The sequence below is a fragment of the Tiliqua scincoides genome, chromosome 2 (assembly GCF_035046505.1).
Source record: "Tiliqua scincoides isolate rTilSci1 chromosome 2, rTilSci1.hap2, whole genome shotgun sequence".
NCBI classification, from domain to species: Eukaryota; Metazoa; Chordata; class Lepidosauria; order Squamata; family Scincidae; genus Tiliqua; species Tiliqua scincoides.
In genome coordinates this window covers 192,025,396-192,265,690 of record NC_089822.1, presented here as the reverse complement: position 1 = coordinate 192,265,690, position 240,295 = coordinate 192,025,396, and the positions used below count along the sequence as shown (strand labels likewise).

Below are 240,295 nucleotides of genomic sequence, written 5' to 3'. Positions count from 1 at the left end.
AACCACTGCAAAGGCAGAGATTGTCACTGTCCCCTTTTCTTGCTGATTGGAACATATTAACAAAATCAGCACTTATGGTTTAATAAGGAAGGTTTGTTCATGGGCCTGCCACTATACAGTGGTTGTCCCCTGCATACTGTTACAGCAGCAGTGAACATAAGAACCTTGCTGGATCAGGCCAAAGGCCCATCTTGTCCAGCTTCCTGTATCTTACAGTGGTCCACCAGATGCCTCAGGGAGCACACAAGATAACAGGAGACTTGCATCCTGGTGCTACTTCCTTGCATCTGGCAGGTTCAGGTATTTTTCTCAGAGCAGAGCAAAATGCAGGTTATGATCCTTCCCCCCCCCCCCCGCCCCAAAGCAGCAATTTTCAAACATTTTCATCTCACAGTACACTGATAAGGACTAAAATTTTCAAGACACACCATCAGATTTTGACAATTGACAAGGCACACCTTACTGTTGACAGGAGACTCACATCCCCCAATGGCCCTACTAATAAATGACCCTCCCCCAAACTCACATGGCACACTGGTTGAAAATAGCTGCTCCAAAGCCTGCTACCCTAATCATTAATTTGATTTTTCTTCCACTAGCAATATGTAGTTAAGCTGTGTGTATACAACCCTCTTAAGAACTTAAGAGGTTTGATGGATCAAATAAACAGTTCATCTAACCATTTCTAACAGATGGCCCATAACTTATAAGCCATCTGTAAGACTATTCTGGAAAGTGTACAAGCATGAAGGCACCAGGCTTCTCTTCCAGAATGTGGGATGCAAAAACATACTAGTGGTCTACACCTGAAACTTCCACTTCTCCATAAAGAAGATCTTAGCACTCCTTGATCATTTTGCTTTCCTCTTCTGTAGTGTCTGCAGCTCTTGTGATAACTTTTTTAAGATGGGGCAACCAAAACCATAGGAGCAGGAGGTCTGGTCTAGAGGGTAGAGCCTCCGTTAGCCCAAAGATAACATCAGAAGGTTGCCAGTTCGAGGACACTGGCAGCTCCCTGAACGGCTGAGAATGGCGAGACCTTGAAGCAGCTGACAAGCCCAGCTGAGTGATTCCACCTGCTCTTGGTGTGAGAAAGAAGCATCTTGGCTGCCCTCCATGTGAGAGATGGAGCTGCTTGTCAGCCTGCGTGGGAGAACTGGAGGCCAGAAGTGAGACCAAACCAGGAAGATACATTCTGAAATGTTGTTGGTTCTTGAAAGAGAGAACCTCTATGATTGTAAAAATCCCCTTGAGGGATTTAGAAATGCCTACCTATGTAAACCGCCTTGGATAAAGTCAGAGGAGTAATCCAATGACCAGAAAGGCGGTAACAGAAGACCCTTCTGTTTAAACAAGCCTTCTGACTTCAGCCTTTTTAACATCTTTTAATATTTTTTACAGGCCTGATTCTTTTATAATTTGCTGCTGCTCTATGCTCTTTTTACCTGACTATTTTTTATCTGACTGCTGTTTTTATGATATGTGTTAATATGTTTTTTATTTGTTTTAAATTATGTTTTAAATCTGTTTTAACCTGTTGTAAGCCGCCTTGAGTCCTTTCGGGGAGAAAGGCGGGGTAAAAATCAAGTTTATTATTATTATTATATAAATACCAAGTTATTATTATTATTATTATTATTATAAAACCATATCCAAGTATTCCAACTGTTGCAGCACAACACTAGATTACAAAAAGGCACTATGATGTTTATTTTTCAGTTCCATTCACCATATGGAATTTGCCTTTTTCATCACACTGAGCTGATATTCTTGGAGAACTATCCATAGTTCTCTTCCCTGGATAGTCATAGCCAGTTCAGAATTCATAAGAAGCCTTTGGAGTAGGTGTTTTTGGCACATGGGGAGTGACTGTCCAGATCTGAAATGGTATGCAATTTTCTGTCACAGTGCTTCAGCCCAAGCTGGACCAAGCCATAAATGCTGGAAGTGGAAAGAGGTGGCCCATGAACCATCTGTTAACCATTGCCAATCTGTGGCCAATCATTCTGGGATAATTCATTCATGTCCATAGGACCTTCCAGAATTAATTTTGGATAGAAAGGCTATGAAGCTGCCTTTTAGATTGTGGATGGGGATATCATCCTTTGCTTAAAATCTGACAAGTTACTGGAGTTATGTGGAGCAGAATCCAATGCATTGTGCTTAAAGCAGAATTCAAGCAAGCAAAACCTAGTTTACTCTTTCAAAGTGAACTGTACTTGTGTTAACTATCCTTACTACGCACACTGCATCAGTGTTTAAAAGATTTTTAGCACAATCCTATGCATGTCTACTCAGAAGTAAGTCCCACTGTATTCAGTGGGGCTTACTCCCACATAAGTGTGTATCAGATTGCAGCCTTGGTCTTTTAACTTTCTCTTTCAGTCCTCAAAAACCTGCTCCTTGGTTTTTGACAGCCTTTATGCTCAGAATATATTAATTTGTAACACAAAAGTTTTAATGGCTAGATGTTGAAAATAAAGAAACAACAAAAAACCCACAACTTTATTAGCAAGTTGGAGAAACAAGAAAGAGATGTAAATGAGTGGATTAATTAATTAATTCCATCTGTCAGTGTTAGAAAAATGACTGGGTTCACTTGGGAGTGATTTGCTTCTTCTTCTGCATCATCCTGCAGCTGCCAGTTGGTTTTGATATGGGAGCTTGTCAAAACCATTAAGCCTATTTTGTCAATAGCAAAACATGCACTTGAGTATGAATTTACAACATTTATGCATTCTGGTACCTCTGTTGTTCACAGCACAGCATCTCAAAGCCTGCTAGTTCCAGATGCAGTGGCAAATAGAAGATTTGCCATTTGCCAGGAGGTTTATGACATGTTTTCTAAAGATGGTGACAGTGACAGAATCAAGTTCCATGGTGTGATAGTTAGCCTCTTCAGCATGAATGCACATGACTGCTTTTCTTCCAGAATGATAAAAGAGTTATCAGCAGTACATTGGAAGAACATTACAGTCCAGTCTTCTCTAAATGTTCAAAGTAGGCATGTAGTAACATCCTGGCTAGTGAAGTATTTATGCCAGTGTATTCGTCTGCAATCCCACAACGTTAGTCCTGCAATGGTAGCAATGCTGGCATTGGATTGCTAGGAATCCTGGGAAAAAGCCCTGTGCTGAGGGCCCCATGGCACCCTCTACTTATCCCCTGATGTCATATGGGACACTTCCACTAGTCTGCACTGGAACCCCCATGGTGCCCCTTGCCTGGCCCTGTTGACAAAAGTGGGTGTTATCACTGTCACCAGTATTGAGAAGTCAAAGGTTGGCTTGGCCAGTTGAGCCCTCTGAAAGGCATAGGCCCTTGGCCAGAGCCCATCCTGACTTCTGATGCTACCCCTAGATGGCACTTTACAATCATTCTGGCCTGTACCAGCTCAGGACATGATCAATGGTCCTGATAGCAAGGAAACATTATTGATACCACAATTACATTTTACAGACTGTTGGCTACGCAATTTGTTGCTCAGATATGATTGATGTGATTCTCCAGCTAGTTAGATTGTGCAAAAAATGCTGCCTGAATCCCTGAAGTGTAATGAAATGGCGGTAGATAATTGAAAAATCAGACTCCAGTGTTAATAACCTTCCCCCTTAAGAACCCACTGCTCTAATTTGTTATCATTACAGATAGTGAAGCTGAGACGTTGTGTATTATGCGACCCAGTCATAGGCATGCATAAACCCAGTGAAATCATAGGCTTATAGCTCTATCCTATATATTTACTCAGAAGTAAGTCCCACTGTTTCAGTGGGATTTACTGTCAGGTAAGTGTGCATAAGAGTGCAGCTTTAGGCCTACCTAGCTGGTTTGAACTCAGAGAGGTGCAGCGCAATCCTAACTTTTGCTGGAACAGGCAGGCCAGTAGACCTGCACTGTATCCAGCGCAAGTTTCAGGCACTTAGTGGCTCAGCCCTGGGCAAGAGGAATTGCTTCCCCTTACCCCAGGGAGAGCCACTTCAGCCCCAATGGGGGTGCTCAGATCTGCGTCACTGAAATCGGTGGCACAAATCTGAACAGCCTGGGGCTGGCCCAGGCTGCCTGGGAACGAGGTTAGGATCCAGTATAACCACCAGATCCTGGCCCCACCTCCCGATTCCCACCTGCCCACTATCAGAAACACCCTCCCCCACCCTGAAACGCCTCCTCCTCACCGTCCCCAGACCCCTGCATTGGCCAACTTTGACCGATGCAAACTTGCCTTCCCCAGGGCCCACGGCAGTGCAGGGAGGCTGGTGCAAAGTACCTCCAGAGTGGCATGAAAGTGCTTTACAGCACTTTTGTGACATTCCAGGTTACATCTGTGCCCTTAGTAATATATTATCTGATATATGGTTTGGGTTAACTGAACTTGGTCATAAAGTTTATTTTTCTCAGGGCAAAAGTGATGCCAGAACCAGAGGAATGCCAAATCCTAAGTATCTCTGTCACTGGCTTTTTCTTTGAAATTCACAGTTAGTATAGGATTACTTCCTGGTTGCCTTTCAGTAACCATGGTCCTTTCAGAAATTGAATTTTTCAAACTTTCCCTTTGTTTATAAGGTTTCTTTTTCAACCTTATTACCAATCCTTATGTCAGAGGATACCCAGATAAGCTGTTCCTTTTAAAAAATCAATTATGAAAATGAAAAACTGCATTAAAATAATCTTTACATTTTTTCAGATATTTCTATATCAGTAAGAAAACAACAGTTTCTACAGTCCTCACACCTTATGTCAAGTGCTTTCCAGCACTTGACATAACTGTCCTAACTCTCCCAACATTCAGTTTTAGTGGATGTCCCCTGGTTCTGGTCTGTGAGACTGTAAAGAACATCTCTCTATCCACTTTATCCTCTGTTGGGATAGTTAGTGTTGGGAGAGTTAGGACAGACAAAAGAAAATATTTCTTTACTCAGCGTGTGGTTGGTCTGTGGAACTCCTTGCCACAGGATGTGGTGACGGCGTCTAGCCTGGATGCCTTTAAAAGGGGATTGGACACGTTTCTGGAGAAAAAATCCATTACGGGGTACAAGCCATGATGTGTATGCGCAACCTCCTGATTTTAGAAATGGGCCATATCAGATGCAAGGGAGGCCACCAGGATGCAGGTCTCTTGTCAGGGCTTTTTTCCTAATGGAACGCGGGGGACGGAGTTCCGGCACCTTTTTGCAGGGGCCCCTCCCCTTTGGAGGCATTCCAGGAAGGGGGGGAGCAAAATAGAGGCATTCACTGGGGGGGTGCAGGGTGGTGGGCGCCTGGCCCCTGCCTGACCGCACAACGACCCCCTCCTGCCCCCATCTCCAAGCTCTCGCCTGAGTCCAGCCTGCCTCCCCTCCCCCCGCGCTCTGCTTCCCCGCGCAGCTTCTAAGCCGGTGGAGGGCGTGGGGGACACGTGCCAATGCCGAGGAGGAGGACGGACAGCCAGTCAGCCAGGGAGACGGGCTGCAGCACCCACAGAACACCCAGGTACTGGCTTGGCGGAGGAGGAGGGGAAGGAAGCTTGCTGGTGCAGCCCCTGTGCCAATCTGCAGCACAAGCCTAGGCATGTCTACGTAGAAGTAAGTCTCATTCTGCTCAATGGGGCTTGCTCCTGGGAAAGGGTGCATAGCCTTGCAGCCTGAGAGCCCAAGCATGTCTACTCAGAAGTAAGTTTCAGTGTGTTCAATGGGGCTTACTCCCAGGAAAGTGTCATAGTCTTGCAGCCTGAGTAGACAGGCAGAGGAAGGGCTCTGTGGCTGCAGTCCTCTCCACACTTTCCTGGGAGGAAGCCCCACTGCCTCTACTGGGACTGACTTCTGAGTAGACAAGCACAGGATTGGGCCCTGAGACTGCCATCCTATCCACAGTAAGCCCCATTCACTAAAGTGGACTTCTGAGTAGAAATGCATAGGGGCTGTTAGGCTGCAATCCTAGGCACTTTCCTGGGAGTAAGTTCCATTGACTAGAATGAGACTTACTTCAAAGTAGACATACCTAGGATTGGGCTCTTAATCCTGGCAGAGATAGATATCTGCACCCGTTTTCACATGCTAAGGGCAGGTGAAAAGGGATTCTACGTATATACAACGTGCTGTCCAGCCTTGCCAGAGATCCTCCTCATCCTTCCCCCACAAGCATGCTGTCCGCCAGCCAGCGTTTGCAGCTCTTCTCCAGCAATGCACAGCAGCTGCTCAGGGCAGCAGAGAACATACAATTGCATGCCAAGCGCCTTCCCAAAGACACAGAGTATTCTGATACCTGAATTAAATCATATTTAATGGTATGTTTGCAAATGTAGCTGTTTCTATGCGCACCTAAGGACCCCTCTCGTGTAAGAATTCCTTTTTTGTTCTTACTCCCACAGTTGCTTAGAGTAATTTTATTACATGGAACTCATGTAAGCCATTTTCCAGAATCCATTCACTGCTTCCTCTCCTCGAAGTAGTGCCACACTACATACTACATGCTACAAGTGCACCTGTACAGTATTTTTCCCCATGTGTAGAAAAAATAGCTAGGGGGAAGGGGATGTGGAGATTGACAGCCCAATCCTATGCATGTCTACTCAGAAGTAAGTTCATCTTTAGGGGGAAGCACATAAAATATATTTTATTTCTCCACTAAAAAATGGTTTAGAAATAAATAAATAAATAAGTAAATAAATAAATAAATAAAAGATTAACAAGTTGTGAGTTCCTGCACCTTTTTATTTACAAAAAAAGCACTGTCTCTTGTTATCAGGTTTGCTCCCTGGGGCATTTGGGGCCACTGTGAGATATAGGAAGCTGGACTAGATGGGCCTATGGCCTGATCCAGTGGAGCTGTTCTTATGTAAACCTCAAAGCCCTGGTGAACTCTGTTAGCAAGAATTGAATGCTAATATGCATTATCATTTTGTTTATTATTCAGAAAGGTAATATCAGAGTCAATGCTGGCTCCTCTGCCTCAGAAATTTAATTGCAAAGTGTGGTTGGTAACATACACCTTGGATGTATTGAATTTACCATCCACAGCTAAAACTGTAGAAAGGAATGCATGAAACCAGATTAGGTAAATGCTTCCAAGAAATACCAACAGAGAGAAGGAAAAGCTAGGGAAAGTTCCCTCTTATTATGGAGTTCGTGTTTGGTCTCTTCCTTATGACACCATTCGCCTTCTAGAGGTCTCTAAACTGGATTAAAGGTTGTCATTATACTCCAGAAGCCCTGATGGGGCCCCAGTTATGAAGGCGGAAACTAGCTCAGCTGTTTGGGTGAGTCACCTGCATCCCGTGACCACTTTCGTCTTACCTCACCTACTTCTCTCTTATTGACTCTGTAAAATGGTATCAGGGCAACTTGCATAGTCGTTATGCCACACAAGAAGCGATTTCTGAAGAAGGAAAATGGAGTTTACATTTATACAAAGTCTAATCACTATAAAATTATTAAAGGCTGCGTCTGCCTAGCCCAGTGATTTTTAACCTTTTTCATCTCACAGCACACTGACAAGGCACTAAAATGGTCAAGGCACACCACCAGGTTTTTGACAATTGACAAGGCACACCATGCTGTCAGAGGGGGCTCACATCTCCCATTGGCCCTATTAATAAATGACCTTCCCCCAAATTCCTGTGGCACACCTGTGGACCACTCGCGGCACACCAGTGTGCCATGGCACAGTGGTTGAAAATGGCTATCCTAGCCTGTAATGTTTTGTTTCATATGTTTGGACATTATAGGTAATCTTTTTGTATTCCTAATGGGTAGAAATTGTACAACCCAAGTCAAAAACTGGACTTTTCTTGAAAACAACAGGAAATTGTACAGGAAAAAGAATTAACAGTTTCAGGTGCCATTAGTTATTTATTGGTAACATTACATTCCCTACACAATTCAGGCTGGTGACCTTCTTCATGAGCAGAAGAAAATAGGGGGCAGGGGAGGATTAACCATCCTGATTCCAGCAGGAAGAGTGTAAGTTTCTCTGGGCACTTTTCTCTCTATCAGGAACAGTGTCACCTCTTCTGTGGCTATGAATCAGGCTACTGTTAAGTGTGCAGAAGAGCCAGTAAAAAAGAAAAAGGTGGCAATTTCACCTTCGGAGTAATTGGAATGAGAATTAAAGCTTTATAGAAATATGCTTAATTTAGCCAAGACATTTGCTGAAGAGGGAAGCAAGTTGGCAGTGTGGTGTAGTTAGATTGTCGAACTGAGACTGGGGTTCAAAATCCCTTTCAGTGCTGAAAGTCAATAGATAACTTTGATCAGTCACACATACTGTACTATATTCAGTTTAGCCTCCTTCTTAGGATTGTCAGGATAGAATGAGACCCTTGTATGCCACCCTGAGCTCCTTGGAGGATAGGTGGGAAAGACAGTTAACCACAAAGAGAGACATTAGTGAGATTTTAGAATTCATTTTTGGGATAGGTTATAGTGAAGGCCCATTCACTGAGAGGGAACTTGGCACACCTGTTCTGGGGTCTGCAAATGTCTATTGAGGATACTTCAAGAAGCAAGGTTGAGTTACAGTTGGACAAGAGTGCTGCCAACATTTTGCTGACCTTTTGCCTGTAATTTGGAGATACATAATTTATTCCCAAACCAGGAAGAGCATTGCTTGCTGAATTGATGAGGGCTGAACTGGACACAGCAGGGGGCAGCTTGATTTGCAGGTGAAGCAGGCAAAAGCTTTTCATAGCATGGATGGAAGATTGTCACCCACTAATGTGAATATATCAAGGTGTTCCAGGCATAGGAGTAGGGACCAGTACCAAAGTTGGCAACTCTAAATGACAGGTATACATTGCTTATCTGTCTGTGTGTGGGGAAGGTCTCGGGGCCGCTGTATATGCTCTGCAACTAGGGTGGACACGTATCATGTCCTGTGAAGAAGTTTGTAAAGTGTGAAAGGGATAGAGGTAATCTTTTTGGGCAGGGCACTAGGGCAATTGCATCATCCCACAGTGTGGGTACATGCAGTCAAGAGAGTGTGCATTACATCATAGCCACTAATTGTGTAATGTGTGCCATTGCCCCTGTAGTTCAGTAGAATAGGGGCACTTTAAAGATGGGAATAGTAGCATAATTTGTACAACTCTGTGAGCGTCTTCAGAAGTGACACGGAAGAGACAAGATAATTGTAATCATTCGGTCTAATCACACTAAAGAGTAGCACACATTGTCATTTGGTTTCCTGACTGATCATCTGGATCGCAAAACAGACACACACAGCCAGCTGTCGGCCCTCTGGGAACCCCTCTGTCGACCCCCTTTTGGCTGCTTGAAGGAATTTAAATCAGATGGCAATGACTCAGCGGAGTCCCATGATTATTTTCTTTTTCCTAAACATCCTAAAGAGGGAGCACTAGGCTGGGATTATTATATAATGCTTGAGGCTCTGTACCTTCTGATTGTGTCTCCTTGCTCTGTCATAGTGATTCAAGCACTGGGCAGGCATGTTCCAGAAGCTACTGGAATGCTTCCATTTTATGCTAAGGTTGTGAAAAATCATGGTGCTTTTCTCATCCTTATGAAGGCCTTTCTCCTGCATACAGGAGAAATGCATACATGGAATCATCTGTGATTTAGAGAGCAACATTCTGTATAATGTGTTAGGCAAGCTAGTTTTAATTTTTTGTGGGAACATAGTCAGGGAACTTGTGGAATTTGAAAAGAGAGTGGATATCAGGTTCTGAGTTATACAGTATATAGTTAATTTTGAGTGAGCCTGGCATAGGAAACATAGTAAATATTTATAGGAGAGTTGTGTTACAATCTGATACACACTTTCCTAAATACAATGGGACATACCTCTGAGTAACTATCTATGGGTAGGATTGCACTGTTGGGGACCCAGTATGGTATCCTTACAAATGTGAAGCATACTCCTATATAAGTTTACTCAGAAGTTGTCCCACTGTGTCCAATGGGACTTATTCCCAGTAGAATTGCAACCTGATGCTTAAGAGTTATGTTCATTGAACTCCATGCAATATGCATTCATAGTATTGGGTTGTTGGTGTTAGTGGTTACTTCAGTTTGGGTCATAACTAAAAGTATACATTTCAGGAAGAAGATGCAAGTAGAAATTTAGATATAGTGCTAGCAGCTGTAAACAGACTGGGTTAAAAGTGTGATTTCAGGGGAAATGGTAAGCTAGGACACAAAAATTCTTCCTCAGAAGTTAGGAATAAAGAATTTTTGTTTCTTAACAGAAGGACTGTATTAAAATATTGAAGACACCACAGTGCTCAGTACATAACAAATTTGTGATCCTAGGGGCCTTGACCCAGAAGTAAATCCCATTGAGCAAAATAGGACTTACATCCTAGTACAGTGCTTTCCAAACTTTTTATCTCCAGGACCCACTTTTTAACATGATACTCTGTCAGAATCTGTGAGAATGCCAGATGCAGGAGAGGGCACCGGGAGGCAGGTTGTGTCTGTTGTCTGGTGTGCTCCCTGGGGCATTTGGTGGGCTGCTGTGAGATACAGGAAGCTGGACTAGATGGGCCTATGGCCTGATCCAGTGGGGCTGTTCTTATGTTAGGCCCCACCTAGCTTTAAAAAACTAAAAAAAGTTTCACTTTACTAGCTGCTCAAGCATGTTTTTATCCTTTTTGCTATGGTGGGGGAGAATGTTTTTGGAGTGTTTGTTGAGCTCCACATTCATTGGATTGGGGCTGTTCTGGTGGCCTAGCATCCCCCTTTGCCTGGCCTTTGATAAGAGCTGAGGCACAGTTGCTTACTTGCAAGTAAACATATACGTGTGGCTAAGTTTCACTTTCTACAGGGCTCAATATATTTTCCTTTTAAGCTATCAGTTTGTCAGTTTTGACCCACAGTTTGGAAACCACTGTCCTAGTAAGTATATTCAAAATCAGTGGTGCCCAAACCCCGGCCTGGGGGCCACTTGAGGCCCTCGGGGACTCCCAATCTGGCCCATGGGGAGCCCCCAGTCTCCAATGAAACTCTGGCCCTCCAGAGACTGCTGGAGCCCATGCTTGCCCAACGCAAGTGCTCTCAGCATGAGGATAACTGTTTGACCTCTCACTTGAGCTGTGGGATGAGGGTTCCCTCCACTGCTTGCTGCTTCACATTTGTGATGTAGCAGCGAAGGAAAGGCCAACCTTGCTTTGTGCAAAGCCTTTAATAGGCCTTCATTCATTCATATAAGTTCAATCTCTATTCATTTATGTAAATTTATTCAAATTATGTAAATTAACCCCCCCCCCGGCCCCTGACACAGTGTCAGAGAGATGATGTGGACCTCCTGCCAAAAAGTTTGGCTGCTCCTGTTCAAGACTGTAGCTCAAAAGTCACATTCTACAAACCATTGATTTTGGAAATTTATTAGAGTCTGGAAATATTTGAAATTGAGAGTCAGGGGATCGGATGTACAATTAGAAGAAGTAGCAGTAGTTCTGTGACTGTCTCTCAGTTTGCCATCAATTGTTAGAAGATCCTGTAGATGCTGCTTTGCTCCACTCACTGTGAGGGCACAAAAGGTGACACTGTTCGTGATACTGCTAGACAGACTCCCTCTACTGTTTGCATCAGTCATTTTCTACAAGATTATTCTGAGGCAGGATGCACAATGAAAACTGGAGACAAACTCTGTGTGTGTGTGTGTGTGTGTGTGTGTGTGTGTCACTATCTCAAGGGAATAAAGAGGATATAAAATTATTAACATTAAAGGAAACAGACTATTGGTTCTCCCCCACCTACCCAATTCTATGCTGGACAACACGTCTGTGTGATACTATGGCCAGTGCTTCATTATGGCAACAGCCTCAACCTTAGCACAGTGAGGCTGGCTTGTGATTCTAAGTTCCTCTTCTGTGATGAAATTCCTGTTCTGTTGCCCATCTTGATGCTTCAAACAGTAGGGAAGTTGATGCTTGGAGGAGATGCCCTAAATAGAATTACATGACAACAAATATTCCCTGCTAGGTTATAGTGATCAGGGTAGCTTTAGATATGAGATCTGTGTAACATCCTGGGTCACCTTACAAACCACACAGTGTAACAATAACACTGCATCCTAAACACTAATTTGCTAGCACAGAAATTCAGCAAGGATGTAATGCTTCAGTGTAATTTTTTGCAATGTCATTGATTTCCATAGGACTACAGCAGAATTGGTTATTTAAAGACGACAAACTCTTTATTTTGTTTTCATCTTGGCAATAGTATAGGGTTGCATACTTCTAATATTATTGCTTTTGAAATGCTTCCACTGAGCTCTCTGTTGATTTTATATGGTCTTGTGCCAAAGTTTTGGTCTTAGATGTTTTTCTCTGAAGGTGTTTCCAGATGTCAAGGGTCTTATTCAAGGACTGGGAGAGGTGGCATCCATTGCTGATTCACAGTGTGGGACAATGTCAATCCAGGTATCAACTGCTGTAGTCTTATGCTAACCACTGTGCTTTATAGACATTAAGCTAATCTAATTAGAGACATTAAGGGTTTAACAGTCACTCCAGCCCCCCAGGGAATCCTTGGAACTGTAGTGTAGCAAGGGGAGATATAGATCCCTCATAGAAAATTCTGAGTACCCTCCCTACGTTTTCTGGGGCAAGCCATTCTTGGGGAAGCTAATATCTCATTGTCCCTTAAACAGAATGACATGACAACAGATGTTTCCTGCTAAGCTGTAATGATCAGGACAGGTTTAAATAGGAAATCCTTTCTGTAATAATACCAGCTATACACTCTCTAGAAACTCAGCTGTGAATACCAACCCAATGACAGTCTCATTCCCTTTTAATACATTATATTGAAGCATCTCCCTCTTAGATACAAATGCATATGTTTCAAATTTGCTACAGTTTGTATCATTTTCCTGCTCTTTTCTTTGTTGCCCAGCCTGCAATCATCATTTCTGAGATAATTTTTTGACACAAAAAGTACTTCTCTCTCAATGCACAGTCATTTTTATATTTGTTGCGTTGATTCATTTTTATATGATAAAATATATTTTCACTTTAACAGTAATCTTTTGTCTTGCTTTTGGAAAAAGAAAAGCTGTTTAATAAAGCACTTTGTTTTTTTTAACTGCTAGAGATGTCTCTGGAAGCTCAAAAGCATGATACTGATAGCTTGTAGCTTGATAGCTTGATAGGTTTGTCTCCTGCACCTGTTACACAGCACATCAGGCCGTTCAGCTCCACCTGTATCTATGGCCATGATGACTGTCCTCCAAGTTTTCTAATCCCTTTTCAGAGTCAGCATCTTGTGCTAACTTATGCATTGTGTGAAGAAGTGCTTCTGTATCTTGAACATACTGCCAATCAATGTTCTTCAATGAACTTAATGATCATGTTTCTATCTAATGGCGTAGCAAGTGTGGGGCAGGGGGACAGGCCGCCCCAGGTACCAGGAAATGAAGGAGTGCCACATGTCCTCCTCTCCATGTCCCCCTCTCCAGTGTGCCTCCACGTTGTTGTCCTCCACCAGTGTGCATTCCACAGTTTTAAAATGGCTGACAAGTGCTTCCTGTAGGTGCACGTGTGCTCCAGAGTTTAAACAGGCTCCATGAAGAGACTCCATGACTTCTTGGGCACCAAGCAGGTTGATCATGATCCTCTTGTCTCTATTTCCATTGTATATGGCAATCAGTGCCAGGGGAATAGGAGGGGCAGCAGCATACTGACAAGCCATGCTGGCAGGTGCCAGTGATGAAGCAAAAAGCATGTGGTGTGTGTGGCTACCTGGGCAGGGCATTACAATAAGTTTCCTGTGTCACCTGCCAGCCCAGTGATTGGCCCATGCAATGCTCTCACTGATAGGTCTATGTGCAACAACACTTAAGTGTACCTATTTGCAATGATTTAAATTGTTAAATGGCAGATGAGTTGCTTGCTGCCTGTCTCCTGCTGTGGCTGGGTGGTTAGAGAGCAACTTTGTGGAATAGTTAATGTAAGTTCTAGACTTGCTTCCCCCTCATCTTTATGTCCCTGCCTTGTTTTGGGTCAGTCATGCAAAACATGACATCTTTATGTCCCTGCCTTGTTTTGGGTCAGTCATGCAAAACAGTGTTTTGGGTCAGTCATGCAAAACATGAGTGCCTTGCTGGTTAGGGCAAGTGCCTCAGTTGGAATTAAACCCACCTTGCCTGGCTCACTGTGTCTTTGTGCAATGAGTTACCAGTACCCTGCCTTACCTGAGTGCTGTTGAGGCTCCTGCCAGGACTTGTTCCAGTCTCTCTTCTGGCATAAGGGCTCCTTCAAGTTGGTGGATGTCCCCACATAGACTCAAACTCTTGCCATGGAGAGACGTGTGTGTTCATTTCACATGGCTGACCTCTTCCAAGGGAGCTCTTTTTCTACCCTTGCTCTGCTCTATTCAGAAAGGTATTTCTGTGTGCATTTGTATGATTGGAATGAGGGGACTTGAAGCCTGGGTGCAGAGGCTCCTAGCAGTTTTTTGCTTTGCTACCGTTTCCTCTAACTTTTGTAGTAGGGGGAGTTGCTGTGGATCCTTGGTATGTGTATCTTTGGGGCATCTCTCCATGATTGGGATGGTGCCTTTTCAAACCTAGTGGCTGGCAAGTTGTATTCCCCCAGCATTAGCCACTGTTTGGCTCCATATCTGCCTCCACCCCCTGCTTAGTTCACCCTAGTGGTGCTTCTCTGGCTGCCAATGCTTGGGTGGATTGGATGCAGTGATTGGCTCCTTGGACATCACACCAATGACACACAGGGGTCATCACAATATTAAAGGCCAAAATAGATGCAGCTCAGCAGTTCCATGAATAACATTCCCTGCTGTTTTTAAAGGGTTAATAGCACCTGGAGGGGGAAGGATTTGGGTTGAAAACACAGCACTACAGGGCTTTCTTAAACACTTTCTCATGAGACCATTTTCCTGATTACAAGCACTTCCGAAGCAGGTGCTTGCTCCATGGAACAAAACAATTTTTCATGTCATGTCTTGTCCAGTTCTAAGGCTGCACACTTAGGGCATTTAGTAGGGAGACAGGTCATGGGGTTAATTTCTGAAGGAACAAATACAAGGGGACAAATATAAGATTAAGCTGCCCATAGCAGGCACCTTGGGGGAAATTGCTGGGTCTAAGTCAGAGTGCCTCTTTGATAGGATGCCAGTTTTTGCAGCAGAACATTGAGCACACAGTGTGTGCCTATGTGGATGTATGCAGATTAGACTCCCATGCTTCACTGCAAACCTGAGCAGAAATGCCAATGTACATCCCCCACTTTCTGTCAAACATTGATGTCGTTTGTTCTTAAGCATGTTTTCTTAGAAATATTTAGCAATTCTTCCTGTCATAAACTATATTTGTGGGCACACAAGGCCTTTGCCAATGACAGCCTGTTCTACTGTGCACTGCTGCGGTGCATTTTCAGTTTGATGTTGAGAGCAATGAGCTATGAAAAGTGTTAGAGAAAGCACTAAAAATGTGCTTTGAGTGATAAGGGTGATGTATTGTATTTGCAGGTGTGATGTATTGTCGACATAGCCTGCACCTGCACAAAGGGCTTAGCTCTGAATATTACAGAAAACAGAGAGAACAACACTTCAAACCTATAGTCACACTTTGTCGCCTAGAATATAATGCTCCATGGCTTGTATATGTGGACATTATGGAGCACCTTTGGCCCCATCTTATCCCCGCATAAAGCATTTTGCAACAGTGTGCCTACAGCAGCTTTGGCGGAAAGGCCAGAGCCTTCCTGCCAGTGTTAGCGGATGAAGCTGTGCCTGCGGGAGCTGGATGGTGGCGCAGGGAGTGGATTGGGGTAGGAGGCCCAGGAGGGGGGGCAGGATTGGTGGCCTTAATGTTGTATCCTATCCCTCTTCTCAGGTCTAATCTGCTGACCCAGCCCAGGTCAACACGGACTTGCGCCAGCAATATCATTGGTTGAGGTCCTAGTTGAACTCTAGTGGTAGCTGGGACTTACCCCAGAGCAAGGGGACATTACCCAAGGAGAGCTCTTGCCTGCTAAATTCCCTTGTGAGATGTAGTGTAACCCACGCTGGTGCTGCTGCATCAGCTTAGGAGAGGTAGGATTGGTCTGCTTGCTAAGCATTGGAATGGCTCTGAGGCCCTGTCACTTTAAAAGGTTTTGGAGGATGCTGATCCAGTACCACCTCCTTTTTTTCTTTGCCCACTGTCTTCCCTGCCTGCCAGAGAAGGTAGGACTTTAGTTTTGCCCCATAGCCATCGGACTACTTCCCCACCCCTGTTTCATGATGTGGAGACAGTGGTACCTTCAAGGCTAACACGTTTCTTGTAACAGAAGCTTTTGTGGACTGCAGTCCACTTTATCAGGTGCATGAGGTGAAATTCTTGGGCCTCAGGTGAGTATAACACTGGCAAAAGGAAGACCGGTCTCCTCTTTTCCTGCCCATTGCAAAATCCGTGGTAAGAACAGCAGATGGTGCTGCTGGCTTGGCTGACGCTCACATCGGACATCTGGACACACCAGTATTTCTTCTTGCATTCTGAAACTGACTGCAAACAAGAAAGGACAAAATCATCTTTCTCCTGCCCCTCCCTTTTATGTTTAGCATTATGATATGACTGGAGTTTTCCTTGTTTCTTTTTGACAACTCTTATCTACCTGAAGGCTTTTGAAGCTGTAAAAAGATACAGTATGATACAAATGATACAAGATACAAATGATATTCAGCTATCATTTGATCTCTTGTCAGGGTTGTTTTCAAACTGTGGTACTAATACCTACCTTGAGGGATTCTGACCAACTCCAAACTTATTGCAGCGGCTTCCCCCTGCCTCAAATGTTCTACAGGCATACCTACCTGCCCTGACCCTGTCAATGGCCCATAATGAGAGAGGAGAGGATGGTAGCAGTGGTTGTGCAGCAGCTGTTCACTGCCCCCTCTGCTGGAATGCACAGCACTGGGGATTGTAGCACTGACTGGCTGACAGCAGTACAGGTGGAAAGAGAGGAACAGTTGGGAGAGGCAGGGAGAGACTGAGGGCCCAATCCTATCCAACTTTCCAGCACTGGTGCTGCCGTAATGCAGCCCTAAGGTGAGGGAACAAATGTTCCCCTACCTTGAGGAGGCCTCTGACTGTCCCTCCACCACAGGGTGCAGTGTATGCCCCATTGGCATGATTGCACCAGCATTGGAAAATTGGATAGGACTGGGCCCTGAGGCTGGTTGGCATTTGACTGTGGTTAGGGGGCTCCATGGGGGGGGGCAATTAGGAACCCTAGAGAACTCAGATTATCAATATACACATGCATAGATTTAGTTATTTTATGTTTTCACATTTTTATACTACCCTTCCTGCAGGAGTTCAAGGAGATATGCATAGTTCCTCCCTTTCTTTTTGTCCTCACAACAACCCTTTGAAGTAGGTGAGGCAGAGAAAGCGACTGGCCCAAGGTCACCCAGGAAGCTTCATGGCTAAGTGGGGATGTAGACCTGGGGATTTGATAGTTGCATGGGCTTTAGATTAAACTTTCAGTTAGAACTTTATTTGTTTTATTTTGCACTGTCTGAAAAGTTGTAGAAGCACTGCTATAACCGGTGCCTATAATTGCCTACAAGCAGGGCCAAATCACAGTTTCCAGCTTTGATTGCACATTGGTACTGGAAAAGGGTTCAAGTGCCAAGCCTTTAAGAATCCAAAAAGAAACAATCCCCCTCTTTCAACTCTTGACACCTCTCTGAACTTGACTGAGATCATATCTATTCCTGCTTTGACATGTTTTTGTTCTGTGTTCTCTTGCCTTGCTTGATCTTTTTGCCCCATTATAACTGGTTCCATGTGCTAGGAGGCTCTTTGACCTCCTCTGCAAAACACACTTAAAAAAAGTCTACACAAGGCATGTTGTTCTGTTTACCAGCAGCTCTATGCAGACCCCCAATATGCTTCTCGATGACCTTCCAAATGCCTTCAGTTTTCCAAATAGCCATGCTACTCACTGGGGCTGTGAGGAGCTGTGCACACAATATAGACTGACAGTACCAAAATCTACAATGAGGTAGTGCAGCTGGGTCAGAATGTATTACTTCAGCAAGAGGAAGTGGGGCAAAGACTATCCACAGCGAGCAGTGCTGTTCATGGTACAGGAACATAAGAACATAAGAACAGCCCCACTGGATCAGGCCAAAGGCCCATCTAGTCCAGCTTCCTGTATCTCACAGCGGCCCACCAAATGCCCCAGGGAGCACACCAGATAACAAGAGACCTCATCCTGGTGCCCTCCCTTGCATTTGGCATTCTGACAAAGCCCATTTCTAAAATCAGGGATCCAGACCACAATATAGCATAGAACGAATTCATTCTTTGGAGATGTACCTCCTGGCAGAATGGTGAGAACTGAGAAACCATGATAAATCCACCATAATACCACAATGGTTGAACTGCAGGGAATGTAAGAACTGAGAACCACAACATTTCCACCGCCCTCATATAAACCCAGTCGATCTTTAAAAGTACCTTTTCCTTTGCAAGTCACAAATAGGATTGAATCACTAACTTCTCAGATAGGATTTATGTTTCTGACCAAGGTGGCCAAGAGTATTGGGTACTCCATTGCATACCACATATGCAAACTCAGTTCTACCTGGTCTCAGCAACCCCTGTTTGTCAGCAACCCATGACAAAAGATGAGCAGTGTTTTTTTGCTGACTCCCAAGTGAAGCTGCAACCCTTGGCATACTTAGGTTCTATGGAGTGCACACAGTCCTCAACTGCAGATGAGGAAAAGCAGTCTGGTAATCATTTGTTGAATGAAGGTTTGAATAATTAAACTACAGGTTAAAACAGTGAATACAACCTATTTAAATAGCAGCACAGGCATCACAGCTTAGCGCAGCACCTATTTAAATAGCGGCTTAGGGCAGCACAGTCTCTTCCCAGCAGAGGAGTGGCCTGTGAGACATCCAATACTAGGCTTGCTTTGCTTTTATCTTTTTCATAAGCAGTCCTGCTGGTTGTTTCTGTTTGTATATAGGCCAGTCTCAGAAGGTGGGCCTCCCCACATGTGTTTCTTCTTAGGAGGGAGCTCAGGAGAAGGGAGGGATGCCACTATCAAGAGAGTGACGGGCCAGGGGAGATATGGCAGTGGGGGCTGGACAGGCCATTACAAGAGAAGGAGAATTCATCATAGGCAGATCATCTCTCCTTCTGGTCCTTCCCCCAATTCTCGGATGCCTGGTGGTCTTGGCAGTGAGTCCCTGAATCTGAAGCTGCTGCTTTTGAATGCCAGACAGGTGAATAACAAAACCTGCATCATCCATCATTAGGTGGAAAGGAGAGAAAGAGTTGGGTGTCATCAGCATACTAAGGGATCCCCGCTCCAAATCCCCAGATCATCTCCCAGTGGTTTCATGTAGATGTTAAATAGCATGGGGGACAGGAATAAACCCTGTGGCACTGTCCCCCAGAAAACAATTTTTAAAAGGAGTTATTGGTAACCAAATGCTTGCTGAACTGTATGTGTGAATTCACCCTTATGAACCCAGTTCACGTGCTCTTTTGTGAGTGATCAAATGATGAGGCATCTATTATCATGATATTTCTAACACACCCACACCTTAGAAGAAATCCTGTTAGATTAAGTTACATTGTGGCCCCCAAATAAACTCTGCCAAAAAGAAAAGTTTCCACGCTGTGGTGTTTCATGCAGTGAAGCTCACATTGGTAATACAACTTTGTACAAGGTTGGTGCTGATCATGTGACGTGTCTCCATGACAGTGCCAACAATTTCCAATTAGTTCTGGCAGAGCTTGCATGGATGGGGGAACCAGCCCGAAGTCTTCCTTTGAACTGAATCCACAAAGGAGTTTGAAAGCTGGAGCTCTAGGCTGTACCTTCGACTGTTTTGCATGGTGCCTGCAGAAAAAGCCCTGGGAAAAACTGATGATGGTTGCAGTCCACAACCTGTGGCTCATTTACTGAGGGCTGATTCTCACACACTGCAAACGGAATGGGATAATCTTCTGGAAAGCATCACATCTGAGGTGATGCAAAAGTTCTCTACGCGGTGCAAGATCTCTTGTGTTCCGTTCATAAGCATGTCCTCATTTGATTCTGGGGGCGTCAGGTAATGAACCTGTCTGTGTGAACAGGTGTGGGCAGAACAGGGTGACCAAATGTCACAGAAGGCTCTGTGCTGCCTGCTGAGAAGTGGAAATTCTTTCCCAGGACAGGAGGCTGAGAAAGAGGACGCCTGGCCGCCCTGCCCGCGCCCGCTTGGACCCGGCACTCCGGCAGCGCAGCCACACACCCCCTCGGCGGCTGCCCCTCTCCCTCCGGCTGCCCACGCCTCTTGCACGTGTCCGTGGCCATGCACGCGGGTGGGCGCGCGCGCCTCTCCGCCCCTTGGCTGCTCGGCGCGGCAGCCCCGCTCCAGGCCCGGGAAGGCGAGCGCGCCTTGCAGCTGCCCGCTGGAGCCGGCGGCCCGGTGGGGCGCGGCCAGTGCATGAGGGCGGCGGGCGGAGTCGCCGCGGAAGAGGGAGGAGGAGGAGGCGGGGGCGGCGGCGAGTCCCTCCCGCCCGCCTGCCTGGGCACTGGCAGCCCCCGCTGCTCCTCGACGGGGCCCGGCAGGCTGAGGCCGCGGAGCGCCCGGGACATGCGGCCTCCCCAGCCGCGGGCAGCGCCGAGGAGAAGGAGGACATGAGGCTCCGCAATGGCACCTTCCTCACGCTGCTGCTCGGCTGCCTCTGCGCGCTCTTCTCGCTCTCCTGGTACGGGGCCTTCGGCGGCCACAAAGGTAGGCGGCGGCGGGCCTGGGGGGAGGGAGGGAGGGAGCAGCGCGCCCCCGCCGCCTTGCGCACTGCGCCTGGCCCGGTGCGGGGAGCTGGGCAGCAGGGCCCCCGCCCCGCGCCTGGAGCATCTCCCCGCAGCGCCACCGCCACCTGCTGGGGGGCTGCTGGAGCCCTTCGCCGCAACTTCCTCGGGCCCCCATTCAGGCTGCAGTCCTAGCCACATTTCCCTTGGGAGTAAGCCCCATTGACTGTCAGGGGTCTTACTTCTGAGTAGACATCCGTAGGATTGGGCTCCGAGGCTGCAGTCCTATCTGCACTTCCCTGGGAGTCAGCTTCATTGAATATCATGGGTCTTATTTCTGAGTAGACATGCATAGGATTGGGCTCTCAGGCTGCAATCCTATCCACACTTGCCTGGGAGTAAGCCCCATGGACTGTAATGGAATTTACTTCTGAGTAGACATTGGGCTCTCAGAGACTGCTGGCCACCGACCGACACCAGCATGTTTCCCAGCTCCCTTGGCACTTAGCTCTGCCTTCCTGGTGTTCCAGCCCAGATCGCGATCTTCCACTCCGGATCTGTTTTTCCATTACTGTCGAGGAGAGATCCGCTCCTGGCACCAAACGAGCCACTTATTTCTGAGATCCGCGGTGTTCTTTCTCGACGGAAAGTGGTGATCAAGGACGCCCCGCAGGCGCACCGTTTCTCTCTTTCCCCACTGCTCATTTGTGGAGATACTGCAGGCAGAAAGTGTAGCAAAATCTGGCCTCAGGTTGCATTACTGGAACAGGTAGTTAGAGTGTGTGCGTGTGTGTATTCCTTCTGTCTCTGTGCTTGGCAGTGCCCCTTTCTTTTTATCGATGCTATTGATCTGTCCCCAGTAGAGCATCTACAAATATTACCCATTTATCCAGTTCTTATCCTTTTAACTTTGGCCTTTAGCCAAAGTGGTCAGGTAGCGCATATAACCTTCATGCTCCAGGTGTCCCTGAACTTTAGACTGCTCAAAGTGAACAAAAGAGAAATGGACTTTTCTACCCTTGCGGTGTGCTCCCCTTCTCCATTTTCTGTATGGCATCTGTTAGCTGCCTGGAGTCAGAGGGCACTGGGTTAGGTGAACATTGTGTATTGTATTCAGTTTCATTTATCTGGGAACCAAATGCTTATCAAACCAACTAGTTGATATTCTTGACTTTTTGAGTGTTTACTGGCACTTGGTGTGTGTCTCCTTTATCCCTTTCATTTTATTTGTGATCGTCTATTTTGAACCACAATGTTTTTCTCTATTTCTTCTCTGCTGTTTGTGTATATTCTAATAGTTTTGGATCAGGTGTTTGAAATAATTGTCTTGTGAGTCACCTTGAAGTGTTAAAAAAAACAAACCTTGTTTGTACCTATCCATGTATTCTGGCAAAACAGTGACTGTGGCATATGCAGGTAAATGACAGGTAATGTCTTAAGTGGTATCAACAGGTTGCTTTTTGAGAATTGAAGATTGCTTAACTCCTTTAGGGAGGAACACATTGAAAGTAATATCTGATTTGCGTTTCAGCTGTCTTTTTACTCAGGATGCCCTCTAGAGTAAAAAAAAACTGATGGTATCTGGCAAATAAGAACCAAGCTGCACATTGCATTAAATGCCTAAACTGGGTCCCTGAGTTACTGATGTCTGGCTTATGGATGGCCATGTCAGCACTTTCATGCAGGTGCAGCCCATTCATTGTGGTGCTGTGAAAGTGCTGGGCTGGCAGAACGAGATATTTTGATTTATATACTTCCAACTTCCGGACAAACCTCCAGAACAGAACTAGTATTTATCTTGGGGGCTATGTGTATTTTGACTTTGCAGGCATGTGCTTTATTAATATAAATAGTATCCTTGAAGAACCATGGCACAGAACGAAAGGTATTTAACCTTTCCCCTTCATGCCATGGTTCCAACAAAAATGCATTTAATGTAATATATACTTAAAGGTATTTGAAAACAGTGGGTTTTTTTTAACTCAGAAGTAAGCCCATTGTCTTCATTAAGACTTAGGCTGTAATCCTATCTTACTCACCCGGAACAAACATCTCTACATATAGTTTGGCCCTAACTTCCTAACATAGGAATATGGAAACGTTTTTCATCATCATTTACATGTTACACTTTGTAACTCTCAGGGCCACTTTGTACATTACATTTTCATACAAAGAAATTTGTTGGCATATAGGAAAAAAATATTTTATAAATGGGCAGTGGCTGCCCAATTTGCAGGTCCACTGTGGAAAATCTACTTGTCACTCTCTATTAATGCATTGCAAAGTATACATCTTTTTCTGTGATCTTTGTGTTGGAGAAAAAATGTAAGTCATTTTGTTAGGAATTGTTTGGATATTAAATAGCTTGGAAATGTTTAGAAATTGAATAGAATATTTAATGGCAATATTAAATTGCTAGAAGTTAAGAGCAAATAACTCAGCTACCAGTCATGGCCAAAAGAAACCCAGCATCCATCCAAGACTATTGATGACAATAGAAATTGGCATAGCTATACAGATAGGCCTCTGGGCAGCCCAATCCTGAGCTACCTGGAGCGCCCAGGCTTGGTGGCCCTGAGAAGGGCTGCCACCAAATCCTGTGCTACTGCGGGAGGCGCCTCAGGAGAAGGGGACGTTCATCCCCTTCCCCCAAGTAAGGTAAGCAGCCTCGCAGTGGGTCTACTCACTTTACCACTGGCCAAAAGGTTGGTGGTAAGGGAAAGGCGCTCGTGTAGGGCACGTAGCCCTCCACAAGTGCCCTGGATCCTGCCGAGCAGAGCTCCATGGATCCTCCTCCTCCGACACGCCTCCCACCCACCCTCTGGCACGCCTCCCTCTGCCCTCTCTCCACCCCCCGCCGGCCTCCCCCCTCCCCGGAATGCCTCCTCCACGCCCCCGTCCATGCCTTCGCCTCCCATTCCACTGCTCAGCAGTTCAGGAGACCACCGAGCCGCAGAAGCTGGGCGACCACCCCACGCTAGCCCGTGCTAGGCTAGCACTGGCAGGAGCCCCGCAAATGTGCCTTATGGCACGTTTGCGACTGTGGTCAAGGGCACAGCTCTGTGCCGCCAACCACAGGATTGGGCTCTTAGTCATCAAGATAGAACCAACTGTTGCCTCCTATGTAGTTAATCAAGAGAAGCCTCGTTTGCTAAAAATATTGATTCATTTATACCATCACAGTTATTGATAACCAAGGGTATTCTTGAAGTACATCTCTCAGCGCCAGTGAGTTACGGACAGTTAGTACTAACTGGCAGTCCTGGACTCGATTGGCAATCCATGTTTTTTCCACTAGTTTTTTTAGTTTAGTTTTTTAACTTCCCATAGCTCCCCTGCCATAATACTTGTAACACCAGTATTACTCTCTGGACCAATTCATGTTATTTTTCTACTTTCCTTTTAAAATCCTCTACACACAGTTATTTTGCAGAGGAAGTGGGAAAAGATCCTTTCCTCAATTATCTATAGTTGATAAACTTGAGTTAGTCTTGAGAGAGCTTAGGGCATCTACCACTTTGGCAACAATTTATTTTTCAAGGCAAACTAGTCCTGTAACCCTGCTCTTGGTTTTACTGCTCTTCTGAGATAACAGATGGGAGAGAGGTGTATTTATTAGAGTGGATTTTTTTCCTTCTGAACTCAGTAAGAAAATGAATTACACAATCAGCATGGCATTCCCTCTGTAATTTAATTTGATAGCAAAGTTGATTCAATTTATGCTGCTCTTAATTTTACTATGTTGAAATAAACTCATCTTGTAAGAGTCTGACTGTATGATCCCAGAAGAAAACTGACACGTGTCTATAAGTAGAATATTTCCCCCTCTTCTTGAGACTGGACAGCTAGATGTTTCCACTGAAATAGCAGTGAGACATTAATGATGTTACAGCCCAGTCCTCAAATGTACTGCCTCATTGTACAAGTGCTCAGAATGGCTCTCATAAAGAGCTTGTTATGCAGGACCACAAAACACATCATTATAATAGCATAGCTGGCCAGGACAATGGGATCTGGATGCCTTTGCACTTGAATTGTGAGACTTAAATCATGGTTCCCAATTCTCTGGAAATTGATTCTTGTTGTTTTCAGATATACTGCCTGTTCCTGTGAGCTGCTGTGCCAGAAAACTAGTATGTAGGATTGGAAGGAAGGACTGCTGTTTTTCCAAAAATGTGACCCAGAGAATTTAAGCTGGTACAGCAGCATAGATTGTAACTGTTGCTGCTAAACAGGCAACCACCATGCAGTGTAGAGGGAGTCTATTGCTTGGGTAGAAAAGGACAGGATAGGATATGGCAGGAGTGTGCAGGAGCTGAACTGGACACATTTTGCACACAATTCTAAATACCATTTAGCCAACTCAAAGCCCAAAGACGCAAGTGCAACAATTATTATTTCTGTCTGCTATTATGATTCATAGGAAATTATAATGCTGCTGTACCAGAGAATCGGGTCCATCTAGCTTAGTATTGGTTACACTGATTGGCAACAGGGTTTTAGGTAGGGGGATTTCCCAACTCTATCTAGAGATGCCAGGGATTGAACCTGGAACCTCCTGCATGCAAAGCACGTGCTCTGCCACTGAACTGTGGCCCCATCTTCTTGCTTTGAAGCAGGCGGAAGGTTCTACCCCTTCTAAAGACGCCCCACTTTGACTCCACCGTGTTGGATAGCTACCTGCCAGTTCCAAATTTCCTGTTTCTAGCAGGTGGCGGCGGCTCAATTCCAGAGGGTTCTGGAATCTTCAACCTGGTTTTAGGCCAGAGCAGGCCAGGCTTTGGGACAGAAACTACCTAGGTCACCTTGATGGGTGACCTATGCCAAGGACTTTCCTGCTGGATCTCTCAGTGTCTTTCAGCACCATTGACCATGATATCCTTCTAGGCCAGTTGGCAGAATTTGGATTTGGGAGCACCATTTTGTGGCGGTTCCGCTCCTACTTGGCGGATGAGTCCCAGATGGTGGTGCTGTGGGATGCCTGTTCGACACCCTTGCCCTTGAGATGTTGGGTGCCTCATGGTTCAGTCCTGTTCCCCATGCTGTTTAACATCTACATGAAACTGCTGGGAGAAGTCATCTGGGAATTTGGAGTGGGATTCCATCAGTATGCTGATGACACCCAGCTCTTTCTCTCCTTTCCACCTAATTCCAGGATAGCTGTTGAGATTCTGGAGCATTGCCTGGAGGTGGTAGGATGCCACAGTGCAGGTGCTAGAGAGTATTGTCATGCGCTGAATGGAGTTGCACTCCCTCTAAAGGAGCAGGTCTGCTGCTTGGGGGTTTGCCTGGATTCCCAGGTGGTGGCTCTGGCCGGGAGGGGGGCCTTTGCTCAGTTTTGGCTGGTGTGCCAGCTGTGGCCATACTTGGCTCGTGCAGACCTGGCCACAGTGATCCATGGCATGGTGACATTGAGGTTAGATTATTATAATGCGTTCTGTGTGGGGCTACCTTTGAAGACAGTTCAGAAACAGCAATTACTGCAGAATGAGTGGCCCATGTAGTCACTGTAGTAGGTGGTTCGACTCTGTCAGGCTGCTTCTCCAATGACTGTACTGGCTGCAAATTTGGTTCTGGGCCCAATTCAAGGTGCTGGTTTTGATGTTTAAAACCCTATATGGCTTGGGGCCAGGGTATCTGAGAGACCATCTACTCCATAATATCTGGCTTGTCCTCTCAGATCATCAGAGAAGGCCCTTTTATGAGTGCTGCCAGCCAGGGAGGTGCAAGGGGCACCGGTGAGAAATGGGGCCTACACAATAGTGGCACCAACTGTATTGAATTCCCTCCCATTTGATTTATGAACTGCTCCCTCATTGGAGATTTTTCAGCAAGGCCCGAAGACATTTCTTTTCAGACAAGCCTTCTGAATTCTCAGCCTGTTTAATGACATCTGGCTTTTACAGGCTTGGGTTTTTATAAGTCGGTTTCTGCTGCTCTTATGTTTTATTGTACTAATGTTTTATTGCTGCTTTAAGATGTTCTTAATTATTTTACTGTATGATTGTTTTAGTGAAAGATTTGTGTTTTGATTGTGATATTATGCTCTTTGTATTTTTGCACTGGTGTTTTATAATCCACATTGGGTTCCTTCAGGGAGAAATGCTGGGTAAAAATACTGTAAATTAAAAAAAAAAAATCCCCAGCTATAGTAGGTATGAACTTTTGCCTAAGCCCCTAAGTCAGGGGTGGCCAGTCTTTCAATTTTAGGGCTTCTGGACCTTTAACAATTACGTAGCAGAGGGAATTTCAGCAGGTGCAGCTTGTCATTTCCCAAGGAGCCAGAAGTCCTAAAGTTGAAAGATTGGCTATCCCTGCCCTATGTGATATTGTATCAAGACAAATCCTGGTGACTGCTTTACAAGTCTATAGAATGTGCTGCCCAGCAGAACCTTCTGTGGGTCAAGAGAAAGTTATGTTAAACACGTGTACATTGTGATGGCTTGTTTATACAGCAATGGGACAGTAGACTGCACAGGGTTCAATTTTTCTGTCCTACTGCACTTTGCAGCTTCTAACTGTGCAATTGTATCAATTTTCCATCTTGTCACTCATTGCTGTAAAATGTTTTGTTTTCAATGGAATGTGGCCTCAGCCTCTATATTAAGGCTCAGGCTTGAGTCCTGTGAGTTTAAATGATTATCTAGGTGTGCTGCATGCATGATAGGCTGCTGCTCCACTTCTCAACTGGTGGTTCATACATATAACCAGTTGTGATGATAGTATCTTTGGTCATATGTATAAATTCCAAGTAATAAATATAGGGAAATATTTTAAGCAGCAGTAATTGGAGCCACTGGTTTTAGGCAGAATGAATTCGCTTTGCACTGTTTGGTAGTTTTTTTTTTCATTTTGTGATAGTCAGACTGGAAAAGTTGAGGAAAGGACGTTAAGGACAATGATTTTTTCCCCCTCTAACATTGCCCCCTTTATACACTGTTACAGTGCCCCATGGCAAGAGGACTACTATGCTTTTCATTGTCCTACACAGGGATTGGCTGGTTTTACTGCTTTGTGGGTTAAAGTTAGGGCAGCTTTGCTAGCCTTTGTCAAACTGTTCTTGCAAGCAACTGCTCAAAGGAATAGTCCTGGCTGTTAGTTCCTGGCTGCTGGTATTGGTCTGGCAAAGCTAATGGGTCTTGTGCTTTGCACACTGTTCAGCCTCTTTATTAACTTAGTGTCTCTACTTTTGCTGCTAGTTTCCGCACTTTAAAAGTCATTAGGGCCACATCATCCATCTGCCTGGAGGCTACTTTACTCCCCCTTACCCATTTAAACAAATGTGTCTTTGTTACTGCTGTATAATGGGTTTTGGCTTTGTGATGCCATTGCTTGCTTCCCTTGCATTACTCATCAGCTAAAATGTTCTTTCAACTGTGGTTTAAATCCCATTAAAACCATCTCCCTACAGAGCTTCAGATAAAGAGATTTGAGGAGTGATACCAGTGAAGAAATTTCATATAGTATGTGTGATGAATTCACTGCCCCCTCCATTTCTCTTATTTTCTCTTATTTTGGACATTTCCACCCCTCTCCAAGTTTCTGTTCTAATTCAGCAGCCTAAAAGTTACTGGGATATGCTCCTGCAGCAGTCTTTGACTTTTTTTTTTTAAATACCATTCCCAGGCAGTGTGTGCTGGGTGTGTATTGGATCCTTCTTCCTGTCTGAAGTAGCCAAGATTCTTACTGAGATTGGCATGTGCCTACTGATTGGCAGCCAAATCTGTCTAGATAAAGAGGTGGGATGGAGAGGTCAGATGAGTTTCATTCATTCAATCAAGTAACTTTATGACATCAAATCTAAGTTACTTAAGTTCAGGCACATGGGTGCTCGTGGGTTTCTGTCAGGTCTGTCATGAAATTCAGTGCTGGTTTGTAGAAAGCATGCTAATTTAGGCTACAATCCTATCCACACTTTCCTGGGAGTAGGCCCCATTGAATATAATGGGACTTACTTCTTAGTAGACATGCATAGGATTGGGCTCTCAGTTTCCAGGAAGTTCAGGGACTGGGATTCTTGGGACAGTGTATGTAGCTATAAATAGGGATGATTTCATAACAGGAGCATGTAGGGAATTTTGTTTGCTCTTTTCATTCCAAGCCAGCCTATTGGGTTCACAGGTTTAGCAACCATAAGAAGTTTGTGTGCTTTGTTCTTGATTAGGTGCTTTGCTCTTGATTAGCTTCCCAGCTCCCTCTGCTAGTCATTATTAGTTATTGTATCCAATTTGATCAAGCTTTTTCTTTGTTTCCATCCAGCCGAGTGCAGGCCTGTTCCACCAGCCTGCTGGTTGTTTTTCTACTGTCTTTTTCCAATTTTGTTTTATTAAAAATCTAAAAGAAAAAGAATTAACTAGTTATATTGTTATTCTGTATTTACCTAGTCCATGTTCAGAGCTTATTTAGCGGGTTGTCACATCTGATTGCTCATGGGTGCTACTGCAGTTTGATTTTAATAAGAACCTGTACTCTCCTGGGAGGGCACAGAATTTCCCCAGATGGTCCCCCTCTACCTGGTCTCTTTCATCTGGGTTGGTGGCAGCATATAGAACTGCCAGTTCCCCCCAGTCACCTGTTGACCCAGTAAGAAGGGAAAGTGGAGAGCAGGAAGGGGTATATGAGTGTTAACCAAGTACTACCTCCATCTGTCAGCCTGCTGCCTTCAGCTACTTCACCTAACAATAGGTATCAGTATTTAGAACCCATCCTTTAACTTTGTGTATATTACACAGTTTGTCAAGAGGTACCTTGGTTTAGGAAAAGAAGACATGCATGCATACATGTAATGATTGTGCTAGGAAATGTACATTTCCTTTTTTAAAGAAAAAATGAACATAATAGCAGATAAGTAAGCATATGTACTATAGTGCAATGAGATGTCCCAGATTAAAGGAAAACCCTTTTATGTAGTTTCTTTTTGTTGCTTAAAACACTAGTCATCTGCTCTTATTTCATGATGTTTTGTGCACCAAAATAGAATTATTCTTTTTCCCCTCCATTATTTAAATTTGAAAATAATTGAAGTTGGCCTTTTAAATAAATATTAATAAATAAGTAGTCTACACTCTTTTGACTGTTTGCAAACATCAGGGATCCATATTGTATATTAGTAAGAGAAAAATTGGATAGTTTGCATATGTAGTCTTATATTGAGGGTCACAAATGACATAGATTACAGTTGGTATATTTTATGACCCAATCTTATTAGGGTCTTATGCCGCTGCAATAAGCATGTAAGGCCTTTTATAGTTTTTGCAAAATTTCACATGCCATTCAGTGCAGCATGACTGCTGCCACAAGCAGCAAGCGACTGGGTTTGCACACCAGTGGCTGGAGTACTGCCATTAAGTCAGTGCAGGGGGCGGATTGGGGCATGGAGGGAGAGAAACAAGGCAGGGAAGAGGGCAGATTAAGGGTGACATTATCCGCGACGACAGTGCTGCCTATGCCCCTTTCTGGCCTTGATTCCCGTGACTTGGGTACAAACAGACTTGCGCCAGTGAAATTGCCAGTGAAAGGTCCTAGTGAACCCAGTGAGACTCTGAAGATTTACCCTGAGAAGGCCTCTGGGGCCTGAAACTCCCCCATAGGGGAAAAAAAGGGCCTTTATAAAACTCTGGGCAAGGTCTCATACATAATGTAACCTGAAATAATTAATTTTGTCTTCTTACATGCTCTGTTTTCAAACCTTTGTGGTTTTTTTTACATATTTTTGCAACCTTTAAAGCTAGAAACTTTTCCTTCTGTGTCACCTCTTTCTCCAGCAAATGAAAGCAGAAATTTTTCTAAGATCTTATAAGAATATTCACAGGATGTGTTGCTTCTGAAGCTGTATAAACTTTGGGAGAGAATATTTATATTGTCAAAGTTTTCTAGACTGTTGCATGAATAGAGGCATCATGTTGGAGAGGGGGATAAGGCTGTGGAATACTTGTCATCCAGGCTGCGGATAGCTTGCAGGAGAGGAAGAGAGGATGCTCTTTACTAGAGGAGCATGCAGTGGTAGCCCATCATCAGGACCTGGGACAGCACCTGGGATTGTTAGAATTGAAGATGATCCCCAGGGTTCTGGACAGAGAACAGAGAACCTGAAATATTGTTGCAGTGCTGTTCTGATACCCACAAAGGCCTGAAAAAATTTTCAGCAAAATCCTGTTACAGACCTGAAGGAAATCAGCTTTCTGCAAAGAAATAATGCTCAATTTCTGAAGATGTACACTCTTGCAAGGCTGGTATGTTGCCTGCTGCGTCTAGAACTGGCATTGTGCCAATAGTGAGCTTTTGGAGCCTGAAGGAATTTCCAGAGAGGACTCATCAGTCTCTATTGACAAAAAGCTGAAGAACATAAGAAGAGCCCTGCTGTAACAGGCCAAGGGCCAGCTCCCTATATTTCACTGTGGTCCACCAGATGCCTCTGGGGACATACAAGACACCAAGATACCTGTATCCTGTTGCCACTCCTTTGCATCTTTCAGGGACATCAAAGGTCCTGATATTGGTGGAGACCCTCTTTCTCAGCCATCCCAGGAAACAGCCACAATCCCTCTAGGTGAGTTTCTCAGAGGAAGAGGCCCAAAGTAACATGCTTCTTCTGTCCTGCCAATTTGCCACCTCCTCAGTCCTTACTCGAAACTGCCATTTAAGTTGGTCTCATGAGCAGCCTGCCCCTGGCCCTGTTTTCCTCTCATTCATCTGAATACCTCTCTTTCCCATGCCCTAGCTCAGCAACCTGAAACCTTTACCATAAGAGCATCTCAGCCAACGGCAGATAGTAACCTTTCTGCCTTCCTAGCCCCAGTGATAACAGGGCAACTCAAGCAGTTGCTGTTGGAGGTCTTCACCATTACAAATTTTCATTCTACATTGTGGTTCGTATAATAAATAATAATTGCTATTCTGGAGGTGTCCACTTCAAAGCATAGAGGCATAAAATGTGCTGAACCATTTAAAAAGGAAGCCGACTACCTTCTTGTTTGGGTTTTGTGGTTTTGAGGCAGAATTATCTTTAAAGCCTGTGTTGTTAGTCACAGACTAAAATTGACTGGGCAGTGTTGACTTACAAGGAAAGGAAAATGAGTCATTGCCATTTTTTGTATGCTGAATGTAAGAAGGAAGCAGAGTGATGGTTAGTTCCTGCAGTCAAAATTTGTTCTTTAGGAAATGGACTGAAACCATTTAACAGGCCATAAGGCAGCTCTGATGTCTGCCTGCTGACTGTGGTGATGGGTCTGAATGATGATCTAGACTGGCAAAACTCTAGGGTGGCCAGGCAGCAATTAAACCCTTGAACCACCATGTTCCATTGTGGCAACAGCTTTTCATAAAAGAGTAACTCCCTATCCACAGCTTCTTAAAAATATTCAGGAAACCATTTAGCTGCATTAGCGCCCAGTTTTCAAACAAAATTGGTTCACTTACATTGTAAAGGCTTGCTATTGTCAAAAGCTGGTAGTCATTTGCTAAGGATGTTGGTAGCTACATCTGATTCTTGCAGAGGCTACCTTTTGTGTTGGATAAAATGGGTATACCCCATTACATGCAGTGAAAGATGGAATGGCACAATTGCATATCATCTGACCAATAGCATGGGAGAAGTTGTTGATATTTTCACTGTGTGTTTCTTCAAAATGCCTCAGGCTGCATTTCTAAATACATCTATTTGGAAGAAAGGTTTGTTTTTTTTAAATCAATGGGATTTGCTGAAATCAGTTGGGTTGTTATAATCGCAACATCTGCTTTACATGTCATCTTCATTTCTTGCCTTGTATGAAGCAAAATGGAAAAGGAGAATACCGAGGCTTGCTTTGTTTTAATGTTTCAACTTACTACAACGACACAGGGGCTTTTTGGCTGCTTCTGGCTCCTTGTATTTGCAGAGTGACAGATTGAGTTTTGGAGGTACTGTCTACTCTTCTGCTATAAAATTAGATTTACTGTGTGCACAGGGCTTGTTTAACATCAGTTAACTTTTTCAATCAATGTCGTCTTTGTAATGAAGTTTTCTGCGGCCCGTCATCACTGCAGGGAATACCTGCTGGATGAATTAAACAAAAATTTAAAACCCTCCTACTACTTCTTTACTGCATCAATAGCCTATTTTTTATAAGAATAAAAGTCTTTGTTTTTTTCTTCCCTCTTTCTGGTTGACCAGGCCCGAGTAATAGGATTTTAAGATTTGATGAGAGCATAGATAATGCTAAAGCCTCTTGCTTTTGTTTTTTAAGTCTTGCTGTTGTTTAAAGTCTGTTAACTTTCAAATAATAGGAATGTCTCCAGTACTGACTCCCTTTTTTCATATGAAATTCTCACTAAGATTTTCCTTTGCCATTAGAAATCTACTATGGGAATGGGGAGTGGAAAGAATGGGACCAAGGTCGTATTAAAGAAATTACTGAAACTATTTCAAAATGGCATGTTTAAAAATTTCTCTCCCATTTTTTGGGTACTCAAGGCAACTAAACTAATATTAAAATATATCAATATATAAAAAATTAAATACATAAAAGAGCATTTCCCAAACTGGTGGGTCACTACTCACCACGGGAACTGGAACCATTTCCCATTAAGGGAGTAACCCAGGAATGGCTACCCCATGGTATAGCAGTGATCATGGCAGTAGGGGACCAAGGTCTTTTAAACTTATCTGAAGGGTCTCACTGGCCTTTGGCAGGGTCTGGGAGGCTTGCAGCCCCCTCTGCAAGCCTCTGCGCAGCTGCACAGAGCTCCAACATGTTGATCAGAGCTTACTTCCAGTTTCTGATCAGAGCTCTGTTTGGAAACTGGAATTGGGCTCTGATCACTCCAACCCTTCTGGAGGCTAGCATAACCCCTCCCCTGATAAGTGTAAAAGACCTTGGGTCTCCATGGTTCCACGGTTGGTGTGGTGCCATCAGGGCCTCCCCCTGTTTCTGCCCCGCCCCCACAAACACCACAGTCCCAAAGTCTGAGTAGGACTTTGGGAACCACTGACATAAAGTGTACATCCGCAAAAAGCATTGCAATAGAAACATGACCCACTTAGGACAATTGAGTTAAAAACATTCGCCAACAGTGTTAGAACAGCAGCAGCTTAAACATGTTAAAAACAAAGTTGGCAATAAAACTGTAACTAAAAGCAGCATCACAGGCAGAATCAGTGCACAACCTTCAACTGCCCACCCCCAACTAAAAAGCTATTGTAAATAAAAAAGTCTTTAGCTCTTGCTGGAATGACACTAAAAAGGGGGCATGTCTTAAACCATAGGAGAGGGAGTTCCACAATTATGATGCCACTCCTGAGAAGGCCCTGTTTCTTGCTGCCATCCTCTTGACCTTTAATAGGGGTCTCACTTTCAGGAGGGCCTCTCAGGTGGGCTTGGGGTGGCTTGGACTGTACAGTTCCTTAGATACTATGGCCCCACGCTGTGAATGGCTTTAAAGATTAAAACCAAAACCTTGAAGTGTTCCTGGAAATGAAGCCACAACCAGTGCAGGTGCCATTGCAGGGGCCCGATAATCAAACCTCTGAGCCCAGTGACTGCTCACTTCTAGTTCAGACAGAGTGTTGGGCAGCAAGGTGGGTAGTACACCAATAGAATCTCAACACTGTCTCACTCACTAGACATGACACAAAGGCATGCAAACCTAGCAAACTGTTGGACGGGAAACCTGGCCATCACAACACTGCTCTCCCACCCTTGTAGCCATGGCTTCCGCTGCATCCAGAAACTTGTTGAATGGAGAAACCAGTTCCCCTGCCTCATCCAGCCAGGTCTCTAATATTTGCCAGGTCAGTGCCTTCCTCCATGATTAAATCCTGGATTTGGCTGGTTGTATTATTTACTGACCTGGAATTTAGCAGCAGCCCTTTCACGCTAAAAGGGTAATTGCCAGGGCCCCCAGTGGCCAGAGGATTGGTGGAAGGGCTGGAAAAGAGAGATAATCCATGTGTGGCTAACCTTCTTTCCCCTGCAATGTCCAACCCAAGTTCTACCATCAAATCTCCTTTGGCCCATCATCCTCATAGAATACATAGAAATGTACAGCTGTTCTTTTGCATTATAGGTGTTCTGTTCTTAATCTTGACTTTCCTGAAGTAATTGTGAAGGTTCTTGCTTCCTGAGTTACTATAAAACCTGGTTGGGAGAGTTTAACGTGAAATAACTCTCTTGAGGCTGATAGTTAACTGGATGCATATTGACATTTGTTGCTTGTCTAAGCATGTACCAAGTATCCCAAACATTGCAGCATGCTTGTGGGGGGAAAACTTGAGGCAGTGTTTCTCAATCACCCTAGCAGCTTGTGAACCTCACTGTGTAGCTTAAGGTACCAGTCTGGCAATAAACTCCTGTGTCTCTTGCAATCAAAATAATAGAAACAAAATTTTTTACTGTGTGTGCTGTGGAGCTGTAAGGAAAACAAGCCAGATTTTTTTAGCTTTGTTTGGTAAGAATATTCAGATTTCACCTTGCTTAAAAACAACAACATAGCATTAACTTGCAATGCTGCTACAACAGATAATTGTGATTGTTGTTTAACACTGCTATAGAGGCTATCTGTAGCTAGTTGAAGCACTAGGGCTGGCCTTAGGAGCTGCGGCGTCCAATGGCAGAAGTTTTAGAGGGGCCCCCTGCTCACTGGCAGGAGAGGCAGCAATGGTGAGCCTGGGCCTGATGGCACGCTACTTTGCGTGGCACCCAAAAGTACATGGCAACAACATGATGATGCCACCACCATCATCAACTGGTTACGGGGGCTGGTTTCGTTGCTTTCAGACCCACAGGCAGGTAGGCCACATAAGAGCTCTGCTTGCCGCACTGGCCTCTGCAGTGAGGCTTGCTTTCATACGAAGTGTTGGCTGTGAGCAGCCTGCTCTCTGCTGAAGCACAGTGCCCCTTCCAAGCTCAAGGCCTGTTTCCCCGAATTGATGGAACTGGGCTAAAGGCAGCCCTTTGAATCGCATAAGGCATAACTGAGTTACTTGTCTCTATTCCACTATCTGCCGAACCTTTCAGTGCTGCACTATTTTTCAGCATATTTTTATTTTGTGCATTTCTGTGATCCTCTGCAAGTGTTAATTATCTCCATATTACAGCCAGGCACCTACAGCACAGATAAACTATTTTTATTATTTAGTACCACCACTCTGTGCACTTTAAAAGAGTAGCATGCATTTTCTTTAATTAAAAAAGGCAGGTTCCTGTCCTGCAGAGTTTATAATCTAAGTGTCAAACAGTGGGGGAGATAACACAGTCTCCTCAGTAGAGCATGAATGTCAGGCCAATCTCAGAGCTTCTTGATTACCCTTAATTTGGTGAGCATTGATTTGGATAAGCCCAAAGTGTTCATTTATATTGACTCTTCAGATAAACTGTACCAGAGCCAGACGCACTCACACTCTTATGGTGCTGTTATCTTCCAAGGAGCTAACATTTTTCTAGAGAGCATGATACCTGGGAAGCTAGGCTATAAAAATATGACAAACTAAGGGCTAACTCACAGTCATGTGGGAAGGTTCTTTAGGATGCTGCCATTTCAAACCACAAGTGAAGGATCTTTTGAACCTGGAAGATCCAGGTTCAAATCCATGCTCATCTAGGAAGTGTCCTGGGTGACCTTGGACCAGTCACTATTTCTCAGTCTCCCCTACCTTACAGAGTTGTTGTGAAGACAAAGGAGGGAAAGAACCATGTATACCACCCTGAGTTCCTTAGAGCAGTGTTTCTCAAACTGTGGGTTGGAACCCACTAGGTGGGTTGCGAGCCAATTTCAGGTGGGTCACCATTCATTTCTATATTTTATTTTTAATATATTGATGCTACCATGGTATGTGACTGCATCTGGGGAAATGTTACAGCTTTGTACTTTTAACAGGTTACTATGTATATGCTTTAATGGTACTTATCCCTGGGTAAGTGTGGGTAGGATTGCAGCCTAGGATTGTTAGAATTTTTCCTGCTTGATGATGTCACTTCTGGTCATGACATCACTTCTGGTGGGTCCTGACAGATTCTCTTTCTAAAAAGTGGGTCCTGGTGCTAAAAGTTTGAAAACCACTGCCTTGAAGGAACGGTGATATAAGAATAATTAATTTTTGAATGCATGTAAGATGAAGTCGTTGCACACTGAAAACTGTCACCACTCATTTTTCTCACCTGGCGTTCTTCTTGATGGATTAATTTTCTTCTTGCTGGGCAGTTGTTTTGACTGTTCTTTTTAATATGGATTCATGTTAAATGTGCTTCCAATTGTAGTGACTCAAAGCTGGAATGATTTCTTTTGTTGAATGTGAATTTGGCTCTTGGACACACATCCTTGTGGCACACGTTCTTATCTTGTTGCTTTTTAAAACCTGTGTGTGAATGTTGAACTTGTGGCATCTGGCAGGCTACCCTTGGATTCAAGTTTCTCTTGAAACCTGGCATAAAACCAGTCCTTTCATAACCTTTTTTCTTACATCTCAGAAAAACCAGTTCCTTTTAGAAATAGGGCAAAGGCTGAGAGCGGAAGAAGCTTAACATTCTTTATTTGGATCTAGTTGTCAGTTGCACCAAATTGACAATACCTTTTGTTCCCTTTGATGCATTGTTTTGCATGAGCATGTATGTATGTAAAATTATTATCTCCTTATATTGTAGTGTATGAGGAATAACTGCATGGCTGTCTTCATTAAATGTTTAATATCTAGGTAGAAGAAAACTGTATGCCATAAGGAAGACTAATTTATCCATGAAGGGTATTTCTGTTACAGCAGACCGTGTCTGTTTCTTCATGAAAACAGATAGCATATGAGTTATAAGCTCATGGTGCATGAACACTAACATGCCTATACCTATATCAGTGCATGAACACTAACATGCCTATGTGAAAATCCATAGAGGCTAGTTTTTATGGGGATCAACTTTGAGGTGCAGTCTACAAGTTGTCTACAGCCATAAGTTGCTGTCTACAAGTTTTGACATTTGAGTAGTTGATGCCTAAGGGTATATTATGATGAGCACTTCCTTTCCACTCCCAAAGAAGATTGTCTTTTTGTAGTTGGCATACATTGGGCCTTAAGCAGAACTAGTTTGTCTGAAAGAGTTCACTGGAGAAATGAATTTGTAAATGAAACTTCTCAAACAAGCTGCAAAAATGCCTAATGAATATTGGCTGTGGAGCACATGATTTATTGAACCCCTATAAATGAACTAACTCCATTTCATTCCCAATGCATAGCAACTGCAAAAGTCGGTGTATATTGGGGTGGATTCACACAAATGACCTTTTCTCCAGATTTCCATGGAAACAAATTTGGCATGGTTTTATACTATTCTGTGGTCACGATGCCCAATTTCTTTACTTTTGGCCTGTGAATATGCTCTACTGATGTATAATGTTTCTATGTATTGTGCCAATTTCAGAATTCCGTAGCTGATGTTGAAGACTATATTAATTCATATTCATGGAGAATGTGGTCCTATAACATAAGCACAATACTAGATTGGGGGTCTTGATTGACCTACAATCCAAGTGTGAAAGGAACTCAGCAGAAAAGAATTCATGCTCCAAAGTGCTTAAATTATATATGACATTTGAATCTAGTAAAATCAATTGAGTGAGGAGAAACAGTGATAAGTAATAACTTCTTCCAGTATTCTTATTGATTGATTATGCTCAGTAGACAACAACTGAGGCAGAATAACAACGCATTATCTGTTATATCCTGCTGTTCCAGGGATTATTCTAGAATTACACATTTTTGATATTTTCTAATCTCCTGTTACTCATTTCTCTGAAATACCTCTCTCTTCCTAGTGTAGTTACAGAACTTATCATGGGAATGTTGAGCTCCAGAAAGGTACTCCTGTTGAAAAGCAGTATATAATAATAATAATAAATTAATACATGAGAGAACTAGAGATTAGATTTCCCAAACCAATTCTTCTTGTTGGAAAAAAAAAAAACTATGTGAACTCATAACCAGAAACCTCCACAGCAAAAAGGGGATTCTGCCCTCCTCAGGCCGGGACCTTACTTGGTAAAATGCCATGTTGTGCTGGTGATGCTGCAGGCTACAAATTATATATTTTCAAAACAATAAAGTAGTTACATTGTATGTAGGACTGACACCCTGTCTCTCCAAATGAAGGAGTTGACAGAGCCTCCTTAGTGCTGGTTGGAACAAGAGTCTGGTGCAGTCTTCTGACATTCTGATGATGGTCAAGAAGCAATGGGTGAACATGCTTCCTCTCAAACTCTTGTGCCTTTTCTCCCCATTCTCAAACTTTTATATATAGTGCAGCTATTTCATCATTTTTCAGTTACATGCTTGCTTGTGGGTGTGGTGGGGGAAGGGAGTGCCCTTTGTTCTGTTGTGAAAGAAAATTAATACTTGTAGATCCTGACTACAAAATCTTCCTGAACGTTGCATTCCAATGGGACAGTTTTTCTGGACATTCCACTGTGGAGGAAAAACAGTAACATGGGAATTGTTCTTTAGCCAGGATCTTGCATCTTGAAATAGATCACAGAAGAGTCCAAAGGGCCATGATAGGAAGGTTAACTTGCACAAGTGTTGAAATTGAAATTGTTCTTGCGTTAAATGAAACAAAAATTTGTCAGAGCAGTTCTATGAAAGGCAGAAATAATCTTACCCTGTATTTCTCCTTTGTACTGCATGATTCATAAAGTGAATTTTGTGCAACCATTCAAATAGTTCTTTTTACCTGTTGCTAAGCTTTAAACCCAGTGTTGTAACTCTATAAATATTTATTCATGTTAATACTAGCCAGGCAAAAAGGGAAGACAGAGCTTGCTAACAGGCCTTGAAATTCTAGAGCAAATAACTTCTTTTAGGATTCCTGGTGGTAGTCTGAAGGCATTGGATCAGCCAGGTAGAAATGATCAACAAAAATAATTGAGAGTAGGGAGAAGGATGAAAGAGCCACCTGTGGGAATCTATGAAAACTGCTTTTTGTATGATATGTAGATGCAGTGCACTAAAATTAGCTGGTTAGCATTCTGTGTTCCATTTGCTGTTGGTGGTAGCTTTTTCTGATGGTTTTCTCAACTTACACATGCCAAAGTAATTTAAAAATTGTGTTTTACTTTGTTTTCATGAGTTATATGAACAGCTGGAATTTAAGTACCATATTTTTCGCTCTATAAGACGCACCTGATCATAAGACACACCTAGTTTTTAGAGGAGGAAAACAGGAAAAAAAATATTCTGAACCAAATAGTGTAATAAAATATGTCTCTCCGCTGCTCTGTTTCCATGCTCCTTAGCATATTTTACTACCTCTAGTTTAAAAGGAATTTTATATGCTAGCCTTTTCTGCTTTATCATCCTTGCACTGGTAGAATGAGGTACTGTAGTATTTTTCTGCAAGTGCATTGTCACTAAGCAGTGAACATTTGCATTACCGTTGAGCGCCTGCATTTGCATTACGATTTGCATTTGCATTACCATTGCATTTGCATTTGTATTACCATTGAGCAGGCAGGCAGGACCCTGGTCAGGGGCAGAAGCACCTGCCAAGGAGGCTCTGCTGCCCTGAGAACGCCTGCAGCTTTGCAGTATTCGCTCCATAAGACGCACACACTTCCCCCCCCCCCACTTTTTGGGGGGAAAAAGTGCGTCTTATGGAGCGAAAAATATGGTAAATTTGGAATTGGGTTTGGAAGAACGTTTTTTCTGAGTTGGGAGGAAATGGGTTGTTTTTCCCAAGCTTAATTACGAGTCTCATTGTGGGGAGTTCGTCTATGACTATTTTTGGGGAGAAAGCAGTAATCACTTAATTCCTATAAAATGCTTGGAAATGAGCCTTAAACATTTCCAGAAGTTATCTTTTTACACAAAGTACCTCTTTCTAGGAAATGGATGCAAGTGATGTCAAATTCATGGTGTACAACTCTGTCACTGATGATGGACAACTCTGTCAATGTCACATTGTCTTGTACACTTCTGAAAACCAATTGCAGGGAGTAACGGCAGGAGAGAAGTATGTCTTTCTCTCCTTTTTTTGGGCTTCCCGCAAGAACTTGGTTGGCCACTTGGTTGGGAAACTGGTTGCTGGACTAGTTGGGCTTTTGGACTGATCCACGACAGTTTTTCTTATGTTCATATGTCATTTATGTCAGTTTCCTTTGCTGTGCTTGCTTTTCCAAACAGGACAAAAGCTATAACAATGTACAGTACATTTGTTTCCAGGACAAAAGCAATAACAATGTACAGTACATTTGTTTCATATTTCATGTGGCCCCTCTTTAAGTGTCCAAACTAAAGTGAGAATGTGACAAATATGTGTTTCCAAGGATGTATACTTATCATGGAGCTATGAGTGACTGCAGATCATTGCTGAATGCACACTCAGTGGCAAACCTGGCTTTGCCTCTGTAACAGTAGAAATTGCCTTAGGACACATCATAACTTGTGCATAGCTTGTAGGGGGAAAGGAAAGTAATTCTTTGTATTAGTTGGAGGAGAGGTTCAGGATAGTGTCTCATCCAGAGCGCTGATCAGGGTACAATACTGCTGATCAGCCTGCAATACTTGCTACACAATTTAGATGTTAAAGGGTGAAATGTTACCAGGAAAACTCTTGCTTTAGATTTATGCAATAGTCAGCTGCGTAATCTGTGTGACTATGAAGTGGCAGAATTGAGTAACTGGTATCAGTGGATTTCCATAGCTCATACAGCAAAAGTTCACTGTTTACCGGGATCGTCAACTGGAGCAGTGATTCTTAGATACTATATTACAGGCCACTGTTCTAGTTGCTTGTCAGTGCAGGCCATTATATTTCACTGGATTTTATGTTTTTCTCTCATCTTTTTAGGACTGAATTTGTATTGTTAAGAAACAAAAATGCAGTTTGCAGTGCCAGCTTGTCTGGTGTGGACTGAGGGTAAAACCTACTATACCTGATTGTTCCTTTAGTGATGGAGCAAGAGTTCTGATTATTTCCATTCATTTTTAATGGCTCCCAAATTGGTAGCGGTAGTATGTACCAATTTACACCAGGTCTGCTCCCTGTGTAATATAAGCATGAAGTTTGGTGTAAGGGCACCTGACAACAATCTTGGATATGGAGCTACCTGGATTGGAGCATGCTGTGCTTCAATCCACTGCTTGATGCTGTAGTCGGAGTGCAGCAACCAGTCTGCCTGAATGAACACCTGGAACCGAGGCACCTGGGCCAGCGCTGACCCTGAGCATATTCAATATTTCCATAGCTCTGTTGTTGCCAGAGTGCCTGGGTGAGAGGCAGGCAGGAAGTCACTATGCAGTGTGCTCACCAGGATGCCTCAGAAGTTGGGGAAGATAAATAGGAGCTGAGAACTTGTCATTTTGATGCCAGGCTATCAGGATTGCCATACAAATGCATGCCTGACTTTTGGAGTTTTTCTGTGTTAAGATTAGCCTACATTCTTTCCATATTTAATTTGCTGAATGTTGCAGTATTTCATTTTCTGAAAGTAACTGTATCCCATATAGAGAACTATTTGCTACGCATTTTTCAACTAAAGTTAGAGCAATCAAAATAACATTCTTGCTGAATTCTCTTATTTGTCAATTGAGTTTGTTCTTTACTTGCCTATGCTTCTTATTTCCTATTGTTGAGAAAACAATATCTCTGGAGCTGTCTTCCTGCACATTTCCTTCCTTACATACATTTTTATTGTTTTGTCTTGACCTCTCTGCTTTCTGTTCTTCCATAATCCATCACTTCCTCATAAAAATCCGCCTGTGTTCTTGATTTATAGTATGGTTTTTTTCCCCTGTTCTGTACTTACTCTGTTCTGTACTTTTTTGGAAGCTTTGCCAAGCACTTGTTAGACCAGGTGTTTTAAAACCTATTATTTTTAGTAGCAACATCAAGCAAAATGTTAAGCAGCCATTTCATACAAGTTCTCAGCTGGCTCCCCCTCTCCCCAGTTGCTAGAATATGGGAGAGTTAAATCTCCATTGAGTCTACATACATTTCCCAACTGGTAGCTCTCCAAAATCAGATTGTCACTGTATCTCACATCTTTTCTCATTTGTCACTTCTGGAGATATGGATATGGGAGAGTGAATGTCTTCTGCTAATATTGGGAAGTGGAAGATTAGCTGTAGATAGTTGGAAGGAAGGCAAGAGAATGAGGATTAGTAGGTATATTCCCATAGTTGCAACATGGAGTGCTAGCAGGCTATTCTGAATCCCCTGGGAGGCTGGAATTGAACCTAAGATGTCAGTGAGAGAATGTGCCTATCGTACAGTTGTGTAAATGCATAAAAATTAGGTAATGGCTTTATGTTCATTTTATGTTCAAAATGGCTTCAAGCTCTGATGTGCTAGACTGATGTGCTAGACTGATTTAATCAACTGACAGTGTATTTAATTTTTTCAGCTAGAGCAAATTTTAATGACTGGAATGATAAATTAAGAGTTTTCAATCTGCAGCAGTGAATGCTGATAATTTTACAAACTGACCCTTTCACCACAAGCAGACTTTGCTGAAAGTGTGCTGTTGTGTGTTTTTTAAAAATTATATTTATTTTATGTTTCTGTGCTTTCAGCCACATAAGCTTTGTGTTTTTTCTTGTATGTGTAATGCTTCTTCCTCTTATATTTATTTTTTTGAGAGAGAGCAAGTGAGGGGAGGAGAGAGCGAGCAAGCGAGAGTGCTCATGAGCAGAGAATAAATCAAATATCTGAAACAACATTGTGAGTTGGCATTTCTGGTATGGAACACATTTCCTCTTCTGTCTTTCACCTGTTAGTTGAAATATCTGGTTTTAGCTAGTTACCATTCAAATTATTAATTTATCATACTTACTCTATGAAATTGCTTTGTATTTTGTATCAGATCTATCTATTAGGGAAGCTTTGCAAGTTGACAGTAGAGGATTAGTTTTGGTGTAGGCAGTGTTACAGATAATTTTTACAAGATCTTTCCAGATTTTGATGGGGAAAATGAAAATGCAAAACCTAGATTTCTGTAGAACTAGCAGTGCAATTATAGGTCATCAAAGTCCAGCAACTATATAGAATGAATCTTTTTTTCAAATGTTGACTTTTTCCATTCAAAAGGAAGAAATGGATTCAAGGGCTCCACATATCTGAAGTGGCATTGTATTACAGAGCATTGTATGACCATTTGGACCTCTTTAGTAGTCTGTATCAGCCGTCTCATGCATGTTTACATGAGAATAACTTACACTGGATTGTTTCATAAGTGCCTGTTGTGCAGACAGAAGATGCTGTGTGCATATGAGGAGGCAGTGATTTTTTTGCTGATCTCCCAATACAGTTGTAGCCCTCTGTGTCCCATATAATCCTGTTCCAGAGTTTTCACTGCCTTTAGTAGTGGATTTTCAGAAGAGGCAGGTGGCTGGTTTACTAATGAAGGATTGGGCCATTTTGTTTGCATGAGCTTCCTTCCACTTGTGTCCCTTAGCAGTTCTCAAAGTGTGGGTCTAGGGCCCACCAGTGGCTCGTGACCCAATTTTTGATGGTTTGTGAAACTTACAGGGCAGATTAGGCTATTTGTATCAAGGGTTAAACAAGCTGCTGTTTGTGGTGGAACACTGCTGCCCAATCACCATTATAGCCACACCTCTTGGCATTTATAAATCAGGCAGCAGCCTTTAGGGCCTCTAAAACAATTATGAACTGCTGCTTTAGGATATAATCCAATGTTATTTATTTTCAAGTAAACATGCATAGATTCAGGCTGTAAATTTCTATGCCTATTTGGTGCTTCAGGATGAATTCTATATGGAGTTACTAGTGGAATTGAACATTTGACTTTGACTTCTATAATCTTTAAACTCATGGGTAAAGTCAAATGGCAAACCAAAAATGTGTACAGGCATTAATACATAATGTGTTGATACATAATGTATTACTGTTTATGTACATCAGCCTTGCAGAGATGTCTTCAAAACCCATCCCATGCTTATGCAAACTCTTCTCTAATTAAAGGGTTGGCTGACTAGCTACCTTTAGCAGCTGCTGCTTCCCTACAGTCAGCAAGGCTTGTAATTCTCTACACCAAATACACATTGGGCTTAGAATCTGCAAAGTACACAACTTTGTTCATTATATTTTGTCTTCACAACCCTGTAAAATAGACCATTTGTAATTTACCACCAAGAAACTGAAGCTGAATATGTCACTTGGCCAAGACCACCCACTGCGTCTATGGGAGAAGTGGGACTTTGTTGTGTTCTGTGGTGTAGTAGTTCCTATAAGCAACAGACGTGAAGCACTGTTTCCTGGGAGATAAGGTATAACAGCACAGGAACCAGAGGCAAGGGAAAGGAGATCTGGCTTGCTTACAAAAATAAGTGCTGTTTGGACTTTACTTGTGGCTCTGTTGTTTGATGCACCATACTTCCATCCAGGTTTCCCAGTTCAACTCTTTATCACTATAATAATAATAATAATAATAATAATAATAATAATAATAATAATAATAATAAAAACTTTATTTATATCCCGCCCTTCTCGCTAAAGGGACCCAGGGCGGCTAACAACATGTAAAAAAACACATTTAAAAACATAAATTAAGACAAATTGCAGATAAAAACATTAAAAACACATTAACAGAGACCTTAAAAAACAGTAGTCAGATTAAAAGACAGAATAAAAAGAGTACAAAAGAGCAAGTCACAGAGGCCTGTAAAAACTACAAAATGTGTAAAAAATGTTAAAAAGGCCAAAGAATCAGAAGGCTTGAGTAAACAGCAGTGTCTTCAGGCCTCGCCGGAAACTCTCAAGAGAGGGAGCCATTCTCAAGTCAAGGGGAAGGGAGTTCCATAATGTTGGTGCCACTACCGAGAAGGCCCTATTTCTTGCAGCCGCCCCCCGGACCTCCTTGGGTGGCGGCACTTGTAAAAAGGCCTTCTCTGATGACCTGAGAGGCCGAGCCGGATTGTACGGGAGTAGGCGGTCTCTAAGATATCCTGACCCAGAGCAGTATAGGGCTTTAAAGGTCAAAACCAGCACCTTGAATTGGGCCCGGAAACGAATGGGCAGCCAATATAGCCCCCGGAGAAGTGGACTGACAGAGTCAAACCGCCTAGCTCTAGTGACCACACGGGCTGCCGCATTCTGCACTAGTTGCAGTTTCTGAACCGTCTTCAGGGGCAGCCCCACATAGAGCGCGTTACAATAATCTAACCTTGATGTCACCGTGGCATGGATCACCGTGGCCAGGTCTGCACGATCCAAGTACGGCCGCAGCTGGCGCACCAGCCAAAGCTGAGCGAAGGCCCCCCTAACCACAGCCGCCACCTGGGAATCCAGGAGCAGCTGCGAGTCCAGGAGGACCCCCAACTGCGAACCTGCTCCTTCAGAGGGAGTGCAACCCCATTCAGAGCAAGCCGATAATCCAGCACCTGCATCGAGGATTTCCAAACCAGGAGAGCCTCTGTCTTATCCGGATTTAATTTCAGTTTGTTAGCCCCCATCCAGATCCTTATTGCTTCCAGAAAGTGCTCCAGGCCGTCAACCGCCACCCTAGAATCTGGAGGAAAGGAGAGATAGAGCTGGGTGTCATCAGCATATTGATGGCACCTCACTCCAAACCCCCGGATGACCTCTCCCAGCGGTTTCATGTAGATATTAAATAGCATAGGGGACAGAATTGAACCCTGCGGCACCCCGCACCTCAAAGGCCAGGGTGTCGAGCAGGCATCCCCCAGCACCACCATCTGGGACCGACCCTCCAAGTAGGAGCGGAACCACCGCAAAACAGTGCCTCCAGCTTCCAACTCGGCCAGTCGGCCCAGAAGGATACTATGGTCGATGGTATTGAAAGCCGCCGAGAGGTCCAGCAGGACCAACAGGGACGCACTCCCCCTGTCCAGTCCCCGGTGTAGGTCATCCACCAAGGCTACCAAGGCAGTTTCCGTTCCGAAGCCTGGCCTGAAACCAGACTGAAAAGGATCCAGATAATCCGCTTCATCCAAGACCCTCTGGAGTTGGGTCGCCACCACCCGCTCAATTACCTTGCCCAGAAACGGGATGTTGGAGACTGGCCGGTAGTTATTCAACACAGTGGAATCCAGGGAGGGCTTTTTCAGGAGGGGGCGAACCACTACCCGCTTCAAGGCGAGCGGCAACGTCCCCTCCACCAAGGAAGAATTGACCACCCTCCCCGTCCACTCAGCCAGTCCCCCCCGGGCAGCTCTAATCAGCCAAGCTGGGCAAGGGTCAAACAGGCAGGCAGACGGCCTCACACTCCAAAGGAGTCTGTCCACTAGGCCACTCATGATCTTCTGTAAGTGCTAGTGAAATGCTTATCATGATGCTTTGTGTAAAAATAAGCCTGTCTGTTACAGAGGCTCGGGGGGGGGGGGGAGGCAGTGAGATGCATACACCAATTTGCCTGTGGGAGATGACACTGGGACCTGGCCACCTGCCATCAAGGCAGGAATGGTCCAGTTGTGGCCCTTGACTTCCTTTGTTGAAGTGAACATTCATTCACTTTTATAAGGGATAGTGTAAGGGAGTGCATTTTATACATCAAAGAAAATTGCTCCCTGCCTCTCCTTGTGCCGCTGTCTGAGTTATGTGGTCAGCTTAGCTGGCTCTCAAATGGGACATGGTTGTTTTGTTCCACAGAACTTAATGGGGACAATTGAAACTCAGGCATAATTTTGTCTGCAAAGACATATGTGGACTTCTGTGTCTTACAGCGCAATTCTATATATATGTCCAGTCAGAAGCAAGTCCCGTTGTATTAAATGAGATTTACTCCCAGGAAAGTGTGCATAGGATCATTTATCACGCAAGCAGGAAACCCACCAGAGAAGCAGTTGGCCCTCTGGATGGTGAGGGAGGGAAAGGGGAGATAAAAGGAGACTTGGGGATGGCAGCGAAATTAAATGAGTTCTTTGAATCTGTCTTCATGGCAGAAGACCTCGGGCAGATACCGCTGCCCGAACGGCCCCTTCTGAGTGAAGAATTAGGTCAGATAGAGCTTAAAAGAGAAGACGTTTCAGACTTAATTGACAAATTAAAGATCAATAAGTCACCGGGCCCTGATGGCATCCACCCAAGAGTTATTAAGGAATTGAAAAATGAAGTTGCTGATCTCTTGACTAAAGTATGCAACTTGTCCCTTAAAACGGCCACAGTGCCAGAAGATTGGAGGATAGCAAATCTCGTACCAATCTTTAAAAAGGGAAGGAGAGGGGACTCGAGGAAATGATAGGCCTGTCAGCCTAACGTCTGTTCCGGGTAAGATGATGGAATGCATCATCAAAGATAAAATCTTAAAACACATAGACGAACAAGACAAGTTAGGACAGACAGGAGAAAATATTTCATTACCCAGAGTGTAATTAGTTTGTGGAACTCTTTGCCACAAGAAGTAGTGATGGCATCTTGCCTTTAAGAGACCACCTTTAAGAGTGCTTTGGGCAAATTTCTGGAGAAGTTCATTACAGGTTACAAGTCATAGTAGGTATGTGCAAGCTCTTGGTTTTAGAGGCAGGCTGCCTCTGATTGCCAGATGCAGGGGAGGGCACCAGAATCCAGGTTGTGTCTGTTGTCCTGTGTGCTCCCTGGGGCATTTGGTGGGCCACTTTGAGATAAAGGAAGCTGGACTAGATGGGCTTTTCACCTGATCCAGCGGGGTTCTTCTTATGTTCTTAACTTTGGGAACTGGCTTTTATAGGTATTGGCCAGCTGTGAATATAATTTTACGATTATAAACATTGTTTCTGAAGCATCTACCATAATCACAGTTTGAAATAAAACTTAACTATGTGCAGTCCACTGTAGTCTTCTGTTTATCTATTACAGTGGTTCCCAACCTTTAGAAGCCCACAGACCACTGAGGCAAAAATTGGAATTGTCATGGGCCACTTGTGGCTGTGGAGAGTCTGGTTTCCACCTTCTCTGGTGGTTCATCTTCCATGGACTATCAGAGAGGACGGAGAATGGCCTGCCCACAACCACAGCTGGCACTTCAATGGTTGTGGCTGTGTGACCGCCCTCTTTGGTAGTCCATGGGAGATTGCTTGCGCAGCAAGACATTGGAAGTGATCAAAGCTGATTTTTTTTTCTGGAGACCTCAGGAACCACTTCTCTGATTCTCATGGACCACCTGTGGTCCCTGGACCACAGGTTGGGAACCAGTGATCTATTAGAATATTTTATCTTCCATATTAGCAGTTACTATAATAGAAAATAATTGAAGATGTTAATACATTTTAACTAGGACTGCTTTTTCCAGGTGAATAAAGACTACTTTGTTAAAACACCAGTTCTGTGACCGGGAATGATGAGACAACCTGATCTTTATGCTTTGGTTTACTTGTTCTGAATGCAGATTGCTTGACAAGAATAAACAGCAACTGCAAAACCACTTTTGAGTTCAATAGCAATAACAATAACAACTTTATTTTTACCCCGCCTTTCTCCCCGAAGGGACTCAAGGTGGCTTACAACAGGTTAAAACAGATTAAAAACATAATTTAAAACAAATAAAAACATATTAACACATCATAAAAACAGCAGTCAGCTAAAAAATAGTCCGGTAAAAAGAGCATAGAGCAGCAGCAAATCATAAAAGATTCAGGCCTGTAAAAAATATAAAAGATGTTAAAAAGGCCGAGAACTCAGAAGGCTTTTTAAACAGAAGGGTTTTCAGGCCTTGCCGAAAAGTCTCAAGAGAGGGAACCATTCTTAAGTCAAGGGGAAGGGAGTTCCATAGCTTTGGAACCAGTTCCAACCAGTTCAAAACAAAAGATTGAGTTGTGCTGCACTAGGAACATGAAGCCATTTTTATACTTTGAGTCCTGTATCAGAAATAATTTTTTGAATATTTGGTAGTTAGAATAAGACCATTCAATATTATGTTTCTGTAACTGAAAACCAAGCAGTGCCACCATCAGCTTCCCCTTCACCCTGAACCCTGCAGTCACCATTAGACTCAGTGCAGTTGCTGACAGTTTTGTTAATCAGAATGTCTGGGTTTTGTAGCTTTCAGTATAACAAGAGTTGGAAGTTCCTGCTGCATCACTAATGCGCTTTTCTCTTCCTTTCTGAGGGTTGCCACTATTTTGTTTTCAGGTTTGCTCGAGAAAGATCAAGGCGAAAGCTGTGGGAAGACTGCTTGCTGTGTGGCTGTGAACCTCAATAGTTATTTCAGGAATGTCTAAAGAAACATTGCTTGTATGGGAGCAAAAAAAATTAAAAAAGGTGTGAACAGTTTTACAAGGAATATTGCAGCTTGCTTTGGTAAAGGTGAAAGGTGCTCCTACCAGAGGATTTAAGGATAATTGGCACCTGTTATTGCTTTCTCTCCCCTTTCTTTATAAGCTAGCACAAATCCAGCTCTGTAAGACAACTCTCCCACGGCTACAGTTACAGAGCTGTAACGTATACTTGCTTAAATGACTTGCATGTATTAATATGAAACATCTTACATACAAACTACACATTGTAGACAGATGCATATGAAGAATTGCAGTGTTGCTGCTGTTCTTATGGGAAGGAATCTTGGAAGGGTGTATGATTTTGAGTGGAGGGGCTGTCCCCCCCTTCGTGGAGTTCCAGAAGCATGTTTATAAGGGAACACTTTATTCTGGAATCCTACTGGGGGAGGGACATTAGGCAGAAAAATGGTTTGTGAAGGAAAAGTTAAACACCCCTGCCCTCCTCAGTTCAAAATGGTAGCCTCTTAAGCCTGCTTTTCATTTTTAAAAAGTCATATTGGGGCTAGAGTACGTGTATTCGTGTGTATAGTTTAGAGCAGGGGTTTCCAAACTTCTTGGCAGGAGTACCACATCATCTCTCTGAGACTGTGTCAGGGGCCGAATTAATTTACATTTCAATTTACATAAATGAGATGGAACTTGTATGAATGAATGAAGGTCTTGCAATAGCTCAAGTTCATGCACAAAGCAAGGCTGGCCTTTCCTTCACTGCCACTGCTGCATCACAGACGTGAAACAGCAAGCAGTGGATGGAACTCTTGTCCCCACAGCTCATGCAAGAGGTCAAACAGTCATCTTCACACTGAGAGCAGTTGCATCGGGCCAGCATGGGCTCCAGCAAGTCTCTGGAGGGCCAGATGCTCCTTGGAGACTGGGGGCTCCCCACGGGCCAGATTGTGAGTCCCTGAGGGCCGCAAGTTTGGGCACCCCAGTTTAGAGAGACAGGAAAGGTATTTTCCCTTTGTTCATAAATATCTTTAATGCCTTTTGCTGGATTCCTGCCCAAGCTCCAATGACATGACGTGAGGTTGTATGACAGCATTTTTGGTGGGCTGTTTCTTTTGTCAGTTGTTGCTTTATTGGGTAGGTATGTAGGGTTAAGCTAATTAAATGAGGTTTTGCAATTAAACAATACTTCATGTTTCACACCATCTGTAACAGGATAGTTCAGTGGAATAAGCTTTTGATAGACTTCTTAGATCAGGGTGTCCAAAGTTTTTGGCAGGAGGGCCACATAGTCTCTCTGACACTGTGTCGAAGGCCGGGGGGAAAAAATAATTAATTTGCATTTAAAATTTGAATAAATTTACTTAAGTTTACATAAATGAATATATTAAAGATGAATTTATATGAATGAATGAAGATCTTGCAATAGCTCAAGGCCTATAAAAGGCCTTGCACAAAGCAAGGCTGGCCTTTCCTTTGCTGCCACTGCTGCATCACAGATGTGAAACAACAAGCAGTGGAGAGAGACCTCATCCCACAGCTCACGCAAGACGTCAAACAGTTGCCCTCACGCTGAGAGCGGTTGTGTCGGGCCAGTGTGGGCTCCAACAAATCTTTGGAGGGCCAGAGGTTCATTGGAGACTGGAGGCTCCCTGAGGGCTGCATTGAGAGGCCTTGAGGGCCACAAGTGCCCCAGGGCCGGGGTTTGGGCACCCCTGTCCTAGATGGTTGTGTATTAGGAAGGAGAGAGATGAGTTCCTTCTTTCTCTCTCTGTGACAATAATGTGATTTAATTGAGTTTTGAATACATGTGGACATCTTTTTGAGGAGCTTGTATTATTGTACATAGTTTTGGAAGCCTCACACCTCAGCTCTATGCATGTCAGTGCAGAAGTATGTCCCATTGTGGCCAGTGGGCCTTACTCCCAGGAAAATGTGCATAGGGTTGTGGCCTCAGTGAGCTACATATTTTATACCATTACAGTACAACCATTCCCTTTTGACCTATGTAGTAGGGGTGACCAGCAGAGACTGTGGGCTGGATCTAACCCATGAAGCAATTTAAATCTGGCTTTCTGAGGCACTACCCACATTTTAATCAAGACTTAATGTACATTTTGCCATCTCACTCAGGTAAATTGTTTTCTAAAGTTATGAGGAAGAGATGTTCTACCCTTCAATTTGATACATCTTTCTGGGTTTTATGGATAATGCTCCATCCATGGTCAATAACCTGGACTTCACAATTCTGAAGACCTTGAAGCTAGATGATGTCAACTTTACTATAGAACCTGAACACCGCTGTGTTCATGGGGCAGGGTATGTGTCAAATGCAGAGCATATTTCTGGACTCAAAATGGGTCTGAAGAGGTTAATGACCATTGAGATTTCAGAAATTGACCTTGCCTTGAAACTCCACCATTTTTATAATATGACATTATATATGTATATGTGCAAGTACCAGGGACCATTTAATGAACTTACCATAATCTTAAACATACTTTGTGAACCATAACTGTCCACCATCTTATTCCCCCCCCCCCCCCAAAAAAGCTACAGTGACAGAAGGACATGTCCTCATCTCTGTGTGTATTAAAAATGAACACAGCAGTTCTTTCGGTTGTGTGGTAAGGAAGATTCTGCAAAAAAAAAAAGGCATTAAAGCTAGTCCTGGATAAGATGTAATCTTTTTTGATACAACAGTATAGAGATAATTCCAATCGGGATTGAAACTACAAGGGCAAATAATGCTTGAGCAATCCGCTTATAGTATTCCCGGACACAGATGAAACTCACTAATGGAATAAAGAGAGATCCAGATAATTATCTCAGCTGTGTTATCTTGAGTCATTTGAGTAGGTTTCTCTTGCTTTGACAAAATTTTTATGCCTGTGGAAAGCTAAATCTGTTTGGATATTTTCGAGGTCTGACTGGGTATCTCTTTTCTGAAAGGTGGAAATCTTTCCTGGAACTGTATTTCTTTCATGAATAATGCTTGCCTCTTTTCAGTCTTTTGTCTTTAGTGGGTGCTGTGGTGGTGGTGGTTTTCATTCTCTTTTTCTGGTGATTTCAAAGCATGGTGTTGACTAGAGGGGTCAGCTTCTTTATGAACTAAGAATGGAAAAATATTTACACAGAAGCAGTTTTGTCCAAAACGAAGAGTATGGCACACAAATCTGACAACTGTTGAAGTCTCTGCACTGTTAGAGAACTTTACATAGGCCTAATACCTATGTGAATCATAGTATGATTGTTTTCCTGGTAGTCTGAATGATTCTTGTATGAATTCAGAAAAAGCATTATATACGCAAAAACAGGATGAGTAAAAAGGGCTGGCAGTGTTATATTTACAAATGAGATTCTAGCAAATGAAGGCACACTGAGAAGGCACTAAAATTGTCAAGGCACACCATCTGGTTTTTGACAATTGGCAAGGCACATATGCTGCTGGTGAGGGTTTACATCCCCCAATGGCCCTACTAATAAATGACCTTCCCCCAAATTCCTGTTGCACACCAGTGGACCACTCATGGCACAACAATGTGCCACAGCACAGTGGTTGAAAATGGCTGGTCTATTTTGAGAGCTGCTTTCTGTTGTTGTTGTAGGCAATTTAATTGAAATGTTTCAGCTAACATTTTAGCATTATGATTGCCTTTAGTATTTCAGCAGTTTGTGGTTTTGGTTTTTTCTTAATAATAAAAATTAGGGAGGAAGGAGAGTACCCCTGAGATGTGAAGGCCCGGAAAAATTTGAGAAAAAAGTTTTTTTCTTCAGAGATCCCACTAGAGAACTGAACTCTCCAATGCAAGAACAAGATGCATTTCTTCCTTTAGGAGGTGCTGCTGTTGTCACAAGAAAAGAAAAAGGTTTCAGTTTTGTTTTTGCATGTGGGTGGGTATGTTTGGTTCTGTTCTGTCCTCTTCACTAGGCCTCAAAACATTGGAAGAAAATACAGAGCAAGAAAAAGGACCTGAAAGTATATACTTAATTTAAAAAGGTAAGAGTTTACATTTATCTGATTCCAGAAAACTGAATCATTTAGCTACATTAGTTTGTCTTTATAACCTTTGTGTAAATAATAATTTAATTACCACTAATCTGGTTCTTTACTTCCCCCATCCACAACCCTAGACTAGTGTCTTCTTGCAAACTAGCCATTAAATTATTTTTTTTTCCTGCTCCCCTCAGGAAAATGGTGACATCTAGCATATGGAGGCATTTTCACATTACAGGTTCTTCTGAGAAGAAAAATGTGATTTGCCAATATTGTCAGATGAAATATGCATTTCCAAATGTTTACCAGGATGACAAAACACATTCTTGTATGTAACAAGTGTCTTGTAGATATTAAAAAATCCTTCATGGTTCTAAGTGAAGAGGACCATAATGATGAAATTGCACATAGTTTTTCTCAACGTTCTTGTTCAAGAATTCCTCTTTCTACTCCATCTGTAACATCAGCAGCAACACAAAGTGTGGTCCCATCAGCAGCGTCTTCAAGTAAACAGATACTGAAGACAGCTGTATCCAAAAATTATTCAAGAACTTCATTTTTAGACAAGGTGATACCTGAAGATCAGGAAAAAATTGATCAAGCTCTTGCAAGGGCGATATATTCTTCTGGAGCACCATTTTCAATAACTGAAAATACATACTGGCAGGAAGCTTTGAAATTACTAAGACCATCATACCATTTGCCCAGCAGACACTCTTTGAGTAAGCCTCTTTTGGAGTCGGAATCTGTGCAAGGAAAAATTAATGAAGCACTGTGTCTTGCAGTACTTACAGATGGAGGGACAAATGTGAGAGGAGAAGGAATTGTAAAATTTGTTATAACAGCGCCTCAACCAGTTTTTTACAAAAGTATTGAAACAGGAGAGAACAGACATACTGCAGAGTATATCAGCTGTAAAACATGTGAAGTCCTGCAGAAAATTGGGAGTGATAGCTTTGCTGACTGACAATGCCAGCAAAATGAAAGCAGCATGGGAGATCATAATGGATAAGTATCCACGTATTACTGCAGTAGGATGTGCACCTCATGGGCTAAACTTGCTTCTTAATGATATTATGAAACTGGACACCCTTCAAATGATGTATAGACGAGCAAAAGAAGTTATAAAACATGTAAAGGGAACTCATATTGTAGCTACAGTTTTCAAGAAGAAGCAAGTAGAAAAAAATGCAAAGAATAAAATAGTGACACTGAAGCTCTGTAATAAAACTAGGTGGGCTGGAGTGGTGATCTCCTTTGAAAGTTTACTAAAAAACAAAGAAGCTCTTCAAGAAACAGTAATAGTTGAAGATCTTAAAGTACCCAGGAGTGTAAGAAACCCTCTTCCTGATCAGAATGTCTTCTGGGTTCAGCTGCAAAATTCCCTGAAGATTCTAAAGCCAATCACTGCATCTGAATCAGAATAGTGCACTTTTGTCAGAAGTTCCTTATCTAATGACCAAGATAAAAACTGTTTTTGAAAATCTCAGTATATCTCCACTTACAACTGTAGAAGAAAGTAAAGTGAAAGATTTTATTTTAAAAAGGGAAGAATTTTGTTGCCATCCAATTCATGCTGCTGCAAATCTACTGGATCCAAGATTCAAAGGTGGAAATATAAGTGATAGCACTGTTACTGCATTGGACTGAATTACAAAACAAGCATCACATATATGACTTGATGTTGGGAAGGTACTTTCAAATGTTGCAGAATATAGAACATCTTCAGGGATTTTTCTGCCAAACATATTCCTCCTGCAACATGGTGGCAAGGTCTTTGCACAACACAGCCTCTGACTCCTCTTCCTTCTCGCCTTCTTCAGATTCCTCTATCTTCTGCAGCATGTGAAAGAATCTGGTCTATGTTTGGCAACACTCACACTAAATCAAGAAATAAACTGACATGTGAAAGGGTAGAGAAGCTTGTTTCAATCCCGGCAAAACTTCTGTTTTTAGAAGTCCATAATAACTGTGATAATGACAGACATAACAGAGTAGCTACAGAAGCAGAGTCTGAAACTGATACTGATAATTACCGCTCAGAAAATGAATCTGATTGAATTTCATGCCCATTCATTGAAACTTAGTCCCACTTCCTTCTATACACTTCTCCCCTCTTCAGTTCTTTTTATGAGAATGGGTTTGTTTTTTTAATTTAACACTGTGGAGAGGAAATATGAATAATTGTTACTTCTGGTTTTTAAAAATTGTTTTGTGGAGATTTTTTTTGTTTGTTCCACACACAGTAGTAAACAGTTCAGGAGATTGTTGCTCCATTTGTTATAATTACAAATAAATATTATTTAAAAAAGTAAATTCCGTTTGCAATATTTGTTTGGATACGCTATATTTTTAATATGCTTGTTGTGATAATTTTATACAAAGTCAAAATATGACTATGGACAATTTATGTTCTTAAAGTAACAGAATGACTTTCAGTCTGGAAAAGGAAAAAAAAAAGTGCTAATGTAGCATTTTTTTCAATTTTTCTGAAAATTTCCATTTTTCTTTTCCAAAAAAACCTGGGAAAAACTGGGTTTTTTTCCGAGCTTCAAAATTTCCAGAAATTTTACATCTCTACCCCTGATTGTGGCATCCTTCATACTTGCAGGAATCAAGTACCCTTTCTTAGGTGAACACCATGGTGCATTGTTTGTTTAGGATTCATTTCGTAACTGAATGAGGGATAACATTAACTGGACCTAAAGAAGCTGTGCAGAGAACATCCTGGTCAGCAGAACACGAGGCCTCAGTGGAGCTGAGAATAGCAAGAGAAGAGGGTACATAGCCTAGAATAGCTTGAGGGGAGGCTGCATTAGTTTTTCATGGTGGTAAAATGTTGCTGGGAGGCTTTGACAGCAAGAATTCATTTTATATTCAACTAAATTTTTCTGCAACCAAGCTATTGATTTTAGACACAATACCAGCTGTCCTGTTGCACAGGTGTTACTTTGAAAGCATGTATAACTATTAGTCCACTTCAAGGTTATGGTAAGCAAACTCATTGCTGTAGTTTTGTAAAACATAGGGTAGTTATGGGAACACAAAGCAATAGTTAAAAGTTGTTGAAAAACTTTTGTGTTGGCAGACATTCAGGGTGAATGTTATGTGTTTGTAGCCTTCTTTTTTATGTTCAAAAGCATGCTCTAGGATTCCTTATAGTACAACTTTGAAGGTTTTTCTTTTGAATGGCTCTGCATGCAGGGACTTAGTGGTGAACTCGCATCTTGGATCTCCAAGGGCACAGTCCTAACCAACCGGGGTAAGGGCAGTGCAGCTCTGGGGTAAGGAAACAAGCACTTCTTTATCTTGAGGAGGCCTCCAGGACTGCCCCCCAACCATAGGATGCAGCACATTCCCCATCATCACAGCTGTGTCAGTGCGGGAAAGTTGGTTAGGATTTGGGCCTAAGTATTACTTTTAGTACTTTGAAAAGGACACTATCAGTTTGCTATCCAATGAGAGCTCTTCCCATTTCTGTAAATCTTAAGAGCTATTTTCTACTGTTTTCTTTTGAGATTATTCTTGCCTTTTCTAGTGCAGAAAGTCTACACACAAACCACTAATTCAAAAGAATAAACACACTTATTTATTCAGGTGTACTGTCAGTTTTGCAGGGTAAACAAAACAGCAAACACAAAGAACCAGTCCTGTCTAATTTTGGTTGTTACTGCACTGTAATGTGGCCAGGGAGGGGAGCGGCTAAAAGTGAATCAGAGTAGAAACAGGAGTGTTTGTGATGTTCTTTGGTTACTTTTAAAAAATGATTTTTAAATATTTAAAAATGCTCATACAGTAGCTTCTGAAGTGCCTTCCCCAAAATCAACTTGAGCATTATCTAGGACAGTTGTTCTCACTCCTTTAGCACTAGGACCCACTTTTTAGAATGAGAATCTGTCAGGACCCACTGGAAGTGATGTCATGACCGGAAGCGACATCATCAAGCAGGAAAATTTCTAACAATCCTGGGCTGCAATCCTGCCCACGCTTACCCAGGAGTGACTATCATTGTTAGAAGCATCTTCATAGTAACCTGTTAAAAGTACAACTCTGTGACATTTCCCCAAGTGCAGTTACATACCATGGTAGCATCAAGTCTAATATATTAACAATAAAATATTGAAATGAATGGGGACCCATCTAGTGGGTCCCAGGGCACAGTTTGAGAAACACTGATCTAGGAGATCAGTGAATACTGTATTCCAGTTGCATGTTATCCTTTTTAAAATAGTCCCTTAACTTCCCAAATTCATGCAATAGAATAATGTTGAGTCCACATGTAATAGGTGGAGGGGGAGAGGGCTTTGCTAGGGTGTGTGTGTCCCACTATTTGCCATTAGGTGGAGGGGGAGAGGGCTTTGCTGGGGTGTGTGTGTGTCCCACTATTTGCCATTAGGTTTAAAACAAAGCAAGATGTATGTAATTAAGGGGAGGCTGTGCAGCACTCAAGAAACTGAATATGTTAAGATAGTGGATTAGTGAAAAGGTTGTTGGAGTTGGGTTTTTTGCCATGTTTTAAGAGAAGCCAACCTGACCTATCTTGTACTGTGTACCTTTTGCAAAGTTTCCTGAAAGCCAAGAAATCCTGCTGCAAGGAGCCAAGTCAGATCTTGAATATCTAACACGAACTCAGTTCAAGCATCACTCTGAACCATAATTAAGCCATTTCTGCCCAGCATTGCATATATACAACAGGGATCAAATGTGTACACCTGTGGGCTGGGCAGAAATGGGTCAAGGAAGCTTAACTATTATTAGATGCAGTCAGTAGTGTACCCATGGTGGGGTGCAAGAATGGCTCAATCTGGGTACATGCTGTAAGAGGGTGACAGCATACTTGTCCCTTTGAATGCCAGATAGACCTGGCCTCCTCTGTTTGGAATCTTGAGATGGAGGCCATGTCTACTTGCTGCTTTGAATTCTGGGTAGACCTCTCCTCCCTTGGGGGGGGATCTCAAGGTGAAGGCTAGGGCTATCCATGGCTTTGAACGGTGGGGGCTGTTCTCCCCAAGTACCACTGGTGCTAGGTATGCCACTGGATGCAGTGTTTCAGTTGATAAGCCGTGGTTTTCTGGGCCAGCAAACAATAAGAAGTCATGATTGTACGTAGGATTGTAAACCATGTTTTGGGCTAACTATGATTTAATGTGAAGACTTAATTGGAAAGCTATAATTACAACTTTTGTTTTGCCTCTGGAAGTCCCTGTTCTATAGAAAAAGGAATGTTGAACAGCTTGATAAATGAAAGCAAACTGTTCTAAACAGTTTGCCTATGTTTAGAAACTCAGACCGTGGTTTGGGTTCAAAACCATGGGTAGCATAAACCAAAATTTGGAATGAAGCTTGAATTGAACCACAGTGATGGGTGGCTTATGTTGCAACTTGTACATTGTGTGAATACTTTTTGTTTCCTAATAACACAGAGAAGGAAGTTCTTTGGCAAGTAGCTTTCCTCACATAGAAATGGGAAGAGTACATGGTACAGACTCTGTACTATTAAAGGGCCTCATAATAAGCATGTGTCAGTTCTTTAGTACTGTACCTATTCACCATTAAGTACTTCAAATTTAATAAATAGAAAAAAAAACTGAAGGTACAGAGTCTGACAGCACCATTGTCCGCTGTCACACGAAGAGAGCTGCCTCAGGTAAGGACAAATATTTTTAAATTATACTGTATTCTGGATCAAGTTCTGTGAGTAAAAGCTTTCCAGTTTCACAATGGCTATATCTGATTATACTTAGTGACCTATTTGGTATTTAAGGTTAGTTAACTTTCTGTTGGAAATTTTTTTAAAAGTCAAACTAGATGTGAGGTGGGAGGTCTGAGATTGGAACCTCCTGCAGTTTTGTTCGTCTGGCTGTTTTTTTTCTAATTACACCTGGTCAGTTTGTTTCGAAGATTTTTTGCTTTCCTTTCCCATCCCCCTTTCCACAAAATAAAATCATTCCCTTCTCTGAAGCTAGTAGCTCCACTGGGAGGGCAGGGAGGAAGACAAGAACAGCATCTGTACCTTGTGACCTTTCCTCTGTGAAGCTAATAGCAGCTTGGGTTTGAGGAGAAGTGGTTTAGATTAGTGGGAGGAAAGGTTGAAATGTTCTCTCCCTTGGCACCACTTCCTCTTCAAATATCAAAGCAGAACAAAAAAAATGGGTTCTCAATTAGCCCGTGCACTCCTAGCACCTAAGGTGACGTGTCAAATGCTGCTTCCCCTTACCTGGTAACGTGCCAGCCTCTCCAATTCCCACTTTTTGGATTGCAAAAAGAAGAGGGGGGCAGAGAAGTATGAAGGAAAGGAGAATAGTGAGCTAGTACATTGGGATGCTAACCCACCATTCTCCTTTCCTCTATTCTTTCTTTCTGCTCCATCCCTTTCTTACTTTCCAATCTGAGGAGAAGGAAGAGGAGCAGTAGAAGCAATTTGGCAGGTGGTGCCTCTGCCAGTCTGCTGCCTGGAAGTGACCACTTAAGCTAGCCTCATGGACAGATTGGCCCCAAGTGGGAAATCCTGATCTTGGTTCTCCCACCTCATGCTTAGTTGTGCCTTAGTTTGGAGCTATGATGTAATCTTAACAAAAGATATTTTTGTAAAAAATGTGCCTTGAGGGGCGTGTTGGAGATGGGGTGGCAGTTTATGTTAAGGAAGGGACAGAATCCAGCAAAGTAGAGATTGAAGGCGGGTCCCTTAATGTGTCTGACTCCACCATAGAATCTCTGTGGGTTAAATTACCAGGCCTGAGGAGCAATGTAATACTGGGGGCGACCAATCATCCTCCAGACCAGAAAGCGGACCTTGAAATGAGGAAACAGATCAGGGAGGCAGCAAGGAGGGACAGGGTTGTAATCATGGGGGACTTCAATTATTCTCACATTGACTGGGTCAATTTGTGTTCTGGTCATGGAAAGGAGACCGGATTCCTTGCCTTGCTAAATAACTGTGCCTTAGAGCAGCTAGTCATGGAGCCCACCAGAGGACAGGTGACTCTGGATTTAATATTGTGCAGTACTCAGGACCTGGTTAGAGATGTAAATGTTACTGAACCATTGGGGAACAGTGATCATGCTGCGATCCGTTTCGACATAAATGTCGGGGGAAGAATACTGGGCAAATCTCTCACAAAAACCCTTGACTTCCGACGAGAGAATCAGCGTGGCTTCTGTAAGGGTAAGTCTTGCCTCACGAACCTTTTAGAATTCTTTGAAAAGGTCAACAGGCATGTGGATGCAGGAGAACCCATAGATAATTATATATCTGGACTTTCAGAAGGCATTCGACATGGTCCCTCATCAAAGGCTACTGAAAAAAACTCCACAATCAGGAAATTAGAGGGCAGGTCCTCTCCTGGATTGAGACTTGGTTGAAGACCAGGAAACAGAGAGTGGGTGTCAATGTGAGTGGGTGTCTCATCTTCACAATAGAGAGAGGTGAGCAGCGGTGTGCCCCAAGGATCTGTCCTGGGACCAGTGCTTTTCAACCTCTTCATAAATGACCTGGAGACAGGGTTGAGCAGTGAGGTGGCTAAGTTTGCAGACAACACCAAACTCTTTCAAGTGGTGAAGATCAGAAGTGATTGTGGGGAGCTCCAGAAGAATCTCTCCAAACTGGCAAAATGGGCAGCAAAATGGCAGATGCGCTTCAATGTAAGTAAGTGTAAAGTCATGAACACTGGGGCAAAAAATCAAAACTTCCACAAATCAAAAATTAAAGTCCACATATAGGCTGATGGGTTCTGAATAACATATAGGCTATTGTTAAAGGACTGTTCAGTTTTTTAAACTGATTTAAAAGGGATGCATTTTTCCCCTTCTCCAGGGATCAGCAGATTCCTTCTCATTTGTGGTGGTGGGAGGAGGCCCCTTCCCTGGGGTTGCAAGCGAGCACGAGGGGCTTACCCGGTCAATGAACGATGGTCGGCAGTGCATTAAAGAACGGGAGGCGGGTATAGTTGCTCGACACAGGCGGTTTAATTTTGTCAGCCGTTTCACATTCATATGGACTGTTACGTCACAGACCAACAGACATCATGCTGACTTGTGTCGTCGTCGTCTGGTGGGCTCTGGACCCAGCCCTTCCCGTTCCTTGGCATTATCAGCACCAGCTTCCCACCCTGTCTCCCTTGGCCAGGGGTCCAGGCTCTTGAAGGATGCAACCCTGCTGGTTGGGGTCAGGCTGACTGGCCTTAGGAGGCCTCCTGATGTCTCCGTGCTAGCTCCCCAGCCAGCTGGCTCCCACAGGTTGTGGTTGGCTCCAAGCCCCCATCTCAATGACCCCGTCTCCCTAGGGGTCACCTTCTGTGTCCAGGCAGGTCCTGGGTCAGGGAAGGCTCTTCCCCCAGCCTCCTCTCTCCAGGGCAAATGTCCGCCTCCTCCCTCTGGAGGCCTCTGTCTTTCCCCTTAGGCAGAGATGAGACTCTCCCTCGGGTCTTACTCCCCTCTGGAGAGGAGCTACCTCCCTCATCCCTCTCCAGGCTCCTTATGAGGCCTCGCCCTCATTGGGCCGGCCCCACCCCTCCTAACCAGGTGCCTGCTTGTTGTTCCCAGCTGGTCCTTGTTCCTCCTCCCAGGTCGGTGCTCTGTAAGGGACCCCAGTCCTGAGAGTACTTGGGTCTTACTCCCAAGGAGGCCTCTACCAGAGAGGAGATCCATGCCCCTGGGGAGCTCCTGGCCACCCAGGCTGGGCCCAGGTGACAGGTGGCCATTCGTGTTTACTCAAATTCATGTATAAAAAATCAGTGTATAAAGAGGCTGGACCTGTATTATCTAATATACTTCAAGTGTGTAGCAGATTTTGTCCTTTTGCAGCCCATCTACCTTTAAAGTCTGCACAAGTGGCAGATTTTAGGAAAGGACCTATTTAGAATCCTCTTCCTTAGATTTTGTGTCCTGATGGTGGTGTCAGTTGGTCATTAAGGATAGTTTTTTCCCCCCCTCTTAAGGGACATATTTGTAATGGCATATTTTCTCTCCAGGAATGGAGGCTGAAAGACCAGTTTGGGGGGGGGGGGGTCTGCATGTCAGGAAGAGGCAGATTTGAATTTGGGAAGGAAAAGTTAAGACCTGGTTGGCAAGAAATGGAAGCAGGACTGCAAGGGTGTGCTGCTTTCTTTTTAGGGTCTGATACTGTTCTAGGGCTAGGATGTTCTGTCCATATACCAACTTGCTCCCAAGCAATACTTGTGCATTTGTAAATAATCTTATATTATGAAACTATCACAAATCTGCAGTAATCTCTCTTCAGATCCTATAGAACGTCTCTCAGAAGTGAGGAACACAAAACTATATTGCAATCCTGCTTGAAAGGAAGTTGCTTTTGGAGCTTCCTGCCGATCCTGCTTTCTAGCCTGGCAGGTGCGCCCTTCCAGTTCTCCTCATATTGCATTTCTGAAGTCTCTCATTTCTGCCTGCCAGCATATCCACAAGAACCTTTGCAGCATACCCTTGCAGGAAATCTTAGAGGGAGTTGGTTAGGGTGGCTAATCCCCCACCCACCCTATCACAGTGCCAAGCATCTTGTTTTGTTGCAAAGAAGGCATTTTGTAATTACATTATGTTACATTTTTCTGTTTTTCAGCTGAAAGGTTTCCTCTCCTGTCCTCTCAGTAAATGTTTAGAAGTAGTTCTGTCAGTTCAACACCATGTTTGTGTTGGCCTGTCACTTAAAACAAAGCAGAGAAAATGCAGAATTTTATTGTCTTCTAGAATAAGTTGGTTACATGAGCTCTCTTCAGGCTTGCATCTATGCCATTATTTTTTCTTGCTCTGTTAATTTCCACTGAGTCCATTTTTATTAGAGGCGCCCTGTCTTCATGCTTGTTTATAATCCCTTCCAACTGCTCATCTCTCTTGTCTTCCCCCACCCCTTTTGAAATCCATTTTCATAATGCTACTGGGTATTACATGGATTTGCAGAAGCTCTTAATGTCGATGATGTGGGTGTGAATCTGTGTGCCCATTTGGTATATGTTTAGATTCAGAATTTATGCAAGTAGTTATATTTTGCTAGTAAAGCATCCAGAACAAAGCAAAAATCAGAAATAATAATAGAACTTGTACAGTATATTGATCTGCAGAGCATAGCACTGTGCCAGTGGGTCTTCTGTTCCAATCTCTGGATCTGCTGGTGGAGAAATGTTAAGGTAATACTCCCCAAATTGCTAGTATTTTAGCTAACCTGATCATAATTCACCCAGGAGGGAATGCCATATGGGGGGGGGCACTATAGAGAAGGCCTTTCCTCTCACTGCTGTCCCCCTTGCTTCAATAGCAAAGGGCACACACAGTGAAGGGCCCTATCTGAGAATCTTAGGGACCAGCCTGCTTAAAGGGAGAAGGCTGGTTTTCAGAAATGCTGGCCCCAAACCATTAAGGGCCTTAAAGGTTAAAACCAGCACCTTGAATTGGGCCAGGAAACGAACAGGCAGCCAATCCAACTGCCAGAGCAATGGTCCGACAGTAAAATTGTCAAACTCCCTCAACCACACAGGACTCTGTACTAACAGTAATTTCTGGGTCATGTTCAAGGGCGGCCTATGCAGAGCGTGTTGCAGTGATTAAATGATGATGTCACCAAGGCATGGACCACTGTGGACAGGTCAGAATGGCACAGTTTATGGTCACAGCTGGCTCACCAGCTGAAGCTGGGCAAAGACCACCCTGGTGACCACCACCATTTACTTATCCAGGAACAGCTGTTAATCCAAGAAGACCACCAAACAATGTATTTTAGGCATATTCTTTTGTGCATTTGCTAGGAGGTTCAATTTTTATTTTTTTTTAAACTAGTCCACCCCAGGAATAATCTAGTTCAGGCATGGGCATAGGTGGATGATGTAATTGAGGGAAGGCTAGGGTCAGGTAGCATTTCAAGCGAATGAAGAGCAGAGGCACACAAGAGGCTCAGTGAAGGATGACCAGAGTCTGGTATGAGATTGATCAGGCAACAGACACAAGACATGGTCAGAGCTGAACTGATGGCGGTACCAGGGGTGGCAAGACAAGCAATGGGGCTTATGTGACTGCTTGAGTGATGAGTGGTTTGGCCTGCAGGAATGGCAGGGAGACAAGGTTTTTGTTGGACCCAATGCATCCTTTTAGGGTTTTGGAGTCAGTTGACCGTATTCAGCCCAACATGGCATTCTAAAGAGCACCGTTGCCCCACACAGTTGTGCCTACTTGGCTTAATAATGAGCCACATGGCCCAATCCTATTCAGCTTTCCAGCACTGATGCAGCTGTGCCAACAGGGCATGTGCTGCATCCTTCAGTGGGGTGGCCGTCACAGAGGCCTCCTCAAGGTAAAGTAACATTTTTTCCCTTACCTTGGGACTGTACTGCGGCTGCATTGGTGCTGGAAAGTCAGATAGGATTGAGCCCACATAGTGCAAGAGGTAAAGCCTTGAAGACTGGTTGTTGGAAGACCCTCTCCTCCCCCTCCCTTACAGCAACAGATTTAGGGCAATATTACAAATGAGTTTTGAGACTTTCTTGAGTTTCAAAGTGGGTTTGGTATTAGTCAGGATCATCTCCCCCCCCCCCCCCGGCTACTTTTTACAAAAAAATAACTCCCCAAGATTTTAACATAATGTATAGTTTGCCCCTTAAACCTGCTGCACTGTAATGACTGAGGGTGGTTGTGATCCTTTCATTTTCTCTTGAAGAATGAGAAATTGGAAATGAAATTAGAATGATTGGAAAGTTAATGGTTCCTGTTTTTGAAGAAGCTTAGTAATGTAATTATCTGTTTTACAGGCTCTGATATTAAATAAATCATAGAAAATGTCATAAGGAGATGTAACAAGACCTTTCTTGACACAAAGTTTCCTTTCATGTAAGTGCTCTAAGGTTGATTTCCATGGAGACACACACGGAAAATGATACAAGTGGATTTTGTAAGGGAAAATCTATGGGCAGGATACAACTGGATTTCTGATGGCTTCTGTTTATCTGCCTCTGCTAAAAAAATCCACCTTGAAAACAATTTCCGAGATTATGGCTTTCTCTACCAAAAATATTCTGAAAGTCACTGATGTAGAAGTAAATGTTATCTGAGATTAATATTTTGATTTCTGTACCAAAAATGTAGGACAAAACAGAGTTCTATTGGAGACGGTGGTGATTTCTACCCTCTCAAATCAATTCTAGTTTCAGCAAAACAGTCTTATGTTCTTCACTGACATTGACAGTGAAAAGGTACAAATGATAAAGGTGGAATATATTCCATTTTATACAAGTTGGAGAGCAGTATTTAATTTTTACTCTTCACTACCTCCCCATTTTAAATCCTATAAACTGTCAAATAATTAGTATTTGGGATTATTTGCCATCATTGCCATACTGCAGTTGTATACAACAATTTTAATCAAAACTCATAAGCAAAAGATCCAGCTACATTCAATAGCCAGCATTTGTTAAGTATGTGGGATCAAATCCTCACCCAGAGCTGTTTCACCATTTATGAATTAGTGGTGACTTGCTGTTTATGTCCATAAAGTGTGAAACGGAGGCTCCTCTTGAAATGTGTGAGAACTCATAGTGAACATTGTTTAGGAATCTGCTGTAAGCCATGATTTCCTGGTACTTATTTGGAGATGTGCTTTTCTCTATCACCATTTACATTGTAAACAGAAAGTTCTATTTCCTTGAACTTTAAGACATCATCACTGGATTGGCCTAAATTTGCAGTGGTTCTCAAACTTTGTAGAGGCCTTAGAGCAGCACTTTTCAACCATTGTGCTGTGGCACATTGGTGTGCCATGAATGGTTCCCAGGTGTGCCATAGGAATTTGGGTCATTTATTAGTAGGATCATTGGGGGATGTGAGCTCCCATTGGCAGTGCAGTGTGCCTTGTCAGTTGTCAAAAAACCAATGGTGTGCCTTGACCATTTTAGTGCCTTGCCAGTGTGCCATGAATGTGCTTTTGAAGGTTGAAAATCACTGCCTTAGAGGCTGCTGTCTGAATTATAAATGTTATAGTGGTGACTGGGCAGCAGTGCTCCCCCATCCAAGGAGCAGTTTGTTTAACCCTTAATGCACATAGCCCGATCTGCCCTATCAGTTTCATGAACCACCAAAAATTGGGTCACAACCCACTGGTGGGTTCTGGACCCTCAGTTTGAGAACTGCTGGCCTAAAGAATTTGCTTTCAGTCTACCTTCAGAACAAACTCTGTGATTAAAGTGATTCCACCCTGTATTTGCTACTCTTTGTTTCTTGGAGTAAGAACAGGATATTAATGTGACAGATAAATTAAGTTCAGCAGAGTTTCCTATTCTAAATTATCTTCTCCTAGACAACAATAATGTGACCACTGAATTAGCTTTGCTTAAAGATGATTTTTCAGCCTCCTTCCTAGAAAACAGAGAGTTGTGTTTAGAATTTTAAATCTCTTCAGTTGAATCAGCTATAGCAGGTGGTTCAAACTTTCAGACTTCTGAATAATAATAATAATAATAATACAGGTATTTATATACCGCCTTTCTTGGTCGTCAGATTTCTCCTCAGACTTTAATTCAAGGCGGTTTACATAGGCAGGCTGTTCTAAATCCCCGTAGGGATTTCTACAATTGAAGAAGAAGAATATTACAGTTCCCAGCCTTCATGATATTCAGCAGGACTTTTCCTGTTCTGGTGTGGGAACATTCACTTAACAGGAAGGGAATGCATGGTGGCAGACTTTTGTCTCCTGCAGCCAGCAGTGAAACCCTGTATGCCTAAGATGTGTAATGCATTCAGGTAATATGGCTGATGTAATAGCTGCACGTATTTCCTTAAAAATACATTGGGGAGCTGAAAGAGCCTAATCTTGTACTCACCACATCCGTCCGGACATCCTCAGTTCTTCTCTTGTGATGGCACTGACTATTGTACAGCAGTCGGCACTTGCTGCAAAAGGCACCATCAGTGCACCACTTGGCACTCTACCAGCAGCACTGGCGTCGTTGTCCATTCTCCCAATTGCCAGAGCAGGTAAGACGCCGGGGGAGACATGAGAGTGGAACAGGGCTGGGAAGTGGTGAAATGGCACAGGGGAGGGCAGGGAGGAGCAAGAGATGGGCAGATCAGGTCCTAGGAGGGGGTGGGATTGGCAGTACCAGCACCACCAATACCCTAACCCCCTTCCTGGATCTGATCCTGCAGCGCTGGTGAACCCAAACTTGTGACAGCAAAATAACTGTCACAGTAGGGTTTTTCCCTTACCTAGAGGAGACTTCTGCAACCCAGCCCCCCGCCATAGGATTGAAGCAGTTGCCATTTTGGCACTATGGCATTGAAAGGGGCAGGGGGATTAAGATTGGACAGATACAGTGGTGCCTCGCATTACAAAATTAATCCGTTCCGCGAGTCCTTTCGTTATGCGAGTTTTTCGTTTTGCGAAGCGCGTTTTCCATAGGAATGCATTGAAATTTAATTAATGCGTTCCTATGGGCAAGAAAAGTCAGAACAAAGTCAAATTTGGTTTACAAAGTGTTTATTAAGTGCTCTTTAAAGGCATACATACTGTACAGAGGATTTCAAAAACGGGGGGGGGGATGCTGAGTGGGGAGCTTGAAGGCTGTAATCCTCTGCACACTTTCCTGGGAGCAAGCACAATGGGACTTACTTCTGAGGAGACACGCACAGGATTGTGCTCTAAGCTGGGGAGGACAGAGCAGCTGCACTCAATTGCTTGCTTTTGCCGTGATGGGGGGGGGGGAGAGAAACGTGAAGGAAATGGGGCAGTGAGAGGGTGAATGAGCGATGGGGGGATGCTGAGTGGGGAGTTTGAAGGCTGTAATCCTGTGCACACTTTCCTGGGAGCAAGCACAATGGGACTTACTTACATAAACTGACATGAAGATCCGCCCCTTACTAGGGCGAACGGGATCATGAACTGACATGAAGATCCGCCCCTTACTAGGGCGGACGGGATCATGAACTGACATGAAGATCCGCCCCTTACTAGGGTGGACGGGATCATGAACTGACATGAAGATCTTCCCCTTAAAACAAACCAAAGCAAAACAAAAAAAAATTCATCTTGCGAAGCACGGGTCATAAAAATTCGTTGTGTGAGTTACCAAACTTCGCAAAATTCTTTCATTATGCGAGTTTTTCGCTGCGCGGGGCATTCGTTATGCGAGGTACCACTGTATTTTTGCAGCAGCCCCCCTCACTACAACCAATATGTTTAGCTCTTATAGTTTCCTTATACTGTATTGCAATGGTTCTCGCACATTTAGCACTGGGACCCACTTTTTAGAATGAGAATCTGTCAGGACCCCTGGAAGTGATGTCATGACCGGAAATGACATCATCAAGCAGGAACATTTTTAACAATTCTAGGCTGCAGTCCTACCTGCACTTACCCAGGAATAAGTTCCATTTACTATCATTGTTAAAAGAATATACATAGCAACCTGTTAAAAGTGCAGGTCTGTAACATTTCCCAAAATGCAGTCACCTACCAGGGAAGCATAAACTCTAATATATAAAAAATAAAATGTTGAAATTAATGGGGACCCACCTGAAATTGGCTCGTGACCCACCTAATGGGTCCCAACCCACAGTTTGAGAAACACTTCTGTATTGTCTTTTCTGTCTTCATGATATATACAGGTGGATAGACCTACTGCTAACTAGATTGTGATAACTCGTAGATTGTGATAACTAGATAACTAAAAACTAGATTTTTAGATTGTGAGCCCTTTTGGGACAGGGAGCCATTTAGTTATTTGATTTTTCTCTGTAAACCGCTTTGTGAACTTTTAGTTGAAAAGCAGTATATAAATACTGTTAATAATAATAATAAATAATAATAATAACTAAAACTAGTAATACAAGCCTTGGTATGATGGAGCAAACTACTCTTGGCTTCTTGCATGATTCACCATGGGCTTAAGCTCAAATGAACAATGTAGGAGTGAATGCTTGTAGTACTTGCTTATATAGTACAGGCTTCCGCTGCTTATTGGACAGGTTAGGGACCAGAGTACTGTCAAAAACCGAAAATGGTTATCTCTACATATCCAACTGACTAGATATGTCACTGTTCATATGTGGTTGGTGCTTTTTCTTCTATAAGATGCATTTGTCATTGATCATGATGTTGGGGAGGGGGAACCCTGCCAGAGCTCAACTCTGATGATTAGAATATATTTTAAAAGAAATCCATCCAAGGAACAGCTTTTCAGACAACTACTTTGAACAAAGCCCTTGCTTTCACCTTGCATGACTAATCATGCAAGTTTTGATCATTATGCTAGCGGCTGTTGCCAAGTCTGGAAGACTGCAGCACCACATCCAGCAATTAGTTTTGCTTTGTCTATGCTTCTGGTAACAGGTTACTATGCACAAAATGGTGCAAGCTAACTCTCGCTGAAATAGGCTTTGTCTAAGCAGGGAAAGCTTCTCATCATGAGGGCTCATCTTCCACTACCTAGTGTGATGGAAAGCATTTTGAGACCAGCTCCTTCCCTTCCGACAGTTCATCCTGTTTGTGTTGGACTTGATCCTTTTTCTTATGATTGCCATGGAGGCAGAGAAAGGGAAGAAAGCAAAATTCATAGGCTTAATAAAGCAGAATATAAACTGCTGCCTTGAATTCAGGGAACTGTTTATAGATAAACAAAGGAAAAATGAACTTGCATGTGGGTGGGGGGGGTGTCAAGTTGGCTGATCCTTATCAGCTGCTGATTAAAAACTTCCAACTGGTTATACATGCAAAAGAGAAGGTGGACCAGAGTCAACAACAGTCAATTTAACATTGTTACTTCTTTTTTGGGGGTGGGGATGTCTTTCATCCATTATTAGCTGCATAACAGACAGATATTCTGAGAGTGTATCTTTCCTATCACTTCAGTATCCATGCTAAGAAAAAAGCACATAACCTCTGTCAGGACAGAATAGTAACTTTATTTTTTGCATTGTTTCCAGTATATTCTCAAGACTTTCAATACATTTTTGAGAGGATGGAGTTCTGAAACTAGAAAGGAAGCAGCTGCTGTCATTGGATTGCACTAAGGTTCCTTGAGCTGAGTTGCAAATTGGGACATCCCCAGTTTGCATCTCTTGTCCACTATATGTTCCCTGGTTGGCCTTCGGCAAGTTGTCCTCAGCTTCAGCTGCATTACAGGAAGAATACTATTTACTTACCTCACAGGGTTTTTTATAAGGATTCCATCAAGGTAATACACATGAAGAGCTTTGAACACTTGAAAGTACAACACTGTATAAATGTTAAGTGTAATTATTGTCTCAAGCTCTTCAGGGAATTCAGCACCTTTCCAAGCACAATTCGGCAGAAACCCGCCGCAGAAAAAGGACATTAATGTAATATAGTCCTAACTCCCCAGGCCAAACATCTCCCTCTTGGTTATATACCAGCTGTAGCCTTCTGGTTCAGGAGCAGCTTCCTGTTGATTATTGAAGACAGTATCCACTCTTGTGGCTTCCTGACTGTGGCTGCTCTTATCCATTACATGGAGGAGTCGTCGTTTTGCTGTGGAGGTCTTTGTGTTTTGAGTCCCACTTCCTTCTAATAGTGCCATGTAAGCTTCCCCAAAATAAAACTTGTGAGCTGCCCACTGGCATAGCTAGGGAGGTGTGGGGGGTGCGGGCTGCACCAGTTGATGCACCGAGGGTGATGCGCCCTGGGGGAGGACACGCTAACATCGTGGGGTTAGGAGCTACCATGTCATGCCATACACCATTGGATGTAGAATGGTCAGTGGAGTGCAGTGCAAAAAACAGAATTGAAATAGCTCTTTTCGTTCAAAAGTTATGGTCACAAAACCAGAAGGAAAAAATACATGGAGCCCTATGGAAAGTGAAAGTGAGATGTATCTCGTGTTTACTTGTGAGTAGGTGCACTTGCTGTAGTCCATTGGAAAGGGCAGGCTGAGAGGAATCCAACACACCAGGATGGTCCCAATCAATGAATGCAGCCCCCCCAAAAACACCCAAGAAGTTCCTCCCTCCCAGCTGCAAGTCTGAGCCTGAAACAAAGCCATGTGGCCGTGTTTCCTCATGAGTAGGCGAACTTACCTTAGTCGAGGCAGGCTGAGAGGCTCCAAGGACGTCAGAATGGTCCTCATCCAATGAGTGCAGCCCCCAAAAACATCGGAGAAGGAGGTTCCTCCCTCCCAGCTGCCTCCCTCCCAGTCTATGGAGTCTTATGGAAAGCAAAGCAGCCTCAGTCATGTATACTCATGAGTAGGCAGACATGCCTTGGCTGGTGGTCAGGCCAGGCAAAGGGGAATGTGAGGACACCAGAAGAGTCCTGATATGATGGAGCTGGTCCAGAAGGCAGCAGCACTTTTGCACTTGCGAAGCCAGATGGGCCTTTATATGGATATACCTGAAATAGAAGAACTTTAAATTGGGCACAGGGGAGGGCTGGAAATCTCACTGATTCTTTTGGGGGGGTTGTTATTGCAGGCAGACTACAGAGTAAGCCCCATTGACCACTATGGGACTTACTTCAGAGTAGACATGCATAGGATTGGGCTCACAGGCTGCAATCCTACCCACACTTTCCTGAGAGTAAGCCCCATTGACCACAATAGGACTTACTTCAGAGTAGATTCACTTGGTGGAACAGGACTGGCTCCCCCTTATTTAATTATTTCTTTTCTTTTAATTTAATTATTTATAATTATTTATTTTAATTTGCTTGATGATGTCACTTCTGGCCATGACATCACTTTCAATGGGTCCTGGACAGATTGTCATTCTAAAAAGTGGGTCCTGGTGCTAAAAGTTTGAGAACTGCTGCAATGAGTTGTTAGTAAGTTGACACGGGGTGTGTGTGTGTGTGTGTGTGAGAGAGAGAGAGAGAGAGAGAGAGACTACAAGTTTTCAAAATCACTAAAATCAGAATTTGGAGGAATAATACCATCATGTTATATATCAATGCATAATTTCATGCAGAATGCAATGAAACAATCCACTTTGAAATATCTGTGTTCTAACAAAAGGTACAGCGAAAAACTGGTGGGGGCGGGGAGATGTTACATCACCAAGCCCACCTGGGGTGTTGCCCTGCCCACTGCATGGGGTGACGCGCAGGCCTCCTGCACCGGGTGATGCGAATCCTAGTGACGCCACTGAAGCTGCCCATAAAGGTTGCAATAGCAGCCATTATAAAAGAAAATACACGCTCAGAAGCTTAGTTCTTCATTTTAATCTATTATGATTGCAATTAATGTGCACAACAAGGAATATTTATTCCAAATCTTCATGCTTTGTTGTTTTGTCCAATTTGGAAGTGCTAATATAGAAAACTTTGAGCATCTCAAGCAGTATAATTAGCTGCTAGGATTAGTGCAACTGAGCTTTCAATTTACCTCCACTTTCCAAAACATGCAAGTAGTGGTGGTGTTGAATTTCAGTGTAAAGCCAAGCACTAAAATTATCTTTTGCCTAAGGAGGAACTATATTTGCAAATGCTTGACTCTTTTTGTTTTTCTTTTGCACAAATTGTTGTGGCTACCAGATAAAAAATATGTTTATTTAAATACCTGCCTGAATCTGTTAACTGTCAGAATTCTTGAAATGACTGAACTGTGTGCTTTTGTGGGGAGTGCTTTTGTTGGTTGGTAGGAAGCTTCAGTTAATTAAAGCTTGCAGGAGGGGGATGTATTTCCTTTATTTGAAAAACTTCTGACTGTTTTTCAGGATGGTCTGGTGAATTCATTAGTCTGAAGCATGCCAAGTGGTATGAAGTAGTCTGCAAAAATTCAAATAGTACTGGCTTATCCAGTAAATGGAAGATTAACAAGAATGTTAATATGACATTTGATAGGAGCAGTTGAAAAGGAAGCAAGACTATTAACACAGTGACATTTCCAAATACTGTTTTCTTGTTTTAATTTTTTCCTCTTAATTTGACGTGCATATAGGAGGTGGAATCATTGTTTTGTAGTTTCTCATAACTCTAAGAATACATGATATTCCAGCCTTTCTGAAAATATTATTCTGCCTACCTAAGTAGCTCTTACACACACGTTTCTCCCAGCTAAGAACCTCATGAAGTACATCCACCTCTCGCACCCTTTTGGATTACTTCATTCCTCTGGCTGGTTCTTCCAAACCACATTCATCTCCAGTTTGAGGTAATGCTAAGTCTGCACCAATCACGTTTGCTGTCTCCCTCATCATCCTCCCTTTTAGCAAACTCAGTGGGTCATGCTGTGAGCACTGATTAAAAAAAATTGTACAATACATCTGTTACAACATGTGAAATTTGCCCCTCTTCTGGCACCCTGCAGGCACCCATAGGGAGGAGCCCCTTGCTGAATTTGAGGAACATTGCTCTCCCTGTAGCATCTTGCAGTTTTGTTGTTGACCAGCCTTTTGTTCTTGCTTTGTCCAGAGTATAACAAGCTACATTTATGTGCCAGCTTGATTAAACAGCAAGCAAACTGTTAGTTTAGGACCAGAACCAGAGCCAGACCTAAACACTGACATACTATTAGGCATGTGTTAAACACATGCTTGCTGATTTGCCTAAGAATGTAGGGTACTTTATATATCCAGAGGAATTTGTGAGAGAGAGAAGTGACACCCTCCCCCACACCTTTCTGCTTTGTGCCTGACTGTTTTAAAGTTGTTTTCTCCCTACCTGGCTCACTTCTATATTGGAATTGGACTTGAAAGCAGCAGATAAGGTGGGTGGGCTTTGCTTTGCTTTGCTCCCCCATGCTCTTCTTTTGGTATTAAAAGCAAACCATTCACTTGCACGTGCACTCAGTTGCCCCAAATACCTAGTTTGGCCCAGAATTCTCAGAAAGCAATCCTTTGTAGGAAGACAAAAGGCATAATCCTCATTGAAATGGAGCAAACTCTCCCAACTTTTAACTTAGGATTCCATTCCTTCTATTAGTTCTGTACTTATTTTTAGATTTGATGATCAAGGTTTTTTCTATAATATGTTCTGTTGTTTGTTCCCAGCATGTTTTATTCCCCAACCAAATGAGAACATGAAAACAAAAACAAAGCTCTTGTTTTTGTGTGGAACAGAGAAAATGCTTAGAAAGCTTTATTTGTGCTGTACCACTTGAATAATTAGACTGCTAATGAAGTGGCTCTGCTGGTGTTGAGCGTATGGGCTTATTAAAATAAGTACCCACAATGAAAGGAGATGGGAAAGCAGGAGAGATTCAAGAACTTCGTGGACCTGTTTTCCTAGCATCGACTCAGTGAAAATGTAATGCTGACCAATCACTTAAGTACTGTTGGGCAATTCTGCACATCCCTGGTCTCATTCTCTTCTTCCTTTTACTCCTATCTTCTTACATTGGCATTCTTCCCTCCCTTTCAGTCTTGGAAGTAACTATAGTTGGCACTTTCTCTGTAGTAGTGTGTTCAGTAATCATAGGTAGCACCAAATTGCATTTTGCAGCAGTGATGAGAAACAAATTAGCAAACTGTGGTTTGGTACTGACAATGAATGGAGGGGGGGGGAACGCCAAAAGACAAAAAGGAAAGGGAAAGAGCCTGTGTGACTTTCTTGATCACTGAGCACTTTTGTTAGGCAGTCAAGGAGCATTAAATTGGCAGCAAGCAATCTTGTATGTGAGATTTCACTGGCCTAAAAGTTAGGGTAGAATTAAAAACAAAAACAATGAAAATTCACTCCAGTGGACCCGCATAGGTATCTCTTTTTGATTTCAAAAATATCCTGGATTTAGCTGTACGTGAATGCAGAACAGATGAATGCACAAGAGCCAGCTTTATAGAGACAGTGAGAGTTTCTGCTGGAGAACCAGTTGCTAAAGCGCAGTCTTGGACAAAGCGTCGCTACATTAATGTTACTGTTTCGAGGCTTTTCCTTCTCTTTCTCTCACTCTTCTAAAATGAGAAGCATCATGCACTTATGATAAGAGCACCCCCTCATCTCTTCAAACAGCAGGTCAAAGACTGCATAGATTATTATCTATCACAATGTTGCATCTGTCAGCTGTGTACTCCAGCAAGCTTCTTCCTCCTGGCAACTGCCTTGGGCCCTGGATGCAGGATATTTCAGTACATGAGGATTCCTGTTCCTCCCTTCCCATATGGTATGGAATTTGAGTGTTCTCCTCATGTGTGTGTCAGCTGATTGTTGGCAGACCATCTGATTCATATAATACAATCACTGCTAAAAGAAAGAGAGCGACTAAGATGATTACGGGGCTGGGGCACCTTCCTTATGAGGAAAGGCTACGGCGTTTGGGCCTCTTCAGCCTAGAAAAGAGACGCTTGAGGGGGGACATGATTGAGACATACAAAATTATGCAGGGGATGGACAGAGTGGATAGGGAGATGCTCTTTACACTCTCACATAATACCAGAACCAGGGGACATCCACTAAAATTGAGTGTTGGGCGGGTTAGGACAGACAAAAGAAAATATTTCTTTACTCAGCGCGTGGTCGGTCTGTGGAACTCCTTGCCACAGGATGTGGTGCTGGCATCTAGCCTAGACGCCTTTAAAAGGGGATTGGACGAGTTTCTGGAGGAAAAATCCATTATGGGGTACAAGCCATGATGTGTATGCGCAACCTCCTGATTTTAGGAATGGGTTAAGTCAGAATGCCAGATGTAGGGGAGAGCACCAGGATGAGGTCTCTTGTTATCTGGTGTGCTCCCTGGGGCATTTGGTGGGCCGCTGTGAGATACAGGAAGCTGGACTAGATGGGCCTATGGCCTGATCCAGTGGGGCTGTTCTTATGTTCTTATGTTAAAATATTATACATAATACATAATGCTCCCTAAATGTATCTATCACAACTCACTGGACAAAAAAGAGATCTCGAAATAAATATTTTACTTATTAATAATAATTAATAATTTATTAATTAATAATAGTCAGGATCCTGAGGCTGCTAGAAACCTTACTTCTTGTATGTGTGAATAGATTTTTTTTTTTTGCTAGACTCTTCCTAGAAATGAAGTTCAAGGACTGTTCCCCCAAACCTTTACAGTCATTCCAGGATATACAGAAGGCTGAACTGGAGAGGAAGATCTGCAGTTAGGGACTTACAGGCCAGACAAGAGGCTGAAACTGGATTCACATGTGATCTATGGCACACCAATTACTAGAGAAAATTGGTAAATAACGTTTTAATTTGGGGGTATGAAGATTACCTTATACCAACTATTTTCTTCTACAAACCATGCAAGGGTGCTTGCAAGATTTTTTTAATGCTTCAAAAACTGTTTGCAATATACCAAAAATTGGCTCATGGCTCAAGTGGTGGGTCCTGACCCAGAGTTTGGGAAACACTAATTGTCCCCATATTGTCCAGGCAGGAGGTCTGGTCTAGAGGGTAGAGCCTCCGTTTGCCTGAAGATAACATCCACAGATCGCCAGTTCGAGGCCACCGGCACCGTGCAACCTTGAAGCAGCTGATAAGCTGAGCCAAGTTATTCCATCTGCTCTGAGCGTGGGAGGATGGAGGCCAGAATGTGCGACCAGATCAGAAAAAAACATCTGAAATGTTGTGGTTCTTGAAAGAAAGAACCTTCTTTCAATTGTAAAAATCCCTATGGGGATTTAAATAACCTGCCTATATAAACCGCCTTGAATAAAGTCTGAGGAGAAATCTGAGGACCAAGAAAGGCGGTATATAAATACCTGTATTATTATTATAACTTTTGTCTAAGATGCTGGCATCTCTGCATTTCCGTGAACTTTGGAAGAGCATGGTTCATGTGTGTTTGTCTGAAGTAAGCTTAAAACATTACAAATAAAATTGGTGCGCTATTGTTTATGTGGGATAAGAGTACAGCCACTTATATACAATTGAGTATATCCTGTACAGCTAAATGCATTAATGGATATAGTATGTGCAGGATCAATCACACACTGCTGCATTATAATAAGAGGAGCTTTTAAGTAGTGATCAACTCCACACAAATGGGCAGTCCTATTTGTCATTAGCCAGTGTGGTTAACTGAATAAAACATTTAATTCAAACATGAGGATCCCTGGTCAAACCTCAGCTTAAATTCAGTGTATACATGCTGTTTGCTTGCTTATTTAGGGGTATGTTCCCATTAGTAGTCTAAAGTTGGATAATAATAATAATAATAATAATAATAATAATAATAATAATAATAATAATAATAATAATAATAATAATAATATACAGTATTTATATACCGCCTTTCTTGGTCTTTATTCAAGACTTTATTCAAGGCGGTTTACACAGGCAGGCTTATTAAATCCACGCAGGGATTTTTACAAATTGAAAGAAGGTTCTCTCTTTCAAGAACTACCACATTCAAGATGTTACGCTCCGATCTGGTTTAACATTCTGGCCTCCATCCTCCCACGCTCCGAGCAGATGGAACAGCTCAGCTGCAGCTTGCCAGCTGCTTCAAGGTTGCACGGTGCTGGTGGCCTCGAACTGGCGACCTTGTGGATGTTAATCTTCAGGCAAATGGAGGCTCTACCCTCTAGACCAGACCTCCTGCCCATAAGCATACTTGTGGGAGTTAGAACTCATTCTATAGGCAGGTCTATTTGATAACTAGCCATGTGCATGGCGCATGTTCATATTCTTGAAATACCCACTTTTAAAGTGGTTATAGTACCATTGCGGCTTACATCCTATGGGAGATTATACTCACCCACTCTGTGAATGAGGTGTATGTTTCTACCCTTTTCCCATGAATTTATGACATCTAAGAAACCTTTGACTGTGCTTCTAGAAATATGTCCTAAACATCTTCCCTTCCAGTAACGTTCCTCCAATATTATCTCCCCCCCCCCCCCGGTAAGAGTATCATCTACATTTAATTGATTTCCAAGACAGGCTGGTTGTGATTGATATGTTGGCTCATCAGAAGGCATCTGAGTAGCATCCTGAATATAATCTTGCATTCAGCAGCTGTTATTAATTCCTGTGGGTGTAAGAACTATGAGAATGGGAGATCACTGTAGTATCAGTACTGATAATAGGAATGAATTTAACCTGGAGCAGGTGGAAAAAGAATCCATCGTGCTCAACAGAAGAGTTTAAAGGGTACCATTGACAAAATGACATCTGATTCACTAACTGTTAAGCATCCATTTGTTAGGCTCACTAATAAGTGTGATATAGCAGAATGTCTTATGCTGCATTGTGTCAGTTGAAGAAGTGGATTTCAAAAGACAAGTTATGTCTGTACATCTGATTTCTCACTGACTTTCAATAAAGTCAGGTTCTGTTGACTTTCAGGGAAATGTAAAGCACTCAGTTTTACCTGAAGCTAAATAAGGATTGCAGTTTCTACCTTATCAAGGAGTAGAGCTGATGCATCTTATTAAGGAAAAACCCTTCTAAATTGTAAATAAAGTCTTGTTAGTTAGTAACTTTTAAGTACACCAGTCTTTCAGGCTATTCAGGAGGAATAGCTTTCCATTGCAAGGTGACTGCAATAATTTCATTATGGTTTTTTTGAAACTGGCTCATTGGAGAAGGTCTGCTTTGGAGCACAACGGAATACATGTTACTTTTCATTTTTTTTTTCTGACCTAGACTTGTCTCTGAAATATAATATGGTCACAGAGGGGATGAATTTTAAGAGATTCACATGGAAGATCTGTTTAGGTTAGTACATGGCTTTTCAAACTGGGGCATCTTGACACCCCAGCCTGTGGGCCCTGGCCTGTTTCCCCTTTAGGGGCGGGGGCAGCCTGGAGGCAGGGAGGAGGCAGCAGCGCGATTCCCAGGATCGCGCTGCTCAGGCGGGCTGCAGGGGCTTGGGTCCACTTACCCGAGCCTCCTGGGGGGTGTGGAGCACCTTGCGCGACCTTCTGCAGGGCTCCCCACAGCTTTGAAAGTGAATCTCTACTTTCGCTTTCACTTCTGAAACTTCGGAGAGCCGTACAGAAAGTGGCGCAGGGCTCCCTGCAACCCCGGGAGGCTGCAGGAGGCTCAGGTAAGTGGAGTCAAGTCCCTGCAGCCCCCTGAGCAGCGTGATCCTGGGAATCGAGCAGCTCAGTCTCTCCCTGAGAGTTTGAAAACCGCTGAGTTAGTACATAAGCGCCTGGATTTTCACTGGGAAGTGCTGGACATAAATTTGACCAGGAAAACCTGTGCCATGTTAAGTACCACTTAGATTCTTCTGGCAGTCCTGAAAATGCAACCCTAGTTTGGTTGGTTTTGCTACTTGTACAGATTGCATTTTTGAGCTTCAGAAAGATTCAATCACTGCAGGTATTTTATGTCTACAAACTTTTTGGAGAAAGTGGGTCTTCTCACCATTCCAATAAGCACCTATAGGCTGCCATTAAGGAGTCTATATCTGAACTAAACACACTTTGAAATATTTTCCAATGATTGTGTGAGGGGATGGGAAAAGAATAAACTTTCAAATTCAAAGTCATAAAACATTGATTTCAAGGGCATTTCTCTATCATCTTGGGTAAGTATACCTTGCCCCATCACTGACATGCTAGCTGTCTGTGCTCTGCCAGATACTTTGTAACCCACACAGAAATGGAGTTAAGAACATAGGAATCCTGCTGAATCAGTCCAAAAGCCCATCTAGTCCAGCATCCTGTTTCCTGCAGCGGCCAACCAGGAAACCCATAGGAAACCCATAAGCAGGAGAGCAAGGCACACTTCTTTCCCACCACTGCTCCCCTGCAGCTGGTATTCAGAGGCGTACTGCCACTGAAAGCTGGTGGTTAGTAGCCATTGATGGGCCTGTCTTCCATGTATTTGTCCAATCCCATTTTACAGCCATCCAGGCCAGTGGCCATCACTATATCCTGTGGCAACATTCTACAGAATATCATGCACTGAGTATATTTTCTTGTTGGTCCTAAATCTCCTTCCAGTCAGGTTCTTTGGATGACCCCTAGTTCTAGTATTATATGAGAGGGAGAAAAATCTCTCTCTCTCTCTCCACCTTGCGTAATTCTATAAGGCTCAGTCATACCCCCATTACCATTTTTTCTGAGCTAACAAGCCCCAAAATGTTAAAACCTTTCCTCATACGGAAAAGTATTGCTGACTTCTGATCATTTTGGTTGTCCTCTTTTGCATTTTCCAGCTCTGCAATGTCCTCCTTAGGGTGTAGCAACCAGAACTGTACACAGTCTTCCAGATGTGACCATACCATTGACACATAGAGGCAATGTAATATTTGCAATCTTATGGATCCTAATGAACCCTGGCATTAAATTTACCTTCATCGCTGCTGCACATGGCTTAACATGTGTTCATTGAGCTATCCACCACGACCTCAATATATCTGTCTTTGTGTGTTGCTGACAGTTCAGACACCATGTCAGTGTTTATGTGAAGATTGGATATTTGCCCCAGCGTGCATCGCAAAGTGACATTGATTGACATTTATTGACATTGAACCACATTTGCCATTTGGTTGCCTATTTTACCCAGTTTGGACTGGTCCTTTTGGAGCCCTTATAAATCAGTTTTCACTTTTACTACCCTGAATAGTCAACTGTAAACTTGGCCACCTCATTGTTTATGCCTAACTCCACAGCATTTATGAATAAGTTAGCCAAGTGGAACTGTGGCTGTGGATATTTTGGTCAGTGTTTGCTTTGAAATTCAAGTCATTAAAAGCTGAGTAGCAAATTTGCCAGGTTGTGAAACTTGGCATACACTCTACAGTGTAGGTTTTCAATTCAGTACAGTTTGTTCACTAGCTCTTGAATACTTTGCCTGATGTGCTCCAGTGTACTTCTAGATGCCAGTATGATGAACTGTTTCTTAAACCAATCCGTTGCATGCTTATAGTAATTTATGCTGGCACATCACTTAGAGTGCTAGGCTGGGAGCCAAAAAGCTTATTCCTGACATCCTGACAAGAACTGATTTCCTCAAACTTTCATACCACCAAAATCTGGACCCAGAATAACTCCATTCTGTGGCTGATTTTCTGTTACTTACATTATATTTACTTGGAATCATGCTTTTCATTTTTCTACTGTATTGCTGCTTGTTGTTATATCCATTATGATCCTAATACTTATGGAATTCAACCACTTCATTACTGGGGAGGACTTGCAATAGGGTAGTATGGGGTGAAAGATGATGGAAATTGGTCTCATTCATACATTTGGGATATTTATAATCACTTTATAGATAATTTGATGTCCTATTTTCCCATATGTTTTGTTATTCTCAATAAAAGCATATTATAAAAGCTATTAAAATAATAATAATAATAATAATAATAATAATAATAATAATTATTATTATTATTATTATTATTATTATTATTATTATTATTATTATTATTATTATTGTTAACAGTATTTATATACCGCTTTTCAACTAAAGTTCACAAAGCGGCTTACAGAGAAAAATCAAATAACTAATGGTTATTAGTTATTCATAATCAAATAACTAATAATCAAACTAACTAATAATCAAATAACTAATAATCAAATAACTAATAACATATAATAACTAATCAAATTACTAATTATATGTATTTAGTAAAAACACAGCATCCAAGTAGGGATCCATATGACAAATGCCTGATTAGTTGTAGGAGAGTGTTTCACTTGTACAATCTTTATCAAGTTGTGTAGCATATGGAGTCAATTTGGGACTATGAGGTGTATGTCTGCTTCCTCATCTGTAAAGGAGGGATGATGCCACTGCTTTATTGAGCGTTGTAAATGTAGTTATATTGTTGTAACTGCACCAGTGAGATACAGTAGTGTAAACTATAGAGCAACCTACCTGTTCGTAAGGATTTATCCAGTGGTGAGAGAGAAGCTATGTACAATGAACCGTTGTTTTAACAGATCTCAGTTCAGTGGTTTTCAGTAATAACAGACTATTTTCTATGACTACATAGATCCTTGAAACACTAATAATAATAATAATAATAATACAGGTATTTATATACCACCTTTCTTGGTCGTCAGATTTCTCCTCAGACTTTATTCAAGGCGGTTTAGGCAGGCTATTTAAATCCCCGTAGGGATTTTTACAATTGAAAGAAGGTTCTATCTTTCAAGAACCACAACATTTCAGATGTTTCTTTCTGATCTGGTTTCACATTCTGGCCTCCATCCTCCCACGCTCAGAGCAGATGGAATAACTCGGCTCAGCTTGTCAGCTGCTTCAAGGTTGCACGGTGCCGGTGGCCTCGAACTGGCAACCTGCGGATGTTATCTTCAGGCAAACGGAGGTTCTACCCTCTAGGCCAGACCTCCTGCCCACTAACTTACAGAGTTTCGTTGGAAGCATAACAAGGGAGTCTAATGAATGTCAAATCGCTTACTAGAATAAATTGACTCTGCCAAGTCAGATAAATCGACCTCTGCCAAGGTCTCTGTGGTCCATCCCTTGGAGGAGTAAGTCAACCGCACCATGCCTGCTACATCTCTTAGTGCTAGACCATCTGGGGGGGAAGGCTGGATACCACCATGGACATCACACTCTGCAAAGTAGTTCAGTGTTGGAAGGTGCTAGGAACAGACTCACCTACCTTCCAGGACTCTTGACACTGATGCTGCTTTCCCCCCTCAAGCAGGGCACTCTTGGAATGGATATGCTTCTCCATTCTGGAAGCTACTCCAGTAATGGAGAGTTCTTCAGGAAGTGTGTACTCTCCAGTCCTAGAACAGCCTCGAGAATGGAGAGATGTCTCCATTCCTAGAGTGGCAGGGAGAGCTGTAGCACCAGCGTGAGGGAGTCATTGAATGTAGCTGAGCCTGCCCTCAGTCCCCTCCAGACAGAGAACTCAGTTAGCACTGCTGTTCCTGTCTCCATGAGGGCACTCTAGTAATGGAGATATTCCTCTTTTCCTCTAGCGCAGGGCTGTCCAAAGTTTTTGGCAGGAGGGCCACATCGTCTCTCAGACACTGTGTCAGGGGCCGGGGAAAAAAATATTTAATTCACATTTAAAATTTGAATAAATTTATATAAGTTTACATAAATGAATATATTAAAGATGAACTTATATGAATGAATGAAGGTCTTGCAATAGCTCAAGGCCTATAAAAGGCCTTGCACAAAGCAAGGCTGGCCTTTCCTTTGCTGCCACTACTGCATCATAGACATGAAACAGCAAGCAGTGGAGGGAACCCTCATCCCACAGCTCACACAAGAGGTCAAACAGTCGCCCTCATGCTGAGAGCAGTTGCGTCGGGCCAGTGTGGGCTCCAACAAATCTTTGGAGGGCCAGAGGCTCATTGGAGACTGGGGGTTCCCTGAGGGCCACATTGAGAGTGCTCGAGGGCTTCAAGTGGCCCCAGGGCCAGGGTTTGGGCATCCCTGCTCTAGCGGAACAGAGTGGCAGTGCTGAGGGAGTGTCTGAAGATAGCGGTTTAATGGACTAATGGGTAGAAGACAATTCCAGAATTAATGGACATCCTTTTCTCTCCTTTATAGCCTTATCCTATGCAGGATTGGGCTGCCAGCAAGAGCACTTTGCAACAGTGGAACAGAGTTCCGCTGTCACAGAATGGCTCCTGACAGCGTACAGAGTGTTTCGTCAGCAGCCATTTTGGGAGTGCTCCTGCAAGACATGTTGCTGGACCCTGCTGCAACCTCTAGAGCAGGTAAGGCAGTAGAGGGGGCACAGAGGAGTGAAACTAGGCAGGGAGGGGGGAGAAATGGGGCAGGGAGGCTGTGGGAGAGGTTGGATCTGGCAGCAATGGCACATGCTGGCTCCTATCTCCTCTGTCAGCAGCCTCCCCACCCCTTTCTGTCCTTGGATTTGTGCCAGCTAAAGAGCTGGTGCAGGTCTGAGGAGACTCATTGCAGAGTGGAAGGCTTATGGGAGGGGTAAGGGGATTTAAATCTTCTTTCCCCTCTGAAGTGTCCTGATCCTCACCCGCTGGGCATAGTAGACTCCTTTCTGGTGTGGCTGTACCAGTAGGATGGGGTGGAAGGATAGGATTTGGCTCTTAGGGCCCAATCCTATTTGACCCTAGTTCCGATGCTGGGCTCCAGTGCCTCCTGGGAGGGGGGGTCATTGGCACCAGGTCTCAGTGCCATGTGGACAGCATGCTCCTTCAGTATTGGCTGGTGGTAAGACTTCTTGGGGCCAGGGGAGGCGGGGAGTAGGCAGAATGGGGTGGAGGGGGTTGTGCACCGGAGGGGGTGGAGATGGTGGCAGCCTCTGTCACTCAATCTTAACCTCCCTCCCAACTTGGGCAGCCCTGATGCAGGCCTCCTTGGGTCTGTGCCCGCTCAAAGCAAATGCTTCCTTACCCCAAGGAGACTTCCGACAGTAGCCTGGGGTCTATAGTGGTAGCTATTTTGGCACTGCTGGAGCCCTGATTGCTATCAGGCGTAGGTTTGGGCTGTTAGTCTGTTATATCAAGATTCACTGGAGATAGGAGCAGTGTAAGACTGGAGATTTGTGTCAATTTTGAACAAACTCTAGCAGAGAAATTCATTTAAATGAAAGCAAAGCATAAACACAGTAAAGGTCAACTTGCTGATAATGCCAAGATTTCATAGCAGACCTCTCCAAGCCAAGAAACAAACTGCTTGAACATTCTTAAATGTAAATGAGGGTCACTGTATACATTTATGACTGCTACCGGCAATCTACTTCAACCCATGTGGCAGATGGTTACTATTTGGGGAACTATGTGTGTATACTTAATTCAGATGATTTCTTCACCACAGTAGTGTGAACCTTTAGGGTGTTGTTTTTTAATGTGTGCAGTGGCACAGTGGAAGTGACCTGATTGACCTGGTGAGCTACTGCATCTGAATGGTTTATTCCAAGAGAACACATGGAGTGTTTTTTAAATTTGGTGGCTTTAAATTTAAAAACAGACCCTCAAACTTGGAAGGCACATACTGCTTGTTCTTGCCTGGAGAGTGGGGGTAGTAGCCAGGTAAATATATGGAGAAAGGAAAAAGCTGACTGAGTGATTTTAAGACCCTCCACATGAATGGCTGTGAAGAGAGTGAAAGTGGTAGGTTAATCTATACACCAGATTTAGAAGGGAGAGAAGCTGCAGTTAAGGAAAATGTACCTCCTTAAGGGCCCAATTCTATCCAACTTTCCAGCACTGATACAACTTCATTGCAGTTCCAAGGTAAGGGAATAAATGTTCCTTTACCTTGAGGAGGTCTCCATGACTGCCCCCCCCCCACTGCAGGATGCAGTGCACTCCCTTTTGGACCAACTGCATCAGCACTGGAAAGTAGGATAGGATTGGGCCCTGAAAGTATTTGTACCACAGTTTGTACCAGGCCTGCACCTTACTTTAAGAATGATGGCTTTCAGTAAACAAACGTTCACTGTTTCTTTTTGCAGAAACTATAGGTCTAGCAACATAATGAGTGAGAAGAATTTCTTCCATGTCTCTCCCGGCTGTCTTGCAAGGGGGAACATTGTGTGAATGTTTTTTTCCTTTACAGCCTTTGTGCTAAGCTACACAATTGCAGGAATACCTGTAATGGACTGTCTGCTCTGTATGCACAACCTAAAAGGCTTTTGGTTTGCATTAAGAGAGGTAGGAGATTGGGATGCATATTGCAGGCAGAGAACTATGACCAGCTGGGCAAGTCTGGTGGGCAGGATGGCTGCCTGAGAAGAGAGAATGCTGCTGAAAACCCAGTTGCAAGTCAGCATCAGGCCCAGATGCACGGAAGAGGCAGCGAAATGCAGGTCTTTGGTATGCTCCCAAAGACACCTGGTAGGCTGCTGTGAGATGCAGTAAACTGGACTAGATGGGCCCTGGGCTTGATCCAGCAAGGCTCTTCTTATGAGCTCTGTCTGGACCTTACCAATTAGAAGCATTAAAACCAGGCACAGCTTCACATTTGCTGCAGTTCCTACTAATGAAAGGAAATCTCTCTGAAGGTGCCCCAGCTTTCCAGGTCAGTGCAAAGTGCATCCTTCTGCCAAAATCGGCATGCCACTAATGACTGATAATCAGTGACATTTCCCTTCTGATGGTACCATGAGGGTGTGGAGGAGGGGATAGTTGCCCCTTCTTTTGGGTCACTGAATTATTAGTTGATTTTTTTTACTCATCTCCTGCATTTTGTTGAAAGAATGGCAAGCAAAAATTACGTTCTGACTTGGTTGGCTGATTGCGCTGACTTGCTGCAGAAGCATAAGGGTTTGTACATTTGTGATGTTGCTAGTTCCAGTCAGTCTGCTCTGTGCGCAATCACCTTCTGCTGCAACCATTCAGAATCAACATTCCCTGAGCTTAATCTGGGAGAGAAGATGTTGCACCTGAATAAAATTTGATGTGTACACTTCCACTGTTGTCTCACCACTAAATTATGTATATCTGCGCTCACCTACTGAAATTGGCAATGGCCTTTCAGAACCAGATTCACTGGTAATTAACTAAAACTATGTGAGTAACTATGAAGTAATAATAACTGTGAATCTGAAAACTGTTTATGGGAACATGCTCCCCGGGACAGATACAAGCGACTATTGTATCTGAAAATAGTGGTGTGGAAAGACTTTGTACCAATGTCCTTGTGTTGCATTTGCTGCAATTTTTCATCCTTAAAAAAAATCTTTAACACTTTCTATGTTAACTGTATATATATCTTTCTAAAGTGGTATATGTATATTTGGGTGGCATCTCAACTAACACTTATGCCCTTCATGTGATTAGTGGCCTATGTTTGAATCTTGAGTGTCTGCTTTGGTTTTCTTTGTCTGTGTACACATATGCCAAGTATGTGCACAGAAAACTCTGAACTGTACAAAACCTGGTAAGACTAATGAACTGAGCAAACTTAAAAAGGAGGGAAGGAGGAGAAATAGAACTTCTCTGCAAAGTTACCTTAAATAAATAAAAAAAGAGTAAGGTGGGGTGGGAAGTATACAAATAAGGCATCTAATGGGGTGGTGAATAAGTGCAAGCATAAAAGATGTGAATAAGTGGAGAGGGTAGGAATAGCTAAGCATAGCAGACACAAACCTTTTGTCCTACATTGTGAACTTCAGACAAGGAAATGTTTGCAGCAGCAGCACAGTGATATAAAAAAATCACTCTTATTGTGAATGTAAATGCTCCTGGGGAAGGATAGATAGATCTGTGCTGAACAGAAATGTTCTTAAGTCCCTTGGAAAATATAGGAATTTATCCCTAGTCATATCATGATAATTTTTGTCACTTGAGATATGGGTAGTGAGCTGTAAGGTGGAGTGTAAATTTAGTAAGCTAATGTAAATTGGATAAATTAGCTGATAATTATGGCTTAGTAATTTGGTGACTGTTTTCCGCCTGTAATGTATAGTTTCTATATCTGCACATGCCTTGTATGAAATATTCAGATGTACTAAGAACGAAATGTCAAATGGTTAATCAAACAACATTTTAGCCCATAGTTGTTCTTGGATATTTTAATGCTCTGAAAGCAGTGGCAGGTCTGTGCCTGTGCCTGTCTTCTGCCACTTTGAAAACAGAAAATGTATTTTGATTTTGGCTTGAAAAAAGCTTCCTTGCAGCCTTAGCAAGGCTTTTTAAATAATCTGAACACATCCTTTGTTACAGAGCTTGAGAGCCACCACTTTTAGAAACATACCTTTATGTGCCATGTTGAAAGTCAGGGTATGTGTGTTTTGGTTACTTTGCCTTCTGTCTTTCTGTATCATAGTGATTTTGTAGGTGTTTTGAAAGTATATGCCAAGAGAATTGTCTGATGGTTCTTAATATGGTGATTCCGTGTTCATTTTGACACATACAAGAGAGAGCTTCATATTGGAATCACTGTCTCCTGTGATTCCACTTCACTATGAAGGCCTATTCCCTTGGTGTTTTTAAATAGTTCTTTTCTTTGTGCTATCAGGAGTTAAGAAATAAAGTACTTGACTTTACTGATGCATCTGTAGAATATGGGTTCATGTGACATTTCCTCTTCAAAACTAGAGACAGCACAAGAATGAGAGTGTTTGAGAAAGCATTGTGATGTGATGGGTGTGTGCCCACTCTAGTTCTTGTTTCAAACAATGCCTTGAAAATAAGATTGTGTATGAGTCATGGCTAAGCATATACAGTACTTCATTGTGGTGAAAATCTCTGATTTCCTCTCCCCTGCTTTTTCACCAATTTTTTTCACCTACTTTGGACTTTTCTAGCAGCACCCTAGAGACTGCAGTGATATTTCAGCATCTTGAAATATTGCTGAGTCATCTCGATGCAGTAGCCTTTATCTTTTTATAATGTTGATCTCCTTCTTCAACAACTGAATGGTAAACTAAGGATTACTGCAGTCTTTGAGCCAATTCATTGGCCCATGTAGCCCATCTGATTCCCAAAAGCAGGAAATCCAGGAACCCAGGTGACACCAGTCCTCAGGATCTAATCCCAAAGGACTGCAGTTTTCAAACTCTCAGGGAGTTTGAGGACCACAGTAAGTCCTTGCTGGCATGCAGAGGGAGGCAACAGGGCAGGAGGAAGGCAGAGATCCCCAGGATCACATTGCTAAGGGGGGCTGCAGGGACTGGGATGCACTCACCAGTCCCTGCAGCAGCCTGTTGGGGATGCGGGGAGCCCTGCACGAGCACCTACAGGGCTCCACAGCCTTCTAAAAGTGAAAGCGGAGCAATCGTGCTCCACTTCTGGTTTTGCAGAAGTGGAGCATGATTGTTCCACTTCCACTTTTTGAGTGTTGGGGAGCCTGGCAGACACTCACGCAGGGCTCCCTGCACCCCCAGGACACTGCTGTAGGGACTGGTGAGTTCATCCTTAGCAATGTAATCCTGGGGATCATGTCACGACCTTCCCCCTGCCCCCGCCCCTTAAGGGGGCATAGGCTAGGGCCTTTAGGCTGGGGTGTCGCGACGCCACAGTATGAATAGCTCTGCCAAAGGAGAAACCTCAAAACACCTACAGCAGGGGTGCTCAATAGGTGGATCGCGATCTACCGGTAGATCGCAAAGCAAAATGAGTAGATCGCGGAGTGCCGACCCCCCCCCTTCAGGTGCCTCTGGGAGGAAACGCCGGGAGTAAGGCCCATTGTACTCAATGGGGCTTACTCCCAGGTAAGTGTGGCTAGGATTGCAGCCTCACAGCCTAATCCTAGGCATGTCTACTCAGGAGTAAGTCCTGTTATACTCAGTGGGGCTCAAGGTACACCAACATACACTGTACACATAAATGTTATATGTTATGATGGCGTGAACATTGTAAAAAAAACTGGTAGATCTCCGGGCCTTGCTGGGTTTCAAAGTAGCTCTCGAGCCAAAAAAGTGTGAGCACCCCTGACCTACAGTGTGTAAAAAGTAGGGTCTCGTGCTCCCCTGTGTACATTTTACCAGGTCTGATGTTGGAAGCACCTAATACTTCACAGAGGGCATATCCATGCACGTTGCTGGTGTGTGTCAGGATCAGGACCATGGGGAGCATGAATAAATAGGTTAGGACAAGTACTTGGAGAAGAGGTGTCAGGTTTTTGTTTTACTTCCTGCTTGTCTTTTCCATCCTTACCATCCTTTGCTGCCCCCTCACCTTTCTTTCTCCTTTTGCTAGTTGATCAGTGCCTTGTTTTAATACCTTACACCAGTGGTTCCCAAACTGTGGGTTAGGACTGAGGGTGGAAACTGAGAGAGCTGTGAATTTGTCAGCTGAACTTTGTGGTTAGGAGAACTAGGAGGTGAGAGCTTATGTGTTCTGTCTATGACACACAACAGTTCAGGTGATGAGGAGAACTACAGTTCTCTCTTTGCATTTTGCTTAAGACCTGCCACCCAGAAAGCTGATTACTGGGAGGCTGTTACTGAATTACTTTAAGTCCTTCAACCCAAGAAGCCTCTGGACCAAACTTGACCTTCCCCGAATGCTGAAAAGGTAAAGGAGGTTGTGGGCTGTAGAGTTTGTGGTTAAGACTTAACAGAATTTGTGGATAAGTGCAGATATGGGATAAGTGGGTTGGTCTGCTTTGAACAGGACCTCATGATATAGTTGGGTCAGAGACCATTTTAGACCATGCTTTGTGGCTGTGGTCTCTTGATTCAGCATGCTGAATTTGGCCAATAAATGCCCGGTTACTTGTCCAGATCTGTGTGTTTATTTTTCCACACCAGGGAAGACCTAGACTGCCCAACAGGGTGAGTGGTCAGTAATCACTATTGGTCAGTGGTCGCTATTTGATCAACAAAGAGATGCAACTTTTCTTCACCTAGGGGTGGTGTATGCTGTGTTCACTGCTGGATTCTATAAAATAGGAGTAGTTTGGCAATCTGAGACAGGTTCTTGGAAATTAGTCCATTATTAAAAACACATTTTAGTTCTTCATCAGCCTCACCTTTTATCTTTGTTGCAGCTTTATTTTTGTCAAGTGCCTTATTGACCTCTGTAACCATGATCTCCACCTTGAAAGGGTTGTAATGCAACAGTGCAGCTGGGGCTGGAAAGCAGAGTGTGAACTTTTAGTTGAAAAGCGGTATATAAATACTGTTAATAATGAGAGGAAGGCATGGCTGATTACAGGGCTTTATTGGCGGTCAGGAAAAAAAGAAGCAGGGCCAATCACCCTGACTGAAAACAGAGCAGTCTTCTCATCCCTCACAGGTTCCTTCACTTCCCTCAGCCCTCTCACTTAGCCTGTATCTGTCCTTCATCCCTCATGTGTGATGAGGGATGAAAATTCAGTGCAGGTCATGCAGTGCCTAACTTACTTCCCTCTGCAGTCCTCTGCAGGGCTTTCCTATTGTTGAGTCTAACCAGCAGGGGGATGTGTGTCATAGTCGCCTGATGTCCTGGGTGGGGCAGCTTGGCTTATCCCTCATTCCTTGGGAGTCTTGGTCCCTGAATAGGTCCCCTGGATGCCTCCCTTGCTTTGTGTGGGGTGGGGTCTGGCCTTTTGTTCCCTTCTGCCAACTGGACACTCACTGCCCCACTCCTGGGCCTTCCACTCTTCAGCCCCATCATCAGAACAGGGGCAGTAAATCTCTCATCATACCAGTTTTCATGCCCTGCACCATGCCCCTTTCTTGCTCCCACATTCTGTCACTCTCTCCTCCATTCCACTAGACTGCCCCTTGTCCATGTCTCCACAGCTTCTCTTACTGTGTGCACCTTCCTTTCTGGGTGGTTCTGTTTCCTTCCTGCTCCACTGCTTTCTCTGTCTCCTCCTTTGTCTCATTCTCTGTCCTCACTTCCTGTGTCTCTGCTACCTTTGGTCTTTCTGACCCCTGTGTCTCTCCCCCACCCCACCCTACCCCATCCCTGTCCTCCTTTGATCAGCAGAAACCAACCTGGCCCCTCATTAGCACAGCACTGGCAGCGGGCTGCTCTGCTACTGTCTGCCTTGCCTCCAAGGCTGGTGTTCACGGTGATGTCACCACTGAGAGCCACAGCAGCCAACTCTCCCCCCACCACCGTTTTGTTGGGCTCCGCCTCATGTGCCTGGCATACCAACCAGAGCTTACAAGCTCAATTGCAAGATATGTAAATGCTGTGAAGGAATGACAGCTCTGATTGTGTGAGCAGGGTCATCTTGCTGTCTTCACTCTTGGCTGAATTTAAGATGAGAGGTGGAGGGAGGAACTGAGCTAGAACAGAGGCCTGCAGGAGATCAAGCCAAGGCTGGAGGAGCAGCTGCTTGTCCATCTCCGCCTTCCGGTTAAGTCCAGCTGAAAATAATGTGAATTTGACTTTGCCTGCAGTGTACTTTTAGCTAATCAGAACCATGGCTTGCTTACAGGACTCATGGAAATGCCTAACAGCCTGCTAATTAAATACTTGCTCCAGCCATTGATTTTGTTTTCCCAAGAGCTGCCTTGTGCCATCTGTCCAAGGGGACAATCTGAGGTCCTGTCCCTTAATTATTCATGCAGGTTTGTTTGGAAGCAGCTGGCATTCTGGCTGCAGCTGGAGAGGTGTCTTCCAGGGCTGGCTTTGGGGCCTCCCCTGACTTGCCATGAGGGGTGTTTGGGAGGAATCCTACCTCCCTATTCTCCAGTGTTTTTGTTACCAAGCCTTTGGCTTGGCGTTTTAATGTAGCTCCTTCATTATTTTTCCTTCTACTTAGATTGCACACTGCTGGAATTTTGGACTCCAGTTTACACTGTTTCAAGAGTGTGGGAAATAAACTGGAGAGGTGTGTGTGTGTTTGTGTGTGTGTGTGGCTATTTTTGTATCTTTCCAATGGCTGTTCCTCAGGAGTACTGGTTGCTATAGTAATAATAACTACTGTCTTGCATTGCTTAGCAAAGTGAAATCCCCATTTGAATGTTTGGGATCTTAACATTAGGGCAGTTGAGAGAAGTCAATATTCACTTTAAATATAGCTCTGATCTCCCGCGCCCGCCCCCATCAACAAGTCTTTAGTTTTCCAGAATGAAGTCTAATTGCCAAGCCTGAAAGTGCAAGTAAGCCAAAATGAGGCAGAGTCAAAAGTATTTGTTTGGGAGGCTTTTCAACCAAAAGTAGTTCATAAAGTGGTTTATGTAACAAAATAAATGATTCTCTGTCCCTAAAGAACTCACAGTCAAAAAAGAGATGTAGAAGAGATACCATCAACAGTCCCTAGAAAGGGCACTGTGCTGGGGTGAAAAGGATCTCCCACTGCTAATATAGGAGGACCACTTTAAAAAGTACCTCTTTGCCCAGTTAGCTGGTCAGAGATCAGGTATATGTTCTTCTTTGAACAAATTGCCTTCTCAGCCTATTCTACATATTTGTCAGCCTGGAGCAGAGTAATCTGCATGGTTTCCCTTTCTTGGGTATAGTTTTGACAAAATGGGAAATTCTGTACCTTGTATAGCAAACTTCCAACTCAAGGTGACTTTCAAAGGGCCCGGGTTTATATACAAGCCAGTCAACTGTGACTTTGTTCCTGGCTACTTCTAAAATTATCTGTTATTACCAGAGCTCATGCCCAAAGGCATTCACCATGAATGGAGGTGTGAACATTTTAAAAATATTTGAAGATGTGCAGAATACACATGATGAAATACCATAGTGCTCTGAGTAACATATATCTAGCTAAGTCAGAGGTGTGTTTTTTGCCCAAATTAGTCATAGGTGAAGGATGCTGTCTTTCTCCTGCCTGCCTTTCATGCTGAGAGGGTGATAGAAGGCTACCACTATTTACTCAACACTACAGAAGCCCTTTTTGCAGCAGAAATAAAGACTTGGCATTTTCTTTTCCCTGCAGGTGATGTTGTGGATATCTATCAGCGAGAGTTCTTAGCGCTAAGAGACCGCTTGCATGCTGCAGAACAGGAGAGCCTCAAGCGGTCCAAGGAGCTGAACCTAGTCCTAGATGAAATAAAGCGAGCCATCTCTGAGAAGCAGGCCCTGCGGGATATAAACCGGACGTGGAGCAGCTTATCTGGTAAATCAGGCTTTCTTGAGGGTGAGCTTCTGATCTATTGAAGTTGAGGAGAATCGTGCAAGTCCATCTAGTGTCTTGGATTGGACAGGTAGTGTGTCCCCCAGGCAGACTTACCATAAGGAATAGGTCACTGGGTGTAGTGCTGAGCATATAAAGGTTTCTGAAAATATTCTTTGTAGAGATGGAATGTGGCTTCATTAAGCATTTCCATCTAGACGTTGTACACTAGCTATGTATGTGATGTGAATACGGTGAGAAAATGTTTCGAATCCATTGAAAATATATAGTAATCTGAATTTGCCAGCTGCTGGTATGTAGGCTGTGAAACCCCTGTAAAGGGAAAAGGAAAAAGAAAAAAAACTCATTCCCTAAGTGCTTTCTTAGTTTCCTGCAACTAAATTACCCGCCTGCTTCTGCCCATAGCTCTTGACCTTTGTGAATCCCAGGCACAACTGCTTGCCTTTTGTATAGTGCAAACCTCTCCATGTATGCTCAAAAGTTAACTTTATTGAGTTCAGTGGGGTCTGCTCCCAGGTAAGTGTGTATAGAATTGCAGCTTTAGTCCCTCAGGTATCAGTCCTCTCCTCACCAGATGCAGTGATGCTTTCTGAAGACATTTTTGCCTGCTGCTTCCCTCTGCAATGCCAGTAGCTACCTGCTTCCCACAAGCACTCTTGAAAATGTGACTTCCTCCAACACTTAAAAAGCCCTTTCCTGCCCTTGCAGGCTGTGCTGGGAGGAAAGGCTACATGCAGAGTAATGGCCTCAGCCGCTTCAGTGCCCCCTGGTGGTAATTGAATAAGAGCCTCTTAGAGGCTGCATCTGAAAAATATTGAGGTTTTTGTGATTTGCAAAGGCTTATAACTGCAAATAGGTGGGGTGTAGAATCCTGTTTTGAAATGAAATTTGAGATACTCCTGTTTTTAAGTAAATGATAAAACTCTGTTATAATGAACAACTGGATTTTCCACACCAAATGCATGCTGACTTACTTTGCATTTGAAATTTTGATCACGGCTGGGCATATTCAGCATCTCAAAATGGAATAAGCCCAGTACATAATTGTTAGGGAGACTTCGATCCCCAACATAAGTGCTAAAATACTGTGTGCAAATTCTGATCTCCTTACCAAGAATTTGGTTTAACTTTTATTTTTCTGGCCTCAAACACTTGGGGTGAGGGAGGCGAGGGGTGAGGGGTGAGACAGACATGCTTATCTGTCTTGAGCTTTAAGTAATTCCTGCTCAACTTAATGGGATTAGTGGGTGAAAGTGAAGAAGATTGGACTGATTAACCTAAGTTAAAGTGATCATCTAAGCTGGCCAGATGGTGCTATGAAGTGGGTATGTCTCCAAAGCTTTGCAGTCTCTCTCCATTACAAACTTGTAAGTGACGTCACTCTCCTTTTTTCAGATGAAACGAAATTAAAATTGTGGAATATCACAAATAAGAATGTGCTGCATCTTCCCACCATTTTTCATCATTTGCCTCATTTGCTATCAAAAGAAAACAGTCTTCAGCCAGCTGTGCACATAGGACAGGGGCGCACTGGAGGTGAGTGGGTGCTGCTCTTGAGTGGGTGCTGTCCTTGTTTGGCCAACATTTACTTATCTCCTAATCCTAACTGAGATGCCAGGACAGGCAAGGATACTGTTTAGATTCAAAATTGTAAGTAGCCATGATGGTCCATTGGAAACAAAAAACTGAAAAGCCACAGCAGGGATATAGGACCCACTAAAATGTCACAGAGTTCTCAAAAGCTTGCTCATTGTTATGAGATATTTTAGTTGGGTCTAAGAACATTGCTGTACTGTAATATCACTCGAGTTGCTTGGTTGCATTGGCAGTGTGGGATCAATAAAACAAATATTATTTACAGCTCAGAGGCTACTTCCTGCTTTGGCCATTATTGTGTGGTAGGCTAATTATGTAACAGTTTCTCATATGTTCGGGGCAGTTCTTTTTTCATACCAGTACAAACTTTTCTTTTCAGACACTTGCACTGGTATGAAAACCATGACCCTTACTAAGTCACTTAATAACAATTGCCATCATGGAGCAATTTTAAAAACATCTTTCAGTTAAAATGCATAAACTGGTCTTAAGGCAAAAATGTTCTGTAATAGTCAGATGTACATCCAACTGCTGTTTATGCTTTTATCAGCTTTAGAAAACAGCTTGCTATTACAACCTGACAGCATGTCTGCACAGCCACTGTCCACTGCTTATCTTTTAGTTTGTTTGCACTAAACAGGAAATTCTGAAAGAAGTTCTGGGAAACAGTCTGGCACAAGGTTTGCTCTGACAGAGTTGCTGTATGTGCCTATGTGTACTACATAGTCTGAGATCATTTTGATATTCCCTTGGATATGGTTCAGATGATTTAGGAAGATCTGTACAGTCTGAGCATGGATATAATGAGTAGCAAAAATGTCCCCATACATGCTAACTCAGGGGTGCAGTGTATGTGCTAGATTACCGTAGATACTCATCTATAGGGTGAGAAATTTTTGCCAGTAAATCAAGCTTAGATCATCACCTCACCTTCTCCCCCTCAGGGATCAGGGCTTTTCTTCAAGGCTTTTCAAGCAGCTTCTGCCAGCAAATCTGCAAAAGCAAGCCAGAGATAATTAGGGGGCTGTCAATCTCCAAGGCAACTCCTCCTGGGCAAAGCTTCAGCCAAAGTTAACCTTTTATTCTCCTGCTAAATGCTTTCTTTTAAATCAAGCAAGCCTGGTTCCATTTTGCAAATGCTGCTGCAGCCTCTGCAAATACTTTGCAGGGCTGTTGTTTTTTTTTAAACACCAGGATATAATCTTCATTTCCATTTGAAACAAAGTCCCCAGACTGCAGTTCAGTGCACCATTATGTAAGGATAACACCCATGGATAACAATGGGTCTACTTCTAAGTAAATAGGGTTGCAACTATGTGCTGCTGCACTTGCTCACAGAAATTCCTTGTTGGTTGTCTCTCTGCTGTGAATTGAATTGCACATTCCCAGTTATGTGTTATAAATTGTATATTATATGTAGAGCCTCTGGCTTAACACACCAGGCACCTTAAAGAAGGATTTGATTAATGGTTCTCCTGCAGTGGTTCCCAACCTTTTTTCACTTGTATACCGCTTGGCAGCCCATTCCATAAATTGTACCCTCATATTAGCAAAATGTAATTAATATGATTAATATAAGCCCTCATCTCTTCTATATGAAAACCCATACTTCATGTATTTATCACAGAATTTTCTCTTTTTATCTGTCTGAAGAACTGAAGACTATACCTTTGCACTGTTTTGTACCAGAAGTGTCCTGAGAAATTCTTGGTGGTTGATCACTTTCCATATTATGTTTCAGCTTATTTACTGTGCTGGTTTTCAATCACTGATTCATACATTAATTGATCACCAAAAAGTAGCTATTGGTGGGGCTTTCACAGCCAACTACCTACCTGCCTTCCTACCTTGCTGGCAAGAAGGGAGGTACCTCTCCCTTCTGGAACACTACCTGCCTTTTCTGCCATTATTCATTTCTTTTTCAAGTATCCCTAAAGGTCCTGTCGAGTGCCCCTGGGGGTACATGTACCCCAGGTTGGGAACCACTGTTCTACTGGTATGTTGTTTACAGTGCACTTACTCTGATAGTGTTTACAAAAAGTTTGTGAAGAACATAATTTAAAAAGTTAAATAAAAATGTATCTTATGATCTTTTACTATATTTTTAATAAATTAGAGACTGTACAATTACTGGTACAGTAATTGTACCTAATCTTAGGTAACAATTACTTGTAGGCTATTTTTCAGGATCTGGCCTTGGGATCAGACAAAAGTATAGTCAGACATGCCCCCCCTAAATTTTAAACCCCTCCCCCCGATTTACCCTAGGATCACATAACATTCCATGATTTTTGCTCAGAACCTGCCCTCAACTTATCTGTGAGGAGATCGCCTTGCGTGCGCGTGCCTGTGGTATTTAAAAGAAGACTATCTGGCTATACAGCATTCCTTTTGAGTATCGGCTTAATTCTTTTAGCTTGAATAAACTTAATCCTTCTGAAGATTGAAATATTTCCGTTTATGTCTGAATTTTTGATTCCTTTAAGTTTTAACCCAATAAAATAGATTCTTCTTCAGTGAAAAACATGAAGATTCTAGTCTGTGGAACGCCTTGCCACAGGATTGGTGATGGCATCTGACCTAGGTGCCTTTAAAAGGGGATTGGACAGATTTCTGGAAGAAGTCCATCACAGGTTACAAGCAGTGATGGGTATGTGCAACTTTCTGCTTTTAGATATAAGCTACCACAGAAGACCAACTGGAAGGGAGTCACAACAGGATTCAAGTATCTTGTTGTCTTGTGTGCTCCCAGAGGCATCTGATGGGCCACTGTGAGATACAGGAAACTGGATTAGATGGGCCTTTGGGCCTGATCCAGGAGGGGTCGTCTTATGTTCTTACTCCAGCAACACTGTGATAGTCAGCTATGGACATCAGCACCCTACACAAACCTGTGGTTAATCTGGAACTGTTCTCCTAAGCATAGGCAGAACTTTGCTGAAAGGAAATAACAATGAAACTGGGTTCCTAAAGTTAAAAACATACTTTAAAAATGCTCTGTTTTATTTCTGTGCAGTATCAGTAGTGATGGGGATCCCCAGTGTCAAGCGGGAGGTGCATTCCTACCTTACAGACACCCTAAACTCTCTGATCTCAGAGCTCAACCAGCAGGAGAAGGAAGACACTGTCATTGTTGTCCTGATTGCTGAGGTAAAAATCATTCTTTCACCTCTGAATCCGGCTCTGATAGCTCTGCATCCCTTCATTGTCTGCCTGACAGGAACTTGGTGCAGGTCCAGCAGGCTGCCTGTAGTCATAAAACAGCAGGATGTGTCTCCACCTGGCTATGGGCCAATCCCTCCTTTGGCACAGGGAGATAAGTCTAACCTCAAGCTGCTGTCCGACAAGGATCATCGGGTACATGCTGCCAATGGGGCCCAGCGGGCTGTTTCCAACGTGAAACAACGCTTGAATGCATTCAGCTGTGGAGAGTCAATACGTTAGCAGAAGGCTGCCTGGCTGTTGCCAAGAGGGCACTTACGTATGTCTCTTTAATTTGAATTGCACTCAGCTTGTTGACCTTTGCTCATACAGAATGTTAGGCAGCTGTTGCCTGGATTCTGCTAAAAAGAACCATACTTGAAATGGCTTCTGCGATGTTCTCTCAGGATTCTGTGCACTTCTTCCCACTTCCTACTAGGCATCCCAGGAAAAGGCTCAACTAAAACTGCCTAGGCATATTTGCTACATGAACCCACTATAGCTGCTTTTTTCTTTTTCTTTTTTAACCTTGGAGTTTAATTTTTAATGTTTTTTTCCAATGGGAATCAAATTGTTTAGAAAAAGTGACATGTCATGTGGTTTGTTTGACATTTTAATGTTCTTGTATAGCTTTTTATTTTTCTCTGTGGTATTCCCATTGGGTTTATTTATCTCAGGCCTGAAATAAATTTGTCTTTCTGGAAATCTTTTAAGCAAAGGAGTCTTCAGTAAGATATTATTGCTGAAAGAATTCCAGCCCTTAATTCCAGCCCTTAATTCCAGCCTTATTTGATTCCTGTTTGAAGCACTGTTTTTTCTAGCCACCTTGGGTGCCCTTCGGGGAGAAAAGCGGAATATAAATTGAATAAATAAATAAATTTCCCAATTGGGATTTTTCTGGTTTGCATTTCTTCCTCCTTGCAATTAATAGTGTAGGCACCTTTGGGAGCTAATGGCACCTACTCATAAAGCAGCCAGAGACTGTTGCTTAGGAAGACAGAATACTCGGCTTCTGCTTCATGCGTTAATTTCTGTTTACAGAAATTTATCTCTGTGCTGTGAAGTGTATCTCTCTTTGTGTTTAATAATATGGACTGGCTGCTTGCTGCAGTAAAGACATTTTCACTTACTACTAGTGAAATGTCTTTTTCCAATGGGAATCAAATTGTTTAGAAAAAGTGACATGTCACGTGGTTTGTTTGACATTTTAATGTTCTTATAGTTTTCAACCAATGTTTGTGGGCCTTGTGAGAATTTTAAAGGAACAGTCAGCTTGAGGTCCCTGTTATAAGTCCCCCACCCCATTATATGTTTCCCTGCATTTAAGTCCCCCACTTTTTGAGGACTTGGACATCAACATTCCTTGCACTTACATTACCTGCACTTACATTGCATTTCTTTACTTCAGAGCTTTTAAAGGAACAACCCTGGATTTTGCTGAGCCCGCAGGCTCGTTTCCAAGTTTCCAAATTTTTAAAAGGACAGCACTGAATATTGCTATCTGGTCTTTTCTCTTTCCAACCTCTGAGCTTTAAAGGACATTTTTAGTTACAGGATTACTGTACTGTATTGTTCTTTTTAGCATTTCCTGTGTTTAGGCATTGCGTGTTGTCATTAATTGGCATACCAACCAGTGTATCTTTCACTGCAATCCTAGATATGTCTACTCGTAAGTAGGTCCCACTGAAATCAATATAAGTTACTTGAATGTGTATAGGATTGTAGCATTTGTATCTTACCATCCCTGAATTTGCTACACAGATAATATTTTAGCAGCTAATTCCCAATAATCCCTGTTTACAGCCCCTTATTTCTTATAGGGAAAATTCCGCTTTATTAGTTATTTCACTGTAAGTCCAAGTTTTCCAGTCCCTAACCCTGACTTATAAAGGGGACCCCCTCTGTCTTAAAATAAATAATACGGGAAAAGGTTTCCAGGAAGCCAAGATGTTTTTTTCCTTGAATTTACATGTGTGTCTTTTTAAAAAGCTACCACCCTGCTCCTCCCTTATGAGAGGAAGAGCAGCAAAAGTTTAGTTTCTAAAAAGTCAATGGAAATGGAGAAGAATAGGCTAAGCTACAGTGATCTTTGGTCTTGAAGGGTAAAATAACTTGGGTACTTCTCTAGCATATAGAAGATGTCGTCATCCAGAGAAGGTTAGGAAATGCCAAATTATGAGAAAGTTACTGCAGCAGAAGGATTATATCTGCCCTACAGAACTTTGTGGTTGCATTCAGATGTAACAGCCAACATTGGTTTGTTATTATGAACCCAAGCTAATATGAGCCTCAGTTGCTGTCCTGACATTTCTCCTTTCGCATGCAAGAGAACGAGCTTGAAAGCTTCCTTTTACAGACAGTATGGGAAATTGGTTTATCACAAACTATGGAAGGAAATGTTTAATCTCCTCCCCTTGAGAAGAAACCCAAAGTTCATGCTGCCTTGTGTTCCTACAAAGCAAACAAACAAAAAAACAATTTGTTATATCAAACCTTAATTTATAGATTTACTTCTAGAACATAAGGCATTTCCTCATTCTACTTTCTGGGGTTAGAAATTATCCTTGTTTGATTTTTTTAATGAAACTTAATTCATTAACTAACTTATTATTTTAGATAAGATCCTTACCTTTCCTTCTTCATGTTGTTTGACTGCCAGACCTGGTCTTTTCGATTTCTTCTCATGTATCCCAAGACTGTGGAGAATGTTAACCTACATGGTTTCGGATTCTGCTTTTGCTGGTCCTGTTCATTGTGAAGCAGTGGATTCATTAGTGTTCTGTTCTCTTCATCTGCAGTGTGTACTGCCCCTTTTGACCTTCCATGAGCCTTGCCTTTTGTGCTTTATTCTACCTGCTTCGTATTGTATGTTTCTTTACTTTTGCTGAACGCCAGACCATATAATTGCCTATTTTGTAGTTCAGCAGTCTTTCAGATATATTCACCAAAGTCACTTGCCCATGTGTATTGTCCTGCCTACCCAGTCATATTTACAGTAGTCATTTCTTGCCTAAAAGAAAAAAAGCCAACTATTGTAAAGCTTTCTTACCTGTTTACCTGTAAGCCTTTTTAAACTTGCTCCTAACAACCAACAAGTGGGTTATTAGGAGCAGAAATGTTCACTCACACTGGAGCAAAGCATTTTTTAGAATGTGGAACAACAATGAGTTATGTGGGATTCTTCTGCATGGTTTGGTAGAACTAGAGTGGCCTGAAAGAGGGCCGCTAGAAGCTCTTTGCAAGAGAGGTGGGAATTGTCTCAGTTAGTTTTTCTCAAAGTGTGCTTCTAGTAGCCCTGGGGCTTCCTGAGACACCACGCAGGGGCTCCATAAGGACACTGTAAGTGGCCACCATTTGCTCAGTTCTGTGCCACTTTGTGCCACCACTCTGGTGCTCACTGAGAGTCCACGTATGCACCAGCAGGGCTCCCTGAGGCTTGGTTTAGGAGTGTAAAGGGCTCTGGAGGATGAAAAATTTGAAGACCACTGGTCTAGGCTGTTGGCAGAGCATTGTTGGTGAGGTTGAGTTTTGAGATATAGAATTTATGCTTTGATGCTTTCTTAAGCCTTTGTGTGTTTATTTCCTTACAAAATCTTATTTTCCTTTTGCAGACAGATCCACAGTATACCACAGGAGTGGCAGAAAATATCAAAAACCTGTAAGTAATGGTCTTTAAGCAAAGATTAATACCACAGTTCAATTGTTGGGAGATATTCTTTTTATTTTTTTTTACCTTAATATTAAAAAGAACAAAAATGTTGTTAACATTACACATTGTCTTTGCAACTTTTTCACTAAAGCATGTGCATCTAATTTGCACACCAGTTAATCTGAATTTCTTCATTGCCTGTTGAAACCAGTTCTTAGTTTGCATCAGCTGTGGAGCCAACCAATCATGGCATCCATTTATTTTTCTCCTCTTTCTTGTGGTTGTCAGGAGACTGGTTATTTAGAACAGCAGTATCTGTTATGTGCCCTGTGGTTTGTATTTATGCTTCTCACGGGCTACGCGGCCCATGGACTATGCGCTACTGCTGACTTAGATTTACAGTAGTCCCCAAAACACTATTCTTGTTATCTGCGTCCTACAGCCTGCTTACAACACAAGGGGAATGGAAATCAGACATCGTTAACCTCAGTCCAGAATAAGGCTCAGTATAGTCTTTGGGGTTCACGTCAATTCTGATGACATCAGTATCCTCTCCCTGTTGCTTTTTGCTACATTTGGCCATATTTTCTCTCTTCACCCCACCTTAGGTTAGCATCCTTGATTTTTTCCAGAGTTTCATGTTGACTTAACAGTTTCTGTCTGCTAAGACAAGACATTTCTGTCTTGGTGCGCTCTGTACTTTTTGCAATGTCAGGGTTTTCTCATCAATCAGTTGCTCTAGGCTTTTTGAAAGAATTAGAATAGGAAACTCTTGTGGATTGTGTTTAATTATATTAGCAAGCTTGTAAGAGGTCATGGTCTCTTAGGAACACTGAAGACTCGAGATTTAGAAGATAATGGTAATGGAAGAGGCCCTGGCTTCATTACTGTTCCTACATTCTGCATGTTGTCTATTAACAGCAGAAGCTAAGATCAAGACTTGGGGGGAGGGGTTAATGTGACCTACTAGCTCAAGTTCTGTTTACTCCCCCTTCGCCTGCTGCAGGTGATGAGAGATGGCTCCTGTAAGTAATAGCCTGTATAGTAATAGCCTGTATAGTACGTAGTAATAAATAAAGGAGGAACCACTGTGTCTTCTTCAGGAATGGGGGGGAAGCCCAAAGTTGTTGGGTGTGTGTTCTTTTTTGTTTTGTTTTTGTACCATGAGAAGTTTGGCACATCCCCATGACTCTCTTTGGCTCTTGGCATGAGTACACAGCTATCGAAAGATGCAGGGACTTATTTTATAGTTGGACCCTGAAGAGATTGACAAACCATTGTCTAAGAAAGTAGCCTTCCATTGAGGGCCTCAAACTTTTCCTTTAATCGGCTTAGTATTTTCATTCCTCCATCCCACTGTAAAATCACTTGCTCTCTCTCCCTTATGTTGAGGCAGAAATGTGTAGGAAGGGGAAGCAACAAGGAGAGGAATTACAGTATTTAGCTGAGATGGCTTAGAGAAAAAAGCAATTGCTCCTCCTGTTATCAAGAGAACAGCACTGACAATAAGAAGGCACAGTTCAGATACTGCAAAAGAAGATTAAGCTAAAGGAATACAAGATTGTCCAGAGGAGATAGTTTTTTGTTTGTTTGTTTAAAAGAGACTGAAAAGTAAACAGGCAGTATACATTTTTGTTCCAGAATCCTGTTCCTATTATTTTATAACCACTGAGACCAAGGATAAGACTTACTCTGGAACAAACAGTGAAACTGTCCGTACAGCACTATTGTCAAAATATGTATTGTTAAAGCACTAGGGAAGGGTTAAAAAAGCAGATCATCTGTGGAACTTGAAAATTCATTGGTATATTTACATAACTGTGAAAGACATTTAAACTTGAGGTTTCTGCATCAGTGATAGCTCTTTCACTTCTCTTTTAATTATGTCTTGGATAAAAATATTTAGATAAGTATAACATGACACAAAACCCAAGTAAGGCCAAGTGCAGTGATATCATCTTGATAAGTGAATTTGGCTTAATAAAACTTTGCATATTCAGATAACACAGAAAAACTAATCAACTTAATTTTTTGTCCAATAGCTTCAAACCTGCTTTGGTTATTTAGTTCTGTGAAACTGAAGGAGTTTATTAGCGGAATTAAATTGTTCATTCCACTCATTAGCTACTTGACAAGTTCAATGTATGCAAGCCCAAACAGCCTTGCTGAAAGGGGCAACTGCACACAATTGAACTGTTGTTTTTCCTGCCCACCCAATTGACTATCTGAGATGACTCATGGAATTTTTCCTACCCTTTTAACTCTACCAGTATACCAATGGAATCACGCTCAGAGGGAATCCTCCATAACTCTTTCTCCTAGTTGATGTTTTGCCTTTTGAAGGCAAAACATATGTATTGAACATATGTATATACATACAAAGCTGCTCTCTTCTGAGTTAGATGATTGGTCCATTTTGCTAAGTTCTATCTACGCACAGGCAATGATTCTCAAGGGTTTCATACGGGGTTTTCAAACCCCTACCTGGAGATGTTAAGAATTGAATCTGAGACCTTCTGCATGCAAGGTATATGCTCTGTCACTGAGCTTATGGGGCTCTCCTGGTTCTCCAAGATTAAGATGCCACCTAAGGGAGGTTTGAGCTGTTCATTGACTCCTTTCTTCAAAAGGTATTTTGTGTGTAGTTTGATTGGATGTGGAACTGTACTGTCAACTCACCCGGCCAGGATGGTACAGATGCTTCAGTCATCTTTTTATGGGTGACCATGCTGACCTAGAAGTGGTGTGGCTTTTTGTCTTGGTTGTTTTGGGAAGGCTAGAACAGTTCTTTTTGTTCTTACCCATGACATATGAATTCTATTAAGGCCCAAATCCTAACTAACTTTCCAGCACTGATGTAGCTGTGCCAATGGGACATGTACAGTTGGGTGACAGTTCTCCTCAAGAGGAGGGAATGTTTGTTCCATTATCTAGGAGCTGCATTGCCTTTACCTTTGGTGCTGGAGAGTTGGTCAGGATTGTGCCCTAAAATACCATCCAATCCAACATCATGCCCTTACTTGTCTTTTGCTCAGGTAGGCTTGCGCCCTAAGTGGCATCCTAACTTGACATTAGGCTAGTGCAATTCCCTAGAGGGTCGCAAATGTGCCATAAAGCATGTTTTTGCCTCCTCAGGAGGAAGCTGTGCCAGCGCACAGAGGTGCACTGGAGTACGGAGGCTGCATCCAGCCTCCACGGCAGCTTCCCCCAGGTAAGTTATGTCGGCCAAGTTCAGCCAACGCAGGGGTCTGGGTAGTGCGGGCAGGAGGTGGGAGGGAGGTGTTCTAGGGTAGCAGGAGGGTGGGCAGAGGGCGACCCTGAGGGAGGGTGGGCAGGGAGCGAGAAGTGGGCTGGGATCCAGCTGTTATGCCGAATCCCAATCCCTGTTCCCAAGCAGTGCAGAGTAGCATCAAGCCGCTTTGCTCTCCTAGAACCTGTGCCACCTCCTGAGGTGGCATAGCGGGGAGACCCATAGGGGCTGTGGTTTTCCCTTACCTCTGACTGAGCCACTTTGGCGCCCTATCTCACACTGGATCCAGCGCAAGCCTCCTGGCCTGCCTGTTCCAGAGCAAGACAGAATCGCGCAGTTAGTGACTGAACTATGGGTTATGCTGGAATAGTATCAACTAGAAGAAGGAGCTAAGCTTAGATTCAGCTCTTTGCAATTCTCAGGGCATTCACTGAGAGCATTTTAAAGACCATTCTTAAGCAACTTTCCAAAGTTTTGTGTAAGAAGGAGGTGTGAGTGCTACTGAAAAAATCCAGCTTCCAGTTGCTGTGACACATTTTAAGAAATGCAGGGGGAGGATTTTCAAAATGGCAACAAACCCCTGCTGATGTTCTTTGTTTAAAATAGGACCTGAAAGTGAAGTCACTCCTGTGGAGACTTTGTCCAGAGCTTTTAATGTTGCCTGGCCCTGGGGTATGCAGTGATTTTAAGACTATTAATGACCCATGTTAGACTGCATTCTCCAAATGAGTACCTCTGTCTTTTCTTTCAGATTCCCCAGTGAAATAAATTCTGGTCTTCTAGAAGTCATTTCTCCTTCTCCCCACTTTTACCCAGATTTCTCTCGTCTACGAGAATCTTTTGGTGACCCCAAGGAAAGAGTCAGGTAATACCTGATGTCTTTGAATTTGGTGTTCTACATCTACACTATTAAGGAATGTTTTCCATGTCTGGCTTTATAGCAGACCTTTAAGCTTGTTTATAAGGAAACGAAATGCAAGTGAAGGAAGGAAATACTCTTGTCTGATTCATTGTGTAGGGAATCAAACTCTATTCTTATTCCTGCTATTACTCCAGTGGAATGTGACTTTTAAACCACCTGGAATTCAAGCTGGCATGACAGCCATGCACAGCATAGCATGCGCAGTAGATTCAGTATGTGCTTGGTTCTGAGGGTTGGGTGTTACTCCCAATGAAGCTTGCCCATTGACTGTCAGCAATGCAGCATCTTCTTGCACATCATTTCAGTCTTTCTCTGTTTTATAGGTGGAGGACTAAACAGAATCTAGATTATTGCTTTTTAATGATGTATGCACAATCCAAAGGCATTTATTACATTCAGGTAAGTTTAACATTGTCGAAAGGCTACACTTAATACTACTACCATTGCTCAAAGCAAAGAATGTTGTGTGTCTGGGTCTTTAGATAAAATTCAAGAAGTGGGGCATGTTATGTTGAATAGACAGCATTGCTAAAACTGTGGGTCAGGACCCATTAGGTGGGTCACAAGCCAGTTTCACAGGGGTTGTTAGCACCTAATTCAGCCACAGGGTACAGAGATGCTGAGCAGAGCAGGCTCCTGATGGGAGAGAGGTGTGGTGCCTTGCTCTGAATAGGTGGGATGGGAAGGGCTGTGTGGTTGGAGAAGAATCCAACTCTGTGTTCTGCTTTTACTTTCAAGCTGGAATGTTTGAATTCTGAGCTATGCAAAGTTACTGCACAAGCGTGCTGTGTTTGACTGTTTGCAACTTAGGTTTGAAGCCTGTAAATTGATTATGTCATTTCCAGCAATGACATCACTTCCAGGTTAATAACATCAATTCCGGTGGGTCTCGACAGATCATCATTCTAAAAAGTGGGTTCTGGTGCTAAAATGGAATAGGAAAAATAAGTGTTTGAACACTGCTATTGTTAGTTCTAATATTGTGTATTATTATATACACAGCAGGGATCAAATGTGTACACCTGGGCCTAGGCAGAAATGGGTTAAGTTAGTTTGGCTCTTATGGGCATCATTTTAGGAAAGCTATCTCTTACAGACTAGTTGTGGTATTTCTCTTGACAGTCCTACTTCAGTTGACCTTGTGAAATCCCTTAGGATTTAAATAAGGAGAGGATTGTTTTTAACATTCTGGAAATGGTTGTGTGTTAGCTGGAACTGGTAGCATAAGATATTTTGCTTAAAACCAAGCATGTCAGTTTTGATAACAGGCAAGAGCAAGCTAACTCTGGAATTGTCATACTGTGTACCGTGATTTAAGAGATCAGGCTGAATTTCTTATGGTTGCCTACTAAGAATTGCTAGAAAAAGAAGTTCCCTATTAAATTATGTGACTTGGTCTTCTCTTACACCATATTGCAGCAGTTCTCAGCCTCAGAGGGAGTTTGAGGACTGCAGTATTGTGGGGGAGCGGGGAAGGCAGTGGGGGTGGGGGGAAGGCAGCGACGCAATCCCCAGGATCATGTCTTATGTTCTTACGTCGCTAACAGGTGCAGGGACTTGCATGCAATTACTGGTCCTTGCTGCAGCCTCCCGGGAGTGTGGGAAGCCCCGCGCAACCCTCCACAGGGCTCCACAACCTTCAGAAAGTGAAAGCAGAGCGATTACACTCCACCTCCGGTTAGCAATCACAAACTGAAAGTGGAGTGCAGTTGCTCTGCTTTCACTTTCAAAGACATGGGGAGCCCTGTGGAGGGTCACGCAGGGCTCCCCACACCCCCGGGAGGCTACAGCGGGGACTGGTAAGTGCATGCCAGTCCCTGCACCCCCATTAGTGACGTAATCCTGGGGATTGCGTCGCTCCCTGCCCCTTAAGAGCACAGAGTCCAGGGCCCACAGGCTGGGACATCTCAGCGTTCCAGTCTGTGAAGCCCTGCCATATTGGTATGTTTTGCAGTGAACCTCTCATAACTGACTGAGCTTTTAGTCAACACCTTATTTTGCTTAACAATATTAAAAAGTTCTGAATGTGTTGGCTTTTGTCTTCCATAATGAAATGGAATTGCCCTTTGCCAGATGTTTCTTCCCTGTCTTCACCCTTTGGATGTGTTCTAGGATATAGTTTTTCTTCAACAGTGGGCATGGTTCTGTCATAAGCACTGATATCTCTCTCTCTCTCTCTCTCTCTCTCTCTCTCTCTCTCTCTCTCTCTCTCTCTCTCTCTCTGGTTTGGTTTTGTAGCTGGAAGACGATATTGTCGCCAAACCTAACTATCTCAGCACAATGAAGAACTTTGCTTTACAACAACCCTCAGAAGAATGGATGATCCTGGAGTTCTCACAGCTTGGGTTCATTGGTAACAGACTCCCTTCCCACTTGATACTCAGGGGAACAGTCCTGCCAATGGCATGTGCTTCAGAACTATCTTTCAGTCAACTTGTTTGGGGCAAGAAAACACCGTCACAATTGTTCAGTTATGCATATTTTACTTCTGTGTCAGGTGTTCACTTGCTTTTTACTCAGCACAGTTTGGAACATATGAATTGTACAGCTGTGCCAGCCATTTCTGATTTCCCTTTGCTTTTTAGGTGATACCAATGTTTTATTGATGTAGCCTGTTATACAGGCCAAGTATCCTATTACAGGTTGGATGGAGGAGCAGGTGGTTCATGTACATACTTATCTGTGGAAATGGGAAGAAATAAGTGTAAAACTACAATGATCCTTCCAGGATTATAGATATATCAAAGAAGCATACCCTTATGCTACTCGTGGTTGACCAGCAACAAGTTAGATGGGATCTGAGAGTATTGAGTTCGGCTTAGCCAAGAAATGTGTATCGATGTGTGCCAGTTTCATAAGCAGCACTGCCTATTTCTATAAAAAAGGGGGGAGGGGGTTAGCCTGTCAGATATGGCTGCTGGCTACCCTTCATTCCATCCCAGGACTAGAATGTCTCAGGGGCCAGTTTATAAAGTAGATTTGTCTGGCCTCCAGAATCCTACCAGATCTTAAGGTTTGGTTGAGAAGTTTCTCCACCATTTATTTATTTTGCTTGCTTGTTTCACCCTGCATAAATGACTCACTGACTTAATTCAACTTGCGACTTGTATATTTTTAGCGGCCTTGGTTCAGTAACACAAAGCATTGTCCAGGGCTCACCTAATGGTCATGGCCACATCCAATGCAAATTTTTTTTTTTAATCCAACTTTGTGCACGTCTTCTTGATTTTCTATTTTTTGAAACCACGCACACCACCACCACCTCCTCCTCCACCTTTTTTTCAGTTAAAGTTGGCTTCCAGGCTTGAGACTTGGAGTAAAATATTTGCATTCATGTCTGCTGAAAGGTGTTGACTCAGTTATAGAACCTGATCTCTGGTGAAGGGATTGAGCTGTGCTGCAAAGTATATTTCTATCTGAAGACTGCAATAGACCCTGAGAAAACAGAAGTTGACTTTCCCTTATGAGGTCCATATGTAAGAGTCACAGCTGTGTGTTTTGTGGTGCTAGGAATATGCCTGTGTTGAATGAGGGCTTAACGCGTTCCCCACCAGCAGGTTGGGTGTCTTAAGAGAGAAGTTCTTGGCCCTTGAAAACATCTTAGGTCAGGTAGGGCTGACTGACCTCTTAATCTGGAGTACAATTCTCATTCCCCGAGTGCTGGACCATGTTAATTTCATGATTGTACTTACCTTTTCTCTTTATCCATCCATATATGCTTCCAGGGAAGATGTTCAAATCACTGGATCTCAGTCTGATTGTGGAATTCTTACTCATGTTCTACAAGGACAAACCCATTGATTGGCTCCTTGATCATATCCTCTGGGTAAAAGTCTGCAACCCAGAAAAAGATGCAGTAAGTCAAATCCCTATTAGAGGAATAATTCCACTCTTATGGAGGAGCGTCTTTTCAAATAAGCTACTGAAATATATGCAAGATTCTAAACTAGCAGTGGCCATTTTAAGACATACATCCTGAGTTTTTATAATTCACAATACGGGTCCGACCTTGTTATACACGGAGTTTTTTATACACGAATTTGACTCAACACAATTGGCCACTGCAAATGAGAAAGAATGTGCTGATTCATGGAGAAGGGGAAAAATGCAACTCTTTAAAATCACAGTTTAAAAAACAGTACTTTTCTTACTGTTGTAGAGACAGGCATGCAAATGATCATTCCATTCTTCAGCTGAGGCAGGCAAAGGCAGCTGGTCCTTTGCATTTCTAATTGTTGACTGCCTCTCTACAACAGTAAGAAAAGCTGTTTTTAAACCACAATGGTAAAGGGATGCACTTTTTAATTTTTTTTAAACTGCTTTTATTTAACCCATTTTATGGTATCAGCAGGGAGTCCCAGAATCAAATTCCTGTGGATGTCGAGGCATGACCTTATCGGGAGCAGTGGAGTGGCAAGAAACCTTGAAGTGGTTCTTTAAATCTATTTTTCCACTGCTTTTTTATCCATGGATTTTTTTTTATCCACTAGGGTTTCTAGAATGGAACCCCAGCGGGTAATAAGAGATGACCTGTATTTAATCTAAGGCTTTATTGAGAAAGGGGAGACCCTGTTGTGGGCTCTGATTTCAAGGAATGTCTGAGCCCGTTCCAGGGTTCTTCCAAAATATAGTTTGCATGGAGGGAGTATAATTTGAAGGCTACTGGAAACCATGAGTGGCCATCAGGCTCCTTTTCAGGCAAGCTGACCCAAATCAAGATTGCTCCTTGCACTGGAGAGACAAATGCCAGTTTATGTTGCTTTGAGACAAAGTGTTCTCAAACAGCAAGGAATTGCATCACAGTCATTCCAGCAGCTGGAGAGATGGTGGTAGATTAGTAGGATCTTTATGTCTGTAACAATGTACCCAAAGTTGTTCGTTTACAGTAAAAATTATTTATTGCTTGCTTGCCCAGTACCAAGCCACCTTCAGCTGTGTCACCTTTTATGCATAGTGTTCTATGTGTACTCTTTTCTGGCAAACATACCATGATTACTCTGCAAGTGTGCTCAAGGAAGGACAGTATTCCCCAAAAAGCAAGGCCTTTTTTGCTAGAAGTGGCTGTGTGGTGCTGCTGAACATGGCTTGGTGAAGAGTTAATGAACAAGTAGTGGCGGGAGTACTAGGCATGGGAAAAGAGTGAGTGGGTGTTGCAACCACAGCCACCTGTGTTGACCACCAAGGGAAAGAGCGTCTCAGGCCCAGGCCAGACATGCAGAAACCCTCATACAAATCAGCATTTCTCCTGGATGCAGTACATTTTTGGATTCAAAGCCCACATGGGTTTCCTTATCCATGAAGCCCATTCCCTCACCCCCTCCCCAGATTAGCCAAGTACCCTTTTCACTTCTTAATTGGTTTGTTTGGAATCTTCCACCTGGGTTTTTAAATTGTGGTTTGAAAACTGAAGTTGTCCAATATCAATGAGTTTTGAGTCCACAAAGTCAGAGAGATGGCACCCTAGACTGTCTCCTAGGAGAGACCACCTTCACCAGAGCTTATTTTCTCAGACTTTTCAAGGCAGCTTCCTCCTCCCCTTGCTTGTGGTGAGTAGGAGAGACAGGAGGGAAAATGGCTTTGTTTGATATTTTGCTCTGTGAATCTGGTTGGAATTGCCAGGGGAGAGGAGAGGGAGGAAAAACCTCATCCCTTCCATTTGGGATTGTGGGAGCCCCCTTCTCACTTCAGCAGTGTTGTTTAGCCCGGAAAGGCAGGTGGAGGCAATAGTGGCACCTATGGCACCTTCCCAACCCCATTTTCCAGCATTGCTGGAGGTAGGGCTGCTGCTGTCCCAATCTTTTAGCAAGCAGGAAGAGGATGGAAGCACTGTGAAGGGAGGGGCTCAGTTGGCAGTGGGTTGGAAGAGGGAGGCTCTCATCAGTACTCATCCTACTCATGCCTACTCAGAAGTAAGTTCCATTGTGTTCGGTGAGGCTTACTCCAAGGAAAGCATGTGTAACAAGTTGCATGACCAGTGGGCTGGCTGTGGGTGTAGCAATGGGGCACAAACAAGAGTGAGGTGAAGAAGGAGAATGCTGGCAGCTAATCAGTATGTCCCTCTAGCTTCTTGTGGGGTTGATATAATCTTGTTTTACATTTTTCTTACATAAAAACATTTTTTGAATTGAAATATCTTTTGCCTACTTTTCTGAGTGTGGGTGAGGTGCAGCTGCATGGTGAGTTTCCCCATGTTCTTGCTTTGGGTTATGATCTTATCTCCTCTTTCTCAGAAGCAAGCTTGAAAAAGTGGACAGAGGCTTGATCCTGTGTGAGTGGGTCAGCCCTTGGTGCATGTTCCATACAGCTGTGGAAGGGAACCAGAAATTATTATGCTGCAATTCTGAGCAGACTTATGGGTATGCATGTCTAAGTAATCACAAGGGACTTTCATAGTTGTGAACATGCTGAGGATGGCAGTCTGATGAACTGCACCAGTTGCACGTTTTGGTGCACATCAAAAAGTGCATTTCTCCTGCTGTGCCATCTTCCCTGCTGTGTTTCTTGCAGTACCAAGTGGTTTAGTGCCCTCAGAAGGGCAAACTCTCAGGGTAGCTCCCATTCCCAACCAGGTGATCCACCAAAGGATGATCGACGGTACTGGAGGAGGGATTTGTATGGCTTTTTCAGTGAATAAACCTCCAAATTGGAGGGAATGTGTGGTTGCAAATCTCACATAGGTCGAAACTCATAGATGTGCTCATGGATTTAATTTCCACAGAATAACTGCACATCTGTTGCAGGGCGCACTTCCAGTTATCAATACAGGTAGATGGGGTGGAATAGTAAAGCACGAATTCACCCTCACTGTGAAGGTAGACAGTGTGATGGCCCTTCAGTCACCTCAGTGTCCAATACAGAAGACTGAAGGACTGGCATAGGCTGAGCAATAATGCCTGCCTGCATGTGGACATGCCGTTTCTTCTCCATTCCAGATGCTGACTTTCAGTTCTTAAGGTGTGGTGGGCCATCAGTGCCTCGAGTCCTGCAGAATAAAAAGACGTGTGATGCACTCACCCCCTTGTCTAGTTGGGATTTGGCTTGTTTTGCTCTGTGACAAGGGGGTGGCGCTGGTGTTTTGTCATCTTTATAGAACTGGGGAGGTAGAACAGGGTTGCAGTATCACTGTACATCCAAACTTGTTTGTCTCTTCCTACCCAGTTGTTTCCACTTCTGACACTTTCCAGGGCATCCTGAAAACCTTAAAAAGCAATGCCTGTTTAAAAATGTAACCTAGTTACAGCATTGGCTTCCAACTCCCTCTCCCACTGTTTGCATGATTAACTCTGCACTACAGTCTTTTAAACAGGACTTTCTCTTGCAAATCCCGCTGTGTAGAATCAAATTGGTAACTTGTAAGATTTGTCTCCTTGATTGAATGTTTGCTTGGCCTGAAATTTTATGGTAAATGCTTGCCTGCTCTGGATATTTGCTTTCCCTATGTCTGAAAGCTAACTTTAGATTTCACCTGCCACTGCTCCTTTTATTGCGGCATCATTAACAACAGCAATAAAAGATGTAATGGGGGAAGCAGAACCATGCTTGATTGCAGTATTCGTCTTAGTTTCATGTTGGGAAGAGCTCTGTGCTGTTGCAGCTTTCAGAATTCTCCTATGATTGGAGCCAGGTTTTTAATTTTCTAAAGTAATGAGAGCTGGATTTAGGGGATTAACTTGCTGTAGGGAACTTGTCTGTAGGGAATAGGTCTGTGCAACCCCTGTGTTGCAGTGAATGAAAATGTTTTTGTCTTCTAGCCTGGGCATGAGACAGGGCTATTGCAAGGGGTCCCTTTTCAGCAGGTAACTCTGTTGGGACTAGTCAGCAGAAGATTGTCATTCACCCAGCATTTTATTTCTCCTGCTTAAAATGTCTAGCCAAATGGAGAGGAGAGTTATTTTGTAGAGACTGTTGTTTGTTGTTTTCAGTTTTGGTTTATTGAAGAACTTTTTTTTTCTAGCTAAAGAGAATTCTGGCTGAATTGGTGATGAACATACATCTGCGGGACCAACCATAATATATGTCCCACCTTGGAGTATGAGAAGGGAAGCAAGGATGTGACTGGAGAGATTTACTCTTTGATCAAAATGGGGCACAGTGTGACCAAGGGAAGCATTTTTTAAAAGTTCATTAAGAGTGACATGTTTTCTGGACTGGTCCTCTAGACATTTTGTTTTGCCTTTGCTGTCCTGGTACTGATCTGTGCACATTTTCTCCTTTGTAAAATGGCAGGCTCAGATTTTAAATACATTTTTTTCATAGTAGGTGCTAAACCAGTGCAATTATGCTCTTGCACACCCTAACATGTTTTGCAGTCTGCTTCATAAATTACAAGCCAGGGAGGAGTTAGGTCTGGGAATGACCTTGAAAAAAGATTATGAAATCCTGGCAATCATTAAGCAGGCAAATTTAACTTCCACTAAAAGGAGTTAGCAAATGAAATGAACAAGGTAAATCTCTACAAGCACTCAGTGGTGTAAATTCCCCATTTTGGAAAATGTCTGTTTTTAAAGGGGAAAAAATTATTCCAGTAATAAGAGAAGTTGAGTGGGTAGTCACCAGCAAAAGAAACAGTATAAAAAATGAATGTCTAGATTAGCCGTGAGAAAGCTTAAACCTCTGTCATGAGGTTTAAGCTTATGCAATGTTTGAAAGAAAGAAAGAAAAAGTGAAGCACAGATGACATTATGGAATGAAGTATGGATTACGCCTCCACTTTCACAAGGGTATCTGTAGCAGATGATGTGAAAAGCTGCTGGTCTGGATGTGCTCCAATTTCAGGGTGTCCTTACTCAGCACTGTGATTATGGCTTTGTGGTGGCCTCTTCAGCACACCGTGTACCCCCATTTTTTTCACCTATAGGTGTGTCTTTTCCAGCCATTCCAGGTGATGAGGTGGGGTGGGGGCTCTCAAAAAGTGCTGTGAATTGGGGCCAAATAGCACATTACATTGAGCATGTAGTTAAGAATAACATGCTTAACTTTCCTCTATTAAATACCAATTGGGTATTAGAACCATGGTGGTTCCAGTACCACCAAAGATGCTCTCTTCCCACACTGCAATCCCAATCCATGTTGTAGCTTCCTTTCTCCACACAACTCCTTTTTAATGAGGTCAGGTCAAGCAGGTCAGCTGTAATGATGTGCTTAGCACAGCTTGGCCTTAGCTTTGTCTCTAGAGTTAACCAAACTTCCTTTCTGTCTTGCAGTACAAACTGGATATGAACACAGCCCCATTTCCTTTTAAGCCATTTCTGCCCAATGTTGCCATTACACGACACGGACCAAATGTGTACACCTGTGGGGCCGGGCAAAAGTAGATTAATTGTGTGGAGTCTTGGTGATGGCACAAAATAAAGGAAGTAAATACAACAGTATTTTGAATATGAGCAAACAAGAAAATGGGAGGAAAGCCATAATTTGTTCTTACAGCTGCTTAATTAACCCCACATACATATTCAGAATTCCCTATTCTAACCCAAAGGTCACAGCATTCAGATGCCTGAGCCTCCCCCTTTCTCCTCCCATGTACCTAACCTGCAGGTTACTGGAGGTCAACAATAAATTCCAGTTCAGGCTTTGTGTATACAATCAAGGGCATAATGACTGCCAAAGTTAATAGTGGATAGCTCTGTCTTCAGCCCATGAATTTTTTGTGTGTTAAATACCAAGCCCTTCTCTTTCCAGCAGGGTTCCAAATTGGCCATTCCCTTTTCTGAGGACTGATTGACTTGGAAGTCTAATCTAAATAAGGCAATTTCAAGGGTAGTCAATTTGATAAGGGAAACTAGACCTTTATGGTGACACCAGAGTTGATTTGAACAACCAAACTCAATCCATGTCCAGCATCTGAGTTCCCAAAAAATACGGATTGAAATGTGAGTCGGGAGAAGATACGAGGTGGAGTTGTAGCTCAGTAGTAGCGTTGGATGAAGAGGTCCAGGTTCAGTCTCTAGCATCTTCAAAAAGCGTGGGGAGGGGAAAAAAAAACCCACCCGGAAGTCCCTAGAGCTGCTGTGAGGCAGTGTTGAGTACTGAGCTCAATGGACCTATGGTCTGAATTGGTGTAAGATAGCTTCATATTCATGTTCAGTGGTCTGCTTGGAAGTGGGTAGTGTCCTCTCTACCAATTTGTATATATGATTGAAGAAAGGAAGATATACCTGTTTTTGTGTGGTGAAAATAGCTTCAACACACACTCTGAGGCAAGCATTTTCAAAACAATGTCTGTTCTAGCCACTTTCATCATACTTATTAAATCATTCCAGCCATCTTCATGCTATGTGTCATTTCTCTCTTGGCCCAAATCTTTATTATATTCTTACACATGATCAACTAGCAGTAAGAAAAGAACTTCAGAGCACTATTTTTTTACTTGGTTGTCACTTTTGTAAATATTCATGGAATAGTTGACTGTTGCTTTCCTCATGTGTTGTATATTATTTTGTGGTTACAGGAGTCAATGATTAATGATAACCAAAATTAATAATCTACAGTGTGTGGGGGGGAGGGAACAAGAGCCTTTTGAGTCATGGAAATTCCATCAGTGTAATAATTGCTAATAATTGCTCGGGTGCTTTGCTTTGTGATGAAACCAAGCAGCAGTTGATTGTAACACCGTTAATAACTACAGTTGGAAAACTATTGTGTCAAGCCCCTTGAAGACTGTTAAGTCACCCTCTTTTCCTGCTTCCTCCTCCTAGACTGGAAGCAGAAATCCTAAGTTCTTGTTGTGCATGTTGTTTCAGAAACATTGTGACAGACAGAAGGCAAACCTGAGGATTCGCTTCAAGCCCTCACTCTTCCAGCATGTGGGAACCCACTCCTCCCTTGCTGGCAAAATACAAAAGCTAAAAGTGAGTATATGAGGTGATAGCCCTGGAAACCCAAAAAGCACGTGTGACAGAATTTTGCTGTGTCTTACATGTTTGCTCATTAAAGCCCTTATCAAAGCCTGAAAAGTTCTTGCCCCTTCTATTTCTCTCAGGCAGTACTTTATGATGCTGAGACTCAATGAAAGCCATTAAGAAATGGTCAAGGGCCTGTCCATGCAGTCCTGCCCTGAATTAGGCTTCTTGGTCATACAACAGTGTTGGCAGAGTAGAATGGAATTGGGAATCGGCATTCACAGATGTACAGGCCTGTCAATTGCCCATCACTGCAGTGGATGGTGTGCATGTGCAGATCGAGGGCTTGTATCATTGCAAAATCTCTGGACTGTGTGTGCAGTGCCTCTGTGCACAAAGACATTTTAACCAGGATCGTTGCCACCAAGGCTGAGCCACACTGTAGCAGGGATGGAAGTCAGGTTTGACTTCATTGTAAAATGCCATTAGATGTTGTAGGAGTGAAATGCTGCTACTCATTTGTATGTGAGAAAGTATATGCTTTGTGTTGGACCCAGGAATGGTTGCTTCCACACTAGAGCCCCTTAGTGCTGCTGAGGCTTGTTTTCTGCAATCACCAGGAAGTAGAATTAAAACAGAGGCACCACACAGCACTTAACACAATGCTATAGTGTCCAGCAGTGCCCTTCCCCATGGCCAAGATCCTTCTTTAATGTTTGCTCACAAGTAAGCTGTATTCAGCAAAAGTCCTTTCCAGTATTAATTAAAAACTTTCTGCTAACAAGTTCTGCCTTATTGCTTCTTGCTGGGCATCGTAGTGGGATTATTGATAAATAGCCTGTCAATTGTCTCTTAGTGACTTGTTCTGTAGAGGGAGAGGGTTTCTTTTGGAAAATCTTCTGAATTTTCTCTTGGGTTTATTGTGTGTTTTTTCGTTTTTATGTAGCAAAATAGTGTTATGGAAAGGGACTGAAGCCTCGACCTGTGACCACTGATATCCTGGCCTATCTTTATGTGCCAATAAGAGCTGCAGGCCAACTTTTTCATAGAAGTTTGGGATTCACTGCATGCCTCATTCTGTACCAAATAGATTCTGTGCTTATTTTGTGAACCTGTGGTAGACAGGTTCTCTGTGGACTTCTCTCTGTGCCCACGTGCGCTCTCGCTCTCGCTCTCGCTCTCTCTCTCTCTCTCTCTCTCTCTCTCTCTCTCTCTCTCTCTCTCTGCATCTTGGTGCATCAGAAAAACATATGTAAATGCCATGAAACCCGCAGGAATGCAGGTAACCTGCCAGAGAAGTGGTTGGCCCTCTGGATGGTGAGGAAGGGAAAGGGGAGATAAAAGGAGACTTAGAGATGGCAGAGAAATTAAATGAGTTCTTTGCATCTGTCTTCACGGCAGAAGACCTCAGGCAAATATCGCTGACTGAACGGCCCCTCCTGACCAGGGAATTAAGTCAGATTTTGAAAGGTTGAAAGAGGTTGAAAGAGAAAATTTTTCAGACCTCATTGATAAATTAAAGATCAATAAGTCACCGGGCCCTGATGGCATCCACCCAAGAGTTATTAAGGAATTAAAGAATAAAGTTGCTGATCTCTTGACTAAAATATGCACCTTGTCCCTCAAAATGGCCACAGTGCCAGAGGATTGGAGGATAGCAAATGTCATACCAATCTTTAAAAAGGGAAAGAGGGGGGACCCGGGAAACTATAGGCCTAACATCTATACCAGGTAAGATGGTGGAATGCCTCATCAAAGATGGAATCTCAAAACACATAGATGAACAGGCCTTGCTGAGGGAGAAGGGTAAGTCTTGCCTCATGAATCTTTTAGAATTCTTTGAAAAGGTCAACAGGCATGTGGATGTGGGAGAACCTGTGGACATTATATATCTGGACTTTCAGAAGGCATTCGACATGGTCCCTCACCAAAGGCTACTAAAAAAGCTCCACAGTTGGAAATAGTGGGCAGGTCCTCTCCTGGATTGAGACCTGGTTGAAGACCAGGAAACAGAGAGTGGGTGTCAGTGGGCAGTTTTCACAATGGAGAGAGGTGAGCAGCGGTGTGCCCCAAGGATCTGTCCTGGGACCGGTGCTTTTCAACCTCTTCATAAATGACCTGGAGACAGGGGTGAGCAGTGAAGTGGCTAAGTTTGCAGACAACACCAAACTTTTCTGAGTGTTGAAGACCAGAAGTGATTGTGAGGAGCTCCAGAAGGATCTCTCCAAACTGGCAGAATCAGCAGCAAAATGGCAGTTGCGTTTCAATGTAAGTAAGTGTAAAGTCATGAACACTGGGGCAAAAAAATCAAAACTTTAGATATAGGCTGATGGGTTCTGAGCTGCCTGTGACAGATCAGGAGAGAGATCTTGGGGTGGTGGTGGACAGGTCGATGAAAGTGTCGACCCAATGTGCGGCGACAGTAAAGAAGGCCAGTTCTATGCTTGGGATCATTAGAAAAGGTATTGAGAACAAAATGGCTACTATTATAATGCCGTTGTACAAATCGATGGTAAGGCCACACCTGGAGTATTGTGTCCAGTTCTGGTCGCCACATCTCAAAAAGGACATAGTGGAAATGGAAAAGGTGCAAAAGAGAGCGACTAAGATGATTACTGGGCTGGGGCACCTTCCTTATGAGGAATGGCGTTTTGGCCTCTTCAGCCTAGAAAAGAGACGCCTGATTGAGACATACAAAATTATGCATGGGAAGGATCAAGTGGATAGAGAGATGCTCTTCACACTCTTGCATAACACCAGAACCAGGGGACCTTCACTAAAATTGAGTGTTGGGAGAGTTAGGACAGACAAAAAAAAATATTTCTTTACTCAGCGTGTGGTCAGTCTGTGGAACTCGTTGCCGCAGGATGTGGTGATTGCATCTGGCCTGGATACCTTTAAAAGGGGATTGGACAAGTTTCTGGAGGAAAAATCCATTATGGGTTACAAGCCATGTTGTGTATGTTCAACCTCCTGATTTTAGAAATGGGCTATGTCAGAATGCCAGATGCAAGGGAGGACACCAGGATGCAGGTCTCTTGTTATCTGGTGTGCTCCCTGGGGCATTTGGTGGGCCGCTGTGAGATACAGGAAGCTGAACCAGATGGGCCTATGGCCTGATCCAGTGGGGCTGTTCTTAAGTTCATGAGTTTTTGAATCTGTATAGCAGTTTAGGCAGAGAAAGCAGGTGCTTCAGTTACAGGTGTGTTCCCTGCAGAAAGGAGGTCAGCTGTGCCGCTCTGCAAAGAGGTAGTAGCTATTTCACTGGCAGAGTCTGGAAGAAATTTTAAATGGTTTGAAAGGAAAGGGGAGGCATCAGGTCAGGAAATGAGGGAACTGGAGCATGACAGGTATCAACTCTGGTTATTAGTAGCTAGGAAGTATTCACTAGCTATGCACTGCATCAGCTTTGAAAGCTTCACAGTTCAGCAGTGTACCTCAGAAATGGAAGCTGTGTGGAAGAAAAGGAAATTTTGTACAATACATGACTGAAAGTCTTGGGTTTGTGGTCTGTTTGAAATGTGTACTGTTGAAGGTGACTCTACCAATAGTGTTCAGAAGTGCCTGTGATTGGAATGATACTTGAGATTTAGTTTTTCTTCAGACATGTGCTGGCTCATGCCTATAAAAACAGTTAAACTGGAATTTCGTAGGCCTGCTTCATCCAGGCACTTCAGTGCCAGCCTAAGAAGTTGTTTTTTATTTTTACAGTTCTCTTTGAAAATACAGTAGTTGTATCCAAAGTTGACCACCTCTCTATATTGGCCACCTCCTTAAGTTGACCTAATTTTCACAGTATGGACAGACACTGCATATACACTATGTGAGACCAACCTCTCTGTATTGACCACCTCCGTAAGTTGTATCTTGACCACTTCGACCATTGCACAGAGTATTAAATTACCCACTGAACACGATACTGTGGGCCTGTGTTTTGTCTGGTTTGTCCCATCTTGGAAAAGTAAGAAACCACACAACAATCCCTCCCCTATTCCTACTAGCGTGTGTGCGAAAGGGTTTTTATAGGTGGGCACACTGCACATAGCCGACAGACCTGCAGTGTCTACCTATTGTACCTGGACATGTACCAAGTTGTGAGGGTATGAGGTTGCTTGTGCATCACTATGCTACTGTCCTTTCACTTTGGTTCCCATCACCAGTGCACTACTTTACACTTATATTGAAACACAGCTGCTATTTGCTATTCTACCGGTTTGGAGAGATCCTTCTGGAGCACTTCACAATCCCTTCTGGTCTTCACCACTCAGAAAAGTTTAGTGTAATTCACAAACTTGTCCCCCTGCTTATCCCTGTTTCCAGGTCATTTATGAAGATGTTGAAAAGCACCAGTCCCAGGACAGATCCTTGAGGCACTCCACTTTCTACCTCTCTCCACTTTTTTTGTCAATTGCCATTAACACCCCCTCTCTGTTTCCTGGTCCTCAACCAGTTCCCAATCCATGAGAGGACCTGTCCTCTTACTCCCTGACTGTGGAGTTTTCTCAACAGCTTTTAGTGAGGGACTGTATCAAACACCTTCTGGCATTTAGTGAATCTCAGGAGACCCAGTGGAGGCCAGGCAGCCTAAGTAAAAAAGTGTGTTTTTTGTTTTTTTTAGCTGTTGGGGCTATGTAACATGCTACATGCTGGCAAGGGATAGCATTGGTCTGCCAGTCTGCTATGAAACCAAGTATTTTTTTTAACTTACAATTTTTTTTAAGCTTATGAATTTTCAGGGGTTTTTTAAAACACTGATTGTGGGCTGTTGTAGATCCTATGATATAAATAGTAAGCATCACAAGAGGATCAATTCTCATTGATATTTGCAATAAAACTTTTAAAAAATCCAATTTAAATAATAACTTGGCCTTGCATTTGTTGTCCTGGGAGCTAAACATGATAATATTTAAATGCCTTTTTTCGGTATGTTGACCACCTCCCTATGTTGACCAATTCCTCCAGTCCCTTGGGTGGTCAACTTAAAGAGGTTCTACTGTACTCAGGATGTGCCTTTGCAGACCTCTAGGGGAAGATTATGGAGCAGCCAGCAAGACTTGAAGGAAGGGAGGGAAAGATAGAACTGTATATAGATATTACATGTCTGAAAAATGACTATGTGGAGAGTGTGCCAGAAAGCTTCAATCTCACCCTGGTGTACTCATGAAGCCCAAAAGTTTGTCTGCACTGACAAATGCTGAGCACAGGCAGATTTTCTTCTTATTTTTGCCACCCTGAAATGCTTCATACACATTAAGACCTCAGGCATGCTGGTCTAAGTGTGTAAAGGGCTTCATGTGTATTTACCTTGAAATTGTCTTTGCAACAACCCTATAAGGTGAGTAAGTGGTATTATCCTCATATCACAGCTGGGGACAAGAGGGAGTCACTTGCCTGAAGCAACCCAGTGAGAATTCTTGGCATAGGCATGATTCAAACTGGGGAAGTCCCGATCTGCATCTCAGTCTCTTAGCTGTTACACGGACAGCTGGTGTAGAGTATCAGTGTCCCAGACATCATGTAGGTAACAAGGAAGGTTAATAATTCCTGGATAGAGGTGAGAGGGCCAAGGTATAGCAATGAAAGGCCAGAGAGGAGTTGCCCATAGGAGTCATGGTGGGAGATTTCTAGAGGATGAACCAAGTTTTTATTTGGGTAGGGCCATGTATTACGAGTTGGAGAGGGGAAAACAATATGACTCCTTGATGAACTGAATATAGGAAGCAAAGGAGATGGACGAATCAAACACAAAAGTCAAGGCTTATTGCCTGATCAACAATTGTTGGCATCCTTCAGTCTCGGAAGACTATGGAATCACGCTCTGAATGGTTCTGGAACAGTGTCTAGTGTGACTGAAAAGACCAATTTGGGAGTGGCAATCCCTTCCACACTGATCAACAAGGTGAATGATAATGATGGCAATGACATAGTGCAGTGGTTCTCAAACTGTGGCATTGCAACGCCCCAGCCAGAGAGCCCTGGCCTCTGCCCTTTAAGGGGTGGGTGGAGGCAGCGACGCAGTGCACTAGATCGCGCACCATTTTGGAGGGATGCAGGGGCTTGCTTTCACTTACCATAGCCTGCAGCAGCCTCCCAGGGGTGCGGAGAGCCCCTGTGCCAGCCTCCGCAGGGCTCCCCAGCACACGTAGACAATCAAAATAGCGATCTCCACTACTTCCGGTTTCACAAGCACAAAACCAGAAGTGGTTGCAATTACAATTTTGAGGGTGTCCACAGTGTGGGGAGCCTTGCGGAGGCTAGCATGGGGATTCCCTGTACCCCTGGGAGGCTGCTGCAGGCTATGGTAAGTGGCAGCAAGCCCCTGTGCCCCTCCAAAGTGGCACAATCTATTCTAGTGCATCATGTGGCTACCTTTCCCCTGCCCCTGCACACACTTACTACGGCTCAGACTCTCCCTGGGAGTTTGAGAACCTCTGACTTAGTGTATGAGGAGAGGAAGGCTAGAGAGGAAAGATCAGACCTGTAACATTTGTGTAAATGTGCAGTGGAGAAAGTTTCACATTTAAAGAAATTTTTTTAAAAACTTTTATCTTGTATGTTGAGGACAAAGATTTTGGAAAGCAAGCTCTTCGTAAAGAACACGTCAACCCTCCTGCAGAGGTGAGCACCAGTCTGAAAACCTATCAGCACTTTTCCTTGGAGAAAGCATATCTGAGAGAAGATTTCTTTTGGGCATTTACCCCCACAGCGGGTGACTTCATCCGTTTCCGCTTCTTTAAGCCACTCCGCATTGAACGGTAAGTATATTGGGTTTTGTAGAAATGAAGGACAGGAAGGGTTAGCTTGACATTTAAAAGTCACTCATTCCCTCTCCCCTGTGCTAGAAGAGAGTTCGTCTGAAAGGCAGGTTGCATTTGCTTTCTTGCTGCCCTGCTTGTCACACTGATTGCAGAACATGCCTTTTAGTTCTCTTATCAGAGCATTACAGATAGAGTGATGGACTTTCTCAGTGTCACCAGGGAATTCCATCAGGGTCTCATTGGTACACAAGCCACTGACACCTTGTCTTGCTTTCTGTCTTCAGGGTTATTGTGCTTGTGGAACCATTGGGGTAATCTCAGTATAATACCAAGTCAAGTCTTGAACACTTCCATAAATGTCCAGCCTGAGTATGTATCCTTTCCATACTGATTCTGAAAGTGGCTTGAGTGAGTTTTCCCCATTTTGTTACTTCTAAAAAAAATGTACTGAAAAGGAGCTACTTGAGCCTGGAAGGAGCTATGATAGGAGGGAATTGAGTAATGTCTTCCCATCTCCTGGAGCAGCCTGGAATATGCGAGGGTAACTATGCAGGAGTAGACATGTGCCCACCTCTTCCAGACTGAAGACAGTCTCAAGCTAAACTGCTCCAGGTATTGGAAGGGTTCCTCTAAGCACACAGCAGTGCATTCCAGCTCACTGCCAGCACTGTCGCAAACATGCTGTAAGGCATGTTTTGGGCATTAGCGCTAGCCCAGAGCGAGCCATGCTGGGACAGTGCTGGTCGGAGGCTGATGGTGGAGCTCCAGGTGGTGGAGAGGTAAGTTGGGGCGGGGGGGGGAGGTGAAGAGGAAGTGTTCCAAGAAGGGCAGAAGGCAGGGCAGGGGAGGGAGCCGGGTGGGAGGGGATAGGACCAGTAGTGCTTAGCTCCACTAGATCTGGAGCCTCACACAAGACTTCCTTATTCTGCGCCAACTGAACAGCCGATGCAGAGTCGAGCACCGGCTGAATAGCTGAGTCGAGTTGAGCAACCTATTTTGGGGCTGCTTCCCTTACCCGGGGTAAGGGAATGAATGTCCCCTTCCCCTGAGGAGCTGCTGCTGACTGCTTGATATGCTCAGGTTGCCATGGCAGCCTCACTCACTGGGCAGTTCAGGTTTGGGCTGTAAGGCTACAATCCTATGTACACTTACATGAGAATAAGTCCCACTGAATTCAGTATGACTTATTTCTGAGTAGACATGAATAGGATTGTGCTGTAAACTGAGGACTGCCTCTTCCCACCTGTACTTGCCTGCATGCTTAGATCTATTGCAGAGGTCCTGCATACCTCCCCCTTCTGCTGCTGAGTGAAGTTTAGTAGTGGGTAAAAGGAGCAGGGCCTTTTCAAGTGTGGTGTTTCTTTTATGGAATGCCCTCCCCAGGGAGTTTCATTCGGGTATCTTCATTGTTCTGCTTTCACCAAATGGTGAAAACCTGTTGTTTTTTTTTAACTTAGAGGAAGTCCTTTGGAGTTCTAGTGAATTTATTAGCAGGCCTTGATACTGCCTTGTTTGGCTGTTTTAATTTTTTAGTTCATAGTACTGTACTGAGGGCCCAATCCTAAACATAAAGCACATTTGCAAGTTCTTAGCACAGGTGGAACACCAGTGCTCTGCGGCTCCACAGTTGCCTGAACTGCTGGGCAGCGGAGAGGTGGTTGATTGCGGGGAGAGGGAGGGGAAGAGGCGTGCTGGGGGAAGGGAGCGGGGTAGGAGGGAGGCGGGACCAGTGGACTTCAGCTCCACTGGATCCTGAGCTCCAAGTCGGGCTGCCTGGCCTGACACGGAGGCTGTTGATTCAGATAGCCCCATTGCTACTTCCATTTCCTAGGCAAAGGGGACAAAAGTCCCCTTCCCCCAAGGAGGTGCCAGCAGCTGCCCTGTTGTGCACAGGATGCCGCAGCAGCTGTTTCAGCTCCACAACATTCCTGCCGAATTGGGCTGTTTGTTCTGTCTTACTGTGTTTTAGTATTGTGACGATTTTAATTTGGTTTTCTTTGGGGGGGGGGAAGCAGAATATCAATCTTTTAATTACTAATTAAAAGGTGTCACTCTGCCAGTAGCACTGGCCTGTGTCCATGTTGTCTTGTGTATGAGACCTTGCACCCTTCCCTTCTGAATCGGGCTCTGCTGAGCTGATCTTTGCTTGTGAGCCATAATATGGCTGTGGAAATTAGGTCTGCCAATATCCTGTGTTGCTTGCTGATAACATGGCATTGTGAGCACAGTTTTAAAAAGGCAAATGTTGCATTTTCTTTGGACTCTGTCCAAAGAACTGAAAAAAGGAACTGACTTCAGAAGCCACATGTTCCTATGTCTTGTTATTTACCTTTTGTGCAATCAGCAGCAGCTGGAGATACTTTTCTTTTTTTGAGCAAGATCCCTCTGGGCTCTTAAGCTCGAACTACCCACCCAGCCTTCTGAAATATACTTCCAATTTTCCAAGTGGCTATGAGATCCTACCATTGTTAAATCGTCTGGGTCTTCCCCTGTTCTCTCACTAGGTTATCCTGATGGTTCCACCTTGAATTTGCATATAGTAATGTTGCACTATGAAAGAGTTCAGAGAGTGACATCTTTACTTTTATAGGGAATTAAACTCCATTGCTATCCATTCACTTCAAGGTCAGAATGGATTGCTGCAAAAGACAGAGCTGTGCATTTTTTACCAGAAGTTTTATTTCACATACATGGCCAGTTAGTCTTGAACGAAAGGGAATAGCTACTCTCCGAGTTGACTCTTGTATGCAACTTTCAAGATGGCTGTTGGAACTCATGAGAAAACAGAATGTGATCCCTAGAAAGCCATCTGCCATCTATTAAATTTATTTCAGTATTTAAGGTAGTGAGGCCTTCTTCTAAAGATGTTTTCAGATAGGAGTCTCTCATATATGTGGCCTCACCCTTCCTAGAATCTATTTTTACACTTAAAATGCACACACAACAGCCACTTCTTATTGCTCCAGTTTGATATAACTGAACTGCAAATGGCTCTCACCAGGGAGTGGATAATTGTGCTTCTTACTTATATACATTCAAATGCAGTGGAGTGCTTAATTTGCAAGAGCAATCAAACAATCAATCCATAATTGGTTGTTTTTGCACTTAGAGCTGTCTCTTGCTAAAAGCAGGCTTTCTGTGGGAGGAGAGCCACCTGTTGGGCTCAGACATTTTGCTAAGTTCATTCATGGCAGGGGATTTTCCTGTGCTATTAAATTCCCTCTGAATCTGTGTAGTCATTGCTGCTTCCTGTCGTGCAGGTTTTTCTTTCGCAGTGGCAACATTGAACACCCTGAAGACAAGCTCTTCAACACAACGGTGGAAGTCTTGCCCTTTGATGTAAGTTGTTGAGATTGTGGTAGTAGCTTGGGAGAGGTGGGATTCTGAGAGAAATTTCTCTCCAAGAAATAAAGGAATCCCTTTTCAAAAGCAGGCAATGCTTTTGTTGATCACAGTTATAGTGGCTCTAAGTTCTGCTTCATTGCAAAACCTTTTTGGATAGTCTTGGCAAGTTTTTGCAAAATGATGCTATAGCCATAATGGCAACAGAAAGTAACTTGGTAGTAAAGAACACAAGAAGGGCCCTTCTAGATTAGACCATTTGGTTTCCCACAGTGACTAACCTGTTGCCCATGTAGGGTAAGCCCAGGACATTTAAGCAATTAGCCTTCTCTCACCACTGCTCCCCTATAACTGGTATTCAGAGGCACACTACTCCTGATCCTGGAGGTAGCATATACCTGTCATGACTAGTAGCCAATGAGAGACTTGCCCTCCATAAATTTGTATAATCCTCTTTTAAAGCCATCTATTCTAGTGACCATCACCACATCTTGTGGCTGCAAATTCCACAGTTTAATCATGGATGGCAGGAAGTACTTTTTGTTTGTCCGAAATCTTCTGCCAGTCATTTTTCTTGGATGAACCCTGGTTCTAGCATTGTGTGTGTGTGTGTGAGAGAGAGAGAGAGAGAGAGAGAGAGAGAGAGGAACCAACCTCTCTCTTTGAACCATTCATAATTTTATAAGCCTCAGTCATGTCCCTGCTTAGTCACCTGGCCCTGCTTTCCTAGCTGATTGCTTACATCAGGGGTGCCCAAACCCCAGCCCTGGGGCTACTAGCGGCCCTCAAGGCCTCTCAATGCGGCCCTCAGAGAGCCCCTAGTGTCCAGTGAGCCTCTGTCCCTCTGGAGATTTGTTGGAGCCCACACTGGCCCGATGTAACTGCTCTCAGCGTGAGGGCAACTGTTTGGCCTCTCAAGTGAGCTGTGGGATGAGGGCTCCTTCCACTGCTTGTTGTTTCATGTCTGTGATGCAGCAGAGGCAGCAAAGGAAAGGCGAGCCTTGCTTTGTGCAAGGCCTTTTATAGGCCTTGAGCTATTGCAAGACCTTCATTCATTCATATAAGTTCATCTTTAATATATTCATTTATGTAAATTTATTCAAATTTGAAATGTAAATTAATTCAGTCCCCGACACAGTGTCAGAGAGATAATGTGGCCCTCCTGCCTAAAACTTTGGACACCCCTGGCTTACATTAAAGGTTTGAAGGCTTCACCTAGTCTTGGGAGATTATAATCCAGAGTCTCATTACTTTGCAAATGAATGTCATTACAAGAATATCTGTCTAGGGTCAGAGGTGCAGCAGTGAGAGAATTGTGAGAAATCTGCACCATGTAATTGAATCCAAATTCCAATGCTTGAGACATTATTCCTAAACCTGAAAGAGAACCTAGCCTGCTTAATTATTCTCTATTTACAGTACACCATCTGTGGCAGGAAATGGTATTCTGAGCCTGATCTTTATTTGGTAGACTTTAATAGTCATTGCGTGTGTCCTTGAAAAACGTAGAGAGAACCCTGCATGTTAGAGTAATTTCCTATCACTGAAAACATAAATGTTGCCTGGTGCTTTCTGGTCCTAGTGGTTCACAAGCTGTCCCCTCAGCATGCTCCCTAAATCCTTGTGGCTGGCTTTTTGTGAAGATTGTCTGTTTCCCTGCACAGAGTCTCCAGTCAGATAAGGAAGCCCTGCAGGAGGGTAGAGCAACAGCATTCAAGTACCAGAGGACATCTGATGGCTACATACAGATAGGTAAATTGCTGGTTCAAGGCAAACAGCAGCCTGCCGTTTGTGGATAATGCATGTGTATGTGTTACTACTAAGCTCACAAAATTACACAGAGAGTGGTGGCAGAGGAGGCTTGAGGGGCAGGGGAAGCTTAACCTGAATTAATTAGTGTCTCCCACTTGATCTGGAAATTAAAATGAAAGTCATTCTACTAGAAAAGACACATCATTTATCTTTTCCTCCGATTAAAGCTTGCTTATATCTTAATCGTTTTAAGGACTTTGCAGGGGGTTGTCTCAGAGATGCTGAACCAAATACAAATGTTTGTAAGACTTTAAAGGTCAAATCGTCTGGACAAACCTGAAAGTGAAAGCAATCGCCTCTTTGCAGTTAAACTCAAACAATTTTTTAGAGTGGGGGAAAAAAGTGTGTTCTCTTAGGTTGGGGGTCTTAGGCATGTTTATATGGCAGTAAGCACTGCTGAAATCAGTGGGGTCTGTTTCCATCTGATTTCCTTAGAATTGGAGCTGTGCTAGTTCAGCAGAAATGATTTGCTAATTGTGTTGCTCTTTCTGGGCAACTACCAATGTCATGTTTTTCCTACTTGTATGGCAAAAACAGTTGCACTGAACTGGCCGGATTACAGGTGTGTGCTTTTGTATTAGGAAGAATACCATTTGATACATCAAGCAAAATGCATAAGATCTTCTCAGCTGTTCATGAGCTTTTTTTTCTAAATTAAATAGCAACCCCAGGGATGGGGGGAGATGTGGACTGGGATCATGGGGTTAGAAAAAGTCCCTTCCCACCACACCACAGTCTTAATCTGGATCAACTTCTGTATATAGTTATGTACCTACTGCTATTTTAGTTGAAAATCAAGCATACAGGCCCCAATCACACAATGGGTATATTGTCTCATTTGGCACTTGTATAGCATTGGTTCTGTTCTAGATACTGTGCAAGAACACTAAATTCACATGGCCCCAGCCCAAACAGTCTTAGAGACTTCAAATGGGACTTTTGGAGGACTTTGAACTGATTATCCACAAGTTCAACTACATTTGCTGAGGACCTCAAGTTTAACTGCAAATGTGTTTTTTAAAGCATAATTTGAGGTGGCCCTTAGAGTTGAGAAAGAAGACAGAGCTTGTTACTTCAGGATGGAAAAGGGTTTAAGTGGCAGCAGGAAAAATGGGGATACCAGCAATTCAGGAAACACTTTGCAGAATCTCGTGGGGTTTGGAGAGGAAGGTGGCTCTGTGCCTGCATGGGAGAGGCAACAGCTTTTCAGACCAAGGAAGCTTTGTGCCTAGGGGTAGAGGTAAGTGGAGGGGATAGACGTAATTGCCCTTCTGCAGAAACAGAAAAGCAGGAGGTGTATGTGGATAGTGACATCATGTGCAAGGGCTAGAAGCGTGACTTGGATGTGGAAAACAATTGGGTGCCAACTTTGACTTGAGGAGAGAGATTAATACAATCATAGTGATTGGGGTGGGAGGGGGAATTTTTGCAAAAGTATTTCTGGATGACAAGGAAAATCACTAGATCAGCCATTTTCAACCACTGTGCCATGGCACATTGATGTGCCGCAGATGGTCCCCAAGTATGCCACAGGAATTTGAGAGGGGGTTATTTCTTAGTTGTGCTATTGGGGATATGATCCCCCAGCTGGCAGCATGGTATGTCTTGTCAGTTGTCAAAAAACTGATGGTTGTGCCTTTATCATTTTAGTGTCTTGCTAGTGTGCCGTGAGATGAAAAAGGTTGAAAATCACTACACTAAATTTTCACCACTCTTTCATACTTTGTCATGTTTTTGGCCATATAGGCTTTTTACTCCTAAAGGGTGATGACTTTTAAAACTGATTATAAATAATAAAATGGATGCAGGCTTTTGTAATTTTTTTTCACCCCTTTTTCTAGGCACCTGGCAGTTATCCATTTAAACATTGTTCAACACTTTAAAAAGTCAATCTGGGTTTGTTTGTGAAATATAAAGCTGGGGGGGGGGTTGGAGTGAGGTGGCTTTTCGATTTTTACAAGTGCCAGCTAATGAGAATTCTGTTTAGCCAACTTTTCCTGAAAATGGGAAGAAATAGTTGCTCCTGAGCTGGATTCTCTGAAGAAGGCTGCGTTTCTGACCCAAAAAGGGGAAGGGATGATGATCCACAGCAGACCCACCACTCGAAGTGTCTCAGTTTCTCTCAGACCTCAATCTTTCCCTCAGGTAGAAGGATCATGGAGGAATCACCAAGTGGGGAGAGAGTACTGACCTCTTTTAAATACCTTAGTACTATATTGGAATGGCGTGTCTGTTTCTTGGCAGTTACTTGGAATGCTTAGAGGTAGAATATAACTCAAGAATGCTCTACAACAAATGTTAAAACAATTTAAAAAAATATTGTGTAATTCATGGAACACTTAACTTCCACTGCTGTTTGAAGATGCTCAGTGGGCAATTTCTTCCATCCAGTATTGTCACTGATGTTACATATATTAAATAGTATTCTGTGAAGCAGTGCCACCTGCTGGACAAGTGGAGCTTTGCCCAAACAGAGAAGAGTGCTCTCTGACTCAGCTTTAAGGGAGGTAACGCTTTAAGCTGTAAGTGAAGCATTATACCTTGTTATGCCATGCCACCACAGCCATGTGGTGTTAGAACATAAGAACAGCCCCACTGGATCAGGCCATAGGCCCATCTAGTCCAGCTTCCTATATCTCACAGCGGCCCACCAAATGCCCCAGGGAGCACACCAGATAACAAGAGACCTCATCCTGGTGCCCTCTCTTGCATCTGGCATTCTGACATAACCCATTTCTAAAATCAGGAGGTTGCGCATACACATCATGGCTTGTACCCCGTAATGGATTTTTCCTCCAGAAACTTGTCCAATCCCCTTTTAAAGGCGTCTAGGCTAGACACCAGCACCACATCCTGTGGCAAGGAGTTCCACAGTCCGACCACACGCTGAGTAAAGAAATATTTTCTTTTGTCTGTTCTAACCCGCCCAACACTCAATTTTAGTGGATGTCCCCTGGTTCTGGTATTATGTGAGAGTGTAAAGAGCATCTCCCTATCCACTCAGTCCATCCCCTGCATAATTTTGTAGGTCTCAATCATGTCCCCCCTCAGGTGTCTCTTTTCTAGGCTGAAGAGGCCCAAACGCCATAGCCTTTCCTCATAAGGAAGGTGCCCCAGCCCCGTAATCATCTTAGTTGCTCTCTTTTGCACCTTTTCCATTTCCACTATGTCTTTTTTGAGATGCGGCGAGATGCGGCGAACTGGACACAATACTCCAGGTGTGGCCTTACCATCGATTTGTACAACGGCATTATAATACTAGCTGTTTTGTTCTCAATACCCTTCCTAATGATCCCAAGCATAGAATTGGCCTTCTTCACTGCCGCCGCACATTGGGTCGACACTTTCATCAACCTGTCCACCACCACCCCAAGATCTCTCTCCTGATCTGTCACAGACAGCTCAGAACACATCAGCCTATATCTAAAGTTTTGATTTTTTTGCCCCAATGTGCGTGACTTTACACTTACTGACACTGAAGCGCATCTGCCATTTTGCTGCCCATTCTGCCAGTCTGGAGAGATCCTTCTGGAGCTCCTCACAATCACTTCTGGTCTTCACTACTCGGAAAAGTTTGGTGTCGTCTGCAAACCTAGCCACTTCACTGCTCAACCCTGTCTCCAGGTCATTTATAAAGAGGTTGAAAAGCACCGGTCCCAGGACAGATCCTTGGGGCACACCGCTTTTCACCTCTCTCCATTGTGAAAATTGCCCATTGACACCCACTCTCTGCTTCCTGGCCTCCAACCAGTTCTCAATCCATGAGAGGACCTGTCCTCTAATTCCCTGTCTGTGGAGTTTTTTCAGTAGCCTTTGGTGAGGGACCGTGTTGAACGCCTTCTGAAAGTCCAGATATATAATGTCCACGGGTTCTCCCACATCCACATGCCTGCTGACCTTTTCAAAGAATTCTATAAGGTTCGTAAGGCAAGACTTACCCTTACAGAAGCCATGCTGATTCTCCCTCAGCAAGGCCTGTTCATCTATGTGTTTTGAGATCCTATCTTTGATGAGGCATTCCACCATCTTACCCAGTATGGATGTTAGGCTGACCGGCCTATAGTTTCCCGGGTCCCCCCTCTTTCCCTTTTTAAAGATAGGCGTGACATTTGCTATCCTCCAATCTTCTGGCACCGTGGCCGTTTTGAGGGACAAGTTGTGTTGTGTCATTTTGTGTCCATTGAGGCCCACAGTGCTGAGAGCAAACATAGGGCCTTTTCTTCTGTGATGTACAGTGCTGGAAATTATGGTTCATTTTTCTAGAAGCAGCCAGGCATTTCCTGTCCCCTGATCTTAATGTTTCAGAAATCTTACTGGGTACAAGAAATAACATTTATGCAGCTGCTCTACTATGTGGCTGTTGGAAAGGAAGAGGTCTGATTTCATGTAGATTTTTGTGCATGAATGAGATAGATGAAAGTTACATAGGGAAGCCTAAACATGATAGGCTGCCTGCCCTCAGAGCAGTTACACCAACCCACTGTTAAGTCATGTTCCTTACTTGCTGAATTATTCCCAGGACGTGTTTCATTGATTCAGCCTGTGTAGGGTTGCCACCTAGGTTAGGCTTTCCATATATATTTTGGGTGATGAGCTATACATGATTGTAGCAGAGTAACCTTTCACAAGAATGGCAATAATGTTGCATGACCAGCATACTCACTGCTTAAAAATCTTCTGTGACTTCAGCCACCATGCCTTAAAAAAAAATTATATTAACTGGACCACCTTGTTGGGTGAGGCATGTAAATTTGAGTACACAGAACTTGTGCCAAGAAGATCAAATGTAAAATGAAAGATGGATTCAACTATAGCCATGTTAGGGCGCAGTCCTAACCAACTTTCCAACACCGAGGTAAGGGCAGTGGAGCTCCTAGGTAAGGAAACTAACACTACCTTACCTTGAAGAGGCCTCCATGACTGCCCTCCAAATACAGGATGCAACATTACCCCACTGGCACAGCTATGCCAGTGCTGAAAAGTTGGTTAAGATTTGTGCCCTTAGTGTTTCCTAGAGTTGGGTGCCACTCACGGCTTAGGAATTAATGTTGATGATGGTGGTGTCTATATTGTTTGAAGTAGACAGCATTATTATCTACCGTGGCATTTCCAGATATCACTGCTTGTTCTTGAGTGGGCTAGCAAGCTATTTTTCTAAATTGTAATGGTTTTGCTTTTGGTGAGAAGAAGTTTTTGGTGAGAAGAAGTTCAGGGCAGAGTTTTGCCCTGAAGTCATTTTTTTTTTGTCTTCTTCCCTAGGTTGCTTTTCAAAGGGCATTGCTGAAGGAGAAGTGGACCCTTCATTTGGACCCCTGGAAGCAATACGATTGACCATCCAGACCGATTCTCCTGTATGGATCATCTTGAGTGAGGTAATGGGCTTTTCTGGAGGAACTACTCCTTAGGACTGTTGATAGGAGCAGCTTACATATCTACAATTTTCTCCTAGAGCAGGGGTGCCCAAACCCCGGCCCTGGGGCCACTTGCGGCCCTCGAGGACTCCCAATCCGTCCCTTAGGGAGCCCCCAGTCTCCAATGAGCCTCTGGCCTTCTGGAGACTTGCTGGAGCCCACACTAGCCTTATGCAACTGCTCTCAGCCAACTGTTCGACCTCTCTTGTGAGCTGTGGGACGAAGGCTCCCTCCACTGCTAGGTGATTCACATCTAGAGAGAGACACAGAGATAGCAGAAGCGCAAACTGGCAGCTACAGCGTGTGGTGCTCAGAGCACAGGGAAGAACGCCAAAAAAAAGGAGGCAAGACCCAGGGAAGTACCAGCACCAGAGTCTATTTACAGGCAGTATTTACAAGTAGAAGGCAGTTTCAGAAATCAGCAAGCAGAGGCAGTCCAGCACACAGTCTAAATAGTCAGCAAATCCGGTATCAGTTCAGCAGAGATTCTCATGCAGCAACTCACTCCTACAACTCACAGAGTGGAGTGTGCTTGTTGGACATTTATACTCCTGTCAGCCAATGGGAAAGGCCATGACCTCATCACTGAGGAATGTCATAGCATCATCCTGGGTGGGGATTGCATCAGCTTTTCCCATCTTTCCTTGTTCTGTGCAATGACTCAGCACTTTGCCCTGATTGGTCCTTGCCCCATTGTCTGACAGGTATACTTACATTTGCTTACACACAGCAGCAGTCTGGTAGGCCTGCCTTAACCAGCCACCAAATTGCCTTACTGTATGGGGCACATACTGTAACAGCGGCAGCAAAGGTTGGCCTTGCATTGTGCAAGGCCTTTCATAGGCCTTGAGCTATTGCAAAACCTCCCTTCATTCATATAAGTTCCATGTCTAATATATTCATTTATGTAAATTTATTCAAATTTAAAATGTAAATTAATTCTTTTTTCCCCACCCCCTGACTGGAAAAAAGATGGAATCCTGGAGACATATCACTCACCTAGCTGCAAGTGCTCTTTTATAGCCATTTCAGATATTCAAAAACCTTTTCCTTGCCCTGATTGTTCCCTAGGATGCACTCAAGTGGAGAATATAATAATTGACCCATGCCATTGGGAGACAGAGCTTACAAGCAGCTATTTCTACATTCATTTTTTCCCCAGCTGCTCTGATCACAAAAACGGACAGATGTGTACATGGAAGCACAGGCAGGACCACAGGTAGGGCCTTACAGGGAACAAGACTGACAATCATGCAAGGGTCCAACCAGAGATGGATCTGTGCAACACATGGCAGCTGAGAACTTGTAATTAAGAAAATAAAAAGTTGTGCAGTGATACTCTTCCTATCTATTTATGATATTCAAAATCACATAGAGAGAAAAATAGTAATTGTGAGACTCTTAATACAACATTCTGGGCTGCTGGGAAGCAGCCAGTGGGGGAGAGGGGGAAGTTCACTCTCTTCCATCACCCAATCCCTGGGAGGGGCAAGGAGAGCCTAATAGCTAACACCCCAATCCTATCCACACTTTCCTGGGAATAAGCCCCATTGACTCTAATGGGACTTACTTCTGAGTAGACATGCATAGGATTGGGCTGTAAGTGTGCACACCAGCTCACCAGCCAGCCTGGGATGGTGTGGGAGGGGAAAAGGAGAGGCGAGGAAGAAAGTCACAGTATAGAGTGGCTCATGCGTGCCCATGGGAAGCCAGTGAGGACCGTGTGCCAGGGCATAGTGCAGCTCCTGCACAGTCTCAGTCTCCATGCAGCTTGACAGGCACATTTATCACTGGGATAACTTTTTCAAAAGTGGCCATGATTTTTCAAAAATCATGCCTTAGTGGGCATGATTACCTTGGGCATCCTTCTCTACAGCAATTCATACCAGAAGGTCAGGAGTTCTGTGTGTATAGTGTTATCCCTTACCACTGAGATTATGCATGCACCCTGTTATGCCCACATTCTGTTGCTAACACTGCTCCTTCACATGTACACGTGTGTCCTACACGTGTCCTGTGCACATAACTAAAATTGGGGACATTAGCAAGCAAGAGGTCAAATCTGGTGTGCAATAAGTTTGGGATTGTTGACATGGATGAGCAGTGCAACCAATCTCAAAGTGCCTCAAAATTAGGCTAACAGTAACGACAAGACAGTGTCGAACAGTGTCTGAACAGTGACTGAGTCAATCCTTTCATCCTACAAAATCTTTTTGTAGGATTCTCTTTCAGCACAGGTGGATTCAAAGAAACAGAATGATCAGTGTTTAACCTCTATTGTAAGCCTATTTGGGCAGCCTGTTTTTGTATTATCATTTTGGGTTTTTAAAAAAAATGAACTTTATTATTCTATAGTTATTATTCACAGTATTCCGTTATTACCTGCTATTTTTAACTGGCAAGAGGAGAGGTGACCATAATATCCAATGTCAAGTTGACTCACCTTCCTCATGGCTGTGGACTCAAGGAATACACTTGAACTGCATTATGTTATCACAGCCAGCTATGTTCTATGAGTCTTTCACATTCTAAGGTGATGCGCCCCTACATCGCCAACTAGCCAATTGGATTTTACTGAAGACATGTAGCTTGGAACATGTGATTTTAGTTGAGTTAAACAGCAAGATGCTCTTGTACCTACACTTTCTGAACCAGGTATGTCCAAGTAATTGGGTTAACAGTAAGTTGTAATCTGAGGGATAGAACATGGCCTCTTTCGGCTACTGTTGACAAATACAGAAAATAATAACCGATTTTCTTCAAATCTTTATAACGGTGGTAGAACTTTCCACATCAAGGTAAAGTCAGAGAGAACAGTTACAAAGAAGTAAACCGTTTCTGAGTTCATTTTGTTTATTCTTAAGTCTTCCTAGTATATGTGGTCCCCCGGTGTCTACTATATGCAATTTTGTCATGTCTCTCTGCTAAATAGTCCATGTAGTAATGAAACTTTTAGTGTGCAACCATAGGTTGTACCCCTGTATAATGAGATAATAAGAAAAAAAAACTGGTTAAAATGGCAAAGACCATTTAAAGCAAAGTTCAATAAACAAAAACAATTCAATAGAATTATTTTGCTCATTCATACTACTTAGACAGAGAACTATTTAGAGTTGGTAGTTGAACTCTTTATAGGTTATTGGTAGATGTAGTAATCCTTTTACTAATCCTTTTACTAATCCTTTTACTAATCCTTTTACTAATTACTAATAATTTAGTAATCCAGGGACAGTAAAGCCCCTGTCCCTGGGGGCTGGGGCTAAGAATAGGCCCTCAGTTTGGCTGTACTTGTCGTAAGAGGCGACTAAACAGCCACCGGGTAGATGGGACTCGTCAGCCTAGGAAGGCAGCTCATCTAAGAGAAGGAAACTCTGACCTCAAACCTCCACTGCCTTGTGGCTATATCCAGTTCTGGAAAAGGCTTCAGGAGTCAACCTCGAGGCAAAATCAGGAGCCGGAGTCCCTTAGGCAGTTCATGGCTGAACACAGTCACGTTCTGGCAACTCCTGCGACGCTGCTGGAACCAACCGTATTGGCTTCTGCCTTTCCATTGGACCATTCCAGCGACGTGGAGAGGGGGGATTTGCTGCATGGGTAACAGCCTATCCTCCATACCTTCTTTACCCAGGCTTCGCGCACTGGAGAGGACACTCCAACTTCGCCATATGGCGTCGGCACAACACGGGAAGCAGCAGTTTACCGGTTATAAGTCTTTGCTCGATTGGCGTAGAGCATGACGCCAGGGGCTGCTTCCGACGGTGGGAGAGATCATTGCATCTCATTGGGCAGCTACCGCCCGCCTTAAGCTGGGCAGTCCCCAGCCAGTAAGGTGTTGCCTCGCCACGGTCCGTTAACCTCATGGGGTGCGTGGGGTTTAGGGTGAAAACCGACAAGCGGATCGACAACTCTGCACCATGCAACAGAAAACAGAAAACTCCTGCCCTAAAGCTGGGCACCTGGAACGTTAGGACAATGACACCTGGCTTCTCTGATGACCTGCAAGAAATAGACGACGCACGCAAAACAGCTGTCATCGACATGGAGCTGAGCAGACTGCAGATGGACATCGTCGCCCTTCAAGAGACTAGGCTGCCAGATTCCGGATCTGTCAAGGAGAGAAATTTCTCATTTTTCTGGCAGGGAAAACCACCAAACGAAACCAGGGAACATGGCGTTGGCTTTGCGGTCAGAAATACCCTGCTGAAATCCATCATCCCACCTACTGTGGGAAGTGAAAGAATTTTGTCCCTGCAGCTCCAGTCATCAGCAGGACCTATCACTCTCATCAGTGCTTATGCACCGACTCTGTCGTCTCCAGCAGAAGCCAAAGACAAATTCTATGATGACCTGGCCACCACTGTCAAGAAAATCCCTGTAAAAGAGCCATTGTTCATCCTCGGCGATTTCAATGCTAGAGTTGGTGCTGATAACAGTTCATGGCCCACTTGCTTAGGTCAGTTTGGCACTGGGAGGATGAACGAAAATGGCCAACGCCTGCTAGAGTTTTGCTGTCATCACGGTCTCTGTGTCAGCAACACGTTCTTCAACACAAAGCCCCAACATAGAGTCTCTTGGAGACATCCAAGATCAAAGCACTGGCACCAGCTCGACCTGATCCTCACCAGACGCTCCAGCCTTCCCAGCATCAAGATCACACGCAGTTATCATGGTGCTGCCTGCGACACTGACCACTCCCTGGTGTGCAGCAGAGTGAAACTGCAAACAAAGCGACTGTATCACACGAAAAAGGAAGGAAGACCTCGCATTGATACCAGCAAGACCCGGGATCAGAGAAAAGTGGAGGAATTTGCACAAGCGCTTGAGGAATCTCTTCCAGGCCCGGCCGACGCAAACGCATCCAACAGATGGGAACATTTCAAGAATACCGTTTACAACACCGCCTTGTCCATATTCGGCAAGAAGACCAACAAGGCGGCAGACTGGTTTGAAGCCCACTCTGAGGAGTTGACACCAGTCATTGAGGAAAAAAGGAGAGCTCAAGCAGCATACAAGGCCTGTCCCAGTGAGCGCAACCTGCAGGTCCTCCGAACTGCTCGCAGCAAAGTCCAACAGACTGCCAGGAGATGTGCTAACGACTACTGGCTCCAGCTCTGTTCCGAGATACAGATAGCAGCTGACACGGGCAACATCAAGGGGATGTATGATGGTATCAAGCAGGCCCTAGGTCCAACACAGAAGAAAATTGCCCCTCTGAAGTCTGCCACAGGCGAGGTCATCCAGGATCGGGCGCAGCAGATGGAACGCTGGGTGCAGCACTACTCTGAGCTATATTCCAGAGAAAATGTAGTCACCGAAGAAGCACTGAACAACATTGAGTGCCTGCCTGTGCTGGAAGAGCTTGACAGTGAACCAACCCTAGAAGAACTTCACGTGGCCCTGGACTCCCTTGCCTTTGGCAAGGCACCTGGAAAAGACAGCATCCCTGCTGAAGTCCTAAAATGCTGCAAAGAGATCATCGTCACTGAGCTGCATGAAATCCTCTGTCTCTGCTGGAGAGAAGGTGGAGTACCTCAAGACATGAGGGATGCAAACATCATCACGCTGTACAAGAACAAAGGTGACAGGGGTGACTGCAACAACTACCGCGGCATCTCTCTCCTTAGCGTTGTAGGAAAGCTGTTTGCCCGAGTTGTACTAAAGAGGCTCCAGGTACTTGCAGAGAGCGTCTATCCAGAATCGCAGTGTGGATTCCGAGCCAACAGGTCCACCACTGATATGGTATTCTCCCTTAGACAACTGCAGGAGAAATGCAGGGAACAACGACAGCCACTCTTTATAGCCTTCATAGATCTCACAAAGGCTTTCGACCTGGTCAGCAGAGACGGCCTCTTCAAGATTCTCCCCAAGATTGGATGTCCACCCAGGCTCCTCAGCATCATCAGATCTTTCCACAAGGACATGAAGGGCACTGTTGTCTTCGATGGCTCCACATCAGACCCTTTTGACATCCGAAGCGGAGTGAAGCAGGGCTGTGTTCTTGCACCAACCTTGTTTGGGATTTTCTTCGCTGTCCTGCTGAAGCAGGCCTTTGGAACTGCAACAGAAGGCATCTATCTCCGGACCAGATCAGACGGAAAGCTCTTCAACCTCTCCAGACTGAGAGCAAAATCCAAAGTCCAGCTGAAATGTCTGCGTGACTTCCTCTTTGCCGACGATGCAGCTGTCACTACCCACTCTGCCAAAGATCTCCAGCAGCTCATGGATCGTTTTAGCAAGGCCTGCCAAGATTTTGGACTGACAATCAGCCTGAAGAAAACACAGGTCATGGTTCAGGATGTGGACTCACCTCCCTGCATTACAATCTCTGAGCATGAACTGGAGGTTGTCCATGACTTTGTGTACCTTGGCTCAACGATCTCCGACAATCATTCTCTCGATACCGAGCTAAACAAGCGCATCGGTAAAGCAGCTACCACGTTTTCCAGACTCACAAAGAGAGTCTGGTCCAACAAGAAGCTGACGGAACATACCAAGATCCAGGTCTACAGAGCTTGCGTCCTGAGTACACTTCTGTACTGCAGCGAGTCATGGACTCTTCACTCACAACAGGAGAGGAAACTGAGCGCTTTCCACATGCGCTGCCTCCGACGCATCCTCGGCATCACCTGGCAGGACAAAGTTCCAAACAACACAGTCCTGGAACGTGCTGGAATCCCTAGCATGTATTCACTGCTGAAACAGAGACGCCTGCGTTGGCTTGGTCATGTCGTGAGAATGGATGATGGCCGGATCCCAAAGGATCTCCTCTATGGAGAACTCGTGCAAGGAAAGCGCCCTACAGGCAGACCACAGCTGCGATACAAGGACATCTGCAAGAGGGATCTGAAGGCCTTAGGGATGGACCTCAACAAGTGGGAAACCCTGGCCTCTGAGCGGCCCGCTTGGAGGCAGGCTGTGCAGCATGGCCTTTCCCAGTTTGAAGAGACACTTTGCCAACAGTCTGAGGCTAAGAGGCAAAGAAGGAAGGCCCATAGTCAGGGAGACAGACCAGGGACAGACTGCACTTGCTCCCGGTGTGGAAGGGATTGTCACTCCCGGATTGGCCTTTTCAGCCACACTAGACGCTGTGCCAGAACCACCATTCAGAGCGCGATACCATAGTCTTTCGAGACTGAAGGTTGCCAATACAAACGACAAGACAGAGCTTTTCAAAGAAGATAAAGAGTTTATTAAAGAAATAATCATTTGAGGGAAAAGAGAGAGATCAAAAAGGGGGGGGGGAATCACCTATCCTAGTCTGCTGGTTTGCTTGAGTGTGAAGTCCTTCTTGAACAGCAAGGCAGGGCTGCAAAGTTCCCAGGCTCTTCCAAAGTGAAATGCCAGGCTGTACTCCCCCACTGCCTCTGGAGTGAACAAACTCTCTCTACTGCTCTAATCTGCTTCTAGAGCAGGGAAGTTATAGAACTTTTCACAAAGGAATATCTGCAGGACAGAGGAATGTGTAGCTTCTTCCTGAGCTTCTCGGCCTAGATTGAGTTTTCCAGGACACAAAAGAGCTTGATGCCCCATCCAGGAAGTTCCTGCTGAACAATAATGCGGCAGGGTGTGTTATCTCAGGTGGAAGGACTTCTTGGCTTAGAGCAGGGGTCTCCAAACATTTTGGCCAGAGGGCCGCATGAAATATCTGGTGCAGTGCTGAGGGCCGGAAAAAAATTTAAATATAGAAATTAGGGATGGAATGTAGATGAATGAATGAGTGGGCTCATTCACTCAGCCTCTCCGGCCCTCAGAACACCCTCCAGATGCAATCAGAGCATAGCTCTGGTCATGTTCAGTTGAGTGTTCAGTCCTCTTGCAAGGGACAAGAGACTGGCTGCCGGCCGGATAGAGGCTCGCTGCGGGCCGCATCTGGCCCCCGGGCCGGGGTTTGGAGACCCCTGGCCTAGAATCTGAAAAGGAACTACTCAGTTGGGCAATTGTAATTCAATTTAACATCCAGGCAGGACTTGTTCTTGCTAGCTATCTTTTGTCAGACCTCAAGCACCCAGATTTAATCATAGAGGGGCCTTTCCTTGGGAGCCAGCAAAATATCATCCCTTTTCACTTCAGGGAGGCCTGCCCAACTCTGAAACCAAGATGGAGTCAGTTTAAACTCGACACGTGTTTGGGGAAAGAGAGTGTTTGTAACAACCGGGGCCACATGTACGCTCCTTCACAGACTACAGCAAAATGCCACCTGCTGTAGCCCTGCTTACCATACTAGCTCTGAAAGCAAAAGAGGTTTTAGATAATAAAAAATACTTCTCATTGATTTGTTGGTTTATACGGGGCAGTGCACCCAGTCTTGTATAGAACCTCAGGAGCAGGGTCCTAAATAGCCTCAAAAGTGAAGTGCTTAGTCAGACAGCATGTTTTTTTTTAACTGGTTATTAATGTAGCACCATTCATGGACCTTGTGCTTTATTGAGAGTGAATGATCTCTGCCTTGAGGGGCTTTCAGTCTAGGTATCAAAGAAAGGGAAATGGAGGAACATGCAATTACATAAGCCCGCATATGTGCAACTGCATTGTTGTAGGGACTGGGGAGAAAGGCATTGTGCCAAAACCACCATAGAAAAAATGGTGGGACCTGGAGCAAGTAAGAGAAGTGGTGGGAGAAATCCTTCCCTGCCACATGTCCTGAGCACATTCCTGGCTTGAAGTATGATTTCACCAAAGAAAAACAATGTGCTATCTCTTGAAGGGTGGTTTCTTATTGCACATTGCTTCTCTGCGTCTCTAAATATTTCCTCTAAATACTTCTCTAAATACTGGTATTATTATTATTATTATTATTATTATTATTATTATTAATCAGAAGATGCATAGCACAAACATTTTTTTAAAAGCAGATTTTTCCAGACTCAGACTTCTAAAATTCATGTCTTTTCAGATATTCCTGAAGAAAGCCGACTGAAACCTTAAGATATTGGGGTAATGCACAATGTGGTGAATAGCTCTTCCCCCCACCTGTGAAACTGCAGATGCTGCAGAATACGAGCAGCTTATGCTACAAGCAAAGATGTGTGCTTAAGGGCACCTGCTGCTCCAAGGATGGGAAGAAAAACCTGGTGGTGAAGCTTGGCAGGGCCTTGCAGTTCCTGCCCAAACATACTAGGAGAAGCACTTGCCCCACAGGTGCTGGACTCAACGAAACAAGGGAGCACCAGTGCTGACCTATCATTTTTCTGGCTGCCTCTGCAGCTGCAAGGAGAACTGTGGGGAGGCACTTTCTGTGTAAACAATTTTTTTTTGTTTGTTTCCTTGAGCAAGGACCACACTGTCCCCATGCCTCTTCTTTCCCCTGGGTGTTGATTCCTGAATGTATCACTAAAGGGGTGCATTTAGAAATACGGGTTTAAGGAGTGCACAGGCTCAACAAGAGGGCAATGTGACTGTAAAGCCCTTGCAAACTGCAGAGCAGCACTGAGGAAGATGGGAGAAAAGCAGGCTCTACCTCCGACCCTCTAAGTTGCTCCAGACCACAACCAAGGATTGAATGTGAGGGGTGGCTGGTTGCGGAGAAAGGAGGCTGCCCGACAGAGGTGACAGCATGGCAGGGAAATAATAAAACCACACTGTGCCTGCCAGGGTTGTATATGGCCCCTTCATAGAACACAGTTCATGCTGAAGTCTCCAGTGTCTTCATGCCTTGAGACTGAGTACAAAAATTCATCCTTTAAAATCCATATCTCTGTTACTTACTGGTTGGTGTGAATTTTGAAGAGAAACCATGTAGGCCAGTTCTCAAATGGTAGGGATTAGAGTGTAATTTAAAAAGAAACAAACCCAATGTCTCTAGCTATACACTGGAATGCATTCTACTACTTTAATGTGCTGTATTTTTTATTATGGGATACATTTGATTTTTTTTCCAAGTATATCTATATAAAATATATATGTTAAAATGTGCACTGTAAAGTTTTAATTCCAGTTAAAGTAGCAATGGACTTTTTTTACTTGCTCTTTCATTAAGCAGGAAATCTCAAATTAAGAACACCATTTTTCAAAATAGTTCAATGCATGTGACTAAGACAAGTCTTTCTTGCACATAAATGCACAGGCAAGCCAAAGAGAGCTTTTGCAGGAGAATCTTTCCCAAAACTTTCCTCTGAGCCTATTCAGCATAGTGGACATTAGGCCCCCCCCCCCCCCGCCATAGATGCTTTGTGTTGAATTAAAACAAGTGTTCCATATCCCCATACTGATTGGATTTTTTAAAATAAGAGCTTATTTTTATAAATTCTCAGCCAGATAAGTTTAAGCTCCTGGATAGAGGAAGTTCTGCAGTTGTGCAAATGTGGCTAGGGTTACTCATAGGTCAGCTACCAGTATGTCATGTTTCCCTACAGAGTAAATGCAGAGGAACTGCACAGTTATTTAAGCTTGACAACACGGAGCAAAACATGAGACCACGAAGTTTTTGGAAAAACTCCTTTTGCTGCTCACTCAGAAAACTATACTAATTACTGGGAGGAAGAAGTCCATATACCTTTTGGCAGCTTCTCTGCTGTATAGGGACATGGCTTTTGCCTACAGCCTTCCTCAAGGTGATGGAAGCAGGTATGTGCTCTTACAACCAAGCTTGCCTACTGTAAGTGGTGTGCAAAATCCTGTTAGACAGTTTGTGTTTGGCAGTGTCCTATCAAAAACACCACTAATTTATAAAACCAGTTATCAGACTAATTTTAAAAAATCTAATCTCCATTGGGAGAAGAACCTAAGGGCACAATCCTGAGGTGCTCATGGGCCAGTGCAAATCTCTTGTGAGTTTGGAGTGGCATTTAGCCACTCTGCTCTCCTCAGACATGTGCCACCTCAGGAGGTGGCACAAGTCCAAGAAGACCCTTTGGGGCAAAGGCGCCTTACCCAAAAGTTTCTCCTTGCCTCTGGCTGAGCCGCATTGGTCCTCTGTCCTGCGCTGGATACAGCGCAAGCAGCTTGCCTGTTCCAGCACAGGGTAGGATTGCACCCTAAACCATCTAAAGAAGTGAAAGTTCAAAGTAGGTCAAGCCATTTATCCTGACATTTACAAATGGAAGAAAATACTTAAATTCATGTCCTAGATCTGGTGTTTAAAACAGGTCACTGTAATACAGAAAGAATTGTTTCAGTTTCCAAGGGGCAGATACCAACTTGCTCAAATGATAGCAATAATCTCTTCACTGCACATCCCAGTAATGTGGTTAACTATCACTGCAACCCAAACAGCTGCAGTTTCTTGCCTGAGCAACAGTGCCTGTGCAGCCATAAAAGAATGCAGCGGCATCATGTCTTCAAGGATGCAGAGCCATCGTGCAGAGTCTGCCAAAGGTAACCCAGTACAACTTGCCCCTGAGTATACACAGGAAGCAGAACCATCAGTGGCTGACCGAAGACAAAGTGAAATAACGAGGATACACACAGAGACCAGGAACTTGCTTTGCACACAGATGAGCCCAGGTCCACTCTTTGGCATTTCAAGCTAGCTTCTTTCTATCTGATGACAAGCTACTGGCAGTCAATGTATGCCATACATGGGTTGGATGGGCCAGTAGGCTGTTGCAGTAGAGGAGCATGATCATTAGAAAGTTGGGGCCAAGGAAAAGGACATTTTTATAACACAACACATCCCTTTTCAAGAGATGTTTCTTGGCAGGGGGAGAGTAACTGTCCCTCCGGTGTTTCTTCTGCATCTTTTTAGATTGTGAGCCCTTTCAGGACAAGGGAACTTTACTCACTAGAGTTCCAGTGTAAACCACTATGTGAATTCTTTTGTTGAAAAGCAGTATATAAACATTCTTAATAATAACAATAAACACACTCTTTGAGGCAGGCAGCAAGAGCCCCTCCATTCTGGGGAGATTACCTCAGACAACAGATTGGTGGGACAGGGGGCCCAGCCCCATCCAGCCACTGTTCCTCTTCTTCCCGCTCCCTGGCTTGGAAACAGAAATGGAACAGAGCAGAAGAGGAAGTTGGAGAGAAGCAACGAGCTAGCATGTTAGAGAGCACGTTCCACTCCTCCTCAGTCCCCTGCTTCCTTTTCAAGCTGAACAAACATGCATAGCTGAGAATTCTGCCTTGTAGAAAGACTTACTTTCTTGTTCTCTACCATTGGTAGAAACAGATGTCATGCAACCTTTGATGTAAAAGATGTAGCTATATTAAAATAGGTTTTAAAAGATGCTTCCAAAGCCGTGTATGGTTCAGGGTAATTTGTGTACAGAAGAGCACTGCTAGACAACTTAAGGGCTCACTTTTGGCATCAGAATGCAAGGGGCACAAAGTGGAAAATGAGCCCAACCACAGACAACCCAATAAGAACACAAAGAACGCCAGTGTTGAAGTACATGGGACCCAGTCTGTAAAAAAGAAGCAGAAGAGGTGAGTCACTGTTTATAGTTCAATATGAGTTACTATCTGCTCATATGATCAATTGTGACGATGATTCATTCTGCAAAGGTGCTCTTCAATGATAGTCACCCAAATTTAGTGAGACTGTCTGCAACACCCGATTTGCGATGAAGGTCATTGTAAGATCAGTTAATTTGAAGTAGATTCTAATTTATAGGCTATGTTCAAAGAATGATCAAATTGAAGACAAATTTTTATCCAAATTAACTATGCTTTGCTGTTGCATTCTAAGCAATCTTAAGTAATCATAGAATCAGAATTGAAAGGAACCTAAAAGGTCATCTTGTCCAAGCCTCTGTCTGTAGCAGGAAATCCTCCTAGCGCATTCTCCAGCAGGTGCTTGAAGATTTCCAGTGAGGGAGAATCAATCACCTCAAGTAATGCAAAACTGTCCATTCAAAATAAGAGATGTTTTCCTTGTTCATCTCTTTCTGCTTTTCTATTATCTAACTCCGTTTCCCAGAGGCTTTTATTTTAAATTAATTGAACCAATATTACTTTAATGATTTTAAATCTTTTGTAAACTATTTTGAGTATGCTCCTCATTGCACAGTTGCACAGGATCCTGTGAAACTTGAGTTCTGAACAGAGACGGGTCAATTAAAACTTTTGGAATGTCTGAACAAGTCAATTTGTTTTGTCTTGACACTGTGAAAGATAATCTGAAATATTTTCAGATTGATAGTAGTTTGTTTCCTTTCCAGCATTCAGGTCTGCCATGTGAGCATCATTTACCGTTCTGCCACACAAACCCCACCCAATTGCTGTAACATGACACTCTAGGCAGTCACATCTGCCCAGAAATGCAGGCACAAAGCCTGCTGGGGCAGTGGGCTATAGATGCGACTGCCTAGAGCAGTGCTTCTCAACCAGTGGTACTTGACTTAAGTCTGGTGGTACTCACATGCCCCCTGGACACCTGCCACCTAGCGGCGAGACCAGGAACACAACACAACAAACAGTGGTAGTAGGCTCCAAAACTTTTCTGCACTCAAAAAAGCTGTCCCATCCACCCTGAGCCTCTTATTGGTGTTTGCTGCATTGCATCTGCCTTCCAACCCAGAAGTAACTGGTAACTGTCATTGCCAATTATTTCCAGTGGTACTTAGAAATGGTGGACCATGTGAAATGGTACGGCAGAGAACAAATGTTGAGAAACACCTAGAGTGTCTTGTTATAGCAATCAGGTGGGCTTCATGTGAGCAGTGCAGTAGAATGGTAAGAGCAGGTCCAAATGGAGACTACTTTTTCCTCGCACAACAGTTACAAATTTGTCAACCACTGACTTAAAGGAAGGGCCAAGAAAGGTGGTCACATTGAGTCTTATCAGTCTCCCCTCTAGTCAACTGGTACAGCTAAGACTGAATTATCTTTCACACAAAAACATCCCACTTCATAGAATACTAAAGACCAGGGAGAAGTTTGGGCTAAACCCGTAACATCTAGTTTTCTAGGTTTAGGAATTTAAGTGGAGGAATAGTAAGTCCTGTCAGTCAGCCCAAAGTGGTACAGCCCAAATGCTGGCTTGTTGTTACTAAGAAGAATTCCAATGCCAACTTGGATTTCAGCAGAATCAGCTTGAAGGATGTACTTACCTTTCTTGAGCAGAACGAGCATATCCAGTGAAGTACCGATAGCGAGCATATAGGTACACAAACCCACAGAATGCAGCCAAACCTACACAGGAAGACAGCAACCAAACTAGTTACCATGGGAAGCCAGGAGAAGAAACTGGAGTGAAATAAAAATAAAGGAGCACATCATGTGGGAATTTTGCTGGTTATAGCTTGTAGCCTGAAAGGCTTTGCTGCACCAGCTTAGCATAGTTACCACCACCAAACATCCCAAGACCTTGTAATAGGCACAGATGGATGCTGGTCTCACCCACTGATGACAGCAGCATGCACAAGTATCCAGCCACTAGCTCTCTGAAAGCAGAAACCCTTTAACCTGAGATAGCAACAGTTGCACAGTAGTGGTGAAGACAGACAACTAAACAGTCACACTTGAAAACTTCCTGCATGACAGCTGATAAAATGGGCTCCAGACCACAAAAACACATGCTGCAGTAAATCTTTTGCAGTAAATCTAAAGATATCTTTAAGACTCTTCACTGTTTTTGCTGCAACAGACTAACAGCTATTCCTCTGGAGCTCTAGCCATGTTGTAAGGGAACCACAGCTGCAGGAAATTTGGGCAGGGCAACACCAAGAGTTGCTCTTGGCTCACTACATGAATAGTCTTTAAGTGATGAGCTCCTTCATGCAGTTTGAGGTGCCACATTATACATTCTCAAGGAGTGACTCCTGTATGCTGACCCAAACTGTCACAAATCTACAAACAAAACAAAAGATCCAACATGTGGCTTCTCTTGATACATATCAGACATAAATCCTGCAGGTGCTCCAATGTTACCCATAAATGTGTGAAGCATGGATAACATACCCCCCTCCTTCAAACACACATGTGCCTGGATCCTAACTGGGCCAGGGTTCCCCAATGCATGGACATCATTGACAGAGCAAGGAATGTCATCCGTGCTTTACATGCTTGCTGTGGGGATCACCACTGCAACTTTGACCCGCAGCAATCATGTTTACCACTTCCACACTTAGTGATAACACACCCTATTTAAATAAATAAGCATCAGAGAAGTTTTTGACACATCATAAAAAGTGCAATAAGATCATATTAACTGTTTACAACTGCATGAGTAGTGCTGTAATATGTCAAGAAGTCTTAAGTTTTCACATTAAGAACTGAAATAGAGTTTGTTTTTGTACCTTGATGGAAAAAGACTCCAGCCACCCACAAGACAGAAAGAAATATTGGGAAGTATTCCGAACAATTGGCTCTAAAACAAAAACCAAAGAACATCAGTCTGCAGTTCCAGGGGGAGGGGGGAACCAAGACATATCCCATGAAAGTCTAGTTAAACCTAAGGAAATGTTCCTCTTGAAAACTTGTTTCAGCATCAACTTTTTACCATGAAACCATGTGAAGCAGCCCACACAGGGCAATTTTTCTTATTTCACACCTCTGAGGGGAACACATGTCTAACTAGTACCTTTTTAAACTACAAGGAAGCTTTAAATCATGTAAACTTAACCCTGGCTGGGTTCTAATTCACAAAGTTTACTTAAGCCGTTTCCGCCCAAAGTTGCAGAATGTGTACACCTGTGGACTGGGCAAAAATGGGTTAAGAAGCAAAGGCTTCCACTGACTATGCTACCTTTCATTTATTCACACAGTAATTTGTGTGAGGGGACAAAAATGACATGTCACAGGCAAAACTGAAAGTTTATTGGCAAAAAAAAATTCTGTTAAGTACTACAGGGCAGTGTCTAAACCAGTGTTTTTCAACCTTTTTCATCTCACAGCACACTGACAAGGCGCTAAAATGGTCAAGGCACACCACCAAGTATTTGACAATTGAAAAGGCACACCATGCTGCCAGTGGTGGCTAACATCTCCCTTTGGCCCTATTAATAAATGACCTTCCCTCAAATTCCTGTGGCACACCTGTGGACTACTCACGGTACACCAGTGTGCCACGGCACAGTGGTTGAAAATGGCTGGTCTAAACATTACACTATGGCGAAGACATGGCAGCCCCATCTCTTGTCCAAAGTGCTTTAAGAGAGTGCAATTTTGAGGGGAGAAGGAAGAGACTTCCTTCTGTTTTACGTTCTACATGAAACTCTTCCCCCTCCCCCCCAGTTTGCAGACCTATGTTTGTGAGGTACACACAAGCAAATTTAGCAAGGGTAAAAATTATATGAGGGAATTTCAGGGGGAAAGCAAAGCAGCTGGCAAGGGAAAACTGAAGCACTTCCTTCTTGTCTCTCCCACCTGTCCCAAGTGTAAACCACCCCCTCTTCAGAAAGCATGATGTGATTTTCCCTTTCATGTCAGGCAACAGTCCATAGACTTCTTTCTATAGTAACAGAGAGTCACTTAAGACAGCCATATTGCTGTTCTGTTTTACATCTGAGTTTTTGCTTATTTTGCTGAGGAATTATAGGTAAACCACACACTTACTAGAGAGTAAGCCACATTGAACACAATGGACTGCAATTTGGAGTAAATGGGTCTAGGATTGAACTGATTATTGAATCCATTTTCTTATCAGGCAATCAGCTTTGTAAGTGTTTGGTTATTGTTGAAAAGAGGTATATAAATCTACTTAATAAATAATTCCAGCAACATGATTGTATTACCGTACCTTCATCTACCAGCCAGAAGTTAATAGTTTTGTAGCAAGCCCTTATCTGTACGGGAACTACTGCAGTCTTGTTTTAAGCAGAAGTGGAATGTGAGGGAGAGATTTCTTCTCAGAAACTGTGAGGTGACTATTTCTGGCAAATCAGCAAAATGTCCCAGTCAACCTCCACAAAGCAAGTGTTATTAACAACTCATACAATCCATGTGAATTGCTGACTTGTTCATTCTGCCTCCACACGCTCATTCTCCTGAATGTTCACTGCACTGAACACAGTGCGATGACAACGGAATTGCAATGCAGTTTAGGATACACCAAGTTAGTTTTTAAAAATCCAAAAGAAAAGTTTTGCTTACTGAGCTCTGAAGGTTCTTTCAAATTCTGGTGAACCTGAAGTAGCAGGAGGAGACACTTTACACTTCCGTCGAACATAAATCACCTGCATGGCAAAATAGGCTGGATGGAAAGAGCAAAGTAACAAACAGCAGTAAAAAAAAGCAATAAACAAAAATCCCATTTATCTCAGAATGAACCATTTGCAAATGTAACTCTCATCAGCTTGGTCTCTCCTTGACAGTCATTGAGGGTCCTCAAAAATTCCAAAAGTGCATAACCAGAATGCACAATATTCTGCAAAAGAACTAAACCATACAACTTTGGCACATTGACACACAACAAAATAAAGTATGCAAACAAATGAAATTAGTTTGCATACTTTATTTTGTTGTATAGTTTGCTTTTAAGTATCTGATGTTCTTATCGAATTCACTGTCAAGATAGCAGTCGGAGGGCTGACACTTCTAAGCGTAAAGGAAACACCAGGGACCAAAGCCATAGGAAGAACCATAATTCTTTTGGACACCAGAATGTATACTCAAACCTCATTTTTAAACATTTCACAAAATGTCCAATTCATTTTTCTTCCCAATCATGAGGACTACAAATATGCTGGTTTTTAAAAATTAAAGGTCAGATTCCACAGCAGTTACCTGATTTACTTTACAGCCATTGAGTATGGTCATGATTGTGCCTATTTCCTTAAAATTATCCTGTGAGGAATCCAAGTTAAACCCAGAGGGGTTTGGGGGTCTTTGTCAATGCTCTCCTATGGCCTCTCTACTAGATACATGGGTTTGCAGAGCCTGCAACTGCCTCTGCTCAGGCTTCCTTGGCATTTGTTTTGCTGCACTCATGATGCCCTCCACAGCTTTCCTCTATCCACTGTGTCTAAGTAGCGGCAAGTCTCTGATGCAAAACCTCTTCTCCAAGATTGTCTGATGCAGTTTATATTGTCTCCTTATTCTAGCTCTTCCTGCCAAAAAATTTTTATTTTGCATCTTATTCATTCTCCATCCATCTCTCCCAGATGCCACTGCAACAGCACACTTCACTTCTGTCCATTTTCATCTGTTCCCTCATCTTGGTTTGTTCATTGACCAAATTATGTACTCATGCTTCTTTCTCCTCTTGCCCTTCTGCAAATCTTCTTTGCCTAGAACTTCACCATCTTCCTGTCTGCTCAGTACTTTTTCTTTGCTTCCTTCACCCAATGTTGCCTCTTCTTCTTTCTACTCATTCCACTATTCATTCTTTAACTCCCCTTTTTCTTGAAGTCTGTTTCTCACTCTTCCATATCTTGTTCATGGATCTTCAACCTCACTTCTCCCTAATTTCAAAACTGGCCTTTACTTAAGTCACCTTTTTGGGGACTTGCATATTATAGTCTACTGTCTCGTCTCCCATTTGAACTGTGGTTCAAAGCTCTGTATTTACCAACCCGGAGGCTCTTTGAATACTTAAATTTGCATGTTGATGTTTTCCATAAGGGCCACTGAGTGCAGTTGAGAGCAGAGAGAAAGAAATTGTGTCATTAAGAATTTCACTGATAGAAAGTATTGTTCATGTTGCCATGGTAGTATAATGTGGTAAACTGTTATCCTGTACATTTTCTGTGACAATATGCAGAAGCATTACACCTAACCTTCAGCACTCAGCAGGTGAGAGTTCCCCCACGGCCAAAAAAAGATCATGAAGTATTTATTTTTAAATTGCTAAACCATCTTCCCCTTCTTAGATTCAAGTGTTGGACAAAGAAAAAGAAAATGCTACTTACAGAAAATGAAGCTTTAATAGCAGCAATAAAATCAACATAACACAAAGAAGTAAGCCAAATCAAGAAAAAAAACCCATAGTTTTCCACATATAAAAATAGTTCACCAAAGGTCTGCAGCAACAGGAAGGCCTCCAATAGGTGCCAAAACACCAGCAGGAAACGGACCAGACATACCTCACAACATAGGGAATTCCATAAAATGAAGGCCACCGCTAAGACTACACTCTCACTGGTACTGGCCAACTCAACCTCAGAAAGTGGTGGAATGTGCATGAGTGCCTCCCAGGAAGATCTTATTGGATGTGCAGATTTGCGTAGAGGAATGCCTTGGTCGATTTAGGATTTCATAGATAATAATCAGCACTTTCAATTGCATCTGGAAACAAACTGGCAACCAGTGTAGCTGGAGGAACAGGGAATGACTCCGTCATATAACCCAGTGGTTCTCAAACTCTCTGGGAAAGTTTGAGAGCCACTAGGTCTTTGCGGAGAATGGGGAAGGAGGTGGGGGTGGGGGGGAAGGCAGCGATGTGATCCCAAGGATCGCATCACTAAGAGGGCTGCAGGGACTGGCATGTGCTTACCAGTCCCTGCAATAGCGCCTGGGGGTGCGGGGAGCCCTGAGCGAACACCTGCAGGGCTCCCATGTCTTCGCTTTTGAAAAGTGAAGTGCAGTGATGGCGCTCCTTTTCTGGTTTTGCACTCCACTTTCAGTTCCCCTGCCCCGCCCCTAAAGGGGGCGGAGTCCAGGGCCCTCAGGCTGGAACGTATATCTGCCAAGGTTATTCAAGTGTCAGAATTACTATGCAAAAGTCACTGTTTTCTAGCATCTGAACACTCAAATTTGGTCCCAGCAATACGCTAAGGCCAAGTTGAGGGAAAATCTACCCTGCTGACACAAGAAGTGACATATAGAAGCCATGCACTCGCACCTGTCTTTTCAGGGAAGAATAACATCCTGCAATTTTCCTTTTCATGGAAAAGAATCCACAAACACATATGAGATTGCAGCTCTTAGCTTTCACTGTCCACCTGAGCTCGTATAAGATTTTTTAAAGGGAGCAAACCAGTCCTTGGCATATGATCAGAACCAGCTCTCACATAACATGCTAGTACTATATGCTTATTCCATTGATTTTTGTTTCAATAACTCAAAGTAGTAGTGAACAATTATTTTATCCCTCAGAAGCATCATGTTTCACAACAATAGCTTTTTTGTGAATAGCTTCTCTGAATATTTCTGCTAAATTATTTGAAACAGAGAAATACCTACCAAGCTTATTGTAATGTCTTTATAATGTCCCTGCAACTGTACTGTGTTGAAAATAGTTTTCTGCTCATCACACTTTTTTTTTTAAGTTGTCTCATTTTCTTTTCTTGTTTCTGCTGCATACAAAACCATCAAAATACCACAGAACACTTGATGTTAGCACTTCTACCTGTCCTCACTTTGAACTCGTTCTTGATGCTTTCATTCCTGAAGGAAGAGGGTTCTTTATGTATAAACTAGCCAGTTGAACACCTGTAATTGTTAAAGATTTTTCATGGAACATGCTTAAAATTTGTGGGAAATAATATCATATTAGGTTTCAGTATAGTTACTTTGATCCATCTCCAGCTTTGTTTCTTTCTCCAGTTGTTGCCAGTTAAACACACAATCCAAACAGAATTGGATCACACAATCCACACAAACAGAAAAAGTATTTTATCCCATCAGTCACTTCACTGGTACAGTTTTCAGTTTCCATTCTCTACCTCACTAAGATAAAAAGGCAAGAGATACATCAATTATATTTGACTTGCAGCACACATAAGGCCTGAAAAAATCAATCTGCATCTTTCATTGCACGTTTTCATTGCATCCTAATAGTCATCTTTCATTGCACGTTTTCCATTTCACCTAAGAAATCATACATGGTTCACAATGCTTCGCACAGGTTATATAAACACTCTATAGATGAAGTGGCATGTTTCTTACCTTGTTCCATGACTCCCAGAATGGTCACAACAGCCAGCAAGGCTATCTGAGGCAGCATGGTGTGCCTTGAGAGCTGTGAGATAAAAGCAAAGCAACTTCAAAGCAAGAGAAACACTCTGAGGCCGTGACTTTTCTGCTCCTAACAGGCATGCCCCATTGCTGTCAATATTTTAGGCAGCAGAAGCTTCATTTCCTCTTCCAAAGTCCTGCTTGGTTAACGCCCTGCTTGCTTGACAGTGATGACTGAAGTCCATCCAGGAAAGTGCCATTGAACAGAACCACATTTGTGGTCAGACTGTTCTGTTTCACAGGTGCAGCCACTCACCGATACCCAAATGCCCACCCCAGCCACGAATACTTGTTGGCTCTTGTTCTACATCACGAGCTTCCACCCAGTTGCTTTACATTTAACAACAAGGGCCACTCTAGACATAGCATACATATTGTTTTGTGCTTTTAAAAAAGCATGTGCAACACCAGTGAACATACTACCTCCTGTTTGCTCTTCAGCTACTACAGTAAAACCTCATGAAATATTGGCAGGTTAACCTAAACCAAACCCCGAGACTTTACATTCTGGGGAAAGTGGCTTGTGGGATGTAAAAAGCAATTTAAACCAGCAAAGTTTGCAAGTAAGCTTTGCACGGAACTTTTTTCCAGGAACTATGAATTTCTTGCAAAGAAGTCATCAAGCTAACATAGCATGCTCAAGCCCAAGAATACTGTACATAGATTAGTAACCCAAGTACAGTGCCATAAAATACAAAAGCTATGTGTGGCATGACAACCAGGTACAACTCATGGGATGCAACAACAATTCTTATTTGGAAGAGTCTCTCCATAGGAATTCTTCAAGGCTGAGCAGTGGTGGAAGACAGTAGTAAATGTAATCTTGGATTTTCTAAAATACGTAAATAATCCCAATTACAATACAGGATTGGATGTTCAAATAGTAAAGCTGCAGCTTCAAAAAACACTGAAGACAGACCACTAAGGCTAGAAGACTTCTTTTCCCTGCCTGAGTGGCCTCATGCCCTTGTTCAAGTGCTTGTCCAAGTAAACACTCTTTTTATCAAGGCTTACCAAATTTGGTTTGGATCTAGGAGCCAGCTTCAAAATTTAGTAGCCAGAAACACCTTTCCAGCTTTCAGAGTTTTATGTCTTAGCAACAGCAAAAAAACAAAAAAGTCTATGTGCTTAAATTTAAAGTTACATATAAACAAGCACCAATAAAAACACATTTCAAACCTTGTCGTGATAGGAACACTTGGAAAGTCAAAGTGACAGAAAAAAATTTCTTAAGACTTTGATCCAAAAAGTTATGTCAAAAATTTTTTTTAAAGTTGAAATCTATAGACACCCAAGGATAAGCTCCACTGAGTCCAAAAGGCTTACTTCCGGGTAGATATGACTGTATCTCTCCTTCCTCCACCCCATTCTCTTCCTTTCTCAGCTGCCGCCAAAGTGCAGAGTGACACAGACACTCACCCACCACCTCTACGGCAGCCATTCTCAAATTTTTTTTTTTGCTGCCCTTAGTTTCCAAGCCCCCTTGTCAAACAAGAATACAATACAAACAGATAAACATAAAATCATTTATTCTTTCCATTTTTCAGTCTGTATACCCCCTCTTTAAATGTGCCAGGGCACCCAGAGGGACACATGGCTCCCATTGAGAATGGCTGCTCCAAAGGACCAAGAGATGACGAGGATGTGTGCATGCACTCTTTGTGACATCCACCTGCCTCCTCCCCAGTATTGAGTGCTGCTGCCTCTGAAACCCAAAACCTCCTGCACCTGTTCTCACTGCTGCTGCCACCTCCCCCCTCCAGGTCAGCCCAACACCCACTAGGCCCAGCCATATCCACAGCTGAGGCACAGTGACTGCAACCATTTCACAACCATTCCCTAGGTGGCAACGAGGAGGTTTTGGGTGCCAGGGCAACTTGGCACCTGGAATTTGTTGAGCCCTACCTTGCAGCAATGCCAATACGTTTTTCAAAAAGTACTACATGTCCTTTGTGTTGTTGTAAACGAAGTACACAAAGCTTATTTGAAGAATATTTTCATATCTCAACTAGTAAACAAGACACCATAATTGGTTTTCCATTTCATTGTATCCCAGAAAATTAGTTTAATATCTTCCAGCAAGAACTAGTTAGTTCAGCAATCTGCACTTGAGACACATTGGAACCAGAGTAAAAAAAGCAGTGTTTCCTAAACTGTGGACCAGGACCCCATAGGTGGGTTGCGATCCAATTTCAAGTGGGTCCCCATTCATTTAAATATTTTATTTTTAATCTGTCAGACTTGCTGCTACCCTGGTCTGTTACTGCATTTGGGGAAATGTTACAGATCTGTACTTTTAACAGGCTACTCTGTATATGCTTTTAGCAATGATAGTCAATGGGACTGGGCAAGTGTGGGTAGGATTGCAGCCTAGGATTGTTAAAAAATTTCCTGCTTTATGATGTCACTTCCAGTGGGTCCTGACAGATTCTCATTCTAAAAAGTGGGTCCCGGTGCTAAATGTGAGAACCACTGTATTCCAGCACCTTCACCGGTGTGTGCTGCTGTTTCTAACTTGATAGGCCTCCTGAAGGACATGATTTCTCAGCCAGTTTCTAACTTGGCTGACCTTCACATACCCATTGGCTGAGCCAGGATTATACACTTCCAAAATTCATTACACTGTCAATGATCTGCTAATGACAGATCTTTCCAGGTGTCGCAGATGCCATCTTTCAAGAAGTTACAAAATAATTGAAGCTGCATAAGCAGCTACATTTTAAACCTAATACAGAATGTCATCTACAAAAACATTGCAATATAGAGTCATGACTTAATCATGACTTGATTAAGTGCAAGAAACATTTTTTCTTCAAGGTCTACTACAGTATATGTATGTGGTAACAGCATCTTGCACAAACACAAAGTCATATGCAGTTGAGGATGGTTATGCAGATTGTAGCTTCTGGCTCTTAAGTGCATAAATTCCTGATGTGTATAAAATTGAATTGGTAGCATTTGCAGTTTGGTGCACAGTTCCCATCCAGAGTGACAAGGATTCAGATTCTGGATAGATGGAACCTGCTCCCAACTCTAGTGTTAGAGCAATGAAATACAAGAGTTGCCTTGTGCTTGGGCCATGATCCAATTCAGCCAATTCCTCTGTGTAGCATTCCAGGACCAGCCAGCCAACTTCACAATTCTGAACCCTAGAAAAACCTTCACCTGCATTTTGCTAAGTGGGCCAGGGTGGAGCTCAGCTGAAAGTCTCTCATGCTTGCTGCTCCAGCTGCCAGGATGAAAGCTGGTGATTTCAGCATGGCAGGCCAAGCTTGGATCAGCCCTACCCATTTCTAGCAGACACATCTCTACAGTCGATTTTAACATCTTGCATAAACATGACCCCAAAAATGCATTCTTACCTCCATCTCCAGCAGCTTCTGTTTCAATAGACAATGGATGACTCATCAGTTCAAGTTGCACCAAACTGTTTAGCCAACACTGAAACTGATGCAATGTAAGATAAGTATTATCTTTTCTAAGCAGCAGCAGGAATCCTTAGATGACTGCAAAATACACAATACGAATCTGAAACAGAACGCTCCATTTGATATTGAGGTCAATAAGGATTCAGAAAGAAATGGCAAGATTTTAAAAGCCATAAATACTAATGGATTAAAATATGCTCCCAAAGCAATGATATGACTTATTTCTGCAGAATTCCTCTTATCAGTGCTGAAACTGTGGTCATGGTGCCCATGTGACAATGCCTGATATCTCTTCCTTTCAAGAGATAAAACCCAGAATTAGCAAAATTCTCTGTTGCTTAGATGCAAAACATGATTCTACTGTTTGCAACAGGAAGCACAGATAAACAAGGCACTTAATATGCTACAGAGCTCCTTTATCACTCCCTGGTTTCTTGTGTTCATCCCTAGCTGGGAGGCAGCAAAAGAGGATAGCCTATGAAAATGACCACGCACAGTTGCTCCATGTCTTTGTTAGATGGACCCAGGCACAACAGCAAAGCCTTAGGCCTCTTCGCAAGTTACACTTTTCAGGCCTTGTGTGCATCGTTCCTGGGATCTTATTAAAAAAAGTAGAATACAAGATATTTTAATTGTACCTCTAAAAAGTATGAATGTTAAATATATTTATCTCTCACAGGTATTATAATCTGAGGCATTTCTGACATGCCTCTGCGCAGTGTGTGAAACACCCCTAAAAGAGCTCTTAGAGCAAACAGCTCCACCAGCCAGCATCTCTCTCATGCAAAAACAAGCATTGCTCAGATTAAGAAAGCAACATTTTTCACTTTCTTACAACCATGTTTAGGTTCTGCTGCTTTCCAGAACATAATTTTCATGGTTGAATTATAATCATCTTCTGGCCTGTTCTTCTGCTGAAGGGACGTTGTACTTAAGAGAGTTTACAGTTTATAATGCTGCTGCCGCTGCCCCCCACCCACCAGAAGAAAATAAACTATGATATTAACCATCATTCATGCTATAGTGTCCCTGCAATGCTATCAAGTCAAGGCTTTTTATACCTTGAACAGGAATACTGAGGAAAATGACATAAATAGCAACAGCGGCCTCAAACCAAAAGCTCCGTTCTTGACCTTCAAGATCTTTCACTCATTACTGGAGTCAGTCTGAGAACAGAAGAAGTTAATCTCATTTTTCTGCCAGGGAAAAGGAAAGGGCATTTAAAGGATCCCTGGTAACAGCAAAGGCAATGCAGAACTCCTAAGTCCAACTTCAGTAGTACAGGTCCAACCTTGTTATACACTGGATTTTTTTATACACTGATTTGACTCAACATGAACGGCTCCTGCAAATGAGAAGGAATGCGCTGATCCCTGGAGAAGGGGAAAAAATGCACCCCTTTAAAATCACAGTTTAAAAAACTGCCTTTTACTGTCGCAAAGACAGTCATGCAAGTGATTACAGGTATAACCTAATTAGCCACAGATTTTTCTATCTCAAAGCTGATGAGAAGGGCCTTTTAACTTAAAGGAAAACCATCCTTTAATAATGCCAGAGGGCAGCAGGCTGACAATCCCTCAAGCATTCTCTCTGCAGACTTCACTCCTCCCTTCTCCCTGAGCCTGTGAAAGAAGGCTAAATGGCAGTGATTATCACTTCCATTCTTTCTCCCTCACTGGGGCTCCTGGTGTAGGGAGGGATTGCTGTCTCCTAGTGAAGTCTAAGCCTGGAGAGAGACTGATTGCACAGTTTAAAAGGTCAGCAAGGCTGTTTTTAAATCACCAGAGCAAAGAGACTTTGTTTTTTAAATTGATTTGCTTTAGTTTGTTTTTTGCCATCCACTTGAGCTCTTGGAAGGAACCCTAGAGAATAATGAGACTCAACCTGTACTTCAAAAACCACAACCACTTGTTTAATAGACTAGCAAAATATTTATTTTTTATAATGACAAAACAGAAATGAAAGATTTGCTTTTTGGTGTGCCACAGTAATTATAGTTAAAGAAAAGAGGGATTAATGGGCTCTTTTATACATTTCAATGACAAAAAAGGTTAGCATCAAATTTCAACTGTTCACCATTTAAACAAGTGTAAAACTTAACCACCCCCCAACATATATATAAAGAATTATAGTTTTAAAATCTATAAAAAGTAAAAAATATACACTCAGAAGATCTAACTCTTTATTTCATCTTTAATATAAAACTGTAAACATTTATTTACACAAAGAAAATGTGTAGAATAGAAAACTGAGCACCCTTTTAAATTGAATTGTGTGTTTTTTGGAAGGCGATGTTGAACAGTGACATTTTCACCCCTTTTCACCCGTCCAGAACCACAGTCTATAAATAAAGCCGAGGCAGCGGGCTAGATAAAGCTCAGGGGAGTCACATCTTATTGCTCTGAAACTGCAGCTAATGGAAAGCCCAAGTGCATATATTCATTTATGAACTGTTATAAGTGATTGAAGGGCAATACCAGCCCTTCCCAACCAGCCTCCATGGCCATCACTGAATAGCACCTGAATATTGTTCCACCAAGGTTACATTTTAAAGATCTGGACAATTTTATACTGACAGAAACCAAATGGCTATTGTGTGTGCTAGAATAAAAACATTCTTAAATCCTAGTTTTAAAGGAATTTGTTTTCACATGCCAGTCCAAGAACATTCTAGGCCAATTTGCTCCAAACTACATCAGAAGTTAAATCGCATGTGTCCACAGAGGACAAAACCCTACATAACTAAGGTAATGAGGGGGAGGAATTGTAGCTTATCACTATTTTACTGGACATCAAAATCTGATTGTAGTAGTAGAAACACAAGGGGTTGCATTTTCTTTTCATCTAAATTCTAGTTGAAAATCCAATTAGAATTTAATATCATTTAAATTCTATCAAGCCTGCTATTTTTCAGTGTGCCTAAGGAAAAAAATCAGCAGAACCCAGACAACAGCTAAGAAATGTGAGGTCATAAGCACCTCCAATAAGAAAGGAAGGCACGCTGGTGCAAAATTCCTAACACATATACAAAACAAGCACAATTCTCTTCCCTTTTACCCCATCCCCCCAACTTTCCCTGGCCAAAAAAGCAGCTACAAAGATTAAAAGGAAATTTTCCCAATGACATTCATCTTGGACCAACTGTTAGATTAAATCAAAATCACTGAAACAATTTCACTCAACTGCTGACTTGTGAAAAAGATTAATAAATTTAACCCTAACCTAATTTACTTACAGTATCAGTGATATCAATGTTTCACTTATTAACTTCCTAGAATTTTTCTTTTTAAAAAACACATATATGCAATGCACTTTTGCTTCAGTTTGGACATTCAGCAGTGGAAACACTCAACACACAGCTTTAATCATTTATCCCACATCAACAATCCATTATGATACAACACAAAATCTGTTTAATATGGCATACATAACTTGCTCATGGGCAGCAAGGCTATGAAACAAAACCAATGTCCATGTGTAATTTGAGAAGAGATTAAATAAGTAGTGTTAAAGCAGATTTTTTTTTCCAAAGTGCAAATTTGAGAAAAACACTGCAGATATACTAAAATATTTTCCTTCCTATTGCTCAACTGTGTTTTATCATTTAACCATTCTCCTCCTGAAAATATCCCAGACTCAAAACCGTTACATTCTTGTGTACAAATGCACTTGTTGCAAGGAAAAGTCTTTGATTCTCAGTCATAGGTGTGATGAAATAATTAAAAATCCTTAATTAGGAAGTAAACAGTCCTGTTCATTAAACAAAAAAACCCCAAAAATACAGAGTGGGGAACAGAGGTATCTGTGCATCTAACACCACTTTCGAATTTATTACCTTTATAAAATAAAGGTTAAGGCAAAAAGGTGGCTTGTTGGCAAGCAGAAGAATTTTTGGTAACATGTTAAGTATAATTCTCTCCTTTTCTTGTCCTGTACAAGACTGACCCTACACATCCATGAATGGGTCTCACAGGATCACGATGAAATAGCAGCATCTGCATCACTGGAGATTAGACTATGTACTTCTAAAGAGACAAAACTGTGAAGCTAACGTTTTCAAAGGGTGGAGAAATCTCACAAGGGACAATCTTTAAAGTATTCAGCCTCTTCTGGTGCCATTATTACAATTTCTTTTTACGTTAGTAGCAATTTTCAAGGCACAAGGCTTCTTCCACATGCTTGACCAAAAGTAACAGATCCTGTGCTTATTGATAAAACACAAACAGGGCAACAAAAAACTGTGATTTATAATGCCCTTTGAATCAAAGAAGAGAAATAAGCTGTGATCAATCCAACTTTCTCATTTAATGAATGTAAGAAAGAAGATAGGGAAAAGTGCACACACTTGGTTTTAAATCCAATTCTCCAATTTATAAACACATACACACCTCTAAAAACCAATCGCTCAGTCTTCCTCTACAGCAGAGTGCAAATTGCTTAGTATAGTAAGCCATAAGCCAATTAAGACTGAGAATCCCAACTTCGGTGTATAGAAAACACTTCCGACACTTGGTCATTTCCGGCACAGAAAGCCATTAGCTATTACTGTGGTGACATCTCACATCTTCCTTGTGGAGAACTCCAGCACACATATCACTGGTAATTAGAAGACTGTCCTCTCAGAACTAGAGAGGATTATGCAAAGAACAAGAGCTGTACATTCTCCCCTCAGAAAAAGTTGGTCGGGTACTATTTTCACTAGTAACAGGTCAAACTAGGATCAAGTAACCTGTCAAGAACTAGCTGTAGGAAAGACAGCCTTAACACTGAATGCCTGGAGTCTTTCTTGGTGGCTTACTTTCAGAACCACTGCTGCATGAGTCTGCACCTAAGTCTTCAATTTGAAAACACTGTCACGTGACATTTCTGAAGGGCTAGCTGGGATGCACACCAAAGTGATGGGGACTGTTTTCATGTGCAGTGTTCCAGACACGCTACAAAAATAACCATGTTATTTCCTATCAAATTGGTGTGCTGCTCTTGATTGTTAGACCCAGAAGGGAGCAGCTCTGATACAGTCCCACTAGTGCCTGTGAATCTTTTCAATGTCACAGGTATTTGGTCCAAGGGCAGTCTGCAATTTAAAAAAAGAATTCAGGGGAGAAACCCATTATTTCAATGATCCCCGAACAATTCATCCAAGTCATTCATCCACTCTTCTGAAGTCCTATTTTTCAACAAAGAGTCTATGAGATCAGTATCCCCTGTTAAGCTCTGCAGTCCATTACCACCAGATTGGTTGCTGAATGCAAAAGGCAATTCCTGACTGGCTGTCCTCACTGGGTAGCCTTGACTACAGTGCAGACTGGCTCTGTTGGGCAGTTGCTGATTTTGATTCTGGCTGAAAGAAGTCAGATCTGGGACAGCCTGACCCATTCCGGACAAAACCTGTTGTGATGGGACAGCTGGCTGGATAGGAGCATTTGTCCTCTGCTGAGCACCTATGGATGACAACATCTGTCCAGAGACAGCCGAGTTCATGGAGGCCATTGGCCTGCTAGTGTTGAGGCTTACCTGAGGCATCCCTTGCGCAAACTGCTGATTAGTCATCTTTAGGTGAGATTGCATGTGGAAAGTGGAGTTGGCAGCAAATGTCCCTAAACCACTACTTCCTGGTGCCTGGTTGTTCATATTTGACATACCTTGGTGCTGCCATGATGGATTTTGAGCCCCAATCGCTGTTGGCATTCTTGCTACCTGCGGCTTGGATAAGGTAGGATTCAGTGTTCCTTTACTGTGTTGCTGAGAAATGCTTGCATTTCCTAGGGTGCTCTGTCCATATCCAGCAGGAAGAGCAGTGCCTTGAGCCAAGCCAGGTTGCCTTTGCATCTGTGGCTGTCCGTTGGCACTTGGGTTTGCATGCTGTGGAACTATCTGTGTCATACCAGATGCCATGTTATACAAGCTGCCTCGCTGAATGCTCTGCATGTTGGTATACTGAGTCACACCTTGATCCGGCTGACTGGAGCTTGATGAGACAGAATTGTGCCCTGTTCCAATCTGGATCTGAGAAAACATGCGTGGACTGCTAGAGTTGGACTGGCCTAAATTATTAACTCCTGCCATCGCTGGAGATGAGCCTGCAAAAATAAAACACAATTTTCAACAATGGTGTTTACAAAGAACTGACTCAATACTTGCCCTGACTTTAGGTGCCACATTATATATATTTTGCAACATGCAAATTTTTTTAGTTATACACAGATTTTATGTGTATAAAGCTTTTTAGCCTTGCTATACACAGATTTTTTTATACATGGATTTGACTCAACACGAATGGCCACTGCAAATGAGATGGAATGCGCTGATCCCTGGAGAAGAGGAAAAATGCATCCCTTGAAAATCAGTTTAAAAAACTGAACAGTCCTTTAACAATAGCCTCCTTAATGGGGGGGGGGGGCAGCTGGCTGATAATTCATCAATCCTCCTCTCTCCAGACGACCCCTCCCTTCCCCCTGAGCACATGTGCATAGGTGAAGGGAGGGACTGAGTGAAGCACTTGGAGGAGGACTGATTGATGGACTGTCTTCTTAATGACTCTTATCATACATCACAAAGGTCAGCAAGGCTGTTTTTAAATCACCTGGAGCAAAGAAACTTTGTTTTTTAAATTGATTTGCTATAGTGTGTTTTTTTTTGCCATCCACAGTGAGTGCTTGCAACAGAACCCACCCGAATAATGAGGCTCAACCTGTACTGAGAATTCACTACATAGATTCACTACATAGAAGCATTCTGTACTTCAGTTTCAGCTCTACTATCTGATTTATGGTACTTTACCAGCTTCTAGGTGCTGTTACAGGCAGAATTCAATATAGATCAATACTGTATACAAAAAATATATATTGAGAATAACCCTCTGAGGACCCAGAAGTTCAACTCTATCCTGAGTACTCAGTTTATCTGGAGGGAAAGGTGGGATACTAATCATTTAAATACAGTCCCATTTTCAGAATTTTGAGAGAAAAGAATCAATATAGTGCAAGAGGAGAAGAGAGAATAGATTCTAGACCCATCTAGGTATGTAAGGCACCATACTAGTGTACAGCTACGTGTTCTATGGATAACTTAGAACTCTTTCCTTTACAATAAATCATCTGTATAATTTTGCATCTCTTGAACAAACAATTCATATTTCACAAGATTAACTGCAGGAATGAAGACTGCTGAGCAAGCAAGACATTATGGTGCAAAACCAGCAATGCTCAACTAGCAGGGGCAGAGTAACTGTCCCTCTCCACCTCAGCATAGTGTCTTTTCCAGTGGCTGTTACTGCTGTTTCTTTTGCATAGCTTATAGGTTGCAAGCCCTTTGGGGACAGGGGATGATTTTTTTTATTTTTATTTTTTTTGCTGTAAACCATTTGTGACTTCTGTTGAAAAGCAGGATGTATTCTTAGCAGCAACAGCAGCAAAATCAAGACTGTTGCTTATCCACACTGTTAGCTTCTGCTCCAAATACATCCATCCTGAATGGCTAAAACTGGCTCGTAAATAAGCACTAACATGGAAACAGGAATCACTATGTGAAAATAATATATATCAGTCAAAAGTGACTCTTTTAGCATCTGCGGCAAGGAAATTTTGTTTAAAAAACACCCAATATAGGATTTTGAATCAAGGAACCAACATAGCATTTCGATTCTCTAGACTCAGAGCCCAATCCTCAGCTTGAACTGCCAGCACTCCGCCAGCAAATGTGCTGTAAAGCACGTTTGTGGCCCTCAGCACCAGTCCAGTGCCGGTGCTAGCTCAGTGCTGGCTGGCACTGGGCCAGTGCCGGTGGATCACTGATGCTCCACAGCTTGCTGGTCACTCTGCCAGCCCGACAGAGGCTCTTCATTCTACGGCTACTCAAGGGTTGCCACAGAATCGAGTAGCTCCATTGCGGAGCTACTACCCTTACCTGGGGAAGGGGACGGAAGTCACCTTCTCCCAATGAGCTGCTGGCGGCTGCCCAGTTTTCAGCGCCGTGGCAGCCCTACGCTCCAGTCAGCTCAGGACTGGGCTGTCCATCACTAGGTTAATTCTGAACTTCTGCGCGTGCACTCCAATGCCCTGCCCCATATGTCTTTTGCACACTGCAGCCACACTTACCTGTGAACTGTCCAGTCTGCTGTTGGTATGGATTCGGTGTCTGGTCTTGGTACTGAGGGGGAGGTCGAGTCAAATGCCTTTGAAGCTGCTGCTCTTGATGATGCCTTTGCTTCTCCTAGAATAATGCAGATGCAGTGTATCATTAGAAGACACAGCCAATATTGGATCACAAAGATCTCTCTGTATGATGTGATTATTACAAACCAGTGACTACTGTCATTGCTGATTTCCTTGCTGACAATTACAGCAAGTTACAGACAATTACAGCAAGTGTAATTCTATGCTCTTTAAAATGGAATACAACAGAATGGATCGCAAGCTTGAATGGAAAACACAGGAATGAGTGAGCTGACATTTCCAGGGAATACTACAGAGAAGAATTTGAAAGTTCAAACACTTTCATCCACATAGAAGAGGAGATCACCTTTCCATAGCAATTCTTCAAATGCTGTTGTCTGCTGAATTTGTCTAGTAAATTTACTCAAAAGCAGGCATAAAGACAAGGTATTTTTTAATAATGTAAGGGTCATACTGCAATGTTTCCTCTCGCATAACTTTACCAAAGCAGAAGAATAGAAGTGTGTCACTTGAACCCCAAGGAGGCTCCATCATGGTTCAGCACAGTGAACACATTTCTCTGGGATTCCAGCAATGCACAGGTGTTCCTCCCCTTAAACCAGTGGTGCCCAACTTTTAGGAGCTCGTGGACCACCAAAACAAAAACTGGAATTATCATGGACAACACTACTACCCTACAGATAAAAAATACAATTAAACCTGTAAAAATTAGAGAATATTTAATAGAGATTTAGTATTTCTAGAGAAGATTTCTGGGTTGCTGCTTTTGTTGTCAGTTGTGGTTGCAGGTGGTCCCTTATCTGCTCTCTCTGGTGGTCCATGGGGAACCATCTCCCAAGCAAGTGTCCCCCATGGACTACCAGAGATGGTGGAGAATGGACCGCCCACAGCTGCAGCTGTCGCTTCATTGACGGCTACAGACTGTTCTCCACCTTCTCTAGTGGTCTGTGGGGTAGCGTGCTCACTCAGTGGGATGCTTGAAATGATCAAAGATGATCTTTTTTCTAAGATTTTGTGGACCACTTCTCAGGGCCTCACGGACCACCTTTGGCCCCTGGACCACTGCTTGGGAACCAGTGCCTTAGATCTATCTAGTGAAGAACAGACATGGCAGCATGCCACTAGAATGATTAACGATTTTCAAACTCTTGGGAGTGTGAGAACTGAGGTAAGTCTTTGTGGGGGAGGAGAGAAAGGTAGCAACGCGATCCCTAGGATTGCCAGGGAGAAGCAAAGGGTTCTTACGCTTGCCTACAGCAAGTTTGAGTCTCCTGGGGGGTCCAGGGAGCCTGGGGACCCCTCTGCAAAAAGTGAAAAAAGTCTGTTTTCGTCGCAAAACCAGAAGTGGACATCATTTTAACTTTTTCAGAAGTTTGGAGGCTTGGGGACCCCTGCAGAGGGGCGCTCAGGCTTCCCGGACCCCCAGGAGGCTGGAGCTGGCTGTAGGCAAGTGTTGGAACCCTTCCTTGTCCTTGGCAGCAGCGTGATCCTGGGGATCATGTTGCTACCTTCCCCTCCCCTTAAGGGTCAGGGCTTCCCAGGTTAATGGGTCATGATTCACCACTTTGAGAACTCCTGAGATAGCATGTCCCCTCGAGTAAATGTACTCATGAGGAGTAAAATTATATAGGTAGACCCAAACTGAAGGGCATCCAACTTGCAGATGTCCCAACTTAAGGTATAGCACATGCACATCGATGCTTTTGCACAGGCACAACAGTGCTGGTTTTGGAGATGCAGAGGTGATGGGTATGGACAGCCAGTACAAATCGTAACTTGTAAAATGCAACCTACCCCTTCATCTGAGCTGCTCTAAGGTACCTTTTGCATATTGCACAACAAAAAAGCAAGGTTATCACAGAGTGTACATCACTAGGGAGTGAATTATCCATTTTATAGATCCATTTTATATCCATTTTATAGATAATTTATAGAAATAAAGTATTTCTATGCTGTTTTTCAACCACTACAGAAAGTTGTTCTCAATTTTGTTTATGTTGCATAAATAAAATTTCAACTTTGCTATACAGACTTCCAAGCCTAATCTGTACTTAAGTAGGGGACTATATGAAATTTGGTTCTACTTATTCTAGTAAGCTGCAATTTACTTATCAGAAGGAGTCTAAGAAAAGCAAGACACTAAAATTTTGAATTTATAACATTGGCTATACTCAATTCAGATATGATAGACCCCCGAGCCAACTACAGCCCCTACCAAAATTCCAAATTGCAAGCACACACCATTGACAGTCCTTTCTCACTACTTCATAGGAAGATCCAAGGCCTGCTCAAGTCCACAATGGGTGTGGAAGGATGCCTGCAGCGTAACACCCAACTGCTCCTCCTCTCCCAAGATTCAGAGATGCATGGTGGTGTTAGAGCCAGTTTCTCCAGTCAGGCAGTTACACTACACACCTACGTCCAAGCCTCCCCCAGTGAGTGAAATGTTGGGAGAACAGAAACCTTGTGTGTTGCTGCCAAAATCAGAGAGAAAAATTTAAAAAGGAGAAAGACGGAAACAAAGCAAGAGGAGGCAGAGGAAAGAATGGGAGGACAACAATGATGATAAGGAGATGGGAGTCCTGAGAACTGTTGTCCAAGGAAACAGAAGGAAAAAGGGTAACAGAAATAGGAACGTAGATCTGTGGCACAAATGAGAGCATGTTATGAGGTTCAAAGGCAAAAATAAGCTAACAGAATGAGTTATAAATCACACCTAGTTACTATTGTATGCAAAGTGCTTTTCCACATTTATTGTGATTAAGTGAACATCTCAATTTATAAATATGGCCCAAAGTTGTGCACCTTAAGCATAATCCAAATCTCCCTTGTTCTAAACATTCTGCAAGCACATCATAGCAATGTGTAAACCCTTGGGGTGACAGTCAGAACTGTCTGCACCATGCAAGGCAATTTCCCAGTTGCCTATTCTCTTCTTCTGAAAATGCCCAAGCACCCCAAAAAGCCACTGCCAGGATCAGGGGGCTAAAGGCACAGAATGTAGCACAGAAGGGCAATACCCAGAAACACCAAGTTATATTGAACATCTCTATGCATGGTTTTTACATTTTCTAGGTATTTCTTCCCTTGCTGCATCCCACACTATTGCAGCAAGTGCCCTGATTCTCCAGGGCACTTGACTTTTTATAGGAGCTGGGGAGCTTCAATATAGAGGACTGGGTAGAAAAGATGCCTTGCACTAGCACTACTCTGGATGCCACCCACAGTATACCCAGAAGTGCCAAGAGTGGTACTTCATCACAGAAAATTTATTCTATCCTATAGTGTTCAAATTAAATAAAAAAAATCTCAGCAACTCACATTCATACCGATGATCCTGAAAATACTTCACCACCCATAAGATAAAGTTCAACACAACTTAACAAATGACTAGCTTATCAGCAGCATCCTAGTGGCACCTCACCTTCTACCATTTCCTACAATGATGATCTCAGGGTCATTATTCAAAATCATAACTCTTAACTTATCTCTCTTATTCTTCTTTTCTTGGCAAACAAATAGGAAAAGTAGCTTTTTCATTGCTAGACAGACATGTTACTCCGGGCCTTAATTCAAAAGGGCTTTGGACTACCTGCTACCAATACTGAGGAACAGAACCCCGATTCTGCTTCTGGTTTAATCATTGAGCCTATCATTACACAACGATAGTACACTACAACTTCCCACCCACTAAATACTCTTTATCAGTATTGGGTTGAGTGAATTCCCCTTCAAACTGTCCTCCAAGATTCTGCTTTTCTACACTCGCTCTTATTAACATTAAGTTGTTGACCAGCTTATGCCATTTTAAACATATTCACGGGTCCACTATCTTCTCTTTTTGAGACTACAGAAAATGAACACGTGGTAATAAACACGGAAAAGACCAAAATTTTGGTCTTCTCCAAGTCCTGGGCACTGGTCTCATGGAAATTCGGTAACGATTCTTTCCAACAAGTAAAATCTTTCAAGTATCTTGGGATCACTTTCCACCACTGCCTTAGTTGGTTTCTCCATTGGAAATTGGCTATTTCCTCAACAACACTTCACCTTAATGCAATAGCTCGTTTCCACTTCAATTGTGGAAACCAATATATCCCTGCAGCCCTCCAGATATTTCAAGCCAATACTCTTAGCCAACTCCTGCATGGAGTTCCCATATGGATTGAGGCCGTGAATAAAGAACTGGGCCAGGCAGCGTTCACTTTTTTCAGGCGCATTTTGGGCGTGCATAATTTAATCAGGTTATCGACCATGGCCTTGGAATTTGGGATTCATCTCCCTTCCACCATGGCGTGGTCTTTAGCCTTCAAATACTGGTTGTGTCTTCATTTAAATTCCCAGCCTGATTCCTTTCTCTACGATCTCCTAAAAGATTCTTATACCTCTATTTGGTTCAGACTCTTTGATGCCAAGCTTCAATCCTTGGATATTACCCTAGAATCACTTGCTGACACTGGTCTCAATCAGGCCCATTCTACCATCAAGACCAGACTTTTTGAAGCCGAAACCCAGCTATTAAGTTCTAACATCAACCCCACCTGCTCCCCCCATTATTTTGGCCTATTTCCATCTCCCGACCGTGTTGCCAATTATTTTAGGGAACTGATCAATCCAAGTAAGAGGTGGGCTTTTATGCTTGCCAGATTCAATATTTTTCCCTCCACAGTCCTCGAGGGAAGATTCTACAATGTTCCGTTCGATAGCAGGACTTGTAAATTCTGTACCCTGGAAGCCAACACAGCGGTTCATATTCTGTGCCATTGTCCTGCTCTTCGAACACTTCGTGTTACTTTTTTAGATCCAATTCTGTCTGCCCTCTCTGGTTCACCTGATGATTTCCTGCGTTCCTTTTGGAAGACAATTCTATGGCTACCACTGATTTGGTTGCTGACTATTTGCTAGCTGTTATAAGGAAAATACCTTCATGTGTTCCACCAATTTGAATTTTATGTTGTGAACAGAACCTTGTTGTATAGACTGTATTTATTTTTTTATGCTTTCTGTGTCCTGTTTACTATTTATTTCAATGCCAATAAAGGTTCTCGAAATCAGAAAAAAAATTGACTACAGAAAATGGAGTCTGCTACAAGCAGTCGCCAAACAAACAATATGGAACATGCCTTCTCTTCAGAATTTTCAAATGACCTATACGTTCAAAGGACATCCACACATTCTCAAGTGTGGTAGCAATTAGCACATATTCAAATTATGGTAGATTCATTTATGCAAGCCAACTGTTTATCCACTTCAAAACAAAACCTAATTTTAATTGTTCCACCACAAGCCTGGTCTACATGTGACACTCACCATATTAGTGCAGTTTGGTTCTGTTTGTTGAGAATCCTGAAGACTCCATCTCACCTACAAGCAAAGCAGGTTGGAGGAAATCACAGTCGCACACAGGGTGTTTCTGTAGCCAACTTCTCCATCCTTTATTTCCACTTATTTTCCCTACAAACTCATTTTAAGAGTCAGGAGGGTAGAAACAGAATCTGATAAGGAGTAGCAATAGTGGAAATAAAGAACAGTGGCTGGTGGTTCCAATGCCTCCTGCCTTGCATACGTTATTGCAATCTCCTCTGGTTTCCTCTGCCTATAGGCGGGGGAGACTTCAAAATTCTGAACAGTCAGAACTGGGCTGCTCTCATGTGGGCAACATAATGCACAACCTGACAGAAGCAAAACAAAATTTAATACAATCTGTTTGCACAACTTCAATTCCATTAAAACTATAAGACAGGCACAAAACTAAAAAGCTATCATTTTTCATACCGATGCCCTTACCTGTTCAGCAAGAAGTTGCCTCTGTCCCATTAGAAATTGTTTCTGCTGCTCCATTAACAAATGCTTTTGTTGCTGCTCCCTCTCCCTCTGTTTCTGCTGATCTAGGAGCATTTGGTGCTGCTTCATTACAGCTGCTTGCTGCTGACTGTTGAGATAAGCTGGGTTGACATGGTTACTTGCCATGGAAACGCTGGGAGGCTGAGCATTCACACCAGGGCCAGGAACAGAAACTGGAATGCGGGTAACATTAGCAGAGGGATTTTGATCCTACAAAAACAGAGACAACAGCAGCATAATCAGCCTCTACCTCACTTTAGAAATGAAGTATCAGTTTTTCCCAACCAGTGGTACAGGTACCACCAGCGGGACTTGAAGTGGTGTCTTGTAGTACTCGCAGGGCCCTTGGACCCCCCCCCCCCCACCAGGCAACAAGACCAGGAACATGGTGTAACAAATAGTGGTAGGAGGCTTGGTGGGCAGAGCTCCAAAGAATGCTTTTCTGTGCTTGAAAAAGCCCTTCCATCCACCCTGAAGCTCTTACTGGTGTTTGTTAATTCGCATCTGGCCTCCCAATCCAGAAGTAACTGGGGATGATGTCATCACATTACTTCCAATGGTACTTCATATAGGTGGACCATGTGAAGTGGTATGGAGGAGAGATATTGAGAAACACTACACTATCATTTTATATTTCTCCATTTTCGAGGGACCCTAGTTGAAGAACATAACAGATAGCTGCTCGTCACAAATACCTCTCATTCTAGCCTCTCCCCCTCATTCCGACAACTTCAATGTGCATTAGCCCACACATCAGCAGGACAAAAATAAAAGTTTCAGTGTAAAACATGAAAACATCTTTTCATACATTATGAAGCAAAAAAAAAAAGCAAATGTATTTCACCTGCTTCAAGAATATTGATATTGATCATTTGACTCAAACTACTTAAGCGACATCACTGATGCAAAAAAAGACAACTGAAAAGCCTCTATCAAACTCGTGAAGATCTCAGCTTCAGATACACAACTAGAAGCTGATTATTATTCTATGATCTAGAGATACAACCTAATAAAACTGGAGCTTGTGCTGAGTGACATGCCAATACACACAAAGCAACTCATCCTGTTGAAGAGCTGCCACCTAAAGGCAGTTACAAGAAGTTTTATTGTGAGAAGCAGCCCAAAGGACTCCTATAAGCCAAAAGGAGCCACTACACAGTGATAGTTCCCCCATCTAATGTGCAAGAAAATGTAAGGCAGAAACTCAATACAACCCTTTAACCAAAACACAAGAATACATTCCCTTTTCCTATTGCCCTTCCACTGAGGACACTAACTCAATAGGCCAACAAGAGAGTGGGAATAGGTAAGCAGGTGTCTCTGCCTACATGTTCAAGTAATTCCAGTGGATCCAGTGGAACAGACATTCATTACTCAACCCTTTCTTGTTCCTAGTAAACCCTATGTCAACCAAGCAGACAAGATGCTCAACTAACCCCATGCTGAATACAATACATGAATATATGCATGCCGAGGCTTATTTAAACTATCAAAATGCACTAGTCATAATCAGTACAATATGAAATGTTTTGGTCACATCCACGGTGTACCTCCACAGACAGAGACCTATGCAAGTCTGTTCAGAAGTAAACCGCAGAGTTCATTGGGACCTATCCCCAGTGAATACAGAATTGCAGTCCAAGAACAGCGTATGTCTTCCCAATAAAAGACTGGTACTAGCTGTCACCTTCATTCCTCATTTTAAACAATAAGCCCCAACATATGTACTTCACCATGTACCTAGTTCTCCTATTTGCTCCACATATTCAACATTTTTCATTTACTAGTCAACCTACTATTAGAGGTCTTACTTACCTGGCTGTGTGGTACTAGAGGTCTATAAGCAATACTTCCAGGTTTCTGCTTCATTACAAACATCCCATTCTGCTCATCGTTCATATGAGGCAGTGTGGGTTGCTGACGCTGCTGTTGTATATATGTCAACATAGAAGTCTTGTTTTGTCCAGGTATTGTAACTCCCTGACCACATTCTTTATAATGTGAAAGAGGTTTTGTGTTTCCATAATCTAATACAGAGTTTTGACTAGACACAGAGTTCTGGTTCAAGTTGTTTGGTTGATGGCTTAGCATATTTCCATGGTAATTACCTCCAGTCCTGGGAGAACTCTTGTTTGGCATACTGGACATCATGAGTTTCTGGTTACTGAAGTCTTGTTGGTAAACTGAAGGACTAGTGGGATTTTCCATAGAGTATGGCACAGCCAATGGACTATGAGAAGATCCAGATTGCTGCCAGCTGGAAATCTGGCTGGGCTGGTGAACTTGCTGTTGGTTCTGCAACAGCTGATCTCTCTTCTGCTTGGCAGCTATCTGCTGAAGTTGTTTAGCAGATGACATCTCTTTGGCACTCCCTGTACTCTGTCCAGATAGTAATGCACTAGGCAGAGATCTCTGCACATTTTGAGACTGGTTTGATGACTGCATCATGGACTGGTTGGCATTTTCAGTCACTGACTGACTGGAAGTCTGAAACATAGTTTGAGAATTGCCAACCACTGGAGAAGCAGCACTGACAGACACAGAAGAGGTTCCCATGTATGTTGTGCCAGAAGACGTAGATCTGACTTGTGGAGATCCCATCTGATCCTGCTCAAAATCTGCAGGAGAAAATTCAGTCTTTATGATGATGTCTTGTGGTAATGGAGTTTGTGCAGCTGAATTTGAAGAATCAACATCCTTCTTCTCCTCGAAGTCCTCTGTAAAGAGATCTTTCATGTCTTCATCAGGTACTGATCTATTCAGTTCATCAATAAGCTCCTTCCACTCTTGCTCATTAAGGTTAAGATCAGACATTAAGTTGTTTTGGGACATAGAACTCCCTGCTCCTGCAATCATACAAGGAAGGTCATCTGGTTCTTGTTTGAGCTCCTTGTTAATAGGTACAGTAAATGAGTCATCAGCATCACTGCTTCCATTCAAAGGCCCATTAGAATCTGGTGGACACTTTTTGCTAATGCCATCTAGGCCCATGGGAGGTTTCACATTAAGCTGTAAAGTGTCTCCACTTGAAGATTTGCTATCAAGTTGGTGCACAGATGATACAGGAGTAATTCCATTGGAGGAACCACTCAATCCACTAAGACCATCATCATGACGCAATTTCTTGGGCACAGAAAAGATGTCCCCATAGCCATTCTGCTGATCGCCATTCTGAGGAGAAACAGCACTATCAAGTTTCCTTTTCACTGTTTCATGAAGCTGCTGAAAGAGAAATAGTTTTAAATTAGTTATACATTTTACACATTTTGGTTTTTTAGGCTAGCTTTTATTAGGTGAAAAAAGATTCAACTGTACTTGAAAAATTACACTGGATAAATCTTTTTCAACTATTTTCTTTAACAATTTTAAATTAAAAGAAAGTTAAACAAAAGTCATTTCATTTCCAGCCTGCTTTTTTACACAGAAACTTGGGTATTACTATAAACACTAACCATCATTACAAAATCAATAAAAAGCAAAAGAGCACTTAACCACGGTTAAAACTGAAAAAATGACACAGCAAATGCTTATCTGAATTAATGAAGTTTTCACAATTTGTCTAAAAGCAAGAAGATAGGGAGCCTAGTGAATAAGGTACTAAAATGAAACAACTTACACAGTGTTCAAGTGCATTTTCAAATTAACATGCTAGACTAGAGCAACCTTGGTAACATTACTGAGTGTATAGTTGCTTCCCTAACCTTGCTTTCCTACCTGGGCTCTGTCTCCTCCTGCCCCCAACCATTCATCAGTGCTATGGAGTGTATTAAATTCTCTGGTAGCCTAGGAGCAACTGAATGGTCTTGGAGCCTCTGTAGTTATGGACCTTATCAGTCCCTTGGATGGAAGACTGTCAAGAGTTCCATGGAACAGCAGGAGATAAATATAATAAATATGTTTCAAGTCTTATAAAAATTATTTTGATGACTTATAGTAGTTTATGAAATGCTTTCTCCAGAAGACGCATGCAGCATCTATTGTCCTCTTGGCACAAGGCAGAGAGCTTTTATTTTCCCATATTTTTTATCATTATTAATTTGTTTTAACAATGTTTTCACCTGCTACTCCTCTTGGCCTTTTTTTGTTATTTCTTTGTATGCTGAATCATTTTCACTTGTAAGCCAATTCAGAAATATTTTGAATCAGAAGAGCAGCACTTTACATTCTCAATACACACAACAAAAAATAGCGGCTGCTGGAGACTAGAAATTAGTGCTGTACATGCAAGCCCCATGGACACTGCCTTGAGTTTACTCATAATGCAGGAGTAAAAAGGCTGCCTTCAAGACTCTCCTTCTCATTCTCCCAGCTAACCCTTTAGCAGGGTTATCACTAACCCTTTAGCAGCTAGAAGCAAGTGCACTTTATATGCAGCTGCCACATTGCAGCACTGTGGTACTCTCCATGGACAGAACGGGATGAATGTGTTGTCAGGGCAGTTTGCCAACAAGATACTCCTGCTGGGAAGGGAATACTTGCCACTTATCCCAGTTGAACAGCAAACTCAACGGTATGCCCACATAAAAACTACCACTTAACAAAACACAGATCCGTCCTTTTCACCCATGGATTCTGGATCCACTTATTTGACTCAATGCAGATGGTCACGGGCATCTGTGTTAAGTCACTCAAAAACCCAACTGTCCATTTAAAAATGTTCGAACAAGTTTTTAAAAGAGCACAAAAAGCTTCCCTTACTTTTGCATGGCAACCAAAAGGGCTACAGGGCATTCTGTGGTGCTCCCGGAAGCCATTTTCAGGTCACACCGAGGCCCTCCCCCCTCCCTTGGCCTTGTATGTCCCAAAATGGCATCACTGAAGCTACCCCACCAAAGGAACTGCCTACACCACACAGTGCAGTCACCACGGTTCCTGCTGGTCACATACACACGGTTGCACTTTCCTTGAGCACCCTGGCCCCTTTTTCCCATTGCCAACACTCTGCGTCCCTCACATAGTCCACCACCACCATCACATGCCTTCCTCAGCTCAAAGGAAGTTTAAAGACCCATTCAGGAGGGGCGTTGCTGTGAGGCAACTGGCCGAGACTGGCCATGGCTTCCGAAATGCAGTAGAAGCAGCTGCACTTGTCAGTGAGTGTGTGTTGGGGGTCCAGGGAAGCTTTATGGCTGGCTACTTCATCTTGCAAGAGAGGAGGAACCAGAATCGGGCAGCTGTGTGAAGGTCACGGGGACAGCCCAGAGTGAGTGGGATAAATGTTGATATATTTTGAGTGGGGTTGGGGGCTTTGGGGTGAAGCACAGAGGCACGTGGATGGTACAGGATTTTCGGCTGCTGCCCCATCCAAGTACCCTTGTACTTGACACACGCTTTGCCCAAAAGCCCCACATCCCCTGCTATCAGACTCAAACCTTGCCTCCACTGGTGGATCTGTGAACCTGTGGATCCAGGGCGGTGCAGGGCTCCCCATCAGCACTGCCTACTCACACAGTGTTGCAAACAGGCTTTACGGCACGGGTTGCACTGTCAATCATTGATAGAATCGCTTTCCCTTTGCATTTGAAACTAGAATCTCCATTCAGTCACCTTATTTCAGGGTTTCTCAAACTGTGGGTCACGACCCACCAAATGGGTCGCAAGTTGATGTCAGTTGGGTCCCAAGAAGGTCCATGAGGCCATTTTGGAACCTGGCAATTCAGAGGTGGGCTGCATGCTTCGCTTTTTCTTGTGCCTGGAAAGACAGGCACTTTGTGTTCTTTGCTCTCTCTTCCCCCCCCCCCAAATTATTCAGGGCAGCAGAATGGGACCTGCCCTGGTTCCTTTCACCCCCCCTTCCCTTCTAGGGCTTCTTTTATTACTTGCAGCAATTGTTGGGAGGGGGTGGCAGGGTCCCTCTCTTTTTCTGAATGGCTAATCTCACTCCCTTAATTATTCAAGATGTCTGAGGGACCTGCCTGCCTTTGTTATTTCTTGCAGCAACAAGAAATAACAAAGGCATTTTATTTGTTTTCTTTGTTATTTCTTGCCTCCAAGTGTTCTCCTTGGTCACTGCAGGGGTGGGGTGGAGGTCTCTTTGTTGACCAGAGCCATTTCTCTGCTAGTTGGAATAACAAAGGGAGGCCCCTGCCACCCCCCTCCAGCCACAAAGAACTTCCTGATTAACTTACAATTGTGCCACTACAAATCCTATGCAGATCTACTAGGAAGTCTACTCAGAAACAAGCCCCACTCTTGAGTTCAGTGGAACTTACTCCAAAGTAAGGTGGATCACACAGATACAAAATACAACTATATATTTAATATAATTTGACCTCATCTTTCCTCCACTTAGGTGAATAGCCTACTGTGGATTCAAATATTGCTTGACTGCTTTTCAATTTGGTTTCTGGAATAGGAACAATAGACTGATTCACTTCAAATGGGACAGTCAGACTGAAGTTTGATCTTTTTTTCTTTTTCTTAAGCAAACTGAAGGGGGAGGGAATATGTACTCACACAAGTTGGAGCTGCAGTGTGATGCTGAGGGGTCCATGTTGTGACACTACCCCCTTTATCTGCCCACCCCTTTGCCTCCTCTCTCTCTCTCTCTCTCTCTGGTTCTTTCAAACCCCCCCCCCACCTCTGCAATGATTGAACCCTGCCCTCCAGCCCTTTTCATCCCTCTTTCCCCATACCCTTAGACTGCAATACTATGCACACTTTCCTGGGAGTAAGGAGTAAGCCCAACTTAACACAATGGGGCTTACTTTTCAGTAGACATGCATAGGATTGTCCTGTTAATACAACATGTGCATAATATGCAATACAATTCTAAGAGACTAGTTGATGACACTGTTTAGAGATGTGTGTGGAAAGATGCCTCTGTTGCAAAGAATGGTCTCTGAAATGCAAGGCAGGCAACCATCTTTCCTTGGGCTCTCTTTGCAGCCTGCTGTTTGTTTGGCTTTTCTAATTATACTGAGCAAGACACAGTTTTCTGAGCCTGACTTTCAATTTGGGGCTACTATGCATTGGATTGCAAGAGGGTCACTAGTAGCAAATCAAACCTTTAATTGCAATTGACTTCTGGTTAGCAACCTTCTAGATCTGTCCATGAAAGAACATGCAAAAAGTGTTTTGGCCGAGAAATTATGTACATAAGAGCATGTGCACACACAAGTATAGGGGAAAAAAAGTATAAACACAGTAGAATCAGAGCACCTCAGTGTACACTCAATGAGAATGAACAGGGAGAACATGAGAGGTAGATTGTGGTAACAAGATCTTGTTGGTTTTGTTTTTTAGCAACAGATTAACATGGCTTCCCCTTTGGAAGTTGTTAAAAACTATATGCAATATAGTTGGCTGCCCCAACTATGCGTGGCTTTCTCAAGGGAATGATCTAACTACCCTATCCCAAAACTCAAAACATAGCATCACTCTCTACTACTGCCTCATAAGCCAAAAACAGAAGCGAGTATGCTAGCCAAAAGCTCAAAAGGAGCCCTAAGCATAGCTCCTGCCTCCAGCAAAGATTAGTCCTATCTGACTAAGTGGCTGATGCAGCCACAATACAGCTCTAGGTAAGGGAAAAACATTTCCTTTCCTTGGAGGTCTCTGTGACTTCTCCCCCCTCCCCGCAGGATGTAGCATACATTCCACTGGTGTGGCTGCATCAGTGCTGGAAAGTTGGATAGGATTAGGCCCTTAGCCTCAGATACTGCCTGGGGTTTTTTATTTGTATAAAGTATGACACAGGCCAGTCTCGTGGCATTTGGACTTGCTTATGGCAAGGGTCTCAGATCCAACAAGCCTGAAGGAAGTCCACAATTTTCATCTGTTAGCACAATCTGCCCGCCCCCCCCCCAAACAGCTGACTTGGTTAAGAAATACCTTGCCTCTCATTTGTTTTCTTGGAAAAACTCCATGACAGGCCACACCTTGCTTGCACAGCAGGTATAAACACGTAAACAAGACATCATGCTAGAAGCTTTGCAACTTGGAGTAAACAAGATTGCATGCGGAACAGAAGAAGGGTCTCAAACCCTAGTGTTCATCACCAACTCCATGGCTAAATCTAATCAAAAGTGATGTGTTACTTGAAGCTCTGGCCCCCGGAGTAAATCAAGAGTTTGTTGCCAGACCCTTGGGAGGTTAGAAAACAGAAGCACCCATCTCGAGTCATCTGTGGACCAGCTAGCACTGCATTAAGCACTAGCATTAGTTCCACCACCCAAGGACCACTGTACCAGGACATGTATGAGACAAATTCCTTCCTTTCCTCCCTTCTCCACACTTCCTTTCCAAGAATGCAGCCAGAAAGCAACTGCTCCAGCACCCTACCGAGTAGCTGCTGCCCTTCCTCAAGACCAACTCAGGTTAATGCCTAGCCCTGAATTTGCTTCGAACCCTTTTTTGTCTTTTGCCCACCCTTCAAACCAGGAGAAGCTTTTGTGAGAAGAACCAAAAGACATTATAATCTACCCTAGATACCTTCAACAAGAAGTCTGTTGGTGATGAATGAGTCATAATCTGACTCTTGTATAATACCTCCCATTACCTGCCACCATTGCAATGCAGGAGGAGTTCCAGCAGCAGCAGCCAAATACATAGCAAGCTCCAGTCTAATGCACTAGCAAATACAGTAAATTGAACAGTGCTATAATTACCTCCTATAGTGCTGTTTCACATAGCATTCTGCTTTCCAGGAACACAACCACAGAGTTCTAGGAGATATTACTGTATTGCACTGCATTTAATTTTTGATCCCCCTTCCCCATTATTATATATCATCTCCCCAATACAAGTTAATCTTGTATTGTACCTCATCTCACATCTTGTATTCTACTCCAGTGTTCCTCAACCTTGGGGTTAGGACCCCAATGGGGTCACAGAGCCTCAGTTCTGGGATCGCAACAACTTACAGGAATGAAAAAGATGGAAGACCACTGAACTAAAGCACCACCAGGTAAAGGGGGAGGCATCTGGTTTACTCCTTCAGGTACCAGAAGATTGTGTCCCAGTCCTACTCAGGTTCTTAGCAATTGCTCAGGTTGACTACTGCCAGGTTTCACAGTAACTTTTTTTGCTCTCTCTAATAAGAATATTTGGTTGTAGTGAACAGTGCTGGGAAGGCATAACAGGGGCAGGGAGTGGGCAGATAGGTTTCCAGGAGGGGATGGGACCAGCGGTGGGTCCCCAGTCTCATACTTTATTTATTAGGATCATGGCATGAAAAAGGTTGAAGACCACTGTTCCTAGCAAACTGCCTCTAGTAAACCCAACTTTAATTTCTAACTATACCATATGAGCCAATAATAGTGTAGAATTATTACCTCACAGTATTACAATGAGGCTCTATAATGTATGCAGTGAGAGAATATAATAAGCTCCTGATTATTCTCATGCTAATCACAATTGTGAACTTCATGGTAGTGAACCCATGCACACACCCGACATGGCATCCTTAAACTTTTTTGCTTATACCAACGAGCATATTAGTCAAATGTAAAATTGACAAACACTGCAGTTTAACAAGTGCAGCTCTCCCAAAATAACAATTTATAACAGCTTGACAAATGAGTCAGACTCCAGCCCCGCCAAAATAGTCTTGAGGCAAGAAAAACCTGTTCCAAGACAAAATCTCAAAGGAAAGGAAGCACTAGAAATCAATACTATCTGCCAACATACTAAGTGCTTTTAGCTCATTCTAGGCTGATAATTACACTGAATTAAAAATTAGTGAAATTATTTTCTGGCTGCATCTTAACTTTGATAATCCTATCCAAAAGAGATGCTGGTAATTGACTGTTAGAACAGATTAAAAAGAGAAATATGGGAAAAGACATCTGAAAAATAATTTAAAAGGACTAATTTGATAATAGCAGTACTCATGTGAAAATCATATATATTTCCTAAAACATAGAAAATGAAATCCATTATCTCTCCAGGTCAAATATTACCTGAACTACAAGGCAGGTGCAGTATTTTTAAAAAAGACAAAGAAAATTTAAAAAATAATTTTTGATGTCATTTAATTTTTAATGACATTTTTAATGTTAAAAATAATGTCACGATGTCATTCTAAAGGTAGTGAAATATAAGCAGATCATAACTATGCTAACAAGTTTTGCCCCAGCGCACAAAACAACCTATCAATTTCAAAGAAAGAACCAATTTAACAAACAGATGTCCATGATGAAATTAGTAGGAGATAGCTCATTTAGTGGGGTTACATGTATATGGTATCTTCTTGAGACCAAACTACAGCGGATGTTAATGAGTCAGCATGCAGTTACAGATTTAAGGTCACTTAGGAGCAGCAGCCACAGGAGAAGGCAACCCTTCACCTCTACTCGTTTCCTGCTGAAAATTGTCTCTGAAATGACTAATAGCCCAATCCTAACCAACTTTCCAGCATCAATGGAGGTGCAATGCAGCCCTAAGGTCAGGGAACAAATGTTCCCTTACCTTGAGGAGGTTTCTGAGACTGCCTCTTCCAACACAGGATGCAGCACGCATCCCACTGGCATGGCTACATCAGCGCTGGAAAGTTAGTTAGGACTGGGCTGTAACTGCCATTTGCTATCTTAGCCTCCTCACTGTGGCTCTGATCCAAATAATGGCCTCTTATAGCTGCTACTCTCAAGTAGCCTTATTTTTGTAACTTAATATAGTTACAATCTTGTATAAATTGCTACAGTGACACTTTTTAGATTCAGCCAGTCACACTAGAGATTCTATTTTCAGCATGAAACTAGCCTGTAAAGGATTAAATAACTCCTCTCTCCATGCTGAGGTCCTGACCCAAATCATGGCCCCATTCACCTGCAACTCTTGAACAAAGCTTTAACTACATGCTGAGGCACTTAGCATCATATGAAAGCTTGGTCTTTAGGGATGTCAATTCATTTTGCACAAACTTTTCTGCTGAATCAGAACTACTGTATGGCAAAAAAAAAAAAGCTGGTTCCTCATTTTGACTCAATAGCTCTACAAGTCACTCCTAATATCTAATACAGAAAATACTACTACAGTACAATCCCGTTTTTGAAAACACGTAAGAACACACCATTATCCTGCCAGTGAAGTATAGGCTCAAGAAGGAAAGCCATCCAACCTTTTGTTTTAGCTGCTATTTTTAGGTTTTTCTATTTTATCACTACTGTAGCCTTAAGTTCTGATCTCTATTATATTTTCTGTGTGCTGTTATCTGCATTGGGCACCAGGTTTGTTATGGTATATAAATCTGCCAATAAATAAAACAAAACCCTGACCTCAGCTTATTTTGCAATAAGTATTCTACCATGTTAGCAGAAATATCATTAGAAGTTTCTGCTAACTCGCAACTTAGTCACAATTGATAACTGTGAGAGTAATCCCCCAAAATACTCTGCTGCCATTCCAATCCTCCCACCACACTTCTGTGCAGGGAGTAAAATCTCAGCAAACCACAGGCATACCTGTAGTCAGATACCAGATGGTTTACATGTGATACAATCATCACTCTTACAGCAGTATTCCTGGTTTTACCCAGCTGCAAAATCTCCCAACAAGGAATAAGACACTACTTGGGGTGGCACCACTGCCTGCATAACACCTGGTTTCCAGTATTCCCAGCACTTGACAGGGTGTGGCTGCTTGCACCAAGGAAAGGAGGCTTGCAACAGTCCACAGTGGATTAGGAATGTATATTATAGAAAGAAAATTTACTTGAAAATGTAGATATTACTATCTTCCTGGTCAAAACAAATGCATACACACAGTATCTAAATAAAACAGAATCTATTTTATAATGGACCACATAAATTTCAGAATAAGAATCTCATAAGTTCAGTGGGTCATATATTAATCATCATAAACATAAGAAGAGCCCTGCTGAATTCAGCCAAAGGCCCTGTCTAGCTTCTGAATCTCATAGTGGCCCACAAGATTCCTCAGGGAACAAACAAGACAAGATACCTGTGTCCTGTTGCCACTCCCTTGCATCTGGCATTCAGAAATAGCTGACTTGTTAAACCAAGATATGTATTCCCATCATAGCTTGCAACATGAGATGGACTTTTCATCCATATATCTGTCAAATCCCCTTTCAAAGGTATATAGGTCAGATGCCATCACAACATCCTGTGGCAAGGAGTTTCACAGACTAATTACACACTGGGCAAAGAAATATTTTCTTTTGTCTCTTCTAATTCTCCCCACACTCAATTTTAAAGGATGTTCTGGTTCTGGTGTTGTGTGAGAAGGAAAAGAACACCCCTCTAGCCATCCCATGCATAATGTTATAACAGCCCTGCTGGATCAGGCCATAGGCCCATCTAGTCCAGCTTTCTGTATCTCACAGTGGCCCACCAAAACCTCAGGGAGCACACAAGACAACAAGAGACCTGCATCCTGGTGTCATTCCTTGCATCTGACATTCTGAGGTAACCCACTTCTAAAATCAGGAGGTTGCACCTACACATCATGGCTTGTAACCCGTGATGGACTTTTCCTCCAGAAATTTGTCCAATCCCCTTCTAAAGACATCCAGGCCAGATGCCATCACCCACATCCTGTGGCAAGGAGTTCCACAGACTAACTACACGCTGAGTAAAGAAATATTTTCTTTTGTCTGTCCTAACTCTCCCAACACTCAGTTTGTCCCCTGGTTCAGGAATTATGTGAGAGGGAAAAGAGCATCCCTCTATCCATTCTATCCATCCCCTGCATAATTTTACGTGTCTCAATCATGCCCCCCTCAGGTGCCTTTTTCCAAAACTGAAGAGCCCCAAACTCTGTAGCCTTTCCTCATAAGAGGGAGGTGCCCCAGTCCAGCAATTATTTTAGTCGCTCTCTTTTGTACCTTTTCCATTTTTACTATATTCTTTTTGAGATGTGTTGACCAGAAATGGACACAATACTCCAGGTGTGGCCTTGCCACCGATTTGTACAATGACATTATATTAGCCGTTTTATTCTCAATACCTTTTCTAATGAACCCAAGCATAGAATTAGCCTTTTTTACCACTGCCACGCATTGGGCTGACACTTTCATCAAGCTGTCCCCAAGATCCCTCTTCTGATTTGTCACAGACAGCTCTGAACCCATTAGCCTATATGTGAAGTTTTGATCTTTTGCTCCAGTGTGCGTTACTTTACACTTACTTGCACTGAAAAGCATCTGCCATTTTGCTGCCCATTCTCCCAGTTTGGAGAGATCCTTCTGGAGCTTTACAAGCCATGTTGGGTATGTGCAATCTCTTCTGGTCTTCAACACTTGGAAAAGTTTGGTGACGTCCGCAAACTTGATCACCTTGCTGCTTAACCCTGTCTCCAAGTCATTTATGAACAGGCTGAAAAGCACCGGTCCCAGGACAGATCCTTGGGGCACACCGCTTTTCACCTCTCAATATACGTCTCTATATGTCTCAATCATCTTCTTTCTAGAGAGACTGAATAGCCCCAAACCCTGGAGCCTTTCCTCATAAGGAAGGTGCCCCAGCCTAGTAATCATTTTGGTTGCTCTCTTCTGCACCTTTTCCACTATACCTTTTGAGATGTGGTGATCAGAACTGTATGCAATATTCCAGATGTGGCCTTACCATTGATTTGTACAATGGTGTAATATACTCTTGGCCATTTTATTCTCAATCTCTTTTTTTATTATCCAGAGCACAGAACTGGCCTTCTCTGCCGCTGCACACCAAATCAACACTTTTATCGAGCTGTCCACCAGCACCCCAAGATCGCTCTCCTGATCCATTACAGATAGCTCAGATCCATCAGCGTATATGTGAAGTTTTGATTTTTTTTGCCCCAATGTGCGTAACTTTACACTTACATTGAAATCTGCCATTTCGCTCCCCATTTTCCCAGTTTGGACAGATCCTTCTGGAGCTCTTTACAATCTCTGCTGGTCTTCACTACCTGGAAAAATTTAGTGTCATCCGCAAACTTGGCCACCTCGCTGCTTATCCCCAACTCCAGGTCAGACCAGAAAGGGTAGCATCCAGACTTTGAGCACATCAGTGCACCACCAGTGAAAGTGCCTTCTGTGAACAGACATAGGGTTCCATTCAGGGAAGGAGCCTATAGGCAAATGCCCCTTTGCATGAATACAAGCCCCATTCTGTCAATGGCATACTGCTGTGCTGAAGGTGATCAACTTCACAGAAATATAATTTTATTTTTACACAACTACTGAATTAGTAAATATACATAGCTTTGGGTTACAAGCATGTCCCCCTCTGATGCAATGATTAAGTTCCTGAGTACTGTAGCTACACTATTCAAAATCTGAAAGACAACATTTGATATCAAAATTTGATAGACCCACCAGATGTAGTAAACTCCAAACCAGGTTTAGAGAAGAGAGTTGAAGTAGCAGCACTACCTGATAATAAACTAGGGAGACAGAAATTCAAGACTTTACACTTTAAGGAAAATGATGGGCACTGATGTACATTGATGAACTCCAAAGGGATAGTGCATGATGTACATTATAGTACACTGATGAAATCCAAAGGGATAGTGCATTTTCTGTTTGCATAATCATAAGTAGGTTGGTGTAAAAATACCAACCTACTTATGAACCAGTGGTAAGAATATTTTCCTGGAAGAGGAAGATAAACACACCAGATAGAACTGTTTTTATAATATAATCTATATAGAAAAAGCCGCCCAATTATGCTCTTAGCAACTTTCTCCTTTTAAGTGTGTATTTTAACAGTTTATATTTTAATATGCAACTTTAAAGGTGTTCAAATGATTACCTTCTACTTCAAAATGTTTCTTAGAAGAGCCTCCAAACTAGGCCACATTATCCCTCATCATTGCCAAATAAAGATTAAGGTACCCACTGCTTCTCACCATGTCCCAGATCTGTCCAGTCAGAATTTAAACAGAGTAATGACTAATGGGCCTGGCACACTGAGATTCTGACCCTATCAGATGAAAAAAAAAATTGCAATGTTGTAGAAAGGGGTTACTTTATTTGTTTTCGTTTTCATTTCTAAACTACCTGGTTGTCTCTCTTCTCATACCTGATTTTACTAAGTGAATCAGAACCTTTATAGATGCATCCTGACATTTGGTTACTGAGTGGAAATTTCCCCTCTACTCCTCTGTCATACTGTTGTGTCTTGATGGCCTCCCTGGAGCACCTCTGCGCACCACTGACTCAATGAGTCCTTTTTATAACCTTCCTCCAGTACCCTAGTCCAGACACAAAGCTAAATCATACTTTTGTACTAGGTTAATAAGTCTAAGGGAAACACCAACGAACATGCTCCCTCCTTTCCCTACAAAAAGAAAACTTTTAAAATGCAAGTCAAGTTTTTATATCTATTCTAGTTACTAGTTTCTGCTTATTGTGTTGCATTTGTATTCATTTTTACATGATTTTTTGGTGGATTCAACCTTATTTGTAAAGTGCTCTAAGATTTAATGAACAGTGATTATTAAATGTATTGGAAAAAATTAACTTTTTAAAATGCACAAAAGACGCTTCAAACATTTTTTAAAGTACTTAAATATTAGATGCCATATATTTTGCAGCAGACCAAGACTGCAATCCCATACACCTGGGAACAAGTTCTACTGAATTCAACAAGAATTACTTCTGAGCTGATATGCATATGATCTTGCTGTAAATTACTGTTAGGTACTCCAGGAAAACAGCAACAGGGAAAGCACAATAAAAACCTTCTGTTTTGTAAATCAGCTGAAGGAACAGCTTCCTATGCAAATAAGTTTCATTCATATTTAAAGTGCACTTCAAAACTATATTGCTTTTTAGATCTCACATTTATAATGCAAGCTAATAAAGTAATCCACATTCAGAACAATTTAAAGAAAAACTATACCTACATCAAAGGCATCCTGTTTGCAATGAGCCTATAGGAAGAAATGGTTGAGATTCTAAGCAGGTTTCTGATTACCTGACAGTTACAAGTGTTAACCCTTAAAATCTAGTTTCAAATCAAGCACCACATGTAGTACCAAAATAGTGGTTACAGTACGTACTTATACTTACTAAGATGTATCAGTGATCTCAAATCAAAACCTATCCTCCATTCTATATTGTGAAGCTATTTAATATGGTATACCTTATCTGCTCTCATCTCTGAATACACAGAGGTAAAGGGGGTGGGAATGCGAGTTCCCGTTTATACCCTGCAAATAGAAAGATGGGGGGGATAACTGTACTGCCAAAAATCAGATGACTGAACCTACAGATACAAAATGGAATACTGTATACTGTACTGTTTCCAATCTGGTTTTGGATAAACACAGCTAGTATTAACCTTTTATAAGATCTAATTTTCTAAGTATTTAACTCAACAGATTAAAACATGTTTATATTTTACTGGCAACTGCTGGCAAAATCAAATCCATCATGCAAACTCATATTTTCTGGTTATGCACATCGAAAAGCTGGTTTTTGAAAACAGGCACTTGCTGCACTTAATAATCACACATGTTATTCAATATGACTGCAAGATTTTATTTTTGAGATATTTAAATAAACTGTTGCTAATGATCTTTAATTTTAACAAACGCAGAAAGAATATCTACTGCTTTAGAAAAATGTTACAACTCTGTCATTAACAGATTGGCATAACAGATTTGGAAGACAAGGCTTAAACAGCTAATTATTAGAGCAGAAGGGACACAGCCTAATATCCTGCTAACTGGGCAAAGAGGTACTTTTTAAAGTGATGCTCCTCTTATAATTAGCAGGTGGGAAACAGTCCCTATTCAAAACAGCACAGTGTCTTTCTACTAGTTGTTTGCTGGTGGTGTTCTGCATCATTTTATATCATGAGCACTAACGGGACAGGGAGCCATTTAGCCATTTTATTTTCTCTATAGACCATTTTGCAAACATCTTTGGTGTTCAAAAAAGGTATATAAATATTCTTAATTGGTCTGTAGAAGCTATACGATTCAACTGCACATTGAAAAAAATACAAAGGCAACACCTGACCATATCTACAGTTGGGAAAACTACTGTATTAGTGACAATCAAGAATGGGGAATATACCTGAAACTTGATGGGTTTTCAATGCCATCCACGACAAGAACGTAAACATATTCTTGATGAATGAAACAATTCAAACAATGTTATAGCCTTAATTTCAAAAAATGTGGAGAATGAAGAACATATTAGAATTACATAAATACTGTTTGAGGTAAGAAAAAAACCCTTACCCAGTTTTGGTAAGGGAGGTTCCCCACAACTATGGCATGAAGCACAAACTGGAGTATTCCAGGTCTTTGCTACATGATGATCAACAACTTTAATCCCTGCTAACTGAGTAACAGGCACTTTTTCAAGTGGGTGCTCCTCATTTATTTAGCAGGGGGAGAGTAAACTGACCCTCCTCATACCAGCAGTGTCTTTTCTAGTGGCTGCCTGCTGGTGTTCTTTTGTATCTTTTTAGATTGTGAGCCATACTGGGACAGGGAGCCATTAGTTATTTGATTTTTCTCTCTAAACCGCTTTGTGAACATTTTGTTGAAAAGTGGTATATAAACACTGTTATTATTATTATTAACAACTTACTGGGCTCAAATCTCCCTTCACTGAACAAACTTTATGCTTACCTAAAAGGGCTGAATTAAATGAAATTCCAGATTTTGTTGCATTACTACCGGTCTACATTTTCATAAAGTTAAATATACAAGAATGCACCTGAACAGATATTCTGATGGCTTAATACAGAAGTTATTGAACTCATCGTATTTCAACAGCAGAACAAAACTTTGTGAAATTTGGGAGAGGAGCAAGAGAGTGGGTTTTTGCTTGGATAAACTCAGTGGTAGATGGACCAAAAAGGAAAAAAAAAGAGTTTTTGCTTGGGTAAGGCTTAATACCTTATATTGCTGGTTAACAAATTTCAGAGAACAGGGGTGGGAAAGACCTGTTTTAGACCTTGGACAGAGTGCAATTGCCTGAGCTGACAGTTCTGGTTTAGATGAACCAGGTTTAAAATAGTTCTTTCAATTCCTTTAAACTTTTCAAAACCGTAATCCAGTTTTTAATCCACAGTTGTAGACTTGCCACACTTATCTCAAAAGGCACATATTTCAGTGTGAAAATGGAACAGTCACGTATCCCTATTTGCAAAGGCTAGAACAACCTCCCCGCGGTCTTTAGCCTTTTAGTACTTCTCTTTATTTTGTGAAATCTGGTGTTAACAGTTGGATTACTTTACCTTAGGCTCATTGTGCTCAAGCAACTCTGAGAAGAAATTTAGTAAAACCCTCTCTGATACAAAGGCATGAGTTTCTAAGCACTTCTCCAAACTCTGAAATTTTGGAAGTAAGGGTGATAAGTCTTTTTTGTTCTCTGGAAACTTGTTGCCCACATAAAATAGCTAACTGATTCACAAGCAAGTAAGAACAAAATGTTTAGTGAAGAGACCATGACGCTCTGTATCTGTCATCAGATTAAATTACCCTGACCCACAAAAGCTTCTACACATATGAAGCTTCCCCTCTATCCTGTAGCTGGTGTTGAACATGGCAGGGGACACAAGGGTTCACTGCACTCAGGAACTTGCATAGTCTCAGTGACACACTCTCAGCCTAACCAACAAGATAAGGAGAGATAGAATAGTTAGGAGAAATAGAATGGGGTGAACCCCCCCCCACACACACACACATAGTCCTAAATTTCTTAGAGAGCAAGTATCATATAAATGTGAGACAGGTTAATATGCTCCTTGAGCACTGCTACACTGAGCAGGAGCCAGGCATCAAGAACACTTACCAAACAGATTCAGCTGCCTGCCTGTATGAATATGTATATTCATATTCAACTACATAAGAGTCAGAGTATCTACTTCAGAAGGAAGAGTTAAAGAACACAAGAATCTCAATTCACCCTATATGTGGGTCAGAATGCCAATGGAGGTTTACAGTTTAGTGCTTTTTTCTACACAAGATCTTATGATTAAAATACATAATGCACATATTTTTAGTTTATGGTAGAATCTGAGATAACTGGGAGAAGTTTTATTTATATATTTACACACACACACACACACACACACACAGAGTGTGTATGTATGTCTGTGTACACACATACACACTGTATATATACATTGCATACACACACATACGTACATATATACATATACACACACACACACACACACACACAGTAAGTATTTCAGTGACGGTGATTCTACAGTTACTAGGGTTGGGTAGGAGGGGGGAGAACAGCAGCCGACTCCTGCTGCCAGCGTGGTAGAAAACAGCCCCTCCGCGGGCAAGACGCACAGCATACAAGTGCTTCGGCCACCCCACAGCACCCGCGGGACGCTGGGCACGCGCTGATCTTCAGCGGCTCACCGGCGCCGGGCGAGCCGCGCGCCGCCTGGGCCTCTCCAGCCCGAGCGTACTCACCGCGATGAGGGCGCTGCTGCGGCCGTGCTGCTGCTGCTCGCCGCCCGCGGCGTCGGCGTCCAGGCCGTTGATGCCGGCCCTGTCGGAGGAGGCGGAGGCAGGGCCCGCGGGGGGCGGCTGCGCCGGGGCGCTCGGCGGGGCCGCCGGCGGCGGCTGGCGGTGCTTGCCGGCCCGCTTGGCCTTGGCCTGCAGGCAGCGCTGGTGCAGCGCGAAGGTCTGCTGGCGCTCCAGCTCCAGGCGCTCGGGAGACACGGCCTGGTAGCGGGACTCGCAGGCGCTGTGGTGCCGCCGGCACAGCTCGATCCGCCGGCGGAGCCGCTCCATCACCGCGCTGTGCCGCGGCCCCACGAACTCCGCCATGGGGCAGGGGGGCAGAACCATGAGCCGGTCCTCGGCCCCCACGCTCCCTCCGGCTGCAGCCGCTGCCCAGGCAGGGGCGGCCGGAGCGCAGCAAGCCGCCCTCCCCGGTTCGGCCTCGCGTCCCAGCTCAGCCCCAGAGGCGCCCGGCCCGCCCGCTCCCCATTGTTATCTCTGCCTCGCCGCCGCCATCTTGAATTGTTTTGCACCCCCCGCTGGAGAGCCAGCCCAGTTGAGGGGGCGGGCTTTCCTCGGCGGCGGCTGACGTCACGACCCGCACGCTCATTGGCGGGGGAGAGCTGACAGACGCGCCCGAGAGCCAACTGGGCGCGAGAGCAGCAGGGAAAGGAAGAGTGGGCGGATGTTTTCTCCCTTCCTCATCTCTCCACCGCCCCCTCCACCCACGAGCTTTCCGGAAGAGGATGCAGAGGTGGTTTGGGGACTGGAAAGAAATGGTGCCTTCCTCTTCCTCTGCCCCTGTCGGAGCTGCGCCTCCTCCCCTCTGGGCTGCTGGCCAAGGGCTTTTGCTGGGGTGACCAGTTAGAGGCTGCAAGCTAAAGCTCTGCACACTCCCTTGGAACTCCAGTTCAACATGCAGACCCAGACAAAGACATGAAGCCTTCAGTGTTAAAGCACCAAAGAAATCACTTCTCATCTTCCTGCCTTATGAAACTGTAAGGGATTCCATCCCCTACACAAACACAGCCAAAAAAATGCCCTCCAGCAGCAGATGCCAGTCCTGGGCTTAAACCAATACTCAGATGGCAGATAAGCCATTCCAAAAGAGTGATCAGGAAGTGCATGTGACCAGGCGCTGTTTTAAGCAATTGAGAGCAGACCAGCCATAGAACAGGCACATAAATGATAGCCTCAAGGCATCAGTCAACAGAAGGGAAAGGATTGAATCCTTTGATTAGCTGAACACTTGGACAATAGGTGATTGTTGATACTTTATGGGTAAAAACAGACTTAGAACTGAAAACATTCCAATACTGTCTTGGCACAGGAATTCTGAGAATAGACATTCTGTGATGCTTAACACTGGTTTACACAAATCAACATTGAACAATTCCCAACTTAGACAGCCTTCAAGAATAATACTGGTTCATTACAATGCAGGGCAGTTTTAAAATATTGCTAATGTGCTCAAAGAACATGCATAGAGCCCAAGGTAGCCTACAACAGAAAATCATAATTTAAAAAGCCTGTTTTTCATCCAGTTCTTATAGGCCAATGCTAATGGCCTAGGACAATGGTTCCTAAGAGTGCACTGCAGTGCCCTAGGGCATCACAGTGAACTTGCAGAGGCGACATGGAATATTTTAAATTTTCAAAATGAACTGTTAGGTAGGCCTAGGGATGCTATGAATAAAATTATAGGGTTACTAAGGGTGCCATGAACCGTGAAAGTTTGAGAACCTCTACTCTAGGATATCTAACAACTCAGATCTGTTAGCTATGTATATACAATAAAGACGTGAAAACTCTGGAACTCAATCCCCTCTAGGGTTTTGCTACTATTCTTTATTTGTAAAAAGTTACAAGTTAAACTATGACAGATATGAACGGCTGCAATATCTGGATTTCCTAATGCAGGTCAAGCTAAAATACACCAAAGCACACATACAGTATGAACAAGCCAAGCATTTGTGCAACTTGATGGTTGAAAGGTTCTTAATGCATTTCAAGATGCTTCTAATTAACAGACTTCTATAAGCAAGATGTTCCATTACTACCTGAATTTTTTGTTCTTTAAAAAGTGGTTCAACACAAGGGGATGCAAGCCTTTTGCTTATGAACAGGTATGATATTCAGGCTTTCCTAGGCACAAGAGACCAACCAATAACAAAGAGCTAAATTTGCCTTGAGGACCTGCTGAATTTTACTGTTCTGAGATTAGTTCAAACTTAAAACCAAGGATCAAAAATTACAGCAAACTAGACAATACACACACAGTGATTTAAGTTTCTTTATTAATCAGAGTAAGCTTACATTTGTTTATAACTTAACCAATATATTTATATGCATACTGCATCTTTCATAACAGTCAGGACTCTTCTTGTGAGAAAGTCACAGTTTTATTTACCAACACTCAAGGGATTTGTATCCAAAACTTGTATGGAGGCAATACTGGCATTTAGAAAATTAAGTGGAGAGAAGGCAGAAGGGTGCCAAGAAATTAGTCATTAGCACCATATTTACTGCCTCAGATTATGAAGAGCCAAGCGCTGAAGAAGCAGGATACCTTTTCCACATTAATGACTGATTGCATGAGACTCCCCTGTCATCCATAACATCCACATGAGACTATCAATGCACTTAACATGAGAATTTCAATTTATTCAAGTTTGCCAAGTATCCTATAAATGATCACTTGTTCACTGAAGAGGAGCAGTATTTTGTTTAAAGTACTTCACCTTTCACCCAACAGGTTACTTAAATATCTTCTAAACAAAAACTAAATTGGTAGCCTAAACCCACTCAATTCTTTCTGAAGTTCTCTTCTTTGAAAGGGAACATTTTTCTTTAGAAATCTTAATAGAGAAGAAATAAGAGGCCTAGACTGCATTCATACTCTAATCAATTTAACTGTTTGCTTAAAATAAATTTTTCTGGTAATATAATGCAAAAAGTTGTTTTCAGTTAATTATCCTTGAGGTCAGAGGCACATCAAAACCTCAAAAACTATGACTTTGTAATCTACGTGAATTCTTGCTTTCTTCTGACATACCTGATGTGAAAGTCCTCTCCCAGTGTGGCATATTCCTTAATATAAGTTCACAGTTACACTGGGCTTAAGGTAAAGTAGCACATTTCAAGCAACAGATTGCAAAAATGTAGTGCCTTTTCCAACATAAAAAGCCAAAACATGCAAACAGGAAAGCATTCTGAAGAGGTTCTGTGGAAGCCAAAAAAGTATATTATCTTTAGTTTTAAATTAAGCACTGCCTCAAAAAAATTGATCTGAGAAGTTACTATTTCATTCCTCACAGTGTTCAAGAAAGAGGAATACATGTCCTATTGAAGAAAGGGGATAGAGTGTCACAAGGCTGCATTAACTCTCAAGTATGTTAAAATAGTACAAACTGTTAAATCGCAACTGAAAACCAACAATGTGAGAGACCAGAGTTCTGCTATAAAGAGACGTTCCATTTTCATTTGCTGTCTAAAGTTTTTAGGTTAACAGGATTGAATTAGGCAAGTAAAGCCTACAAGCTCTGTACCTTCCAAATGAACACAGAAGCACTGCTGCAGAAAGGTCGGAAATCAGGAACTTTTTACAAGGTTATGAAATTTGGTTTCTAAAAGCAAGATGGTCCGCAAGTAGAAATTTGCTTGGAAAAAGGGGTGAAGTTGAGAATGTCTATAGTGCATTTACAGTCACAAATCTGACCAGGACAATCATCTTGTACCCATTACAAAACCCTTTACCAGCCACTCACTGAAATAGCTTCAGAATTAGCTTGAAAAATATTTTACTCACAAGTCAACCTAGAGTGCTTCTATTCAGTGCACATAAAGCAATTTTGCCCATATATGCATAAACCAAAGGCAACAGTAAATATTCATTTTCTCTCCTTCCGCCACATCTTCCAACACAATGATAAGGGAATTACAGTTTTATCCTTAGAGGCATGTACTCCCCAAAAGTCATCTGGATTCTGCACAAAAAGGGATTTTAAATTGCTAGATACTCAATACAACACATTTTTAAAAAAAATTTATTCAGTTGGAATTGGAACCCCTCTACATTCACAATAGTTTGACACACAAAGAGCAGATGGAGACTTAAACTGTTACATATATACCCAGTTAGTTTTTACATGCTCCTTCCTCAGCCACAAATACTGATATATGCTTTTGGTGCAAGTCTTTAGATCAGCTTGCCTATGCTTTTATCACTTTCTGTGCAGAAGCATACATACAAATGGCAACAATGAGAAACTCAGCAACACTATCCTGTCCACCATGTTAGGACCCCAGAAAGTTCTACCTTTTGAGTTTTTTTTTATGAAGACAGATTTTACAGTGAGCTGAGCATATGTATCCTACAGTAGCCAAGCTGAATTCTCAAGGAACTGCACAATAGCAAAAGAAGCTGAAACAGGAGGAAGGAGTTTAAAAACCACAGGAAAAATAGCAAAAACCTAAACACAGTGAACAGAAGTTCCATATTGAAGATTTCAAGGACTAAAGCAACCAGATATCCCAGTCTTAGTACCCTAAATGAAAATCTGTTCCCAAATTCAGCCCATTTCAATACTGTTTTAACTGGGCAGTACCCATGACCAATATACATCTTTCATGGTCTCCCTATGTTTTTTCTTAAGTGAGAAAGGAGCACTTGATGAAGTATCTTTAAATGGACTAACTTCATCCATCATCCTACTTATGAAGTGGAAGAATTAATATAATTGACAACTTTGCTTTAACATGATCAAACTAAGGGAAACAAGTGTTGTGTAATATATCCATGTTTGTAAAAAAAACAAATTATAAAAACTGCATACCACCTAGCATTTTCTAAAGTTTGCTGTTCATATCCATTGATAGATTAATACATTAAGTTAAGCCAAGGTTTTGAGACTGGCAATTCTATCATTCTAAACAAAACTCTTAAAAAAAGAAAAATGTTAGTTCTTGTAACATTCTGGAAATTTGTAGCTGGGTTGTGTTAAATGCATTCTCTTTCTACAGGAATACTCTATTTAAAAACACAGTTGCAAATATTTTACCGCTAAACACTCATTTACATTTGACAGGAACCTGTGGATGGTGAAATCTTGAGGTTTTTCTTTGAGTTTCAGCAAAAGGTATCCAAGGTCCTCTCCCAAAACCATGTTAGGGAAAATTAATCAGATCAAGTTCTTAGGCTATTTCAATCTCTTCTTGGTTTTCTATTTCTGGGGGATCTATTCACAGTTTCTCCCTCCTATAAAGACAAGTCACAATTTTTATATAAACAAAACAAACTATCACTTCACCATGTGAACTTCATCTTTAGTTTCATAAAATGTTTGAAATTAGTCTCTGCAATACACATTTGCAGCTGAAACTTTGGTTTTTCTACTACACAAATTACCACTGCTAAATCAAAACAAGCCACTTTTAAGAAGTTGCTGCCTTGTCACTTCTGCTGCCAGACAAACCAAACTGAGGAACTGTTTGTGTAGCATATTTGTGACTATTAAAAATATCATAATTATAATTATTTCCAACGTAAGAGAATCATGTCAATCAAGATTAAACAGTAATCTTTTTTTTTGAAATCCTCTGTACAGTATGTATGCCTTTAAAGAGCACTTAAACACTTTGTAAACCAAATTTGACTTTGTTCTGACTTTTCTTGCCCATAGGAATGCATTAATTAAATTTCAATGTATTCCTATGGGAAAACGCGCTTCGCAAAACGAAAAACTCGCATAACGAAAGGACTCGCGGAACGGATTAATTTCATTATGCGAGGCACCACTGTACAGCATTTTATCTTCTGGGAACAGTATGCTAACCAGAATGCACTGGGTAGCATTCCAAGACTACAGACAGTTTATCAGCACAAGAAGCTATTTAGCTTGATTTGGACAATTTCTTGAGACTGGACATATGGATTGCAGCAAAAGCATGTCCACAACTGCATGCAAGTACCAGAACATTGGAAAACTAATACTTCCCAGGTTGGTATCTGCTATAATCTCAAAGTGCACTACTGGAAATTCTGTGCAGACACAATATTCAACTCATAGCAACTGTAAGCAGTTTACAGAAATCAACACATCCTAACCAGAAATCTTTTTTTAGAAGTTTATCTTAAGGTTGCATTAGACTTTCAGAATTCAACAAACTAGTCCCACAAGATATGATGTGGAAGCAATCCCATCATTAGATGGTGTTGAAGTTCTGGCTCATGTTTTAGGAAGTGTTGCATTGAGGACACATGAATAAGCATTTTACAACAGATTACTAGCTTCTTTTCTCTCTAGTGCAGAGCCTTGCATGTAAATGCTTACCTCTGTAGTGGGTTTACTATCTTCCTCCTCCTCTTTCTCCTCCTCCTCCTCCTCTTCCTCCTCTTCTTGACTAGCAGTTTCTGCATCACCATCACCCTTATGTTTCTCTTCTAAAGCATACAGAAATTTCATTAACAGGATATAAGTTGCCTTCTCTCAAAAAATAAGAACATAAGAACATAAGAACAGCCCCACTGCATCAGGCCATAGGCCCATCTAGTCCAGCTTCCTGTATCTCACAGCGGCCCACCAAATGCCCCAGGGAGCACACCAGATAACAAGAGACCTCATCCTGGTGCTCTCCCCTACATCTGGCATTCTGACTTAACCCATTCCTAAAATCAGGAGGTTGCGCATACACATCATGGCTTGTACCCCATAATGGATTTTTCCTCCAGAAACTCGTCCAATCCCCTTTTAAAGGCGTCTAGGCTAGACGCCAGCACCACATCCTGTGGCAAGGAGTTCCACAGACCGACCACGCGCTGAGTAAAGAAATATTTTCTTTTGTCTGTCCTAACCCGCCCAACACTCAATTTTAGTGGATGTCCCCTGGTTCTGGTATTATGTGAGAGTGTAAAGAGCATCTCCCTATCCACTCTGTCCATCCCCTGCATAATTTTGTATGTCTCAATCATGTCCCCCCTCAAGCGTCTCTTTTCTAGGCTGAAGAGGCCCAAACGCCGTAGCCTTTCCTCATAAGGAAGGTGCCCCAGCCCCGTAATCATCTTAGTCGCTCTCTTTTGCACCTTTTCCATTTCCACTATGTCTTTTTTGAGATGCGGCGACCAGAACTGGACACAATACTCCAGGTGTGGAGCATTTTATCAAATAACATTTAACGTTTTAAGCAAATAACATTCGCTTTCCCATTTCACCACTGTTAAATTTTGAAACTTTCTACTCTAGGAGAATGGTTTAGAGACTTCTCAACCACTGAATAGCACCAGCTTTTCATACCTGGTTTTTCATCATTAATTTCTTCTTCTTCCTCATCTTCTTCCTCTACTTCTCCCTTGTCTTTTTCTTCCACTTTCTCTTCCTCATTTACATCCGGCTGAGGAGCATCAGTCTTCTTATACTCTGCAGCACTTGGTTGCTTCTAGAACAATTGCCAGAAGAGATTTCACAATTAACTTTCTCAGATGGTTCACTTCAATTCTGATCCACCAGACATGTTTTTAGAACTTGGAGATTTCAAGTTTTTCCAACCTACCTACCTTGCCAGAGCAGCAGAAGAGTACAACAAGAAACACTGGCAGAGCCACAGTTAGGATGTAGACTACCCACAGCCAGGGGCGTTCTTCAGCAGCTGTCATCATTTGACCCACAATACCTGGCTAGAAGACAAATTAAGATGTAAAATTGTATGCACTCACCATCATGGCTGTCAAAGAGAGCTAACGGTTGGTTTGAAATTAATGGAGTGCGACAAGGGCCTCCCTGTGCCTCAGAATACCTCCTAGATGTGCTTCCAGTCATGTCCTGGAGGCTCTGAGGGGGAGGCATCCGTGGATAGTGGAATCCGCAGGTGCCAAGCCCAGATTCCAAGGGCTCACTATATCCCAATATTTCCAACATTAGTCACAAGTATTTCTAAATTCTCTTCAGCATCAAAATAGCAAAACAGGAAAGCCTAACAACTGAATTTCAATATGGTTTATTAAAGTAATTTGCTCTAAGTAAACAGGTTAAGGAGTTCTGCAAAACCACCGATATTTGGTTGTGATCACCCACCTTTAAAGTTCTACGGATGAATATCTTGGAAAAAGATCTTCAACTCAAACACATCTACTTTTTGACTGCACACAAGTCCATTTTTGCCCAGGATTCTAAATCTCTAGAAGCAGGAAACTCACCAACTTATAAGGATCTAGTGCAAAGTTAATGGTATACACCATCTCCTAAAAATCATACTATGAATTAGGAAATCTTAACTTTATCCTACACTTTCAGATGAATGCGAACAAACTCAAAAAGATATCCACCACCATGAAACTGTTAAAAAATACAGATATAGGAAGAGTAGGTAGTAGATTATATTCTCTGCTACGCCTCACCTCAGAAGCACCATCAGCTGCTTTCTTCAGACCCCATCCATCATTACCCCAATCATCTGCCACAGCTCGTTCTGTACAGATGATGAAGTTATCGAAGAATATGTCAGAGGTCATAGACCACAACTCAAGTCCCAAAGCACTAAAAGGAGTCATTTTGAAAGGTTCCAAGTCTTCAAAGAAGTCTGGGTTCGGAATCTTCCTTGGCTTCCAGATACCCTGGAAAACGCACATACAACATACAGTCAATTTTCATACAAGTACTGACTTTCACCACCTCTTCAGACATTCTTGAAACGGTCAATACATCAAATCCTGAGGCCAGGACTACAGTATGCCACCCCTCCCACCGTCGCATCTGTGGGCCTTCCTAGGATCCACCCCCAGGTACACCAGTGCCACTGGCATTTGATACATATTGATGAGTTAGTATTTTCCAGCCAATACTCAATGTTTAACATTTTGCCCACGTTTGCAGTACGTTCAGTGACAGAGTATGTCACCTGCAAGCACAAGGTTCCAGGTTCAATTCCTACATTGAAACTTAAAAAAGTTCTTGCATAGCAGGGCTAGGAAAGATCTTTGCTGAGACCATGAACAGCCACAGCCAGTCAGGCAAGTTGATTCTGCGCTAGACAGACCAATGCCCAGTTTCACATGTTCAAAGTAATTTTTATATTAGCACAAGACTGTTTACCTGGTAGTTAGGGTTATCAATCATGGGAGACTTCCATTTGCCTTTATAGTTGGGATTGTCAATTGTGGGTCGTTGCCAGGCTCCACAGCCAGGAGCAGATTCGCATTTGGGATTTGCAATCTGAGGTGCCTCCCATTCTCCATCCATATCTTCATCCCTGAAAAGTGGAACTTGTTTTAGGGCTTCAAGTTAAGAACTGGAAAATGCAAAGTGTTATACTACTCCACATTTGTCAGCAGCTCACAAACCTGCAAAAGTTGTTTGGATTAATTAACGTATTAACTGGACAGAAACTCCAAACATTAAAATTCTGTCTAGAATACATAACATAAGCTAAGGAATAAAAGTTACAAGAATATGATTTAGTGAGGCTATAGCAGTTTGGATTACTCAAAAAAGCTCTAGCCAATGGGCAGCATCTTACACCAAAGTAGCCAGATCAACAGTCTGAGAAATCCTTTCACCTCCTAAAGTTAGTTCAGGGGAACAAGTCAGACAGGAAGTCAAACTTAGTTGCCACTCACTGCCCAGTGATGCTCATAGATAAGAACATTTTTCCCGCTGCTCAGCTGTGGCAAGTAGTACTGCCTATCTTACCTCACACAGTTCAAACTGAAATAATTTCTGGACTGCTAATGTGGCAACAGCATAAACTACACATCCGTTTACATACATGGTGATTCAACAAGTCTTTACCTTCATCTAATGCCCAATTTCCCCATGTCTATCATCCCCAGACTACTTTTAAAATTTGTTTATTGGGTTTTCACATGTCTCTCATATTTAGCAGGGGAAGAGCAGCTGTCCTTCACCCCAGCAAGACATCTTTTCCAGTGGTTGTTGCCGATATCTTCTGTATTACTCAGTCTTTAAAAAAAGTCTTTTGGGAACAGGAAACCATTTAATGATTTATTTTACTGTGTCAACCACTTTGTGAATTACACCTGTTGAAAAGCAGTATAGAAATATTCTTAATAATTTACCAATCTTCTGGTTTCTCTGCATCAGGGTCAGCTACATATTCTGGCTCATCATCAAGCCAACCTTCTGGTTTTGAAGCATCCTCATCTGGAATCTTAGCAGGAGCATCCTCATCCCTAAAGAATGGTAGAAATGGATATCAACTTCAAAATATTATCATTTCATTTGAGAAAAAACCGACATTTGTGGCTTTTTGACCAGTTGTAACAATAAATGGGAAAAGATAAAGCTAAAAGGAATTAACCAAGGTAGATCAATGTATCTGGACTTGATATGAGCAAATACATCTATGCAGCTATTTAAGTTTAGCAGAATCACTGACTAATCCATAAATTCCCTGGCAGCCCGCAGGCTATGGTGTATTACATGTACCTTGTGCCACAGCTGCTCTCTTCTGCTCTCCCCATTTGCAAATGAGCACATGTAGAGACCCTAAAATGATGCAGAGCCCTCAGAGGAACACCATTTACCAGAAGGCATGAGGAGACAATGACAGAGCAAGTTTCTTTGTGCTCTTGCAAGCAGTTTCCCCACATGCCCCTTCCTCAGGAGAAGGATGCAGTCTTCCCCACTCTTTACCTCTGCTACCATGAGGGAAGACGAACGAGGGGAGTCTTGGCCACTTCTATCTCAATACCCCAGTGACCCCAAGACTATCAAACCACCCACGTTTTACGTTCCCCAGCAGTCAACTTTTGCTACAAAAAACAGACCCATTTATTCTCCTGTGATTTATTTCTTCATAGTAGTACCTGACAAAGATAGCACAATGGGTTATCATGCTGCTGTTTTTCCCCAAACACCTCAAACTTCAACAGCCACTCACCAGTCATCAGGTTTAACAGCATCTGGATCTGGAATCTTGGCTCTCTCATCCCAATCCTCTGGCTTCTGGTCATTTGGGTCTTCTATTTCTCGTGGAGGATTTACTGGTGGAGTCATATCAGTCAGCAGATTACCACTGTTTACAACAGTTTGATCAACCAGGATTTCAAAACTATTATCTGGGTTCAAAACTAGAAGGAAAAAAGAAAAATGGAGGGTTTGAAAAGAATGAAAGTATTAGAGTGCTAAGAAGATCTGTTATCCCTGCTTTAATCTATTATCTCTTCTGGTGACAACTGAAAGTCGTCTTTCTAGCTGATGTTACTTCCCCAGGAAGACAATACTTTCAAGCAGTGTATCTGACAGGATCTAGCATCTACAAAATGTCACTTCAGCTAAATTCAGTCTAACATTTTGGATTTCCTATATTGCTCAACAAAATATTTCAAAATTGCTTTTTAAAAGATTAGACTATTTAAAAACCAAGTTAAAGAGTTGCAATTTTTCCCTGCTAGAGTAGAAGAAACCTTCAAGGTTACTTGTACAAAATGTATAAAGAGAAAGCAAATTCTTCACTTTGTTCTTTACAATGCAACTCGTTGTTAATCAGACTCCCGGACAGCCTCCCACAACAGCCATCCACACTAGACTTTAATAAAAATCCTCCAAATATGTAATTGCTTTACCCAGCGTATAAAGATGAGTCTTCTTATCTGTAAAGTAGTTCTTCAAGTCAGCATCAGGACGCTTTGCATGTTTCTCCTCGTACTTGCCAGTCTTAGGGCTCTTGTGCCGGAAGATGAAGTGCAATTTGTAGTCTTCTCCACATTTGTCAGGACCAAACATGATTGTATAAGGAGTTTTGTCGTGGAACTGATCCTTTAAAAAGTAGATAGAGCTTCAAAATGCATGCCTATATAAATTCCAATACAAGCCCCACTTGTGGTCACAGATTCTATCCATACTTTTTCAGCAAATCAAGAACCTCTCAGTAACTGGACTGAACGGAAATGTCATAAGCTTGAAACAGAAGAGTAGCTCTTCGCCAGTAAAAGCTGTGCAGTTCCAAGAGTCAGAGTTATAAGCCAGAGATGCTTAGTCAAAAAGTGAACTTAAAATTACCAATCTCCAGAGGCTCTCAGAGGTACTGGCATTCTTGCACAATGTTATCTAAATGAGTTTCACAGTTTTGTTGGAAACTTATTTCTTGACCTTGAGTGGGCCACAAGTCATGAGACATAACAGAACCAAGAATAGCTCTGACTCTACATAAAAATCAATCAACAGACTAACAGATCGCTCTATTACAGTAACAACTAGTCTTAAAATACATTCAGTATGTAAACAGACAATGGAACAAAACCCAACACACTGTATTAAAAACTAAAGCTCAGGAGCCAACAGCTGTTTGAAAAACACACACCACTCACCAGGATCAGGTCAGGGGTTTTGGTAAGCAACTTCACATATGCACCGCCACATTCAATTCCATTTTGGAAACTGACTTCATACCTGATTTAGTTTGAAACAAGAGAAAACTATTACAAAATGTCTCTTATTTTCTCCTGAAACCCAGCTACAGCATGAGCATCAGGGCCATGTCTCTGCCCAACCACTCCCTTGATCTTCACACACTCAGTTTCTGTTTTCAGTTCCTGGCTTTCTAAAATGCATAGCTTGTCTCTAAATGAGAAAAAATCCACTTTCAACCATAATTTCCAGTTAGGAGGCTAACACTTTGCTTGACCCAAACTCAATGGAGGAAAAGCAAGCAAATAGTCTAAACAGCCAAACTATGATTCAGCCATTGCAGGTGAACTGAATTGATTTCAGATCTTGGCAGCAGTGCATTTTAACATAAGATTCCTAAAAAAACATTAACAGTAATTTTTCCAAAAGTACAGAATTACCAGTTTCTGCTGCAAACTGGTAGAACCCATTTCTCTGGGCACAACTACGTATGCCTGTATACAACACTGAAGCTAAGCCACCCAATATACTTGTGTTCACACCTCTTCACATCTAGATACAACATAAAGGATGCAAAAAGTTATTTCCACTTACTGTACTATGAGGGGTTTGGTGTCAAAGACAAAAGGTTTGGTAAGTTTGGCAGAGATTGCATGATGCTTAGCCCGGGAAAGAAGCACAAGCCCTTTATCCCCTGGAAGTTTAGTATCTTTCATTTCCTCCACTTCCCATTTGCCTAGAAGAGAAAAGGACAAATGTATCAGGAAACACCTGCTGCTTTATCACAAAACCATGCGTGCAATATAAAAAGCCATGTTAGTTCCCATATTAACACTGATTAAAATACAGGGTTCATTATGCAAGTTACTCAGCATATTTTGACTACTAGAGAGGCCATATTCACAGTTTGGCTACTATGAACTATTGTTTTAATCTACAGATTCAGCAGTGAATAAAGTGGACTACATACAACATAATTTTGCTAGGCCAAAATCATCCGAAGCCACAACACAGCCCATCTGCAATCTCACAACACAATGCTCAATCAAGCACCTATAATTAGAAATGATTTCTACCAAGAAGAATCTTAAGACTCAAGGACATTTAAATAACCAGTTTATTTATTTGGTCATTTATATGCTACTTTTTCACTTCCCAAGAGGCTGTCAAGGCAGATCATTCTGTTAACACAATAATCAGCACATTATAAACACAATTAAACAAAAAAGATACAAATAAAAGCTATAACATAAGAAGAGGAACTTAACCATAAGTGTGTAATCAAATTAATCACTGAAGGAGTTCAAGGGGGAAGAAGTTTAAATGCCTAATGGTCAGGACCAAAGAAGTTCTAACACATAGTTCAAAAGAGGAGAGAAACAGAGTAGGTCCCTTGGTAATTACCACATGAATGGGCAAATTCATGAAAGGAGAGGTAGTCCTTCAAGTATCTTGGTCTCAGATTATAACCAACACCTTGAATTGACCTCAGAAGCAGTGGCAACCAATTAAGCTGATGTAGAATGGGAGCAATATGTTCCTATGCACAGGCCCCCATTTACTGTTTCATTTAAGCTGCTTGGCCGCACAGCTCAAAATTCACTGAAGGCAAACTACGTAGAGCTTGAAGTTCCTGGAAGTCAAGCAATGTTCACAACTGGAAATGCTGAGGGTCTGTCGTGCAGCAAGCAAAGGAGTCCGCATAGTGAAGTGGGTCCCTTAGAGGGAATACTAACCCATTAGGGATCCTGGCACAGTACTTTGCACCATCTGTAGCTTCAAAATGCTCTTCAGTTACCCAACATAGCAGTTTGATTATAAATAATGCATGTGTTACACTGGCCAGCTCTGCCATATTAAATATGAGGTCTTCTAAAAGGTATGTTTCAGTGCAGCACATCTTTCATGTGAATGCTGTTCACATGGTCAGTTTAAATACATGTGGAAAACATGCCTGCTAGTTTCTCCCATTTATGGGCATTTAAACTGTTACATTTCAATTCTAGAACCTACTTTTTCACGTAAATAATCCCAAAAGCACTCCTGAGAAAGCTGTACATCAGAAGAAAATCAGGTACTAAAACAAGAGTTAGAAGTATCTAAGTAGATTTTGTAGTAATTGACTAGAAATAAATTTAAATACCGATTCAGGTGTTTGACTTAAGTTCTCTGAAGTGATAAATCTGTGCACAAACTGCAAGCATGGGTTCAGAAGGTTGAATTAACCCTGGACTGCGACACCCTAGCTTTCCTCACAGTACAATTTATAAAACTTCATTTGGATTATGCAGGAATGCAAGTGTTTCCCTATCCCCACCTGCAATTTGAAACTGTATAGTTCAGACACAGCTTTATCACGTCAGTGAGAACTAGGTCATAATACCCAGAGATGGGCAAGTCAGGCACATGAGCCCCCGCCCCATGACTCTATTCAAAAACAAGTTATCACAGGGGCACTTTCCGAGTCACTTGGAGCATTTTCGCAATTCAAAAAGACTCAAGTTACAAGTCTTTCCCTTTAAAAAGCAAGCCACAATTTCATGGAAAAAAACAGAGCTACTACTTCAGCATGTGTTGAGTTCTCTTTAACTACTCCCCTGCTGTCCCTATCCTATCTGTAAACAAGGCAGGACGGGGTGGGACGAACTGCATGGGAGCAGGGACCAAAGTGCCAAGAGGGAGGAGGGTCACATGCAGCAGCTACAAAGCTTACCAGAATGACCCATCCTTTGCAGCTCTATTCAGAAGTAGTCCCATTTGCGCTGGTCATTCAATGGGGCTACCTCCTCCCAAGTAACAAAGCTCACAGTAACCATGCTGTTGGAAAGTGTGATTGCTATGAACCTCCCTCTACTTCTCCACCTCTTTTCGCTGGGCTTCTTCAGCCAATTCCAAGGCAAGAATCCCCTTGGGCGCCTCCTGGCCTCCCTCATCTGAAGAAACAAATCAGACTGCCCACCCTTCATCCAATGATAATTGGTTCCTTCAGAAATGAGCAAGAGAGCCCGCTCCCACCTCCCTCTACTGCTTGGATGCAAAAGCAAATATTAACTCTTCCCTGCCTCCTAGTTGGAACCTCCCTGCTGCTCGCCTGGTCTGAAGGTTGGCCCCACAAGGTCCTTCACACCATGAAAATGTAAGCAATCACACCCATCACAGACATACTCAAGTCTGTATGCATGGGGATTGAGTGCTGAGTCAGTGGCCTCAAACTTGAGTTAATGCCCAAGTATCGAGACAGTGAAAAACGCTGATTTTTGCGACTCTACCTCAAATCACCTGATTTGAGTTCCCATCCCTGCTAGTACCATACAGACAGACTTAACTGCATTTAAAACTATCAGCACTTGGGTCCTACTGAAATAAATGAAAAAGTTTATTTCAACAACTTAAGCAGAGATCTAAGTTTATGGTGTATACCAGTGGTTCTCACACATTTAGTATCAGGACCCACTTTTTAAAATGAGAATCTGTCAGGACCCACCACAAGTTATGTCATGACCAGAGGTGACATCATCAAGCAGGAAAAGTTTTAACTATCCTAGGCTGCAATCCTACCCACACTTACCCAGGTGCAAGTCCCATTTACTATCATTGTTAAAAGAAAATACATAGTAGCTTGTTAAATGTACAGGTCTAACATTTCCCCAAATGCAGTCACATATCATGGTGGCATCAAGTCTAATGTATTAAAAAGAAAATATTGAAATGAATGGGAACCCAACAGAAATTGGCTCACGACCCACCTGGTGGGTCCCAACACACAGTTTGAAAAACACTGGTGTATACCATACTTTTCATTAATGAATCAAAATGCCTTACAAAAATCAGAATCATGACCACAGTTACATAAAAATAGAAAGCATCACATTCTGATTTAAAAGTCAGTAAGATTCTTCTGGAAAAGGATATTTGTACTTGCTGTACAACTGCAGCAGCAACAGATTTTCTGTAGTAGAAATTTCACTTAAATGTCTTCATTATTTTTTAGCCATTCATAAAACCTTCATTCAAGAGTATGATTGACAAAGTGTAGCTCCTAAGATTTTTCTAACAAAATAAGTGTTTTATGCAATACCTCTTGATTTAGATAAGAATAGACTTTGCTTACATAGACACTATCCTACCTCAAGTAAAGACTGGAAAATAAGCATCTTAAAGTTTATTTATTTAAAAGATTTATACTTCCCCTTTGGAGCAGAACCCTAAGGCAGCTTACAATTTCACACTTTAAACAAATACAAGCACCATAATATATACAACAACAAAACAAATAAAGACATAGAGGCACCTGAGCAGATAGACAACACATCACACACAAGACTAAAACGTTTTGTGCCCTCGACAGAAAGCCAAGAGGAAGGGGTAGTTCTTAGTTCTCCTGGTAGGGAATTCCATAGTTGTGTTACCACCACAGAGAAGACTTGCTGCTATCCCTTTAACTTGCGATAAAGGCAGCACTTGAAAGACACCCCCTTCAGACAATCTTAGAGATTGGGCTGGAATGTACACGAGAAGGCGGTCCCTCAGATAATCTGGACCCAAACCGTGAAGGACTTTAAAAATCAATACCAGCACCTTGAATTAGGCCAAGAAACAAATGGGCAACCAGTGCAGTCACTGAAGCAGCAGTCCAACAGATTCAAAATGCCTAGCTCCAGTAACCACTGGAACCACTGCATTCTGCACTAACTGCAGCTTCAGAATAATTTTCAAGGGCAGTCCTACATAGAGCAAGTTACAGTAATCCAGTCTTCAAGTCACTAAGGAATGGACCACAGTGGTAAGGTCCAATCAACTCAATTACGGCCAATGCAGTACTTAAAGCTGGGCTAATGCACTCTTGGCCACAGCTGCCAACCAGTTCTCTAGGAAGAGCTGCAAGTACAGGAGCACTACCAAACTGTGCAACCGATCCTATAGGTGGAGTTTGACTTCACAGGTGCCAGTACGTAAATTCTGAACTTTTTCTAAACTCAAAAGTACACTATGAAAATGAAGTAAGTTGCTATACTCACCATCGTATTTGGCAATCTCATCATCGGTATCATCCTTCTTAGCTTTGGAAAGAACCCACCTGAAATTAAAAACCAACATTATATAGTGAAAGCAGAGCAACAAATGTTTAAAGGCTATCTATCAGTTATAAATATGTAACTGATTATTAAATCCACAAACGTTTTACCAAACTTCAGTCTTTTGAAACACTGAAAGAATAAGAACTTTCAACGTAACCAATTTCTGCCCAGCCCACAGGTGCACATATTTGATCCCTGTTAAGAGCATAAGAACAGCCCCACTGGATCAGGCCATAGGCCCATCTAGTCCAGCTTCCTGTATCTCACAGCGGCCCACCAAATGCCCCAGGGAGCACACCAGATAATAAGAGACTTGCATCCTGGTGCCCTCCCTTGCATCTGGCATTCTGACATAGCCCATTTCTAAAATCAGGAGGTTGCACATACGCATCATGGCTTGTAACCTGTAATGGATTTTTCCTCCAGAAACTTGTTCAATCCCCTTTTAAAGGCATCCAGGCCAGATGCCGTCACCACATCCTGTGGCAAGGAGTTCCACAGACCAACCACACGCTGAGTAAAGAAATATTTTCTCTTGTCTGTCCTAACTCTCCCAACACTCAATTTTAGTGGATGTCCCCTGGTTCTGGTGTTATTTGAGAGTGTAAAGAGCATCTCGCTATCCTTCCCATGCATAATTTTGTATGTCTCAATCATGTCCCCCCTCAGGCGCCTCTTTTCTAGGCTGAAGAGGCTCAAATGCCATAGCCTTTCCTCATAAGGAAGGTGCCCCAGCCCAGTAATCATCTTAGTCACTCTCTTTTGCACCTTTTTCATTTCCACTATGTCCTTTTTGAGATGTGACGACCAGAACAGGACGCAATATTCCAGGTGTGGCCTTACCATTGATTTGTACAACGGCATTATAATATTAGCTGTTTTGGTCTCAATACCTTTTCTAATTATCCCAAGCATACAACCTATTACATATACGCAACATTGGGGAGAAACGGCTTAACACACTCACTGCTAATAAGTTATCTTTGTGATTGCATGCATTTTTATAAGAGATGTACTTCTCATAAACCTACTAGTGCCTCTTTGGTCTAGCACTTACCCTTCAAGAGTTCCTTTATCAAAGTTCTCAGCAAAATAAGCTTCTCCTGTTGGAACTGGGGCCTTATAAGTAACCTGACGGAAAACAATGTTCAACAGTCCTTGTTAACTGACATCCTAAACAAGATCTGATTTGACATTTACTCTTTGGGTCTGCATGTTAATGTTTCACATTATCTTAAATCTGGGATTTCCAAACTTTTCAGTATAAGGGCCACACTAAATTTTACACATGTTCGGAAGCAAAAAATATCAATTTTATATTAAACAAATAATGAATTGAATTTAAATGAATATGTTTCCCTTGGATCTTGTTTGTAATCAACATATTTTACAAATACCAACTTTTTCACCCCACCTTCCCTGGCAGACGCATCAGCAAGTTGCTGATATTTTGCTGCCTAATGAGCTTTGTTAACTCTTTTGTTAAGTGGGAAACAAAACAATGCCAGGGCATATGCCCGCAGTTTGATTTTAATTTTTTTATATATAAGCTGCAGCCCCATCCCTTCATCCTCTTCCTCCTATGCTCTGACTGCCTCCCAGTTGGTGCACAAAGCTCAAAAACTACCACTCAAAGGCTACTCTTAAGGGAATCCCTACAGGCACAGAGCCTTCTGAGGCAATCTTTTGCAGAAGCATTTCCCTGGCAGAAGGCTCTGCTGTTACCCAGCACATCAGCAGGTTGCTGAGGGCTGGAACATTAAGGCTTTCCCACCATCATGCTAAATTATGGTAAAATCTTCTGGCCAGCTGGTTGTGGCCCCCAGGCCATAGTTTGGAGACCCCTCTTTCAAAGTTAACAAAGCAATTACCAAGATAGCTGTTTATCCCAATACAGCCTTACAATTCATTGTTCAGAGGGTCATTAACCCTGCTGCACTCTTCAAGTTGGGAAGGTAGTGCAGCATTATTCCCCGGAGCTAGGGTGTAAACTTGCAAACTGCATCAGCAGCACCAAAAGCTAAAGTGTGAGACTGCTGGGCAAACAAAGTTATTATTATTAACAGTATTTATATACCGCTTTTCAACTAAAAGTTCACAAAACGGTTTACAGAGAAAAATCAAATAACTAAATGGCTCCCTGTCCCAAAAGGGCTCACAATCTAAAAAGATTCAAAAGAATACCAGCAGACAGCCACCAGAACAGACACTGCTGGGGTGAGATGGGCCAGTTACTCTCCCCCTGCTAAAAAAGGAGCACCCACGTGAAAAAGTGCCTCTTACCCAATTAGCAGGGGTTTGTTATGCTTTGTTTCTTGCATATCTTTCAGCATAGTGCTACAGTGGCCAAGTGCACAGCCAACATATCATTACAATTACCAACAGATTTTAAATGAAGTATAAACAATTTGCAGCTACTACATACCAACACTTCCTATAAATATTCTGAAGCTCAGAATGCTTAGAACTGTGTTTTTCAAACTGTGGGCTGGGACTCACAAGGTGGGTCTCAAGCCAATTTCAGGTGGGTTCGCATTCATTTCAATATTTTATTTTTAATATATTAGACTTGTTGCTACCATGGTCTGTAACTGCATTTGGGGAAATGTTACAGACCTGTACTTTTATCAAGCTACTATGTATATTCTTTTAACAATGATCATCAATGGGGATTACTGTGGGTAGGATCACAGCCTAGGATTGTTAAAAATTTTCCTGCTTTATGATGTCACTTTCAGTCATGTTATCACTTCCGTTGGATCCCAACATATTCTCATTCTAAAAAGTGGGTCCTGGTGTAAAATGTGTGAGAGCCACTGGCTTAGAACATTCTAAGGCAGTGGTTCTCAAACTTTTTAAGCATGGGATCCATTTTTTTAGAATGACAATCTTTCTGGTACCCACCAGAAGTGATGCCATGGCCGGAGGTGACATCAACAAGAAAATTAAAATGAATTGGAATCAAAGTAAAACAAATAAAAAGGGGAGATGAGATGGGGAAGCCAGCCCTTCCATCAAGTGAATTATCTCTGTAGCCTGCCTACAATAACCTCAAACCACCACCCCCAAATCAGCAAGATTTCCAGCCCTACCCAGTGCCCAGTTCAATTTCTTATATTTAAACCAGTTCAGTGTGATTTGGAATGAAATCAGTTTTAAATACAACTTTGGGGGGGGGGAGCTAGACTGAGATTCAAAGCTTCCCACTAAACAGCATTAAAACCCCAGAGTGATGAGAGCAAATGAAATTCCACAGGGGGGAGGAGTCTGAAAAAAGGCAACAGCACATTCCAATAAAACAATGATTCCCAAACCTATTAGCACCAGAACCCACAGTCTGAAAACTCAGGACCCACCTAGCTTTACAAGTCTAAAAAAGAAAAAATCACCTTGCCAACTCAAGCCTCTTGGTTTTATCCTTTTTAATGGGGGAGGGAGGTTGCCTTCTGGAGTAATTGCTGAGCTCCACTTTGATCAGATTGGGACCATTCTAGTGGCCTTGCATTTCCCTTTGCCTGACCCTCTACACAAGCCAGACAGGTCTATTTATTTGCGAATAAACACAAACGTGCAGTTTAGTTTCACTTTCCAAAGAGCTCAATACATTTATCGGCATGCAGAGAGGGACTTCCTTCTCTGGTGTTTTTTGGGGGTTGTGTTCATCAGATCGGGACAATTCCGGTGGTGTTGTATTCCTCTCCGTCTGCCCTCTGCAATGGACCAAGGCACATTTGCCTACTCATGAGTAAATGCGTGATATGGCTCAGTTTCACTTTCCATAGGACTCCATGTATCTTCCTTCTCAGCTAACATCTTGGCAATTTCAGCTCTGGGTCACAACACACAGTTTGAGAAACCCTGTTCTTAGAATTCTAAGGTTCTAAAGTTTAGAGTCAGAGCCCCTCTAGATTGTGCAGCAACTTAAGTAGGTACATGGTTACAGTTTACCACACCTCTGCTTACCAAGCAACTTCTCTATGATTAATTTTAACAGCAAAATATGTTTGTCATAAGTTTGTCATAACAATAAAATAGGCTAAAATTAGGAAAGCTCCAGACACAATCAAATCTTCATAGTGAACAAACTTATAAAATCTGTTTTGGGAGAGCAACACTTGCACCAAGTATTCAAACCTTAGGGAGTGGAGGAGGAGTGCTGGTTTCATGTTGCAGCTTCTCTACTTCCTCAACACCATCATCAAGGTCATCTTCAAGGTCTATTACATCATCATCACTGTGGTCGTGGTCATGGTCCGCGTCATGTGCCTGGATCACTATTCCAGCTAACAACAAAGCTGCACACAGCAACCACTTTTGTTCCATCATCTATATAAAGTGCAGGAAAAGAGAATGGGTTCAGATTAATTAAATCTGCCAGGAAAATCAAGCAGAAGGGGTCCATAATTTGACCCCAAAGTTGTTCTGAGCACATTAAACTCAAACACCATTCCAACAAACAGAAGTTATACATAGTGACCGAGTAGATGTAGCAAGCAGATATATGAATCTTACGCTAAAAATGATGTGCTGTAATTCTGTGGTGCATAAAATTTACACCATGTAATTTAAGAGTTCTGCAGTATAACCAATACTCCAGGAACTCCTTCCCATTACTCCAAGCACTGGAAACAGGCATAATAGAACCAGAGAGGTAGGAACTATGAGCTTGCAAATGTAGGAAATCTGAAAAAGCCTGAGCCAGTACTGAAGAGAAAGTATATTAGAAGCAAGTATCAACTACTCCAAATTTCACAAGCGAAATGATATTTTCAGTTTTGGTGGAGCCACTCTATTCTACAGCAAATCCTGTATTATCGGAAGAATCTCTTTTTTTTTTCTTCTTTTGCATTTTGCTCTCAAGTAAATGACAAAGATGTAAACACAAAACATATGCAAAGTACAGTTGGCCCATATCTTGAGTCCAGCTCCCAAAAGAGACAGAGAAAAAGAGCAGGTAACTGCCTACCATGCCTACTGCCTACCATGTTTATGCCTGGAGCGAGCCTGAAGGGAGAGAATGGCACTGTTCCACTTTTAGTTCTCAACAAGACAGTACATATTTGCTGGATTGAAGGGAATTTCAAAAATACATGATCTTAGTTTTATGTACCAACCTCAGAACACAACCCTAACGTAAGATGCAAGCCAATTGTATTCACCTCTCCATAAATTTCTACCGAGCCCAGATGTGACAAGCCAAGATTATTTCTAAAAGAAACATGCTATTTAATGCAAAAATATTTTAGGACCCCAAAAACCCTGTTTAAGGTATCAGGCACATTGGTTAATTGGAGAAAAACTCTTGCTTAACTTATTGTACCTTTTGAATTTTGATGCAGATCAGATTAGGGCAAAACTTTAATAGGAAATTCAGGTGAAGAGGCACGGGAGACAGCTTTCAGTAGAATGCACCTACTTTAACCTATGGAAAACCTGCCCATTGATTCCAACCCTTTTCATGAATACTGTTTGCACAATTTCAGTCTTCACAAACCATGAAGAGTAACTTTTTAGCAAAGTAAAATCCATCACTAGGCAAGCAGAATTCTATTTTACACCTCAGATTCAGCATTATACAATATACAGGGACGTTTTCAGAAGAAATACTTCATATGATTCCACAGGGTTTACCTAATTTTGAACCAATTCAAAACTAGCACTGAACAAACCAAACTGTGTAAGGGGTGAAATGTCAGGCTGCGGGAGCTTCACACTTCACACACTTGATCAGGCCATGACTGGGGGGGGGGGGGGGGGAGAAAGCGTCAAGTAGCAGTTTGGAACTTGCATTTATGTTTACAGACTGCAAGTTTTATTTAGGTGTGCAACTGAACAAAACATGAAAACATCACTTAACTGGATTCAGGAAATTACCCAAGACTAAAATAATCTGAACACTGAAAACCTCCACAGACAGCATATTGGAGACTGCCCTCTTTTTTTCTTTTTTTTTTTTTTAAGAATTCTGTATTCTGTGTGACTGTTACAGCACATTGTTTATTTTTCTATGTAAGGTATTCTTGCTGATTAATCCAGCTGCTCAGAGACTACATTTTCTAGCAAATTCTGCTTTATAAACATTAGTCTGCTCAAGAGGTCACAAATACTACTTTCTACTTTTTGGTGTTCAGCTGTTAGCAGAAATTGCCTAATTTTTAAAAGGCAAATTTTGATTTTAGCATATCATCAAGCAGATCAACATGGACAGGACCTACTAAAAGAAAGGTAATTCTGACAAGATTAACTTGAGTGATAAAGCCTCTATATTCAGAGACAAGATGTTGCCATCCATAAGTCAGAGGCTACCTGTATCTTAATATTACCAACATTACTATAGCTAAGTTTAACTTTAGGTTAAAACGTTAATCATTCACAGTATAGAAAAGACTACCACACTTCAATATCTGAGTATGCATATTTACTGCTCAAAAAAATAGAACACAAATTTAGTGATGCAGTTCCACGTTATGAATAGCGAGAGAAAATAGAGCAGACGTGTTCAGATAGCAACATCAGAGCAGAAAATAAATCTGCCCAACTACTTTCAACTTTGAAACCAGTTTGTTTCTTAAATACAAGTATCAAAAATTTTTTTACACACTGATCAGTAGGCAGTCTCTGTATAAGAAAAACATAGATTTGTATTAAATTGATTTTGAAAAGCCTTATTTTTAAAAGGACAAAAAAGTATATGTTTTCCCATCTAGTTCATACTAGTGTATTTTGCCTCCCCTTCAAAATTAGGAAAAATATTAGGAGACAGCAGAGTTGAGCTGAGAATCTCAGTGGGAAGGAATCAACTCTGGGTTCACTCAAATATCCTGGATGGATGTAGTGAAACTAGCAGTAACAGAAGATACTACTGCTTGTACATCTAGTTCCCTGTTCCTACTACTGTGAGCAAGGGCAGAAGCATACTAGAACAGCCATTTTCAACCACTGTGCCATGGCACATTGGTGTGCTCCGAGTGGTCCACAAGTAAGCCACAGGAATTTGGGAGAAGGTAATTCATTAGTAGGGCCAATGGGGATTGTGAGCCCCCCACTGGCAGCATGGTGTGCCTTGACAATTTTAGTGTGACATGAAATGAAAAAGATTGAAAATCACTGTACTAAAAGGTACAGGGAGTTGCTTTAAGCCATTTCTGTCCAACATTGCATATACACAACACGGATCAAATGAGTACACCTGTGGGCTGGGCAGAAATGGGTTAACATATTCTAACCCAGGTGAATAGACTCCTCTCCCCCTCCAAAAAAAACCTATCAGTGTCTTCCTGCAGGTATTCTTGTTCTCACACACATTTCCAGTGGGGTTCTTGTGTGAGCAAAAAGCTCTTTCCAGGAGCAGAGTGAGCTTCCAGTGACTCCCCACACTCCTCTCAGAGGTCAAGATACAACCTATAGTCATGCTTTAAGAAGAGATATCCAAGTTATGTTCACAAACTAGTACCTAGTCCAGTGTTTGTCAAGGTTTGTCCTCCGCTGTACCACTTCACGTAGTCCACCTATTCAAAGTACCACCTGTAGTAACTGGTGATGACATCATCGCCAGTTACTTCTGGGTTGGCAGGCCAAATGTGACAAGAGGCTCAGGGTGGATGGGAGGGCTTTTTTGAGAGCGAAAAAGCATGCTTTGGAGCTCTGCCTGCCAAGCTGAGTATCCTAACGCTGTTTGTTGCGTCATGTTCCTGTTCTCACTGCTGGGTGGCAGGTGCCCAGAGATCCTGCCACTACCACCAGATGACCCTTGCTAATTGGGTAACAGGCACTTTTTCAAGTGGGTGCTCCTTTTTTTAGCAGGGGGAGTTTTGTTTTAGTGGCTGTCTGCTGGTATTCATTTGCATCTTTTTAGATTTTGAGCCCTTTTGGCACAGGGAGCCATTTAGTTATCTGATTTTTCTCTGTAAACCGCTTTGTGAACTTTTAGTTGAAAAGCGGTATATAAATACTGTTAATAATAATAATAATAATAATAATAATAATAATAATAATAATAATAATACCACCACCTCAAGTACCACTGGTGGTCCCCATACCACTGGTTGAGAAACACTGATCTAGTCCAATGTTCAAACAGTTCTGTTTAAATATGGTTACTAGCATTGTGCCATAGCTTCCCCCCCCCCCCCAAAAAAATGAATATAGTTATCTGGAACTTTCATCCGCTTTGTCTATAACAGAGTACATTATAGTAATCTGGTCTTACAATGGAAACAGTCGGTTACCATTTTGTGTATATCTGCAGTTTTAGAACTACAAGCTTGCAAATTACCACTCAATTGCTTGTCTAGCACAAGTTATCTCCACCATTTGTGGAACCACCCCCTCTGACCTTGATCAGCCAGACTACAGGCACTTGGGAGGTTGCCACCCCACCTCCTAAGATCATCTTCTCAGCAAAGGAAAGGCAAACCTGACTTTAATCATCAGCCAGATCACTCTCCCAGATCACTCTCACAGAATTATGTTTGTTCCAACTATCAGTTGTCTTGGGACAGCAGATCAGAAAGTACCATAAGTATCTTTTGGCTGATGAGAGTTCAGGGGACTATAGGCCACTAGGAGGCTGGATGTGAGCTTCCCAAAAACAACATCTCAGCAAGGGGCCCTGGTGTCAAGCATGTCAGCCACCCAAAAAGTGGAGGCCATGTTTACCAGGCCACTGCAGTCCCCACAGAGTGTGGAGGAACAACACAGAGCAGCAGGATCTTTCAGTGTTCTGGAAAAGCCATTTCAATACATAATTCCCCTCCTTTCTCTTATGGCTGAAACCAGCATCAGAAGGAAGGAATGGGCCAGAGAGAATCATCAAGCCTGCGAAGAGAGGTCCCACACCAGGAAGATCAATCTCCATTTATGATTGACATCTTGTTATTGATTGATAACCACCTAGGGCTTGAAAAGAAAATGTGAATTCAAATCCATTAGGTATAGTACTATGTGGCTTCCACAACAGTTTCACTTCCAGAAAAGGGAACTTTTAAAAATGCAGATGTATTTCTGAGGTGGCATGGGGAGCCTCCATAAGGCAGGGCTTGGGGCAGATCTGTGTCAATGTTGCAGCTCACCTTTCTTCTTTTCAGTTTTTGAACCTGCAGTTTTAATGGGGGGAAGCATACAAGCATGCAATCACAACTGGTATTAAGAGTTGAAATCCATTGAAATCCATTACGGGTTACAAGCCATGATGTGTATGTGCAACCTCCTGATTTTAGAAATGGGCTATGTCAGAAGGCCAATGCAAGGGAGGGCACCAGGATGAGGTCTCTTGTTATCTGGTGTGCTCCCTGGGGCATTTGGTGGGCCGCTGTGAGATACAGGAAGCTAGACTAGATGGGCCTATGGCCTGATCCAGTGGGGCTGTTCTTATGTTCTTATAGAGCAGCATCATGGAACTAATATTAGTACAAACAAAAGATAGCTGCCCATCATTGTGTTCAGAGAGGGAGGAGAATAGAGAAGCATGAGTAAGGAGAAAATGAGCAGGCAAGCACTAGGTGAGGGACTCATTCCTTCAAACTATTTTCAGAGCTGCACTGCTAAATAAATTGCTGCCGTTTTACATTACAATCAAAAGTATATTAAGTAGTTATATGCTAATGAGGTTCTGAATAATGCCTGCACATTATTCCCACAGGAAAAAAGCCTGGATTGTTATAACAGCACCCCTGTTCAGATGCCTGTGACAACCCCCAGGAATGTCATCTCTCTAATCTGCCACTGCCTTGTTTAGCCAGGGTCTGCCTTACAACTGGGTAAGTGAACCATCCAGCTCTTTTATTAGCCAAGTATCAATGTTAAGTTTGCAACATGCTGCCCAATGTCTGCAGTGTTCCATTTCACAGTCTATGTCACCAAGTCTAAGAAATTATTTAAAACAAACTAGCTCTAATTACCTCAAGTTACAAGAAAAGTATAATCAAAATAACCTGTTCCAATAAAGCCTGAAGGGGAGGGTAAAATCTTCTTGCTCTTATTGATGAAAGATTTATCTTAACTGGGAAACTTCCTAGGATATGGCAAAAATTACAATTCTGGATTGAATGTACTAGTTAAGGGATATATCCTCAGAGATTATAGCAACACTGAAGAAAATACTGTGTTCCCATCTAGTAGTCTGCCTTATCTTCCCCACACAATAGCATTTCTTCCTTATTGTGTAAATGACCAAGTTAAGTTAGTTACAGTGAACACTAAATATATGAAAGATGAAAAGCAGCTACATATATGGAAAAGGCTAGCTCCATTAAGAAAAACTGAAGCTAGTGTCACTGGAAAAAAAAAAATACTTGTAGTTTATTAGCATGCTTCTTCCAGTGATAGGTATTTGCAGAACATTAGAGTGCTAAACATGCTTCACATACATACACTCTCATATACATATCTGAAAGACAGATCCGTGTTAACCCATTTTTGCCCAGCACACAGGTATACGCAACAGGGAGCAAATGTGTACATGCAACATTGGACAGAAATGGCTTAACCAATTGTTGTGATGCATTGTGCATTTATTATGGAGCTTTGTAAGCTGCCTTGTGCATTTGCTTCAGCATCAGAAAGGTGGGATATAAATTTTTCAAATAAAAAAATTATGTAGCTAAATATGAAAATGCATCTAGTGAATTCATGGTAGAAGTGAGACCTGAACCAAGGATTTTCCCAGTTTAAGATGATATTCTAAATGTTGAGCCTAAACTACCGTAACTTACGTGCATTGCAATGCTCGTATTTTTGTGCTTCTTGTGTAGGCATAGAATGTTAAGATTTGGAAAAGACCCTGGAAGTCATATAGTCTAAACCCCTGCCCAGTGCAGACAATTGATACAGCACCCCTTGCAAGTAGCTGTTCAACATCTGTTTGAAAATCTTCCACAAGGGAGGGCCCACAACTGCAGGAAGTAGACTGCTCAAGTGTCAGGTGTTGGACAGCTCTCACAATTAGAAAATTATTCTTCACATTCACTATCCTAAGGCTCCTTCCCTGTAGTTTCAACCCACTGGGTCCAGTCATGCCCTCTACATCCCAGAGAGCAAGTCCTCCTCTACTATAAGATGGCCCCTCAGATATTGAAGGTGGATATCATATCTCCCCTTAACGTTTTTCCAGGCTAAACATACCAAACTCTTTAACTGTTTAGTTCCATCCTCCTTACCATCTTTGTTGCCCTCCTGTGAACCATTCCCCCATACAAGGTTATCACAGTCCTTTAAATGAAGTGTCCAAAACTGAACATACTATTCCAAGTGAGGTCCAACTACTGCATAATAGAGCAAATTCTTTCTCATGATCTGAACTCTATGCCTCTGTTATTGAAGCTTGTATTACATTTTTCTGCAGTCACATCACAGTGCTGGCTCATGTTCTGCTTGTGGTCTACTAGGATACATGAATCTTTTTTATACGTGCTGCTACTAAGCCTGCTCATCTGGATTCTGTATGTGATCTTTAAATATCATAAACATGCCAAACTTCCATCTAGTTGGTTTGGGCCCAATGACTGACTCTGTTAAGCTAATATTGAATCCTGCTTTATGTCTTCCATTGTTAGCCACTGTGTGCACCCCCCCTCAGCTTTGCATCCTTTGCAAATTTGACAAGTACAGTACTCCCTCTTCCAGGAGTATGTTCCACTTGAAAGCACACCTAGTACTGTGGCACTCCACTTGATACTGCTCTGCCAAGATGATATGGCACCATTTATCATCACTCATTGGCAACAGTTGATCACCCAGCTTTGCCAGTGCACTTGTCTTTGTGCCATTAAACTCTTAAACTAAATTTAATTGTCACTGCTAGACAATGCTGCTGCTACAGCCCAACAATTCTTGGGAGAAACTCCTCAATTTTTCTAAGTCACTCATCATGCAATACTGAACAAGTTTTAGTTCTTCTCTTCAGGCATCTCAAAGTTACAATACATCTCCACATTAGAGATTTTATTCTTCTCCCTACATTTAGAAAAAGAGCACATCTTTCGAAAAACTAATCTGACAATTACAAAACCAGCTTTCAGTTATTTTGGTCACCACACTCAGTAACTGATTAACCTAGGACCAAATAAAAGCAGTTAATCATGTTTTAAGACAACACCCAGTTCTCTCAAAAATATGTAAATTTTTTAAACTATATCCAGCTCAGGACAATTGCATCAGTAATGTCCTATAATGCCTCATCTGCCTCAAGGATGACAGGCCCCTTCCATAGTTCAATTATCAAACACTATGACTAGGGGTTCAAATGCACCTGTTACAGAAACACAAATAAAGAAGCAAAGAGCTCTCAAAGACTTTGTGTAACATTTTGTCTTTGTTCCTAAGTAGTGTTCACATATTACTCCTACACAAAGGAAAATGCCCCCAAGTGGCAAGAGGGTGGAGTCAGAATTCCAGTTAGCCACAAGTGTCAAATGTAAGATTTAAGTAAGCTACTAATTTGATGTATTCTGATAGGCATTTCCTCATTCTTGAATTTCAAGTAGATAAAAATGCACATTTTATGACTGTGTTCATATCCACCCTTTGCAATTCACCTTTGTCGTTGCACACGCTATTCTGCTGTAATATCACTTCCTTCTTCCCAAGAGATACAAAGGCCTTTATTTCCTTCAACCACACCATCCCAGAAAATTTTTCAAAGCCTTTGCTAACTGTCTCAATTAAGTACAAGAGAAGTCATGCTGATATTTAGATTACATCCATTTACTTCAATTATTTTCAGAACTGCTTGGCATGTTACTATATTTATTACTCTTCTATGCTAGTATAACAGTGATGCCACTTTTAAAATTGCTTGGCATTTTACAAAATTTGTTCAGAATGAAAATAGCTTCAAACTGACATTCTGCAGGGCATCCACAACAAAAAAAGTAGCAGTTAACCATGTAAATATTCATTTTTCATTCAGGGATTTTCAACCTTTTTCATCTCGCAGCACACTGAGAAGGCACTTAGATTGTCAAGGCACACCATCAGGTTTCTGACCACTGACAAGGCACACCATGCTGCCGGGGGGGGGTCTCACATCCCCCACTATAAATGTACCCCCAAATTCCTGTGGACCACTCGCAGCATACCAATGTGCCATGGCACAGTGGTTGAAAATGGCTGAGTTCCTGGGCATTACATACTCCAATGTATAAATGCCCCAATACTGTGAGCACGTGCCAAATGCATCTACATTTACCATTTTATCTCCTCATTTCAAAGCGATAATTAAAAACCACACAAAGTCAAATATTTTTAGACTCCCTGCTAACAAAAAAGATTCCTTGTGCCTGACCCTACACGTTTTACACACAACCATCTTCCAGAATCACCAAGAGTCACAGTGCATTCACCCCATGCAATACACATCACATTTTCTTGTACTCCTTTTTGGTCTTATAATTAGTGGTGCCCAGTATTATAAGAACAGCCCCACTGGATCAGGCTATAGGCCCATCTAGTCCAGCTTCCTGTATCTCACAGCGGCCCACCAAATGCCCCAGGGAGCACACCAGATAACAAGAGACCTCATCCTGGTGCCCTCCCTTGCATCTGGCATTCTGACATAGCCCATTTCTAAAATCAGGAGGTTGCACATACGCATCATGGCTTGTAACCTGTAATGGATTTTTCCTCCAGAAACTTGTCCAATCCCCTTTTAAAGGCATCCAGGAAGATGCTGTCACCACATCCTGTGGCAAGGAGTTCCACAGACCAACCACACGCTGAGTAAAGAAATATTTTCTCTTGTCTGTTCTAACTCTCCCAACACTCAATTTTAGTGGATGTCCCCTGGTTCTGGCGTTATGTGAGAGTGTAAAGAGCATCTCCCTATCCACTCTGTCCATCCCCTGTATAATTTTGTATGTCTCAATCATGTCCCCCCTCAGGCATCTCTTTTCTAGGCTGAAAAGAGGCTTTTCTAGGCTTTTCTATCTTTTCACCTGCGTACCCCCTGACAGCCCGTTTCCATGAATTGTACCCCTCACGCTACCAAAAGGCTTGCAATGAATACAGCTGCTGTTATTTCAAGTTTATATGTTTTCAAGGACTGAGCAATACCTGATAATACACTATTGAAGATCAGAAACTGGAAGTTGGGGCAGCCTTCTGAGCCACCTAGCTGCCTTCCTTCCTGCCTTGCCAGCCCCACAAGGAGTTCAAATACAGACCTGCTTCCCCCTGCCCCCTTTGTCAGGTGCCCCTGAAGATACACGCACCCCAGGTTGGGAACCACTGGTACAAATGAATCAAACTGGGGTGAATGACTGTCACTACAGAGCTCCCCCCACCTGATACGCGCGCGCGCGCACACACACACACACGATGGGGACGACCCTGAGACTCCAGGCCTGACGGCCCACCCCTTCCAAACGCCAAGTCATGAGTCACACACACCACGCGTGTGCTGCCCGCAAGGCCGCCGCGCCGGTCCACATGCCTGCACGCCAGGCCCGCCTCTCCCCTCGCCGCGTGCTCTCCCTCGCCCCACAGGCCCAGCACTGCCCCCCCCCAGCCGAGACAGCCGAAGAGGCCCCTTCCAGCCCCCCTCAGCCAGCCCTCCTCCCAGGCAGGCCTAGCAGGCAGACCAGCGCACCAGCACCCCTCCCCGCGGTCTCGCCGGCCTCACTCTTCCTCCCCCCGCAGCCGTTACCCCTCTCTCCTCCCCTCCCCCCCTCGAGCGCTCCCTCGCCCACGCGCCACAGGCCACCCACAGGACTCACCGCCAGCACACCCGCCGACTACGCCCCCCACCCCTCAGCCCTTCGCCACCTCCACAGACCCCGCGCGCGCGAGACACGGCTCGAGGGCTCCTAGCCCCCTACCGCGTCCAGGGCGGGGGGGGGAAGAGAGAGTGGACTACTCCGCTCACCTCACCACACCTCACACTCCAGGCAGCCCCAGCGACTCCTGTCACGTGCCCTCCAGAGAGCCACCACCTACACACTCGACGGCTCCGCCCCCCGCGCTCCAAGGCTTCCTACCCCATTGATTCAGGCAGCCGCTGCCGTCCCGCCCCGGGCTCCAACTCCCCCTGCCATTGGCCTGACGGCCTGTCGATCACCACGGCTCATGCTTTAACGGACGCCCCTATGTCACTGCCCCTCGTGGAGCGCTCTCATTGGCTGGGCGTCCTGGTAGGAAGTGCGCGTGGATTGGCGGGAAAACCGGGAGGGAGGAGTTTCAAAGTTCGATTCATTCTTAAAGTGACACGGGGTTCTTCAAAGAGACAGTCAGAGGTCCTTCCTGGGGGACTGGAAGTGGCAGGTGCTTATGCGAGTGCCCGCCTGCAGACGCCTCTGCAGTCGCGGATTTCCTGATGTCTCACAGCCCAATCCTATGCCTGCCTCCTCAGAAGTAAGTCCCATTAGAGCCAATGGGGCTTACTCCCAGGAAAGTGTGGAGAGGATTGGGCTGTGAGATGGCATCACTGAGGAACACGCTTTTCAATAGAGAATTGCAAGCATTTTTCTGCATAGACCTGCAGTTCCCAAACTGTGGCTTCAGGACCCACCAGTGGGTCGTGACCCAATTTTGGTTGGGTCATGGAACCGATCGGGCAGATGAGGCTTATGTGCATCTAAGGTTAAGATGGGGCGGGGAGAAGCACTGCTGCCAAATCACCATCATAGCCGCACCCCTTCACACCTCTAGGACAGCCACTTGTAGCAGCTGTGCTGGGCCAGGGTAACCAGATCCAATGGAGGACAGAGCGCCTACACCTTTAACAGCTGTACAGAAGAGGGAACTTGGGCAGGTGCAGCCCCACATGGAAGGGTTTAAAAAGTTGCACCTGCCCAAATTCCCTCTTCTGTACAGCAGTTCAAGGCGCAGGATCTGGTCACCCTGGCTGTGGCATATTGGTGAGCTGTGAGTGGTCCATAGGTGTGCCACAGGAATTTGGGAGAAGGTTCTTTATTAGTAGGGCTAAGGGGGGATGTAAGCCCACCATGTGTCTTGTCAATGGTAAAAAACCTGATGACAATATGAGTGCCTTGTTAGTGTGGCATGAGATGAAAAAGGATGAAAACAGCTGCTGTAGGGCCTCTAAGAAGTTTGGGAACAACTGCCATAGACAACATTCAGATACTGAATGTCATCCTGACAGTTCCTGGGTGTAAAATGGAAAGAACTACTGGTAGGTGGGTTCCAGCAATTAGGGTGGTGTGCTATAATCTCACTTTGAGCCCAATCCTATGCATGTCTACTCAGAAGAAAGTCAAATTATAGTCAATGGGGCTTATGTCCAGGTAAGCGTGGATAGAATTGCCGCCTTTTTGTTGTAGCAATTTGGCCTGCGGTGCAGAGCCTGCGGGTTTAGTAACAACATAGGACATTTCCAGAGTTTAGCCTAGTCGACTATGCAAAAACTGGGAGTACTTGGGGTATCTGATGGTGGACAGAAAGTTGAAGACTGAGAGGGAAATTAATCCCACCTTTGTTCATATGGTGAAAGGACATCAAATGAGACACAAATCTTCTGTAGAGATTCTTTTCCTATACTCCTGTACGCACACCAGAAATAAAAGTTTAGTGAGAGTCATGTGCAAGCATTCTTCTAGAACTCAAAACAGCCCAATAAACTCTGCTAGCTAGTAGAGTCCTTAATGTTACAGTGCAATGCTCTTTGCAATGCTATGCTAACGTTGCACCAAACGTTGCTGCTGTGTCTGCACAACGTTCCTCATAACCTGAACCCATCTAGCACTATGGTGATCTCAAAATTCTCAACCCAGGACCCCAAGATGCCTGTTGCCGACCTGTCTGATCATTCCTCTACTGCTATGAAACTCCTAGCTTACCACAGTCTTGCTCTCCACAAGGTCTTCAGAAATTAGGGACACTCCTTTCTGGTATTAATCTGGTGCTTACCAGAATTTAGGACAGAATTGAAGTAGAAACAGTACAACTGAACAAAACTGAGTTTACTGTATTTACAAAAGACAGTTGGATAATAATTGTTGTCTCAAATAGGTTAGCAATGCGATTCAGCAATAATACAGATGAATGATTTAGCTCCAATGTCCCACTCTGAATGGATAGGAGCTTGCCCTTGTATGCACTTTTGGGCTGCTTCTCCCCCTTTCACCTGACCATTTGGGAGGGAATTTCAAACCAAACTTTCCCACTGGCAGGAGACCCCCACCACCAGCAGAGAGGCCTGATCCAGTTGGCGCTGGACCTCAATGCCAGAAAGACGCCCAGGAGGACTGCTGGGCAGTGAGTATCCCCACCAAGAAGTTGTTGGCAACCTTCAGTCTCGAAGTAGGGAGGCTTTTTGGGGTGGGGTGGGGAAAGATAGGGAGAGGGTGGAACTGGGCAGAGGAACAAATAGCTAGCAGGCGGAGTGGGCCCAAGAGGGGGGTGGGAACAGTGGTAGAGACTGCAGATGAATCCTATCCCCCCTCCAAGCTGCATAGCCCGACACAGGTCTCCTCGGTTCTGCGCCAGATCAAGGATTGGCACAGATCCAAGTAGACCCATTGGGGCCAATGTTCCCTTACCCCAAGGAGACCTCTAGCAACTTCCTGGCCCTAGAGGATTCAGCGGTAGCCATTTCAGCACTGTTGTACCACTGGGCACCGGGGAAGCTTAGAATTGGGCTGTTAGTGTTGTTGTGTGCAATCTTAGGCATTCCATTGCTTATTCAATGCTCCCACTTAGTCCAATGAGACATGATTTTGCTAGGTCTGCCTAGCTCATAAGTTGACATTTTGGTCCTGTTTTCCATAAAATTATTAATAGACTTTAGTAACTTGCTATATCATTCCCAGTTAGTCCAATGGGACCTGAATTCTGCTTGCCTAGTTTTGTAGCAGGTAGTCCACCACCTTTCTCTGGAAAACCATTTATTGTCAAAATCAGATCCCAGAATTTGGATTTTGGGAACATTTTTGGTTCGTTTTATCTCCCCCATCTAATCTGTTGTGTGTGTCTGCTTTGTTTAATGCCAGTCATTCAAAACTGTTGTTTGTTAAAAATGAGTTTTGTCTGAGAAGAAGTTAATCCAATTTCAATGCTATGTGGTTCTCCTTTCCAAAATAATGTTCTCTTCCGTCTCTAATATATGCCACTGTTTTTTGCACACTAATGTGTTATAAAATGTCCTTTCCAGGTCAGTCTGAAGGATTTCATTAATAAAAGTACGTGATTGGAACAGTTTCAGGTCTAAAATATTGTTTTCCTGTGTTTTTAATGCATCCTGTTGTTTTTTGCATTTGTTTCAGTAATTAAAAACCCACTCTGGCTGGTTCCATTCCAGGTTTTACACTGAGTAGATTCTTTTAAAACTGTTTTGAAATATATTTTATGTTTGTACATTTGTTCTAAATTTGTTTTTTGACATTAAGCTTTTGTTTGGTTATTTTATACATTGTTGACTTTCATTATATTGTAAGCTGCCTTAGAAATTACTATAAGAGATTGGGTATACAACAGAAATTAATTTTGAAACCCATGGATTCACTGTTCATGAATACACAACTGTGCGATTCTCTGCAGTTTCTTCTTTAGGCCAAAGAGTCAGGGAGATAAGCCTACAGCCAGTGCATGTAACGACCAGGGCTGCAGTCCTGTTCACATTTACTTAAAAGTGAGTTCTGTTGCATAAAATGGAACTTACATCTGAGTAAATGTGTATGCCTTTGGACTACCCATGAGCTCTGAGGCAGAAAATCTCTGTTTGTAACATTGCCTCAGAATGAACTCAAAGGGTGACTCTGGACAAGTTTTTATCCATTCAATTTGAAGTCTCCATTGACAACATAGGGATAATGAAATGACTCACAGGTAGCTATTAAGATTGTTGAGATAACTTCGGGCAAGGTAACCATTATAGTCTGTAGCAGCAAACACAAGAAAGGGTCGTGTCATCTTAAAAGGAAGGGCAAAATCCAAGTGCTGCCCTGGGCAGGCATAAGTTCCTTGCAGGGGCCTCCAGGTGCTGCAAAAGTGCTATAAGGCACTTTTGCGGAGGCAGACCAGCACACAGATGTGTGCTGGCCTCCACAGCACCAGTGCCCGGTAAGATTGTGCCAGCCTTCCTTGTCCAGGAAGGATGGGGGAAGGGCAGGCCGGGGGCATTCTAGGATGTGGCACGGGTGGGTGGCCCGTGGGAGGAATGGGCCCAGGAGGTGGGAGGGCCCAGGTTCCAGCACTTGAGCTGGATCCTAACCCCCAGCCCAAGCGGCCCAGTCTTACACCAGGCTGTTCAGATCTGTACCACCTCTTGAGGTGGCACAGATCCAAGTAGCCCCATATAGGCAGCTGCCATTTGACATGAGGTATGGGGAGTGAATTCCCCTTACTCCAAGTTGCACTGCAACCTGGCCCAGCCCTGCTCTGGATGCAGCGCACTGCTCCAAGGAAGGATTGGAATGTAACACATTTATTTTAGTGTAAGCACAAGCTTTCGTAGTTCATGATTTCATAAGCTTTTTGATTCATCAGACTCATGAGTTGATGATCATGATTGGTAGTGTTGTGAGAAACGGGTCTGCTCGGTTGCCCGAGCAGAAAGGACTTAGCCTGGTGTGAGGGAAGAAATAAACAAAAATACCAGCTCTGGGTTTAAAAATCTTATATGACAATATAAGGACGCAAGTCAGCATGTGCCTAAAAAGCTTGTGTGCCAACCATCTCTTTCACCAGCTTTTATACATTCAAAAGGTCCATGCAGTACATTCTTAACATGTTGTTTGTGTTGGAGGAATCTTAAAACTGGTTTCCTCTTTAGGAGGGAAGCAGAGTAGCTTCAGCAGCAGACCCCCCCCCCTTGCTGGGAATCAACCCAGGGAGCCTCCCACACCCGGCTGACTGCTAATCAAGAAAGACAAACAACATTGGCTGGTTGAAGTTGCAAAGGAGATTCATTTACTCACAGTTCATTAGAAGTATGTTTACAGCGTCTGATTAAGATCAGAGGTACACTAACTTAAAGACAACATGGTTCTGAAACAGCCTTGTCCTGCATGTGCCATGTGGTCAAGATGGCATCACCAGCAGAGCCCTGCTGGGAGCGATCTTGGATCTTGTCTGATCAGTGGTTGGTGAGGAAGAGAGAGCGTGCTCTGAGAAGAAGGGTAAGTTATAGTGTCCGGGCCACGCCCCCACATAGGTCATCCAAAGGGGACAGGTAAAGTGTAGGGTCACTGGGCAATGGCTTAACCCTTTCAATGGACAGTATCCTGCCACCTCTTGGAAGCAGACGGAGTTGTACCAACTCCAATAGTTTGTACATAGTTGCTTATTACTAGTAAATGTATCATTAACTATTTTACTTCCTTCCAGGAGGAGGGATTATAGATTATCTCTTGTCTTTTCCTTGGTAGACAGATCTCCATATCTCTGTTACCTGGGGTTCTTCTGAGGTCTCCCAGGAACAATACCTAAAATCAGTTCATTCCCCCACTGAACTGTTTGATGGACTTAGTTCATTCTTGTAGCCCCTTATATTCTTGCAACACAAAGCCCTTCCCTAAATTTTCCCTTGTCTACTTGCTGTTTGTGTTTGCTGCTGAGACAGCAGGAGTCATTCCTTAACTTACTTATTTACCTTTCTCTGGAAGACAAAGGAACAAGAGATTATCCTGCTTCCCAGCCCTTTGCCCATTTGGTAGTTTCAGCACATACTAAAGTTCATGATGGGATCTTTACAATGTCTAATGACAGAATACATTTCATTCAGTTTGTTTTATAATATACTCTCACTTCAGTAAGTAGCTCTATTACAAAGGAAAAAATTAAAACAAAGTCAAATGTAGGAGGAAGTGTAGAAGGCCTAATTTCATATCAAGCTTAGAAATACTTCATTAAGTGACATAATTAAGCAGATGGTGGCCAGAAGTAAGCACTTTGTTCTCACATAGAAACTCATTAGCTGCAAATTACAGAAGAAAAAACTGTGCACATCTTATTCATATTTTCAAGATATGAGAGAGCCCAATCATCACGCTGGGAGAGCCCAATTATAATGGGGGTTGGATAAATAGCTTCTGGGAACCCCCTTACACTTGACACCCCTGATCCAAAAGGTAGCCACTGATTTCTGAAGGTCATTCCATATTTCCCATGTCATTGTTCTTTTCCCCTGAGCATTGGCCAGGCCACACACATAGGGCACAATCCTAACCAGGTCTACACAGAAGTAAGCCATATTTTGTTCAGTGGGGTTTACTCTCAGGAAAGTGTGGTTAGGATTGCTGCCAATGTCTGCTATAAGCTTGAACTGCTATTGTGCATATTCTTCTTTGTTCATCTTGCCATGCTCTCCTGCTCCCATGTCTAGCAAGTAACAGTTCCCCTTTCACAAGCACACTGTGTACAATGTTACCAATACGAGCCTGAAGTGGGACTCAAACTCTTCTCCTGGGGCCCCTGCAGCCTATGCAAGCCTCCTTCCAATCACTGGCTATAGATGACTGATTGCTTTAATTAATTCATTTATTTATACATACATACATACTGCACCCTTCAACATAAAACATTTCTAGTAGAACTTACAAGTAGTAAAAGTCCAAAACAATAACAATAAGAAATAAATACTTGGAACAACAGTCCTTCCATGACTGTGTGGCCCCAGTTTTTTTTTTCCAATGGCTGTTTGCAGAATACTGCAGGTGGTGTTTATGCTGCCAATCTGTGGCTTATAGATGTAGGCATTTGATGATGTCCTAACTACTGGGTCATGGCTAGCCTCTAAACGTGAAGCATTGAGAAGTCTTCCTAGCAGTGTGTTTGTGCATTTGTGTGTGCAGGGGATTGTGTGCAGCGCAGGGTAACATTATGGCACTGTGCCCATTGGCTTGTGCTGATTGATGCCTTCTCTGCATGGCTAATGCAGAGTGCTGTCAACTCACAGTGGCATAACTGGAAGGCAGTGGCAGAGTTGCTAGGGACACTGTGAAAGTAGCTATCAGGGTGTTGCTATGTTCACTTTCATTTCCACAGCTACCATTGTGATATTGTTTTTGCTACTGCAAGTGCACTGCTACTGCAAGTGCACAGAATTGTGCAAAAATTTATTATTAGCCCTGCTATAGTCACATGCCGGGTGCATTTAGATTATATGATCAATCAGGACACTAGGTAAATTTAAGAACATAAGAAAAGCCCTGCTGGATCAAATGCCTATCTAGTTTTCAAAATTATAGTAGTCCAGCATCTTGTTTCCTACAGTGGCCTAGCAGCTGTCTCTGGGAAGTCCACAAGCTGCAAAGAAAGGCATATTTCTCTCCTGCCATTGTACCCCTGCAACTGGAAATCATACACATACTGCTATTGAACCTGGAATTAGTGGCTCACCATCACAGTAGCCCCAGATAGACCTTCCTTGTGAATATGTCCAATTCCCGTTTAGAGCCATTGAAACTAATGCCCATCACCACATCTTGTAGCAATGAATTCCAAAAACTAATCATGCACTGTATGAAGAGGTATCTCTCCTTTGTCCATCCTAAATCACCTATCAGTTTCAGTGAGTAATCCTGGTTATAATATGTTGAGAGGGAGAAAAATGTTTCTCATTCCACCCAATCTACACCATGGAGGGCCGACTTTAAGCCAATGGGACCAGTTGCTTCCAATTGGGCCCTGTGCTGAAGGGGGGCCCAAACTAGAGTAGTCTAGTCTTGTATGCAAATCTATGTTAAAATAGGCTTAGTTCTATTTGGCCCATTATCTTACATGCACTTTTAAAGCGCACTCTTTGATTGTTTCCCATTCTACCATAGAGCTATAAAGTCTATATTTTATTTATATCTTTAAGATTCTACAGACTTTGGCTGTGAACCTGGGGCCCTGCAAAAAATGTTTCCAATTGTGCCCCTGCAGCTCTTAAGGCTGGCCCTCACACCATACATTATTTTATGTCTCAATCATGTTTGTGTGTGTGTGTCCCCCATTGGTTTTTTCCCCAAGTTATAAAGCACCCAGCATCAGGGCTGAAGCTGCCATGAAGCAACCAAAAATGGTTGCATGAAGTGGTGCCTTTGGAGGGTGAACAGATGAGTCCCTAGTAAAACTGTCTGCCACCCTCTCCAGCCTGCCACTCCACTGGTGGCTCCAATCCTCTTCCAACTTACTTCATTTTTTATTCCATGAGTTCCAAATCTTTCACGTGGGTTTTGAACATATGATAGGAAAACATACATGGTTTTTGACATCCACCAGCTTGGAGGAGGATGAGGTGAAATGGCACCCTAGAATGACTCCCAGCAGAGCCTTCTGTAACTGTCCTTCTCGTGTTTTCAGCTTTAAATGGCTGCCGTCTCTGCTCCCTTGCCTGTGGTGAACAGGAATCTGAGGAACTGGGGTGGGAGGGGGGTGATAGCAGCAGAGCTCTGCTCCAGGACCTCTGAGAGGAATTTTATCAGGGGGTACAAAGTTTCTTTTGAGCCCCTTCCCAAAGGGGGAGGGGGCCATGGGGGCAGGCAGAATGGGGGCAAAATAGGGCAGGGGGAGAGTGTTGACAGCCAGAATAATCTTTGGAGCCCAGGTCTACCAGACATCTTGATGCAGAGACCAGGTCTACCCGACCATGTGGCATTGGAAGCTAGATAAAGTAATATGGAAAACCAAACACACTCTAAGAGCCCAATCCTGGGCTCGGCTCAGTGCCCCGGCTCACTGCCAGCATACAGTGTTGCAAACATGCCTTAAGCCACATTTGTGGGCCCTACCACTGGGCGGGCACCCGACCTTCACCGCTCAGTGGTTCCGCACACTGATGAGCAGAGGAGAGGTAAGCGGGGGCATGGGGGGAGGCGGAGAGGAGGCGTTCTGGGGAGGGGGAAGGCAGGCAGAGGGCGGGGAGAGAGCAGGGAGGAGGTGTTACAGGAAACTGGGAGGTGGGGAGAGGGCGGGGGAGGTGTGCCGGGGAGCAGGGAGGCGTGACTGGTGGAGCGTCTGATCCAGAGCCTCTGTATTGGGCTTGCTGCCCTACATAGAGGCTCTTGATTCACCACCAACCTTTTCGTTGGCAGTGAATTGAGTAACCCCATTGTGGGGCTACTTTCTTTACCTGGGGAAAGGGGACAAAAGTCCCCTTCTCCCAAGGAGCTGCCAGCAGCTGCCCGAAGCGTGCAGGATGTGGCTGCGGCCATTTTCAGCGCCGCTGCAGCAATGTGCCCCGGGAAGCTCAGGATTGGGATGTGAGTCTCTCTAGACATTTGAAATACTATAGAAAATCAATTGCATAAAATTAGCATCATCGTAGTTAGGCTCACTCTAAAATGGACAGCGTCCTGTGGGCACCAAAATGAACATCTGCAGCAGGAGTAGCCCCGCAACTGTGTCCTTGAGCTCCGTTACACTCCTTCATGGTTATTGGATTCACAAGCCAAAGAGCTACTGTAGTAGGCCAGTTTCCTCACAGGTTTGACACTGTGCTAAGGAGGGTCATGGATGCATTCCTGGCCCCGGTGTGTATGGCTTGCAGCAGCAGTTGCCACTGCAACTGGTTGTGCCCCCAGCATCATGTGCAGGTAGCGGGTTTGGGTGAAATTGGAAAATGTCAGATCCCAGGAACTTTCTGGGCCCCCTCCTTTGGTTCTTGGGTCCCCTTTCAGACCCTGGACCTGGGTAGAAATTACCCCTTTTACCCCCCTCTCCTAGGCCCTGCACTGCTCTGCTGGATCCTGAACACTATGTTAGGTCAGAAGCAGGGCCTCTGAGAGGAATTTTATCAGGGGGTACAAAGTTTCTTTTGGGCCCCTTTGCAAAGGCAGAGGGGTGAAACAGTGGGAGAGGGCAGAGCCTGGGAGGGGGGGGTAAAAGGGATAATTTGTACTCCAGGGTAAGAAAGGGGACCCAGGAGTCAAAGGAGGGGCCCCAGAAAGTTCTATCTCACCTGAACTCACTGCCTGTGCACAATTCTGGAGGCACAACCACAGGCACGCACTGACAACTGCTGCTGCAAGTCATATACCCCGGGCCTAGGAATGCATCCCTGACCCTCCTTAACACAGTGTCATATCTGGGAGGAAACTGGCCTACTACAGTAGCTCTTTGGCTTGTGAATCCGATAACCATGAAGGAGTGTATAGAAGCACAGGGACCCAGCTGTGGGGCTACAACTGCTGCAGAAGTTCATTTTGGCACTGGCGTTGCTAGGGGTGCCGGGGGGGGGGTGCAGGCCGGAGTGACGTGCCCTGGGGGAGGACGTGCTAACTTCGTGGCTTTAGGGGCTACTGCATCGTGCCATACACCACTGGATGCGGAATGGCCGGCAGAGTGCAGTGCAAAAAACAGAATTGAAATAGCTCCTTTCATTCAAATGTTATGGCCAAAATACCGGAAGGAAAAAATGCATGGAGCCCTAGGGAAAGTGAAAGTGAGCCGTAGTGCGGGTTTACTCGCGAGTAGGTGTATTGCCATAGCCTGTTGGAAAGGGCAGGCTAAGAAGAATCCAACGACACCAGAATGGTCCGATCCAATGGTTGCAGCCCCCAAAAAACACCCAAGAAGCTCCCCCCTCCCAGCTGTGAGTCTGAGCCCGAAAGGAAGCCATGTGGTCGTGTTTACTCACAGGTAGGCGGACTTGCCTTAATCAAGGCAGGCTGAGAGGCTCCAAGGACATAGGAAAGGTCCTGATCCAATGAATGCAGCCCCCCAAAACACGGTCCCCCCTCCCAGCTGCGAGTATATGGAGCTCTATGGAAAGTGAAGCAGCCTCACGTTGTGTTTACTCGCGAGTAGGCAGACGTGCCTTGGCTGGTGGTCAGGCCAGGTAAAGGGGAATGTGAAGCCACCAGAATGGTCCTGATCCATGGAGCTGGAGCACAACAAATGCTCAGAAAGGCAGCCTCCCCCTCACTAAAAAGGACAAAAAAGTGCCTTGAACTGGTAAGGGGAAGTTTTCTATTTTGCACTTGCAAAGCCAGGTGGGTCTTTTTCTTGATATGCCTGAAATAGAAGAACTTTAAACTGGGCGCTGGGGAGGGCTGGAAATCTCACTGATTCTTTTGGGGGGGGGTTGTTATTGCAGGCAGACTACAGAATAAACTCCATTGACCACTATGGGACTTACTTCAGAGTAGACATGCATAGGATTGGGCTCACAGGCTGCAATTCTACCCACACTTTCCTGAGAGTAAGCCCCATTGACCACTATGGGACTTACTTCAGATTCACTTGGTGGAACAGGACTGGCTCCCCCTTATGTAATTATTTTATTTTAATTTAATTATTTATAATTATTAATTTTAATTTGCTTGATGATGTCACTTCCGGCCATGACATCACTTCCAATGGGTCCTGGACAGATTGTCATTCTAAAAAGTGGGTCCCAGTGCTAAAAGTTTGAGAACTGCTGCAATAAGGTGCTAGTAAGTTGACACTGTGTGTGTGTGTGTGTGTGTGTGTGTGAGAGAGAGAGAGAGAGAGAGAGAGAGAGAGAGAGAGAGAGAGAGAGAGTTTTCAAAAGTTTTCAAAATCACTAAAATCAGAGTTTGGAGGAATAAGACTATCATATATCAATCAATGCGTAATTTCATGCAGAATGCAATGAAACAAACCACATTGAAATATCTGTGTTATAACAAAAGGTACAGCCAAAAAACCAGTGGGGGCCAGGCAATGGTACATCACCACGCCCATCTGGGGCGTTGCCCCACCCATTACATGGGGTGACGTGCAGGCCTCCCGCACCGGGTGACTCGAATCCTAGTGACGCCATTGCATTTTGGTGCACACAGCAGACTGTCCATTCTAATGTGAGCCTAACAACGATGATGCTAATTTTCTGCAATGGATTTTCTATATTTCAAAGATTTTAGAGAGACTTAGGAGTGCATTTGGTTTTCCATATTACTTCAGCTGCCAGTGCCATATGGTCAGGTTGACCTGGGCTCTGCATCAAGAAGCCTGGTAGACCTGGGCTCCAAAGACTATTCTGGCTGTCAGCACCCTCCCCCTGCTCTATTTTGTTCCCCGTTCTGCCTGCCCCATCACACCCCTCCTCCTTTGGGAAGGGGCCCAAAAGAAACTTTGTACCCTCAGATAAAATTCCTCACAGAGATCCTGGGGGAGGGTGTGGACGGGTGAGCAGAATGGGGGCAGGGAGGGGTGAAATAGGGTGGGGGAGGGTAGAGACAGCTGGAAAAGTCTCTGGAGCCCAGGTCTACTAACCCATGTGGCATCAGTAGGGTCCCCAGCATCCCGTGCGGGCAACAAGTCTGAGTAGACAGGAAAACATAAGATCTCAGGAAATTTCTGGGCCCCCTCCTCTGCTCCTAGGCCCCCCTTTTGACCTTGGGCCTGGGTACAAATTACCCCCTTTACCCCCCTCTCCTAGGCCCTGGTCAGAAGGCCCAACGCAGAGTCTCTCAAGTCTGTGTGGGCAAAATAGCCAGCACTAGGGTGACCAGATGTCCTCTTTTTTTCCAGGACATGACCTCATTTTTAGCCTCATGTCCTGGGAAAGAACTTAAATGTCCTCCTTTTCCCTGTGAGCAGGCCCCTGCAGGCAGCACATAGCCTTCTTGTAACTAATAAATTATATGTGATATATTTTTAAATTTAATAATAAGTAATATAGCAGTGTTTCTCAACATTTGTCCTCTCCCATACCCTGTCACATAATCCACCTATTGGAAGTACCACCGAAAGTAACTGGTGATGACATAATTGCCATCTGGGTTGCAAGGCTAGATATGATGCAACCAACACCAGTAGGAGGCTCAGGATGCACGGAAGGGCTTTTTCAAGTGTGGAAAAGCATGCTTTGGAGCCTCCTTCTGCTGTTTGTTGTGTTGTGCTCATGGTCTTGCTACCAGGCGACAGGTGTCCAGGGTCCCATGTATACCACTAGACACCACCTCAAGTACCACTGGTGGTGCCCATACCACTGGTTGAGGCACATTGTAATACAGTGTTTAAATTAACCACGTGAAATCAATATGCAAGTGTTTTAGCTTTTATTTTGTCATGTTCTACATTTTTCTTGGATGTTCTACTTTTTGGAATGCCTTGTCCTCTTTTGGGGTTATGACATCTGGTCACCTTGGCCAGCGCAGACTTGAGAAGCCCTGTTGTGAGGCTTGAGGTTTCCTCCAGAGGAAGGGGACAAAAGTCCCCTTTCTCCAAGGAGACCTTCAGCGGCTTTTGCGGGACCACAGGATGCAGCAGTAGTAGCTTTGGCACTGTTAAGTCCAGCACTGCTGCTGCCGCCACCTTTAGGATTGAGCTGCCCATCCCAGGATGTGTATGTACATATGCATAATTCTCAGCCAAATCCTAACATGAATCTTCCCACTGTCAGGAGCAGGAAAGAGCAGGAAACCCTCAGGGGGAAATTTCCACACTTTTTGTTAGGCAAGTGCTATTGAGACACAGGAAGTCTGCTGAAGGATGACTGACAGTGCTGAAGGAGGAACTAGTTTGACTTGTGTGGAGGGAAGAAACTCCCTCACTGGTGTGAATATCTGGCTGCAAATCTCCTGTGGGTTCCATGGAAGAACTGCACGTTTATTTTGGACCTTAGCTTCTGTTACCCACTTGGTAAATAGGCTTCAATTTTTAATCACTATTAATAGGAGTATTCCTGGAAATAGTGAACAAACCAGTTTCTGCAGAAACAATAACTTCGGGAAGTATGTAGAATATTACAACTTTGATAGAAAAATTAGATTATAGATTTCAGGCATTTTAAAAATGATATATGTTTGAAGTTGTTTTTTTTTAGCCCTATCCGTGTTCCAGTAATTTATTTCAATACTAGGAGTAACACCCTGTCTAGTATTCCCGGTGTTGCAAGGTCCCTCCAGGAACAAAACAATCACTTTGTTCATGTAAGGATCCCTTGCATAACATGACAACTCATTTCACTCAGAGATTTTTAAAAAGTGGTGACAACCTCTCCAGCTCTACCATAGGTGCAGCATGCACCTCCTTGGTGTGTCTGCATCAGCAGGGTGAGGGCGCTTAAGTTGGATTGGGCTGTAAGTTGGTTCTTAGTTTGGGGCCAAAGTATGTGATCTGGCTGTAACATGTCCCTGCTGCTCTTATTCTCCATGGCAAGCACAGTAGAAAACAGGAAGAGATTTATTTTTGACTGCCTGACTAGTACCCCCTCTTCTCACCAGATGGCACTATTCACAAATGCACAATATGTTTGTAACTGCAACTTGAATAAAATCTCTGTGAAAATATTTTTGGAACTTGGGTGTGTTCAAGCCCTAATTTTTCATGTAATCTTCTGGTAACCATGCAAAGAGGTGGTTCAGGACCCAGTGACCTGAGGAATCGGTTCTTGTTCAACATTCCACTTCTGTGCTATAGAATAGAATAATTAATTTTTGTAAATGGATAAAATTTATCATTCCTTGTAGAGTGCCATGCACATGGAGGTAATTATACAAATAATGCTAAATAATTCTGAATTATTTAGTATTATAGCATAAGAACATAAGAACAGCCCCACTGGATCAGGCCATAGGCCCATCTAGTCCAGCTTCCTGTATCTCACAGCGGCCCACCAAATGCCCCAGGGAGCATACCAGATAACAAGAGACCTGCATCCTGGTGCCCTCCCCTGCATCTGGCATTCTGACATAGCCCATTTCTAAAATCAGGAGGTTGCGCATACACATCATGGCTTGTACCCCATAATGGATTTTTCCTCCAGAAACTTGTCCAATCCCCTTTTAAAGGCATCTAGGCTAGACGCCAGCACCACATCCTGTGGCAAGGAGTTCCACAGACCGACCACACGCTGAGTAAAGAAATATTTTCTTTTGTCTGTCCTAACCCGCCCAACACTCAATTTTAGTGGATGTCCCCTGGTTCTGGTATTATGTGAGAGTTTAAAGAGCATCTCCCTATCCACTCTGTCCATCCCCTGCATAATTTTGTATGTCTCAGTCATGTCCCCCCTCAGGCGTCTCTTTTCTAGGCTGAAGAGGCCCAAACGCCGTAGCCTTTCCTCATAAGGAAGGTGCCCCAGCCCCGTACTCATCTTAGTCGCTCTCTTTTGCACCTTTTCCATTTCCACTATGTCTTTTTTGAGATGCGGCGACCAGAACTGGACACAATAGTCCAGGTGTGGCCTTACCATCGATTTGTACAACGGCATTATAATACTAGCCGTTTTGTTCTCAATACCCTTCCTAATGATCCCAAGCATAGAATTGGCCTTCTTCACTGCCACCGCACATTGGGTCGACACTTTCATCGACCTGTCCACCACCACCCCAAGATCTCTCTCCTGATCTGTCACAGACAGCTCAGAACCCATCAGCCTATATCTAAAGTTTTGATTTTTTGCCCCAATGTGCATGACTCTACACTTACTGACATTGAAGCGCATCTGCCATTTTGCTGCCCATTCTGCCAGTCTGGAGAGATCCTTCTGGAGCTCCTCACAATCACTTCTGGTCTTCACCACTCGGAAAAGTTTGGTGTCATCTGCAAACTTAGCCACTTCACTGCTCAA

At 43.0% G+C, this 240,295-nt stretch overlaps 4 protein-coding genes across 6 annotated transcripts; 1 reads left to right on the top strand and 3 right to left on the bottom strand.

Moving 5' to 3' along the window:
* The first annotated feature begins 20,372 nt into the window (after positions 1 to 20,372).
* Positions 20,373 to 144,781, top strand: MGAT4B (alpha-1,3-mannosyl-glycoprotein 4-beta-N-acetylglucosaminyltransferase B). Of its 2 annotated transcripts, none has more exons than XM_066614244.1 (15): positions 20,373 to 20,681; positions 93,863 to 94,063; positions 95,456 to 95,596; positions 98,673 to 98,806; positions 102,469 to 102,515; positions 106,508 to 106,621; positions 107,002 to 107,077; positions 108,917 to 109,031; positions 110,404 to 110,534; positions 117,421 to 117,528; positions 124,081 to 124,274; positions 127,538 to 127,616; positions 129,284 to 129,371; positions 134,691 to 134,803; positions 143,736 to 144,781. In XM_066614244.1, the coding sequence occupies exons 1-15, from the start codon at positions 20,585 to 20,587 to the stop codon at positions 143,757 to 143,759; spliced, it is 1,662 nt and encodes a 553-aa protein (XP_066470341.1). In that variant the 5' UTR covers positions 20,373 to 20,584; the 3' UTR covers positions 143,760 to 144,781. The 2 variants fall into 2 exon arrangements, with proteins under 2 accessions (XP_066470341.1, XP_066470342.1); XM_066614245.1 differs by having other exon boundaries at positions 20,374 to 20,681; positions 93,863 to 94,042.
* A 2,183-nt stretch (positions 144,782 to 146,964) lies between these two features.
* On the bottom strand, positions 146,965 to 155,609 carry LTC4S (leukotriene C4 synthase). Its single transcript, XM_066614246.1, has 5 exons — positions 155,552 to 155,609; positions 151,817 to 151,916; positions 150,022 to 150,092; positions 148,834 to 148,915; positions 146,965 to 147,186 (listed from the first exon to the last, which is right to left on the bottom strand). Exons 1-5 carry the CDS (start codon positions 155,607 to 155,609, stop codon positions 147,090 to 147,092), a joined length of 408 nt encoding a protein of 135 aa, XP_066470343.1. The 3' UTR covers positions 146,965 to 147,089.
* Positions 155,610 to 160,977: 5,368 nt separating this feature from the next.
* MAML1 (mastermind like transcriptional coactivator 1) lies at positions 160,978 to 192,945 on the bottom strand. Its single transcript, XM_066617570.1, has 5 exons — positions 192,405 to 192,945; positions 174,882 to 176,288; positions 173,010 to 173,276; positions 167,145 to 167,259; positions 160,978 to 165,128 (listed from the first exon to the last, which is right to left on the bottom strand). Exons 1-5 carry the CDS (start codon positions 192,783 to 192,785, stop codon positions 164,164 to 164,166), a joined length of 3,135 nt encoding a protein of 1,044 aa, XP_066473667.1. The 5' UTR covers positions 192,786 to 192,945; the 3' UTR covers positions 160,978 to 164,163.
* A 1,771-nt stretch (positions 192,946 to 194,716) lies between these two features.
* On the bottom strand, positions 194,717 to 224,811 carry CANX (calnexin). Of its 2 annotated transcripts, none has more exons than XM_066615051.1 (15): positions 224,738 to 224,811; positions 214,012 to 214,203; positions 210,935 to 211,008; positions 209,818 to 209,876; positions 205,394 to 205,535; positions 204,760 to 204,841; positions 204,016 to 204,208; positions 203,331 to 203,520; positions 202,507 to 202,620; positions 201,524 to 201,680; positions 200,830 to 201,045; positions 199,990 to 200,109; positions 199,730 to 199,871; positions 198,770 to 198,879; positions 194,717 to 197,694 (listed from the first exon to the last, which is right to left on the bottom strand). In XM_066615051.1, the coding sequence occupies exons 2-15, from the start codon at positions 214,201 to 214,203 to the stop codon at positions 197,641 to 197,643; spliced, it is 1,845 nt and encodes a 614-aa protein (XP_066471148.1). In that variant the 5' UTR covers positions 224,738 to 224,811; the 3' UTR covers positions 194,717 to 197,640. The 2 variants fall into 2 exon arrangements, with proteins under 2 accessions (XP_066471148.1, XP_066471149.1); XM_066615052.1 differs by lacking the exon at positions 224,738 to 224,811 and adding an exon at positions 224,589 to 224,663.
* Positions 224,812 to 240,295: the final 15,484 nt, after the last annotated feature.

What these genes read in the sequence shown, in the direction of transcription:
- MGAT4B (XM_066614244.1), top strand. Translation starts at nt 20,585, where the DNA reads ATGAGGCTCCGCAATGGCACCTTCCTCACGCTGCTGCTCGGCTGCCTC. An exon ending in GCAGAAAATATCAAAAACCT is followed by an intron (nt 102,516 to 106,507) that starts GTAAGTAATGGT and finishes CTTTTCTTTCAG; the next exon opens with ATTCCCCAGTGAAATAAATT. An exon ending in GCAACCCAGAAAAAGATGCA is followed by an intron (nt 110,535 to 117,420) that starts GTAAGTCAAATC and finishes ATGTTGTTTCAG; the next exon opens with AAACATTGTGACAGACAGAA.
- LTC4S (XM_066614246.1), bottom strand. Translation starts at nt 155,609, where the DNA reads ATGCTGCCTCAGATAGCCTTGCTGGCTGTTGTGACCATTCTGGGAGTC. An exon ending in TCTGGGAGTCATGGAACAAG is followed by an intron (nt 151,917 to 155,551) that starts GTAAGAAACATG and finishes CTTTCCATCCAG; the next exon opens with CCTATTTTGCCATGCAGGTG. An exon ending in GAAAGAACCTTCAGAGCTCA is followed by an intron (nt 150,093 to 151,816) that starts GTAAGCAAAACT and finishes TTTTTGTTTTAG; the next exon opens with AGCCAATTGTTCGGAATACT.
- MAML1 (XM_066617570.1), bottom strand. Translation starts at nt 192,785, where the DNA reads ATGGTTCTGCCCCCCTGCCCCATGGCGGAGTTCGTGGGGCCGCGGCAC. An exon ending in GCAGCAGCGCCCTCATCGCG is followed by an intron (nt 176,289 to 192,404) that starts GTGAGTACGCTC and finishes TTTCTCTTTCAG; the next exon opens with CAGCTTCATGAAACAGTGAA. An exon ending in GGCAACTTCTTGCTGAACAG is followed by an intron (nt 167,260 to 173,009) that starts GTAAGGGCATCG and finishes GCATTATTCTAG; the next exon opens with GAGAAGCAAAGGCATCATCA.
- CANX (XM_066615051.1), bottom strand. Translation starts at nt 214,203, where the DNA reads ATGATGGAACAAAAGTGGTTGCTGTGTGCAGCTTTGTTGTTAGCTGGA. An exon ending in TTGATAACCCTAACTACCAG is followed by an intron (nt 201,046 to 201,523) that starts GTAAACAGTCTT and finishes TGCGTTTTCCAG; the next exon opens with GGTATCTGGAAGCCAAGGAA. An exon ending in TCTTCTGCTGCTCTGGCAAG is followed by an intron (nt 199,872 to 199,989) that starts GTAGGTAGGTTG and finishes CAATTGTTCTAG; the next exon opens with AAGCAACCAAGTGCTGCAGA.